The sequence below is a fragment of the Podarcis tiliguerta genome (assembly GCF_965153285.1).
Source record: "Podarcis tiliguerta genome assembly, chromosome: 2".
In the NCBI taxonomy this organism is placed as follows: Eukaryota; Metazoa; Chordata; class Lepidosauria; order Squamata; family Lacertidae; genus Podarcis; species Podarcis tiliguerta.
Window position 1 is genome coordinate 18,441,818 of NC_139535.1, and position 229,453 is coordinate 18,671,270.

Sequence of the window (229,453 nt, forward strand, 5' to 3'; positions counted from 1 at the left end):
GACAGTAGCTGTCCAAGATTGCAGACAGCAGCATCTCTCTCAGCCCTTCCTGGAGAGGCCTGGGATTGAACCTGCGACCTTCGGCATACAATTCAGATTGTCTGCCACTGAGCTACAGGACCTTCCCCACTATAGTGCATTAATGATGAATTTATTCTGCTTTGTGTTTACAGTCATACCTCTGGATGAATGTGCTTCAGGTTAAGCGCTTTGGGGTTGCTCTCCTTGGCAACCCGGAAGTAACGGGTTTTGCTGCTCGCGCATGCAGAGACACTCAAAATGACGTCATGCGCATGCGTGGAAGCGGCAAAACACGACACGCACAGACGCGCCGTCACGTCTTACGTTCCATTCAGGATGCGAACGGGGCTCTGGAACGGATCCTGTTCGCATCTCAAGGTACCACTGTACAGTGGTGCCCCGCAAGACGAATGCCTCGCAAGATGGAAAACCCGCTAGACGAAAGGGTTTTCCGTTTTGGAGGTGCTTCGCAGGACGAATTTCTCTATGGGCTTGCGATTTTTGTCTTGCGATTCCTGGGGTTTTTTTTTCCGCTCCCCACCCCCTTTTTCTAAGGCACTAAGCTGTTAATAGCCTTTTAGCAGCTAATCCGCTAATCCCTTAAGCCTTTAATAGCCGCTAATAGCGCTAATCCGCTAATGGGCTTGCTTCGCAAGACGAAAAAACCGCTAGACGAAGAGACTCACGGAACGGATTCTTTTCGTCTTGCGAGGCACCACTGTATTTACTTTATTTATTTTTACAGTTATACCACAGCTTTTCCTCCAAGGAGCTTGGGCTGGTGTACATAGCTCTCCACATTTTATCCTGTGAGGTAGGTCAGCGAGCATCAGGGCTAAGTGGGGATTTGAACCCTGCTCTCCCAGGTCTTAGATCAGCACTTTGACCACCCACACCGCGCTGGCTCTTGTTCTGCCATGGTTCCCCAATGCTACCATATTATTCCTGTATGAAAAATTGTATGAAAAATTGCAGGATTTCAACAGGATAAAGGTAAAGCACCCTGGATGGTTAAGTCCAGTCAAAGATGACTACAGTGGTACCTCGGGTTACAGACGCTTCAGGTTGCTCCGCCAACCCAGAAATAGTACCTCAGGTTAAAAACTTTACCTCAGGATGAGAACAGAAATTGTGCAGCGGCAGTGGGAGGCCCAATTAGCTAAAGTGGTACCTCAGGTTAAGAACAGTTTCAGGTTAAGAACGGGCCTCCAGAATGAATTAAGTTCTTAACCTGACGTACCAGTGTATGGGGTTGCGGCGCTCATCTTGCTTTCAGGCCGAGGGAGACAGCGTTTGTCCACAGACAGCTTTCTGGGTCATGTGGTCAGCATTGCTTCTGACGCAATGGGATGCCATGGCGGAAACCAGAGCGCACGGAAATGCCGTTTACCTTCCTGCTGGAGCGGTACCTATTTATCTACTCACACTGGCGTGCTTTCAAACTGCTAGGTTGGCAGGGGCTGGGACAGAGCAACGGGAGGTCACCCCATCGCAGGAATTCAAACTGCCGACCTTCTGATCGGCAAGCCCAAGAGGCTCAATTGTTTAGACCACAGCGCCACCCGTGTCCTGTTTCAGCAGGATATGCATTGGCTGGAAATGAAACAGCATGAGAGAGTGCCCCAGAACATTTGCAAGTGCCAATGGTGTTGAAATGATGATTGTGCATGACCACCCCAGTACTGTCGTGATGGATGCAGAATAAAATGGATGTCTGGAGGCGCCCACTGAGAATCAAATCCATGGATGAAGAACCCAAGGGGTGATCTTTTGAGGCAGTTGAGGAGCGGCTTTCTCACCGTTCTTCAGCTCTTGCTGAACTACAAGTCCCTAGCAGTGGTCATGCTTTGTGCCTTAGGCAGTCCCTTAGGGTGACAAAGGAGATGAAGGTTCCTGTACCTTTCACAGCTTTGTGAAAATGGGAATTTTGGAAGGTGCAGTTGGTGTGCCGGGGTGGTGGTAGGTGGGGGAGACAAAAGCACCAATCTGCACACACTCCTTCACCTGGGGAAGAAGAACTTGTGTCCCTCCATATTTTGTTGGACTGACTCCAACTCCTATCAGGTATAGCCAAGTTCAGGGATGCTGCAAGATGTAAGTGCAGAATTCCATCGCCCCTCCTCCGTTCTACACTATTAAAAAATGCAGGAGTGCAGTACTTCACTTGCCATGTCATTATTTCGCTAGATAGTGTGGAGCAGTATTTGCCAGCCAGGCACCCTCCCAACATTTTGGGCTACGAAACCCCACCTGCACTGGCTTTTGGGAATTGTAGTCCAACCTGGGGGCACCTGGTTGGCAAAGATCGGAGCAGAGGATCAAACAGGTTTCTCATGCACAGCACAAGGTGGCCAACGTGAAGGGGAGCTCTTCTTCAATGTTGAGGTTTCCGCCCCCCAGGTCCTCTTCTGAGTTTTTTTCCAGTCCTGGCAAGGGCAAAACAGATCCGGTTCTGTTGGCTGTGGGAGGTGTGGGCTGGTTAGGCAAGTCAGACTTGAACAGAGACCAGGCAAGTCTTCAGGAACCTCAGCCGTTTTGTGTTTTGCTGTTGGGGCAGATGTCGGGTGACACCCCTCCTTCTGAGAATGGGCAGGAGGCAATGAAGAGGTCTAGCTTCAGGGGACAGTCCAAGTGTTGTTGTTTTTTTTTTTTTTTGCAAGGGGGGGGGGGAGAGGATATTCTAGTAGCAAACCTGGGAACCTTTCAGCCTTTCAGCTTCAAAGTGTGTGTAGAAGTACAGTATATAAAATTTTGTAAATCAAACCTCCTTTGAGCTTCTATCCTTAAATAACGCGGGTGGCAGTTGTGCCCATAAAGAGAAAGAGAGAGAGATTATTTGTTTGTTTGTTTCTTTCCTATTCAATTTCCACCCCACCCTTCCTCTCAAAGAAGCCCAGGGAAACACATACGGTAACTAAGCAGCAAAACAATATAATTGGAACTACAGCACATTCATCCCTCAAAGGATTCTGGGTACTGTCGTCTCACAGAGTTATCATTCCCAACCATCCTTAACAACCTGCAGGGCCCAGAATTCTTTGAGGGAAAGAGCGTATTTTGGATGTGCTTTAAAGATACACCCAAAGTTCTGTTTCAGAGTAGACCATTAAAAAGACTAGACTAAGGTTACCAGATTTCCCCCCCAATGAATCCAGGGACACTTTTCAACTTCCTACTAAATAGATTGATTTTGTCAGGGGATTGATTTGTAAATCTGGAAACTGTCCCCAGGAAACCTTAGACTAGACCCAAGTTAATTAACTTCAACAGGTCTCCCCTGAGCATGACTAAAGTTAGAGGAAACCTACAATAAACAAAAGCATGTAAAATACTGAGAAAATGAGAACGTCTAAAAATGTGTGGAAACTGTCATTCACAGTTGGTAATGTCAAGGTTGCTGGGACCAGTATTTCACAGCCATTTGGTGCCTGGGTGAATAGGAATGTTTCAAAATCCCCCTGAAGGTTAATCCTGAGGGGAAAAGATGGACCTCAGCCCGGAGGGCATTCAAAAAATGAAGTGTCACCACTGAGAAGGCCCTGTCATGGATCAACACCAACTGAGGCCCATGTTTGCACTATACATTTAAGCACTATGACGCCACTGTCATGGCTTCTCCAATGAATCCTGGGAGCTGTGGTTTGTTAAGGGCGCTATTTCCCTCCCAGAGCTACAATTCCCAGAATCCCTCATGGAGAGGGAATGGTTTTTAACTACTCTGGGGACTGCATATTACTTGACTGATATATTAAGACTTTTCAGGCTTTGGTACTCTAGATCTAAGAACTTTGCCAGTGAATCTCATTTTTCAAACCATCTGAGGAAGAAGAGGACCCCTGGACCGCCGGTTGTAAACCACTGCTGTTCTCTTTGTGGGGTTTGTTCTACCCATCTGCTCTTTCCTCCGCGCACATCTTGCACCTCTGAAAATCAACATTTTTTTATTTTTTAAAAAATAATATTTATTGCCTTTTGTACAATTTAAACATTGCAAAACCAAAAAACAAAAACAGAAAAATAAAAACCAATACAATACAATAAAAAAAAAAAACTACATAACACTAAACACATTAAACTAAACACAACCAAACAAAGCAATTTAAAACACTCAAACAATTTCAATATCTTTCATTCACTTGTTTCACTGACCTCCTCACACCTCCCTTTTTGTATTCCACTTCTGTCAAATGTTTCAGCAATTCCTTTCCATCTTCCTCTGTTATCTGTCAAATAATTATCTTAACACATTCTAACCTTATTTTACTTTTAAAGTTCCATTAATCTATTTATACTTAAATCCTTATAACATTTCTACTAAAGCCATATAACTTCATTCCAACATTTTAACATTCATTAATTTTACAGTATTTCTGTAGATAAACTTTAAACTTTTTCCAGTCTTCTTCCACCGACTCCTCTCCCTGGTCTCTGAAAGTCAACATTTTGATATTTATGACCAGCTGTAATAATCTACAGTGGAGAAAAAGCATTAGGTGGCAGGGGACGGCTTATAAAATGATTTAGGGTGGGTTGGGGGCTCCATCCCATAGAATCCTTTGCACCCACTTTAATTTTTGGAAGAGTTCTTTCCTCACATAGTAATGCATGGCAAATGTGCTGCTGTCCACCTGCTGTAGGCCATGGATAAAAAGCTGACCAGTTTATAAGGCCAAAAGAGCCTCTGTCCTGCGAGAAGGACGGACTCTGCAGCTTGCAGTTGATGTCGCGGCTGGAAGGAGGCACTCTGGGAACCCTGAGGAAGGATTATGTGCCGGCAAATTCCTCCCCAAGCAGCCTGAAGGAGAGAATGTGGCGGCACCGGCTCGGCCACCCCTGCCTTGCCTCGCAGCAGGTGGAGCCCTGAGGTGGGGTGTGACCTGGGAATACATTCTCTCCAGGGGGCAGATTCCAGTGGCAGGGAGTGGCTGCGAGCAAGCGGGCGACTGGAGACACGAGAAGGTACCGTGAGACGGGCAGGAGCAAACCTGGCACTCAGCTAGCTGGAGACAGATCACTCTTAAAGGAAAACGTCTGCCGTTCGAGATCAGGTGAGGCTTTGCAAAGAACTGGCAGGGGTGGGCCAGGAAGCAACAGGGGCTGCAGACAGATGGGCAGAAGTTTGGGGTGGTGGTGGCAGAGATTGTGAAAGCGGGCAAGTCTTCCAAAATGGGGCCAGCTGAGAGCAGAAGGTGCTCAGTGCAGGAGCGAGAGAGAGGGAAGCCTTTTGATGTGGCTGGAAGCTGACCCACAGTATGCTGAAAACTATTCCTAGCGATGCACTCAGTGGATGCTGGATGCCTGCTTGTTTGTTTTGGGCAATGTATATATTGGCATGCGATTGTGATACCTTGGGTTTAAAACCGCCCCTCTGGGAAGGCGGTGGGCAACCATCCAGTGCTGAGAACCACCTCCTAAAAAAAGACAATGGATAGAGTACAAACTTGCTTCTAGTCCCCGTGGTTCCAGGAAAACCTATGAAGGCCATTTCTGCTAATGGCTTAATATTTAGAATGGAATTGGTAGACAAGGAATGGACGTATTGCATACATAGGGATTTCTAACGTCAGTCCATCCCATAACAAGGAAATCCCATGGTGGACATATGGGAGCTGTTTGTAGTTATCCAGCAGTGTGAGGGAAGTGCACTCTGCACATGCTCAGGGGCACTCTGTCACAGGTGTGTCTGACTTCACATATTCTGGGATTGCATAATCAATCTGGAAATTAGTTTTGTGGTCTGTGGGGGGTTCCAAGTCCAACAAAGCTCTGTATTTTGAGACCCCCCCCCCGCTTGGTCTCTGCTTCGAGGTCCTGTGATCCAGGGATGTGGCCCTCGTCGTGTTTTCAGGTGGTCCCTAGGACCACAATTGAGGGCGCTGAAAAGTCAGAGATTTCTTTGAAGAGGCTGTGCAAAAGAGAAAGAAAGAAAGAAAGAAAGAAAGAAAGAAAGAAAGAGCAAGCTAGCCTCTTCGGCAGCACCAAAAAAGAAAAGAAAAAAAGGCTAGCCTCTTCAGCAGCACAAACAGCAGCAGCCATGAAAACCTGAGAGCACTCCTGAGCTGTTTGCACAGTTCTCCTGTGTGTGTTTGTGAGCAGATAGCTTTGCTTGATCAGGGCTATAGAGAGGCCAGTAGTGGAAAATTAGGGAGCCTTTCTGGAAAGCAGGGGCCATGGGGTGGAATGGAGGAATGTAGTGGTACACAAAGAACAAGGCAAACAGAATAACTTATTGCCTCTGTTTATATGTACTGCCTTTGCTCTGCTTGCATCCCATATTCCACGTTTGAAGCCGCAGGTGAGCAATAATAGAGAAATACAGGACAATCTGTACGTGGGCCTATTACTCATTTCCCTGGCTAAAACACTGTCCCTCTGTTACCTTTAAAGGAAGTCTCTCTAGAATTAGTTTAGGATATCTTTAGGCGCCAGGCAAAAACATTCCTCTTCTCCCAGAACAATCTATGGCCTTTTAAACAGGATGGCGGTATTGTTTTTATTTGTTACTATGCTATGTGTTTTTGTGTTTTTATATTGTCAACCGTCCTGTGATCCTCGGATGAAGGGCGATATAGAAATTTAATAAATAATAAAAATAAAATCGCATGGGTGATTACACACCTGCACTAGAGTCCTCCAGGGCTGTGTATACATTTAAAACACATTCCTATTCCTCCCCTCACCCCATTAAAAAAAAAAATCGTCTGAAAAATCCAATTAAGAAAAATCCTGTGAAAAATTTCCGTTAAGAGTGCTGATAATTGGATGATTTTTGTTGTAACTTTGTATTACAGTGGTACCTCGGGTTAAGAACTTAATTCGTTCTGGAGGTCTGTTCTTAATCTGATACTGTTCTTAACCTGAGGTACTACTTTAGCTAATGGGGCCTCCTGCTGCCGCCGCGCCACCGCTGCGCAATTTCTGTTCTCATCCTGAAGCAAAGTTCTTAACCAGAGGTACTATTTCTGGCTTAGCAGAGTCCGTAACCTGAAGCATCTGTAATCTGAAGCGTCTGTAACCCGAGGTACCACTGTATTGCAATTCAAATATGAATCACCTTCTAAACCGCTGTCTCCGTGCGATTTACACGTGAGATCTACACAACCGTATCTGTGTGAATATTCTTTAAGGAGAGGGGTATGTGTGACTTAAAGTCTACGCAGGCCAGATTTCAGCATTCCTTCCAGAAGTGTCTCGGATATGGTTCGCCGAGTCCTGCGAGGAACGGTTGGAAGCGCTGCGTGAGTTTAGCCTGGATGGTCGCCTTCGAATACCTGAAGGGCTGTCATGCAGAAGATGTTTCTCCACAGGTCAGAACTAGAACAAATGGGAGGAAATGGCAAGGAAGGAGGTGTTGGCTGAATCTTCTCAACAGCCCAAGCTGTTTGACGGTGCAGCACACAGCTCTCCGGAGAAGGTTGGACCTTCCTTCCCTGCAATTATTTAGGAAGAGGCTGGGCAGCTGTCCCTAGCTGCATCTTGCAATGCAATCCTGTGTTAGGAACACAATGGCTCCTATGCTTGCCTTTTGAAGGATGCCCTGTTAGTTAGGATAGGTTGTGGGAGTTCCTCACTGTCTCCTCTGGTACAGGGATCTGAGGAGGCAGAGATTTGGTTTTTGTTGTTTTTTTGCAATATTCTTTATTGAGTTTGCTTATTAGTACAGTGGTACCTTGGGTTACATAAGCTTCAGGTTACATACGCTTCAGGTTACAGACTCCGCTAACCCAGAAATAGTACCTCGGGTTAAGAACTTTGCTTCAGGATGAGAACAGAAATCGTGTGGTGGCAGCAGCTGCAGGCCCCATTAGCTAAAGTGGTGCTTCAGGTTAAGAACAGTTTCAGGTTAAGAACGGACCTCCGGAACGAGTTAAGTACTTAACCCGAGGTACAGTTATTCATTTCATTCTTCAAAACATAAAAAATACATTAAAAACCCCCCAGAATAAAACAACATCTTTAACAGTGACTTCCCTCTACCACATTGCTGGTCCTGACTTCTTTTTTCTTTTTAACTGTGTCCATTTTCACCTTTCGATTCATTGAACTCACATGGCAAACATTATCTGTCTGTTAACTAGTTTGTGAAAATTACTCAAAGCGTATTAGAGGTTTTGTTTGGGAACAATGTTTTTCTAAGTATACTCTGTAACACTCCCATTCAGTTTTAAATTTTTGATTTGTTTGATTCATGATGGCCTCTGTCATCTTTGCTAGTTCTAACTATTCACATAATTTAATTTGCCATTCTTCCGTCATTGGAATTTTCTCTCCTTTCCAATTTTTTGGCAATCAACATTCATGCAGGAGGCAGCGATTTGTGTGCCATCCTGTGTTCACTGTAATCAGTGCTGTTTCCATTCCGCTGCAGTCTGGCTTCTGCTGAAATATACATTGATCGCAACTAATGTATTTCAATGGAAAGGAAAGGGCCAAAACAATACCGGGGACAACACAGTATTTATGTGTAACCTCCTGCGGACTAAAAAATCCCAACAATCGCAAATGCCACCCACATTCATTTTCAGTGTATCTGAAGAAGTGTACATGCACATACCAAGCTCATACCAAGAACAAACTTAGTTGGTCTCTAAGGTGCTACTGGACAATTTTTTAAATTTTTAAAATATATATTCATTTTTGTGGTTTCCGTTCCTGACCTTGGGCAAACAAACATGAGAATTGCGGCAATTTCCAAATCCCATTTCCGATGTCTTGAGCAGTGGTGGAGGAAGCTGCTTGGGTGCCTGGGGCGGTGTGCCCAGGGGCAGGGTGAGCCACACATAGGGGCTGGGCACACTGCACGGCCTCCAGAGTCTGTTTGCCTCCTCCCACTCAGCTGCCCTACAGCTGGTGGGGAGGCAGCGGGTGGACCATTTGGGCAAGCCAGAGCCTGTGTGCACCCGAGCCCCGCATCTCTCCTGGGGCAGGCCCCGCAGTGAGTGCCGCCCGGTATTTTGTCACCCTCCTCAGCGGTGACACCTAGGGTGGTCTGCACCCACTGTAGCCCCCTTCCTCTGCCCCTGAGTCTCAAGAAGAGAAATCTGGGAAGATGGTGCCCCTGGCCTCTAAGGCACATGCTAAAAGCCAGCTGCACCATTTGGCGGTCTGAGGCGGCTGCCTCAGGCAGCTGACTTTGGATGTCATAAAAAGGCAGAAAGCTGCTAGTCATTCAGTTTATTGCTGTACTTGTACTGCCAGGGAGGGGAGAGGTACTTCTGGGAATCTGCCTCTGGTGCCCCAGATCCCTTGACCTGCCTTGAATACTAGGCACTTTGTCTTGGGTCGGGGGTGTTATTTGTTCCTCTGCTGGCCCCCAAGGTTTCTTGGACTGGCCCTGACGAACGCAAGTGTACGGACATCAGCACTAAGACCTCATTGCAATACTCAGTCCCCTGTTTCAGTCTGGGTATTTCTAGTAATTGGCAGTTACAGTGTTTATTTATTTCGTGAAATTTATGTACAGTGGAACCTCGGGTTACATACACTTCAGGTTACATACGCTTCAGGTTACAGACTCCGCTAACCCAGAAATAGTACCTCGGGTCAAGAACTTTGCTTCAGGATGAGAACAGAAATTGCGCGGCAGCGACAGCGGCAGCGTGAGACCCCATTAGCTAAAGTGGCACCTCAGGTTAAGAACAGTTTCAGGTTAAGAACGGACCTCCGGAATGAATTAAGTATGTAACCAGAGGTACCGCTGTACTGCTTGAGTATAAACCTCAGAGTGGTTTACAAAAAAAAAAAAAGCAATAAAATTATCACTAAAAAATTTAAAACCAGAATCTAAAACATACGGAAAGTTACAAACCCGACAACAGAGCAGACTAAAACAAACTCATACGAACATTCTAAACATCTCGGTAGCCTTGTCTAAATAAGAATGTCTTCAGCAGGCACCCAAAAATGATAGAGGCTGGTAATATTGTAGTTGCTAATATTAGGAGTATTATGGGTTAAGATCCCTACCAATTACTGCAAGCCATTTACTGCAATATCTTTTTATCTGTATATTGCCTTTCATGCGCGATAACAAAGTGGTGTGCAGAAAGAAAAAATACAAGAGACCCACAAAATCCAGATCGAAACGACAGCCACCAGCTCGGGTGTGGGGAATCTTTTTCTGCCCAAGGGCCACCTTTCCTTTGAGGTGACACTCTGGGGTCCTCATGCTGGTGGTGGGTGGAGCTAGAGATAAAAGTGGGTGGAGTAACTCATGTCATTTTTACCTTTGTACAGTGTGTGTGTATAAGCTAGCTTACTCCAGCCTGGGGTGCTATGGGAGAGGTAGTACCTCTGGTGGGGGACACATTGTGCTCCTTCTGGGGTAGTTTGTTTACCTTTGGTCCCCACCCTGCACTCATCTCTCACCTGCGGCTCCTGGAAGCTGACAGTGGCCACACCCCAGGAAATGGCTTCGACTAGCTGGACAAACCAGGTGAGGGAAGCCAATGGGTCTCAAACCCTCAGTGAGTTAGGAATTTCCCTTGCATGATTGAACAGACGAGACCAACAGTGGGTCCAATGGTCAAGAAGGCAGTTTCTCCACATGCTGTAGAGGGACATGAGGGGCAGATGGGGCCTGCCAACCTGGGAAGGAAGCAATGGAAAACTCTGATGGAAACCTCCACTGCATTGAGGGCCATATTGGGGACAAGAAAAGGCTAAGGAGTAAACCCTACTACACAAATCTGGAGTTGAGGTCCCTAAGACGGTTGGATATGTCTTCTTCCAGCAACTCCTGCAACCCAGCTGGTGCCAAACACATAGCTCTGCTTTCTGTTGGACCACATCAATGAGGCTGAGAGGGGAGTCTTGTTGTATGGACAGTGGTTCTGCAGGAATAGTGCCTACTACAGAAAAGGCCATCCTTGCCACTAGAATAAGCCTCAGCAGGTTGAGGCACGACCAGGAGAGCGTCATCATCCTTTGAGGTTAGGGCAATTCTTTCTGGCTGTCAGTGGTTACTGGCGACAATTTTATTTTGTTTTATTGACAAAGCTGCTTGTGTGCCGCCATTCTGTTGGTGTTGCTTGGGAATTGGAAGAAACCGGAAAAGTTGGCGCCATCTTGAAATTAAAACCAGTGCAGGTTCGAAAGCTTCCATTGGGCATCTTGGTTCAAAAAAGATGGAGGATAACCTGCGCCTTGATCTTAGGAACCATCGTGCAGATTTGGGTTATGGTCTCTTAAAGGTAAAGGGACCCCTGACCATTAGGTCCAGTCGTGGCCGACTCTGGGGTTGCAGTGCTCGTCTCACTTTATTGGCCGAGGGAGCCGGTGTACACCTTCTGGGTCATGTGTCCAGCATGACTAAGCCGCTTCTGGCGAACCAGAGCAGTGCACGGAAACGCCGTTTACCTTCCCGCTGGAGTGGTACCTATTTATCTACTTGCACTTTGACGTGCTTTTGAACTGCTAGGTTGGCAGGAGCAGGGACCGAGCAACGGGAGCTCACCCCGTCGCGGGGATTCGAACAGCCGACCTTCTGATCGGCAAGTCCTAGGCTCTGTGGTTTAACCCACAGCGCCACCCGCGTCCCTCTTAAGAGGTGCCCAAATGCGTAGAAAAGGCAGAAACGACTTTTCAAAATTCTAGTAGAAGTGTGATTGTGGAGCAAGTGAATGAAACACACCATCGCTCTAGAAGAGAGTGCAGAAGAGGCAGGTTGTGCATGTGAAGGTGACTCCTTTTCATGAGTCTACCTGTTTGTTTTAAAAGCATCTTCATCCTGCTCTTCAGCCAAAGCAGGCTGCTCAAGCTGTTTGCAAGTAACAGAAACAAGGCAGTCCCTGCCCTGAGGCAGGCAATCTTAAAAACACAACACAAAAGGGGAAATTATTTCAAGGCGGGGAAAGAAGAACAGGTGGCTCGGCGTTTAGGTGCAGTAGCAGCCGATTGGGATGGAAAAATCTCAAGGAGAGGCGGACAGACGCTGCTGGTCTTTCAGCAGTGCCAAAGGAGAGGCCTGCCAATCCCTTTCTCACTCTCCTGAAGCCTGATGGACTGGAGTAGGTCTAGTTATTACACATACATCTGACCCTATTTTTAACCTGTGAAAAGCTGTCAAACATTAGCCTCAAAATCCACAAGTCATCATGGCACAGACTAAGGCCACCTTCACACCAAACATTTGAAAGCTATGATGCCACTTTAAACAGTCCAGATTTATGGGAGCTGTTAATTGTTAAGGGTGCTGAGTGTTGTTAGGAGACCCCCTCTATTCACCTCACAGAGCTACAATTCCTCGAGTGGTTTCAAAATCAATCTTCGCAGGGAATGCTGGGAAATCATAGCTCTGTCTGCTGGATGCGAAGGCTGCAAAAGTTGGCACAGGATTGGAGGGGGTTCCAAATTTTGGGGTTCGTAGTTAATTTTACTTCAGATATGGATTTCCCAGCAACCCTCAGCACCATGAACAAAGTACATATACAGAACATACACCCACGAACCTGAGAAGAGCTGGATCAGGCCAGTGGCCATCTAGACCTGCTTCGTGTTCTTACAATAGCCTACTAGATCCCCGTGGGTAATCCCCCGAGCAGGACCCGAGAGCAAGAGCTCTCTCTCCTCCTGCGATTTCCAGCAACTGAGATTCAGCAGCAATTCAGCCCCCAACCATGAAGGCAGAGGTCTAATAGCCATGAGGTCTAATAGCCATAGGGATGCGGGTGGCGCTGTGGGTTAAACCACAGAGCCTAGGACTTGCTGATCAGAAGGTCGGCTATTCGAATCCCCACGGTGAGGTGAGCTCCTGTTGCTCGGTCCCTGCTCCTGCCCACCTAGCAGTTCGAAAGCACATCAAAGTGCAAGTAGATAAATAGGTACCACTCCGGAGGGAAGGTAAATGGCGTTTCTGATTCACCAGAAGCGGCTTAGTTATGCTGGCCACATGATCTGGAAGCTGTACGTAAAGCGAGATGAGCGCCACAACCCCAGAGTCATCTGCGACTGGACCTAATGGTCAGGGGTCCCGTTACCTTTACCTAATAGCCATGGATAGACTTATTCTCCAGGAGATAAATACAATATTCACGTTATGCACTCTTTCCCCATCTGTATGGATTTTGGTACAAATTCTTTGGCTGGAAAACTCTATTGAAAAATTTGTTGTTAAAGAGTGTCATCTGTTGTTCTGGAAAGTCGAAATTTGATCAATTTGGCTTCAAAAACAAACCGACTTCCGCTGCCACCCCTGGTTGCCAGACTCAAATGAGATGAAGGCAGAAAGCGAGAGACATAATTTCAATAATTCTTTGTGTGCGGTTTAAGATCCTCGTGATGTGGAGCTTCCGGACCCCCAAGCAGAGGGCAGGGAGCGTATATGCATAAATTGGGGGGTGACATCATTTTAAAAAAGAGAAACCAGCAGCCCCTTCTGTGGTGCCTTTAACAGTAGCTTTCCATCGCTGCCTTGAGCAGGTGATAACGCTTATCTCCTTTCTGTGAAAAGCTTTACTTTCCTATCTGAGCAGAGCAGGGTCCTGTTAAACTAAGCCACAAAAGTTTTTCCCTCCTTCCTGCTCAAACTGGCAGCACTAGAGAGTTGCCAGAGGTTCATTTGTTCATGAGATTAATCCGGATTTTGAAAGGAAGAGTTCGTTACAGGAGAACAAAGATCTCGAAGGCAGAGTAGATGTTCTGTCTTTCAAAACACAAGAGCTCCTTAAGCTGATGGTAAGTCCTGAAATAGGATGGGGTGCACCTTTAACAGTGGGCCAAAACAGGGAATTTCCGCAGGGTGTCACTGATTGTGTAACCTGCAGCTGCTGGACTTCCCTTGTTGTACCTCAGTCTTAAAGTTGCCGCAAGGACACCTGTCCTCTTTCGCACCTGGCCTGCTACCCCAGCTGGGAAGAAGCAGTCAGGACTGAGTTCAGCATGCTGTCTTGAGATGAAATGTTTCCAGGAACTTCACAGGAAACGGAGAAGGGAATTTCTCAGGGTGGAGAGGGGGCGACGCTTTGCAGAAAGCAAAAAGCCTTTGCAGTCCTTGCTATTAGCATGTTTCTCAATCCCACAGGGCTCTGTGCCCCTTCCAAACCTGTGCGCGTGTACGTCTGTGGTAAAATGTTTAAGATCAAGCTTGCCAAACCAGTTCCTTTGTCCCAGGTAATGGCTTTGGCTGGGATCCCGCTTAGATTAACACACCTTCCCCCAACCCTGTGGAGGATGCTGCTGGCTTCCTAGAGAAAGCGGTGTTTGGCGGGTCCATTCTTGTGGAACATTTCTTCCAACAGAACAGGAACCTGTGGCTATCCCAACGTTTTGGACTACAACTCCCATCATCCCCAACCATTAGATGTGCTGGTAGGGGCTGATGGGGGCAGGAGTCCCACACCTGGAGGGCTGCAGGCTCCCTCCCCAGAGCTTTGCTGGAATGTGAGGAGAAACGTCTACAGTGGTACCTCGGGTTACAGACGCTTCAGGTTACAGACTCCGCTAACCCAGAAATAGTACCTTGGGTTAAGAACTTTACCTCAGGATGAGAACAGAAATCACGTGGCGGCAGCAAGAGGCCCAGTTAGCTAAAGTGATACCTCAGGTTAAGAACGGTTTCAGGTTAAGAATCGACCTCCAGAACGAATTAAGTTCTTAACCCGAGGTACCCCTGTACATCAGGGGTCAGCAAACTTTTTCAGCAGGGGGCCGGTCCACTGTCCCTCAGACCTTGTGGGGGGCCGGACTATATTTTGAAGGAAAAAAATAACGAATTCCTATGCCCCACAAATAACCCAGAGATGCATTTTAAATAAAAGGACACATTCTACTCATGTAAAAACACACTGATTCCCAGACCGTCCGCAGGCCGGATTTAGAAGGCGATTGAGTTGGATCCAACCCCCGGGCCTTAGTTTGTCTACCCACGATCTACATGGTTAATGACCCAAGTTGGGAAACGCTTAAGAAGCCTGCCTCAGATGAAGCGTAGTCTTTTGGGGTGGCAGTGCTAGGCCCTTCCTTTCTGGAAGCTGTTCTGTATTAAAATAATGAGCAGGATAATTCTGCCGTCCCTGCTAAGGATCAGAACAGCTTGAGAAGGCTATGGATTGGCGAACCAGAGAGGAATGGCAAACCAAGCTGACGGACGATGCCGAAATGGCAAAACTGACCGGAAAACTCAGAAACCAAGAGGGCAAAAAGTTTATAAAAGAATGGGGGGGGGGGAATTATAAGTTATTTAGGAGACCACTGTAGACAGATGGAAACATTGGCAGGATTTTGATTTCCCTTGTAGTCCAACAAATACCGTGGACAATATAGACTGATATAAAAGTTAAGAGTATGGAATAATATGCAGTTGTAAATGTTCAAAACAGGACCCCATGGGGGGTGGGTGGGGGGAAGTCGCGAGATTCAGAGAGGAATCTCTGAACATGGATTTATATTTGGATTTTTATAACCTTGTAGTTGTATAACCAAATAAAAATGATTTCAAAAAGAAAAAGAGAAGGCTGTGGTTTGGGATTGAGACGCCTTGTTTATGGGATGGGATGTGGGGGGTTCGTGGTAATGCCGGCGGTGAATGTTTAGAGTCAGTGAGATGCACTTTGATTATTATAGCAAAGAGGGCAGGCTATGGTAGCTGATCTACGCCAGGCTATGGTAGCTGATCTATGCCAGCATGCCAGCACCGTGGCCCCTGTGGAGTGGGATTGAGGAGGAACCAGCTGCTGCATCAATAGGAGTATAGCATCTAGATCAAGGGAAGTAATAGTGCCACTGTATTCTGCTCTGGTCAGACCTCACCTGGAGTACTGTGTCCAGTTCTGGGCACCGCAGTTCAAGAAGGACACTGACAAACTAGAACGTGTACAGAGGAGGGCAACCAAAATGGTCAAAGGCCTGGAAACGATGCCTTATGAGGAACGGCTAAGGGAGCTGGGCATGTTTAGCCTGGAGAAGAGGAGGTTAAGGGGGGATATGATAGCCATGTTCAAATATATAAAAGGATGTCACATAGAGGAGGGAGAAAGGTTATTTTCTGCTGCTCCAGAGAAGCGGACACAGAGCAATGGATCCAAACTACAAGAAAGAAGATTCCACCTAAACATTAGGAAGAACTTCCTGACAGTAAGAGCTGTTCGACAGTGGAATTTGCTGCCAAGGAGTGTGGTGGAGTCTCCTTCTTTGGAGGTCTTTAAGCAGAGGCTTGACAACCATATGTCAGGAGTGCTCTGATGGTGTTTCCTGCTTGGCAGGGGGTTGGACTCGATGGCCCTTGTGGTCTCTTCCAACTCTATGATTCTATGATTCTATGCTCTCAAAACTCTGCTCAGATAATATTTCTGCAAGTGACTGGATGTTTTTGAGGGACAGCAGAATCATAACCTTGCACTCGGATCCTGCTTGTGGGCTTCTCAAAGGTATCTGGTTGGTTGCTATGAGAAAACAGGAAGCTGGGCTAGACTTGCCACGGGCTTGATCCTGCAGGCTCTTCCTCTTCCTCCCTTTCATGTTCATCGTGACTTCTGAGCAGAACCCTGTGTGTTGACAGACGGTATGCAGGCAGGCTATCTTGGTTGTGCAAGTGGCAGGAGAAGATGAGAGCCACTTTTTGCACATTCAGTCACAGACTCTGCAAGTGTCCTGGGAAAAACAACAGGGCATCCCGTTTTGCCCTCCTGCAGGAGCAGAGCAGCCACTTTGGGCACCATGATCTTGCATGATTTTGTGCCAAGATCTCTCCCCCCCCCAAAGTGTTTTTTTTCAGGGCTGTAATCTTGTGGCGCTGTGGGTTAAACCACAGAGCCTAGGACTTGCTGATCAGAAGGTTGGCGGTTCGAATCCCTCCCATTGCTCGGTCCCTGTTCCTGCATCCCTAGCAGTTTGAAAGCACGTCAAAGTGCAAGCAGATAAATAGGTACCGCTCCGGCGGGAAGGTAAACGGCGTTTCCATGTGCTGCTCTTGTTTGCCAGAAGCAGCTTAGTCATGCTGGCCACATGACCCGGAAGCTGTATGCCGGCTCCCTCGGCCAATAAAGCGAGATGAGCGCCGCAACCCCAGAGTCAGCCACGACTGGACTTAATGGTCAAGGGTACCTTTACCTTAACCTTTAATCTTGTGCAGCACTTTAAAACTCATGTTTTGGGGCACTGTGCTCTCACTCCACAAAAAAGCATGTATTTTGGGCTCTGTGATCTTGCTCGGCCAGGAAGACACAAGTCCCGGTTTGGGGACTGAACATGTTGGAGGATATGCAGTCACACAATGTGTGGTGTCTGAACAGCAGCAATAAAAGCGCTCTTCGTACATTACACAGGAAGTTGCCTTATAGATGGTTAGGCCATTGGTCTCTCTATCCCAGTGCTTCCAACACCAGTGCTGGGGAATATCTGTCGCCCTCCAGATGTTTCTGCACTGCAACTCCCGGCCAGGGAGGATGGGAGTTGTAGTCTGACAAGCCACGGGTTCACCAACCCTGGTCTGGACTGGCTGGCTGGCTGAGACTCTGCTGGATTTCACACAGGGTTTTGTTTCTTGGCCCAACCTGGAGATGTCGTTGGGCATTGAACCTGGGGCCTTCTGCATGCAAAGCAGATGTTCTACCCCTGAGCTATGGCTGAATCGCCTCTGGGAAGGGGCATCACGGTTACCAAAGGGCTGCATGTCCAGCCCAGTTCTCAAGGTCACCTGCTTCCTTCCAGCTGTAGAGGCTCCTTGCACAATTAGAAGCCTGAACTTAGGGGGCTGAAAATTGTAGGGGGAGCCTGCATCAACTGAGAAGGTTCCTTGCTTCAGATATCATCCCTTAGCCCCTGAAGGCATGGTGCAACCTCGGGAGCTGGACTGAAACAGTATACAGTGTTGCTCCTCCGTACGAGTGGTGCATAAATAGGGCTGCAGTTTGGGGGTGGCACAAATCAGACTATTGTTCTTGTTATGTACTGAGTTGAAGAGGATCCAAAAGGCAGCAGTCTGATTGGTCCTAGAACAATAGGATTCAGAATGCAGCAGTCTGATTGGTCCTAGAACAATAGGATCCAGAATGCAGCAGTATGATTGGTCCGCAGGAGCCACCCAATCCAGCTCCAGGTGGAAGGGAATCCACAACCTGATTGGCCTACAGGAGAATCCCGGAATTAGCCAATCACGTGGGGCCCATTGTGAAAATAATGTATATAAGGCAGACATTCTGGGGGAACTTCCATTCCTCCTCACCACTATGAGCTGAATAAAGAGCATGAAATCCGCTCTCGACTCCATATATTTCAATTCTCAATTCCTGTGTTCCCCTTGGTTGAACTGGATAACCCTCAGGGTACCTTCCAGCTCCACAATTCTATGATTCTACTAACGCTGGCAAGCATAAAATATGTCAGACATGATTCCAGATTCAGGTAGGTAGCCGTGTTGGTCTGACGCAGTCGAAATAAATAAGGAAATTAAAAAATTGTCCTGTAGCACCTTACAGACCAACTTTATTCTGGGTATAAGCTTTCGTGTGCATGCAGCTTATACCCAGAACAAACTTAGTTGGTCTCTAAGGTGCTACAGGACAATTTTTTAATTTATTTCGAATATGTCAGACAGAATGTGTAAGAGAGACTAGGACCGTTTACATGCTCTTCTCTGCACCCACTGGGCTCCCACCACTGGTTTGGGAAGTGGTGCACCCATGAACATCAGACATTAGACCCATCTCTGTCCTGTCATTCTTTACAAAATGCTGTGCTTTGATGCACCCCCACAAACAACCCCAGCTTTAATCCCGACTGAGAACGAGAATTGCTTAGCTGCCTTTTGAGCCCTGTGCCGACTTTTAATGTGGTTTGCCTGGTTCCCCTCATCTGGATGCCCTTTCATGCTATCTCCAGATACAGTGAAACACCTCCCTTTTAATCCACATTGGGGAAGGTGGCTCCTGTACCAGTGTGGTTGTGCGGCCCCTTATCACCGGGGGGTAAATATTTGGCCTCTCTCTCTTTCTCTCCTTTCTAGAAATGTCAACACGGGCCCAACCCAAGTTTCTGGGGCGGCTGAGCCGAGATGCTACCTGCTGACACGGAACAGGAGGCCTCGGCCTCTGGGCGCAGCGTGGGGGCCAATGAGGCCATGGACCAGCCTGACGTCACCTTCCAGCCCGAGGCCTCGGCCCAGCAGCCAGCCTGCAAGGAGGAGGGGCCCAGTGCCGAGCCCAGCGCCCTCGACTGCGTTATCTGCTTCACCCCTTACGACCGGCTCTTCCGGCTGCCCAAGGAGCTGAGCTGCGGCCACATCTTCTGCCTTGAGTGCCTGGCGCGCATCAACGTCTCTTCTGAGGATGTCAACGCCCTCACCTGCCCCATCTGCCGGGCCCCTACGGCCTTCCCCTCCCGCAAGGGGTTGCCGGGCCTCCCCACCCGCAGCGACCTCCTGGAGCAACTCTCTTCCATGCCCGCCGTCCCCCCGGGCTCCGTGCGCTTTGACCGTCGCCGGGGGCTGCTCTACCTGCCGGGCAGGGGCCGAGGGGGCACCCCAGCCGGGCCCAAGCCCGGGACTTCCCTCAACACCGTCAGCCTGAGTGTCGACGTTGGCAGGCCTGCGCCGCCAGGAGCCAACCGCAACCTGGCCCTCTCAGGCTGGCCGTTCTACGTGGCCTTGGCGGTCGCCCTCCTGGTTACCATTGGCTTAATTACCTGTGGCATTTACATATTTTTGATGCCGTCCATGTACACTGTTTCCATGGGAGGCCCACATCACAGTAACCAGAGTCTTGGGCCAGGGTCAAACTGGACCTCCAGCCCAGCACCTGGTTCTGTACCCCAGGGCTAAAGAGGGGCGAAGGAGAAAGGCTCCCACTTGCCCTCTTCCTGTCTTCCAGTTGCCATTTGTAGCGGCTGCACCACTTGTAGCCTCCGATTGCACAGAGGCTGCTTGCCTCACTCAGAAGCAGGATACTGGGGAAATTGCCACGTGTCCAAGACTGGCTGAAGCTGTGGAGGCACTTGCACTTTACCAGCTGAATTGCTGCTTGAATGACCGGGAGAATTCCCACCGCAGCCATCTGGGGCCACGTTGCCTCAATATGGCGTAACATGCCTTAAATTACCGTCTATAATCTCGTCGCTGCACTCAGAAGCAGGGCAGTCCGGAGAGAACAAATCCACCTTCTCAATGCAAAATGAGTAAATGTGTGAATAGGACTATTGGGTTGGTCCAAGAAGGCGAGGGCAGAACCCCGAGGTGATAAGACTTTCTGGAGGAAGGGGAGAAGGGGTTGCCTTTTTGGAATGCTCTCCTGCATAAAAACATACCAACCTGCGTAGTAGGAAAATTAGTTCAGCAGCAGGTGGGTGAGGACAGAACCTTTCCCTTCTTGATGTGCTTGATTTCTAACTTGGGACAAAGGAAAGCAAATGAAGATGGGGACCATAGGGGCACAATCCACTCTACCATCTCTGTGTGTAGAGTTTGCAGCATAGGCTCTAGATCTTTGGTGGGGGCTGAGGGTGGGGAGGTTAACTTGGCCAGGGGGCCTCTCCCTGATCAGCCTCACCTCTCTGTTGCTACCCATTCACTCACCCTGTCCATCACGGCCCTGGAGGAGAGGGCAAGGGGATTGGAGGTGGCTACTTCTCCTTGGACCAGTCCCTGTTCACTTGCTGGGTGAGGGGGTCCCCAGGGCTTTGGGAGTCAGCAGTGGTGGGGTCCTAGCTAGGGAGTTGGGACCTCAGCAGATGCACAGCAATGCTGACTCCTTGTACCAGGGCAATGCGAGTACAGCTCCTAAGGGATGACCATTTCTCCAACTTAATTAACATGCTCAAGCATGAGGACTTGAGAGCCTAAGTGCGCATGCTTGCAACTTGACACCATGTTGGAGGAATGGACAGGGTCTCTTGACTCTCACATTTGCAACTGCTAGCAAGACAGCCAGCTTGCTTTCTGTGTCTTGAACAGCTGCATGGCCAGCAAAAATTCAAATTGCATAGCTGTGGCGATAGGTTGGTGGTAGTGGCTTCACCTGTTAAATTTCTACCTGCCACACAGCAATTAAAGGCACAGGAGCCCTGCGGGGGTGGGGGGCAGCCCAGCACAGGAGGAAGGATAATTTGGTTTGTATTTGGGATTTCTGTCTCCATCACAGAGTCGTCACAACTTGTTATTGGACTTAGAGGGCAAAATGATTACAGAAGAGACCAACTTGGCTCGTTTTGGTGCCTTTTTAAGATACAGAAATAATCTGATAAAGCACAGAAATGAACATGGTTGGCTGCCAGTTTCCTGCAGATCAGATTCCTGTCAATGTCACGCCAGTGGGGGTGCCACTTCAGAATTGGCAACCTGATTTCGCACCCACTCAAATTTAGTGCTCCAGCAAATTGTTTTCCATTTTATATTTCATGTCTTGCTTGTCTGCATTGGGCAGCTGGGCAAGAGCCAACATGACTTCCTCCCCTAAGTGATGCTGCTGGTCCAAAAACTCGGATATTCCTCGAAGACATAACCATATTTTTTTAAAAATGGAATCTACTACCAGCACAGGCCCACAGGTTTCTAAAGAACCCCTTGAGGATTTCTTCTGGATGGATGATATACCGTATTTTTCGCTCTATAAGACGCACCAGACCACAAGACGCACCTAGTTTTTGGAGGAGGAAAACAAGAAAAAAAATATTCTGAATCTCAGAAGCCAGAACAGCAAGAGGGATTGCTGCGCAGTGAAAGCAGCAATCCCTCTTGCTGTTCTGGCTTCTGGGATAGCTGCGCAGCCTGCATTCGCTCCATAAGACGCACACACATTTCCCCTTACTTTTTAGGAGGGAAAAAGTGAGTCTTATAGAGCAAAAAATACGATACTTATTTCTCTCTCTATGTGGCTTTCCATGAGCTGATCAAACTGACCTCCACTAACTAGAAACCTTGGGACAAAGGCTGGAAGCTTGATTATGGACACTTCCCATTGTTTCCCACGGGACTGATTGAAGGGACTCCCCAAATATTTGTCTCCCCTCCCTATTTGTCTCCCCCCCCCCAATAAAATTTGTTTTCCAGAACAGTATTCCGTTTTTTAAAAAAGTCCTGTGATTTCACAAATGGAATATAACACAGACCAAGGTAAACATGCAGAGATATATTGCATAGAGAAGAGGGCAGGACATGGGAAAATGTTAAGGCGTCTGGCATTCCTCTGCTGGAAAGGCCGCCACACATAACCAGGTATAAAATAGTGGCACATGGGCCAAAGCTAATTGCCTACCTCAGCTCCTAAAGCTCACACTGGGGCAACCTGTGTATGCAGGTACAAAACTACAGGTGTGTTACTACAGATTCTAACAACAAACTTTAGGGCGGGGGAAACCTCCTTTGTTATTGCTGCTCTTACGACAACTGGGAAACCCTTCCTGATCTACTGCAAATTTCTTCTCCGCCTGCTCTAGAGTTAGAGAAAGACTACTCTAGTGATAAGTTGGGTGGCCAGAGTCTTACGGGCTGAATGACAAACACAGACAGCTGTCTATGCAAAGTACAGAATATGTTAAAGGTAAAGGACCCCTGGACAGTTAAGTGCAATCAAAGGTGACTATGGGGTGCAGCGATCATCTTGCTTCAGGCCAAGGGAGCCAGAGTTTGTCCGCAGACAGCTTTCCGGGTCATGTGGCCAGCATCACTAAACCGCTTCTGGCACAAGAGAACACTGTGATGGAAACCAGAGTGCATGGAAACGCTGTTTACCTTCCCGTCACAGCGGTACCTAATTATCTACTCACACTGGTGTGCTTTCGAACTGCTAGGTTGGCAGAAGCTGGGACAGAGCAATGGGAGCTCGCCCTGTCGTGCAGATTCGAACCACCAACCTTCCGATCAGCAAGCCCAAGAGGCTCAGTGGTTTAGACCACATCCACACAATACAGTTAAAGCAGTTCCCAGGATTCTTTGGGGGAAGCCATGCCTGTTACAAGTGATATAAGAGTCACGGCTTTCCCCCAAGGAATCCTGGGACTTGTAGTTTGCTGAGCGAGCCGGCCACTTAGAGCCTTCCTTCACAGCTCCTCCACCCTCCCCTACAAGCATCTTCCATTCCTGCTGACTCACCCACCCCCCACCTGAGTTTTTCCATCAACCCGGCTACTGCAGGGCTTAAGTGACAAAGCATATATTGTGCATGGATCAGAAGCCTGTGTGTGCAGTTTCCGTTTAAGCTGAAGACAAGCACACCTTTTTCAGAGCCAATTTGGAAGCAGCCTTGCCGCCTTTGAATCCAAGCGCACCTTCCTTCTCCCGGAGCTGGGCTCTGAAAGAAAACGAGTTCTGCAAGTTTGCAGCAGCAGCAGCAACAGCCGGTTGTGGCTGGTGCAGATTGGCTGGCTCCTCCGATGTCACCGAGAAACCTCCTCCGCCCAGTCACCAGAGCAGCTTTGCGCTGTCCATTCAAGAAATTAAAGCACACTAATTTAGTGAATGGATACTTCATCTACCTCTTATGAGCGCCACCACCGCCACCCAAAGCTGGTGCAAGAAGAGAAAGATGGAGCGCAGGTTGGGGAAACTGTTTCATTCACAGATGACACGAGAGCCCAAATCTCATATTGTATTATTTTACTGAAGAACATCTGCACGCTGGATGGGGACACCTGGCAGGCACCTGGACTCCTCTTCTCTCCCCCGCCCCCCTTGGCAGCACCCACTGCTCCCACCCACATCTGTTGGGACAATAAAGTGCTCAAATTGGAAAAGTGTGGGGAGAAACAGGTGCTGACGCATGCATGCTTGCTTGCACACACACACATACACACAAGCTACTGGTCGAAAGGGAGCTGCGGACCCACATTTCCCTAATATTCACCAGCATCCTGCCCAGCTCTTACCCTCACTGTGGCTTCAGATCCTACATTCCTGGTGGGGTGAGAGATGAAGGCATTTGTGGCGAGTCTGGCAGAGAGTGTAATGCAGGCAGCAATCTCGTAGGCAGAGCTCAGAGTTGGCAAGCACACTGGAGGTGCCTCTGCCCACCCCATGCCCCGAAGAGCGACGCTTCCCTATGCACTTTGTTACAAGAGAACTGGCAAGGTGATTGTGTCTTCAGTGTCTGACAGCTGCCTCTGAAAAGGAAGCAACCTGGTTGGGTTTCAGCCTTCTTACACAGTCTCTGGATGTACCCCTGGGTGCCTGGATACAGTGGTGTAGCGTGGGTTGTCAGCACCCGGGGCAAGGCAAGTAATTTGCACCCCCTAACCCGTGGATTTGCGCCCCCTAACCCTAACCCCCAGATGTTGCACCCGGTGCGGCCGGCCCCCCCTGCACCCCCTACGCTACGCCACCTCTCCCTGTTTAAGAAGTGCATTCTGCAACTGAGAATGCGCAGGAATGCTGCAACTTCCACCGCCCTGCAAGCTAACTGCACTTGATCCCCACCTCCTTAACTTATGCCTTCAGTCTTAACATGCGCAGATGGGACTAGGTTGCAGTCGCGCACAATCCTGCGCTCATATACGCAAGCATCAAGGGAGGTCAAAATGAGGTTCGATGGCCTTGTGCAATGTGGCTTACACGCGCAACCACAGGAGGAATGAATATGTGTGTGTGTGTGTGTGTGTGTGTGTGTTTCTAGTTCCCAACACAAACAGCCACAATCAGAATGGGCAGGGGGCGTAGTTTGACCATTTCAATGCCAAACGACATACGAAACCAATCCATCGCAGTCTGACTGCCTGGAATTGTTCGGGGCTTGCACAGTACAAAAACGCTTTGGCCGAGCTGTGCAACAGGCTGGCTTGGCCCACAAGTAAATGGATTATCCCTTTTAATACTGTTCATACAGGCAGACTGTCTCAGAGCTACAGTGCCTACCTTTTCCAGACAACCAGAGGCGCCCGGAAGCGATATGCTTGTGGGAAGCAAGGAGGGAAAAGCTTCCACTGGTAACTGCAAGCACAACTGTCAGTTGCTATGCTGCAGTTGAAGTGTACTTCAATTGGGGCTTTTGTAGGCTGCAGCAGCCAAATAGCTGCATGGGAACAGACATTGCAGGATGCAATTGTTCAGAGTCTTGAGAGATTTACATACACACACACACACACACACACACACCCCAACCACAAAGACCCACAGAACCCTTATTTCTGCCTGATGCACACCGATCTTTCCAGAGAGGCACATTTGTCAAGTCACCAAGTGTGTATGTGCATTTGGGGAGGGGAGGGGCAAAACGGCGGTGTCCCCTGCAATCCGCTACTTCTAAAACAAGTCTCCATAGAGTTGGCACCTGGATTCCAGGTTCAAGGGGCACAGGCAGGTGGACGGACACAAAGGTATTTTACAAAAACCAGAGGTTATTATTTCTCTTCTTCCCTCCCCCCCCCTTAGAAAACGAACAAAAGAACTCTGAGCAAACCCCCCAGCCGGCTGTACAAGTCCCTACCCACTGGTTTCGTGAGCCTCTGCTCCGACCTGCCTTGGCTGCGCTGGCGCCACCCGCCCTCCTCCCCTTCTCCGTGTCGCTTGCCCAGGAAAAAATGTCACTTGTAGAGCAGGTGAACGCGGCTGCCATCGCAGTTGTTTCGCCCCAGCTTGTCAGCCTGCTCGGCCACCAGGCAGCGGACGAGAGGGAGGCTGGGCTGGTAGAGGTTCGGGGCGGTGGCTGCCGAGGCCGAAGCCGAGTTGTTGAAGTGGTTGTCGGCGGCACAGTTGGAGGAGCGCCGCCGGGACCGCAGCTGCTGCCGCTCTTTCAGCTGCTGCTGGAGCTCGGAGACCCGCTCTTCCTTCTGTTGGGTTAAAAAGAAAAAAAAGGTAAAGGACCTCTGGACAGTTAAGTCCAGTCAAAGGCGACTACAGTGGTAAAGGTAAAGGTAAAGGTACCCCTGCCCGTATGGGCCAGTCTTGACAGACTCTAGGGTTGTGCGCCCATCTCACTCAAAGAGGCCGGGGGCCAGCGCTGTCCGAAGACACTTCCGGGTCACGTGGCCAGCGTGACATCACTGTTCTGGTGAGCCAGAGCCACACACGGAAACGCCGTTTACCTTCCCGCTAGTAAGCGGTCCCTATTTATCTACTTGCACCCAGGGGTGCTTTCGAACTGCTAGGTTGGCAGGCGCTGGGACCGAACAGCGGGAGCGCACCCCGCCGCGGGGATTCGAACCGCCGACCTTTCAATCGGCAAGCCCTAGGCACTGAGGCTTTAACCCACAGCGCCACCCGCGTCCCGGCTACAGTGGTACCTCGGGTTAAGTACTTAATTCGTTCCGGAGGTCCGTACTTAACCTGAAACTGTTCTTAACCTGAAGCAACACTTTAGCTAATGGAGTCTCCTGCTGCTGCCGTGCTGCCGGAGCACAATTTCTGTTCTCATCCTGAAGCAAAGTTCTTAACCTGAAGCAATATTTCTGGGTTAGCGGAGTCTGTAACCTGAAGCGTATGTAACCCGAGGTACTACTGTATGGGGTTGCGGCACTCATCTTGCTTTCAGTCTGAGGGAGCCGGCGTTTGTCCACAGACAGCTTTCCGGGTCATGAGGCCAGCAGGACTAAACCGCTACTGGCGCAACGGAACACAGTGATGGAAACCAGAGCGCCTAGAAACGCCACTTACCTTACTGCCACAGCAGTACAGTGGTACCTTGGGTTATATACCCTTCAGGCTACATACGCTTCAGGTTACACACTCAACTAACGCAGAAATATTGCTTCAGGTTAAGAACTTCGCTACAGGATGAGAACAGAAATCGTGCTCCGGTGGCACGGCAGCAGCCGGAGGTCCCATTAGCTAAAGTGGTGCTTCAGGTTAAGAACAGTTTCAGGTTAAGAAAGGACCTCCGGAACGAATTAAGTACTTAACCTGAGGTACCACTGTACCTATTTATCTACTTACAGTAGTGTGCTTTCAAACTGCTAGGTTGGCAGGAGCTGGGGCAGAGCAATGGGAACTCACCCTGTTGCGGGGATTTGAACTTCTGACCTTCTGATCAGTAAGCCCAAGAGGCTCAGTGGTTTAGACCACAGCGCCACCCATGTCCCTTATTGTTTCTGGGGGGCAAGGAGGGGAAACAGGTGGCTGCAAGTGACTTAGAAGCATGAAAGAGCCGTATATCTCAATACCCCTAGGGCTGCCTCTCTTTCTCCAGGACTCCGCGTTCATAATCTGAGGCCGTTCTTTGTGTGCCTCCTCTGTGTGAGGTCCAGAGGGTGGCATGACAAGAACAGGGCCTTTTCCGTGGTGGCTCCCCCATTGTGGAATGCTCTCCCCAGGGAGGTCCGTCTGGCGCCTTCATTACATATCTTTAGGCACCAGGCGAAAATGCTCCTCTTCAACCAGGCCTGGGGCTGATTAATATTTTACAGCCTTTTAAATGTGTTTGTGGGGAGGGAGGGGGGCTGTTTTTTTTTTGTTTTAATAACAAAAACAACTGCCATCAGCCCCAGCCAGCAGGGGCAATAGTCAGGGATGATGGGAATTTTTTAAAAAACATTGTAGCATCCAGAGGGCTGCAGGTTGTCCACCCCTGAACGATTCCCCTTCGCAAACAGACCCAGGAAGTAATTAACAGCAGGCCTTAAGGTTGCCTGGCAACCAAATCAGGCCTCGTTCCCTTGACTAGCTGAGTCGTACCATATTTATTGGTACATTTGGTTTACTCAGATCGTACGCCAAGTACTTTGAACGCTTAAGGAAGAGTTATAGGAACAGTAAACATCGTAACACCGCCTTGTGTGCCCTGCGGGTGAGATCATGCCAAGTCATACTCAAGAATAGACCCACTGGTTATAACAGGTCTACTCTGAGTAGCTGTCATCACCCCTTATAGTACATTTGATGGCTTCATGGTGTGTGGCTTTATGTTTTATTGTATTTAATCTGATTTTAACTGTCGTTGTACTATATCCTGGGACTTTTCACGGCAGAGCGGGTTTATCAACAAAAGCCAAAGTAAAAAAATTCATTGGTTTGAGGTTTTCTTTCTGTTTTGTTTCAAAACATCTTCCCATCCCAACCCCCCATCTTATATGTGTATTTAGAAATGTAGGGGGAAATTGAAATGCTGTGTGCAATTCTGGCCCCCTCTCCTTAAAAAAAGAAACTGTGGAGCTGTAAAAGATTTCAAGTGCAACCAAGAGGGTGGAGCAACTGCCCTATGGGAAAATATTAAAACATTTCATAGAATCTTAAGAGTTAAAAGGGACCCCGAGAGTCTTCCTAGTCGAGGGGCCAGCAAACTTTTTCAGCCATAGGTCCCTCAGACCTTGTAGGGGGTCGGACTATATTTTGAAAATAAATCAATAAATGAATTCCTATGCCCCACAAATAACCCAGGCAAGCATTTTAAATAAAAGGACACATTCTACTCATGTAAAAACAGGCTGATTCCTGGACCATCCGTGGGCCAGATTTAGAAGGCGTTTGGGCCAGATCCGGCCCCCGGGCCTTAGTTTGCGTACTCATGTCCTAGTCCAACCCCTTGCAAAGCGGGAATCTCAGCCAAAGCTTCCATGGCAGATGGCCCTCCAAGCTCCGGTTAAAAACCTCCAGGGAAGGAGAGTCCACCACCTCGGAGACTGTTCCATTTTCAGCTTTTTAGCTTAGAGAAATGACGTGCAGCAGGTGACATGACCGAAAATTATACATGCCATGGAAAAAGTGGATTGGGAAAAGCTTTTCTCCCTCTCACATGGCGTTAGAACTTGAGGATATTCAACATAGCTGAACGTTGGAAGATTCCAGGCACATAAAATAAAGGGCTGGGACATGCAGCACACAGTTAAACTGTGGAACTCACTGCCACAAGAGGCAGTGACATCCGCTGACTTGGATAGCTTTAAAAGAGGATTGGGCAAATGCATGGGGGAGAGGATTACTGATGGCTACTAGCCATGATGCCTGTGTTCTACCTCCACTGTCAGAGCCACTTCTGAATATCAGTTGCTGGAAACCTGTTATGTACTGAGTTGAATAGGATCCAAAATGCAGCAGACTGATTGGTCCCAGAACAATAGGATTCAGAATGCAGCAGTCTGATTGGTCCTAGAACAATGCAGCAGTATGATTGGTCTGCAGGAGCCACCCAATCCAGCTCCAGATGGAAGTGAATCCACAACCTGATTGGCCTACAGGAGAATTCCGGAATTAGCCAATCACATGGGGCCCATTGTGTAAATAATGTATATAAAGCAGATACTTTGAGGGGACTTTCCTTCCTCCTCACCACTATGAGCTGAATAAAGAGCGTGAAATCCACTCTCGACTCCGAGTATATTTCAAAACCCCAGGAGGGGAGAGGGCTGTTGTGCCCAGATCCTGCTGACAGGCTGGCTGGCCACTGTGAGAACAGGATGGCCGGACTTGATGGGCGAGATCCAGCAGCGTTCTTCTTATGTTCCAGAAGAGACAAGCTACCAATGGCAGGAAGCACAGGGCAAGGGGGGGAGACTCACACCCAACTTCACCGGAACAAGTCACACCCTGCCTCACCTCTGCGATGATCTTCTCCAGTTCGCGGTTCTCCTTCTCCAGCATCCGCGATTTCTCCTCCTCGTTGTTGTTAGTGGACGAGCCCGTCTTCATGGTGTCCTGCTGCTCCGACTGCCACTCTCCCCGCGTGATGAGGCGCCGCATCTGAAAGAACAGGCCGCACACAAGCACATGGGGCTCAGCCGTACGACTGCACCTCAGCGTCAAGGGAGGAGGAGACTGAGCCTGGCAGCAAGAAGGGGGAACTCTGGTGCTGGGCCAAAAGTGCCAACCTCAGGTCTGAGAGCAGAGGACGAGATTGGAGAGATTCCTAAAAATGTGGGAGGGGGGCGCATGGGGGCCAAATGCTTCTCCGTTTGGGTCTTGGGACTCTCCCCAAGCCTCATCCCTCACTGGGTTGTTGTTGTTTTGGTTTTGTAAAACTCCCAAGCAACACTAGGCAAGTCTGCTATATACCGTATTTTTCGCTCTATAAGACACACCAGGCCACAAGACGCACCTAGTTTTTGGAGGAGGAAAACAAGAAAAAAATTATTCTGAATCTCAGTAGCCGGAACAGCAAGAGGGATCGCTGCGCAGTGAAAGCAGCAATCCCTCTTGCTGTTCTGGCTTCTGGGATAGCTGCGCAGCCTGCATTCGCTCCATAAGACGCACACACATTTCCCCTTATTTTTTAGGAGGGAAAAGTGAGTCTTATAGAGCAAAAAATGCGGTATTTTGGGAAATTGTTCCTTCGTCATCTCTTAAGATTTCGTAACCAAATGCTGCATGACGGAGTTCCTGAGATGAAGGGGCAGATTTTCCATCTACGCTTCGGCATCCTTTTGAATCAAGCCTTTCCTGCTCCTCTCCCTGCCTTGAGTGCTTTTGCCTGGCTGGACTATGCCCTGTGATAATGCCTCTGGCCTGCCTGGATGGAGAGATGTGTGTTGAGGAAACCCCTGGCTTTTGCGTGGCTGGAATGCAGCCCACTGTACAAAAAGGAAGCTTCACGCCAGTTTCTCCACCTGTTTGTTGCCACTGAACCTCACCCACCACGGCCACCCAGAAAGTTGCCCGTGAGAGAACGCAGCCAGCTATCCTGAGTAAGATGCCAGCATGGAAACTGGTTAAACTACTTCTGTTTCTGTGTCCCTGGATCTGTGGGAGGACTCGGTGAGATGCTAACAGGCATTAAGGTTGGGAATGGTGAAATTAAGGACTAAGGAAGTACAGGGAAATGTCAACAGCAAAATAGTCTGTTGCTGCTGCAAATCCCTTTATCTCCACCCAGTGTAACCAGCAGTGGCACCAGGGGGAAAAAACTGGGGTGAGGGACACAGAAAGGACGAAGCGTATTTCTAGGTGGGCAAGCTAAGTCTCTGGGGGGAAAAGTAACAGTATACACTGGACGCTCAGGTTGCGAATGTGATCTGTGCGGGAGGCACGTTCGCAACCCGCAGCATTCACAACCCGCAGTGTCGCGTCTGCGCATGCATGGGTTGCGACTCAGCTATTCTGCGCATGCGCAAAGCGCCCAAACCTGGAAGTAACCTGTTCCAGTACTTCCGGGTTCGGCGTGGCGCGCAACCCGAAGCGTCTGTAACCCGAGGTAAGACTGTAGAGGCAGCAACCATTAATAGGCCAACACATGGGTCCTTTTGGACTCCAAAGGAGGAAGAATGGGCCCCCCCATGCAAAATTGTCACTGCCTGTATGTTAGTGGGAGGGAGCTCCTTTTGGGGGAGCGCTTACCATCCCCCAATGTCATCCATGAGTATAACCACATCCTCATCTGTTTACTTGGAAGCAAATCACACTCATTTCAGTGGGGCTTACTAAGCAATAGACATGTGTAGGTTCGCAGACTTTATCTCAGCACGTTATCCGTGCTTTACGTCAGGGACTGTAAATTATGGGGACTAGAACCTTGGCTCCTTTTTGGGTAAGTGAAACCTGAGATTCTTGGGCACGCGCTAAGTTCTGCTGCATAGCACGCTAGGAGCCAGTTGCTACCAATGCGCAGCTCGATCCCGGCTTGGTTGTTACCTTGGGCACAAAGAGCACAACCAGGGTGATGTAAGAGGAGAAGACAATGGCGAGGGAGGCGAAAGCGAAGGCTGCATCCTGTTGACTGCTCAGGATCATGGTGACCGGGGCAGTGATGAGACACAGCACCTGCAGGAGGGAAGGATTAGAGACAGGGTCAGGGGGGCTGTGCAAGTCCGGAAAGCACACACTGCAGCCGTCATTAGAAACGAGGGCATGCAGGGATATTTTATTCTGTATCGCAAAATTGACATCTGTGCTTTATAGTCCAATCTTTTTCTTTTCATTTAATATTTATTAAGTTTTCATAATATAGTGTGGACAAAACAAAAAGAAACAAAGAAGGAAAAAAGGATACAATAAGAAAAAACAATAACATATAAAGAAACAATCACACAAAATAACAACATTTAAAAACAACTTCATCTTTCAAAACAAATCTTGCTTTTAGCTTGTTTCCTGGACTTCCCCACACCTCCCTCCTTTGTATTCCATTTCCATTGTTCGTTCAGCAAATCCTTTCCCTCATTTACTTTCGTCTCAATTTTTATCTTAATATTTTAGCTTTCCCTTTCCCTCTGTTGAACACATTTTTTCCATAAACTTCATAGCTTTGTTACTATAAGCCACTTAACTTTAATCCAGCATCATTCTAACATTCATTAATTTTACAATGTTTCTGTAAATAGTCTTTGAATTTCTTCCAATCTTCTTCCACCTGCTCTTCTCCCTGGTCTCGGATTCTGCCGGTCATTTCTGCTAGTTCCATATAGTCTATCACCTTCATCTGCCATTCTTCCACGGTGGGTAATTCTTGTGTCTTCCAATACTGCGCAATAAGTATTCTTGCTGCTGTTGTGGCGTACATAAAGAAATTTCTATCCTTTCCAATCTTGTCTGTTTAGCTCGGGGTGGATAATGGCACTGAATTCACACAATGTGACAACAAGACTGCACAAAGGCAGGTGGCTGGCACTGCGGCGCTTTACACTGAGACAGCAACTTGTCTGAGGCCACGTGGGGGTCATGGCTAGAGTGAGCCCAGATGTTCTAAGGGCCTGCCAGTCACAGAATCAACATCTTTCCCTGCAAAGTGGAGGCTGGGTCTGGGGAAACACAAAACTCATCTCTAATGCCCAAAGGAAAGACAGCTTGGCACCAGGGTACATAGGGATGCAGTATGCTGCCTTATACAGTGTCAGACCATTGGTCCATCAAGATCAGTCATAGCTACATCAGTGGTTTTCAAACATTCCCCCCTCTCATCCCACTTGGAAATTGCTGGGGGCCTTGGAAGATCACTTAATCATCTTGCTGCTTTCTTGTAACAACTCTAATGCGCTGTGCTGGATGCTGCTTGACTTTTCATTGTATTTTCGTTGCCCCTTTTATGTTTTATATAATCCACTTTGCTTCACTACAATCCGAATTCCACGGAAATCAAATTGTAACATGGCAAAATGCAATATATAAGAAATAGGAGGAGCGAAACAAATACACTTTAAAAATCATGGCAAACATTTAATGTGATACATATGCCAATGTATATCCCAAGCCGGAATTAAGATTGCCGGAAGAAATATCAACAACCTCAGATATGCTGATGACACAACCTTGATGGCAGAAAGTGAGGAGAAATTAAATAAACTTTTAATGAAGGTGATAGAGGAGAGCGCAAAATATGGTCTGAAGCTCAACATGAGGAACGGCTAAGGGAGCTGGGCATGTTTAGCCTGGAGAAGAGGAGGTTAAGGGGTGATATGATAGCCATGTTCAAATATATAAAAGGATGTCACATAGAGGAGGGAGAAAGGTTGTTTTCTGCTGCTCCAGAGAAGCGGACACGGAGCAATGGATCCAAACTACAAGAAAGAAGATTCCAGCTAAACATTAGGAAGAACTTCCTGACAGTAAGAGCTGTTCGACAGTGGAATTTGCTGCCAAGGAGTGTGGTGGAGTCTCCTTCTTTGGAGATCTTTAAGCAGAGGCTTGACAACCATATGTCAGGAGTGCTCTGATGGTGGTTCCTGCTTGGCAGGGGGTTGGACTCGATGACCCTTGTGGTCTCTTCCAACTCTATGATTCTATAAAAAAAAACTAAGATCATGACCACTGGTCCCATCACCTCCTGGCAAACAGAAGGCGAAGAAATGGGGGCAGTGAGAGATTTTACTTTCTTGAGCTCCATGATCACTGCAGATGGTGACAGCAGTCATGAAATTAAAAGATGCCTGCTTCTTGGGAGAAAAGCGATGACAAACCTAGATGGCATCTTAAAAAGCAGAGACATCACCTTGCCAACAAAGGTCCGTATAGTTAAAGCTATGGTTTTCCCAGTAGTGATGTATGGAAGTGAGAGCTGGACCATCAAGAAGGCTGATCGCCGAAGAATTGATGCTTTTGAATTATGGTGCTGGAGGAGACTCTTGAGAGTCCCATGGATTGCAAGAAGATCAAACCTATCCATTCTAAAGAAAATCAACCCAGAGTGCTCACTGGAAGGACAGATCCTGAAGCTGAGGCTCCAATACTTTGGCCACCTCATGAGAAAAGAAGACTCCCTGGAAAAGACCCTGATGCTGGCAAAGATGGAGGGCACAAGGAGAAGGGGACAACAGAGGACGAGATGGTTGGATGGTGTTCTCGAAACAACCAGCATGAGTTTGACCAAGCTGCGGGAGGCAGTGGAGGACAGGGGTGCCTGGAGTGATCTGGTCCATGGGGTCACGAAGAGTCGGGCACGACTAAACAACAACAACATATGCCAATGCCTGACTTGAACCACAAATCCAGACAAGCCACGTGGACCAGTTTAGGACCCCTGGTCTATAATGACTGATCACAGCTCTCCAGGGCAGACTGTAAACCAGGATGGCTCAAAATCAAGCATCCGCATCCAGGAACACACGGCAAAACTTTGCTCTTTCTCCCCAGAGGTTGTGGGGTCAGGAGGACTTGACTGACTTGACTCTCTCTCTTGACTGCAGTCCAGGTTTGATTTCCCTCTCTCAGAAAGCCCACTCAACAAGAGCATGAGATTTTCAAGCCAGCCCAGTGGTCTGGACATGTTAGAGACAAGCGACTCACAGCCACATTGTAGATCGCCATGCCCACAGCGCGGTGGTCGTTGATCTTCTCCGTGGAGACTCCCTTTGTCTCATAGGCAAGGAAGATGCCCAGAAGCAAAAGCAGCCCTTTGAAGCCATAGAAGATACCTGTAGACAGGGAGAGAGAAAAGAAGGGGTGAGCTGGGGCCCTCGGGGTGGTAATGGAGGAGAAGGTGAAGAGGGAAAAGGCCACTGCAGTGGGCAGTGGAGACTCTGCACACGGTTTATTGCTGACTGATAGTCATGCCCTTCATTTCTATGTGTTTCCATTACTTATACTCCACTTTTCCTCCAAGAAGCTGAAGGTGGTTTGTAGATGGTTCTGCTCCTCCTACGCTGATTATCCTCACAACGACTTTGTGAGGTGGGTCACCAGTGAGTTTCTCATATATATATATATATATATATATATATATATTATTGGAATTTTATTTACAACATAACATAACATAACCCCCCAATACACAATCCACCCTCATTAAACGTGAACATAACATACAGTGAGCATAACATACAACAAAACAAACAATGAAATAAAAGACTTCCTTTATCCTGTATCCTTATTTACTTCTTATAAACTGTTTCCTTTACGAATAATTATTACAATTTTTCTAATTATAACTTAAATATCCACAAAGTCTCCTGCAGACATTAATCGAAACAAGTCCAGGTACATATTCTAGGGCACTGTTTTGTGAAGTATTCTCTGCATTTCCCCCATGCTTTTTGAAACTCTTGTCTAGTGTGATCTCTAATCGCCTCTCTAGCCAGTTCAATATACTCTAGCAGCTGGTCACCCAGTGAGTTTCATGGCTGAGTGGGGATTTGAACCATGCAAGAGGAACGTCTGAGAGCACAAGCCGTGAAACAGGAATTGCGTTGCAGGAAACCAGGCTGGGAGAAAGAAGGAAGGATGGGTCGCAGTATGTGTGGGATGGTGAACTGAGTTGTTTTGGGTCCTCTCCAGACATCCTTTTTAATTGCGCATAATCTGTTCTTCTGGATCGTCTGTGTGTATCCTCAAAATAGACATGGTCCCTTTGCTGGAACAATAGGTTAGGAAATGGTTTTGTACGTGAAGCTTGGCCACAATCAGCTTCCTGTTTTCTGAAACCAGAAGTGCTGCTTTCTCCCTAGCATATATGGTGTTTAATAGCAAGCAGTTGTGTTCAAATCTGGTATTATAGCACCAATTCTGAAAGCCATGTTTTCAGAATGGAGGAATGGGTGGTCCATGGACATTAATATAACAAACTTTAAAAGAACCTTGTTCAAACTTACCACCAATTTGCCTAGTCTGGAGACAGTTCACTGATAGCTCAGTCGGTTGAGCATGAGACTCTTAATCTCAGGGTTGTGGGTTTGAGCCCTAAGTTGGGCAAAAGATTGCAGGGGGTTGGACTCGATGACCCTCGTGGTCCCTTCCAGATCTAGGATAATTATTTGGGTTCATGGTGCTGATGGGGTGGTTATACCCAATGTGCTTTTCAACACTCTGCCTGCCAAAGGTTTATGGGAAGTCATACTGCTTCATTTCCAACCAGTGCATGTCCTGCAGTTGGTGTGTCCCTTTTATGGTGCGCTGTAATGTTAAAGTGTCCTTCCAGATGGGAAGAATGCAGTAGCACTGTGGAAGCAGAAGAGATCCATTAAAGGTAAAGGGACCCCTGACCATTAGGTCCAGTCGTGGCCGACTCTGGGGTTGCAGCGCTCATCTTGCTTTATCGGCCGAGGGAGCTGGTGTACAGCTTCTGGGTCATGTGGCCAGCATGACTAAGCCGATTCTGGTGAACCAGAGCAATGCATGGAAACTCCGTTTACCTTCCCACCGGAGCAGTATCTATTTATCTACTTGCACTTTGACGTGCTTTCGAACTGCTAGGTTGGCCGGAGCAGGGACCGAGCAACAGGAGCTCACTCCGTCGTGGGGATTCGAACCGCCGACCTTCTGATTGGCAAGTCCTAGGCTCTGTGGTTTAACCCACAGCGCCACCTGCATCCCCAGAGATCCATTCTAATTTACTATTATTGCACCGATGACATGTTGAAGAAAACACACACACACACACACACATATCCCAGTCTGGCAGGGTCTCTAGCAGTCCTGGGATGGGGAGACAGGTATTCCAGAGGACAGGAAGGAGGGCCCAGGCATAGGGAAGAGGGGAGGGGCAGAAGCTGGACAAAACCAGCCCCCCAGCAGCATGGCTGAAGAGCCTCACCCAGCCAAGTGTTCATCCTCTCCGAACTGCAGTGCTCCAGCTTAGGGAGAATCAGCACGTCGATGTCACTCTTGGGCTCCTCTTTGGTGAATTCCTGCAGGGGACACAGGAAGGAAGGGTTTAATCACTGAGGAAGATGCGAAACACCTGTTAACAACGATGAGTCACAGTGCCAGCCATTTATTTAGTTGTTGCCTTGTGTGGGCCAAAGAGCGTGTGACGCCGGGCAGAGTCAGGCCTGCCCCAATCACATGCCCAGGAGCAGGCGGAGATGCGGTTCAAACTGGAGAACAGGGCATGTGGCAAATGTGTTTGAACTAGGCCCTCTTCATGCCTGCTGCCTGTCGCTGGGTTTATCTTTCAAACCACGGCCTGGGTTCCACCCTTCCATGTGCCTTTTCTGAGGCAGAAACTGTGGCAAGCTTTCAACACCTCTTAGAAGACCCATCTATTTAAGCGGACTTTCTCCGGCTTGTTAGATATATCCCAACGCTCTCTTTTATGACCTGTTGAAATTTGCCCAGATGTTTTACCGGCAGGTTCTCTGCTTTTATACGTTTGCTTACGGTGTTGTGTATACATCTTTCTTTTCTCTCTTAATGATCTCCGGCGGATCTACCATGTAACTAACAGAGCTTAAGGTTCAAGGCCCCTAATCCTGGAGGGAGCCCCCAGAAGTGACTTCAGCCCACATCGCTTTAAAAAAATTGTGTGTAGTAGACCCCGTTTGAGTTGCACGCTGTGGGTTAAACCACAGAGCCTAGGACTTGCCGATCAGAAGGTCGGCGGTTCGAATCCCCGCGACGGGGTGAGCTCCTGTTGCTCGGTCCCTGCTCCTGCCAACTTAGCAGTTCAAAAGCACGTCAAAGTGCAAGTAGATAAATAGGTAAATGGCGTTTCCGTGCGCTGCTCTGGTTCGCCAGAAGCGGCTTAGTCATGCTGGCCACATGACCCGGAAGCTGTACGCCGGCTCCCTCAGCCAATAAAGCAAGATGAGCGCTGCAACCCCAGAGTTGGTCACGACTGGACCTAATGGTCAGGGGTCCCTTTACCTTCCTTTTACCTATATTTCAACATCCCCAAAGCTTGAGACTCCGTAGCACAGATGTTGTAAAAGTTTTTGTAAACAACCCCACAGAAGAAGATAACAGTGGTTACCTAGACCTCGGTGGTGGTTTCAAAGGGCCCCCCATAACAGTTTGAGCTTCAAGGCCTCCAAAATGTAGGTCCGCCCCTAGATCTCATTGCGTTTTATGTTGAAAATCCCTTATGGATTTTGTATATTAAGCAGCAGGTAAATGGGGATGATGAATGAATGAAAAATTACTCTGCGATCAGACCATGTGGATAAATGTGGCACCGGGCTTGACTGCCATTCACTTGCACCCCTTTAGTACTGTAAACTGCAGACCCTGATTTACAAATGATGGGGGGCAGAGTGGCTGCTTAGAGTCTGCAGAAGAGCTGTTGCTCAAGGGTTGAGCACCTGCTTTGCATGCAGAAGGCCCCAGGATCAAACTCTGGCATCTTCAGGTACAATTGGGAATGTCCCCTGGCTGAAATCCAGCCCACCAGCAGTGGCTGATGCCCATTGGGCAGAAGGCAGGGAGGCCAACAGTAAGTGGCGCTAGAGCCAATGCTATGCCAAAGCCCAGTCCCTGACTGGATGCAAGACGGCAGGCTGGTGGGACCCGACTGAAAGTAGACTGAGGTTGAGGAGGGACAGGGGGCCAGTTGCCCCAAAGCACCAGCCTCTGCTGTAGCCATCTGAGCTAGACGGATTGTGATGGCCTGGAAATCGGATTCAGAGGCTGAACCTGAGGAATCCCAGCCTGCACAGGAGTCCCCGCCTCCAGGGCCGGCTGAGCCGGGGCTGGGGCTTGAACCTGAAGGGCCCTCACCTGTGCCGGATCCTCAGGAGCAGACACCAGCTGAATCCGCTCTGGCTCCAGAGGTGATTGAGGACCCATTGCCTGCAGGTGTGCCTCTCTCAGCCCTGTCAGGGGAAGGTGAGGTTGCCTCTGGGTCCAGTAACCCTCCAGCCTCTCCGGAGCTGCAGAGGCTCAGGGCAGAGTGGCGGAGGGAACTAAGTTCTATCAGGAGGAGTGCTCGCCTTAAGGCCAGGAGAGGCGGGTCACCTGTGGACTGGGGCCGCCCTGGGCCTCAGAGGAGATAAAGGCCAGCCAGCCCAGTCCCAGGTTGCGGGAGCAACATCATTGGTAACCTGTTCCTGCCGGCACCCTGACCTGCTCTCCTGCCAGAGTTCCTGACCATGCCCGACTCCTCGCTTTGGACCTCGCTTCGCCCCTGACGTACAGCCTCCATACCCTCAACCTAGAACCGGACTTAGACCATGCCGCACGGTAACCCCCCCTCCCAGGACCATCACACGGATCAACAGTCTGACTCACTCAAAGCCAGGTTCCTATCTCTTGCCTCTTGGTAGTTGCAACACAGGCGATATTATTAATGTTCAGGCATCTCTATCTGACTGAGAGCCACATGCCAACATGATGCAAGAGAGACTCATTGAACAAAAGAAACTCACCAGTAATTCATCACTTATCTGTCAAAGGGCAGAGGTTTGCAAACTTCCCGGTTCCACAAGGGTTGGAATGCAAAGAGGCTTTCCTTAAACACTTAGATGTCACATTCCAAGCCCCCACGGCTGCTTCCTCATCTTGGCCATTGGTTGCCCTCAAATCTCAACTTCTGAATCCTGTGGGCCTTGCTTGACTCACTGTCCTCAGCAGAGGGTTGATAGGCTGAGGAAAGTTGTGTAGCTGTTGCTTGAGGGTTTTAGGGGGCATGTCTTATAGAACAAATGAGAAGAACAGCCGTGGAGCCCCCCCCCCCCACCTCAGGAAGGGCTATGGCTCAATGGCAGAGCACCAACTTCTTATGAAGAAGGTTCCCAGGTTCTCCAGATTCTCTAAGCTGGGACGCCCTGCAGAACTGCTGCCTGTCTATGTAGATAATGCTGGGGTAGGTGGAGTAATGGCGAGTCAGCTCATTGATCCATCTAGTTCAATGCTGTCTGCACAGACTGGCAGTAGCCCTCCAGGATTTCAGACATTCCCAGTCCAACAACTATCTAGGAGGCTGAGAAACGTTGTGTAGCTGTTGCTTGAGTTTGAGGAGGAGATGACGGGTCATCTAGCAGCAGACACACAATTATATCCAGCTCCAGGGGACCACAATTCAAGCTGGGCATGGACAACCTTTGGCATCTCAGGTGCCAAAGAACTGAGCAAAGTTAGGTGTGCCTTCAGAATTTGCGTGAAGATGTACAGTGAAGAAACACTAGTGAATGGCATGGCTTAGGGGCTGCCATAGGGAATGTCCTCTCCTGGGCGGTGCAGCTGTAGAGAGGGCTTCTTTTGCTGGTCTTACCACAGATACCTGTAAGCACATATCTTTATACGTGAAAACACAAAACCCTGTAAAACTTCTAACCCTTCTGGAATCAGGAAGTTCGCAAGCCTCGGCCTTTGACAGATTAATTATTGGTGACTTTCTTTTGTTCCAAGTTGTCCCTCTTGCATCACGTTGGCCATAACCGTGGCTAATAACTGCTTGTAACACTTGGTCAGATAGAGATGCCTGAACTTTAATAGCACTGTCAGTGTTGCAACTACCAGGCGGTGGAAGATGGGAACCTGCCTTATAGTGAATCAAACCATTGGTCCATCTAGCTCTCGACTGGGCGGGCTGCAGTGCAGGCTGGTCCACGAAGGGAAATGGCACACTGTCCCATCAACCTTCGTCTGCTCTCAACTGGACCCACCAGCCTGCTGTCTCACTACCAGTGAGGGTGGGCTCTGCCCCTCGGCTCTGGCGCCACCTACTGTCAGTCTCCCTGCCTTCTGCCCTATCAGTCCAAAAGGGCAACAGACACCGCCGGTGGCTGGAAGTGACTCTCCTGGATTTCAAACAGGGGACACCCTCAACCCTATCTGGAGATACCGGGGATTGAACCTGGGACCTTCTGCATGCAAAGCAGATGCTCTACCTGCTGAGCCGTGGCTCTTCCCCAGATCTGTGATTGGACCACCTGACTCCCTCACCCCTAACTGGGTGGGATGCTTCTGCAATGGTTGTGGAGAATGGACCATTCTGTTGTGCTGCTCCCCTGAGCTAAATCATCTTGTAAAACAGTTGTTAGGCCCACAATTTTTTTTTGGGGGGGGGGGTATTATATCTGCCCTTTCTCCACTGCTGCTCCAAAAACTGCTTCCGGGGGTGGGGGGCATTTTAGACTGGGGAAATACCCCTTCTCCCAGCATTGGTGCTCCGATTGCAATTGCAGTGTGCCTCCCCAGCTGTATTAAAATGTGTATTGGGGACCATAGGGAGAACATATCATTGACCTCCTGCGTCCATTTCAGTTCTAAGATGCCAGCCTGGGTTCTGATAAATTTGATATACAGTCGTACCTCGGAAGTCGAACGTCTTGTGAGCCGAACTTCTTGGCTCCTGAACGCCGCAAACCCGGAAGTGAGTGTTCCTGTTTGTGAATGTTCTTTGGAACCCGAATTTCCGACACAGCTTCCGATTGGCTGCAGGAGCTTCCTGCAGCCAATTGGAAGCCACGCCTTGGTTTTGGAAGTCGAACGGACTTCCGGAACGGATTCTGTTCAGCTTCCGAGGTACGACTGTAATAAATTTGTATATCCTGCATCTGTAGATCTCAGCGCGGTTCACAATGTAAAATACAATACAAAAACACAAATATAAGGACGGTCCCCTAACTGTCACCTTGCAGGATAAGGTAAGGCTGGAAGAGGTTCCCCTTTAAGGCTTTCAGAAGGTATTAACCGACTGAAAGTATCCCAGGTTTGCAGAATGTCTGCCTATAAAGAAAGGCGGTGATGGCAGGTGGAGGACCCAAGAGTCACTTTAATAATAATAATAATAATAATAATAATAATAATAATAATAATAATAATTTATTATTTGTAGCCCACCCATCTGGCTGGGTTTCCCCAGCCACTCTAGGCGTCTTCCACAAAGACCAAAAATACACTAATATGTCATACATTAAAAACTTCCCTGAACTTTAACCGATTCTAGAATTTTCACACGCCCGGGAGTTCCACATGGGAATTCCCCAGGAAGGTTGTCCCATGTCAGGAACCAATGGTTACAATAATATCCGTGTGCAGCAAGCGGGGCGTGTTTGTGTGCCAGTGACAAAGTGCGCAGAACATGAAGCAACAGCTGTAAATTCTTAAAAAGCAGATTGAACTGATCCTTCGACAAACATCTTAAAACTGCTGTCCGCTGGTGACGTCTTGCCACGAACCCCACGTGTGTCAGAGAGGAGGGAGGGAGAGAGGAAGAAGCAGACAGACAGATGAGAGACGGGCAAAAGGGGAGTCAGGATCATTAGGGTGGGAAGGAGCCAGGAAATTTTGGTGAGATTGGCAAGCTGTGGGAGAACAATGAGTAGAGTTAGGATCAGGTAGTGGAGGGGAGGGGGGGGGGAACAAGAGGCAAAATGGGAGGTGGAGGAAGATTCTTCCATGGTCTGCAGCTCGGGATAAGTGTTCGTGTAGATGCTTATTAGTGAAAACCATCACTACAGCCCTTCCTGCAAGGTCACACAGTCCACGGAACAATTTGCCTACTGTGAGTGTAGCATTGCCCTCTTCCACTGCAAAAACAGACAAACCTGTCAGCTCTGTTTTAATAAACAATGCTCTGTCCTCAAAAGGGAGTCAAGCGTAGCTGAAAACCTTGCCGCCTGCATTGGACATCCTGTTCCATAACTCTGAAATATATGTAGGCAAGCTGCAGTTGCTCAGGGGTGGGCATAAAGGCACTCTGTATACACTCAGTGGTACTGTGGTACCTCGGGTTAAGAACTTAATTTGTTCTGGAGGTCCGTTCTTAACCTGAAACTGTTCTTAACCTGAGGTACCACATTAGCTAATGGGGCCTCCTGCTGCCGCCACGCCACCGGTTTCAGGCCTAGAGGGAGGCCTTTCTCATTGCCTAATAATAATAATAATAATAATAATAATAATAATAATATATTATTTATACCCCGCCCATCTGGCTGGGTTTCCCTAGCCACTCTGGGCAGCTTCCAACTGAATATTTAAAACAATACAGCGTCAGACATTAAAAACTTCCCTAAACAGGCCTGACTTCAGTTGTCTTTTAAAAGTAAAATGCAGTGGTACCTCGGGTTAAGTACTTAATTCGTTCTGGAGGTCCGTTCTTAGCCTGAAACTGTTCTTAACTGAGGTACCACTTTAGCTAATGGGGCCTCCCGCTGCTGCCGTGCGATTTCTGTTCTCATCCTGAAGCAAAGTTGTTAACCCGAGGTACTATTTCTGGGTTAGCGGAGTCTGTAACCTGAAGCGTCTGTAACCCGAGGTACCACTGTATTCCTCTTCGTTTTTTCAGTCCACAGGATCCTGCTCCCTATGCTATTTAACACATACATTCAGCTGCTGGGAGTGGTCATCTGGGACTTTGGGCTGACGTGTCATCAGTACGCTGGTGCTACCCAGCTCCATTTGTCCATAGCATCTGAATCGGGAGGAGTCCTGGACCAGTGCCAACACTTGGTGGTGATCTGGATGAAACTGAATCTGAGTCCTAGAAAGAAGGAGGTGCCGTGGGGGGTGACTCCTGAGACGAACTCATTGGTCAACTGGCTGCTATGGGCGGGGTCTCTCTGTCCCTGAAGGAGCAGCTTCATAGAGGTGGTCCTGGATCCATCTGCGGAATCACTGATAGAGGCCCAGGCGACCTCGGTGGCTGCCTTTGGCCTGTTTCAGCTGGTAAGACAACCACAGCCATTTCTGGAACAGGGCAGCCAGACCCCTATCATCCATGCTAATCCCCGGGCTGGATGACTGCAATGTGAGGCTGTCCTTGAGGCTGACCTGGAAGCTGCACCGAGTGCAAAATGCGACGGCTCAACTTCTGACGGAATATCGCCCTCGTATTATGCAGCTGCTGAAAGAATTGCACTGGTTGCTGCCACTAAGAATCATATAATCATAGAGTTGGAAGAGACCACAAGGGCCGTTGAGTCCAACCCCCTGCCAAGCAGGAAACACCATCAGAGCACTCCTGACATATGGTTGTCAAGCCTCTGCTTAAAGACCTCCAAAGAAGGAGACTCCACCACACTCCTTGGCAGCAAATTCCACTTAGCAAGTGAAAACCTTGCAAGGCTCAAGGTGTTGGTGTCGGTCTACAAAGCCTTATGCAGTACAGCTTGGGACCAGGATACCGAAAAGACTGCCACACCCTCCTGATCACTGTGTTCTGCAGATGGGATTTTAAATGGGGAGGGGGTGGAAAGGATGGGGGAGGGCTGAGCAGCAGTAGCTCAACCCTTTGCACTGGGCCAGCTTTCCCAACCTGGCGCCCTCCAACTGTTGCTGGACTGCAACTCCCATGATCCCTGCCCGCTGCTCCCGCTGGGAGAGGCTGATTGATGCTGGAAGTCCAGCATCTGGGAAAGGCTCTTAGATGGCCAGGCTGCTCACCAGAACACAACAGTTTGAGCATATATCACCAATCCTGGCCCGGCTGCACTGGCTGCCAGTTGGTTTCCAGGCCCAGTTCAAAGTGCTGGTCTTGACCTGTAAAGCCTTACAGGACCTCAATACCTTAAGGACAGCCACTCCCCATACAAACCGACCCACACCCTGCACTTGTCATCTCAGGCCCTTCTCTATGTCCCCCTTCCCCAAGAGGTTTGGGGGGCGGCAACACAAGAACCGGCCTTTTCGGTGGTGGCTCCCCATCTGTGGAATGCTCTCCCCAGAGAGGCTTGCCTGGTGCTGTCATTACATACCTTTAGGCGCCAGGCGAAAACATTCCTCTTGGCCGTTAAATAATCTATGGCCTGTTAAAGCTGTGGGGTTGTTATGATTATTTTATTATTACACTGTCTGCTATTATGCCTTTTATGATGCTTTTATTATTGTGCGCCGTAAAATGAGTTCTTCATGTTGTACACTGCTCTGGAATCTTTTGATAAAACGGGGTATACAAATCAAATAAATAATAGTAATTAAGGCCTTGTACCGAAAACTGACTTCCTAGTTTGGTTCTGTCACCAATTAAGCACTGGGCATGGAGCACCTTGTGTATTTGTGGGTGTGACTTGTGTTCCATCGCCCTGCAAGCTATTTAAGCCTCCCAGCATGAGAGCCACACGCAAGGGCATTACCTCTGTGGTGCGTTTCAGTGGGTTGACAATTTGCCAGATGGCCAAGATGACGAAGTCAAGCCCGACAAGCAGCCCAACCGTGGCATAGAGCTTCCAGGGCTCCAGAGTCTGGAAGAGAAGAGGAAAGACAGAATGAGGGAACAAGAGGCCTGAGGGCACTTCCAGACGGTTGTCATTTGGGGGTGGGATTCAGTCCCATTGTGGCTGGCTTAGGTTGTGTAGTTATAGCTGCCTGGGAGGCCTTGTGCAGCAAACCCACTTTCCCAAAGGGTTGGGCAGGTTTTTTTTGTATATAATTTACATTTACTGTTTTACTATTCAAACATCCTTAAAATATCAAGGACTTCCCACCTTCTCTTTCCATGGTTCATTTTACATATCATAAATCCCTGTATATTTTACAAAAAACTAAACCATTCAGTATTCCATTATTACATCCATCAAAACTTATTTACACTGTTGAATTTATCTTAATGCCGCCAACGTTTTCAAGTGTACAGTTTCCCCCCATAGTATACTCAATAAACATTTTACAATCTTCTCTCATCGTATGTTCTTCTCGTTCTCTCTTTTTTTTTCCAATTTTTTTTTCCAATGCAAAATCATAACAAAAATTACAAACATTGAGTCCAAAAAAATACTATACAAACAAACAAAACGGAAAATACAAAAAAAAAAAAAAAAAACAGAAAAAAGGGGAACAAAACAGAACCAAACGAAAACGAAAAAGCACACATTTACAGGGGAAAAAAAAACATATCACTACGTACATTTACACATATTGACTTCCTTCCTTGGTTCTAAAACCTCAGTAAATTTACTCTTACTGTATTGTTGTGTCTGGTTAAATTACTTTCATCTTTATACTTTTTTTTATATATATACACTGTTCTTCTCGTTCTCTTATTCTATACGTTAAGCTGTGCATTTTTTGTCAATTTAAGTTGCCATTCAGCGTTGGGCGGGGGTTTTTTTGAGAAGGAAAGCAGTGGGGAAATCAGTGGGAAATGTGAGATAATGCTTGCTTTGACGCAATGCCATCTGCCCCCCCCTGCACACTGTGATAGGAATTTTATGGTCTTAGATATATGGTAATGTTCATAAGTGTACCAACCAAGCACATACATAGATCAGCACAGGAAGGACAACCTGGAACCATTTTGATTCCTAAACTGACCAAATGTTTTCTCTGCAAGGTCAAAGTGGGAAACGTCCCCATTGTCTCTTTCCTCACAAATCCTGTCTTTAGGACACATTTAAGATATGAATAGGGTGTGAGCCTGTGACCTGGCCCAGGAACTAAGTACTGTATTTATCACTACAAAAGAATGGTGGGCTCCCCAGGCAATCCAATCAAGTAACCTGCCAGACAGGAGAAAACAACAGGAGAAAACAACAACAGGAGAAAAACAAAATTCAAATTTCTGTTTTAGACCACCTTTTCTGTGATGTAGGTGTGATGTATCTGAGGGGTGGTCTTAGGTTACACCCCTTCTGTGATGTATGTATGATGTTTCTGGGGGTGGTTTTGATCTACAGGGTGGCAATTTCAAAAGTCTTTATAAGGCCTTGCACGCCATTTTTCTGGGTCCTCCTCCTCTCCTGCGGGTGAGGGGAGCACCCTGTTGCAACAGATCAATAAAGATCAAGCTTACTAGCTGCTTTGCTTCTCAATATTCTCTGGTTGGCCTCTGTTATTTTCTCCTACCAATAAGGAACCTATGTAAGGACTCTATATGGGCTCTTGGATACCCCATAAGGGGAAAGGGCAATTTTTGTTTATAACAACACAATTCGGAATGAACGCTCAGTCGACACCCAATGTCCCCTAATCTCCCAGCAAACGAATCAGGATGAGTGCTCAAAAGAAGGGGAGAGCCCTGAGTCAGCTGAAAGGGGTGTTCCAGAATAGGCAAAAAAACATTCACAGAGGTCAAGCAGAAAGGCTCCCCTCTATGGCACACCTGAGATTCGCTATATTGTATGAACCGCTCCACCCAAAAGCCTTTAACCTAGAGACACGCCTGCCAGATATGAAGTAGGCAACTATAATCTGCATTAGCAATTCTGAGACCAAAACAAGGGAGCGGTGGTGTTGATTTCAGATAAGTTTCTTCTGAAATGGGTGGCTTCGGTCTTGCGATCACCCCCAAAGCCCCCACCCGTAAAATGCTGGGAACTATAGTTTGCCTCTCACAGAGCTGCCAGGGTCCCCAACAGCCTTAACAAACAACAGTTTCCAGGATTCTTGGCGGAAGCTGTGCAATTTACAGGTATGGTGCATGCATAGTTTTCGCCCGATGCTCCCAAGGTACCGTATTTTTCACTCTATAAGACGCACCAGACCACAAGACGCACCTAGTTTTTGGAGGAGGAAAACAAGAGAAAAAATATTCTGAATCTCAGAAGCTGTGCAATGAAAGCAGCAATCCCTCTTGCTGTTCTGGGTTCTGGGATAGCTGCGCAGCCTGCATTCGCTCCATAAGACGCACACACATTTCCCCTTACCTTTTAGGAGGGAAAAAGTGAGTCTTATAGAGCAAAAATTACGGTATCTTCGCACACCATCTAGCCAGTCACAACTGTTTCATAAATAATGGCGTTTCAGCACCAAACGGCTGAGCTCTCTCCCTACAGTGTTACCTGCAACTGAAAACCTCAAAGTGTCTTGCGGCCAGCAAATCTTATTACAGCAGAAACATCCACAGACTAGAGCCCACTTCATCATCATCAATTAAATTTATATACCACCCTTTATCCAGAGATCTCAGGGTGGTTCACAAGATAAAAATGCAGGATAAAAGCACAAAATGGAAAGTAAAAACAAAAACACCCCCCCAGCCATCCATAGAAGCTCACGCCACAAACAAATTGTGAACCTTTCACGTGCGTAAAAAAACAGACTATTTGTATCGCTTCTTGGCCTTTTGACTAAGATTAAGTGTGAAAAAAGACTATTTGCTGGGTTTTGCCATAGCGCAGACTTAACATGGCTACACCTCTGAAAGCTAGAAGGGGGAACCTGAGTTGGACTCCAACTCCCATCAGCCCTCAGCCGGCATGGCCCAAGGGTCATGGATGATGGGAGTTGTAGTCCAGCCACGCTTGAAGGGCCACACAGGCTGCCTCATCCTTGCTAGGCAGTTCGTCTCTGGCGGCATGTTAAAGCAGGTCAAAGCGCCTCACCTTCCGCCGTTCTTTCTTCTCTTCTTTCTTGGTGAAAACCGTGTGCACCCACCAGATCTTGGTGAACATGCTGCCGTAGCCCAGGCTGAAGCCCAAGCCCAGGAGCCAAAGACGAGCCTGTGGATCGGAGAGCCCAAAACAGCAACAGAAGAGCATGGTTAAGAGCACTGCCACATTTGGCCCAACATACCCAAGAACTGCCAGACATTCCCACAAAGCTGCAGCACAAACTAGACATTATGGAGGGAACCTGGATGGAAAAGCCATGTGGTTGCCAGTCTAGAGTGGAGATGGGCGCACAACCCTAGAGTCTGTCAAGACTGGCCCGTACGGGCAGGGGTACCTTTACCTTTACCTTATTGTCTCTGTATCGCGGGTGGCACTGTGGGTTAAACCACAGAGCCTAGGACTTGCCGATCAGAAGGTTGGCGGTTCGAATCCCTGCGATGGGGTGAGCTCCCGTTGCTTGGTCCCTGCTCCTGCTAACCTAGCAGTTTGAAAGCACATCAAAGTGCAAGTAGATAAATAGGGACCGCTCTGGCGGGAAGGTAAACGGCGTTTCCATGCGCTGCTCTGGTTCGCCAGAAGCGGCTTAGTCATGCTGGCCACATGACCCGGAAGCTGTACGCTGGCTCCCTCGGCCAATAAAGTGAGATGAGCACCGCAACCCCAGAGTCGGTCATGACTGGACCTAATGGTCAGGGGTCCCTTTACCTTTATACTACATTTTAAAGTAGTATCCCTACTACTGCGGGGATTTGAACTGCAACCTTCTGATTGGCAAGCCCTAGGCTCTGTGGTTTAGACCACAGTGTCAAACACTGACAACTGGGAAATACTGGCCTACGAGCGCTCCAGTTGGAGAACAGCCTTTACCGAAGGTGTCATGGGCTTTGAAGACACTCAAACTCAGGACGAAAGGGAGAAACGTGCTAAGAGGAAGGCACACTTGGCAAACCCTCACCGTGATCAACTCCCGCCCGGAAACCTAGGTCCCCACTGTGGAAGGATGTGTGGATCCAGAATTGGCCTCCACAGTCACTTATGGACTCATTGTTAAAACCATGCCTATGGAAGACAATCTTACTCGACTACAAGTGATCGCCAGAGAAGAAGACTTCCAACTCTATGATTCTAGGAAAGTAGAGGTAGAACATAGCCATTGTGGCTAGTAGCCAGTGATTGCTTTGTCCTCCATGAATCTGTCTAATCTTTCAAAGCCATCCAAGTTGGAGGCCATCGCTTACAATTCTCTAATGGAAGCGTCAAGACTGCCACCTACTTTTCCCCATTGGTAAAATACAGCAGGATGTACCAACTTTACTTAAGCTTCAATGGTCAATTAAGATTTTATATTGTCTGCTCTGCTAAATAATATTCCCATGCTGCTGACTGAATGGGTGTGGCAAAAGAAGAGAAAGAGAGCATCTTACAGCAGCCTTGCAATGTAGCTCTGACGCAGGCAGTGGCGTAGCGTGGGGGGTGCAGGGGGGGCCGGCCGCACCGGGCCCAACATCTGGGGGGGGGGGTGCACTCACAGCTCTCTGCCCCTACCTGGCTCACTCACTCTCTCTCACTGCAGTGCTGGCTGTGCGAATCCGATCCGAGGCGGCGACCACTGTGGAGGGGAGGGTGCCAGGCGTGCGGTGCGGTGCGGAGAGAGAGCGAGGGACTATCTGGGGGAGGGACAGTGCAGCGGGGGGGGGGGGCGCAAATTACTTGCCTTGCCCCGGGTGCTGACAACCCACGCTACGCCACTGGCGGCAGGGTTGAGGCTAGTTTGGTTTGCAACCCAAAATGGTCCTTGGAGCGGAAACCTTGCACTCCATCGAGTTGCATGCATATACCTCTAAACATGTTTTAAAATTAAAAAAGGAATCAATTTCCCCACAGATTCCTAGTTAGAAAGCGCATCAAACCCTCCACTGCCTGCTACCTTTTGCTCTCTTTTTTCGGTTTGGGAGGAGGCAGATTGGTGACTGAGTGTTGCTATGTCAAAACTTGGATTTCATCTATCAATTTCCATGGGGAGCTCTCGCTTCTATCCCAGGGGAAGATGGAAAAAGAAGAGAGCTACGGGTCTCAGAAACAGCCCTATGCATGATCTAACTGGGAGGTCTATGTCCAACAGACGATGCCCCAGACCTCTAGAGAGTCTATCATGTACCTGGCAAACGAAGGGGAAGAGGCCCTTGCTGATGTGGAGGCCATCCAGTCCAAGCGGGAAGACAGACGCTTGCGCCAGTGCGCAACCCACAGCTGTCATGTTGTTGAGGTACGGCTGTGAGTTCTGGATGTATCTGTGAATGAACGGAAGGTGTGAGAGATCTAAAGCGGGGGGGGGGGGTTTGCATCTGAAAGGATCTAAACCCGGCTGCCCTCTATGCCCACATTATGGAGTTGCAGTTACTTGTATATTTTGTGAGATGTATTGTATGATATATATACAGTGGTACCTCGGGTTACAGACACTTCAGGTTACAGACTCCGCTAACCCAGAAATAGTACCTCAGGTTAAGAACTTTGCCTCAGGATGAGAACAGAAATTGCGTGGCGGCAGCGGGAAGCCCCGTTAGCTAAAGTGGTACCTCAGGTTAAGAACAGTTTCAGGTTAAGAACGGACTTCCAGAACGAATTAAGTTCTTAAGCTGAGGTACCACTGTATATATATTATTTTGAAGTGTCTTATTTGTACATTGTATATTTTGAATGACATCATACCGATTATATATTTACTAACAGTTATTAGCCAGCGTGTTGTGCTTGCATTTTTGTAGATTGTCACATTTTGCAACACAGGGGTTTGTGTTTGTTCACATTATGGGGAGCAACAGATTAAAGGTACGTCGTCCCGGCTTTGCATCCTCAAGAGCCATGGTGGTGTCGGATAAATGGTGTCTAACACAGAGTCTTGCATAGGGGGATAAGGCAGATGCCAAGTCCTTTCGGAAAATGTATAGATCTGCATCCACACTGGGAACCTAGCCTCACATGTTATTAGCTCACTTTTTATAAGGCATCTGCATGACATCACAATCAAAATATACCATATTTTTCCCTCTACAGGATGCACCAGACCATAAGACGCACCTAGTTTTAGAGGGGGAGAACAAGAAAAAAAATTCTCTCCCTCTCTGCGCAGCGCCCCTTCAGCGAAGCAGCAGGAGAAACGGAGCCCCTTCCATTTCTCCTCCCGCTTCACTGAAGGGGCGCTGCGCAGAGAGGGAAAGCTGCTCAGCACCTCTCCAACGAAGCGAAGCCAGGTGTGCAAGAGGGATTGATGTGCACCGATCCCTCTCGCTCTCCAGGCTTCAGCGAAAGCAATGCGAAGCCTCCGAAGTGCAGCGGGAGCGCTCCTGCTGCGCTCCGGAGGCTTCTTGTTGCTTTCGCTGAAGCCATTGAGCCTGCATTCGCCCCATAAGACGCACACACATTTCCCCTTAATTTTTGGAGGGGGAAAAGTGTGTCTTATAGAGCGGAAAATACGGTACTCCTCCCATGTTTTCCCTTCTCAGCTTCTATTAAGGCTTCGCCCCATGCCCAGACTTTACAAAATCCAACTGAATGGAGCAGCTGCACAAGTTCTTCAAGTGCAGATGACACGCTGAGCTGCTATTCCATAGGTCTGCCAGCAGAAGAGAGGGTGACTAAGTAGGTTGAGGGTTACCCACCTGACGTGCCCGTTGTAGATGTTGAAGGCCAAGCAGATGATGGCCAACAGGATACCCACGCTGGAGAGCACTGAGACAGAAATGAAGAGCTTCTGGGAGAGGTACCGGAAAGTGATGATGACCTTTGTGTAGTCAGCCGGCGGGACACCGCCTGTAGGGTATGGGGGGGAAGAACAGAGAAACTCAGGCACCGGGGGCACCTCATAGTCCTTTCCACCATTAGCAACCAGGAAGACTATGTTCTTTTTTCCCCATAAATGGTTTTGCTTGCCCCTTTCTGTGACCCTGGAAGACAGAGGACAAGTTGGCACCAGCCAATCTGACAACAACAAGGCCGCTGTGTGCATGGATGTGGCTGTGTGGCAACTGCCCTGAATGGCTCAACAAGTGCATAGGCTGCCTCCTGACTCAACCCAGCTTCACGTATTTCCCAAGGTCAGAGCTGTCAACTTTTCCCTTTTCTTGCGAGGAATCCTATTCGGAATAAGGGAATTTCCCTTAAAAAAAGGGAAAAGTTGACAGCTATGCCCAAGGTGCTTTACAGAAGCTTGGTCTCAGCAGACACTGGGACTTGACATGTTTTAAAATATATCTATCTCTCTATGTCTCTATAAGGGACGCAGGTGGCGCTGTGGGTTAAACCACAGAGCCTAGGACTTGCCAATCAGAAGGTCAGCAGTTCGAATCCCCGCGACGGGGTGAGCTCCTATTGCTCGGTCCCTGCTCCTGCCAACCTAGCAGTTCGAAAGCACGTCAAAGTGCAAGTAGATAAATAAGGTGGGAAGGTAAACGCCGTTTCCTCTGCTCTGGTTCGCCAGAAGCGGCTTAGTCATGCTGGCCACATGACCCGGAAGCTGTACGCCGGCTCCCTCGGCCAGTAAAGCGAGATGAGCACCGCAATCCCAGTGTCGGTCACGACTGGACCTAATGGTCAGGGTTCCCTTTACCTTTACTTATGTCTCTATCTATCTATCTATCTATCTATCTATCTATCTATCATCTATCTCTATCTATCTATCTATCATCTATCTATCTATCTATCATCTATCTATCTATATCTATCTATCATCTATCTATCATCCATCTATCTATCATCTATCTATCTAATCTATCATCTATCTATCTATCTATCTATCTATCTATCATCTCTATCTATCATCTATCTATCTATCATCTCTGTGTGTATGAGTAGTAAGAGAACCATGTATGGCACCTTTAGCTACTAGGAGGAAAGATGGGATTTAAATGCAGTAAATAAATTACACACACACACACACACAGTCTAATTTTTCATTCGCTTTTGTGAATAGCCACACATATTTACAAATAAAATGCACCCAAGAAGTAAGGAAATTGAAAGTATTGTATGAACTGTTTTGTATGCATTATATCCCCTTCATGGATCACTGCCTTGTCGTGACGAAGGGGCTTGAATAGCTATGAGCTATGCCGTGCAGGGCCACCCAAGTCGGACAGGCCATAGCCGAGAGTTTAGACTACATGTGATCCACCTGGAGAAGGAACTGGCAATCCACGCCAGTATTCTGCCAAGAAAACTCCATGGACATAAAAAAAGGAGAAGCTTTGAGAAGAAAGCGAGAGTTTCCAAGGCATGCTCTGGTTCATGGGGTCACGGAGAATCGAACACGACTAAGACGACTAAACTAATGTTACCAGATGTCCCCGTTTCCTGGGGACAGTCCCTGGATTTACAAATCAGTCCCCTGACAAAATCCATCTATGTAGTAGGAAGTTGAAAAGTGTCCCCGGATTCACTGGAAAAAAATCTGGTAACCTTAGACTAAATAACAACAACATGCATTATATCACCACTTATTTTTATCTTGGGTCCTGTGAGAGTCACACAACTGGTTGCCATGCCTAAAAGGTCAGTCTCTTACCAATCCATTTTTCATTGTTGTACCAGGAGAGATTATCCTTGGTGCTGTCGTAATACCCGATCTTCTTATAGATGCCATCTGTTGGCAGAAGGAGGCATTACATACAGTAGGGAGGTGAAGCCTTGATGCTGGGTAGGAAAGTGGAACAAACCCCTAGCCGTGCAGGGGATGGGCCTGAGGCTCTCAACTTAAATTTCATGCGGATGCGGGGAGCATGGAAGGAACGGGGAGGGGGGAGAGAAAATGAGGGGGAAGCCTAAATGGATGAAAGGGGGGGGGGTGGAGTCCAGACCTTTGGCTGGGTGGAGAGAGAGATGTCAGAATGAGAGAAGGAGAAAGAAAGGGGTGTTAAAGAAGTTAACAAATAATAAGACAATGAATAATGGGAGGCTGGGATTGATCAGGAGCAGTACTGCACAGTGGCATCTGGGGTCTGCCCAAACTATCATGGGACACAGAGAACAGGAATCTCAGAAGAGAAACCAACACACCCAGCACAACGACAATGATCCTTGCTCACCCTGAAGCTGCTCGATGAGGGTCCAGGCCATCCGAGAGCCGCTGGCGTCAAAGACCACATGTCCCTGGGGGGGGAAAGGGAAAAGGAGTTGCATATTCAATAGTTGGGGCTGGTGAGCCCTTCATGTTCCCAATTCCTATAGTTATAATTTGTGCGTTGCCATCTGTTTTTATTCTGATCTTAATCTGATTTTAAGCTGTATTTTAATTGATTGTTTGATTTTATGTGTTGATTGTATTATATACTCTGCTGTTAGCTGCCCTGAGCCCGGTCCTGGCTGGGGAGGGTGGGATATAATAATAATAATAATAATAATAATAATAATAATAATAATAATAATAATTTTCAGTGCTTGTGCTTTTTCGGGGGAGGGGGTGCAGGGGTACGCATACCCCTAAACATTTTGTGAATCTTTGTACTTTTGCCCATTGACTGTACAGTGGAACCTCGGATTGCGAGCATGATCCATGTGGGAGGCATGTTCGCAACCCAGAGCGCTGCATCTGTGCATACGCAGGACGTTATTTTTGTGCTTCTGCGCATGCGCAAAGCGCCGAAACCCGGAAGTAACCTGTTCCGGTACTTCCGGGTTTCGGCGCATCTGTAACCTGAAAATGCGTAACCCGAAGCATCTGTAACCAGAGGTACCACTTTATTTATTTTCCCCGATTTGAACTATAAAATGGTGATTTTCTTGAGTCAAAACGAGAGTACCCCTAAACATTTTTTAAGGGAAAAAAGCACTGTGCATATTAATACAGGGTCTCCCAAGTTTCAGGGTGGCATACAAATACTGTACAGACAGACAGACAGATAGATATGTGGGCATTTCTAAATCCCAAACATCCACATTCTGCCCCGAGGAGATCAAGTCCAAGAGCCACGCACAGAGACTCCCTCAAAGGCTGAAGAGTTGAGGGCTCGGTAGATCTCATCTGTGATAGTCCTGTTGTTATAATTGAAATCTTCCAGCCGCAGGCCCTTCTTCACCAGCTCCGTGGAGGTCTTGTTGAGTGCTAGTGCCAGGGCCCAGATGGCATCATAGGCCAGCGGAGCCTCCTGGAAGCCTCCCGTCTCCTCTGGGGATTTTTTCACCCGCTTCGTCAGCTTCTCAATGAACTCCTGCGATGTCTGTAGGGGACAAAAGAAAGATTGAAAATGATCCCCAGACATGTAATTAAGGTTAAGGTTGGATGGATAATGTGTTCCCTCTGTACAGTGGTGCCTCGCAAGACGAAATTAATTCGTTCTGTGAGTTTTTTCGTTCTACGAGTTTTTTCGTCTTGCGAAACACCAATGTGTATTGACGGTTTCCCCTAGGAATGCATAGGCGGTTTTAAGAAAAAGGCGCAAGATGTTTTCGTCTTGCAAAGCAAGCCCATAGGGAAATCCGTCTTGCGAAGCAACTCAGAAAACGAAAAACTCTTTCGTCTTGCAAGTTTTTCGTCTTCCGAGGCATTCGTCTTGCGAGGTACCACTGTATCACGATTTGATTTTGCAAGGGGATTGAGCCTTAAAGTTGCAGCAAAGTCTTGTTTTTTCCAGGCACCCCAGTCCTTCCACCCCATGTTGACTCTATAATGGCATTTTAATGTTTTAATGTTGTATTTTAATCTGGTTTTTAAGTTGTATTTCAATCCATTTGTTTTTATATCAATTGTTAGCCGCCCTGAGCCTGGTCTAGGCTGGGGAGGGAGGGCTATAAATAATAATAATAATAATAATAATAATAATAATAATAATAATAATATGTAATTTAATCCTACCTAGTAAAAAAGAAAAAAAACAATGGCTTCTCAAAGATCTGGTGTAAAATTCTTAAGACTGAATAAAGTTTTAAAACTACTAACTGTCACATGAATCAACTTTAATATACAGAAATCCATTAAGATGAAATCTTGCTTAAAAAATCTGGGAGGGGGGAAGCGGGTTTTTAAATTTTGGTTTTTGTCTATTTGGAATATTACAAAAGTTTCTCATTCCCTTTGACAGTGTATATTGCTTTCACTATTGTCCATAACCTGCAGCTTGAGCAAATGCCTGGTTTCTGTTTTTTTTAATCACCTCTCAGCTTGAACCAGACCTCTCCAGACTTTTGCCTTGGAGCTAGCTCTCAACAACAAGAGTTAGGCTTGGGACATTTGACAACATTTGTTCCTTAGGACCCTCGTATCTACGGGACCGACTCTCCTGGTATGCCCTGCTGAGGACCTTAAGGTCCATGAATAACCATAGTTTAGAGGTCCCGGGCCCTAAGGAAGTCAGACTATCCTTCACCAGGGCCAGGGCCTTTTCAGTGATGGCTCCGACCTGGTGGAATGCTCTGTCCCATGAGACCAGGGCCTTGCAGGATTTAACCCCCTTCCGTCAGGCCTGTAAGACAGAGCTATTCCGCCTGGCCTTTAATTTGAATTCAGCCTGATCTTTTATTTCCCTTCTCTTCCCTCCCCCTCCCCTTTTATGAAGATTACCCGCTCTGAGACCCCACAGCTAATTCTCCCCTGGCCTCCTTGCTGGCCCAAGTAGGACCAATTCAGCCAGCTAGCCCTGGGAATTATCTAATTGATTTTTGAATTTTATTGTTATTCATGTTTTTATACCGTATTTTATACTGCTTTTATAATTAAGTGTTTTAAAGTGTTTTGATTTTGTTGTTAGCCGCCCTGAGCCCGGTTTTTGAACCAGGAAGGGCGGGGTATAAATAAAAAAATATATTCCTTTGCAGGCAACAAATCAGAGCCCGCCTCTATGGCGAGGGTTTCCAAACATCGGAGTGTGATTTCCAGGCAAGCTTAAAAACCCCAACATTTGACTTTTAAAAAGGTAAAGCGACCCCTGACCATTACGTCCAGTCGTGACCGACTCTGGGGTTGCGGCGTTCATCTCGCTTTATTGGCCGAGGGAGCCGGCGTACAGCTTCCGGGTCATGTGGCCAGCATGACTAAGCCGCTTCTGGCAAACCAGAGCAGCGCATGGAAACGCCGTTTACCTTCCTGCTGGAGTGGTACCTATTTATCTACTTGCACTTTGACATGCTTTCAAACTGCTAGGTTGACAGGAGCAGGGACTGAGCAACGGGAGCTCACCCTGTTGCGGGGATTCGAACCGCCGACCTTCTGATCGGCAAGTCCTAGGCTCTGTGGTTTAACCCACAGCGCCACCCGCACCTCCCTATCCCCCCATGCCCTCTGAGACGCTCCCTCACCATATTGGAGATGCTGCGTGTGTTCTCTGGGTTCAACATGACGATCTCGGTGGTGATGTGGCCCTCCACGGCCTCCCTCATCTCCTCTTCCGTGCAGTTAATATTCGCATCCTTGATGCGGAACCAGTTGTCGGCATACCAGCCAATCAGGAACCAGACGTACTTCTTTCCAAACAAGCGTTCCTTGTAGACCTGTCCCCAGTGCCGCAAGAGAGGAGAAATGAAGGTTTGCCAATAAGTAGAGTGGTCCAGTCAGGGCCATGCCATGGCTTGCATTTCATCTCAAGCCTCCTAGTGTAGGGCCGTAGCAAACCCCCCCAAATGCCTTTCTTAAAAAGGAGAGGTCCGTCAGGAGAACAAGGCTGGCATTGATGGAACAGGCTCAAATGTTTATTATTCAAGGTTGTAAAGAGATAAGCAAACTCAGGAACGCACATGGCCGTGGTGTAGTGAGGCCATGGCAGGAAGGAGGGGGCCAAGACCTTACATGGTAATAGGAACTTACTATAACTTTCGATTTCCCAGAAATCAGGTGGTTTACAATAAATCAGGTGGTATTGTATTCTGCAAATGTATAAAAAGCTGGCTCGCTTAGAATTCAGGGCCAGACTCCGAACATGAGCTGGTCTGTGCCTTTGTGTCCAAGCAATTGCTACACAAAATAAAAAAAACATTTTTTCCTGCTGTCGTTTGACTCTTGCAGCGTCCTTGATGCTCCTAGTAACAGATAGGGACCTACCTAGATAGGTAGGTCCTTCACCTTCACTACCACACATTCTAGGAGGAAGGGCTGTAAGTCAGTAGGTAAAGCTCTGCTTTGCCTGCCGAGAGTCGCAAGTTCAATCCCCAACATCTCTAGTTAAAGTTGGGAATGAAGGAAGCTCCTTCGTTGTAGCCTCTTGTATTCCCAGAGAGGAACCTCCGCCCTGGGCACCCACCTCACAGAAGACCTTCCGCGCCTCCGTCTCATAAAAGAGTCCAACGATGATACGGGCATCTTGGCGCTGTAAGGGGAAAAGTAGGGTCAGGTGGCTGGAGGGCGTTTCCACAGAGTCAAGCATGATCAGTTACCGTATTTTTTGCTCTATAAGACTCACTTTTCCCCTCCTAAAAAGTAAGGGGAAATGTGTGTGCGTCTTATGGAGCGAATGCAGGCTGCGCAGCTATCCCAGAAGCCAGAACAGCAAGAGGGACCGCTGCTTTCACTGCGCAGCGATCCCTCTTGCTGTTCTGGCTTCTGAGATTCAGAATATTTTTTTCTTGTTTTCCTCCTCCAAAAACTAGGTGCGTCTTGTGGTCTGGTGCGTCTTATAGAGCGAAAAATACGGTACTTATCACAGATTGATTGGTTATATTTCTATGCCTCTTTTCGTTCAGACGAATCCCAAAGCGGCTTACAAGCAACAGATGACAATAACAGAGCAGAATGTCCCAAATACAGCACAAATCATATAGAAGAACTAACAAATCGTCAGCAAAACGACCGCAAATGATCAAGGAAACAGTTACCGCCTATGAAACAGAACTACTAAAAATAAGGTAAGCAATTGCAACAAAAAACGCATCACAGGATTCACAAAGTGCTACAGCATTCATAATCTATAAAACAACTGTATTAACAACATTCCCAAAACAGCAACCAAAAATAAACGGAGCATTGCTTAATTCACGAACACATTCTCCTCACTCCCATAACCCAAACTTTCATGTATCTTTTAATGAATTGAACATATGAACACGGAGTTTGCTTCACACACACACACACCTGGACCAAAGGCCCATCTTGTCCAGCATCCCGGACCCTCCAAGTGTCCCTATTTTCCAGGGAAAGTCCTGGATTTACAGAAGCCATCCCTGATTAGATTTCTGATTTGATCCCGGAATGTCCCCCTTTTCCTTAGGAAGTCGCTATTTTCATCAGAGAAATGTTGGAGGGTGTGGAGTCATGTGAACCCCCTTCCCAAGCCAAGGAGGTAAGTAACTTTACAACCTTTAGAAGATATTTGAAGGTAGCCCTGTATAAGGTAAAGGTACCCCTGCCCGTACGGGCCAGTCTTGACAGACTCTGGGGTTGTGCGCCCATCTCACTTAAGAGGCCGGGGGCCAGCGCTGTCCGGAGACACTTCCGTGTCACGTGGCCAGCGTGACAAAGCCGCATCTGGCGAGCCAGAGCAGCACACAGAACACCGTTTACCTTCCTGCCAGTAAGCGGTCCCTATTTATTTACTTGCACTTTGACGTGCTTTCGAACTGCTAGGTTGGCAGGCGCTGGGACCGAACAGCGGGAGCGCACCCCGCCGCGGGGATCCGAACCGCCAACCTTTCGATCGGCAAGCCCTAGGCGCTGAGGCTTTTACCCACAGCGCCACCCACGTCCCGTAGCCCTGTATAGGGACGTTTTAAAATGTTTAACGTTTTATTATGTTTTTATATATGTTGGAAGCCGCCGAGAGTGGCTGGGGCAACCCAGTCAGATGGGTGGGGTATAATAATAATAATAATAATAATAATAATAATAATAATGACATCCCAATTTTCATCGGAGAAATGTTGGAGGGTATGGCAGCCTGTTCTCTCAGTGGCCAAACAGATGCCTCTGAGAATCCCCCAAGCAAGATCGGAGCTCTCCCTGCTTATAGTTCCCTAGCTTAGCGTTATGCTTCCAACAAGCAGAGGCATAGGAAGGTCAGGTGGTACCCAGTGTGGAAACATTTTTGTCACCCCCCCCCCACCCCACATGGACGTTTCTTATTGCCTGCAAAAATGGTTTTACGTTATTTCATATTTTCTTACAAAGGAAACAACAACAACAACAACAACATTTTTAATTTATATCCTGCCCTCCCCAGCCAAAGTCGGGCTCAGGGCGGCTAACATCAGATACATAACATTGGTATAAAATCAAGCAATAATTAAATTACCTCCTAAAAACATGTCAAAATCAAATTAAAGTCCAATTAGACGGCTTTCCGCAGGGTTAGGATTGGGAACAGTAAGTGCTCCACTGAATTGAAATTTCAGCCTTCACGACATAGTTTACATGAGTAAACAGCTATTTTTGTGGAGGAGGGTCAAGATATTAACTGATATGCACGAAAGTTCATATAGAGCTATATAATACCTAGTGTAGTGAGATAAGATCTTTGGAGCAGACATTTTCAAAAAAAAAAAAAAAGTTTTTGATGAGCCACCCTAAAAAAGGTAAAGGTAAAGGGACCCCTGACCATTAGGTCCAGTCGTGGCTGACTCTGGGGTTGCGGCGCTCATCTCGCTTTATTGGTCGAGGGAGCCGGTGTACAGCTTCCGGGTCATGTGGCCAGCATGACGAAGCCGCTTCTGGTGAACCAGAGCAGCACACGGAAACGCCGTTTACCTTCCCACCGGAGCGGTACCTATTTATCTACTTGCATTTTGACGTGCTTTTGAACTGCTAGGCTGGCAGGAGATGGGACCGAGCAACGGGAGCTCACCCCATTGCGGGGATTCGAACCATCAACCTTCTGATCAGCCAGCCCTAGGCTCAGTAGTGCCACCCGTGTCCCATTATGAAGCACCCTAGTAGGGCAGTAATTGTTACTTGATAATTTGTCACCCCCATGATGGCACCTGGGGCGGCCCCTCTGCCCCCACTTCCTACTCCCCTGCCAACAAGCTGCCTCTCTGAAGCAGAGGATGAAAGTGATGGTTGTTCTCCCTTGTTTGTCCCAGCAGACAACCACTGCTCAGTGGTACGCTACTATCTCTTGTTATGGGAGTGCTATTTATGAGCAATCTGAGTTAGTCTGATTCTTTCCCAAAAAAACAACAACCCCCAAAACCATCAAAGCTACTGGCGTCACCATCTAATTGCGGTCCTGAATTCCTGCGCTGATTGTACATTGTGCAGAGGAGAGCTTTCTTTTGTGCGCCCTGAACTCACTGCTGCACATCACGCTGGCGCACGGGGCGGCTGGCCCAATCTAGCTGCGAATTCTGCATATTTGAAGGAGACAAGGCATTTGATGAGAGAGACGCGCTGCCTCTTGCTTGGGGTTCCTGCCTCTTGCTCCTGCAGCGCGAGCGCCAATGAATCCGAAATGCAGTTTTCATTAATGTTTAATAGACCTTTCCCGAGCAGCCTGGTGATCTGAAGTCACGATGCAAAACACCCTGTTTCTGGGGTGAGGGGAAAAGGGGCCACATTGCCTATAAGCCACCCTGGCCCCATAGGGTCCCAACCAGCAGAGGGAGCCGTCTTTGGGGTAGGCAGGAGATAAATTTTGCACCAATCAAACAGCCCTCCCTCCAAGATATACCGTATTTTTCGCTTTATAAGATGCACCAGACCATAGGATGCACCTAGTTTTTGGAGGAGGAAAACAAGAAAAAAAATATTCTGAATCCCAGAAGCCAGAACAGCAAGGCTTCTGGGATAGCCTCTTGCTGTTCTGGCTTCTGGGATAGCCGCACAGCCTGCATTCGCTCCATAAGAAGCACACACATTTCCCCTTACTTTATAGGAGGGGGAAAGTGCGTCTTATAGAGAGAAAAATACGGTGTGTGTATATATATACAGTGGTGCCTCGCAAGACGAAAAGAATCCATTCCGGGAGTCTTTTCGTCTTGTGGTTTTTTCGTCTTGCGAAGCAAGCCCATTGACGTAGTAGCGCTATTAGCGCTATTGGCTAAAAAAGGGCTAAAAACGGCTTTTTTGGGGGGGGGGATTAGCGGTTTTGCTGCTAAAATGCTTTTAGCAGCTTAGCGATTCAGAATAAGGGGTTTTGGAGCAAAAAAAAAAAATCGATTTTTTTCGTCATTTTTCGTCTTGCGAAGCAAGCCCATAGGGAAATTCGTCTTGCGAAGCGCCTCTGCAGACGGAAAACCCTTTCGTCTTGCGGGTTTTCCGTCTTGCGAGGCATTCGTCTTGCGGGGCACCACTGTATATATATATATATAGAGAGAGAGAGAGAGAGAGAGAGAGAGAGTGCTCTTGTTTTCTTCTGCAATGATAAATGCAGCCACTCGCTGACATGAAAAGGGAGCAAGGCAGCTATATTCCGATTGCTGCTGCTGGATGCTTCTTGCAAGCGTTGACTGCCTGTTCTTTTTTTAAAAAGAGAAAACCCAACCCAACAGGGGAGGCGAAGTGCTGCGGCAGTATCTGGCTCATTCATTCTGGTGGCATGAGTTCTCCCCTGAGCAGAAGCTGTCAGGAGGATTGGGGGTGGCGCTGTCTGTCCATCTGTCGGCTCAGGGGATGGCAGCTGCCGCCAGAACGAGAAAGGCACTGAATTTCAGGGGTGGCTTCTTTCTTCCTCACCCTGCCTTCTCCCCCCCACCGGCCTCCACCAGCACGTGTGTGCGCCAGAAGCACCTACCAATCGTGCTTGGCTTGGAGCATGAGGCGACAGTGTAAGCCCATCTCATAGATTACATAGATTACACTTTTTGATATACACTCTGCCTTTCCACAAAGGAAACCGAGTTCAGAGGTGCTTAGGGTGCAGAAAGTGGACGGGAGGTTTTTCCCCCTCTGTTAAAAATTTGAAGGAAGAAGAGAAGAAAGAGTTGGAGCAAAGTATGGAGAAAGAAGTCCATAAAAAGGTTAAATATTTAGGGATATGCTTAGCATCAAGAAATATAAATATCTGCAAAGACAATTATGAAAAAGTGTGGCTCGAGGTAAAAAGGAATCTAGAAATATGGAGCAGAATGAATCTCTCCCTGTTGGGAAAAATAGCAGCAGTAAAAATGAATGTTTTGCCAAAAATGCTATTTCTTTTCCAGTCAGTCCCAGTAATGGTGAAAGACGATTGCCTCAAAAAACGGCAGAAGGAAATTTCCAAGTTTATCTGGGGGTGCAAAAGGCCAAAGGCCCCTCTATGGAATCTACAGCAGGTAGGGATAGCCACCTACTATTTGGAAGACAAACAGACAGACAGACACCTAGACAGACGACCTTGTGGAAGATAAGGCTATCGCAAGGAAGCAGAGTGGCTGTTAAACTCCTGTCCTACTTGCCTGACAAAGTGCAGGGTAAACAATATCTACAAAATTTAATCCAAAAGCGTTCCAATTACAAGAGCAGCCATGCATTTCAAAGGCAACATCCATGTTTTAATAATATATTGGTAACTGCTAGTTAAAAGCTTTCACTAACTCGCATATACGGTCGAATCTTGGTTTTCGAACAGCATAGTCCACAAACCACTTGGAACTCGAATGCCGCAAACCTGGAAGCAGGTGTTCTAGTTTGCGAACTTTGCCTCAGAAGCCGAACGTCCGGTGTGGCTTCCGCAGCTTCCAATTGGCTGCAGGACGCTCCTGCAGCCAATCGGAAGCCATGCCTTGGTTTCCGAACGTGTCGGAAGTCAAACGGACTTGCGGAACACATTCTGTTTGAAAACCAAGGCACGACTGTACTAATAAAGGAAGCATTTAGTTTATTAATAGTCATCCCTGATCCAGGCTCGTTGGAATCTCTACGTTCTTATAATTAGAAAACTGCCACTCAGATAATGTTAACGAACGTATCTAAGAAATGTTGCATGATTTAACTCCTAGTTCCTTTATCTCTCCCCCTTTGTTTCCTTTTCTTCTCTTTCCTCTGTTATTAGATTGCAAATGTATAAGTGTTGCACATTGTTAAATTGTTATAAACTGAATATGTATATATGTGTGTGTGTGTGTGTGTGCACACATACACACACCAAAAATTTCTGCATAGGTTTTCAAAATCTAAGGATTGCATCCAACTAAGTTTTATTCAGGATAGACCCACTGAAATGCATGGACCTAAGTTAGTCCTATCTATTAATTTCAAAGCATCTGATCTGAATGGGACTAAGATTGGATGCAACCCTAAGTGTTAAAAAGCATCATTGGTAGTTGGCCAAGTAATGGGGGTTGGGACGAGGAAGCAAGAAAGTTTTGACACCCTTCCTTCCACCCAGATCGCCTCCCCCACATACACACACACTCTGTCACTTGGAGTAATATAACACACTGCCCCCCCCCCCCCAGCAAGGGCATTCTCAAAATTTCAGTCAATTAACCCTCCATTCCCATCACTTGGGAAGACAGGCGAGCTAATCCCAGTGTACTGGAAGAAGCAAAGATCACCAGTGTCAAAGCAATGATTCTTCAACATCAGCTTTGTTGGACTGGTCATGTTGTGTAGAGATGCCTGATTATCTTCTTCCAAAGCAACTATTCTATTCTGAACTTAACAACGGAAAGCGTAATGCTGGTGGTCAACAAAAGAGGTTTAAAGACTGTCTCAAGGCAAATCTAAAGAAATGCAGTATAAACACCAAAAACTGGGAAACACTTGCCTGCGAGCACTCCAATCGGAGAACAGCTTTTACCAAACTCAGGACGCAAGGGATAAACGTGCTTAGAGGAAGGCACGCTTGGCAAATCCACACCGTGATCAACTCCTGCCCAGAAACCAATGTCCCCACTGTGGAAGGACGTGTGGATCCAGAATTTGCCTCCACAATCACTTATGGACTCGTTGTTAAAACCGTGTTTATGGAAGACAATCTTACTCGGTTACGAGTGATTGCCAGAGAAGAAGAAGAAGGATCACCCTGCGGATATATGTCAAACGATTAACAAGTGGGTCCCCAAACGCATGTTTGCGTTAAAGGTGGGCCCTGGGTCTGAAAAGGTTGACAATGCCTGCTCTAGCGGTTAGCCGAGGCCAAAGGGATGTGGCTCGTGGTTATGAACCCTCCTTGCGGCTGCCACCCAGAGCACACTTACTCGGGAGAAAGCCCCACTGAAGACACTGGAGCTTATCTTCCAGCAAACACGTCTAGGATTCTGCTGTCCGTTTGCGATATGTACAGTGGGACGAAACTTTTCACAGCTCCGCACGAGCCCGTCCCTGCCCCACAACAGCCTGAAGCTGTCCCAGGCAGCAAAAAGCACAGATCTGGCACGTACAAAAAGCAGAGATTCAAAGCAATCCAAATACAGTGGTACCTCGGGTTACATACGCTTCAGGTTACATACGCTTCAGGTTACTTACTCCGCTAGCCCAGAAATATTACCTCGGGTTAAGAACTTTGCTTCAGGATGAGAACAGAAATCGTGCTCCGGTGGCGCAGCGGCAGCAGTAGGCCCCATTAGCTAAAGTGGTGCTTCAGGTTAAGAACAGCTTCAGGTTAAGTACAGACCGCTGGAACGAATTAAGTACTTAACCCGAGGTACCACTGTATCCCACCCACCCTTGTTGAAGGGGGTTTGGATGAAGCAAAGCTGAGTCCCTCTGCCCTCCCAGCCAGGATCACCTTCAGATTCTTGACGGGCACAGCAGGGTCAGAGAAGAAGCTCTGGCGGAAAGTGATCTCGATCCCGGCTTCTTTGACTCGCTCTTCCAGGTCATCCAAGGTCTATGGGAATGAAGAAGGAGGCACAGAGATAAGGAAGGAATAGGTGATGTTGGAGTGGAACAATGGGTCAGTGTAAAGGTAATGCTAAAATAGGGGGTGCAATGGTGGTTTAGGATAAGGGTTTTAAAAATCAGCAGTGCACGTTCCCTGTGCTTCTACAACCTCACTGGTAAAGTACCTTTTGTAAAGGTAAAGGGACCCCTGACCATTAGGTCCAGTCGTGACCGACTCTGGGGTTGCGGCGCTCATCTCGCTTTATTGGCCGAGGGAGCCGGCGTACAGCTTCCGGGTCATGAGGCCAGCATGACTAAGCCGCTTCTGGCGAACCAGAGCAGTGCACGGAAACGCTGTTTACCTTCCCGCCGGAGGGGTACCTATTTATCTACTTGCACTTTGACGTGCTCTCAAACTGCTAGGTTGACAGGAGCTGGGACCAAACAACGGGAGCTCACCCCGTCGCAGGGATTCGAACCGCCGACCTTCTGATCGGCAAGTCCTAGGCTCTGTGGTTTAACCCACAGCGCCACCTTTTGTATCCAACAGCAAATGCAGCTTCCTGAGAATCTCTGTTTCTATTTTATTCAAAAAAAATTCTAGCCCCTGTGGCTGTAGGGCAATACCTGAAAAATATTCAGAAACCTTTTGTTGTTGTTGTTGAAGGAGAGGGGACAGCTTCACTGGACAGGATTTCCCCATAACTCCTTGCCTCTTGCCATGGCAATCAAAACCAATTTTGCGCAAAACATAGGTGACAGCTAATTTGGCTCCTCTTAAGAGCCAAATTACGCATTACGTTAAATGTGCTTAAAAAACAACAAGGATGATGATGGTGATAAAGAAGAGGCAATGTAAGGGCCCCACCCCACCCCCAAACCAGACAGGAACTGCAGCATAGAAGTTACCAAAAAGATATCCTTTCCTTCTTGCACTGGTTTAATGAGAATCGCCCCCAAGCTATTAGCTCTCCACTGGGCTATTTGCTTGCTGTGAGTAATAGCCTGTTTGCAAGTAAAGGCCTAGGCAGGGAACAGGCAGGACAGGAAAGCTAATTGACAAGAGATGGGGAGGAGGAGGATAACAAGGAGTTTGCTGGCGATCCTTTATCAGCGAAAGACAGGCAGGAGTCTCTGGAGGAAAAGTTCTGAGTGTGAGGAGAAGTGTTTACTGTCTCAACCTCAACCCCTTTTCCAGTGCCGGATTTACGTATAAGCTAAACAAGCTGTAGCTTAGTGCCCAACTCTCTTGGGGGCCCACAACAAATTTAAAGGGGGAAAAAACACCTGGATGTACATTTCCAAAATTTAAGATAAAAAACAAATTACATAAAACCTACATAAAGCAACAGTGTTTTGTGTTGTGTAGGCTCCTATGGTGTAATGGGCCTCACCTGCTCCCTAAAATATCGCTGGTTTGCTCATTTCTATACATAGGGATGCGGGTGGCGCTGTGGGTTAAACCACAGAGCCTAGGACTTGCCGATCAGAAGGTTGGCGGTTCGAATCCCCGCAATGGGGTGAGCTCCCGTTTTTCGGTCCCAGCTCCTGCCAACCTAGCAGTTTGAAAGCAAGTCAAAGTGCAAGTAGATAAATAGGTACCGCTCCAGTGGGAAGGTAAACGGCGTTTCCATGCGCTGCTCTGGTTTGCCAGAAGTGGCTTAGTCATGCTGGCCAAATGACCTGGAAACTGTATGCCGGCTCCCTCGGCCAGTAAAGCGAGATGAGCGCTGCAACCCCAGAGCCGGTCACGACTGGACCCAATGGTCAGGGGTCCCTTTACCTTTATACTTAGGGTGCCTACATTCTGCATGGACTGGTTGCAAGGCAACATGTGCAAATGGCTTTAGAGACCTATTAGGTCCATAAATTACCATATAGCATATATTCAGCACAAGAAACAGTGACAATTTGTGGAAAAAGGATAGCTGGACATATAAAGTAGCTTAGGGCCTCATCAAACCTAAATCCAGCCCTGCCCTTTCCTCACACTTAGCCATAATCTATTCACTTATTTATTTTTATCTAACACGGGGTTGGGATGTTCCTGGACTCCCATCTCCCATCCATCCCAGCTAATAGGCAGGGACTGGTTCAGTCCAGAAGCTTCTGGAAGGCCACCGCTTCCCAAGTGACACAAACTTAAACACACCTAACGCCATTAGCATAAAGTCTACAGAAAGTTCACTGCCTAGGAAAATCCACTGGATAAAGGGTGGTGCAGGGTAGCGCTCTGGGTTAAACCACAGCGCCTAGGGCTTGCCGATCAGAAGGTCGGCGGTTCAAATCCCCGTGACGGGGTGAGCTCCCGTTGTTCAGTCCCTGCTCCTGCCCACCTTGCAGTTCGAAAGCACGTCAAAGTGCAAGTAGATAAATAGGTACCGCTCTGGCAGGAAGGTAAACGGCGTTTCCGTGCGCTGCTCTGGTTCGCTAGAAGCAGCTTAGTCATGCTGGCCACATGACCCGGAAGCTGTACACCGGCTCCCTCGGTCTATAGAGCGAGATGAGCGCCGCAACCCCAGAGTCGGCCATGACTGGACCTAATGGTCAGGGGTCCCTTGACCTTTACCTTTAGCATACCTCAGTAGCAGAGCTTCTGCCTTGCATGCAGAAGGTCCCAGGTTTGGTTCCTGGTATTGCCAGTTAGGGCTGCAGCCCAGAAGATCTGCTGCTGTCAATCAGCGTGGTCAATACTGAGCCAGATGGCCCAATAGTCTGACTCAGTAAAAGGCAGCTTGCTATACAGGTGTTGAACGTAAGGAGCGTGTCCTCTCTCTCCAAGATAAAAAAAAACAGTTCGTTTAAGCACGATTTCGAAAATGCATGACTAATGTAACATGGAAGTTTGGCGCCTAACGGTACAGGAATCTGTGCTGCATTGTGAGCCTGGTGTAAATAATAATAATAATAATAATAATAATAATAATAATAATAATACGCCCCCCAAGATTCTGTAAGAAGCATGAGATGGTTTCTGTGACCAGTCACGCACTGGGCCTATCAGTACAACTATGGTCAGACAAATTTTCTAATTGGCTCTTTTTAAGGACTGAGATTAGACAAAGGGTTTTCTTCAGCCGCAGGAGAATTGCCCGGCCTTGTGGGAGCTTGTGGAAATGTACCACAATGAGGCACGGAGGGCTGCAGCCCATTTGCTTATCGCGGTCCACACAAAAATAGCTTCATTAGCTTAACATTTGCATTAATGTGATGGACATGTCGGAGCGCAGCTGGTAGAAATGTTCTACTTCTTTTGTCGGTGCGATTTCCTTCTCTGAAACTGGAAGTGGTAATTCTTCTTAGGACATCTTGGAGAGGGAACAGCACTCAGCAGAGATCTTAGATGACATTTATTAAGATTCAGTAGGAAAAAGGGACCGAGAGATATGCTTCATGCCAGAGAGAGCAGTCTAGAGGCAGACTAACAACATCCCTGCCTCCTCCTGTTTTCATTTTATCCATGCCTCTCCTATCTCATTCTTTTCTTCTCCTCTCTCTCTCAGCTGCCTAACCTCAGACTGCAAGCTCCTTGCAGCAGAGACCTCTCTCCTTGCTGCTTATATTACCCAGCACATTAACAGCCTGCATAATATTGATAGGTAAAGGTAAAGGGACCCCTGGCCATTAGGTCCAGTCGTGGCCAACTCTGGGGTTGAGGCACTCATCTCGCTTTATTGGCTGAGGGAGCCAATGTTTGCCCGCAGACAGTTTTTCCGGGTCATGTGGCCAGCATGACTAATCCGCTTCTGGCGAACCAGAGCAGTGCACGGAAACACCGTTTACCTTCCCACAGAAGCTCACCCCGTCGTGGGGATTTGAACCGCCGACCTTCTGATCGGCAAATCCTAGGCTCTGTGGTTTAACCCAGAGTGCCACCCGCGTCCCATTAACAGCCTGCATAATATTGATACAATTGTACTAATCAAGCACAAGCTGATGTGTTTGACATTTTAGATCGTTTTTACTGTAATACTGTGGTTTTAGTTTGTCTACTTTCTTCTGATTCTTTTTTACTAAGATGAAAGCGAGGTTTAGAAGCATTAAAGTAAAAGAAACAAATAAGGACTTAAAGATAGCTTGGGTCCTCATAAGGACTAGAAACTTATTTTGAAAGAAAGCTGAAAGTTTCAAGGTTCTAATATTACGGTATAGTGCATGGATTTGTGTGTGTTCAGGATAAAGCAATGATTATGTTACAGCTGAAGGAAACATCACACACAGATGAGGATTTTTAAGAAAAAAGGCCTTGAAGGGGTTTTTGTGCTATGAGACAAACAAACTCTGATAGCCTGCTGAAGTTTGGGAATTCACAAGATCAGTTCCGGTAGATAAACGACTCCTTAAAACAGCCTTTCCCAACTTGGTTCCCTCCAGATATTTTGGACCACAATATCCATCAGCCCCAGTTTGGTGTAACAACCAGGAGAATAGCTGCTGGCACTAGAGAATAGATTGGCTCTGACACAGTATCAAGAAGATTATTGTGTTCCACAAAATATAGCCCATTTGTTTGGTGCCACAGAACTTAATGGGAACCCTTGAAAAGCAACTCTGTTCTTGGCTGTTGCCAGAATCAAGCAAATACTGGGGACTGGTTTGTTGCTGTTGTTTAAATAAATGCAAATTACAAGGACAACCTCATGACTTGCACCTGGCACCAGGGGACTCATTGGGGATGTCCCAGAGGGTCCAAGCCCTGGGACTTGTATGGTGGTTCTCCTGCCCCCTTCCATCCCCTTTCTGTAATGGGAAAACACATTTCTTTAAACCTTGCATGTAGGGCGTTAAGGTGACATTCACACCATACAGTATATTGAAAGCACTCTTATACCACTTCCACAGTCATGGCTCCCACTCCCCACCAAAAATCTGGGAATTGTAGTTTGTTAAGAGTGCTGGGAACTGTAGCTCTGGGAGGGGTCTCCTGGCAAACTCTCAGCGCCATTAACAAATTAAGAGATCCCCCGGGGGAAGTATTGTGCAAACAGCGACATGGCTGGGACCTTCTTACTTTCCTAGAAGTTTGTGCAAATCTTGTTCAAATCCGTGGTAAAATGTAAAAAAGGTAAAAGACCCCTGGATCGTTAAGTCCAGTCAAAGGTGCTCATCTCGCTTCAGGCCGAGGGAGCCGGTGTTTGTCCTCAGACAGCTTTCCGGGTCATGTGGCCAGCAGGACTAAACTGCTTCTGGTATAACGGGACACCGTGACGGAAACCAGAGTGCATGGAAATGCCATTTACCTTCCCGCCGCAGTGATACCTATTTATCTGCTTGCCCTGGTGTGCTTTTGAACTGCTATGTTGGCAGGAGCTTGGACAGAGCAACGGGAGCTCACCCCATCATGGGGATTCGAACCGCTGACCTTCTGATCAGCAAGCCCAAGAGGCTCAGTGGTTTAGACCACAGCGCCACCCGTTCCCCTATCAAATCTGTGGTCCTTTTAAGTGCTTAAGCAGCACCGCTGTCTGGTTTTTTTTTGGGGGGGTAGGGTTGGGCAATGCTGCAGGATGTCCCAGGATGCCCGAAAGGTGTGTCAGGTGGGGGATTTCTGCTCAGGGCTGGGGTCTCTCCATACCGAGGTGAACACCTCTGTGGTCTGCTGTATGGTGGCGATCTTGGTCCAGCTCCACTTCTTGAAGAGCTGCACTCGGGTGGGGTTGTGCAGAGTGGCTGACGGGTGCGTGCGGAAGAAGGTAGGGAAGCGCTGGCGGTTGGAGAGGGCTGGAGAGCTGGAGCCGTAGGACAGCTGCAAGGAAAGGAGGAAGAGACGGGAAACAGGGCTTTAAAAGGCTGAGACCGCCAACACTGGCCTCATTCAGTCTATGGGTTCAAAGTTCCCCACCCATCGTTAACTCTGGCACAGAGACACCACCCAACCCTTCAAATCATAGAACCACAAAGGGATCGCGAGGGTCATCTAGTCCAACCCACTGCAATGCAGGAATCTTTCGCCCAACGTGAGACTCGAACCCATGGCCCTGAGATTAAGAGTCCCATGTTCTATTGATGGAACTATCCCTCAGGGCCTTGCTCTCAAACCTGCTTTCTAGAGGTGCTGGCGTTGGATGCCAGATGCTTCCAGGAGGCCTGTTTATTGAGGATTCTTCCTCGTTTGTTTGCAGGGGGATTAGATCAGGAACGGATAAAGCGTTTGGCAGCCCAAGGGCCGCATTGTCTTCCGAGGGCCAATGGTGGGTAGCACCACACCTGCTATTTAATGTGCATTCATTTTGATTTGTTTTGTGGGGTGTTAGAGGACATTGTGTCAAAGCAAGCGCCGCCTCTCACATTTCCAACATGTTTTCTTGCCACTTTCCTTACTGCAAACAGTCCGGTTGTGTTTTCTTTGTTGTGCAAGACCTTCTAAACAGCTATAATGGTTTAACCCCAATCAGCTGGTGGGTGACTGAATCCCACCTAAAAAGTGTGACTGTCTGGAAGCACCCACTGTGGGGCTCCCACCCCCGCAGAGAGGTTTCACCTGGAAACCTTATCTCCCAATCCTAGGCGTGGGCTGTGCTAGCTTAGTGTCTACAGAAGTGCACTCTGCACACGCTCAGAGGCACTCTCGCCACAGCTTCCAGTTCTGAGAACAGGTTGCTGAGCTGAACCCTACTTCGTGGGCATCACACACGCACCACACACACAAACGGATACACAAAGTGCAAGGTATGCTCACCACAATGAGGTTCCACATGCGTGCTGCTTCGGCCACCAGGGTGGAGACGCTGCTGCAGCCTGGCATGAGGATGATCTTGATGGGGTCATTGTAGAGGAGCTCGTAGAGGAATTTGGTGGCCACGCCTGGTTCGCACTGCACGGAGCGGGGCGGACAGAGAACAAATCCCGTCACAAAGGGTGGCAAGGTATATCCCTAACCTGCACGCAAACACTCCCGACACACTCGGGGGAACAAATCCAGGAGACAGCTGGGAGGAAAGGCTAAAATCACATACTAGGCATTGCACACGACGCGGACGCAGGACGTGGCTCCTATCCAAAAGAGCTGCCGTCGACTTAGCAGGCACGGAAGGTCAGTGCTTGAGAAGGCAGCGGTGGAGACAGGATGGGAAAGGGTCAGGTGGCCGTGAAAATTTGGGCAAGGCGATGTGCCATGGGATGAAAGAAGCCTTGCTAGCAAAATGGATCTGCAGGATGGAGAAGGGAGCTTGACGAACAGAGAGGCGAAAGGCCCTGGGGGTATGGGGACTGTGGCTCAGTGATAACTAGAACATGATGCTGTGCATGTAAAAAGTTCAACCCCCAGCACAGTGCATTGCTGACTGAGACAGACTAATAGTTCCCTGTGTTCCTGGGGGTGCAACGCTAACCTGCACACTCAACTGTGTTTCCTCGGTTTCACTCCTATGGCTGGTGAGAGGGAGAGTTGCAGATGAGCTTCCCCCTCTCAAATGCCTTCTTTTCCTATCCCCACGCTATGAAAACAAGCGTAAACATCTGGAGAGGCCTCAAGTGCTCAGGGCTTAAGGAACAAGGCGAAGAGCGGTGGACCAGAGTGCTTGGTTTGATGCAGCAACCGGGAAGCTATTTTCCTTTAAACAGGCCATCTACACATCTGCCCTGAGCAGTAAGGAATACGTGAGGGCGGGGGCAGAATCGTCCCTCTGTTTGCAAAAAAACGTAAGACGACAAAGCCATACCCTGTGCAGGTTTGTCAACAGCTGCTGAGATTTTGATGGATGGGTTTCCTCTTCCCTTAGGTCTTGCATGGGGCTGGTTTGCCCACCTTTCTGTTGCCATCGTGCAAAAGGAAAGGTGGGGCAGGAAACGCAGGCCAAGTTGTTGCATAACAAGAGATGGCTTTTTCTTGCCAAAGGGCCCATCTCCTCCTGCACTGGTCCTGCTTTTAATGGCCAGTGGGAGGGCTGCCCCTGCACCCTCTTCTTCCACCAGCACAGCATAATGGGAGACCATCCTCCCCTGCCAATTGGGATTGGAGATAGCCTATCCCTGACCATGGAGGCTCCATTCTTCGGCATCACAAGCACGGCACAGAACAACGTGGCCTGCCGGCGTTCTGAGCAGCAGCTTGGGGAGGCTGGTTCCCAAATATAGCTGCCAATTTACCCTCCGCTTCCGAAGGACTTAAAGAGGCAACGAACGCCTTTTTCCCTTTCTGCGCAGCGAAGATCTTCCCACACACCCCACCTGACCTCCGCCCTGCTGCGTGGCGCTTTCTCTCTTTCTCTCTCTTTCTCTCTTTGGGCAAATATACTAGGCATCCCACCCTCTACTTCTCCCCCCACTCCAAGAACCGCCAGGGCTGCCCATCCTGCTCCTGGCTGTGCGCCTCCACCGCAAGGGGATGATGAATTATTCAGGGCATAGCCGCCCGGGAAAGAGGATCAGTTTCCATGGCAACCCCATCGCAGGCGCTGCCACGGCAACCTGTCAGCGCCAGGGAGCGGGGCTTCAATTGGGAGGGAACAAAGGGAGGAACGCGGGGCGCAGGGCGGGTGGGGGACCAGGAAGCACCCAGGGTAGCCAAAGAGAGAGAATAGAGAAGAATCGGCATAGCAAAGGCAGCTTTTTTCGGGGTGGGGGGTGGGTGAGGATTGATGCATATGTGTGGGAGGAGGGACAGACGAGACCACGGAGATTGACGGAGGGGCGGATGGATGAGTGGCTGTGAATTCGGGGATCGGGCACGGAACAGAGCAGCGCTCCTGGAAACGATGGCTGGGGACAAGGAGACGGGCAGGACAGACGGAGAGGCGACAGACTCGGTTTTGTGGGTGGACAGAGAGATGGGGGCGCTTAGGGTGAGGTGCACAGCGCTGGATGTGGAAGGAACACGCCACTTCTGGCAAGAAGCGTGGGCAGAGCCAGACAGAGAGTGGGAGGGCACGTGTGTTCGTGGAAGGCGGAGTGGCCACGGAATAGGCACTGGAAGCCGATTCGGCTTTCCGTAGTCTGCCCGTTGCTTGCACCTGCAAGTGAAGGGGAAGAGCGGCTGTTGCGTTTCAGGGACTCCCCACAGGAATTTAATTTCATTTATTAAATTTGTATGCCACCCATCCTCCACTGATCTCGGGGGCCTTTTGCAGCAGAATAACACACAGCCCATAATAGAAAAAAGGAAAAAACTGTGACAGCAGGATGCCGGGCTCCATCGGTCTGTGGTCCAATTCATTCCCAAAGGTCTCTTCCTACGTAGAAAACATGAGCTGCAAACTCAAGTCTGCTGCAAAGGGCCTTTTTGGAAAAGATGCAAACACACACAGAGAGGTCTGTTTTTACCCATGACCACGCTCAGGGCAATGCAAGCAATCTACAGGCACCTGCCACTCAGAAAGCCAAAGGTTCGTATACTCCAGCAGATGCCATCTCCCAGTTTGGGGAGATGAGGAAATGTGGCCTGGTTTTATTGCAACCTGGGAAACAGAGAAATACGATTCAATGGCCTTTCCAGTACTACCAGCGAAAGCCAAAGAGCTTGGCAACAGCAACAACAGCATGGCTTCCTCCCAGGCCCTGCTTGGCTGTGATGAAACCCTAGAAGGCTGAAGCCGTACAGCGAGAGCTCCTCTCTCCCCTTGTGTTGCCAGTTGGGTTCCTCTTCTTGTTCTTGACCTCTGGCACATTTCGATGCTCAGAGAAAACTGGCGACGAGAACAGAAGAAGGGCCTGCTGGATCAAGTCAATAGCCTATCTAGGTCATCAAATCAGATGCGTGTGGTAAATCTGCACGCAGGACCCAAACAAAAGAATCCTTTTCCCTCCTGAGGTTTGCAGCAACTGGTGTTTAGAAGCAGGGCTACCCCTGGACTATATTAGCAGAGGGAGGTGTCCTGCTGCTATCCCGAAAGTCATAGAATGTAGAAGACAGAAGTGTGAAGAGCTGGGTGGGTGTTTAGGAGCATGGGTGAACTGCTAACAGGTACGAATGCACGTAATGGAAACCAGACAGGATTGGCACCTGGAGAATGGCACAAGGTACCTTAAAGAGGGAACACCAGCCCCGTTGAGAAAGGGGCCGTAGCTCAGCAGGAGAGCATTTTGCTCTGCAAGCAGGAGGTCGCAGGTTCAATCCCTGGCGCCTCCAGGTAAGACTACAAACGGCTCCCTGTCTGAGACCCTGAGGAGCGGCTGCCAGTCAGTGTTTTTGTCCCCTGGTGGAAACTCTGGAGACCCCCTGAGAGCCAGCATAGATGGTACCGAGCTCGGCAAGACAAATGGTCTGACTCAGAACGAGGACGCTTCCGATGTTCCTGTAAACACACGGCAGGCACAAACGCACAACAGGCAGAGTGAATGAGTACACAGAGGCATGAATGCGCAGGGAAAGAAAACAAAAAACAAGAACGGGAGAGAAAGAGAGAGCACGTGGCAAAATCTGGCTGTACAAACCACCATGCTGTTTGCCTGTGGAATCAAATTGGACAGAGCCTTTGGTAGCCGTTCCATTGCATCCGTACCTAAATGGCTAAGTTCCACTTGCGCAGGACACCGACTTAGAACAGCGTATATGCAAATACACAGTAAAGCTGTTAGAGAGTGAGAGGGCAGAATGCCTGAGAAGGCTGAGCATTTCTCGAGGCCCAGATCTGCCTGCAACTGTACTGGCAGCTCAGGGGGAGACCCTGGGACAGGTTCCCAGTTCAGGCAAGACCTGGGCCAAGTTGGAAGTCCTGCCTTGGACAGTTTGCCTCTTGAGGATGCTGCAGTGCCTTCTAGATTTGCACACCCCTCTTAATTCTGTCTCATACTGCCTGTGACACACACACATCCTGGAGCGGGGAAATTCATTTATGACTTTGGCTCGAAAGGTACCTCTAGGAAAGAAAGAACTGACAGGGTTAAAAAAATGCTGGGATTCTTCCACCACCCTCCACCTTCTGCCGCCATAACTCCTTGCTGAATTCTCGTCAATGTCTAACCTTGGATCCCCAGATTGCTACCATTCCCAACACTGGGTAAATTGGCTGGGGATATAGCTGGACTGCAACGCCCATTATGCCCAGCCCACTTAGCCAAGGGTAGGAATGATGGGAGTTATAGTCCCAGTGGCGTAGCGTGGGGGGTGCAGGGGGGGCTGGCCGCACCGGGCACAACATTTGGGGGTTAGGGTTAGGGGGCGCAAATCCATGGGTTAGGGGGCGCGAATTACTTGCCTTGCCCCGGGTGCTGACAACCCACGCTACGCCACTGTATAGTCCAGCAATGTATGGAGACCCAAGGTTAAAGATGAGTGCTCTTAATGGAGGTCATCAATCCCAGAAACAAGCTTTAATCAAGCTCACGGCTCTAGGAAGAGGCAGCGGAGAGCCAAGTGCAGGTGAGCTTCACCTAGGCTGTGGCTCAGTGGAAGAGCTTCTGCTTGACAGGCAGGAGGTTGCAGGTGGTCCCACCCCTGCCATTACAAGGTGAGGCTGGGAACGTCCCCTGCCTGAAACCCTGGAGAGATGCTGCCAGACAGTGCAGACAGCACTGAGTCAGAGGAACCAAGAGTCTGACTCTGAATAAGGCAGCTCCTGGTGCTCCCTCTCAAGTGGACCACTTGCCCTCCTGCAATCTCTACCCCAGGAAACTGATCCACACTGGCACTGGCGACCACCTTGGTGCCACATCATCTCCCACCCCTAGGACCTCTCGTTTGGATCCCAATCCAAGGGATAGTCTTCCCCTTAGAGACCACCAAAGTAGTCATCACCCACAGTCTGGTCCATATTGCCAGAGGGAACACCAACACACAGAGAGGATTCCTTCTGTAGCCCTGGCACACAGGACTCCATTGACACCATCAGATCTAATGCTGCTCTTCCGAGTCACACTTCCCATAGCCACAAACAGTAGCACCATCCCTGCATGCCGATCCTTCCATTCCCTTGACGGAAGCGAGGTCCTGCATCTCCCCAGCTCCCCCCACCTTGCAAGGAAAAAAGCATGGGGCGGGGGGAGCACATCTCCCTATGCCTCCTTCTGTCCACACCATCAGTGGGTCACCTGGTAAGGCTCAACGCGAATCTTCCTCTCGTGCAACCTGCCTTGCATCTACGTCCCTGGAAGCCCCCCCCCCCCACTTCCCACCAGCTCCACTCCCCCAAGACTCTTCTCCCACTGCATGCACTGCTGAGACAGCTTCTTCCCTTTGCAGACTTCTTGCCTCCCTTTTCACCTTGACTGCTGCTGCCATGTTGGGCCAATCACCCCACTTTGCAACCCTGGCTTGCATCTCTCCCAAAGCCCTGATATATCTCTGTGGCACGTCCCTCACTCCCAACACCCCCTTTCCGCTTGGAGCCCACCAAGCCTTCCCATGCCCAGTTTCCCCCCAGCCCTCTCTGCCTTCCTCTCTTGGCAGCTGATGGGACCGCAAGGTTCTCTGTCCAAAGGAGTGCTCTGGCCCCACATGAAAGGTGAGCGGGCAGAAGGGACCATCCGCGGCACTGCCCCGTTCAAGCTTGCATCCCTCCGGCCTTGGCCAGCTCCCTCGCCCCTCACCTCCCAGCTCTCATGGGGTACTGACTGGCTGTCTTGATACCTTCCCACACATCTGCTTCCTACTTTCAAGGTCTTTGGCTCCTTCTCCCAGGGGCATTCTAGTGGGAAGGCTGGACAGCCCTTGGACAGCGCAGCCTGGGCTCTCCATGCCCCTGTAGAATCTGCGAGGCAGTGGGTGGAAGGATGCAGAGCAGCCCCGGCACCTCAGTTACTCCTGTGAGTCCATCCACCCAGGGCTCACTTCGCTGCACTTGCACCAGGAGGTGCACCACCAACCCCTGCCGATGCCCCCCATCCTGCCCGTCCAGTGTGATGGGATGTCGCCGTCCCCCCGTCCCTCTATGCCAGCCTCCAGAGCCGCTCATCCCCGCAGCGATGCCCACGTGTCGCCCCTGAACGGGCCGGGGGCGCTTGGGAGGGTGGGGTAAGGCTGGGACGGGTCGCAACGTCGTCTCACCTCGCTGTCGCGGTGGTCGAGGCGCAGCTCGTAGTCGGGCAGGATGTCCCTACGGCTGTTGACGTCGTCGAGGGCCATCTGGGCCGAGGGCAGGCAGGCTTGGCCCCCGGGCCACCCGCCGGTCATGGGGAAGAGCGCGCCGATGTGCAGCCTCTTCTTGCCTGCGCCCAGCGGGGGAGAGAGCAAGAGCCAGCCCGTGAGCACCAGCAAGGCCGCCTGGGCACCCCCGGCGGGGCGCGGGCCGGGCCAGGCCATGGTGTGCGGCCGGCCGGAGGTCAGGGGCGGCGGCGGCGCTGGCGGCGAGGGCGCGCGGCGGCGGCGCTGGCTGCACTGTGCGGCGGCGGCGAGGGCGCCAGAGCCGGCTCCTCCATGGCGCTGCCCGGCGTCGGTGCTGCAGTGAGCGAGCGGGCGAGCGAGCCAGCCGAGGGGGGAGGGGAGGAGGAGGGAGGAGGAGGAGGAGGAGGGAGAGCGGGGAGGGGAGGGGGAGGAGGAGGAGGAGGAGGAGGGAGAGAGGGAGGGGGCTGATGTCAGCGCGGAGCCGGCGTTAGTCCGGGGCTGGGGAAGGGGGTTGCAAGGGGAGCCCACCGCGGCACCACGTCCCGGCGCAAAGGGGTGGGGATGGGGACCAGGGCAGGCGAGGCGAGGGAGGTAGAGGCCGAGGAGGCGGTGGAGGAAGGAGAGGGGGAGGGGGGCCACAGGAGGAGGTGTGGGGAAAGATGGGGGTGACGGAGAAGAGAGAGGGGTGGAGGACGGGGGATATGGAAACAACTTGGGATGATGGAGAGAAACAGGAAAGGAAGGACGGGGCGCTGGTGGAGAGCAGCGAAAGTGGCAGGGTGATGGAGCGATGGGGAAGTCAGGTGAAGGAAGCGGGGAGCACAGGTGTGCGTGTCTGGCTGCGGGGAAGAGATGGAGGAGCAGAAGACATCCACGGATGGGTGGAGGAAGAGGGCTGGGTGGCTAGAGGCGCTCAGGGGTGGAGAACTTGAAAGGTATAGATTGGGAAGGGAGGAAGGATCAGAATAGAAATCAAAGAGGGGTGGATGGGAATGAGGGGCAAAGAGTTGGGGTGAGGAGGAGGGGGAAATGGCCTGTAGTGATGGAGCAAGAGCACGTGGTGGAGGAGCGCTAGGAGATTGTGGGGGAAGTGAGAATAGGATGGAGAGAAAGGGAAGGAGGCAGGGGGAACCGGCTGGTAAGAAAAGATGCTTGGATGGAGACTCGGAGTGAAGAGGCAACGGAGGCCCAAGGGATGAAAAGTCAGGGGAAGATGGAGAGAAAGAGGCAGGTGGAGAAAAACAGAAGTGGATGGATGATCAGAGAGAGGGCGGGCATACTAAAAAGAGGAAGACTAGAAGGACCTCAGGCTGGCTCCAGGTCTTGCTGGGGTCCAGCTCCCATGAACATTGACCATGCTGGGTGGAGCTGATGGGAGTTGGAAACCGACAACCTCTGGAGAGCCACAGGTGTCCCACATCCCTGTGTTGAGGGGATGGAGAAGAGTCTGGTGTAAAGAGCCAGTGAGGAGAAGGTGCATTGAGGTTTGTGGAAGGAGGTGGCACAGGCCTAAAGTATGGAGGCGAAAGAGATGAGAGAGGGAGAGAAGGGAGACTGAGATGGATTGAAGGGCTGGAAAAGCAGCTGGTGGCGAAGCCGGGCAGAAAGGGAGCAGACGAGACCGGGAAAGATGGAGCTGGGGTTGAGAGCTGGGCTGCTGCAGGGAGGGAGGGAGAAGGGAAACTGACAGGGATGCAGAGATTCAGAGATAGGAAACACAGCGATGGGGTCAAGGATGAAGGAGGGTTGATGAAGAAGCTGGTGAAAGGTGCCTCCAGACTCTCCCTGCTTTTCTGGAAGGAGTTCGCTCACATCCCATAACTTTAGGTTTGCGCTATCAACGTGGATGGAAGGGCTCTGTGGCCCTAACAAGTCCACTTTTTTAAAAAAAGAATTGGGAGGTTTTTTGTAGTTTGGAAAAGTGATGGGGAAATTCACTGAAAAGTGTGGGGTGAGGAAATGTCAAACAAGAAGACACAGAAATTAAATGGACGCAAGCAAATCAGGAGAAACGCTTAATGTCGTATAACTGCCCCACAAACTAATGCCCAGTGAAGCCTGGATGTAAGGCATTTCCGGACGGACAGGCTGTTGGGCATTGTTTGCAAGGAGATTAGATGACACACTGGCTATTTAATGAGCGTTCACTCTGATTTGTTTGTCCGGAGGCTGGACGACGACATTGCATCCAAGCCAATGTCACTCCACTTGCCTTATCACAAGAGTCCGATCTTCTCGGGAATCAGGGTTTAATTTCAATTACCTATTTTTGCACAAGAGCTCCCGTAGTTGTGCAACCTGAACGTGCTGATATGCGACTGGATCCCACCCCAAAACAAGCGAGAGCCTGGAAGTGCCCGTAATCTAACCTCTGCGTAAACTGGGCGCAAGCAAATGAGGACAAATGCTGAATAAACGGATCGCCTGGAGGCAAAGCAGAGAGAGCAGGGAAGAGAGGAGACGAGATGGGAGAAGCTTTGTGGAGGAGATGTACAGAGATGGGGGGGGGCAGGGGAGGAGGAAGAGGAGAAAAGGCAGATGGGATCGATCAAAACAGTTGATACCGAGGGAGAAGCAGAGGCGCAGTCTGAGAGGTGCGGAGAGCACTGACACAAGGAACAGCTGAATGAAGGACAGGGGTTCACAGTCATCGGGGCAGGGTGTGGGGAGCAAAGGGACCCCAGCCCCACATGCAGACGGAGCTCCATCTAAGGGGTGCATCATGCTTCTCAACTTCCAGCTGACCAGAAGAAACTCTTTCTATATATTAGTTCAGCAACAGATAAAGTGGGGGGGGGGGGACGACCTGATGTGAAAACAAGCTAAAAGCAGTTGCTTTGAACTGCATCAGATCTGTTCCCTTTCCTGCTGTGTGTGGGGCGGGCGGGGGGGGGGGGGGAGAGAACAGCTTTCTGGTTTAGAACAGAGACACTGGGGGGTCAGGATTCCTAGATTCGCTGGAAGGGGAGCCCAGATGATACAACGATGGTGGTACGTGTGTGTGTGTGTTTGGTGGTACTGGTGGAGGGGGGGGGGCGCACTGTGAAGTCCTCGGCTCTTTTCCCAGCTTTGGGGAACGGGGAGGAGGTGGTGTATGTCACCAGCTCCCCTCCCTGCTGGCTGCTGACATTTTCCTGGCACGGAGACATGCGGAGGTGGCTGGGAAAGGAACGGAAGCAAAGAAAGGAATAAAAGAGCTTCCCTGCAGATCAAATGTACTTTCACCAGCCGCTCGCTGGGGTTCACCCCTGGCGGGGAAACGGAGTCTCTGGGAGAGGAAAGGGCACGCACAGAAGAAAACAGGGAGTGGGAAGGGAGGGGAAGTGGAAGCAGAACTGAGCAATTCTTGGTTCTCCAAATCTCCCTGCTCTCACCCATCAGGGTCTAGGGATAACCAACGTGGCGCCCGCCAGGTGTTGCTGAACTACAACTCCCATCAGAGGCAGCATAGCCAACGGTCAGGAATGAAGGGAACTGTAGTCCACTAATCACCAGAGGGCACTTCATTGGCTACGCCTGTCCTAAGCTAGCCTTCCCTCCTCACCCTTCCCTGGCTGTTTTAGACTACAACTCCCATAAGCCCCGGCCATTGGAAACTGCATTTCAAAACATCTGGAGGTAGCCAGGTTGGTGCAGGCTGCCCTGAACCCTACTAATCTTTCATGGAAACTAGGGGTTTGGGGTGTCCTCCCAGAGTTAGGAATAGGATATCTTCCCAGAGGGACAAGGGGCCTTGCTTTTTCCACATGCGCCCAGAAAAACATAATGGACTGACTCTTAACATAGCTGGAGGGAGACATACAGGGGACTCCCATATTTATTTTGGGGCCTAGAAGAAAGTTTTAAGTGCCATCTCCAAAATAAAGGTAAAAGCAAAGGTACCCCTGACCGTTAGGTCCAGTCGCGGACGACTCTGGATTTGAGCGCTCATCTCGCTTTATTGGCCAAGGGAGCCGGTGTACAGCTTCAGGATCATGTGGCCAGCATGGCTAAGCTGCTTCTGGCAAACCACAGCAGTGCATGGAAACACTATTTACCTTCCCGCCGGGGTGGTACCTATTTATCTACTTGCACTTTGACATGCTTTCGAACTGCTAGGTGGGCAGGAGCTGGGACCGAGCAACAGGAGCTCACCCCGTAGCGGGGATTCAAACTGCGACCTTCTGATGGGCAAGCCCTAGGTTCTGTGGTTTAGACCACAGTGCCACCCGCGTCCAAAATACTTAACTTTTAAAGCACATCTATGGGCCCAAAGCTATGGTCTGCCATCACCACCTCTGGGGAAAAAAAATAGAGCCTCTCAAAAGCCTAACAAGTAGGTCACTTGGCAGGTCGTTTGCCCCTCTAAAGACCTGTGCAGTCACTGAGATCTTCAGCTGCTGGGTCAGATGGCACGACTGGGATGCAGCCTAACATAAGGTAAGTTACATCAGCACTATTGCCACCAGATGAATATATGGTAAAGAAAATATGAAGTGGGTACCCAAACACATCTTTGTGCCAGAGGTGGGTCATAGATCTCAAGAAGCTGAGGACTACTGACTTAGATCATCTAGGGAACTTTTATTCATGGGACCCCACCCGACAGAATATGAGACCGGTGACTCCAAATGGGCCTTTTCCAGCATAGCTCCTGCATCATGGAATGCCCTGTCCCTCTGCCATATGTGAAATAGCATTGATCCAGTGGCTTCTGATGTCTTGTGAAGACATTTTCTTCATTTGCCTAGAATTTCCCTGACCCACAAGAATCTCTTGTTTCCGAATTCCTGCTTTAACCTGCCCCTGGTTTTTATCTGTTTTCAAACCGACGGTTTACTGCTTTTAGTATGCTGTTTTACTGTTTTACAGTTATTTTTGTACACCACTTAGGGATTTATTTATTTATTTTAGATATATAAAATATCATGCAGCTTAGGAATGCTTTTAAATACAATACAAAGAATTTTTAAAGTGATGTAAAACAGCATAGTGCTTACTCATCCCTGGCAGAGGATGACGAATTTTTAGAGAGAGGCAGTCACATGGGCCTGTGGTGGTCTTTAAAACCCCAAAGGACGGATGCCAAAAGAGAGGCAAACAGCCCATGAAAAACAAGGTGGTTACCTCATTGCTTGGTATTCAGTAATCTGATGTCATTACCTAAATGGATGGACACATTCTGGCTGGGAAGGAAGAGGTCATTTTGCTGCTTTTTGGCCTAGGCAAGCCACACACTCGATAGCCGTGTGGGAAGGGGGACAAGAAGACACCTAGAATCATCCCCTACCCATGCCCTTCTTGTAGCTCCTTGAGAAGTCCCATCTCACAAAAAGAGGGACAGTACTGCAGATAAGAGAAGCTGATAAGAGAAGCTACCTGGAGGTGTTTGTTTGAACACATTAGCTGTTGATGGGGAGCCCAACCACTAGGGAAGCTGGCTCCTGAAGGATAAGGCTGTGAAACCAGAGCACGTTTGATGTGAAAATGCCGTTTCCAAAAACAGCCTTCCCATAGCATGTGTATATATATATATATATATAAATCTGCGCTCCAGCTGGAACGTATACAGTTTCATGCATTAATAACCTCAAGGCTCAGTTATTGCAAAGCTTGGGCCTGGTCTGGAGGCTGCCACTTGTGCGCCAGTCCAGATGGTGGCTAGACTGCTGGTGGGGGCAGACTATCCCTGGCACATTTCTCCAGGGCTTGAAGGCTTGCACCGGCTACCTGTATGCTGTCAGGCCACCTCCCTTGAGCTTCATGGTTGAGTTGGCTTTCAAACCTACGTCTCTGTAGCCCAGAACCCATCTCTGATATACGGCGGAAATGATCAGAATGGTGTGCACCCTAAGGGCCAAGGCTGAGAACTTTAAAATATGGGTATTGGTCCTAATCTTTGTAGAGAAGGGAATATTACCTACTGCAGGCAGGGGAAGAGATGCACCTCAGCTGGTAGATCACCTGCTTTGAGGGCTTATTTAACCCCTGGCATTCTTGGGTTTGTGGGATGTGAAACACAAGAGCAGTCAAGTACAACGTTCCTAGAGTGAACATGTTTACACATGGGGAGGAATGTTTGTCCAGCCAGCAGGTAAACTTCCTGTTTCCTTCTAGACTGGGACAGACTTCCTCTGCATGTTACTAGAGGTGGGCGTGACCTCACCTGTGCAGGTAATGACGAGAGCACAGGGCAGGGAAGCCATCTCTCTCTTTTTGACTACATGCATCGAAGAAGCAACATCTGCTTAGCCAAAGATGCTCTCTTGGTTTCCAGCCAAGAGAGGACAAAGGGACTGTTTCCTTATGGGATAGTTTCTAGGTGTATGTTACTTTTCTAAGCTATGTCTGCCTTCTGGGATCCGATTGTGAACAGAATGTGAGTAAACTCTTTTTATACTTTTATAGAAGACTGTGTCGTGTCTTATCTTTTATGAGGAAGAAGGGGTAAATACCAGAACAGTTATTATAGAGGCTTTAGCGAGCCTGAGCAAACACATCCGCTGTAAGTTTAAAATGGGGAATGTTACTCTGCTATATTGTGAACTTGTTTACACAAGTTGGAAAGGCTGTAATCAAATAATATATCCTCTCCTGCATCCCTGAACATTCCCACAGGGTTGGTAAGACTTCTGCAGGAAACCCTGGAAAGTCATGGGTGAGCTAGATGGAGCAATGGTCAGATTCAATATCAGACAGCTTCCAGTGATCTTCCAGTGCCTGCATGCTCTTTTTTAGTCAACACAGTGCATCAGAGCTTCTAGGGCAGCGGTTCTCAAACTGTGGGTCCCCAGATGTTGTTGGACTACAACTCCCATCATCCCTGAGCTCTGGCCTTGCTAGCAAGGGGTGATGGGAGTTGTAGTTCAACAACATCACAGTTCAAGAAGGACACTGACAAACTGGAACGTGTCCAGAGGAGGGCAACCAAAATGGTCAAAGGCCTGGAAACGATGCCTTATGAGGAACGGCTAAGGGAGCTGGGCATGTTTAGCATGGAGAAGAGGAGGTTAAGGGGTGATATGATAGCCATGTTCAAATATATAAAAGGATGTCACATAGAGGAGGGAGAAAGGTTGTTTTCTGTTGCTCCAGACAAGCGGACACAGAGCAATGGATCCAAACTCCAAGAAAGAAGATTCCACCTAAACATTAGGAAGACCTTCCTGACAGAAAGAGCTGTTCGACAGTGGAATTTGCTGCCAAGGAGTGTGGTGGAGTCTCCTTCTTTGGAGGTCTTTAAGCAGAGGCTTGACAACCATATGTCAGGAGTGCTCTGATGGTATTTCCTGCTTGGCAGGGGGTTGGACTCGATGGCCCTTGTGGTCTCTTCCAACTCTATGATTCTATGAACATCTGTGGACCCACAGGTTGAGAAAGGTTGTTCTAGGGGGAAAGACAGGCTCAAGCCTCCCCACCCCCTGATCTTTTCCCTTCTTAGAAAACTTTCTCTTTTGTACACATTCCTGCTCAGGTGTCCATATCTGGCACCACGAGGCTGATGGCAGTGTGCATCTTAAGAGACATTTCCCACAACATTCCATATGGATCCTCAGAGCTAGAAGGGTCACAAACGCAGAAACCCACATGCCACAAAAATGGTATTGTGAAGATGTGCTGAACTTGTGTATCTAGCAGCAGGTTATCTGCTTTTGTTGTGCTTGTTCAGAACACACACAAGCCTTGCAAATCAGTACGATGAAGCCTAGTTTTGATCTCATGGACAACACCCCAAAGACCTCAGGTTCAAAGATCTCATGGACAACACCCCAAAAACAGGCACTAGTAGCCTGTCTGAACGGCAGGAAGCAGCAGGGTTGGAGGGGAGCAGGTAAAGAATTGCCCCGACTCAAAGAAACTTGACTTGTAAATCTAACACGGACTCCGATGGCAGTGTTGGCTAGTGCCCATTGGGACTGGTAGGGCAGAAGGCAGGGAACCAGCCAGTAGGTGGCGCTAGAGCCAATGCAAGGTGGAGCTGACTCATTCTCCTCCTTCCTGTTGATTTCTAAGGAGGAGGAAGCTGACAGGCAGTGCTGTCATTCCCTGGAACAGAATAATAGAATCACAGAGTTGGAAGGGACCCTCAGGGTCCTCTTGTCCACCCCTTGCAATGCTGTGGGAAGTTAGAAGGCAGGCAGGTCAGGCTGGCCAAGGCCAGATTGAAGCTATTAGGGCAGAGCCCCATATCCCTACTGGATCAGCCTCCACTGTTTGAGGGATAAGTTAAGGATTAAGAACATATAGAATCATAGAGTTGGAAGGGACCCCCCCCACCAAGGATCATCTAGTCCAACCCCCTGCAATGCAGGAATACAGTGGTACCTCAGGTTAAGAACTTAATTCGTTCTGGAGGTCTGTTCTTAACCTGAAACTGTTCTTAACCTGAAGCACCACTTTAGCTAATGGGGCCTCCCACTGTCGCCATGCTGCCAGAGCACAATTTCTGTTCTCATCCTGAAGCAAAGTTCTTAACCTGAAGCACTATTTCTGGGTTAGCGGAGTCGGTAACCTGAAGCGTATGTAACCTGAAGTGTCTGTAACCCGAGGTACCACTGTACACAGTTGGCTCACGGCCTTGACGTTATCAGCACCATGCTCTAACCAACTGAGCTAGCCATATAACCTAAACAGAGACTCCTGGATGAAGCCAATGGGCCACAAAGTCCAGCACCCTGTTCTCCCAATGGCCATCCAGATGCCTGGGGGAAACCCACAAGAGCACACTCCCTTGTCCTGCCATTTCCAGCCACTGGTTCACTGACCTGAGGTGATTCATTGCCCTTAGGGCCAGTGGCCACTCCTGCGTGTGGATGTCAGGTATAAAACCCTTGTGAAGGTGCTGCCAAATGGTGATCAATCAGGAACAGCCGCAGCTCAGTGAAACAGGAAAAGCTTTGCATGCAAAAGGTCTCAAGTTCAGGTACTTGAAAGATCAAGTACATTTCCGAGCACAATTCAAAGTGTTGGCGCTGACCTTTAAAGCCCTAAACGGCCTTGGTCCTGTATACCCAAAGGAGCGTCTTCACCCCCATTGTTCTGCCCGGACACTGAGGTCCAGCTCCGAGGGCCTTTTGGCGGTTCCCTCACTGCGAGAAGCCAAGTTACAGGGAACCAGGCAGAGGGCCTTCACGGTAGTGGCTCCCGCCCTGTGGAACGCCCTCCCAGCAGATGTCAAGGCAATAAACAACTACAGTGGTACCTCAGGTTACATACGCTTCAGGTTACAGACTCTGCTAACCCAGAAATAGTGCTTCAGGATAAGAACTTTGCTTCAGGATGAGAACAGAAATCGTGCTCCGGTGACGCGGCAGCAGCAGGAGGCCCCATTAGCTAAAGTGGTGCTTCAGGTTAAGAACAGTTTCAGGTTAAGAACGGACTTCCGGAACGAATTAAGTACTTAACCCCAGTTACCACTGTATTTTACTTTTAAAAGACAACTGAAGGCGGCCCTGTTTAGGGAAGTTTTTAATGTCTGACGCTGTATTGTTTTAAATATTCAGTTGGAAGCTGCCCAGAGTGGCTAGGGAAATCCAGCCAGATGGGTGGGGGGTATAAATAATAAATTATTATTATTATTATTATTATTATTATTATTATTATTATTATTAGGCAATGAGAAAGGCCTCCCTCTAGGCCTTCTTGCAAACCTACAAAGTGCAAGTAGATAAATAGGTACCGTTCCGGAGGGAAGGCCTGAGACCCTTGAACGCTGCTGCCTCTCAGGATACACAACCAGCAGGCAGCGGCTTCCTTTGGCTTCTGGAGCCCACCTGGGTGAAGATTCCCAGCGAGAAGCTATAGAGCAACCCTGGTGTCTTCCATACCAGTTCCTGGCGACTGTGGGGTGGGGTTGGGGGTTGCACGTGAACAATGTGTGTCAAGAGACTCGAAACCGGAGAGCTTCTGACGGGTGAGAGGAGAAAAGGAGCCAATCTGACTTTTGACAGCATAAAGAATGACCCAAAGGGAAAGAACAGAGGAAGTGGCATCGTGACAAGAAGGCTCAGGCTTGACGGAGAGACGAAGTGTGCATGCAGATGGGCCCCGATGGAGACAGTCTGGCCACATCAGCAGTGGCGGCTGCTCTGTTAAGCACCACCAATCATCAAGGATTCTGGGCAGGTGCGCCCCACATTGGGGGGGGGGGAGAGAAACGGACTCTTGCCCTTGAAAGCAACAGTTGAGATGCATCAGTGATTCATGGGGAACACTGAATGCTGGCCGGTACAAGAACTGGGGTGGGTAGAGGGAGAGAAAGGTTTTTTACCCTTTAGGCTATTTTCAGCTGGAGTCACGGCCTGAAACTGATTCTGCAGCCAACCCCCCGAAATGCCCTTAAAACCAGGGGAGACAGAACGTTATGGAAAGGTTCAAAGCACAAGTTGAAAGAGAGAAGCTGGTGCTTTCGGATGCATGGATGAGAGATAGTTTTAAAGCGGAACGGTTAAGATGTTGGCTTGAGAAAAGGGAGTAAAAGGTAAAGGGACCCCTGACCATTAGGTCCAGTCGTGACCGACTCTGGGGTTGCGGCGCTCATCTCGCTTTATTGACCGAGGGAGCCGGCGTACAGCTTCTGGGTCACGTGGCCAGCATGACTAAGCTGCTTCTGGCGAACCAGAGCAGCGCACGGAAACGCCGTTTACCTTCCTGCCGCAGTGGTACCTATTTATCTACTTGCACTTTGATGCAGGAGCAGGGACTGAGCAACGGGAGCTCACCATGTCACAGGGATTCGAACCGCCGACCTCCTGATCAGCAAGTCCTAGGCTCTGTGGTTTAACCCACAGCGCCACCCGCGTCCCGAGAAAAGGGAGAGCCGGGTTCAAATTGATGCTCAGTCATGGACTTCACGGGATGACCTTGGGCCAGGCACTCTCGATCAGGCGAGCCTACCTCGCAGAGCTGTTGTGAAGATAAAGTGGCCTGATCCTGAACTCCTTGGGGAGGAAGGGTGGGGTCTACACTTAGGTAAAATGAGTGCCATGTTTTCTAACCCATAAGCCATCCTGTATCCTAGATTTCATTATTATTTTATTAGTTTTTGTGTGTTAGCCACCCTTCACTATAGGGTTCCCAGGGTGGGTTACAACAACGAAATATACAATTTTTAAAAGAAAGTAAAACTATTTTGATTATAAAACCAGTAAAACTGTTCCAAATGGAACCGAACAGTATAAATTCAGCCAAGGACAGACCCCACAAAACAAAGTAACTTCACTATCACAGGTCAGGGTAAAGATGCCTATGAATTGACCAAGGTCAATCAGCCGAGAAGGAAAGGCACTCTTTGTGTGCTCAGAGCTTAACGTCCACAATTTTTCATGTTCCATGTCACATCTGTACTATTCATCTTCTCACAGAACTACAATTCCCAGAGTTGTTTAATAAACCAGCCTCTCATCCCTGCGGAGCTCTGTGAGAAGAAGAAGAAGAGTTTGGATTTGATATCCTGCTTTATCACTACCCGAAGGAGTCTCCAAGTGGCTAACATTCTCCTTTCTCTTCCTCCCCCACAACAAACACTCTGTGAGGTGAGTGGGGCTGAGAGACTTCAGAGAAGTGTGACTGGCCCAAGGTCACCCAGCAGCTGCATGTGGAGGAGCGGAGACGTGAACCCGGTTCCCCAGATTACGAGACAACCGCTCTTAACCACTACACCACACTGGCTCCCTGTGAGGGGAACAGGGGGTCTCCTAACAACTCTCAGCACCCTTAACAAACTACAGTTCCCAGAATTCTTTGGGGAGAAGCCATGACTGTTAAAGTGCAGGTGCGCGCACCAAAACCCTCTCTTCTTTGTAGCTAGTTATGGTGAAAGAAACGGCATCTGCCACTGCAATCTTATGTAGAGCCTTCCCTTTGGGGTGGTAGCTTTCATTTATTAAATTGCAAAGGCTTGTTTCTGCCCTCAAGGAGTAAAGTGGGGAGAGTTCCCTGAAATGTATCATTTCAGGCTGTGTGTGATATATCAGTATATTTGAATACTGCCTCTTCCCCTTTTTTTCTCTCTCTCACACATCTCAACCTCCCTGCATGTGAAAATCTAGCCTATCAGGAGGAAGGTTTCCACCGAGCCTTCTCCTTGATCTACAGTATTTCTATATACAGTGGTACCTCGGGTTAAGTACTTAATTCATTCCGGAGGTCCGTACTTAACCTGAAACTGTTCTTAACCTGAAGCACCACTTTAGCTAATGGGGCCTCCTGCTGCCGCCGTGCCGCCGGAGCACGATTTCTGTTCTCATCCTGAAGCAAACTTCTTAACCTGAAGCACTATTTCTGGGTTAGCGGAGTCTGTAACCTGAAGCGTATGTAACCTGAAGCGTATGTAACCCGAGGTACCACTGTACAAGGAATGCTTCGCCCTGCCGACATGGAGGAGCATTGAAAATGCACCCCCTCCGCTCGCAGCCTTTAATGGAATCGCCCACAAAGAGCTTTTAACACTTACCATTTTACTGGTAAGAGAAAGTATTTAAGCAGATTGATTTGGATGTGGTGGGTTCATTTTTAAAGGCAGATGAATCAGTCGTCTACAAATCCTCCCATTGGGCCTCCTTTCCTCTGCGAACTTTGACCGCAGCAACAGCACTTGTGGCCAGCCTGGTGTAGAGACATGTAGCTCTCTAGTATTTGTTGGACTTCAATTCCCACCAGCCTCAGCAAGCATAGCCAGTGGTCAGGAATGATGGGAGCTGTAGTCTAGCAACATCTGGCGAGTCCCTTTTCTGCCCTAGCCAAAGGGACACAAGACTGAGCCGGCGTTTGAACTCCCATCTTCTCCCTAAAGCAACCGCTTGCCTATTCCTTCTCCTTGCTTGTTATCTCTGCCACGTTATCAACCCTCTACTTTAGCTTGGTCCAAGAAGAGCTTTGAGCTGTGTGTTATTCCAGCAAGGGGATGTAGGTCAGCCTGGGATTAGGGAGGGATGTGGAATCTGTATGTAGTCCCTCGTGATGCTAAGGCACCTTCCTTTCTCCAGACGTCTACTCAAATGTAAGGTCTGCTGAGTTCAGTGGGACCTACTGCCAGGCAGGCGTGTGTACAAGTTTGCAGCCTGAGTCTCACTACTGGGTTCAGGATCCCATTGGGGCAGGGAGGGGCGTCAAAGCTCTGTCTACTATCAAGTCCTTTAGGGTCAGCTGGAGTTGGTTGCAAGAAGCAAAGGCAGCCGTTTGTCACAAGGAAAACCACACAAGCCAAGGCCAAGGATTCGGCAAAGCGGAAGGGTGAAGGCGAGACATCTTTGCAGATGTGGGAGAGCAAGGGGGAAGGGCAGTCAGAACACAACTCACCTGCTCCAGGTGTGTAAACAGGAGGGCGCCACACTGTGGAAGGGAGCAAGGTAGAAAAAGCCATCAGAACCAAAAGAGAGGTCTGTCCCCAATATTAGGCAAACTGAGGCAACTGCCTCAGGCAATGGGCGTGGCAAATTTTCACCCCAGGGGCCTCCATGAGCTTTTTTGCCGGCCAGCCCACACACCCAGTTCCTGTGGGGACATGCAGAGCATCTATCCCACCCCATGTTTCCCTTTGAGGAAGAGGTCCTTTGTCAGAGCAAGGCATTCTGGGTAAGTTGGCCTGAGAGAGTGTCTCAACCACCACTGGTGGTTTTTTCACAGCAGGTAAGGTTTTTTTTTAAATAGAAATTTTAATTAAGTTTGTAAGGACAGATTAAATGATGCAGAATTGAGGGAACTCTTATCATCCTGTCAGCACAATTAAAAATACCTAGGATCATAAACCTTAATTGATTTAATTGGTATATAAATCTACTTTAATGGATCACTCAGGCATGTCCCAGCTGCAATCCCAAAGTGCGAACTTCTATTATTAAGGCTGAGGATGAAGTTCCTGCTTATTTTTGGAAGCTGTTTTGGTTCTGGTATGTTAAGGACAACCTTCTTCCATATGGTCCTCCCCCCCCCCCCACGCTCTGTTCAACATGAGGCCTTGCTCCAAGTACCACTTCATATGAAACGCAGCCAGCAGCCACCAGGAGCAGGGCCTTTTTGGTATCAGCCCCACTCCATAGATGTCATGACCCCAGACCCTAGGCCCTTGCAGTGTGCTGCAGAATACTCAAGACCATGAGATTTAGGCTGCTTCCTCAGTGGGGGAGAACCATCAGTACAATTTCCAGGAGCCTCCTGGCCAGATAACATAGCATCACCACCGCCCTCAGAGTCCACAGCTGTCTCTCCCGATCCCCAACTCTGCAGAAGTCAAGGACTGAAAAGTCAGACGAAGGCCAGTATAAGGCGACTTCCTCTGTGGACAGTGTACTATGTGTTCAGTTGGTTTTAGCTCCCAGCTTGGTACATAAGAGCTCCAGTGACGCTTGGAGCTGTCCTTGGTCCTGATTTTCTCTGCTTTCTGTCTAAGAGAGTTTCTGACCAGACTTGGCCTGCCTTGATCCAGCCTGTTTGGGGGTGACTTGGTTTTGCCGACCTAGACTGGACTTTACCTGCTTGATCTGGCCTTGCCTGTCATGGCTTAAGTTCACTGGGTACAACCCACTTGCCCTGTGAGGTTCAAGAGCCTATGGGACTGGATAATGGGATGTGTACTCAAAAGAAAAAATTATCAGGGTCCGACACTTCGTCCTTTTTAGAGTCTGCCCAAGACATGGCTGTTCCAGAAGGCCTGTAATTGATTGCTCTCTTTACTTTGTTATTTTTGAGATGTTTACCACCATTACTAATGTTTTACTTGATGACATTTGATGTCATCAAATTTCATATTGCCTCTTTTAAACTAACTGCACGACGGGCTCTTATGCAAGCCTCTGTGAATTCCACTTTGTGCGAAGGGCAAGATATAAGGAAGCTCATAATAAGGGATCTCGGCAAAAGCCCTATTATGCCAACCAATATGCCTCTGCCAGGACAGAGATGCCAAGAGAATGGCTATAAGGGGCCAAAGTGGTGAGCCCTTCTTCATTCTTTGTCTGGCTCTTCCCCTTTGTCCTTACCTCCTTGGGTGACCCTGATGGGAGTATGAGACTGTGAACTCTGTACCCCAGGAATGGGGAGACTGCCACCCTCCAGGTGATGGGAGTCCAACAATTCTTGGGTGCTCACAAGTTTCCCATCCCTGCTGTACACTTTCTGTTAGGATATTTTCGTTCCACCTTAAAAGGGAGCAGGCTGTGTGAGTCACAAAGTCTGCGCATTTCCTGTTTTCACAGGATGTTTATGTTGTGTCTTTGCTTTCGTTTCTCTCTCTCTCTCTCTCTCTCTGCCGGAGACACTGAAGCAGGCAGTCATGTTTTTCTTTGTTCTGACCAACGCTGAATAAACTTGTAAATAATGCTCTCCTGACTGCATCTTTCGCTGTGCATTATCTGCTGATAGAGCGTGCACGGCTCTGGAATGTGGCAAGCTATTTCTGGAGCTCGTGTCGCTAATTGCTGATACTGCGTGTCTACGGGAGATCGATGGACGTCCGGAGACGACGTGGAGTCATGATGGACTTTGTCTCCCTGGCAGTATCCCAACACCTTCAGCCTCTGTCAGTGGTGCAAATTTACACCGGCCATCTATTGTGTGGCCACCAGTTTGCTGGCACAATCCAGGGGACTAGAGGCTTTCCTGAACCCCACCCCCAGCTCTTTCCATCCCAAAGCCTTTCTCACAACCCCATTCTTGCAACTCATCTCCTATATATTTTGGAAAGTTGCTTGCTTGTTTGGCATGCATTGGCACATTTCTTAAGACACCATAACCAAATATCCCATGATGATTCCTGAGATCCAGAAGCAGGTTCTTGTCTATGTTTAGATACAATTGGTCACTCTTTTTAATCAAGATGGCAGCCTGACCCTATCAGACCTGCACTGGTTTTAATCACCAGTATAAAAGCTGCACTGATTTTTAGTTTTCTTGAAATTCCCAAGCAAGTGCCTTATATTCCAGAGTGGGGCCCCCCCCAATAAAAATACCTGTTCATTCCTTACTCTCTCAGCAGAGAAGAGGAACAAGAGCCAGAGTGCATCATGTACCAAAAAAGTATCAAATATAACTGTTGTTGTGTTAATTCTAAGCCCATTATAACTATATATTTTAAAAATTCCTGGAAACTTCTGCTAGAGTCACAGATCCACACACTTTTTTCCTGAGTGAGAACTCTCTGCTCCAAATATAGTTACAGGTGTCCACAGGGGGTGCTGGTCGTGAAAGTAAAGTGCCGTATTTTTCGCTCTATAAGACGCACCAGACCACAAGACGCACCTAGTTTTTGGAGGAGGAAAACAAGAAAAAAAATATTCTGAATCTCAGAAGCCAGAACAGCAAGAGGGATTGCTGCGCAGTGAAAGCAGCAATCCCTCTTGCTGTTGTGGCTTCTGGGATAGCTGCGCAGCCTGCATTCGCTCCATAAAACGCACCCACATTTCCCCTTACTTTTTAGGAGGGAAAAAGTGAGTCTTATAGAGCAAAAAATACGGTAAAATACTGAAAGGGGAGCAGCAGGCCAGCTTCTCACTGAAAAAGATGGAATAATAGGACCTGTGCCTTTTTCGTTGCACATTTCAGGTTCCACAAATGAGAATCTAGGGGTTATGGTTCAATTATTGGGGGGGGGGGTGCAATTGTCGTTGTCGTCCCCCAACCCAGGACATCTATCCATTTGCCCTGATCCAACCACTCCACCCGCTGCCCTGCTTTGTGACTTACATTCGCAGACAGGCTTGGAGGAACTCCAGCGGCCCACCTTGGTGCAGTTGCTACGTGGGCTGCCCACCAGGTGGAAGCCAGGATTGCAGCGATACTCCACCCAGGTGCCCTCCACAGGCACCCGCTCAATCGCCCGGACATGCACTTGCCCGTTCTCCAGGCTCAGATGCATCTTGGGACAGGTGCGCACTGCAGGGGGAAAGAAAGAAGCAGTCATTTGAGAAGCACGGCCCGATGACTAGAGTATGTAGCTTGGCTTGGTAGCATAAGTATACCTGAAGGGGTGTCTCCACCCTCATCGTTCAACCCAGACACTGAGGTCCAGCGCCGAGGACCTTCTGGTGGTTCCCTCACTGCAGGAAGCCAAGTTACAGGGAACCAGGAAGAGGGCCTTCTCAGTAGTGGTGCCTGCCCTGTGGAACGCCCTCCCATCAGATGTCAATTAAATAAACAACTATCTGACTTTTAGAAGACATCTGAAGGCAGCCCTGTTTAGGGAAGTTTTTAATGACTGATGTTTTAATGTATTTTTAATCTTTTGTTGGAAGCTACCCAGAGTGGCTGGGGAAACCCAGCCAGATGGGTGGGGTATAAATAAATTATTATTATTATTATTATTATTATTATTATTATTATTATTATTATTATTCACTTAGAGCTATTTACACTTGGACATCACGTGATCCCGTTGAATCAAGGAGAGCTCCCCAGCCGCACACCTGTGCTTTCAGGATGCCAGGTATAGGAGTTCCCATCTCCCTTCTGGTGGCTCACCAATAAGAATTAACGAGCATTTGGTAGATTTAGGGTCTTTTTATTACAACATTCTGTTACCAGCACAGACAGGCAACTCTCTGCAAATACATTAGTTGCCTCCTCTGACTCCTCCTTGCGATTTCTGCAGCAAGAAGCGCGCCAAACGGAAGTTCCTCCCCCCGTGTTTCCTTTGCTGTCTGACACTCTCGGACCTCTGAGTTTGGGGGGAGGGAGGGGATTCCCTCCTACTCTTGACCGATATATTGCCCAGTTGCCCCCTCCCTTCTGGTTGCTTAGCTACTATCTCAAAGCTGGGCAGCTCCTCTCTCAACTGTGCAGCTTGTGTGTCTGCCTATCTCCCTGCTATTCCACCTGGCCTTTAATTTGAATTCAGCCTCATCTTTTATTTCCCTTCTCTTCCCTCCCCTTTTATGAAGATCACCCGCTCTGAGACCCCACAGCTAATTCTCCCCTGGTCTCCTCGCTGGCCCAAGTAGGACCAATTCAGCCAGCTAGCCCTGGGGATTATCTAATGCATATTTCCCCTAAATTGATTTCTGAATTTTGAATTTTATTGTTATTCATGTTTTCATACTGTATTTTACGCTGATTTTACAATTAAGTGTTTTAAAGTTGTTGTTGGCCGCCCTGAGCCCAGTTTCTGAACTGGGAAGGGCGGGGTATAAATAAATAAATAAATAAATAAATAAATAAATAAAGGGGGTGGGCGAATATTTCCTTTCCTCTTCTGTTAGGATCTGACCTTCCTGCGATTGCATTTCCCAATCTTCCAATTCAGACCAGCCCCTGGCACAGGAGGGGTGTCATCCCATCCAAAGCAGGTAAAACCCCAGCCTCAAGAGCTACCAGACCACTTGCCAAGATTCAGATTCAGCTTAACTGACCCTCATCCAACTCATTGCTAAGTCTGGACAGTGGTTCAGCCCCTCTCCGCAGCCTGGCCTGGCTCTGGGGGCAAGGAGAAAGACATGCATGGCAATAACTGTTATGCACTGAAGTTCTCACCCTGGGCCAGCAGGGGGATACTGTAGATAGTTATGCAAATAAGGGATCGAAAGTGACGTTCAGTGATTGGATAGTTTTAGAAAATTGTTACAGTTACGTTGTACTGGAGCTCTATATAAGCAGGCTGGCTGAGCCCTTCAGTTCAGTTCTGTTCTGGCCTCTGAATAAACAGGAGCTGTTTGAAGAATCGCTGTGTCATCTGATATGTTCACCCACAACTTAACAATAACAACTCTTCCCCCTCTGCCACATGGGACTCACAGCAGCGGCTCTCGACATCGCTGTCCGTCCAGGTGCCGTTGGACAGGCACTTCCGCACTTTGGGCCCCACGATCTCGCGCTCGGGCCGGCACACGTATTCGATCTCATAGTCAAAGGGCAGGAAGCGGGCACTCTGGACCTGTTCGCGAGTCAAGCCTCGGTAGCGGATGCCGCCATCCCAAGGAGGGAAGATGAGTTTGCAGCCTGGGAGGGGAGAGGGAGAAGAAGAGGTGGTGGGAAGGGGGGAAGGCAAGGTAGAGGAGGGGAAAAAGAAGAAGGAAACAATTCAATTTTATTTTATTTAAAGCAGTGATCAGCACTGGTTTATAAGCAGCCTGCACCATGAGAATCTGTGTGCTGTACTGCTTAGGATCTTGGATGCCTGAGTTCAAATCTCGATTCAGCCACAATGCTTTTCGGGTGACCTGGAGCCTATCATTTTTTGACCCTACATAACTCCATTCTTATCCATTCTGAAGGAAATCAGCCCTGAGTGCTCACTGGAAGGACAGATCCTGAAGCGGAGGCTCCAGTACTGTGGCCACCTCATGAGAAGAGAAGACTCCCTGGAAAAGACCCTGATGTCGGGAAAGATGGAGGGCACAAGGAGAAGGGGACGACAGAGGACAAGATGGTTGGACAGTGTTCTCGAAGCTACAAACATGAGTTTGACCAAACTGCGGGAGGCAGTGGAAGACAGGAGTGCCTGGCGTGCTCTGGTCCATGGGGTCACGAAGAGTCGGACACGACTAAACAACAACAACAACAAACTCCACAAGGCTGTTGTGAGAATAGAAAGCACATGATTTCATTCATATATGCCACCTTATGGAATCTTACGGAATGAAAATAATAACTTCCTTCTTTGGAGATTTTAAAGCAGAGGTTGGATGGCCATTTGTCATAGATGCTTTAGCTGAGATTCCTGCATTGCAGGGGGTTGCAGGACTAGACAGCGGTTCTCAACCTGCGGGTCCCCAGATGTTGTTGGACTACAACTCCCATCATCCCTGAGCTCTGGCCTTGCTAGCCTAGGGGTGATGGGAGTTGTAGTTCAACAACATCTGGGGACCCACAGGTTGAGAAAGGCTGGGCTAGGATGACCCTTGGGGTCCCTTCCAACTCTAGAATTCTATGATTCTATAACACAATTTTAAAAATGGGTCCCCCTCTAAATCTGTCCTGGGAGGTCCCCCAAGCCCTCCAGAGCAGATCTATGGATGCCACAGGCCACATGCGAAAGGAGGAGAGATTCGGGGAGTCCAGCTACCCAAGCGGAAGTTGTTCCACTGCGTGTTTGCTGAGCTGAACGCTGCCCAGCATGCTAGAAATAAAAGAAGCATTTAAAATACAATTAAAAAGTACACCGCATCTAGCACAGCACATTGCAACTGCTACAACAAGCAGAAACATCATGAAGTGGTCATCCAAGACCCTAAGCAATTTTCAGGCGGCCCGTTGGAATAAACGTTTGGGAGCCAATTCAGGCACGCTACAAAAATCTTTACACAGCGAAGGAAATCTTTGGCGAAGGAATTCTGCCACATGCGATGTGAGTTATTTTACATAGATACCCTCTAAAGCAGGGGTCAGCAAACTTTTTCAGCAGGGGGCCGGTCCACTGTCCCTCAGGCCTTGTGGGAGGCCAGACTATATTTTGAAAAAATAATAATGAATGAATTCCTATGCCTCACGAATAACCCAGAGATGCATTTTAGATAAAAGAAGAAGAAGAAGAAGAGTTTGGATTTGATATCCCGCCTTTCACTCCCCTTCAGGAGTCTCAAAGCGGCTAACATTCTCCTTTCCCTTCCTCCCCCACAACAAACACTCTGTGAGGTGAGTGGGGCTGAGAGACTTCAGAGAAGTGTGACTGGCCCAAGGTCACCCAGCAGCTGCATGTGGAGGAGTGGAGACACGAACCCGGTTTCCCAGATTACAAGACTACCGCTCTTAACCACTACACCACACTGGCTCTCAAAAGCACACATTATGCTCATGTAAAAACACACTGATTCCTGAACCGTCTGCGGGCCAGATTTAGAAGGCGATTGGGCCAGATCCGGGCCCCGGGCCTTAGTTTGCCTCTCCATGCTCTAAAGGTTACCAAACTGCATCAGCACAGAGGGAATACAGAGAGCCATTTCCCAAGTTGATAACTACTCCTCAGTGAGCAGGCAGCCACCTGGGGTGCTGATCAGCCATACTGCCTGCCCACCTGGAGAGGGTTTTTATCGCACTTCCGCAACCAATTAAGGAATCCAGGGAAGAAGAGGAGCCGGTACAGCTCTCCTCAGCTCAGCGCTTGGGCGGATGCTCCAGGCAGATGGTGGCTCCCCGTATGGATTGATGCCCACAAGTTGCTACTTCGTAAATGGCCATCTGCATACGCCCCTAAATATAACAAATTATTCTATATGCTCCAGGCAGAAGAAGGGAGAGGCAGTGCATTAGCACTGTATATCTAGGGAAAGGGAGAAAGCGGGTGGGTCACAAGACCAGAGGAGGATGGAATATTCAGACCAGGGAGACCTGGATTCAAATCACCTACTTAGGGATGTCCCAACCTGGCTCACACTAGAGGAATGTTTGAAAGAGCTGGGTATGTTTAGCTTGGACGAGAGATTAAGGGGAGGCACTTTACAATGAAAGCGACATTATGGGACTTTGAACAGTTTGTAAAAGCTGCTGAGAGTTGTTAGGAGACCCTCGCAGAGCCACAGTTCTCAGAGAAGTTTAACGGTCAGTCCTACTTCCCAGGGAATCTGGGAATTGTAGCTCTTTGACGGGAATTGGGAAGGGACAACTCTCAGCACCCTTAACAAACTGCAGCTCCCAGGAGGCTGTGGGGAAAGCCATGACTGTTCAATTAGCAGCGGGTGGCGCTGTGGTCCGAACCACAGAGTCTAGGGCTTGCTGATCAGAAGGTTGGCGGTTCAAATCCCCGTGACGGGGTGAGCTCCCGTTGCTCCTGCCAACCTAGCAGTTTGAAAGCACGTCAAAGTGCAAGTAGATAAATAGGTACCACTCTGGCAGGAAGGTAAACGGTGTTTCCATGTGCTGCTCTTGACGAGGGCCTGCTCGTCGTCCGCAATAAATCAGTCTCACACCAAGATAGATTGAAGGAATCTCACAGCCTCAGGAGCTGTTGCCCACATTTATTTTGTACAGTACAAGCATACAACATTGTATCAGCCGGCAGACAAAGACAGTACCATACCTGGGCATCATGCCACCCTCAGGCTATGCTACGTGGACCAATCATTGAAATAGCATGAGCTGTTCACGCGCTGTTCATGCTCCAAGCAACGCTTCTTGCTTGACCCTGTAATAAACTTTCGCCCATGCCCTTATGCACAAGCAACCATTTCCCTACATGCTCTGGTTTCACCAGATTAGCGGCTTAGTCATGCTGGCCTCATGACCCGGAAGCTGTACGCCGGCTCCCTCAGCCAATAAAGTGAGACGAGTGCCGCAACCCCAGAGTCGTCTGCGACTGGACCTAACGATCAGGGGTCCCTTTACCTTTACCTTACCTTCAAATATCTGAAGGGCTGTCATTACAGAAGAAGATGGAGCAGAGCTGTTCTCTGTTGCCCCAGAGGGCAGGACTAGAAACTAAATTGCATTTCAACTGAATGCCAAGAGAAACTTCCCAACGTGGGCATAGCCGGGGGGGGGCAGGGAGGGGCAGCTGTCCCACCACCAATAAAAATCAATAAATATATATAGCAAACTGAGGTTCTGCCCACTCCCCCAAACAAAAGGCCACCCCCCTAATAAAAATCCTGGCTACGCCCATGGTAGGGCTTGTTTGACCATGGGACAAGCTGCCTTGGGAGGAAGTGGGCCCTGGAATTTGCTGCCAAGGAGTGTGGTGGAGTCTCCTTCTTTGGAGGTCTTGAAGCAGAGGCTTGACAACCATATGTCAGGAGTGCTCTGATGGTGTTTCCTGCTTGGCAGGGGGTTGGACTCGATGGCCCTTGTGGTCTCTTCCAACTCTATGATTCTCCTTTGCGGCAGGTATTTCAGCAGAAGGACAGTGGCCACCCCTTCCGTGTGCTGTAATTGCATCATCTGGCAACGCTGATCTTGCGTCGAGTGAGGGGGTCAGGCTGGATGACCTCCATGGTCCCCCCTCGGCTCTCTCAGTCTGTAACCTGGGTGACCTCGATGGCACAATTGCCCTTCCTTAGCAACAAGCAGCCATTTGCCTGCTCACACACCGCGGGTAACTAAATCAAGGCTCCCTGCAAGACCGTAGCCCCTACTCAAAGCGAGTGACCTCATCTGACAGTGAGTAATTCTGATGCAAAGAGGCAGCGCGATTACCTGCCCATAAAGGAAATTGCCTGTTCGTTTCTTTGCATTAGTCACCACTCTTGGCCTTACCTCTTCCAAGTTGAGGCACCCACTCAGAAGAGAGAGCTGTTTCCATCTCAGCTGGCCATTAGGAAAACGCGTAACGAAAGAACAGGTATGTGGTTTTTCTTATTTCCTCCTCCCTCCCAATTCGATTTTCCTCTGATGTCGTGCCTTTGTAGATTGCAAGCGTGGTGGGCAGGAACTGCGTTGTGTTTATTGACTTGTAAGCCACCCCAGGAACCTCTTTTTAGGCTCCAAAATAAGCAACTCTTGGGAACCTTTTTTAAAAAAGAAAAATCGAAGAACGGGATAAAAAAAAATCTTTACACAATGTAAGAGGATACCTGCTGGGTCAGAACAGAAAGTTACCTTAGCAGCATAGCATCTTGTTTCCAACAGAGACCAGTAGATGCTTCTGGGCCTCTCTGGCTCCCCAGCAAATTGGCAGTCAATGAGCATTGACTATGTCTGAACATGGAAGTTCTGCATTCTATGGTGCCTCGTGAAGAAAAACTAGGGTTGCTCTTCCTTTAGGTTAAAAGCAACCCTTTTTTCAAAAGAAGGAGGAAACGGTGCCTCCGATGTTGATTCAGGAATAAGAAGTGTGCTCTGGCTTTCCTTAAACCGCACGCGGTTGATGTGAGAATAAAAGGGGAGAATTTGACATGGTTTGCTTTGAGTTCCTGCCCAGTGCTTGTCCGGAAGGGTTTGAAGATGCATAACTCTGCAAGAAAGAGAAAGAGGCCACAGGCTGACATGGAACTGCGGGGGTGGAGAGGGAGGGAAGAGCAGGCATCCAGGAAGGCTCATCATGAAAGGCTTTGTATTTTATTTTTTAAAATGGTATTGTTATCAGATAGGAATAAAACGGAGCTGTAATTAATCACCAGACACAAAGGTGAGGCTCTTAATTTAATAAAGCTAATTTAAGGTTCTGCCGAATGACCCCTTTATTCAGCATTCATCCTGATCTGCATATTGGGCATTTACTGAGCATCTCTTCTGATTAGTTTACAGGGTGTTTACATGCCATGTAATCATAGAATGTAGATATATAAATGCAACGTAATTAGAAATATTATATTCGAAATTTAGATAAATTTATATATAGCAAAATGGGACGCGGGTGGTGCTGTGGGTTAAACCACAAAGCCTAGGACTTGCCGATCAGAAGGTCGGCAGTTCGAATCCCCGCAACGGGGTGAGCTCCCGTTGCTCAGTACATGCTCCTGCTAACCTAGCAGTTCGAAAGCACGTCAAAGTGCAAGTAGATAAATAGGTACCACTCCGGCAGGAAGGTAAACGGTGTTTCCGTGTGCTGCTCTGGTTCACCAGAAGCAGCTTAGTCATGCTGGCCACATGACCCGGAAGCTGTACGCCAGCTCCCTCGGCCAATAAAGCGAGATGGGCGCCGCAACCTCAGAGTCGTCTGCGACTGGACCTAACGGTCAGGGGTCCCTTTACATTTACCTTATATATAGCAAAGGGAAGTCTATAGCAATTAGGTATATTTTAATCTAGTCAACTATGTGATAGGCTCATGTTACAGAACAAATGTGGATTTTGAATTTGATGTTTGTAATTCTTTTTCAGTTTTGGAATAAAGTTTAAAAATAAGAATAAAATCATAGAATTGTAGAGTTGGAAGGGGCCCCAAGGATCATCTAGTCCAACCCCCTGCAATGCAGGAATATGCAGCTGCCCCACACAGGGATCGAACCTGCAACCTCGGCGTTACCAGCACCATGCTCTAACCAACCGTCAATAGTCCGTTCACCCTACATTTCTCACTTCATTTCCCCATCACTTTCCAAACCACATAATATCTGGTCCCTTGCCCCCAATATTTAATTGTTTTCACATATTCATACAAGAAGCAACAACCAGTATTCAAGAACCCCACCCCCACAGACGCACCAAATTGTGTGTGTGTGTTTTAAAGTGGATTTATTATGCTAGGCAGGCAGATCACTTGAATCTGCTTTGATTATGCAAACCTAAAGTTCCGAGAGCTGCTAAAATCCTGCCCGGAAAATATAATCTGTCTGCAGATACCCTTATTAAGATAGTGAGGCGATAAATTAAAATAGAAGAAGCCGATCTAGGGAGATGGCTTCCGATGGATTTTAGGCTGATATGGCTGGTGAATCATCCAGCTAGGAGTGGGGACCCCCTGGAGATACCTGCTCTCATGATGTCTTCAAAAAATGGCGTGTGAATACAAATTCCTCTTTAAGCCTTCTCATTGGGAAGAACTGGCCATTTCTTCTCCCTTGGCAGGAGCCAATCACATGTATAAGAAAGGCTAATTATAACCCCCCTCCTAGGTAGGTTCTGGTTAGGAAGAAATGAGAACATAGAATGGAATTGTAGATCTGCAGAGCTGGAAGGGACATAGCTCAGCTGGTTAGAGCACCGTGGTGACAATGCCAAGCATGCAGGTTCGATCCCTGTATGGGAGAGGTGCATATTGCTGCATTGCAAGGGGTTGGAGTAGATGATCCTCAGGATCCCTTCCATGGTACTTTAAGGGAGGCTGTTTCTTTAAGATTCTGGAGGAGGCCCTGGGCCTATTTTCTTATGCCAATGGGACTGTGTTACTGGACAAGGTGTAGTAACTCAAGTCCCAGATACCTAAAAGCAGCTTCTGTTGAGCTTATCTATATCTACTTGAGGGAGAGAATGGGAGTTGTTTTCTGCAAATGGCTGAAGCACGGTCGCTGAGGTCTTGGCAGGCAGGTTGACAATGGCTCAGCAGCAATCCCTGTGCCCAGTTCTGGGCACCACAGTCTAAGGAGGACCTTGACAAGCTGGAATGTGTGCAGCGGAGGGCGACCAAGATGATCAAGGCTCTGGAAAGCAAGCCTTATGAGGAACGGTTGAGGGAGCTGAGTATGTTTGCCTTGGAGAAGACTGAGAGGTGATATTATGGCCATCTTCAAATAGCTGAAGGGCTGTCAAATGGACGGTGGAGCAAGCTTGTTTTTGGCAGCTCCGGTGGGGTAGGACCATAGCTGTCAACGTTTCCCTTTTTTAAAGGGAAATTCCCTTATTCCGAATAGGATTCCTCGCAAGAAAAGGGGAAAGTTGACAGCTATGTGTAGGACCCAATCCAATGGATTCAAGTTATAGGAAGGATATTCTGACTGAATATTAGGAAGGACTTTTTGACAGCAAGCGTCATTCTGACAGTGGAACAGACTCCCTTGGAAGGTAGAATCATAGAATCATAGAGTTGGAATAGACCACAAGGGCCATCGAGTCCAACCCCCTGCCAAGCAGGAACCACCATCAGAGCACTCCTGACATATGGTTGTCAAGCCTCTGCTTAGAGACCTCCAAAGAAGGACACTCCACCACACTCCTTGGCAGCAAATTCCACTGTCAAACAGCTCTTACTGTCAGGAAGTTCTTCCTAATGTTTAGGTGGAATCTTCTCTCTTGTAGTTTGGATCCATTGCTCCGTGTCCGCTTCTCTGGAGCAGCAGAAAACAACCTTTCTCCCTCCTCTATATGACATCCTTTTATATATTTGAACATGGCTATCATATGGTGATGGACTCTCCTTCCTTGGAGGTTTTTAAACAGAGGCTGGATGGCTATCTGCCAGGGTTTCTTTGGTTTTGATTCCTGCCTTCCAGGGGGTTGGAATAGATTACCCTTGGGGGTCCATACAACTCAACAATGCTGTGATTCTATGTGGAATGATTGGAACGATGCAAGTTAATGAACAGAGTGGGGCAAAAAATGGTCCAGGTATTCAGCATGACAGAATGCGTGAACCGCGGAGAGATGATGTGTCGGTTCGTGCGAGCATGAATCTCCTGATTCTTGTTCTTTGGGTTTGCCTGCACCAAGCTTACAGGGAGCTTGGTTTATACCGAGTCTTTATTCGGCATTTATTCCGATTTGTTTATAGGGCGCTTAAGCGACAATAAGCGTACGTCCTGATTTGCTTGCGGGGTGTTTAAACCGTCTTTCCGTTAATCATTCATTCATCCCACGCTTTTTAATGCACTTCCCCTGTCACTGCCCAAACCACAAAGAGTCTGTCGCAGCTTTAAAAAGAAGAAGGGAGAAAGGAGTGGATTTGTTGCTCTGGGGCAACAGAGCCCTCGAATCCACTTCAAATGCGCAAACCGGCGAGCGCACGCTCATATCCCTTCTGCAGAAAACGGTGACAGTCTAGAGGCGTCCCGTGTCATCCCCTTTCACTTGACAGATTGCATTTCTATGCAGCGTTCCATTCAACGAATCCCAAAGCGGCTTACAAACAAGCAGCAACAACAACAGCAACATGACAGAACATCATTCTACTGGCACAACTTATATAATTGTAATATACCGCTCCACCTCAAAGCCAAGGGAAAATACCAACACAAAAGCCTTTGACCGGCCTAATGCCACTATGGCTTATATATATATATTATTTAAGAAAAACAGGAAGCAGGCCTTTCTTGGAAGGTTGCTAAGGAAAGATGCGCCACCGGTTTGGTTTTGTGCCTTGGCTGAGCCAAGCCAAAAGGGAAGAAACAGGTGTGCTCAGTGCAGGAGAAAACCTGAGCTGCGCATGCAAATCGAGCAATTACTGTACCATGTAGTTGAGAAAAACACCCATTGGGGGAACTGACTTTCTTCCACATTATGGGAAGGATAAGGAATGATTGGGGGGAAACAATGAGTTCCTGATTACCATCAATACCTCACAGGGAGATTTATTCCTATGCTCACAATGTAGCTGCATTTATGTATGGATTTCTTTCTTCATCAAGAGGCTGCCAACTTTTCAACTGGCCCTGATAGCTGTGCCTCTAACAGCAGCATCATTTTAAGAGACGAAGATGTTGCTCTTCCGTACCTGTGAGTTTGTCCCGGAAGGCAAAGGGACTGGCTGGCTGGCTGCAGCTAGTGGTGATGGTGTTCCTGAGATACCACTTCAGGTTTCAGCTCTTGCTCCAAGTAGGAACTGTGCTCTGTCGGACTTTAAAGGTAAAGGAACCCCTGACCATTAGGTCCAGTCGTGGCCAACTCTGGGGTTGCGGCGCTCATCTCGCTTTACTGGCCGAGGGAGCCGGCGTACAGCTTCCGGGTCATGTGGCCAGCATGACTAAGCCGCTTCTGGCAAACCAGAGCAGCGCACGGAAACGCTGTTTACCTTCCCGCCGGAGTGGTACCTATTTATCTACTTGCACTTTGACGTGCTTTCGAACTGCTAGGTTGGCAGGAGCAGGGACTGAGCAACGGGAGCTCACCCCGCTGCGGGGATTCGAACCGCCGACCTTCTGATCGGCAAGTCCTAGGCTCTGTGGTTTAACCCACAGCGCTACCTGCATCCCTTGTTGGACCTTAGAAAGGGGTATAAAATGGTCATGAGGAGCAATGGGAATAGGGCTCTCCCAAGGCCATTCAAACGAAACAGGAGGAAAAAGCAGGTGCCAACAAGGGTGACTGGGTCAGCTGGAAGGAACACAATTCCCAGAGTTCCCTGGGAGGAGGGATTGACTGTTGCAGCACTCTGAGAACTATAGCTCTGCGGGGGAACAGGGGTCTCTTACCAACTCTCAGCACCCTTAACAAACTTCAGTTCCCAGGATCCGTACCACTTTAAACAGCCAGGTCTGTTTAAAGGGGTATGATGCTGCCTTGAAAATATAGTGCCAATGGGGAATCTCTCTAGATCAGGGACTGGCAACCTAAGGCCCATGGGCTCCCGAACTGAGCCGCCCAGTCAGCGAATCCCCTCGCGCTGCGCTAAACTGGCGCAGCGTGGTGACTTGCTTCCACGGCACCGGAAACAGTGTCTGTGCATGTGCAGATGCCGGAAATTGCATCTGTGCCGATGCCGGAAATCGCACCTTCGCAGACACAGATGCCGGAAATCGCGTGTGTCTGCACAATCCAGCCCATGGAGGGATCTCTGCTGAAGTGAACCGGCCCAGGCGAGATAAACCTTGCTGACCCCTGCTTGGATCTGCCAGGATCTGTAGGCAACTGCCCTGTGGTGTGAGCAACTTTAACAGCAGGTAGCAAATTCCCAGTGAAGCATTTTTGAGCCCAGGAATGACTCTGCCCTATAAATCCCCAAAATTTTCAGACCCAGGGCCTAGCAGTTTTCAGGCAGTATATAAAGAATATTTGTTATTGTTATTAGGCAGCATTCAGATTAGCAGGCCTATTAAAAGGAATGGACAAGGGGTCTAGATTCAGCTGTTTTCTCAGAGTAATCTATTATTGTCCTTATCCTGCCTTTCTTCTAAGAATGTGTCCAATCCGCTTTTAAAGGCTTCCAAGGTGGTAGCCACCATTGGTTCCTGTGGCAGTGAGTTCCATAGTTTAACGATGTGCCGCGTAAACTTTTCTTTTTTAACTGAGCAGCTTTGGTCCTATTGGAAGCCCTGGAGTTGGCGTAACCTAGAAATTTAGCAGAGTAAAATACACCGTCTCCCAAAGTTGCAACATTAGGAACTTAAGAACTGCTGCGCTGGATCAGATGACAGGCCCATCTAGTCTTAGCACTTAGTAACCAGCAGTGGGCAGCCAAAAGCCCCTGGGAAGTTCAAAAATAGGGTATGATGGAGATGGCTGTCCCCTGCTGTTTGTCCCCAGCATCTGATAATTATGTTAGCCCGTAATGAAGGCAAACCTCTCAGCGGTCTCCTCAACAAAGAAAATTGCCGTGTAATTAACAGGCATTCAAGTGGGTTTCCTTTCCAGACAAAGAAGCAGCAAACCACCAACCACATTTTCGTATTCATTAAAGGCATTTATCCCCACATACCGAAAAGGGGGGGGGGGAGAGAGGAGGGAATGCAAAAAAGGAAGCACAGATTTCGGCTATTGTTGCTTGCTCCATTGAGTTCTGAAAAGCTTTTGACTCCATCTGGCCTCCTGAACCAAACCTTAAATTGCTACCATGTGGAGTCTGAGGCGAACATATGACCTTATCAAATCCAATCTCTCAGTATGATTAAAGAACAAACAAACTGGTGCTTTGGATTGAGGGAGAAGAATAAATCAGGGGTGTAACGCCAGCTTAGTCCCAGCTCCGCTTTCAACCTGCGTATCAACAAACCACAATCTCCACCCCCCTCCTTTCTTCGGCTCATCTTTAATAGAAAAATAAAGGAACCATATGGACTGAACTGGATGATCAGCATCCAGCCAGTTCTGGGCACTTGCAAGCTGCGCTGATCACCTTAAGAAAGCAGCAGATGAAGAGAGAGGCTGATTTGACGTAGCAGGGGATGGACCTGCTCGCAGGAGCAGATTGCTGCAAATGTGTTACTCTGCTGCAGAGAGAGCTCCATTGGGTGGTCTTTTCCCCCTGGGCCAGGTTCAAGGTAAGGTAAAGGGACCCCTGACCATTAGGTCCAGTCGTGACCGACTCTGGGGTTGCAGCACTCATCTCGCTTTATTGGCCGAGGGAGCCGGCATACAGCTTCCAGGTCACGTGGCCAGCATGACTAACCCGCTTCTGGCGAACCAGAGCAGTGCACGGAAATGCCATTTACCTTCCCGCCGGAGTGGTACCTATTTATCTACTTGCACTTTGATGTGCTTCTGAACTGCTAGGTTGGCAGGAGCAGGGACTGAGCAACGGGAGCTCACCCCGTCGCGGGGATTCGAACCGCCGACCTTCTGATGGGCAAGACCTAGGCTCTGTGGTTTAACCGACAATAATGCGCAGAGCGCTAAACAACTTGGGCTCACCGTACCTTGAGAACCACCTGATCCCTTGTGCTCCATTCTCCATCCCTGAGATCCACTGAGGGGACACTTCTGGTGGTTCCCCACACCCCTGAGACGCAAGACAACAGCCTTTGGGGCAGCAGGCCCTGCATTCCCTTCAACATTCATCAGATGGAAATAGGGACATTTCTCACGCCGCCGCCACCACCCCAACTGACCCTCCTTGACTCCACCATGTTTTGTTTCCTCGCCTCACAGAGCATTTCCTATGAGAAGAAGGGCAACTGTGACCACCACTTCACCAACGGGACACAGCACACAACCCCTCCACTGTCCTGAGAAAACCGTAGAAATCCTGATTTGATTTTATTCTTTGGTAGATTTACAAAAAGGGAGACACACACTAATAAATGAATTTTAGGAAGGGGCAAAGTGGTTTTTTAAAACCAAGACTCCTTGGCCTTTGTCCTATATACCTGAAGGAACGTCTCCACCCCCATCGTTCAGCCCGGACACTGAGATCCAGTGCCGAGGGCCTTCTGGCAGTTCCCTCACTGCGAGAAGTGAGGTTACAGGGAACCAGGCAGAGGGCCTTCTTGGTAGTGGCACCTGCCCTGTGGAATGCCCTCTCTTCAGATGTGAATGTAATAAGCAGCTACCTTATCTTTAAAAGACATCTGAAGGCAGCCCTGTTCAGGGAATTTTTAATATTTAATGCTGTATTGTTTTTAACATTTGATTGGGAGCCACCCAGAGTGGCTGGGGAAACTCAGCCAGATGGGCGGGGTATAAATAACAAATTATTATTATTATTATTATTATTATTATTATTATTATTATTATTAGAGTTTGGATTTGATATCCCGCCTTTCACTCCCTTTAAGGAGTCTCAAAGCGGCTAACATTCTCCTTTCCCTTCCTCCCCCACAACAAACACTCTGTGAGGTGAGTGGGGCTGAGAGACTTCAGGGAACTGTGACTGGCCTAAGGTCACCCAGCAGCTGCATGTGGAGGAGCGGAGACACGAACCCGGTTCCCCAGATTACAAGACTACCGCTCTCAACCACTACACCACACTGGCTCTCCATTATTATTGCACTCCCCCCTGCTCCTTATTATTATTATTGCACTCCCCCCTGCTCCTCCTTTCTTCCTGCCCAGGGCAGCCGTGTCCTCTGCCTGCACCTCAGAGCCAGTTCATCACATGGGGCAGGGCCTTAATAGTAGTGACCTCTCCTCCTCGCCCATTCTCCAGCAGCCACTACAGGCTGCCCAAGAGAGGAGGCTGGCAGTGGTGGCCATGGAGAGGCAATGGGTTGTCTCCTTGCAACTGCTGCCTTGGACGAGTGGTGGCTCCTGCTCTTCCTTGAGCTCAGCAGCGGCAGCATTGCTAGGGGCAAGAGGGACATTCCAAGATCAGATCAAAAACCGGGATGGCTTTCATAGTTCTGGGACTGTCCCCGGAAAATTGGGACTCCCTGCCAGCAGAGATTTGGCAGGAACGGTCCCTCCGTCCTTCCTGACGTCTTTTTTATTTTAATATATCTTTATTAATTTAAAATAAATACATTTATGGAAAAACAGACATACATCCAAGTAAACAAACATACAATCAATCAATCAAACAAATAACAGAAATATCAAACAAACCACCACACTATAAGATACAAGAAGAGTAATATAATTATCATCATATATACTCCTGATACTGAACACAATTATAAAACTTATAGAGAAGAAATTTAAAACTGACTTCCAATTAATCTCACTGTACTTTATCTATCCATTACTTTATACCGCACGGTTCCATATTTCTTATATAATTTCCCTATGAACTTATAGTTATACAATACAGGGATCAGTCTAATTGTGCCAAGATGTTTCCTTTTATTCCATAGTTTTCTAAATATTCTTTAAAGATTCCCCAATCCTTCCTGACGTCTTTTGAAAGCTATATTGTTTAGACAGGGCTTTGCAATACTGATCTTCTCTTTTTAAAAACTGTCAGAAAGCTCTTCCTCATGTTTAGTCGGAATCTCCTTCCTTGTAACTTGAATCCATTGGTTCGAGTCCCACCCTGTTGTCTGGGCAGCCCAGGACCTCCATCCCCACTCCCCAGGCTTGTGTCCAAGGCAGGTCACTTCCGTGCTGCTCATGAAGCCATTTGACTTCACCCCTGGAAGAACACTCCATTGTCTCTTGAGACAGACAGATGCCAAATATTGCAACAAAGAAACTGGACTTGGACCAGCGATGGCCCTTTAAACCAAGGACAGGCTTCTCTAAATTAGGACACATAGCCATAGGGACGTAAGAGGGGCATGCTGGATCAGGCCAGTGGCCATCTAGTCTAGGATCCTAGAATCATAGAGTTGGAAGAGACCACAAGGGCCATCGAGTCCAACCCCCTGCCAAGCAGGAAACACCACCAGAGCACTCCTGACATATGGTTGTCAAGCCTCTGCTTAAAGACCTCCAAAGAAGGAGACTCCACCACACTCCTTGGCAGCAAATTCCACTGTCGAACAGCTCTTACTGTCAGGAAGTTCTTCCTAATGTTTAGGTGGAATCTTCTTTCTTGTAGTTTCTTGTAGTTTGGATCCATCGCTCCGTGTCCGCTTCTCTGGAGCAGCAGAAAACAACCTTTCTCCCTCCTCTATATGACATCCTTTTATATATTTGAACATGGCTATCATATCACCCCTTAACCTCCTCTTCTCCAGGCTAAACATGCCCAGCTCCCTTAGCCGTTCCTCAGAAGACATCATTTCCAGGCCTTTGACCATTTCTCGCATCCTGTTCTTGCAGTGACTCATGGGAAGCCTGCAAGCAGAACCTGAGCACATTCCCAGTCACGGGCATTCAGAGGCATAAATTGCCGCATGTAGTGGAGGCCATGCCACTCGGATAACATTATGTTGTCCAGGCAACATACAGCCATTAGTTTTCAAAGAGAATTTAAAGCATGGTACAACAACACCGCAAGAAAATTCAATATAGAAATCCCACATCAACCTAGGGAGATAGGCAGCAACGACCATAATCCAAGAGCCTCATCGATTGAACGTGCTGAACAACTTCATTAAGGGTGTTTTTTTTAAAACCTCAAGAAACTTCTGTTAAGACCGAGGGCGCTAATATTCAACCCAGTCTTTCCACGGTGCTAAAATTATCTTCAAAAGGTGTTCTTAAAATGTCAGAAGGCATTAAAAAGCTCGGGAGAACAAGGACGTATTTGCCTTGCGTTGATAACAACGTCGGTGCCAGGCTCTAGGGAAACTGTTCCACAAATGGGGCAGGTAGCACTGCTATAAAGTCCCCCTTCATCATAGCCACCGTCTGCGCTTCAGACTGAGGGAGCACCTGGGGAAAGGTCTCTGTGGATTTTAGGACAGGGGTGTGGCCATGGCTCAGTGGTGCAGCAACACCAGATTCAATCTCCAGCATCCCCTGGGAGGGACTCCCTGCCTGAATCCCCGCAGAGCTCCTGCCAGTCAGTGCAAGCAATTCTGAGCTAAAGTAGATGGACCAGTGGTCTGACTCATCAGCAGAAAGCAGCATCCTAGGTTCCTATGGGAGCAGGCAGTTCTATGCGAAGTAGGGCTGTTGTCAGGAGCTGAAGTCAGGGAGTGGTCAGCAATGAAACAATACAATAAATCACCCCAAGTCAGGAAAGTGAGCTCTTTATTCAAATAAACGGAACAGCTCAGTCCTAGCGGTCTCAGCCACCCTTCCCAGTAGGTCTTGCCCCAATGAGGCACCTGCGCTCTCTAAGACTCCACCCCTAGTTCCTTTCCCAGCAGCCGAAGACTCCTTCGCTTGGTCTCTCTTTGCTCCACCCTCTTCATTTCTCTGTGTGTTCTGGGAGACCAGGGGAGAACGGAGCTGGTCACAGCAGGCGGGGGAGACTCCCTAGATTCTTCAGCAGCCTCTTGACATGTGCTGGTCCTGGGGGCTAACCGAGAGGTGAGGTCTGAGTCCAGTCCGAGGTCGATGGTGCAAAATGAAGGCAGTCCATAGAAGTCGAAGCTGGGTGCAGGGCAGGGCGTCAGGTGAGGTCAGGAGCTCCGGCAGGGAAGCAGGTAAGGGGCCAGGCTGGAACTGACAACCAATGATGTTGCTCCTGCAACTTGGGACTGGGGCTGGCTTTTATCTTCCCCGAGGCATAGGGAGGCCCCGATCCTCAGGTGACTCGCCTCTCCTGGCCTGGAGGTGAGCACTCCTCCTGCGGGAACTTAGTTCGCCTCTCTGCCCTGAGCCTCTGCAGCTCAGGAGTGGCTGGAGGGTTACCGGACCCAGAGGCAACCTCAGCTTCCTCTGACGGGGCTGAGGGTGGAGCACCTGCAGGCAATGGGTCCCCCATCCCCTCAGGAGCCAGAGCAGACTCAGCTGGTGCCTGCACCTGAGGATCCAGCGCAGGTGAGGACCCTTCAGGCTCAGGCCCCAGCCCCGGCTCAGCTGGTTCTGGAGGCGGGGACTCCTGTGCAGGCTGGGATTCCTCAGGTTCAGCATCCGAATCCGATTCCCAGGCCATCACATGACCCTTCTCCTCTCCAGCCTCTGCTTCTGCCTCTGCTTCTGGACTGCTCTCTGCCCCAGCTTCTTCCTGCTCACTAAACCCTATTGCCCCTTCAGCTTCCGACGCCTCCTCCTCCTATTCTGCTCCCTCTTTACCCTCTGGCCACCCATCGTAGTCCCACCACCAGTCCCCTGGCTCTGAGCCTTCTCCCCCCAGGGGTTTCCCAGCTTGTACCTCCCACCACCTTTTTTCTGCATCCAGCCAGCCCATGACAGCGGTGCAGGCCCACCCCCAATCTAATTCAGAGCCTTACTCAGCACTTTGGAGCAGCCGCAAACCAAATCTAGAGCCTTGCACAATCTTTTAACTGGGGCTCAAAAACCTAACGAAATATACATTTGGGAGGGAAGAGGAGACACACGCAGGCAGCCTGCATGCTGCTGCTCCTCTCTGCTGGGCCGCCTCCCCTCCTTTGACAGCTCCGGATCACTCCTCAATCAACTCTGGCCAAATCTTGGGCTGCAGACAAATCCTGGGTCAACCTCAGCTGGCCCGATTCAGCTCAGGATCTGGCATTCAGCTGGAATAGGTGCACAGCCCTAATACAGTGGTACCTCAGGTTACAGATGCTTCAGGTTACAGACTCTGCCAACCCAGAAATAGTGTTTCAGGTTAAGAACATTGCTTCAGGATAAGAACAGAAATCGGGCTCTGGTGGTGCGGCGGCAGCAGGAGGCCCCATTAGCTAAAGTGGTACCTCAGGTTAAGAACAGTTTCAGGTTAAGAACGAACCTCCGGAACGAATTAAGTACTTAACCCGAGGTACCACTGCATGTACGTTTCTGCTGCCTCTACTTCAATTGTACAAAACAAATGAAATACCGTGAAAATCCCTGAAACGAGAATTAATTGGCTAGAAATATTATCTTATGGAAATAAACTAAATAATAAAAAAATCAAAAAGCTTAAGGAAAAAATTAGAAAAACCTAAGATAGAACAAAGCCTTAATGGGATGCTGGCTACAAACCTCGTTTCACTGAACTATTCAGTTTCCTCAGAAGGAAATAGAAAAATCATAAACTTTAAATGACCACAATTAAAAAAAAAAGGGTAGAACTCCCCAAAATTCTGAAGTATTCTAATCCTAGCTCAACCTAGGTAAAGCATAGTGCAGTAATAAAGGATTGAGGACTCAAAAGTACAGTTTCTAATACTGAATTTACAAAAAAGGGTTTGAAAACCTAAATGGCAAGTTTTAAACAAAGCCCAACTTGAAGAAAACAAAGCACAGTAATAAAGGGTTGAGGACTCAGCTGTGAAAATTCTAGGGCTGCTTTTACAAAAAGGTTTAAAAACCTAAATGGCACAAATTCAAAGAAAGGAATACAAGATAAGCTGTTCCAGATTTTCAACCAACTCAAGAACAGGGCTGAGAAGCTCCCATGGTCTGGATGTTAAAGGTAAAGGTAAAGGGACCCCTGACTCTGGGGTTGCGGCGCTCATCTCGCTTTATTGGCCGAGGGAGCCGGCGTACAGCTTCCGGGTCATGTGGCCAGCATGACTAAGCCGCTTCTGGCGAAGCAGAACAATGCACGGAAACGCCGTTTACCTTCCCGCCAGAGTGGTATCTATTTATCTACTTGCACTTTGACGCGCTTTCAAACTGCTAGGTGGGCAGGAGCAGGGACCAAGCAACGGGAGCTCACCCTGTCGCGGGGATTCGAACCGCCGACCTTCTGATTGGCAAGTCCTAGGCTCAGTAGTTTAACCCACAGCGCCACCCACGTCCCTTGGTCTGGATGTTACTGCTGATGTTAAAGATGTTAAAGGGATTTTCACGGTATTTCATTTGTTTTGTGCAATTTCTCAGTTCCCCGACTGTCTTTCTTCTATTGGCCTTTACTTCAATGCCTGCCCTTCTCCTGCTTTCTTAAGGTTCTTAGACATGGCTCCCCTTTGAAGGCAAAATTTTGCCAGCCCTTACTCTGCTGCGATTCCCATAAGGCTGCCAGCTCTTGTGCAGGCTCCTGTAGCGATTCCTTTGATCCGCAGCAGTTTACGTTTTAACTCTGATAAAAGCACAAGAGCAGGCCGGACCATTCGTTTCTTTAATTCTAGCCATCTGCTGATTCTACAGCAACCTGACGGTCAGGAATCCAACAGGTGACCTGACATGGGAACAGCTTCACCTGTTGAATTTCCGCTATCTGCACGAGCGCTGAAACATCACAGGAGCTCTGCCAGATAACGAAGCGGAGAGGTAATCGCCTCCCTTTGCTATAAGCTCTTCCTGCCTTTGCCTCTGAAAAAGGCCAGCGTTTCAGATAGAGTTCTGGCCCTTATATGGGTCAGCTCAGCGATCAGTATTCTAAATAGGCCTCCGACTGGGATTTGAGGAGAGAGCGAGAGAGCGGCCACTGAATTCTAAGTTGCAGGGAAAATGAAAAGAGCCAGGGCTGGGCTGCACCCTCACATTTCAAAGCTCTTCCGATGACACGTCCAAAGGCAGGGGTCTCCAGGGAAGCAGAGTCCTTGCATTTGCTCCTGCTTAAAGTCAAGGATGCTGATTTTCATTTGTAATACCAGTGACATACCTGTCATTCAGAAGGACAGGCATACCAACCATGGACCCCTTTTTGCTGGGGGCTCTTTCCAGGAGAACCACAAGCCTGCCTTTCCCACCCGCCTTGAAATCAAGGGCAAGGAACCATAGGAGCTGAGGGGTCTTCGTCCCCTATTGCAGCTATTGTTCTACCAACTTTTCTGTATGCTTGTGAAACATGGATCACTTATAAATGGCATCTCCAACTCCTTGAAATGTTCCATCAACGGTGTCTCCTAAATTTTTTACACATTTCCTGGGAAGACAGGAAAACTAATGCCAGTGTACTGGAATAAGCAAAGATCACCACTGTCGAAGCAGTGATTCTTCAGCCTCAACTTTGTTGGACTGGTCATGTCGTTCGGATGCCTGATTATCGTCTTCCAAACCAACTACAGTGGTACCTCGGGTGAAGAACTTAATTCGTTCCGAAGATCGGTTCTTAACCTGAAACTGTTCTTAACCTGAAGCACCACTTTAGCTAATGGGGCCTCCTGCTGCTGCCACACCACCGCCGCACAATTTCTGTTCTCATTCTGAGGTAAAGTTCTTAACCCGAGGTACTATTTCTGGGTTAGCAGAGTCTGTAACCTGAAGCGTCTGTAACCCGAGGTACCACTGTACTCTATTCTCAACTCACTTATGGACTCACTGTTAAGACCCTGCTCATGAAAGACAATCTTACAAGTGATCGGAGAAGAAGAAGACTGCAAAACTGTATACAAAACTAGTTGGATACTCCTTAGCTTCCTTTCCCTGCAAAACTCTACCCCCCCCCCTTGCCCCATACAACCATTTCTAGGTCCCTTAAGTTCCTTCTCAACCATCAAACAGAATTCCATGTCCACTGAGCATGCTCAGTCCTCATTAGCCTGTTTTGGACGGTTTCCCTGTCCTTCTATTCAGCTCTTTTTTCTGTTTGTGTGTACACAGACAGACAGAAGTGTACCCATCCCCAGCTGCATCACAGTGTTTCATATCTCCGTTAATGTCTATGGGCAGCTCTCTTGCTCTGTCCCTCAGGATGTTTACAAAAGAGCTGCTCAGCAGGAGCAGGAAATGACCTATCCAAAAACGGTAATGAGACGACCCTTTCTAACCTTTCTATATCTGCATTTCTCTGTCTGCAGTGTTGCAGGAAGTCTTATTCCCCCACCTCCACACCGTCCAGTTGCCAGGTTTATTTCCTCTCAGTCTTTCAATATTCCACAGCACCAAGTTATTATGGGCCTGCGTTTTCGGAGGGAGCTCCCCCGCTTTAGGTTTTCTTGCTAAACCTTTTAAAAATATGGCCATGTACCTCGGGGTCACCCCAAGTCAGCTCCTGCCATTCTTTTGTTTGTGGGTGGTGCGGCTTTGCTTGCAAATTCATAGGCATCTGGAAGAACTGAATTGGTATTAGACTCTGGAGACTGACTATTTTGCTGCGTCAATGCGCCCTAAGCTGAAAGCACGTGGCTTCCTCCAGAGAGTCCTGGGAGCTATAGTTTGTTAAGGGTGTTGGGAACTGTAGCTTTCTGAGTGGTAGACAATGGTTCCTAGGACAGTCATGTGCTTTAAACGCAGCCTGACTGTTCAGACAGAGTGCATGTCCATGCCATTGTAGCAGGAAACCCCCCCATCATTCAGTTTGTACAAACTTCACACACACTCACACACTACATACACTACACTTCTGTTATAAATTCATAGAAAATCAACCATACATTGGATTTGCACTGTTCCACTTTTATTTTACTCCATGAAGGAAAGACTACAAAATGGGGAAGGTTTGATACAGGGCACCATAATCCCTTCACCATACCAGCACATCCACAGGAGCCCTGCCCAGTTGCTATGCCAACCCTGATGATCCCAGACAGAAGACAATCAAGATAACAAAGAACTTGCTTATGGGAGTGGATTCAGCATAGACTGGAACAAAGGACAATGATCAGATCTTCCCTCAGGGGGCAGGAAACTGCGACTACCTTTTGTCTTCAGAAAATGACTCATGGGGAGGGGTAGAAGGGAACCAGCCAGGTGACAGGACACTCAGGTTACCACCACAACTCCTCCCTCAACCCCTCCTTTCTGTAATGTATGCATGATGTTTCTGGGGGTGGGCTTGACCTAGAGGATGGGAATTTCAAAAGTTTTTATAAGGTCTTGCACACCATTTTCTGTGTCTTTCCTCTCTCCTGCAAGTGAGGGGAGCACCCTGTTGCAACAGTTCAATAAAGGCCAAGCCTACAGGCTGCTGATTTGCTCCAATTTACTCTGGTTGGTGTCTTTACTTTTTGTCCAAGGGAGCCCTCGGATTTTTCCGGTAACACATAGCAATATGTGGATTTGCACCAACCTGTTCCTCCATTAATCATTGGAGGAGCGTTATGAGTTACCCCCGATGTTACAAAGGCCAGACCGGCCTTAGCCAGAAGGCAGGCATTTAGCATTGCCAGGTCCATGCTGTGGAACAGTCTTCCGGCGGGGATTTGGCAGGCTTTTTCTTCGGACGTCTCTTGAAATCTATTATTATTATTATTATTATTAATATTACAGTCATACCTCGGGATAAATACGCTTCAGGTTGAGCACTTTCGGGTTGCGCTCTGCGGCGACCCGGAAGTAACGGAGCGCGTTACTTCTGGGTTTTGCCGCTCGCGCATGTGCAGACGGTCAAAATGACATTGCGCGCATGCGCGGAAGCGGCAAAACGCGACCCGCGCACACGCGCTGTCTTGTCTTACGTTCTGTCCAGGATGCGAACGGGGCTCTGGAACGGATCCAGTTTGCATCCCGAGGTACCACTGTATTATTATTATTATTATTATTATTATTATTATTATTATGCCAGCAGACCTATGCAGCTGTTTAAAATGCCCCATTGAGCAGCGAGCCATTTTCATGATTGCTTTGTATTGCTTTTACATATTTTTATGCTGTCATAAGCCACCCTGATGTTTTGAGAGGGGACGGTGTATAAACACTTTTGTAAATGAAAATAAATAAATAGAAACATATGTAGGAATTCTCCCCATCACAGCTGTGTCCGGGACCTTTCACCTTCAAATGTGGGATTTCCCCCTCCTCTCACAATGTCACACACACACACACACACACACACCCTGTATACGTAAAAACAAAGGACCTACCCACAGTGGTGCTGACACAACCCCCCCCCAACACTATGCAACAGAAGGAAAGAAGAACAACACCTTGTGAAAAAGACTCCATCAACTGAAAGTGGAGATGACAAATACTTCCCCCTGTTTATTTGTTTTGTAGCACAAGAAAATCTTAAATAGAAAGCGACACTTGGATGGCGGAAGACATCATGCTCTGGTGCGGACAAACCCACAGCCCCAATGATATTGCTATAGAAGTAGGGAGGGACCCCCCCAAAACCCTAGAAATTAATAAATGCTAGGATTTGGGGTACTTTGTGATGTGAAGGGAGAATATAAGCTGCAAGGGGATTCCTGGGCTGCCTTACACAAACCAGTCTGGCAGGCTGAGGGAAGGGTAGAGCTGTTAATATTACCATATAGTGCCAGCCACGGTTTGCAACAACTCAGTGTCCCAGGTGTGACCAGAGGCTGGAGATTTGGAAGGTTGCCAGGGTAACTGCTCTGGGGGAGAGGCTTCTGGGAAGAAGAAAGGGGCGTTCTTTCTTGGCGAGGTGGAAGGAAGGACTGCCTGCAATGCTCTGGACCATGCTGTACGTTCTGGACCCCCTCCAAGCAGACCAAGGGTGTAAATACCGTATTTTTCGCTCTATAAGATGCACCAGACCATAAGACACACCTAGTTTTTGGAGGAGGAAAACAAGAAAAAAAATATTCTGAATCTCAGAAGCCAGAACAGCAAGAGGGGTCGCTGCGCAGTGAAAGCAGCAATCCCTCTTGCTGTTCTGGCTTCTGGGATAGCTACGCAGCCTGCATTCACTCCATAAGATGCACACACATTTCCCCTTACTTTTTAGGAGGGAAAAAGTGAGTCTTATAGAGTAAAAAATACGGTAGGTGAACAAACCCTAGTTCTTAAAGCATGACAGTCTCTGCCGTGTCTTCTGTTCTCAAAAGGGACACAGACCCAGAGATTCCATGTGCTCTCGCCAGGGCTTGGCAGAAAGAAGGACAGGCGCTGGGCATTTGTAACAATATTCTAAGCATTTTAAGTGTTCCTGTTTAATTAAAGTATGGTTTGCCAAGCTGTGACTTCATGCGCCTCAGACATTTGGGGGGAGGGGGGAACATCCATCGATTACCAGTGCTAAAAATAAACTCCAATCTGATGAATTTCCCCAACTCTGAAATAACAGACTTTTAAGATATAGAAATTCATATGCAGATATGTGATCAGGACTCGTTCCCCCATCCGAAAAAGCTTACCGTATTTTTCGCTCTATAAGACGTACCAGGCCACAAGACGCACCTAGTTTTTGGAGGAGGGAAACAAGAAAAAAAAAATTCTGAATCTCAGAAGCCAGAACAGCAAGAGGGATCGCTGCGCAGTGAAAGCAGCAATCCCTCTTGCTGTTCTGGCTTCTGGGAGAGCTGCACAGCCTGCATTCACTCCATAAGACGCACACACATTTCCCCTTACTTTTTAGGAGGGAAAAAGTGAGTCTTATAGAGCAAAAAATACGGTAATTTAAGGCTGTGTATACAGCATTCATTTACAGAATCTTGGGAACTGTAGTTTGTGACAGGAACTTGGAATGGTAGCTTTGGAAAAACTACAGTTCTTGGGATTCCTTGGGGGAAGCTTGTGCTACAAATGTACTGTATTTTTCTGTGTATAACACGCCCCCGTGTATAAGACGACCCCTATTTTGGGGGGATTCCAAATTGAGGAAATGGGGGGAGATTGTCCAGAGTTGTTAAGCTATTTTTTGGGGGACGACGACAATCACTCATCCGCCTGACTGCAGCTGCCCATCACTTGCATTGATGAAGCCACCAATCGTCTGCCCGCTCGCCACCAGCCGAAAACCGCCCGCCCAATTGCCGCAGCAGCCATTGCCAGCAGACCTTGCCACAGCCACCAATCACCCGCCCAAACGCCACTGACAATCTCCAGCTCGCGGCAGCCACCAATTGCCCGTCCCACCTTTGCACTATCTGTGTATAAGACGACCCCCAATTTTTAGCATTTGTTATAATAAAAAACCAATAATAATAATAATATTAAATTTTATTTATATCCCGCCCTCCCCAGCCGAAGCCGGGCTCAGGGCAACTAACAACACTAAAATAGTGCAACATTATAAAAACATTATAAAAATTAATTAAAATCAAAATTGATGGCAACCATAAGCTAAAGTTCTGTAAATATTGCCAAAGGAGGGAGTCAGGCTGCGCCCTGACCAAAGGCCTGGTGGAACAGCTCTGTCTTGCAGGCCCTGCGGAAAGATGTCAAGTCCTGCAGGGCCCTTGTCTCTTGTGACAGAGCGTCCCACCAGGTTGGAGCCGCAGCCGAAAAAGCCCTGGCTCTAGTTGAGGCCAGCCTAATCTCTCTGTGGCCTGGGACCTTCAAGATGTTTTTATTTGAAGACCGTAAGTTCCTCTGTGGGGCATACCAGGAGAGGCGGTCCTGTAGGTCCCTTGTCTTATACACGGAAAAATACAGTATGCATGCAAGCAGCAGGCAGCACCAGTTTGGCTGCAGGAGTTGCTAGAAGGAGGGATACAAGATACCATCCAACCACCTTTCGGACTCCACTCCAGATTTGTGTATGGTTCTCTACAGTCACAGCAGGCGCTGCAACCTTCCAACAGCTTAACCTCATCCCAAAAAGCGCCCTGCTCCATTATCTCCCAAGACAGATGGATGCCAGCAACATGCAGCAGTTACAGCTGGATATATGCTGGAATATCTAGCTAAAGTCAGCTTTTGGGGGTGGGGTGGGGAGTAGGGGTTCCACTCTATCTGAATGGGTGTTTCTCCAGTGTGGTGTAGTGGTTAGGAGCGGTAGTCTCGTAATCTGGGGAACCGGGTTCGCGTCTCCGCTCCTCCACATGCAGCTGCTGGGTGACCTTGGGCCAGTCACACTTCTCTGAAGTCCCTCAGCCCCACTCACCTCACAGAGTGTTTGTTGTGGGGGGAGGAAGATAAAGGAGAATGTTAGCCGCTTTGAAACTCCTTCGGGTAGTGATAAAGCGGGATATCAAATCCAAACTCTTCTTCTTCTTCCTTCCCCAAACAGTTTAATTTATGTTTACAATGGTACCTCAGGTTACAAACGCTTCAGGTTACAAACACTTCAGGTTACAAACTCTGCTAACGTGGAATCAGTACCTCAGGTTGAGAACTTTACCTCAGGTTGATAATGGAAATCGTGTACCGGTGGCGCGGCGGCAGCAGGAGGCCCCATTAGTGAAAGCGCGTCTCAGGTTAAGAACGGTTTTGGGTTAAGAATGGACCTCCGGAACGAATTAAGTTCGTAACCCGAGGTACCACTGTACTTGGTCATGCTTTCAGCTAAACAAGGGAGAGAAAGCAGAGGAACTTGAAAAGCCCCGGAAAAGGATTGCAACAGCAAAAAGATGCCAGAGCAGGTGAAAAACAGATCCCTATCTTTGGCAACCAGCTAAGCCAGGAAGGGGGGGGGGGAATTGGCACATCCTTAAATGTACACACAGCCAGTACTTTCCTGACTAGCTGATGGATGTGCTGTTGGAGACTTCCTCCGTCATAAAAGAGCCACTCGGCAGAGCCAACTTCCCAATAAAGAACATTTTAAAATAATTATTCAGCCACAAAATCCATACTGTTTTACTGTAAGGGCCACACTAGACAAGATGCTAAATGCATCACTAGAAAGCACACCATGTTTTTTAGAAAAACCAATAGCAGAGGGAAAGGTTAAAACGCCAGTGTCTACAGGAGGAGGTGAAAATCTCTCTCTCTCTCTCTCTTTCTCTCTCTCTCTCTCTCTCTCTCTCTCTCACACACACACACACCTTAAAAAAATGCCAGCCACAGCATGCTTTCTTATGAAACATTCAACATTCAACATTCAACAGCTTTGGGCAAAACTAAACAACTTTTGTGTCCAGATTTTCACTTTTTGAAATATGGCAACCCTAAATATTAAATAACTTTTGTCATGTTTGTAACCCCTTTTGAGTGTTTTATCCTTAGCTCTGTTTTCTCTATGGATATATATTTTTCTTGAGGAGAGCAGAACTGCCCCCCCTTGTGTCAGAAACTCCCATGTTTATTACAATTCTACCTTATCCTTCCCTAAAGATGCTCAGAGTAGTTACCACATTTTACTAGGTAAAGGTTAAGGACCCCTGGACAGTTAAGTCCAGTCAAAGGCAACTATGGGGTTGCGGCGCTCATCTCACTTTCAGGCCAAGGGAGCTGGCATTTGTCCACAGACAGCTGTCTGGGTCATGTAGCCAGGAGGCCTAAACCGCTTCCAGTGCAACAGGACACCATGACAGAAACCAGAGCGCACGGAAACACCGTTTACCTTCCCGCTGCAGTGGTACCTATTTATCTACCTGCACTGGTGTGCTTTCAAACTGCTCGGTTGGCAGTGGTGAGGTTCATGAGAGAGGGGTGGGTGGGATTTGAACCCAGGACTCTCCCTGGTCCTATAATGCACACCCATCATTCTTCTTGATACCGTCTCAGGAGTGGGTGGCAAGTAGAGTTGCCCTACGTCCTGAATTTCCAGGGCATAGTGAGTAATGTCCGGACGGAAATCGCTTAAATGTCTGTGAAAATCTGGAAGTATGGCAGCCCATGCTGGTAGTGTAGATTTTGGTGAATTCCATTAGAAATAGCTGAAACATTTATTTACAAAATCTCCACAACTTTGGCAAACAAGAAGAAGCAGCCCCTGCAGTAACAGCTGCAACGCTGGATGGATTTGCTTACAGCTCAGTCCTCATAAATATTCTTTTATGCTGGCTAAAAGAATGTTCCGCATCAGGTTTTTACCACAAACAAAGATCCCTCTTTCCATCATAAAAGCATCACATGCTGAAATGAGGAAACAGCACAAAAACTCCATCCAAAATATAATCAAGCAACAACTCCAGGCCAAATACGCCACAGCTCATGACAACTAACAGAGGCAACAAGTGGCGAGGGTGGCCCTGTGTCCTACTTTATGGATGGCAGTCCTCCATTTTACCTCAGGGGACTATCCTTTATTTACCGCAAATAGTTACCAAGCTGTTTCCTGTAGCCTGTTTCTGATTTCAGGTTGTGAACTGCCCTAAGGATCTACAGAAAAGGGTATACACATCAAATAAATAAAAGTAAAATAATACATAATAGTTAAAGCAACTGTAAAGCGGGGCAAAGGATGACTGTGACAACTACTGGCGTGACCGCCTGAAACCTTCATGAACATTCCAGCTTCTTCAGGGAACAAAGCAGTTAGGCAGTTTGCAACTCAGATTCTCTGAGGGAAGGGAGAGTTGTCGCTTTGGCTGGCGTTAAACCACACAGCTTTGGACAGGGGCAGACTAAGGACTAGAAAGAGGTCCCAGAAACGCAGGGAAACTGTGGGGCGGGGGATACAATGGATACACAGAGAGCAGACAATGGACTGAGAGGCAGGAATTTGAGGGAAGGAGGACTGGTGGGCACACACAACATGGTTAGGCAATTCTGGGGGACCAGAACAACAACAACAAACCTATGGTTACGTGAAACATACCCAGTTCATTCTCTAGACAGTTCATTCATAAGGTCCATACGTGTATAAGTGTCTATTCAACCTGTCTGTTCATAGAGTCCAATAATCCACATGAAGGGTTGTTACAGTTCCACAGAACCCTTTCACAGACACTTATACATGTATGTACCTTCTGCATGAACTGACTAGAGAATGAACTGATCCACTGGGTGGCTTCGAGAACACTGTCCAACCATCTCGTCCTCTGTCATCCCCTTCTCCTTGTGCCCTCCATCTTTCCCACCATCAGGGTCTTTTCCAGGGAGTCTTCTCTTCTCATGAGGTGGCCAAAGTATCGGAGCCTCAGCTTCAGGATCTGTCCTTCCAGTGAGCACTCAGGGCTGATTTCCTTCAGAATGGATCGGTTTGATCTTCTTGCAGTCCATGGGACTCTCAAGAGTCTCCTCCAGCACCACAATTCAAAATGAATTACAATGAATAGTATACCTTATTTATTCAAAAGTATAGTCGGTTACATCTTGTGTGTTTATTGAGTTCTGGGGGTCCAGCATCTAAGCTGGGCCCTGCCACCTGCTACTGCCCCAACCATTCAGTTCAAATTTACAGAGGGGCAGTCACAGGCAGGCAGAAACCCACCATTTTGACATTCCCACAGTGCCTCAGAGCAATGCAACTCTGTGGGCATTGTGCGAATGTCAAAATAGCTGGCGCTCACATGAGCCCCTCTCAGAATGTGGTGATTTGCAACCTGGTGTGGTGGCGGCAGCGATAAATCTGCCGATTGAGGGAGTACTAGAAGTAAGGTGGGGCAGATCCACTTGTCCAGGGAGGTCCTCACACCAGGAGGAGTCCTTGGAGGAAAGGTTGGGTTGAAAACAAAGAAGGCTTGAGGAAAAGGTCAAAGCGGAGAGGGATCTGAGGTAAGTTCAGCACACGCGCTTGGGCCTAGCCGCTCGGTATCCTTCGGCTGCAGGCTTCTCGGCAATATTTTAACTGCTGAATAAATAATAAGAAACGCTAACAATGTCAAAGGCACAGGAACACAACGAGAAACGGTTGTTTGCGCAGACGTTTAATGTGTGATGCAAACTGGGAGAAGTGTCTGGGAAGAACCAGCCTTCAGCTGTTCATTCATATGCACCCCACAGGGAATTCAGCGAGCCAGAATTGCAGCTCCTTGAGCAGATGTGGGGAAGCCGGGAATGGGAACAGAGGTTCTTACCTTCGGAGGTGTTCAGGTGAAGCGCCCCGTCGCCAGGCAGCGGTGTCGTCAGCGCCAGCAAGCTCAGCACCAGGAGAAGCGGCATCTGAGGACAGGAAGAGAGGAATGTGACCTTAGGAACGGTACACATTTGCATATATTGACCAATTTTGCATGGCTTTATTCTCTGTCCGGTCACCAAAGAAGGCCCATACGTCACACAGTCGTACCTTGGTTATGGAATGCTTTGGTACTCAGGCATTTTGGCTCCCAGATGCCACAAATCTGGAAGTGAGTGTTCCAGTTTGTGAACATTTTTTGGAAGCTGGATGCAGGAAGCTCCTGCAGCCAATCGGAAGCCGTGCCTTGGTTTTCGAACTGTTCCGGGAATCGAACGGACTCCCGGAATGGATTAAGTTCGACAACCAAGGTACCACTGTATATATATATATTTCCTGTACTGCTCCAGTGCTGGACATGTGGCCACTCAGAGCAGGTATTCTGCTTCTAGGGGGCTTCTAGGTGCAATCCTGCCTCTCCCTCACACATTCACTGAATGTGGAAGGGCATTCATTGGAACATCCATGTGAAGTCAGAACATTCATCCGTCTAGCCGGGGTTGTCAGCTCTCCCCAGCAACATGGTGACCATGTTGACCGATGGCAGTGGGGACTGAGAATGGGGACATAACACAGATGTGCTCATCTATTTCCACAACCTTAAGGGGCAAGGCCATAGCTCAGCGGCAGAGCACCTGCTCTGCAGGCAGAAGATTGCCAGTTCAATTCCTGGTATTCCCAGGTAGGGCTGAGACAGACCCCTGTCTGAAACCCTGGAAAGGTAGTCAGTGTAGACAATATTGAGCCCAGATGGGCCAAAGATCTGGTTCAGTATATCGCAGCTTTCTATCCTATGCTCCTGTTTTCTAAGTGCAAATTCGCTGGAGGCCAAAGTGCTGTGCCCAATACCAAACTCTGCATTTGTACAGTGAGATTGTAGCATAACAAAATACAAGCGACCCTGTTTGTAATCTCAGCAATATCCCACATTTTCCAAGTTGCCATCTTCCTGAAAGCTCTGACCTTCTGGTAGCTGAACGCATGGCTCAACAGCATACTCCGTGCATATGATGTGTTTTCCTAACAATAAGCAGTAAGAAGGTAATCCTTTTCTTTTAATTTAAACTTTAAATACTATTTTCCATTTCCTTTCCTTTTAATTTCGCAACATCTTGATTCCATAGTGCACAACAACAGGAGAGATCTGATTAAATCCATCGATTTAACTCCCCTCCCCTTCTGCTCATATCATGATTTAATTTTGCCTTAAGGACATTGTCTTGTGCTTTATTTATCTGTTCCTTAATAACTAGGTTTTTTTTGAATAAATAAAAAAATAACCACTATCTGGCACACACAATCCTGACAGCTGTTATCATAAAAGAGGCCAGTTCTTTCCCTATAAGAACATAAGCACCATCTTAAGTGCATATTAATAAATCCAAGAATCTTTTCAATTTTCATTATTTATTTCCCAGCAGCGCTTCTTTGTTAGTCGACCATCTACATTATAAATGAAACAAATCTCCTTTGTGTGTGCTTCTGTACTTACAGCCCCTTGAAAATGTTGTTCCCACTTGCGATATTGCAATATGTATGGGGTACTGTACCATCTGGGCAACATTGTGAAGCGGTTCTCCCCCCCCCCCTTTATCCATATTCAGCGAAAAGCAGTGCCCAATTCCTCAAAAATATTACCACACATGCATAGGTAGCTTTCCAGATATGGCTGGTTTGCCAGCTACAGCTTGCTTTTGAACAGAGATTACGTGGTCGCTGTACTCCATGCTCTGGTAACTTCCAGACTGGGTTATTGCAATGCGCTCTATGTGGGGCTGCCCTTGAAGATGGCTCAGAAACTCCAATCGGCCCCAAATACAGCAGCTGGCTTGATGGCTGGGTTTCCATTTAGATTCCATATTACCCCGTTTTTAAAACAGCTGCACTGGTTGCAGGGGCACCAATTTTCAGTGAGGCGGCCAGCCCCCCTCAATATTCCACAGCATACAATGAGCCCTGGCAGGCTTTCCTGCAGCTACATTGGGCCCCTCTGGGCCTGCCTGTGGCTGCGACAGGCCTTGTGGAGCCTGTTGACATTTCCTTAAGGAACAGACTTGGGATTGTTACGTGTCACATGTCTCTTTACATTCCAGAACAGTATGCTGGGAACTTCCCTTGTGTGTATAGCTTTTGCTTTTAGCTGTTCTCTCATGCTTCTTTGTCCTGATTTATGATTAATAAATCTGTAGTTGTAGTATGCTTCCACAAGCCTCACACCTATTCTGTGCGCCCTGGCTCAGAAGCCCGGGTCGCTGATTTACGGAGCAGAGGTGTGTTAGGATATTTCCGTTCCACCTTAAAAGGGAGCAGGATGTTTGTGTCACAGCCTGCGTATTTCCTGTCTCACAGGATGTTTCTGTTGTGTCTTTGCTTTCGTTTCTCACTCACTGCCAGACATCTCTAGCAGACAGTCATGGTTTTTCTCTGTTCTGATCAACGCTGAATAAACCTCTAAATAATGCTCTCCTGGGTGCATCTTTTGCTGTGCATATCTGCTGATAGAGTGTGCAAGAGCTCTGGATCTTTGGCAAGCTATTTCTGGAGCTCCTGTCGCTAATTGCTGATACTGCGTGTCTATGGGAGGTCGATGGAAGTCCGGAGACGACGTGGAGTCAAGATGGACTATATCTCCCTGGCAGTATCCCAACAAGGTGATGGTCTTCGCAGCAGGACGGCTGGAAGGAATGACTTCCTCCCGCTGCATGACATCACATGCTCATGCCAGCCCCCCCCCCAAAGTTGGGCGGAAACCAGCACATGTGACTGCTTGCCAGTTCATCTCTGGGCCCACTTCAAGATGCTCACATTGACGTTTAAAGCCCTAAACAACTCAGTCCGCAAATACCTGAAAAAGCACCTCCTTCCCCACAGACCTCCTTGGATGCTAAAATGAGCCCTCTCGGTTGTTTCGCCACCCTCAGATGCACAGGTGACACAGGAGAGGGCATTCTCTGTGGCAGCAACTGAGTTGTGGAACTCTTTCCCCACATTTTGCCTCCATTAAACCGTTCCTGGGCAAATGCTGAAGAAAAACCTCTTTACCCTGACATTTGACACCAGAGAGATACCTTCTGAAGGCCCACCTTATTTCTGTGTTTTCAACATTGTGTTTTTATTGTTGTGACCCATCCTGGAATTAAAGATTAAGGAATCGGGCAGGTGATTAATGATGATGATGATGATGATGATAAATTGGGTGATGCAAGTTGAAAGCCTCCCCCACCCCACCCCAGGTCTCCAATTCCTGTCAGTTTTCTCCTCCAACTGCCTTCCCCCAGCCCTGCAACCCACACGAACCTAGAGGGTTGTCTGACTCTCAGAAGCAGCTTTGGGTAGTTGGAGGGTGGGAGGGGCTGCAATGGGAAGGAAAAGGAATTCTACTCCCATATCTGCACAGTCTGCACCACCTTTTCCACCTTTCGCCACTTGTTGACATGTGATTGTCCAAATCTGCATTCATACATGTAGGAAAAACGAATTCTTCTTTAACAAAGTGGAAAGGGAGACGGACTAAAAAAAGAATAGTCTTCAAACAAAGGAGTGCTTACTGCCAAGGCAGGGGAAGCTGTGGCCCTCCAGATGTTGGCGGACTACAACTCCCATCATTCTTGACCACTGACCATGCTGGCTGGGGCTGATGGGAGCTGGTAGTTCAACAGTATTTAGAGGACCACAGGTTCTGTAGAATCATATTATGGTAGAGTTGGAAGTAACCCTCAAGGGTCATGAAGTACAACCACCGGCAATGCAAGAATCTCAAATTCTTGCACACTCATTTTCCCTCTTAATTTTGTTGTATGTGAATGCCCTGTTATCCTCAAACAAGTCTTCTTTGTACCTTTAGATCACAAGAGGATGGGGGGGGCAGAATTCTGGCAAAAAAGCAGTGAGGAGGGTGCTTAGCCCTTTTTCCACAGGTGATTTTTAATTAATTAATTAATTAATAAATAATAATAATAATAATAATAATAATAATTTTTTATTTATATCCCGCCATCCCCAGCCAATGCAGGGCTCAGAGTGGCTAACAACAATAAAAGTAACACAGTTTACATAAAATCACAATCAGTTAATTGAAATGCATTCTAAAATCAATTCATTTTACACTTCCAACACGCATGACCTCCACACACACCCACACCCGCCACAACGCACTTGGCTTTCCAGATCTCCACACCCATGTCCTTCTGCGAAATGGTTACTTTCCCATCTCTTGTGTAGATGGTTCTGTAATAAGGTGACCAGCTGGCCACTTATGTGCTGCTGCCAAGGGAAAAAGAAAAAAGAAATGCGTGGCTAAAAATGAGAATACAGATTTGCCTGAAATTTGCATTTGTAGGTGCAAAGCTAAATAGGACTGCTACCTTTTAAGCTGGAAGGTAACACATCTGCCACAATAGTGGGGGAAGACGGCGAGCAGGTGGCCTGTGTGCCTGGTTTGCCCACTGCCTGGGCTCTCACCGTTGATTGGCAACCTCAGGACCCCTCCTGCTCTCCCTTCTTCAGATTACAGTGGTACCTCGGGTTACAGATGCTTCAGGTTACAGACTCCGCTAACCCAGAAATATTACCTCGGGTTAAGCACTTTGCTTCAGGATGAGAACAGAAATTGTGCTCCGGCGGCAGCAGGAGGCCCCATTAGCTAAAGTGGTGCTTCAGGTTAAGAACAGTTTCAGGTTAAGAGCAGAGCTCCGGAACGAATTAAGTTCTTAACCTGAGGTAAAGGTAAAGGGACCCCTGGCCATTAGGTCCAGTTGTGGCTGACTCTGGGGTTGCGGCGCTCATCTCGCTTTACTGGCCGAGGGAGCCGGCGTACAGCTTCCGGGTCATGTGGCCAGCATGACTAAGCCGCTTCTGGTGAACCAGAGCAGCGCACGGAAACGCCGTTTACCTTCCCGCCAGAGCGGTACCTTTTTATCTACTTGCACTTTGAGGTGCTTTCGAACTGCTAGGTTGGCAGGAGCAGGGACCGAGCTCACCCCGTTGAGAGGATTCGAACCGCTGACCTTCTGATCAGCAAGCCCTTGGCCAGGGGTCTGCAACCTTTAAGACAAAAAGAGCCACTTGGACCCGTTTCCGAAGGAAAAAAAAACTGGGAGCCGCAAAACCATTGTGACATTTGAAACAAATATATCTCCGGAGCCGCGATCTGACAGCGGGCGGGAAGGTGACGTCGGGATGGTGCGTGACTAATGCACGCACCGCCCCCATGCGACGTCACAGCCAGTACAGCGCCCACCACAGTAGGGAGTGTCGGGGTCCCCTCGCTAGTATCCGCCCCGGAGCCGCAGCAAAGGTGTAAAAGAGCCACATGCGGCTCCGGAGCCGCGGGTTGCAGACCCCTGCCCTAGGCTCTGTGGTTTAACCCACAGCGCCACCTGCGTCCCAGAGGTACCACTGTATAAAAAAACATAAGAACATAAAAAACTAAATCAGCCCACTGGCCCTTCTTGTCTGGCATCCTGTTCTCACAATGGCCTTGTGGGAAATCTGCCAACAAGGACCTGAGCGCAACAGCACTCTCTCTTCCAGCAAATAGAAGCACTATCAGCTCCAACTGCAGAGGTCTTTATCTTTATAAAGTGGACCGCTTTCCAGAAAAAGGGCTCCTTCAAAGAGAGGACCGCCCTCCGCTAAGTAGGACATGATGGTGCAGCCACTTTTCCAATGCAATCTGCTCTCTCTCATGTACACACACGTCGCTAATTCTGAGCCAAGGCTGCCGAGACACTTCTCCCAGCACAGACAGTGGCTATTTATATGATCATCTATTGACAGAGCACGGAGGGGAAAGTGAGGGGGAGAGGCGAGATGGGCCCCACACAATGAATGAGCTGGGAGGGACAAACTCTCCACGGCCACGAACAAGACCTCTGAATCCCCAATCACGTCATTGTTCCTAAAGACATTCTATTCCGTGAAACAATAAGAGAGATGAGAGGAGAAACAAGCGTGACGCAGACGCATCGCTTGTTATTGAGCACAGTCTGGAAATTAAAAGGCGAGGAGAGCACGTGGAATAGCAATGCGGAAGGAGAAAAGCGCGGCTGCCTCCTAGTGGACGTTCCTGTTAATAGTTGCTTTTTTAAAAAAATCCTTGCATCTGCTCCCCTCGTGTGGTCATTGGCTATCATTGCGAGTACACAGGATAGGTTTGATTTGAGGAAGTGATGCTTTTGTATTATGGTGCTGGAGGAGACTCTTGAGAGTCCCATGGACTGCAAGAAGATCAAACCTATCCATTCTGAAAGAAATCAGCCCTGAGTGCTCACTGGAAGGACAGATCGTGAAGCTGAGGCTCCAATACTTTGGCCACCTCATGAGAAGAGAAGACTCCCGGAGCAACTAACGCTTGTTGGTTTTCAAGAAGCTTTGTGAAAAAGATTGATAGAAATGTTGTTTAAAAGAAAGGTTAAGACTAAGAGAGATAAAGTGCAATATAAATGTAAGAAATGTGAGATGTAGTGAGATTATGGAGAATTGTCAGATAGGCTGATGGAAGTCCAAAAGATGCTTATGTTAAAACAAATGTTAAATTTGGATAAAATATTTGTTGGAAATTGAATAAAAATTATTTATAAAAAAAAAGAGAAGAGAAGACTCCCTGGAAAAGACCCTGATGTTGGGAAAGATGGAGGGCACAAGGAGAAGGGGACAACAGAGGACGAGATGGCTGGACAGTGTTCTCGAAGCTACCAGCATGAGTTTGACCAAACTGCGGGAGGCAGTGGAAGACAGGAGTGCCTGGCGTGCTCTGGTCCATGGGGTCACGAAGAGTCGGACACGACTAAAAGACTAAACAACAACAAAAACAAAAAACAAAAACCAGCGCCTGTTTTTTCAGCACTTTCGCTAGTTGCTGGCTTGTGCAACACAATATACAGAAGCTCGTCTCGTCTCAGAGATGCCTCCCTTCCCTTACTTAAGAGAGCAGTTCCTGCAATGCAGGGGGTTGGACTAGATGACCCTTGGGAGCCCATTTCAACTTTACAGTTCTATGATTCTTTGAAGGAAAACAAGACCTGGCCTGGTAAGTGCCAGTCGCCCCACCCCATATATCTGAAAACGAGGTCTGCGATCGCACCTCCTACCCATCAGGCTTGTGTAGTTTAGCAGGGGGGCAATATTATCACAATACCCATCATCTGATAGGCAGTGCATGCTTTCAGAAACTTATAGGAAGAACAAGGAAGAGGTTGTCAACCCAGCCTAACTCTACCTCTAGAATTGGTCCATGCCAGGGGGCAGATGGGAATGCAGATCTTATTGGCACACTCAAGAGAGAGAGAGCAGCACATGATTAAACCATGGAACTCACTCCCACTGGATGGCCACTGAAATATACTCTGTCGTGATTTCATGCTCTTTATTGCAGCTTGTAAAACAGTGACTGAATTGCCCCCCAAACCTCAGGCTTTTATATACATTATTTACACAATGAGTCCCGTCTGATTGGCTGATTCTGCTTCCCTCCTGAAGTCTGATTGGTCTTTTCCTGCAGTCCAATCAGTTGCTGCATTCTACAATCCTACCAGCCTAATAGGCTGATTAACTTCTTCCTGCAGCCTGATTGGTCTTCTCCTGCAAGCCAATCAGTTGTTGCATTCTAGCATCCTACTTGCCTATTGTTCTAGGATCCAAGGTTAGTATATAAAGGTAAAGGGACCCCTGACTATTAGGTCCAGTCGTGGCTGACTCTGGGGTTGCGGCGCTCATCTCGCTTTATTGGCCGAGGGAGCCGGTGTACAGTTTCCAGGTCATGTGGCCAGCAGGACTAAGCTGCTTCTGGCGAACCAGAGCAGCACACGGAAACGCCGTTCACCTTCCCACTGGAGCGGTACCTATTTATCTACTTGCATTTTGACGTGCTTTTGAACTGCTAGGCTGGCAAGAGCTGGGACAGAGCAAGGGGAGCTCATCCCATCGTGGGGATTCGAACCACTGACCTTCTGATCAGCAAGTCCTGGGCTCTGTGGTTTAACCCACAGTGCCACCCGCATCCCAGGTTAGTACATAACAGCCACCCATTTAAAAGAGGGTTGGACCAATTCATAAAGGACAGGCTCGTCAACGGCTACCAGCCTCGATGGCTATGTTCTGCCTCCACAATCAGAGACAGAAATGCTTCCCAATATCAGATGCCAGAAAGCGCAGGAGGGGATAGTGCGGCTCCTGGGTTCGAATCCTGAATGCTGGTAACCCACAGGTAAGCCACAGTGAGAGCAGGATGCTGGACTAGATGGGCCGCTGGCCTGATCCAGCAGGCTCCACTTTTGCTCTCACGAAAGTAAGACTGCATGAAAGGAGACCGTATTTGCACCCAGATCAGATGTGCAATTCTGAGCCACATTTGAATGTCCATTGACAGGTTGACAGTGTTGGGATACTGCCAGGGAGACAAAGTCCATCATGACTCCACGTCGTCTCCGGACGTCCATCGATCTCCTGTAGACACGCAGTATCAGCAATTTGCGACAGGAGCTCCAGAAATAGCTTGCCACATTCCAGAGCCGATGCACGCTCTATCAGCAGATAATGCACACAGCGAAAGATGCACCCAGGAGAGCATTATTTACAAGTTTATTTCTGCGTTGATCAGAACAAAGAAAAACATGACTGCCCAACAAATATTTAAGGATGAAGAAGGAAGAATTATTGCTGTACAGATCATTTGGCAAGGCGAAAAACTGCTAATAGTCGGGATCTATGCACCTAATGGAAATAAAGCTGATTTTTATAAAAAGCTGGAAGAAAAATTGTTTGAGTATATGGATCAAAAAATAATTATGATGGGAGATATGAACGGGGTAGTCTCAACAGAAATGGACAGGCTAAGAGATAAAGGGACGAAAGAAGGTAAATTACCTAAATCTTTTTTTGAAATGTCAAAAAACTGCAATTTGATTGATATTTGGAGGCTGAGACACCCACTTGAAAAACAATTCACGTTTTACTCAGAACCAAACCAGTCAATGTCCAGAATTGATCAAATTTGGATCTCCAATGATTTAACCCCAAGAATCATGCAAATTGAAATCCAGCCAAAAGTAATCTCAGATCACAACCCAATTGAATTGAAATTAAAAAGTTTTGAAGAAAGAACTTTTAGATGGAGAATGAACGACTACCTCTTAGATGATCAAAAAACTTTACAAGACGCGCAAAAGAAATTGACGGAGTATTTTGAAGATAACTGTAACAAAGGTACAAAGATGAGTATTGTATGGGACGCTAGCAAGGCGGTGATGAGAGGGTTCTTTATACAAAGGAACTCAATTAAAAGGAAGAATAGAGAAAAAGAAAAGAAGGAGATTTTAAAACAAATAATGGATAATGAGCAAAGACTAATCAAAAATCCAAACGATCCTAAAATCAAACAAAGTATTAAAGTGCTACAAACACAATTTGCTATGATAATAAATAAAGAGGTGGAGTGGAATATTAAAAAGCTAAGACAGAAAAATTTTGAATTTGCCAACAAATCCGGGAAATGGCTTGCTTGGCAAATTAAGAAGAGAAAAGAACTAAATACAATAAACAAAATTTCAATAGATGGAGAAGAGATAACCAATCCGAAAGGAATTAGAAAGGGATTTTCGGATTTCTACAAACAATTGTACAACAACAAGGATAAAAATAATTTGAGAAAAATAGAGAGATATTTAAAAGAAAAAGAGGTGCAGAAGATCCCGACAGAAAAGAAAGAAAAGCTGAACACCCCAATAGATAACGAGGAGATAATAGAGACTATAAAAGAGCTGAAAAAAGGGAAGGCCCCAGGACCAGATGGATTTACAGCAAGTTATTATAAAGAGTTAAGACAGACTTTGATGGCACCACTGAGGGAAGTAATGAATAATATTCTGAAAGAAAAGGAAATACCCGAGACATGGAAAGAAGCCTTCATAACCTTTATTCCAAAGCAAGATGCAGATCTAACACAAGTAAAGAACTACAGGCCAATCTCTTTGTTAAACACAGATTATAAAATCTTTACAGGAATACTAGCGAAAAGACTGAAAAAGGTTCTACAAGAAATTATCCATGATGACCAAGCGGGCTTCCTTCCAGGCAGACAGATGAGGGATAACGTCAGGAACATAGTTAATATTATAGAATACCTGACAGCCAGGAATGAGAAGCAGGCAATTCTGATGTTTGTAGACGCCGAAAAGGCTTTCGATAACATCTCATGGGACTTTATGTTAAAAAATTTAGAATACATGGAGGTGGGGGAGGACTTTTTCAATGGAATAAAGGCAATTTACACGGAACAAAGAGCAAAATTGATGGTGAATAGTGTAATTACGGAAGAGGTGGAAATATCGAAAGGTACCAGACAGGGATGTCCGCTCTCGCCTTTGCTGTTTATACTAGTTCTGGAGGTTCTACTAAATTCAATTAGGAAAAATGAAATGATAAAAGGGGTATCAGTGGGCCAAAATAAATATAAAGTCAAAGCCTTTGCTGACGATTTGGTGTTAATGATGGAAGACCCGATGGAGAGCGTAAAAGAAGTGTTAAAGGAGATTGATCAATTTGGTAAAGTAGCAGGGTTTATATTAAACAAGAAAAAAACTAAAATCATGGTAAAAAATATGGCTCAAACACTGATAGAAGATCTGCAACAACAAACGGGTATTGAAGTGGCGAAAAAAGTAAAATATTTGGGAATATGGATGACTCCAAAAAATATTGATTTGTTTCAGAATAATTATATACCTGTGTGGAACGGAATTAAGAAAGACCTAGAGGTGTGGGGAAGACTAAAACTATCCTTCTGGGGGAGAATTTCAATGATTAAGATGTGTGTACTCCCAAAAATGTTATTTTTATTTCAGATGATTCCAATACTTAAAGGCACGAGGATATTCAAAGAGTGGCAAAGAGGAATCTCAAGATATATCTGGCAGGGCAAAAAACCGAGAATCCAATATAAATTACTAACGGATGCAAGAGAAAGAGGAGGTTTTGCCCTGCCAGATCTGAAATTATACTATGAGGCCTCATGCCTTTGCTGGATAAAAGATTGGATAAAATTAAAGAACACAAAATTGCTAGACCTAGAGGGATTTGATAACAGATTTGGGTGGCACGCGTATCTATGGCGGGAGAAGAAAAAGGGCCACAAAACTTTTGGAGACCACATCTTTAGGAATCCATTAAAGGAAGTATGGGAGAGATATAAAAATTTATTGGAACCAAGGATCCCACACTGGTTGTCTCCACTAGAGGTTATGTGTGTTAAAAAAACCAATATGAGAGGTAACTGGATTACCTATGGAGACCTAGTGGTTAAGGATGGAGAAAAATGGAGATTGAAGCCATATGAACAAGTAAAAGAATATGTGTTTGATTGGTTTAATTATTATCAAATAAATGATATGTTTAAAAAAGATTTGAAAGAAAAGGGGTATATAGAGAAAGATTCAAGATTCCAAATGGAAATAGTAAACAACGACAGTAAAACAATTTCAAAAATGTACAAAATGCTATTGGAATGGTACACGATGGATGAGGAAGTTAAGTCGGTAATGATCCACTGGGCTAGGGACTTTGGGTACAATATATACCAGGAAGATTGGGCGAAAATATGGAATAACAACTTGAAGTTTACAGCATGCACCACACTAAAAGAAAACACGATGAAAATGGTATACAGATGGTATATCACACCAGTTAAATTAGCAAAGATGTTTAAAACTAATAACAAGTGCTGGAAATGTAAAGAGAAGGAGGGAACCTTTATTCATATGTGGTGGGAGTGTAAAAAAGTGAAAGGGTTCTGGGAGAGAGTATATAATGAATTAAAGAAGATGTTAAAATACAGTTTTGTAAAGAGACCAGAAACTTTCCTTTTAGGAATAATGAGGAATGAAATCAATAAAAAGGACTGTAAACTTTTCCAGTACGCGATAACAGCAGCGAGAGTATTGATGGCCCAGAGGTGGAAACAAGAAGAATTACCGACTTTGGAGGAGTGGAGGATGAAATTAACAGATTACGCAGAATTGGATAAATTAACTGGGAAAATTAGATACCAACGAGCCCATAAATTCATTGAGGACTGGAAAAAATTTTCAGAGTATTTGAAAGGCGTATGTGAGGAACAAACAACGCTAGTAGGTTTTAAAGAAGTTTTGTGAGTAAGATAAGGAATATTGCAAAAATGTAAACAAATTTGTTAAGATATTTATTTATGTATTTACTTGTTTACTTTAAAAGAAAAAGGAAAAAAAAGGAAAGGAAAAATGGTGATACGGAACTTGAGAAATGTGTAGAAAAATTTTTTTATTACGGATGATTGGCAGAGAAGTTGTGGGAAGTCCATATGAAAAAACTGTAAATATGTGAATGGGAAATTTGTACGACTATATATATTTACGTAAAATTTGAATAAAAATGAAATGGAAAAAAAAAAAGAAAAACATGACTGCCTGCTTCAGTGTTTCCGGCAGAGAGAGAGAGAGAAACGAAAGCAAAGACACAACAGAAACATCCTGTGAAAACAGGAAATACGTAGACTCTGTGCCTCACAAGGCCTGCTCCCTTTTAAGGTGGAACGGAAATATCCTAACAGACAGTTCATGGCTTGTGGCCCAGCAGGTGACCTGCATCATGCATGGAAATTTTAGCTGCATTCAAGAAGGAGCATCCTTTTATTTGGAGCAATGGCAATGGAACTTTGGATGGAACCACTCTTATCAATGGCTGTTTTGCTATGATGTAAAAATGGAACTTCCATGTTCGGAGGTACTATACCACTGACTACCAGTTGCTCAGGAAGAACAGTGGTAGAGGGCTGCAGCTTTGACCCCCAGCTTGGGGGATGTCAGGAGTTTATGCAGGAGCCAGGCCCTGTGACCAGTAGGGCTTTGCAGGACTGGGGCCTTCCTAAGTTTGTTCTGGAGAGGCAAGGCATGGCCACACAGGTGAGGCCTCTTGGTAACTCACTGCACCTGGTGGCAAGAGCCAGGAAGGGATATAAGGTCAGCATTTCCCTTCGGCTCTTTGCCACAGCAACACGTTTCCTGCTTTGCTGCGTTTGGCTTCTTGCTTCCTGATCCTCAGACCTTGACTTTGTGACTCCCTGCTTCCTGACCCTCGGACCCCTGGCTTCTGGACTCTCGTTCCTGCTCCCTTCCTGCCATCTTGCCCCCGGTCCCAACGACCTCAGCTGGGACTTCGATCGCCCGTAGACCGGACCGTGACAGGGGCTTCCTAGAGGCATCTGGTTGGCCATGGTGAGGAGCAGGACGTTTGACTTGTTAGAGTTGTTTGTGTGGCAGCACCTAGACTTTGGAACTCCCTGCCACTTGACACCAGGCAGGCGCCTTTGCTGTACTCTTTTATGCACCTGCCAAAAACATTTTTGTTTATAGGCAGGCCCTGTTTTCCGAATACAATTTCTGAGATGTTTCATCCTCTCTCTCTCTCTCTCTCTCACACACACACACACACACACACACACAGGAAAAAAGAAGGCAGCTTGGCAGAATTTTCTCTGAATATTCCTCTCGGGTTTTTGGTAGTGTTATGTATTGAAATTCTCACCCTAGCCACCAGGAGTATCGTGTACCGTGGTACCTCGGGTTACAGACGCTTCAGGTTACAGACGCTTCAGGTTACAGACTCCGCTAGCCCAGAAATAGTGCTTCAGGTTAAGAACTTTGCTTCAGGATGAGAACAGAAATCGTGCTCCGGCGGCGCGGCAGCAGCAGGAGGAGGCCCCATTAGCTAAAGTGGTGCTTCAGGTTAAGAACAGTTTCAGGTTAAGAACGGACCTCCGGAATGAATTAAGTACTTAACCCGAGGTACCACTGTATATAGTTTTCACTCAGGTCCCCGTCAGTTACTTTAGGAGGGAAACCCTGGGTGGTTGTTGTTACAATGTTGACAGCCGCCTGCCTATAAAAGCAGGCTGGCTGAGCTGTTTGCTGTTCAGTTCAGTTCCAGCTTACTATAAAGAACCACTCGGAGAAATCTCTGTGTCAACTGCTTTGTCAACCCACTACTTAATAGGCAGGTAGATGCCATTCCCCACTCTCCACGCCCTGAAACACTGCCAGGTCCAAGGTTTTGAGGAGGATGCCAAATGGTGCCCAGGCTGCCCACTCAGATACTGCTGCTGCTGCTGTCCCTTGCAGCTGCAGCAAAACCAAAACCAAACCATAAGCTTAAGGTGAGGGGGAAATAACCTGTGCTACTTCTGCTGCTTGTGGTGACCCCCACTGCCAACACAATATTGCCTAATTTCTATCCCTGCTCGGAAAATTCATTGATCAGCCACACTAGCTCAGTCGGTAGACCATGAGGACCTTAATTTCCGGTGGTGGGTTTGAGCCGCACGTTGGGGTTGGACTAGATGACCCTTGTGATCCCTTCCCACTCTCCAATTCTCTGATTCTATGAATCTATGATTCCCCCCAATCTCTCGGCTCACAAACAGGGCTAAGAATTTCAATGGGCTGTTCATGCACTCTTCTAAAATGTAAGCATATGAAATGTAAATCGCCCTGAGACCTGCGAACCGGTATATAAATTCAATTAACAACAACAATAATTCCCAAGGGTTATGGTCAGTTTGCTAACACATCCTGCCTGGGAATTCAGATTATGGACAGGGCATGTGGGTTTGTTTATTCATTTAGCAAGATTCAAATATAAGATATCTAAGGGCTTTCCCATTAAACAGTATAAAATATTCATTCAAACTAGCAATAAAAGCAGACTCTGAAAAACAAAAGTACAATAAAACCATGAAAATACAGATAAATCAACGGAGTTCGAAAACAAATGTGCATGATGAAATTACATAGTGAATGCATAATAAAAAGTAGAATACTACAGGCAGAAAATAATTTTCTGCCGTGTCACAGGAAAGAGGAGAGGCCCTGCAGCCCGGTTTCTCATCTATTACCACCTAGCAGACTGGAATAATGACACCTACGTCCCTCCAGGTGTTATTGGACTCCAACTCACATCAGCACCCGCCAGCATCCATCACAGGTCCAGGATGATGGAGCTATGTAGAGCTGCTCTAACTAACTGAGCTATACATCATTCCTGGAGAAAGAGCAGGAGCCATCACAGCCCTTTTCTCCATTGGGGGGAATCTGTGGCTCTCTGTGGTTGGGGAACTACAATTCCCATAAACTCTGATCCTTGGTTATGCTTGCTAGTGCTGATGGGAGTTAGAGTCCCACAACATTTGGCGAGCCAAAGGCTTCTGCCACCTGCCTTTCATCCAGAGTAATTTCTTCGACCTTTAACTTGTATGGTACAATAACAGCAGAGGGCAGCAAATGCACACATTCTCTCTCTGTGTGCTATACAGTGGTACCTCGGGTTAAGAACTTAATTCGTTCCGGAGGTCCGTTCTTAACCTGAAACTGTTCTTAACCTGAGGTACCACTTTAGCTAATGGGGCCTCCCGTTGTTGCTGCCGCCGCCGCGCGATTTCTGTTCTCATCCTGAAGCAAAGTTCTTAACCCGAGGTACTATTTCTGGGTTAGCAGAGTCTGAAACCTGAAGCGTCTGTAACCTGAAGCGTCTGTACCCTGATGTAACACTGTATCTGAAAGTCAGAAGCAGAGGCACACTGGCCCAAAATGAAGTGGTTTGACCAATCATCAACAAGCTTTTCTGAGTCTGGGGCCACCTTTGGAAACCTAAGAAACATCACATAATGACAATCCAATAGAAGAAAAACAGGTAAAACACCACACACACACACACACACTCCAAAACACAGACAAAACCAACAGCCCCCCCCCCCAAAACAGGAAGAACCCACCCCAAACTAACAATAAAAATTGTTAGGTAATACAAATCATGCCGCCAGAGCATGATTTCTCTTCTCATCCTGAAGCAAAGTTCTTAATCCGAGGTACTATTTCTGGGTTAGTGGAGTCTGTAACCTAAAGCGAGGATTTCTTTTTTTTTGAGCTGCTCTGGACTTTTTGGGGGGTGGGGGGTGGGAAGTGGAATGGAAACCCTTGAAATAAGAATAAAGAATAGAAATTTAATTATGTATTCTACTACAGCGGCAAGAATGCTACTCGCCCAAAAGTGGAAAGTAGCAGAAGTCCCAGTAAAAGGACAAATGGATACAATAACTTATGGAATATGCAGAAATGGTGAAACTTACCGGAAGAATAAGAAATCAAGATAACAAACCTTTTTTATAAAAGAATGGAAATGGTTTATTGAAAATTTACAGATAAATTGCAAACAGAAAAGAACAATGGCAGGATTATTACAATCAGCTGCAGTTTCATAAGAGTATATATTTAAAGTAGATGAATAAATGGGCAAATTAAACGAATTTGGATATGCAGAAGATATTTAAAAACAAATTTAAAGAACGGCAGAAAGAGGGGGATGGAAGTCAAGTTTTGAAATGTCAAAAGGATGGTAAAACTAATGACATGTATAAACCTGAAAAGTATAAATAAAAACCTAAAATAAAAATGAAAGAATAATAAAGGGAAACAAAAACCTGATGGAGGTGTAGCAACACTACGAGCAGTTACATCCATGCCCACGGGACCAAGGGCGTTGGTGTGGCTACAACACACAAATATGCATCCAAAATCCCTTGTGAATATTGGCTAAGAACATGAGAGTCAGGCTGGAAGCAGCCAATACTTTTTAATAATAATAATAATAATAATAATAATAATAATAATAATAATTTTTATTTATACCCCACCCTCCCCAGCCAAGGCCGGGCTCAGAGCGGCTTACAAGCAATAATAAAAACAAGATGAATGATTATAACTCAAAAACAAAAGTAAAATACAACATTAAAATAATGGAACATTAAAATATTAAAATGTAGCCTCATCGCAGGAGGAGAAGGAAAAGAAAAAAGAGAGGGAGGGAGGGAATCAAATTGGCTCCAAGCCAAAGGCCAGGCGGAACAACTCTGTCTTTCAGGCCCTGCGGAAAGAAATCAGATCCTGCAGGGCCCTGGTCTCATGAGGCAGAGCGTTCCACCAGGCCGGAGCCAGAGTTGAAAAGGCCCTGGCTCTGGTTGAAGCTAATCTAACTTCCTTAGGGCCCGGGACCACCAGGGTGTTGTTATTTATGGACCTTGAGGCTCTCCGTGGGGCATACCAGGAGAGGCGGTCCCGTAGGTACGAGGGTCCTAGGCCGTGAAGGGCTTTAAAGGTCAAAAGCAGCACCTTAAATCTGACCCTGTACTCCACCGGGAGCCAGTGCAGCTGGAAAAGCACTGGGTGAATATGCTCCCATGGCAGAGACCCCGTGAGGAGCCTCGCTGCAGCATTCTGTACCCGCTGGAGTTTCTGGGACAGCTTCAAGGGCAGCCCTGCGTAGAGCGAATTACAGTTGTCAAGCCTGGAGATGACCGTCGCATGGATCACTGTGGCCAGGTCGGGGTGGAGATGGTGTGAGAGAGCCATTTGGGTGTAAGAGGAGCCCTGGTGGATCAGTCCAAAGTCTTAACAAGTCCCAACATCCTGCTTCCCACAGTGGCCAGCCAGGGGCCTCTAGGAAGCCCGTGAGCTTGGCATGAAAGCAGTGGCTCTCTTGCATTGTGTCTTCCCAGCACTTGGCACTTGGCCATATACTGCCCCTAAACATGGAAGTTCCATTTTGCCACCATACCAATGAGCCATTGCCCTGAGTAGTACAAAAGCCCTCCCAAAGTTCCATTTTGGCCATTGGTCTAAACTTGGTTAAGATGCTCCTCCTTAAACCCAGCTGAGAAGATTTGCATGCACAGTGCAGACTTCTCTGCTGGACCACAAGTCGTCAATTGGGCGGGCATTCGAATGTGGGTCAGGGCTGCACATCTGACCCACATTATGCAAATATGAGAAGAAGAATCTGCTGTTGCTCCTCAGGAATGGGTGTTTGGTGGTACACTTACTCTAGGGTTGCCATATTTCAAAAAGTAAAAGAATCAGGACACCCGAAAAAGTTGTTGAGTTTTATTTTACAAAAACACATACACACAAAAAAACCACCTCACAATTTTTGGACTGACTTGCCTAAGATCCAGGACAAAGCACTTCTGGAAATTCCCCCTGGATGTCAATTCAGCCTTTGATATCCTGGTACTGTCCAGGAAAATCCAGACATATGGCAGCCCTAACTTCCTCTAAACATGGAAGATCAATTTTGCCGTCATAGCAAACTTATTTTGGCCTACTCTATGGCCCAGTGGGTACATGACCATCAGGCAAGGTGGGCTTTCATCCAGAGGAGCTGATGCCATAATTTATTTGTTAGTGTTTAAGGTGCCCCAAGACTCTCTGTTCTCTTTGCTATCAATCTCCTTTGTTTTTTAGTCATGTCCGACTCTTCGTGACCCCATTAAAAGACGCCTGCTTCTTTGGAGAAAAGCGATGACAAACCTAGACAGCATTTTAAAAAGCAGAGACATCACCTTGCCAACAAAGGTCCGTATAGTTAAAGCTATGGTTTTCCCAGTAGTGATGTATGGAAGTGAGAGCTGGACCATAAAGAAGGCTGATCGCCAAAGAATTGATGCATTTGAATTCTGGTGCTGGAGGAGACTCTTGAGAGTCCCATGGACTGCAAGAAGATCAAACCTCTCCATTCTGAAGGAAATCAGCCCCGAGTGCTCACTGGAAGGACAGATCCTGAAGCTGAGGCTCCAATACTTTGGCCACCTCACGAGAAGAGAAGACTCCCTGGAAAAGACCCTGATGTTGGTGAAGATGGAGGGCACAAAGAGAAGGGGATGACAGAGGACGAGATGGTTGGACAGTGTTCTCAAAGCTATGGCCCCGGCCCACTATGTCTGAAAGAGCATCTCCAGTCCCATTGTTCTGCCCGAATGCTGAGGTCCAGCGCTGAGGGCCTTCTGGCGGTTCCCTCACTGCGAGCAGCAAAGCTAAAGGAACCAGGCAGAGGGCCTTCTGGGTAGTGGCGCCTGCCCTGTGGAACACCCTCCCATCAGATGTCAAGGAGATAAACAACTACCTGACATTTAGAAAACATCTAGTTCAGGGTAGTTTTTAATGTGTGACATTTTAATATATTTTTAATCTTTGTTGGAAGCTGCCCAGAGTGGCTGGGGAAACCCAGCCAGATGGGCGGGGTACAAATAATAAATTATTATTATATTATTACTAACTTGAGTTTGACCAAACTGTGGGAGGCAGTGGAAGACAGGAGTGTCTCTTACCTCTCTGTGGAAACATGAAATGATGCAAAGGGTGTCATGATAGCAAGGGGAGGGTACTGCCAGAGTAGCGGCCAATCCACATACCAATAGGAGGGCACTCATAGCATCACGCTGTGGGCTTGAATCATCCATGTGTCCTTAAGCAAGAAGAAACACCCTCACAGCTGTGCATAATCCTCCTTATGCCGTCCTCGGAAACCTGCGCATGCATTTTGCCATCTAGCCACTAGAGTGCAGTAGCGTCAGTAGCATGGGCACAACTGCTACACAGCAGCCAGAAATAGATTTAAGGAGCAGGTTTATACTTGGATAAACTCTGATGCTTCACTCCTGCTTGTCACAGTAAACATGAAGAGTGTGAAGGGGAGATGCTACTCTGTCTGCCTCCTCCGGCTTTGGGGAATGAGCACTTGCATGTTTATCTTGAGTACCTGTAAGTATCAAGAGATCTGAAAGACCAGGCAACAATTCCTCCTATACAGTGGTACCTCGGGTTTCATACGCTTCAGGTTACATACGCTTCAGGTTACAGAGTCCGCTAACCCAGAAATAGACCTCGGGTTAAGAACTTTGCTTCAGGATGAGAACAGAAATCGTGTGGCAGCAACAGGAGGCCCCATTAGCTAAAGTGGTACCTCAGGTTAAGAACAGTTTCAGGTTAACAATGGACCTCCGGAACGAATTAAGTTCTTAACCCGAGGTACCACTGTATGTCCCTGGCAGCAGGATCACTACGCACGTGCGCACGCACACACACAGCAGCAGCAGCAGCAGGAGGAGTCATGGTTGCAAAGTTGCCACTTTTCCCACTTGCCCTGCTCCTGCGTCTTTAACCGCAGCCTGACCCAGAGACCTTAAACAGACTTAAAAGGTAAAGGTAAAGGACCCCTGACAGTTGAGTCCAGTCGTGAACGACTCTGCGGTTGTGGCGCTTTACTGGCCGAGAGAGCTGACGTTTGTCCGCAGACAGTTTTTCCGGGTCATGTGGCCAGCATGACTAAGCCGCTTCTGGCGAAACCAGAGCAGCGCACAGAAACACTGTTTACCTTTCCACCTATTTATCTACTTGCACTTTGATGTGCTTTCAAACTGCTAGGTTGGCAGGCGCTGGGACCGAGCAACGGGAGCTCACCCCGTCGCGGGGATTCAAACCGTCGACCTTCCGATCGGCAAGCCCTAGGCTCAGTGGTTTAGACCACAGCGCCACCCGCGTCCTTAAACAGACTTAAGATTTTTCAAAGGAGGGAGCAAAAGCAATTTGTTTCTTTGTGAAACTAATTCTTATGCATCAAGCTGCTGTTGATGGCATAGGAGCAGAGCTGTTGAAAAAGAAAGAAAAGATAGGTGGCAACCCCTGAGCACAGAGGTCAATTGCAAGGAAAGAACCTTGGAAGTCCATCTGACATGGATGCTTTCCTTGAGATTCCTGCATTGCAGGGGGTTGGACTAGATGACCCTTGGGGTTCCTTCCAATTCTATGATTCTATGAAAAAAAAATTTAAAAGAAAGTTCGTAGAAAGAAAGAACAACACACAATGGTTCGCAATAACTGTGCAGCCTGCGAACACGTAATACATTTTACTCATTGTATTTGTTTATTGCATTTATATCCCACCAAGAAGAACAAGGTGGCATACATGGTGTCCCCCCTCCTCAATTTATCCCCAACAACAACCCTGCAAGGTAGGTTAGGCTGAGAGGCAGTGACTAGCCAAAGGTTACCCAGTGAGCTTCATGGTCGAGTGGGGAATTTGAACCCTCGTCTCCCAGGTCCTAGTCCGGCTCTCTAACTAACCACTGCACCACCCTGACTCTATACATGAGACAAGTTACAAGGAACCAGGTAGAGGGCCTTCTCGGTAGTGGCACCCGCCCTGTGGAACGCCCTCCCACCAGATGTCAAAGAGAAAAACAACTACCAGACTTTTAGAAGACATCTGAAGGCAGCCCTGTTCAGGGAAGCTTTTAATGTTTAATAGGTATTTTAGTGTTTTGTTGGAAGGCGCCCAGAGTGGCTGGGGAAACCCATCCAGATGGGCGGGGTATATTATTATTATTATTATTATTATTATTATTATTATTATTATTAACAGCAGGACTCAATCAGATGTGGAGGAGGGGAAGAAAAGAAAAATTCCACAGAGCATCTGTCAGATCTGGTATAACGTTTCCGCAATGACAATTTCCGCCCTCCCTTCCCCACTGGTGGGCGGGGTTTGCCGCACCAAGTGGGGCTCATCTGGGTGGTGACTCCCACCTGTTTGGGCTGGCCTTTGACCCGCCCTCGGCCATGGAGGACAATGGAGGGCCAGCCGGGGGTGGGGCTAAGGCCAAAGAAAAGAGGCTGACCCCCTTGTCCAAGCCTCTTTTGGTTTTCTTCCTTCCAGGACAAATGAGCTGGTATGGGACAAGATGCCTCTATATTATTCCTAAAATAAGGAATAAATTGAAACCCGACCTTATCAAAGTGGTCTCCTTTAGAAGATCCGCTAATCACCTAGCAATGAGGAGCAATATCCGCCCTCCCTTCCCCACAGGTGGGCGGGGTTTGTGGCACCAAGCGAGGCTCACCTGGGCGGGTGCCACCCACCTGCCTGAGCTGGCCTTTGACCAGCCCCCGGCCAGGGAGGACAATGGACAGCCGGCCGGGGGTGGGCCTAAGGCCAAAGGAAAAGAGGCTGACTCCTGGGCTCAAGCCTCTTTTGCTGCTCTTCCTTCTGGGATCACCCACCCTCCCTCAATTAATATTTCTTGCCTTTTAATTTCAGCTTAGGTCAGTGATCTTCAATTTAACGATTTCTTCTTTACAGGCTAATATTTTGCGTTCCAGGTCAGCGGGCGCTGCCGCGGTCGTAAGATGGTTGCTGTATTCAGAACCGGGAAGGAATTTCCCCTGCATTGGCAGGTTTCGCCTTCCCCGTAGCAATTTCGTCACAACTTTGGTGGTTTTAGGCCTTGGCAAGGTAGCCTTTAGTCTAACATCAAGTCGGGGGGGTGCGTTCATGCTCCCTCCCCATGCGGCGGCGCTTGCAGGGCCCGTTAAAGGGCAAAAACCCGGGAGTCCCTGGCCATAGAGCGGCGGCACGTAGGTCAAACTCGCCGGGCGAGGTCAGTGTAAGGGCATGCTGTGTAAGTTTGCGCTTTGCAGTCCCCTCCCACTGGGTCTCAACTGCCTGCATATCCTCAGCCAGGCGGGCTGAGAGGGTTATCTGCCAAGGCCTGTGCCAAGTTTCCCACTTCTAAAATTCAATAAAGTTGTGGCCAATTTGAACCCATACTCTGGTCTCTTGTGTTATCATTTGGGAAAAGGGGTAGGCACCACAGACAGGGTTTAGCGCGTGTGCCCGCAAATCATTCTGCAAGAGGCAATATTCCCTGCTTTGGAAAACCAGGAATATTGGAACAGAGAAGCAAAGGACTTCCAGGGTCCCACCACCATCCTGGTTGCCACCAAAAGTGGAAAGGCCCATGTCTTTTGAGAGGCAGGTGGATTTGCATCAGATTGCAAGGGTAGCAACACTAAAGCCGGGTCTGGGAATCACCTTTGGCCAGTAATCTCAGATACTGTGGAGAAGACCTTGGTCCCAAAGGAACCCGTCACACTGCATTCCCATCAAATAGATGGTAGACAGATGGAGTGCCTCTAGTTGATTGCACGCGCGAGAGCTTGCTGTGTTTTAAAACGTTCTTATAGTAGGTTACTTTGGAGACGTGTCAAGAGAAGGTGACTCATGCCTCTCAAAACGACAAGCGCAAAATTATCCTGGAACGTCGTACTGCTTGAAAGGACCACGGCGGTCATCTACTCCAACCCAACCTGTTCGCTGCAGGAGGCAAGAGGCTGAACTCCTGACAGAGGACCATCTAGTTCCTCTGCTTGAATGTCTCCAGCGAAGGAGAGCCCACCGCCTCCCCAGCTAATCTGTTCCGCTGCCAAACAGCTTGTATCATTAGGAAGTTTAATGCTGAGCCAAAATCTGCGCACCCATTGGCTCCAGTCCTGCCCCCTCTTCTGCATGACACCCCTTAGCAGAAGAATAGCCCTGTTGGATCCTGTTTCCCTCCGGATGCCTTTGGAAAGCCACATGAAAGGAAGTGCTTCTTCATATAGCGCATTGTTAAACTGTGGAACTCACTGCCACAGGAGTCAGCCATGACCATCAACTGGGATGCCTTTAAAAGAGGGCCGGATGAATTAACAGAGGGCAAGGCTATCAATGGCTACTACTAGCTATGATGGCAAGACACAACTAGGCAGGATCCTTCCGAATACCAGTTGCTGGAAACTGCAGGAGGGGAGAGGGGTCTTGTGATGCTTATGAGCTTCCCACCAGCATCTATTTTGAGAACAGATGGGCACTGGGCCTAACCTAGCAGAGCTCTTCTTATGTTCTTATGAGTGTGTGCACAGACTTGGTTACCACTTTCCAGACCCCAGTGCCATCCTGGTCACTCACCTTTGGACACAGCCCAGAGTGTCAACCTCCATCTTAAAATATGGTGCCCAGAACCGGGTCCTGTACTCCAGTTGGGAATAAGACAGGAATATACAGCATGTGCTGCCCTGAGCTCATTGGTAGACAGATGGAGTGCAAATATGAGAAATGAAAGGCGGAAACTTTGATTGATTGTGTTTGTGGGCTCCCAGCTATGGAAGAGGCTGTAATCACACCCCGCTCCATCCTTTTCAAAGATCATGCATTTAATGGCTTTACCTGATGGCTGTTGTCTTTTAAAAGCCAGGAGCCACCTTTTAGAATACAGTAATCAGATTTTTTAGGTTGCCACCTTGTCAGACAGCATGTTAATTTCGTTTCACGCTTTGTCAATTTTACTCTCCCTTAGTAATTTCGCTTTAGCCATCTCTGTTGCTGACAACTTGACAGCACGGCTTCTATTTAAAGAAAGGTCACAAACATGACTAGGAAAAGTTATCCAGTGGGCCATTAACTTGGCGGGGGGGGGGCTGCTTGGGAGGGGGGGCTACAATGCCTTAAACACAAATACTTAAGAGGCTTTGAGCAATCAAATTGCCAGCGGAGTCATCCACATTTGCTGTGTGTGTGTGTGGACTTCAGAATCTTCACTGGCCTGTTCTCAGTCATTCTAACAAAAAAACAGGTCAGGCGAGCCTTTGTTATTCTCATATTGCAGATGGAAAAACAGAGGCTGAGAGAATAGCGGCTCACCCAAAGTCACCTGAATGAATTCACAACACTGATGAGATTTTGAAGCAGAGACTGCCTGCTTGGTAAATACTGGCTGATTTGCAAAATATGGTTAAAGGCAAAGGTAAAGCAATGACAAACCTAGACAGCATCTTAAAAAGCAGAGACATCACCTTGCCAACAAAGGTCTGTATAGTTAAAGCTATGGTTTTCCCGGTAGTGATGTACGGAAGTGAGAGCTGGACCATAAAGAAGGCTGATTGCTGAAGAATGGATGCTTTTGAATTATGGTGCTGGAGGAGACTCTTGAGAGTCCCATGGACTGCAAGAAGATCAAACGCATCCATTCTTAAGGAAATTAGCCCTGAGTGCTCACTGGAAGGACAGATCGTGAAGCTGAGGCTCCAATACTTTGGCTACCTCTTGAAAAGAGAAGACTCCCTGGAAAAGACCCTGATGTTGGTGAAGATGGAGGGCACAAGGAGAAGGGGACGACAGAGGATGAGATGGCTGGACAGTGTTCTCGAAGCTACCAGCATGAGTTTGACCAAACTGCGGGAGGCAGCGAAAGATAGGAGTGCCTGGTGTGCTCTGGTCCAGGGGGTCACGAAGAGTCGGACATGACTAAATGACTATACAACAACAAAAGGACACCTGGACGGTTAAGTCCAGTCAAAGGCGACTATGGGATATGGTGCTCTAGCAGTTTGAAAGCATACCAGTTGTGTGTGTTTTTTTGGGGGGGGGGGTGTTAATGCAGCTCACTGTTTTAAGCTGGTGCTTTTTAGAATGCAAAGTCAGCAGCCTACAAAACGGTCTCCATCATTTAACTTGGGGTTGCAGGGAAGGCTGCTGACTTTGATTGTGCATCTCCAAGGCTTGAAAAAAGGCCCAGAGCTCTCCCAGATGGTTCCAGGAGGATTCCTGCCGCAGTGCCAGCCTTTGGCTCTTGGCCAAGGGAGGCAGGAAAGGGGTTACCGTTGTTTGTGGGAACATTTCTGTGTGTCTGTCTTGGAAATGCCTCAGAACGTTTCAAACAATCTGGTGCCCCAAACCAGACAGAGATGAATCAATCATGGGAGACTGAGGGCAGTGGGGACTCACTATGCCATTGTATAAGATGCAGGGCCTTCATCCTTGATGCCCCCCACCAGGCTGTCTGAATTCCGCCCAAGTCTTGGGTAATGCTCCAGGGCAGGCCTCGCCAATGTGGTGTTCTCCCTGTTGCAGGAATTTATGTATAGGTTGGGGGGGTTGCCCCTCCAGCAGATACGCACATGCAGCCCACTACCAAAATCACTTTTGTGACTTTTGTGATTTGTCCTCACAAAACACTTCATCAGAGTTTCTTGATGATCTATTCAAAGGGCCTCTGCTGCACAATGCCAAATGATAAATGTATCTATGTATAGTTTGAAGCTCAACATCAAAAAAATGAAGATCATGGCCACTGGGCCCATCACCTCCTAGCAAATAAAAGGGGAGGAAATGGAGGCTGTGAGAGATTTGACTTTCTTGGGCTCCATGATCACTGCAGATGGTGGCAGCAGCCACGAAATTAAAAGACACCTGCTTCTTGGGAGAAAAGCGATGACAAACCTAGACAGCATCTTAAAAAGCAGAGACATCACCTTGCCAACAAAGGTCCGTATAGTTAAAGCTATGGTTTTCCAAGTAGTGATGTATGGAAGTGAGAGCTGATCGCCGAAGAATTGATGCTTTTGAATTATGGTGCTGGAGGAGACTCTTGAGAGTCCCATGGACTGCAAGAAGATCAAACCTATCCATTCTGAAGGAAATCAGCCATGAGTGCTCACTGGAAGGACAGATCGTGAAGCTGAGGCTCCAATACTTTGGCCACCTCATGAGAAGAGAAGACTCCCTGGAAAAGACCCTGATGCTGGGAAAGATGGAGGGCACAAGGAGAAGGGGATGACAGAGGACGAGATGGTTGGACAGTGTTCTCGAAGCTACCAGCATGAGTTTGACCATACTGCGGGAGGAAGTGGAAGACAGGAGTGCCTGGCATTCTCTGGTCCATGGGGTCACGAAGAGTCGGACACGACTAAATGACTAAACAACAACAACAATTGGCTCACAGGGAAAACTTCAGAAATTCATATAGACATGTGAGCTCAGCTACTCAGCAGCCCCTCTGCCTGAGTGATAATTCCTGGCATCCTGATACCTGAATGCCAGACCGGTAGCCATTCCAGAAATAACAAACCCAGATGAAGACAAAAGGGTGTGATTAACTTGGCTGGGAAACAGGGAAATGTAAATATCTCTTTTGTTACACTTGATGGAGGGCAAGGAGAACCATGGGGCAGGGTCCAGGATGCTCAGATAACTGCCACCAGACCTCCCCTTTCATGATGTAACCATGATGCATTAGTGATGTAGTTTGGAGAGGTGTAACATGGGGATTAGCAGCTAATAAAAGTTTGGGAGCTCTTTTGTTTGGGGTTTCCATCTTGCTTCGTCTTGCAGTGAGCTGGAGTCCTGTCGCGACAGTCTCAATAAAGACCAAGCCTACTAGTTGCTGTTTTGCTCCAATTTTCCTGGTTGGTGTCCTTGCTTTTTGTCCAAGGAAGCCCTCATATTTCTCCGTTAACATCCAGATTTGTTGGACTCCCATTTCCCTTCAGCCCTAGTCTGAGATTTTCAGAGAAAAATGTGGGTTTTTTGTCCATTTATCCCCCAAATCAGGTAAAATTGATGGGAGGAGTGCACTGATGTAATGTAGATTGCTGCCTTTGAAACCTCAGTGTTGGTTGCAAGAGCCTTGGCTTCCGTTATCTGAAATGAGCCCTCCCTAGTCATTGGTTCAGCTGCTGTGACGTAATGGAATGTTCAGGAACTGCTGTCCAATGAAAACAACAACCTGCCGTCCCCTAAGGCCTACAGCAGGGACCACACGAGGCTGTTTGCTGCCAGTGAGAAAAGATTTAGTGCAGAGCAGCATCTGCGACACAAGTGAATTATCGTCCAACTGGGCTGTGCATGAATGTTGTATATGTATGAGAGTGAACTGTGGCTGGCATATGAGAGCAATGCCTATATATTTATAAGAAGGAACTGAATGTGACTTGTGTGAATGTGTGTGGGATGTGTGAGGAAGCGAAGGGGGAGTGAGCAAAAGAGAAGATACTAAATGGATTGTCCAGCACGTCTTTCGAATTGCTGCAAAACTGCGGCTGAGTCTCTTATATCTTTGCTTCCACAAAGATGTGAGGCTCCTGAGTTCTGGGCTTCGCTATGGCTGCGTGTTGCCTCCCTGCGATTTGTAAAGTGAAATGTCAGGAACTTGTGTTTCCTTATCTTTCGGAGCCAGACCTTTGGCAAAAAAAGAAAAGGTGGGGAGAATAAAAGAGGGGAGATAACAAGGAAGCCTGGCTTCCGGAAGAATTCAGATCCTAATCGGGCCTTCTTAACTACTGGCACAGGGGAGCATTTCTTGAGGGGAATATGAATGGTGGGAGAGAAAAAATACCTTGGTGGCAGCCTGTAATCCAGCAGCAGGTGCGAAATTAAGCTTCTCTCAGACTCCCAAGACTTCAAGAGTGAAGGGGAATTTGAAAAAGGAAATGTCTCCTCCGCAGGTGTCTGGTCTGCATTGTATTGTTTTCCAGCCGATCTTGAGTTGCCGCTTTTTGCTTTTCATTATATATTTCGTTTCTAATGTAAATTGCCTTGAGTGTCAAGTAGAAGGCAATTCATAAAATAATAATAATAATAATAATAATAATAATAATAATAATATATGGGAATTAGCTCAATATGATGGAGGTAACATACTTGTGCATGGACAGTCATACCTCGGGTTGAAGTAGCTTCAAGTTAATTATTTTCAGGTTGTGCTCTGTGGTGACCTGGAAGTAACGGAGTGCATTACTTCCGGGTTTCGCCGCTCGCGCATGCGCAGACGCTCAAAATGACGTCACTCGCATGCGTGGAAGCGGCAAAACGCGGCCTGCGCACGCACAGACACGCAGTCGCATGTTACGTTTACTTCAGGATGCGAACAGGACTCCAGAACGGACCCCGTTCGTATCCAGAGGTACCACTATATAGGATTATTTTTGTTGTTGTTAGAGATGGACACTGTTTTTTGTGGAATGTATGAGATAAAGTAGTTTAAAGATTATTTCCTCTGCAAATAATAATTACTGTGTGTGCTCACTCTCATGCATACATAAGGAAGAGGGAAGTATTATATTTAGATTCCCAGGAAACCTAAGATGCACAGAAGCAAGTTTCTAGACCCTGTGGTTGTGGATTTGATTGAAAATGTCTGCAAAATGCCACATCTCTGCAATCTGGGTTCCAGAGACAGTCTTTAAATCACAAAATCAGGCAGTTTCTGGTGTTCCCCTCTATCACACAGAAAAAGTGCTGCTGTTTTTACCCCCCCCCCCCAACACACTTTTGAAACAGGCAAGAGAAAAGGTCATTAAAAGAGTTTCACTGGTATACCAGAGCAGGCCCCCTGAACAATTTGTGTCAGTCAGAAATGCCATTCCTTTCTATTCTTATGTAGAAAAAAGATAAAGTTTTAAAATAAAATGGTGAATTTGTAGTATCTCTTTCTTGTTAGATTAGGTCCAAAAACTTGCAGTAGAACTACAGGTGATTCTGGCAGATGTATTTGCTAATAATGCCTAATAGTAATACAGTGGTACCTCAGGTTAAGTACTTAATTCATTCCGGAGGTCCGTTCTTAACCTGAAACTGTTCTTAACCTGAGGATGAGAACAGAAATCGCACGGCAGCAGCACAGGAGCAGCAGGAGGCCCCATTAGCTAAAGTGGTACCTCAGGTTAAGAACAGTTTCAGGTTAAGAACGGACCTCCAGAACGAATTAAGTTATTAACCCAAGGTACCACTCTACTGTATAGAACACTGTAGAAGCTTCACAAATAATCACCAAAATTCAACGTTTTGACTGATTTCCTTGGCTCCAAGTGCTAATGACTCCTCTGGAAGGCTCCCCCTGCCTCCATAACACCTTAAACCTAAGGTCACATACCCCTTGCCCCTCCAATAAGGCGTCAACTTAGCCTCACAATAGGATGCAGGAGGCAATCAAGGGCAGCACATGCCTCAGACGGAAATCCATGGGATGGTGGATTGAATCCAGATATGTTCAAAGAAAGAGCGCAGGAAAGGCTTGCAACTAGGGGGATGTGTAAATACTTTTATTGTTCTTTGGGGAAGAGGGTAGTTAAAAGGTGTTGGGAACTGGGGTGATTGACAGGGGTGGGTGATGGGCTCATGTTTCTACATGCCAAAATGTTCCTACTTTGTGACATATTTGTGATGTATCGGATGATGCTGTTGAAAAATGTAGTATGGGTAATGGGGAGAGGTCTTGAAAGTTCATGCAACCCCACGCACAGGGTTCCTACTCTTTGTGTGTTTGCAGCAAATAAAGACCACTGTTTTGCTTCTATAACTTGGCTGGAGACGCCTTCTTTTGCTGACTGGTAAAGGTAAAGGTACCCCTGCCCGTACGGGCCAGTCTTGACAGACTCTAGGGTTGTGCGCCCATCTCACTCAAGAGGCCGGGGGCCAGCGCTGTCCGGAGACACTTCCGGGTCACGTGGCCAGCGTGACATCGCTGCTCTGGCGAGCCAGAGCCGCACACGGAAACGCCGTTTACCTTCCCGCTAGTAAGCGGTCCCTATTTATCTACTTGCACCCAGGGGTGCTTTTGAACTGCTAGGGACCGAACAGCGGGAGCTCACCCCGCCGCGGGGATTCGAACCGCCGACCTTTCGATCGGCAAGTCCTAGGCACTGAGGCTTTAACCCACAGCGCCAGACCCGTAAATCCCTGCACCCTAGGATTTTTTCCTTATCATCTGGAATACAATAAATCCACACAAATGTTTGCTTTGTGTATGAACCCTTCCTTCTACCTACCAGTTCTCCTTTACACCCCCCCACACACTTCACATTCGAGAACGGTGTTCTCGAGGCTACCAGCATGGGTTTGACCAAACCGCGGGAGGCAGTGGAGGACAGGGGTGCCTGGCGGGCTCTGGTCCATGGGGTCACAACAACAAATGCCCCTCCTCCCCCTCTCCTCCCAAAAACCCTGGGCTCATTTCCATACTCAAAGCCAGCTGGGGTCAAAATGGGTTACATTCCTAGGAGGGGTGGTTGAGAAAATTGGGGAAAATGTGGGGGGCGGGATCTAAGCACTCCCTCCTGCTGATAGTGCCTTTCAAATCCTGCTCCCCTCCCTGTGTTAGCATCAGGCAATGGTGTCCAAATCTTTTTCAAAGAGGGCCAGAAGTGAAGGGCCGTGAGGGCCAACTAAAGGGCCAACCAAAATTGTTGACCTTTAGGATTCAAGTTGTTGACCTTTTTTTTTTTAGGGTTGAAGTTGCTGAGGGGTTGAAGTTGTTGAGGGTTTTTTAGGATTTTACCCCAGGAAATAAACTGCCACAAGGGCTGGATTAAACTGAGCGGCGGGCCGGATTAGGCCCCTGAAACAGACTTTGGACATGCCTGGCAGGAGATAATCAATGTTGCCATCTCATGGGGGAATCATCCAAGAGTCATCCTGGTCTAAAGGCACCTTGCGGCATGCCTCTCCATCACCTGATGGCTTGCAGTGAGCTTTGGCACTGCCTCCTATCACCTCGAACCACAATGTTATCAATGAAGCTCATTCACACATTCAGCTGTGAGAGCCAAGGATTAATGATTGCTTGGCTCCTTTGAGCACTTTGTGGGGAGGGAAAGCCCCTTTAAACTCAAGGTGTGGAGGGAGGCTTGATTTTTAGCAGGGCAGCATTGCACATTATGAGAAATCAGGTGACGGGCCTGGCACCCCCTGTGCCATCTAGCCATGGTGGGCCAGATTCTTCATAGAATCATAGAGTTGGAAGAGACCACAAGGGCCATCGAGTCCAACGCCCTGCCAAGCAGGAAACACCATCAGAGCACTCCTGACATATGGTTGTCAAGCCTCTGCTTAAAGACCTCCAAAGAAGGAGACTCCACCACACTCCTTGGCAGCAAATTCCACTGTCGAACAGCTCTTACTGTCAGGAAGTTCTTCCTAATGTTTAGGTGGAATTTTCTTTCTTGTAGTTTGGATCCATTGCTCCGTGTCCGCTTCTCTGGAGCAGCAAAAAACAACCTTTCTCCCTCCTCTATGTGACATCCTTTTATATATTTGAACATGGCTATCATATCACCCCTTAACCTCCTCTTCTCCAGGCTAAACATGCCCAGCTCCCTTAGCCATTCCTCATAAGGCATCGTTTCCAGGCCTATCTCCACACACCCCACTGATTTACAAACTGATTTGTAAAAATGTTACATGGGGGGGGGGGAATACGAGAGAGAGACATTGCAAACACTTCTGTAAATCAAGAAAATCTTTAATAAATAATAAAAAAATAGAGAATAACCTTCCCATGCTCACGTTGACACATTAGCCATAGATTCCGCCTACCTTCCTCCTTGGGATCATATCTCCCCAGACTCGCTGGTGGGATGTTCCAGACCCAGGTCTTCGTGTGTTTCCTCTCCAGCCTTGATGGGATAAAGAGGGAAGGGGAGATTTGCTATTAATTCTAAGGTTAACCTCCTCCCCAGGTCACAAATTCTGGTCGGGGAAATATAAGAACAGTGCATTTTTGCAAGAGGGCAGAGTTCACTCATTCAGCTTCCACTTTTAAAGTGGGCAGGGATTGAGTATAAAGAATTCCGTATATATTCGTGCAGGTTTGAGAACCAGAACTGAGAATCTTCTCACCAAACACAGAGCTTCACTGACTTCAGTACCCACAGGTATGACTGACCTGTGGCTCTCCTAATTTTGTTGGACGCCAGCTCCCCATCAGCCCTAGAGCCAGTATGGCCAGCGGTCAAGGATGATGGGAGTTGTAGGCCACCCAATCGGCGGGTTCTCAAGCACAGGCAATGCCTCCTCTGCTTTACCAGGGAGAAGTTGGAGGGTACCTGCACACATGTGTGTCAAAATGCACATGCATGGCTACAAAATGTGCCTCTTGATCCTTTTCCGCCCATGCCCCAGAGCAGCTTCACTGAGTGGTTAAGGTTGCAGGATGTTGCGGCTTTCCTGTAATAAATGCTTGTTCTGCTTAATGGCTAGGACAATAAAACCGAGCCAAGACGAATTACAAGTGCTCCGGAACATCCATTGTGAGAATAAACATTCTCTGGAAGCGGCCATATATAACAACCCCCTAACACCCCCTCCTGCAGTTTCAGCTGCCAGACCAGGAGAGCCCATTGCAGACACAGTATTTCGGCTCTTGTGTAATGATCCTTGGTATGAGGAGAGGTGTTATAATGTCCCCGTTTGCTTCTGTGGAAATGGTGGCGCAGGGTACAAGGCTTCCAGTGGAAAAGCAGCAGCTCCTAGAAGGACCCTGATCTCAGCCCATGGACGCCTCTGACATGGAATAGAGGTTAGACCAGGGGTCACCAAAGTTTTCAGCAGGGGGCCAGTCCACTGTCCCTTAGACCTTGTGAGGGGCTGGACTATATTTTTTTTTGGGGGGGGGGGAATGAAAAAATTCCTATGCCCCACAAATAACCCAGAGATTCATTTTAAATAAAAGCACAGATTCCACTCAGGTAAAAACACGCTGATTCCCAGACCATCCGTGGGCTGGATTTAGAAGGCTATTGGGCCGGATCTGGCCCCCGAGCTTTAGTTTGCCTACCCATGGGTTAGAGTGTTGAACTAGGACCTGGGAGACCTGGGTCCTGTATACCTGAAGGAGCGTCTCCACCCCCATTGTTCAGCCCAGATACTGAGATCCAGCGCCGAGGGCCTTCTGGCGGTTCCCTCATTGTGAGAAGTGAGGTTACAGGTGAAGGGAACAAGTGTATGAGTGGAAAATTACTGAGGGGGAGGTTGTAGCCAGGGCAGCAGGGAGGGGGAGACAGACACATACAACAAGCAGACCATGCAAAAGGCGGGAAAATAGAGCCAATGAGAACGTGCCAAGCAGGCAGTAGTAGTGCCAAATAAGGGAAGGGGCAAAAAGGGTGGCCTGGATTGGTCAAGGGAAGGAGTGGGGTGGTGGGGTGATGTGAAGGGTATATAATATGTTTGATTGCTTTTGTGGGGTGCTGCCAGCCTTTGGAAGCAATTCCGCTGGTAGTCTCTGTACAGAGTTAAATAAATCCTTTCTCCGTGAACTGCACCCTGGTGTTCTTTGACTCTCCTATCTCACTCAACGTGGGGCCACGTGCGAAGGGACACGGGACCAAGTAAAAAGGCTTCATTTCAGTGGGGGCTCGTCCGGGATCCCGCGCTCCCCCACGGGGATCGAGGAGGGGACCAGGCGTGACCGCGGTGAGCAGCTCGGATTGGCGTCAAGGTTCCAGCGCGCACCCTGCCTGTTCGTAGGGGGAGCCAGCCACACCGCTCCTGAGTGGAGACACCCGGTCGCGGGAGAAAGGAGACGGCCGAAGGGACGTGGGTGACCTCTGGAAGTCAAGGTAAACTCCGGGAAGGGAGCTTAGGAATAGCGGGGCTTGATCCACCCCGGCTGGCCGTGACAATAAGGTGTCGCCAGCTAGGTAAGGAAGGAAAGGGAAAAGGGAACAGGGAGGAGGAGGTGTGTGTGTGTGTGTGTTGAGCGAAGATACTCCAGTGCGTGTAGATGAGTGAATGAGAGGTTGGGGCTCAGAGCCACTGGCCAAGCGACGTGTGGTCCTTGAGGTGCGGTTCCCGGCAGCGCGAGCTCGTCCGGGCCACTGACAGGACGTGGAGATTGGAGCGTGATTGATTACTGGATTAGGTGCGGAGTATCTTATACCATGGGGTCAGGCGATAGTAAATGCACCCCTTTGCAATGTTTTCTAAACAATTGGAAAGCCGCCACAAAGGATGATGATTGGGGATTTAAATTGAAGAAAGAAAGATTAAGAACTCTTTGCACGGTAGACTGGCCCGCCCAAGGGACTGGATGGCCTTTTGAAGGGACCTTTGATGAAAACCTAATAAACCCATTATGGCAGAACATTATTAAAGTACACCCTGACCAGGTGCCATATATTTCAACCTGGAAGACAAATGTAGATAAAAATCCCCCTTGGTTGAGGGCGTGCCGGACAATCCTACCCCAAGCAAAGTTGTGCAGTGTACAGCGTGAAGTCAGGAAACTCCCACCAGTGATCCCTGACCCCCCCGATGAAGAGGGAGGTGCGATTCGCCCGCCTCCACCATATGTGCCATCAATTGCACCCCCACCGGCACCGGCAGCTCCAGGGCCTAATCCGGAGAACACCGGTGCCCCGGGTCCCTCCCCCGAATTAGGAAAGCTTACCCCCGCCTCAAAGGACGATCCACAAGGAGCGGAGTTAGGAGAGGAGGAGGATGAGGAATTTCGAGAGAAACTAGGAGGCCTGACAGAGGTGTGGACAGAAAAACAAATGAAACGGGTGCAGAGTTACGTGGACCCTTACAAAACTGAAGTGGACGTTAGTCCCCATTTACTTTCCGCGGCTGGGTACCTCCCCCACCAATGGAGAAAGAGACAGGAGAAGTGGTTGAAGGCATGGGACAGGGCGGCACTGCATCGCGCCCAGGAAAGGGAAAAGGGGAGGCAAAATGTTCTAGCACCCCTCCGTAGGGTTTATGACCCGCCGGGACCGCCTGGCGTGGATGGGGTGCCAGCAGAACGCACCTACACCATGCAGCATGTGCCGTTTTCCAGTGCAGATGTGTGCAATTGGCGGAATCAGAACCCTGCCTTTGAAGAAGACCCTGCAAAGATAATTAGATTATTTGAGGGAATTTTTAAAACTTACAAGCCCACCTATGATGACATACAACTCCTGCTAGACTCCCTCCTAACCACAGAGGAAGTCAGGAAGGTACACACAGGGGCCAGAGATTATTTGAGATCCCAGAATAGGACAGATGCAGACATAGAGAATGAATACCCTAGGAGAACTCCCAATTGGGACTACAATGACCCTGGTGGAATAAATGCCCTGGAAACTTACCATAGAACAGTAATAGAGGGAATGAAGAGGGCAGCCAAGCGCCCTATTAATATGGCCAAAATTGCTGAAGTTGTGCAGGGCCCTGATGAGCCACCCGGTGTGTTTCTAGAACGGCTGAAAGAAGCATATAGGAAGTACACCCCAGTAAACCCAGATGATGAGGCTCAGGCGCAGCTTGTAAAGTCTGCCTTCGTGGCGCAAGCAACTGCCGATATTCGCCGAAAAATCCAAAAAACCGAGGGGTTCATGGGACACAGGCTAGAATGGATGTTGGATGTAGCTCAGACCACTTATAACCAGAGGGAGGAAGAAGCACAGAAGAAGAAGGAGAAATACCAGGCTAAAAAGCTTATGGCTCTGAGGGGCATTACCCCACAGGAAGCAGGCGCTGCCCGGGGAGGAAGGAGAGCTCGCCTGGGTCGTAATCAATGTGCTATATGCCGCCAGGAAGGCCATTGGAAAAGGGAGTGCCCACACGCCCAGAGAGAAAATCAGGGTGGGACGCCTGCGGGCACTGGAGGCCAGGCCCTGAACCCACGGTCACAGCCATGGGTTCCAAGGACCCAGGGGAGAGGAAGAGGACAGGGTCCTTCGTGGACCCCACCCCACCAACCTGGGGCCATGGCCCTGAGAGAAGGGGAAGATGCCTATTAGGATAGACCGGGCCCAGCTGATGTAGGTTCCCGTGAGCCCATGGTCAAAATTCAAACAGGGAACCAGCTCATACCTTTTATGGTCGATACCGGAGCCGCTTATTCGGTCATCCCCACCCCCGTGACCAAGCCTACCTCTGAATTTATCAACATTGTGGGAGCTACTGGAAAATCCCAGCAAGCACCCTTTCTGCGTCCAATCACCTGCAGATTGGGAGGCCAAGTAGTACAACACAACTTTCTATATGTACCAGAATGTCCCGTCCCTTTATTGGGAAGAGACTTGCTAACAAAGCTGCAAGCCCAAATTACTTTTAAGCCAACCGGGGAGGCCATAATGTCCACACTGCCCCCTGGGGAGTTAGTGATGGAAGCCCCATTGAAGGAATACTGGTGCCTCATGATGGTACAAGAAGAGGAGGGTCCTATTCCCGCCTGCATTCTAGAGCAAGTAAATCCAGCTGTATGGGCAGAAGGTAATCCTCCAGGGATGGCTAAGAATGTACCACCCTTGATTGTGAGGCCCAAGCCTTTTGCAAATCCCGTAGCAGTGCCCCAGTACCCTATCCCCCGCGCAGCTGCGGAAGGGGTATGGACCCACCTAAGCAGGCTCCTACAACACGGCATCCTGAGACCGTGCCAGTCTCAGTGGAACACCCCCTTGCTACCCATAAAGAAAGAGGGAGGGGGTTATCGCCCAGTACAGGATTTGCGGCTTGTAAATGAGGCCGTGGAGACGCTTCACCCAAATGTTCCTAATCCCTACACCCTGTTGAGCCTTATCCCACCAACAGCAAAATACTTTACTGTGCTGGACTTAAAGGATGCCTTTTTCTGCTGCCGGCTGGCTGAAGAGAGCCAACATTTATTTGCTTTTCAATGGACTGATCCCTGGACAGGGACTAAACTCCAATATACCTGGACACGCCTCCCACAGGGTTTTAAGAATTCACCTACCCTGTTTGGGGTGGCTTTGGCATCAGATTTGGCCAGCTTCCCCACTTCCCCCAATAGGGTTTTGTTGCAGTATGTAGATGACCTTTTGTTGGCTTGTACAGGTGAAGGCACCTGTCTAAAGGCAACCCAAGATTTGCTGAATCATCTGGCAGGGGCAGGTTACCGGGTATCCAAGGCCAAGGCACAAATTTGCAAAAGGACAGTCAAATACCTTGGCTTCAATATTTCCCACCAACAGCGGACCTTACGAGATGAACGAAAGCAGGCCATTGTTCAGATCCCTGAACCCCAAAACCGCAGGGAACTGCGAGGGTTCCTTGGGTCAGCCGGATTCTGCAGAATCTGGATACCGAACTACAGCACCATTGCCCGGCCCCTTCATGAATCTACCCGGGGAACGGAAAAGGACCCTTTTGTATGGGGCCCGGAGCAGCAGCAGGCTTTCTGGCAACTTAAGGAGGCCTTGCTACAAGCACCAGCGCTGGGAATACCAAACCCAGAGAAACCATTCACCCTCTATGTGGATGAGGAGCATGGAACAGCGAAAGGTGTCCTCTGCCAAAAGTTGGGAAGTTGGCAACAACCTATAGCCTATTTGTCTGAGAGGCTAACCCCCACCGAACAAGGCCTGCCTCCCTGCATGCGAGCAGTGGTAGCAGTGGCCACTTTACTGGCAAAGGCTGACAAATTCACCTTCGGACAGGACACCATGTGCATCACCCCACACGCAGTGCCGGCCCTGCTGGACATGAAGGGAACATATTTTTTATCCCAGGCAAAGATGATGAAGTGCCAGACACTGTTGATGCACCCCCGCCTAAAGTTTCAGGTTACAGATGCCCTCAACCCAGCCACCCTGTTACCAGCCACACAGGGTGCTACCCCAGCTCATGATTGTATGCAGGTAATGGATGAAGTATATTCTAGCAGACCAGACCTCAAGGATGAGGCAAACCCCAAGTGGCCGTCCTGGTTTGTGGATGGAAGTAGCTTCATAGAGGAGGGGCAGCGGAAGGCAGGGTATGCAGTTGTGGCGCTTGAAGAAGACGTTATTGAGGCCCAGCCACTTTCGCCAGGAACTTCAGCTCAATTGGCAGAAATCATCGCCCTAACCCGTGCCCTACAGTTGGCCCAGGGAAAAGACATTAATATCTACACGGATTCCAAATATGCTTTCCTCACTCTGCATGCCCATGGAGCTCTCTGGAAGGAGCGAGGACTGCTTACCTCTAAAGGCAGCAACGTGGCTCACCCCCAGGCTTTGATGGACCTTTTGGATGCAGTGTGGATGCCCAGACAAGTAGCAGTCATACACTGCTATGGACACCGCGTGGGGCCCAGTGAAGAGGCCCGTGGAAATAGGCTGGCTGACAAAGTCGCTAAAGAAGTAGCACGGCAGCCATTTCCAGTGGCTCTCGTCGCCTCCCTGGTACCTGAACCAGCTTTGGACCCATCCTTGCAGCCACAATATACACCCCAGGAAATAGCAACGGCAGAGGCCCAGAAGTTAGATACCTCTAGGGAAGGGTGGTACGTTACCCCAGATGGCCGAATATGGATACCTGAGTCCTTGTCCCGGCAAGTTGTCCAACGTTACCATGAATCCTCACACATAGGACCGGACGCCATGACCAAACAGTTGGAGAGATGTTTTTACCTTACTAACCTTCACCAGATAGCCGCTCAGGTCTCCAGAAGGTGTGTTCTCTGCCAAAGGAACAACCCGAGGACTGGACGTTTGCCCCCTCCTGGGGTTCAGCGCAGCGGTACAGCACCCATGGAGGACCTTGTCGTGGACTTTACTGAATTGCCCAGATGTGGATTGTACCAATACCTTCTAGTGGCTGTATGCACCTACACCAATTGGGTCGAGGCTTGGCCAACAAAAACCGAGCGAGCATCTGAAGTTGTGAGGTGTTTGTTGCGGGAGATCATTCCCCGCTATGGCTTGCCCCGATCCATTGGGTCAGATAATGGCCCTGCCTTTGTACATAAAGTGCTGCAGGAATTGACTAAAGCCCTACAAATAAAGTGGAACCTGCACACTGCCTACCGACCCCAGAGTTCAGGGAAGGTAGAGCGCATGAATAGGACCCTGAAAAACCAATTGGCAAAATTGACCCAGGAGACAGGGTCAAATTGGGTCTCTATGTTACCACTAGCCCTCCTGCGTGTGCGCAGCCTCCCTTCTAAGCGAACCCATCTCTCCCCATTCGAAGTGATGTTTGGAAGGCCAGTGCCCTTTGTGCGCATGACATCCCCCACTCCCCTTCATGATATGCAAATAGATCAGTATGTTCAGTCACTCTCTCGAGTTCTCTCCTCTCTCAACAGGTGGACCCAGGCTCGCACTCCCTGTGTCTTAGTCGAGCCCCTGCACCACTTTGAACCTGGTGACGAAGTGTGGGTGAAAGACTGGTCTCAGACTCCACTACAGCCTTGCTGGAAGGGGCCCTACACCGTGCTGCTCTCGACGCCCACTGCTGTGAAAGTTGCAGGCATCACCCCTTGGGTCCACCATACTCGTGTAAAAGAAGTCATCGCTGACTGGACTGTGATTCCTGATTCCCAAAACCCTCTCCGGCTGACCTTTACCAAACTCCCGGCAGACGACCGCCCTGCTGGTGTCACTCCAGGGGCTGACACCTCTACGCACGGCTGAAGAGGCCATCAGGACCAAGAGGTGGATGGGAGGGACGCCCGCTGGCAGCGTCTCCAACGTTCCAGTCGTACAGATTTGATCCTATCCGGGCTCCTGTGAGTGTTGTGTGGGTGGATGGTGTGCCAGTAAGAGTTCTTATCTCAGTTACTCCAAACTATACATTCGTGCCACAATCTCTGGCAGTCCTCACCACCCCATTGTTTAGGAAAACCCAAGAAAACAGGGCAACTGAATCCTACCCCCTACCAGTACCACCTAGGCTACCATGGTTTGGATTAGTCAGCAGTGGTGGTTGGGATGCCTGGGCGGTTCATTGATAACCTTGGGGCTGATCTTGATCTGCCTGTGGAAGCGATCCATGTTTTGTGGACAATCTCCCATAGTATTGACCCTTGTGGCTATTTTCATAGGGTTTGCTGCCTGCGGCCAGCAGATCGCCACCCAGCCTCCGCCCACCACCTTGACGGACCAAATGCATGTTTGGGGAGCTCACAACTCTTATAACCATTGGATGCAGTTGGCCGAAATGATGGCCAAGACTGCTAATAAAACTAACTGTTCTGTTTGCACCCTTGGCCCCGTGGATGCAACTGGAGGTATGCCACTGCTACCCCTCCCTTTCAACCGGTCTCTTATTCACAGCCTTTCTAAATCATCTGATCCCCAACTTTGGCCCGGGTGGAACCATCCTCCCACCCTACGGGTCCACATGGTTAAGGGCCATATCTGTCTGTACCAGGGAGAACATAAGGGTAAGACCAAGTCCACCCCTGTTGGTACCTCCCTTTGCACTTGTTCTTGTGACTTTGATAATGTTACCTCTGTTGGCGGTAGGGTTACTTACCTCGGGTGTAACGGTTCCTGCCAGGATCTTCACCGCCTACAGAACCGAGTTCTTTTCAATCATACCGCTAGGCGTCTCACTAACGCCAAGGGTGGTATACATTGGGTCTGTGGACCCACGGCTTACCGCCTTCTCCCCGATTATTGGTATGGTACCTGTTTTCCCGCCTTTCTTTTGCCCCCCATGTGGATACCCTCCACTCAGCCACAGCGCCACCGCCGGAGTGTAGACATCTTTGGGGTAGCAGGGGGAAGCACCCAAAAGTGGGGAGAGAACGAATGGCCCCCTGAGCGGATAATAGCCCATTATGACCCCGCCTCATGGAACCCTGATGAGTTGGTAGCTGGCGCCAGAGGACCCATTTATAACCTGAACCGCATCATCCGCCTCCAAGCAGTGGTTGAACTAGTGGCTAATGCCACGGCTACTGCCCTCCGCTTGGTCGCCACCCAATTAACCGAGACCCGCACTGCTGTCCTTCAGCTGCGCCTAGGGCTGGATTATATTTTAGCCAAACAAGGTGGCTTCTGTGCAGCTCTCAACCTAACTGGTGGGGCCTGCTGTTTTAACATCTCAGATCATGGCGAGGCCATTCGAGACCTGGCTGCAAGTATAGAAAAGGTGGCACACGTCCCTGTTCAAACTTGGGAGGGCTGGGACATGTCCTGGTTGGACAAGTTCCTACCGAATGGATGGTTTCGGGGATTCTTTGCCATGTTGATGGGGCCCCTGCTAATTCTACTTCTCCTCTGCCTTTGCATCCCTTGCTTGGTGCAGTGCTTACAAAACATGATGCACCGGATGGTCTCGCGCATGATGGGACCACGTGTGATTGCCTTTATGAAGGAATACCATCCAGTCCCTGCAGACGAGCCTATCGGCTGTCTCGAAGAAGAGGAGGGAATGAAGGGAACAAGTGTATGAGTGGAAAATTACTGAGGGGGAGGTTGTAGCCAGGGCAGCAGGGAGGGGGAGACAGACACATACAACAAGCAGACCATGCAAAAGGCGGGAAAATAGAGCCAATGAGAACGTGCCAAGCAGGCAGTAGTAGTGCCAAATAAGGGAAGGGGCAAAAAGGGTGGCCTGGATTGGTCAAGGGAAGGAGTGGGGTGGTGGGGTGATGTGAAGGGTATATAATATGTTTGATTGCTTTTGTGGGGTGCTGCCAGCCTTTGGAAGCAATTCCGCTGGTAGTCTCTGTACAGAGTTAAATAAATCCTTTCTCCGTGAACTGCACCCTGGTGTTCTTTGACTCTCCTATCTCACTCAACGTGGGGCCACGTGCGAAGGGACACGGGACCAAGTAAAAAGGCTTCACAGGGAACCAGACAGAGGGCCTTCTCGGTGGTGGCGCCCACCCTGTGGAACACCCTTCCTTCAGACGTGAAGGAAATAAGACATCTGAAAGCAGCCCTGTTTAGGGAAGTTTTTAATATTTAATGCTGTACTGTTTTTAACATTTGATTGGGAGCCGCCCAGAGTGGCTGGGGAAACTCAGCCCTCTGTCTGGTTCCCTGTAACCTTACTTCTCGCAATGAGGGAACCGCCAGAAGGCCCTCAGTGCTGGATCTCAGTGTCCGCGCTGAACAATGGGGGTGGAGACGCTCCTTCAGGTATACAGGACCGAGGCCGTTTAGGGCTTTAAAGGTCAGCACCAACACTTTGAATTGTGCTCGGAAACGTACTGGGAGCCAATGCAGATCTCTCAGAACCGGTGTTATGTGGTCCCGGCGGCCACTCCCAGTCACCAGTCTAGCTGCCGCATTCTGGATTAATTGCAGTTTCCGAGGCACCTTCAAAGGTAGCCCCACGTAGAGCGCGTTGCAGTAGTCCAAGCGGGAGATAACTAGAGCATGCACCATTAATCGGATTACATTTCCTTTCAGGAACCTCAGGGGCAGCCCAAGCGGAAGCCATTATCTGTGTGGAGGCCCTCACCAAAAAGGGAAGCTTGTAGGAAGCGGGCGGATGGAAGGGTTTTGCTTTTCGGAGAGCTCAGTCATGAGGAAGCAACTGGCCCTCTCCCCGAAGACTGGAAAAGGGCGAGTGCGGAGTCTGCATCTTTGCACGCAGATACACACACAGGAAGGCGGCAAACCTGGGAAATTACAGCTCTCTTAGCTCAACTTCTGCACCTTGGTGTACATTAGCGGAAATGAAAACACAATTAAGGGGCAATCCACATCCAATTGGAGTCAATAGCAGAGCCCCCATTGATTTTGACGGAGCCGGGCTGCAGCCTTAATGTATCAGCACTCAGAGAAAATGGAGAGATTACGAGCCAGCCAGCATGGCTTTATTAAGCACAAATCATTCATGCCAGAAACCCTACTTTCCTTCTTAAAGCTGGTTTCAAAAGACAAAGGGAACGCAGCTGGACTCTTCACTTAGACCCACGAGGGCATCCTGAAAAGAAAGGTGGAGCGACATGGGAAAGGGCCGTGGCTCAGAGGCAGAGAACCTCCTTTTGCAGGCAGGAGGGCCAAAGTCAAATCCTTGGCATCTTCAGGAAAGAATCCTGCAGATGCTCCAAGGGTTCCTAACTTCCAGGGACAGTCCCGGATTTACAGAAGCCATACCAGTTTCTGATTCGATCCTGGATTTCCCGATTTTCCTATGACGTCCCTATATTCATTGGAGAAAGGTTGGAGGGTATGGTAAAGGTAAAGGGACCCCTGACCGTTAAGTCCAGTCATGGACAACTCTGGAGTTGCTGCGTTCATCTCGCTTTATTGGCCGAGGGAGCCGGTGTACACCTTCCGGGTCATGTGGCCAGCATGACTAAGCCGCTTCTGGCGAACCAGAGCAGCGCACGGAAACGCCGTTTACCTTCCCGCTGGAGTGGTACCTATTTATCTACTTGCACTTGGACGTGCTTTTGAACTGCTAGGTTGGCAGGAGCAGGGACCAATCAACGGGAGCACACCCCGTCGCGGGGATTCGAACCGCCGACCTTCTGATCGGCAAGCCCTAGGCTCTGTGGTTTAACCCACAGCGCCACCCGCGTCCTTTCAAAGGGAAGCCTGTTACATAGATTACCTAAATTAAAATATATGTAATTGCTCTAGGCTTCCCTTTGCTGTATGTAAATACAATACAATTAACAAATTATATTATAAATGATATTATAGGTTCCCATACACTCCCCTTTACCCATGTGTGATCTCAATATTTTACTTCTTCCATCTTGTTGTATTCTTATAATTTAATAATTATTCAATTGATTCTATTGTTATTTTCTTGCTTACCCCTGCACGTTTTACACATTCTCTATTAAGATTTCAATTCTGGAACCATATTTTTTCATGTATTCTTTCACTCCATCCCACTCTCTAATTATTCTCTGATTTGACTGGCTAGTAATTGCCATCAATTTTGCCGTTTCTACAAATTCGCAGAGTTTGTTTTGCCATTCTAATAGTGATGGGATTTTCTCCCCCTTCCGGTTTTTTGCAATCAATATTCTGGCAATATTTCCCACTTTTCCTTAGGACGTCCCTAAATTCATTAGAGAAAGGTTGGAGGCTATGGAAGGTGTGCAACCCCCAAGCTAAGGAGATGAGTAACCATGCGACCTTTAGAAGACATCTGAAGGCTGCCCTATACTTTTTTTATGTTAAATGATTTATTATGTTTTTATAAGTGTTGGAGGGTGGCGCTGTGGGTTAAACCACAGAGCCTAGGACTTGCCAATCAGAAGGTCGGCGGTTCGAATCCCCGCCACGGGGTGAGCTCCCGTTGTTCGGTCCCAGCTCCTGCCCACCTAGCAGTTCGAAAGCACGTCAAAGTGCAAGTAGATAAATGGGTACCGCTCTGGCGGGAAGGTAAACGGCGTTTCCGTGCGCTGCTCTGGTTCACCAGAAGCGGCTTAGTCATGCTGGCCACATGAACCAGAAGCTGCCTGTGGACAATGCTGGCTCCCTCGGCCAGTAAAGCGAGATGAGCGCCGCAGCCCTAGAGTTGGCCACGACTGGACCTAACGATCAGGGGTCCCTTTACCTTTACCTATAAGTGTTGGAAGCCACCCAAAATGACTGTGGCAACCCAGTCAGATGGGTGGGTTGTTATTGCTGTTGTTGAATAGGACATCCCTATTTTCATCGTAGAAATGTTGGAGGGTATGATCCTGCCTAAAACCCCAGAGAGAAACTGCGGGTCAGTGAAGACAATACTGAGCTAGATGGATTTGTTATAAGGGGATAAGTCAACTACCTAGGTTCCTGTGGACTCAACAACAATGCAGTGGTGGCTATGAAACCGTCTCTGTCTGGGAAACGGGCACACTCACTCACTCGCTCACTCAAAGTAGCCAATCGATTTAACTTAAATGAGCGTGCTGTTCTGCAGGGAGAAAGGCTGGTCCCAGGGCTGCTTAGAATCACCAGGAACGACTTGATTGATTGACACAGCGCACGTATCAAAGCCTTTAAGGAGCGCAGTTGCACCACAGACTGCAATGAAGCTGAAAGTTGGAAGATTCGGGACAGGTTAAAAAAGAGAGAAAGGGCTTCTTCATGCAGTGCGTGTTAAACTATGGAACTCACCCCCACAAGAGGCACAGGGACGGCCACCAACTTAGATGGTTTTAAAAGAGGACAAAACCGCAAGAGAAAAGAGTCTCCTTGCAGGTTGCCCACAGCCATCAACTTTAGAACAGGACGCGGGACTAGATGGGCCTGATCCAGCACCTATCAGGTGGGTGCCATTGCCAGTCTAAGAGAACAATGGAGGCGTTCATGTTGAGTTCCAGACTCCAGCGCCTCTTTTTTATGGAAAAATAGCATTGGGAAGGACTGTAAACATTTTAGAGAACAGACTAAAGGAAAACCTGAGATGATTTCAGTCAACTGGTGATGTGGGTAGTGAACAGCAAAAGGGAAATGTAAAAAAGATTCGTATTAATAGCAGCCCTTCTTTGAAAGATTTAAGATTTCCTGTTGTTTAAGAGACACAAAGTTCCCAGAAGAAGAAGGGGGGTGGGGAGGAATTAAGACGCTTAGGCACTTACATTAGTTTTACAGTTCTGTGTACTTTGTTGCGCATGCATTATTGACTAAAATCATACGCTAATAAGACTGATGAGGCCTTATTGATTGATAAAGTGCACCACTTATGGCATTAAGCAAATCCCATAATACTAATCCAGAAGTCAATTAGCGCATAGAGAGTCTATAGGCAGGGACGCCGAAATGCTATTATGATGTTTGGAAGCTAGGATCTTGGGGGCATAACCCATAATAATGGGATCATAGGACTAAAGGAGTCTAGACATCCCCGTGCTAAAGGGGGCCTGGTAAGTGGTCTGGATCCCACTTGGAACAGTCATAGCCTCCCCAAAAGAATTATGGGAGCCAGGGGTGCCAACTTGAATAATTTTATAGGGGGGGGGGCACAAAGGGACCTCTGCCCCCAGGAGTTGGCTCCTATGATGGGAGCTGCAGTTTCTTGAGAGTGCTGAGGGTTCAGAGGAGGCCGCTATTTCCCCTCATAAACACAGGGCCCCCATTTCAGAGCTGTTCTTCATAGAGAACTCTGGGAATTGAATCTCTGTGAAGGGAATATATTTGTCTCCTCACAACTCTCGTCACCCATAGCAAACTAAAGTTCTCAGGATTCTTTAAAGGGAAGCTGCGGCCATTTTAAAGTGGCACAACAGTGTACAGTGGTACCTTGGGTTACATACGCTTCAGGTTACATACGCTTCAGGTTACAGATTCCGCTAACCCAGAAATAGTACCTCAGGTTAAGAAATTTGCTTCAGGATGAGAACAGAAATTGTGCTCCAGCAGCGTGGCGGCAGCAGGAGGCCCCATTAGCTAAAGTGGTGCTTCAGGTTAAGAACAGTTTCAGGTTAAGTATGGACCTCCGGAACGAATTACGCATTTAACCTGAGGTACCACTGTACAATCGTACCTTGGAAGTCAAATGGAATCCGTTCCGGAAGTCCGTTTGACTTCCGAAACTTTCGAAAACCAAAGCGCGGCTTCTGATTGGCTGCAGGAAGCTCCTGCAGCCAATCGGAAGCTGTAGAATCCCCGTTGGACATTCGGCTGCCAAAAATAGTTCGCAAACCAGAACAGTCACTTCCGGGTCTGTGATGTTCGGAAGCCAAAATGTTCGGGCACTAAGTTGTTCAAATTCCAAGGTACGTCTGTATTAACCATACAGTGCGAACCCCACTCCCTCTCACACACAAACAAAACGCCCTGCATTTAATTGAATGCAACTAACCACGCTCTGGGCTCTCCAACCTCTCGCACCGCCAGCAAAAAGAAAGAAACAGATAAATAAAGAACCTGTCCTTGCAAGGCTGAAAACAAAAACTATGCACATACACTAAGCAAAAGAATGAAAAATCACTACCCTCCTTCTTCGGTGTCTCACACCAAATTTAACTGACCTGTAATATTAATTTATTATTTATACCCCGCCCATCTGGCTGAGTTTCCCCAGCCTCTCTGGGCAGCTCCCAATCGAGTGTTAAAAACAATACAGCATTAAATATTAAAAACTTCCCTAAACAGGGCTGTCTTCAGATGTCTTTAAAAATAAGATAGCTGCTTATTTCCTTGACATCTGATGGGAGGGCGTTCCACAGGGCGAGCGCCACTACCGAGAAGGCCCTCTGCCTGGTTCCCTGTAACCTCGCTTCTCGCAACTGCCAGAAGGCCCTCAGCGCTGAACCTCAGTGTCTGGGCTGAATGATGGGGGTGAAGACGCTCCTTCAGGTATACTGGGCCGAGGCCGTTTAGGGCTTTAAAGGTCAGCACCAACACTTTGAATTGTGCTCGGAAACGTACTGGGAGCCAATGCAGATCTCTCAGGACTGGTGTTATGTGTAGAAAGGACTATGAATTTAAACAGAAAATCCTTTAATAAAAACATTTATCTATCTATCTATGCATCTATCTATCTATCTATAGCTGTATGGTGCAAATGTGGCCATAACGTTGGAGCACAAGTGGAGTACCAGATCTGTACCTGGTTGAAGACCACAAGGAGCCGTCTATAAATTGCCCCAAGAACTCTGAAGAGAGAGCTGGCTATGAGAATATTTTATTTTATTTCAACATTTATTGACCACCCATTAACTGCGTTCTCAGAGGCCATTCAATAAAACAAAACAAAAAGAACCAGTGAAATATGCAACGATAAAAAAAAGTTAGAACAATAAGGCCAACACAAGTATCCTTTAAAAAAAAACCCAAAATCCAATGCAATCAGCAAGAAAATAATAATAATTCTAAAAGAGCATTTAAAACCTAGCAAAAAAGGACTAAGATGCACTATAGCATGATTCAGGAACCTACAGCGTCTGGGCTAGGTGCGGCCCTTGAAGACTCCCCATCTGGCCCCCAGTGCCTCCCGTCCCTGGTCCCTCCTGCTACTGCTGCTTGGCTTCTGTTATCAGTGAAGAGAGGAGGGGAAGCAGCACATTGCAGAAGCTGGTGTCCTATCCAGATTGGGACACTGGCGAGGGTGGTAGAGGAATCATAGAATCATAGAATCATAGAGTTGGAAGAGACCACAAGGGCCATCGAGTCCAACCCCCTGCCAAGCAGGAAACACCATCAGAGCACTCCTGACATATGGTTGTCAAGCCTCTGCTTAAAGACCTCCAAAGAAGGAGACTCCACCACACTCCTTGGCAGCAAATTCCACTGTCGAACAGCTCTTACTGTCAGGAAGTTCTTCCTAATGTTTAGGTGGAATCTTCTTTCTTGTAGTTTGGATCCATTGCTCCGTGTCCGCTTCTCTGGAGCAGCAGAAAACAACCTTTCTCCCTCCTCCATGTGACATCCCTTCATATATTTGAACATGTCTATCATATCACCCCTTCACCTCCTCTTCTCCAGGCTAAACATGCCCAGCTCCCTTAGCCGTTCCTCATAAGGCATCGTTTCCAGGCCTTTGACCAGTTTGGTTGCCCTCCTCTGGACACGTTCCAGTTTGTCAGTGTCCTTCTTGACACGTTTCCCGGAGATTGGATAAAGTAAAGGGACCCCTGTCCATTAGGTCCTTTCGTGACCAACTCTGGGGTTGCGGCACTCATCTGGCTTTATTGGCCGAGGGAGCCGGCGTACAGCTTCCAGGTCATGTGGCCAGCATGACTAAGCTGCTTCTGGCGAACCAGAGCAGTGCACGAAAACGTTTACCTTCCCTCCGGAGCAGTACCTATTTATCTACTTGCACTTCGATTGGCAAGTCCTAGGCTCCGTGGTTTAACCCACAGCACCACCCGTGTCCACTTTGTGTCAAATCAGGGGGGCCCAGGTCAGCAATCTGCTTTGCCCAAAATAGAAATGGATCTTTCTTTCTTTCTTTCTTTCTTTCTTTCTTTCTTTCTTTCTTTCTTTGTAATGGATATAGCTTGGTTTTCTCTCCCCCGTACCAATGTATTTGTAACCTGCTCCATTGAATATATTCAAACCCAGAGCAGGGAACAATAAAATAAAATAGGGTTACCAGACATCCCCGGATTTGCAAATCTGTCCCCGGGAAACGTGGCAGTGGCAGCCTCAGCAGCCTGGAGCCAGCCTGGTAACACAGTTCAGGAGCTGTTTGCTGCCATGGCGCCCGCCATTTTTCCTCGCCAGAAGTCCCCATATGATGTGTTGCGCACAAGACACATCATATGGGGACTTCTGGGAGGCAAACTGGTGGGCGCCACGGCAGTGAGCAGCAAACCGCTCCTGAAGCCAGCTAGAGCCAACTGCGCAGCCAGGCTGGCTCCGGGCTGCTGACTGCCGCTGCTGAAGGGGAACGTCCGGCGGTACAGATCTCCTGCCCCCTTTGTTTTGACTGATTGGGGGAGGCTTGGGAGTTGCGGGCGGGCGGCCATTGCCTAGTTTTTAAAAAACTCTTCACATTTATGTTTCACAGGGTGTGAAAGAAGAAGAAGAAGAAGAGTTTGGATTTGATATCCCGCTTTATCACTACCCAAAGGAGTCTCAAAGCGGCTAACATTCTCCTTTCCCTTCCTCCCCCACAACAAACACTCTGTGAGGTGAGTGGGGCTGACAGACTTCAAAGAAGTGTGACTAGCCCAAGGTCACCCAGCAGCTGCATGTGGAGGAGCGGAGACGCGAACCTGGTTCACCAGATTACAAGTCTACCGCTCTTAACCACTACACCACACTGGCTCTTTGCACCTTTATACAATATGCATGTGTGCTTGGGCCCAGGGTCTTTTGCCTCACCATCCCCACTACTGACTCCCTGTTGCTACTCAGCTTAAAAAAAAGTATCCCTGGATTCATTGAAAAAAATCTGGTAACCATAAAATAAAGTATTAATAGAAATATGAGCATTCAGGATAGTAATAAGAAAGCACTTCTTCACAAAGCATATGGCTAAACTATGGGACTCACTCTCACAGAAAGCAGTTTGGATTTGGATTTGGATTTGGATTTGATATCCCGCTTTATCACTACCCGAAGGAGTCTCCAAGCGGCTAACATTCTCCTTTCCCTTCCTCCCCCACAACAAACACTCTGTGAGGTGAGTGGGGCTGAGAGACTTCAGAGAAGTGTGACTGGCCCAAGGTCACCCAGCAGCTGCAAGTGGAGGAGCGGGGAAGCGAACCTGGTTCACCAGATTACGAGTCTACCGCTCTTAACCACTACACCACACTGGCTCCCAGTGACGGCTACCAACTTGGATGGCTTCCCCCCCCCCTTTTTAAATAACTTTTTATTGGGTCAAGGATCCTAAGAACAATAAATAATACAAATACATAGACCAGGTTTTCTCATGTAATTTGTATAACACCAAAATATCATTAAAATTTTGCAGTAGTATATGCGGCATATGGTTTGTTATTATTGGTCAATGTGCAACTTCTTGGCTTGTGAATTGGTTTAAATAAAAACAGAAACAAAGGGGAAATGGAATAGAGCAGAGTGAACAGATCCCATTTGATATTGCAGAGCCAAACTCCTAATTGAGAGTCCTTGTGGTTGTGCTTAGGTGAAGCATGACTAATAGCCATTTTTCCTCTTATGTTACCATTGGAACAATATAAAGTGTTGGTATATTGATGGACGTGGGAGGGGAGTTCAAAGTGAAGATAATAAAATTACATGTTTAAATTTAAATTTAGATCAACCAGATTGAGCCAAGTCCTGATGGGTGAGATTGTTTATTTTCTGGAATACTGGCATATGTTATGAAATTAAACCACACCGGGCTAAGGCCATCTTTCTTAATCTGTCCACATGTCAACTGTAGTTTATTTGTTAATTTGGGCTGTTTCCCAAACCGGTCTGTACAGTGTCTTGCATCTCATCACTTGTAATAAATGGCTTCTTAATTCTTCATTATATATACAGTGGTACCTCTGGTTGTGAACGGGATCCGTTCCGTTCGCAACATGAAAAGAGCACAACCCGCAGTGGCGCGGCGGCGCATGCGCAGGTTGCAATTCACTGCTTCTGCACATGCATGTGACGTTGTTTCGTGCTTCTGCACATGTGTGAGCGGCGAAACCCGGAAGTAACCCTTTCCGGTACTTCCGGGTCACTGTGGGACGTAACCTGAAAGAACGTAACATGAAGCAAATGTAACATGAGGTATGACTGTATCCAGATTGTTGTTTTGGAATAAAGCTAATTTTGGTTCAACTTCTAATTGTTGTTGTTGTGGGGTTTTTTTTGCTAGTTTCTTGGAATATCAAATTCCAGAAAGGCTGGATTACTGTACATTCCCACCACATATGGAGATACATACCTGGTGGGGGCAAGGCAGCCCCTCCAACAAAGGGGTTGAGAGACAAAGGCAGAAAGCCCAACCAGCAGCCAAGCGAAGCCTCAAGCGGTGGTTCCCACAGTGCAGCAACCCGGCAAAGGGGATGCAGCAAGGAAAACCACTGTCACCTCTCCGCTGGGAAGCGCTGAGCAAAGGCGAGTCCCCAGGCAACATGGCCGACTTGATCAGAACCAGGCATGCAAGCTCCACCCCCCAGTCATTCTTAGACTCCTTATTGGGTGAGCAACGCAGCCAAACAACACAATTGGAGCCTCCCTCCTCCCTGGCCGGCAGGGAGGGAGGGAGGGAGAGGAGCTGCTTCCTTTGAAACCTGGGAAGTTTAAGGGACATCGTCAGTAAGGGACAGCAGCTGGACACGGCACTGGGATAAGGGAGTTTCCCGCCAAATAAGGGACAGTTGACAGCTATGGGTTAGGGATGCCTCTACCTCCTTCCATTGTGAGGAGCTCCAGGAGCTTGGTGGCTGACGGTTGGTGGGGGAACAGAAAACCAGAAGGAAGGATGGACTTTTAAAAGGGTAAAAGAGTATTGGGAAATGATTCACAATGAATTGAAAAAAAATGTTTAAAAGTCATTTCCCAAAAAACCCAGAGTCCTTTCTGTTGGGGATAATTCAGACTGAAATTCCCAGGTGTCAAAAAAGGTTATTTATGTATGCAACAACTGCAGCACATGTTTCATTAGCCCCAAAGTGGAAAACGAGTGAGGTCCCAACCAGAGAAGAATGGCAACTTAAGTTGACAGAATATGTGCAACTTTGCAGCACATAGACACATAGAATAAGAGAGCAAGAAGAACATACATTTAGAGAAGATTGGAAAACATTTATTGAACATATGGGAAATAATTGTGTGCAGCTGAAAACGCTGGCAGCATTAAGATAAATCCAACTGTGTAAACAAGTTTTGATGGATGCAATAATGGAATACTGAATGGGATCGTTTTTGTAAAATATGCAGGGATTTATGATATGTAAAGTGAACCATGGAAAGAGAAGGAGGGAAGTCACTGATCTCTTAAGATGAGAAATGAGTATTTTAAATGGTAAGACAGAAAACTTAATAAAAATGATATACCGAGAAAACTAGGAGGAACGGAACGGAGAACCACTAGAACTTGTGGACATCCAATGTTTGAGGACCCAGGACAGATAAAAGAAAGCATTGAATAGTTAAACTATGGAACTCACTTCAGCAGGAGGCAATGGCGGCCACCAAATTTAAAAGGCAGCTTTAAAAGAGAACTGGAGAAATTCATAGAATCATAGAATCATAGAGTTGGAAGAGACCACAAGGGCCATCGAGTCCAACCCCCTGCCAAGCAGGAAACACCATCAGAGCACTCCTGACATATGGTTGTCAAGCCTCTGCTTAAAGACCTCCAAAGAAGGAGACTCCACCACACTCCTTGGCAGCAAATTCCACTGTCGAACAGCTCTTACTGTCAGGAAGTTCTTCCTAATGTTTAGGTGGAATCTTCTTTCTTGTGGTTTGGATCCATTGCTCCGTGTCCGCTTCTCTGGAGCAGCAGAAAACAACCTTTCTCCCTCCTCTATGTGACATCCTTTTATATATTTGAACATGGCTATCATATCACCCCTTAACCTCCTCTTCTCCAGGCTAAACATGCCCAGCTCCCTTAGCCGTTCCTCATAAGGCATCGTTTCCAGGCCTTTGACCATTTTGGTTGCCCTCCTCTCATTCCAGTTTGTCAGTGTCCTTCTTGAACTGTTCCTGGCGGTAAAAGCTATCAGCAGCTACGAGCCATGACAGCTGTGCTCAAACTCCACAAGCAGAGGAGGCAATGCTCCTGAATGCCACTTGCTGGAACCGCAGGAGGGGAGAGGGCTCTTGAACTCAGTCGTCCTCGCTGGTTTTCCACAGGCATCTAGGGAACAGGATGCTGCACAAGCTGGGTCATTGGCCTGATCCGGAAGGCTCTTTTTATGTTCTTGCACTCTTTAAACCAAGGGTCAGCAAACTTTTTCAGCAGGGGGCTGGTCCACTGTCCCTCAGACCTTGTGGGGGGCTGGACTATATTTTTTTTGGGATGGGAATAAACAAATTCCTATGGCCCACAAATAACCCAGAGATGCATTTTCAATAAAAGGACACATTCTACTCATGTAAAAACACACTGATTCCCGGACCATCTGCGGGCTGGATTGAGAAGGTGATTGGGCTGGATCCAGCCCTCAGGCCTTAGTTTGCCTACCCATGCTAGGAAGAAGAAGAAGAAGAAGAAGAAGAAGAAGAAGAAGAAGAAGAAGAAGAAGAGGAGGAGGAGGAGTAGTAGTAGTTTGGATTTGATATCCTGCTTTATCACTATCCTAAGGAGTCTCAAAGCAGCTAACATTCTCCTTTCCCTTCCTCCCCCACAACAAACACTCTGTGAGATGAGTGGGGCTGAGAGACTCTGTGAGGTGAGTGGGGCTGAGGTCACCCAGCAGCTGCATGTGGAGGAGCGGAGACGCAAACCCGATTCACCAGATTACGAGTCTACCGCTCTTAACCATTACACCACACTGGCACACTGAATGAAACGTGCTGACTTCAGCAGTACAGTGGTACCTCGGGTTACAGACGCTTCAGGTTACAGACTCCGCTAACCCAGAAATATTACCTCGGGTTAAGAACTTTGCTTCAGGATGAGAACAGAAATTGCACGGCGGTGGCACGGCAGCAGCGGGAGGCCCCATTAGCTAAAGTTGTACCTCAGGTTAAGAACAGTTTCAGGTTAAGAATGGATCTCCAGAATGAATTAAGTTCTTAACCCGAGGTACCACTGTATAGCATTCGGTGTTTTCGTATCCAGGACCTACTAAACATGCATTTAGGAACCTATTTTTAATTCCGTTATACCATATGTTATAAATGCTGCCACCGCGTGACCCAGCTTACATCAGGCCACAACCTAGTAGTGGATCCTGACCCGCCAGCTGAAAACCAGCCGAGCCAGCAGACATATTCTCAAGATCATGAATTCTCCCATAATATGCACGTGCCATCTTTTAGCTAAACTGGGTTAATGAGGGTTAAAGGCTGGATTACCCTCGCATGCTTCCAATGCACATTTATGGGATGGCGTTGGGTTTTTAAAAATTCTATTATAATCCTCTCTTTAATGTTTTATCTGAAATTAATTAACCTTGGGCACTTTCATAATCATTATGGTGGATTAGAACGATCCCTCTGCCCTTTAGATGCTCTTTGGAAGAAAAGCAAAACCCACCTTTTTGTCACTCTTTAACATGGGAGGAGTTAAAATGCAGCAAGCCTTTTGGGGTGCAAAGCAGGAGAGCAAGAGTCCTTTTGCAGACCCCAGATGGAGAGGATGTGGAAGAAGAGAAGAAGAAGAGTTTGGATTTGATATCCCGCTTTATCTCTACCCGAAGGAGTCTCAAAGCGGCTACCATTCTCCTTTCCCTTCCTCCCCCACAACAAACACTCTGTGAGGTGAGTGGGGCTGAGAGACTTCACAGAAGTGTGACTAGCCCAAGGTCACCCAGCAGCTGCATGTGGAGGAGCAGGGAATCGAACCTGGTTCACCAGATTACAAGACTACCGCTCTTAACCACTACGCCACACTGGCTCTCAAGGCCGGACAGTGGCATTTTGCCCATGTCCTTTAGAGATGTGGATGGAAATGTACAAGCAGGCTTCTGGCTGGCCAGAGCAATAGATCTGTTGACCTGGTGGAAGAATGGGGAGATTGTACCCTGCAGAATATCAAAATCCAGTGATGTGGAAAGAGACATTTTCTCCAACTGCCCTGCCATACATGAAGCGGCAACTGTTAGTGGCTTCAGGTGTCCTACAATGATGTTTTGCTCAGGCTTCCTTTGACCCGTAAGATCAGACCCTGCGGTATGTGTCTGAAAACCCTAATGCCTGTTTTGTATGCTTTCATACTGCTGTTTTATTGGTTTTAGGCTGTGTTTTTAAAATGACTTTTTAAAAATATGTAAAAAAAAATATTGTACCCACTGAGAGGCTTTCAAAATATTAAGCACTTTATAAACGCTTTAAGTTAATTAATTATGTAAGGAAATAATCCCGTGTCAAGCAATGGAGACAAAGGCCCTGTTGTCACAAATTGCTGAGCTGTGTCTGGAGGAGTCTATACACGGCTGCAGACCGTAGCTGAATTTCCCCTGCGTTCATGGATTTTAGAATCACAAACAGTAAAACACCAGCAAGGCAGCAACACCCATAACTAACAACAACCCATTCCATGCAGTATCATTAAAACGTATAAAATAATTCAGCGGCAGATCGATTAACAGCGGCAGAAAATGCTTATCAAAGAAGGGCCTTTTTTGGAACAAATAGGCCATCAGGGACCTTTTGAAGGCTTGCAGTGCTGAAGCAGACATGTAAATGATTGTGCTGTAAGTTTCTTACAGGTGAGAAAGAGTGCTGCGGCTTTTAACAGCTTTGTTTATGCATGTATATAAGCAGAGTATAAGGTGAAACAAAGAAACAGAACATACTCCAGAAAACAATTTGCATAGTCTATCCCAGACACACCCCAAATTTCAGCGAATCAACTTTTGTTGTTGTTTAGTCATTTAGTCGTGTCCGCTTATTCGTGACCAGAGCACGCCAGGCACTCCTGTCTTCCACTGCCTCCCGCAGTTTGGTCATACTCATGCTGGTAGCTTCGAGAACACTGTCCAACCATCTCGTCCTCTGTCGCCCCCTTCTCCTTGTGCCCTCCACCTTTCTCAACACCAGGGTCTTTTCCAGGGAGTCTTCTCATGAGATGGCCAAAGTATTGAAGCCTCAGCTTCACGATCTGTCCTTCCAGTGAGCACTCAGGGCTGATTTCCTTCAGAATGGAGAGGTTTGATCTTCTTGCAGTCCATGGGACTCTCAAGAGTCTCCTCCAACACCAGAATTCAAAAGCATCAATTCTTCTGCCATCAGCCTTCTTTATGGTCCAGCTCTCACTTCCATACATCACTACTGGGAAAACCATAGCTTTAACTATACGGACCTTTGTTGGCAAGGTGACATCGCTGCTTTTTAAGATGCTTTCTAGGTTTGTCATTGCTTTTCTCCCAAGAAGCAGGCGTCTTTTAATTTCGTGACTGCTGTCACCATCTGCAGTGATCTAGAAACACTCTTTACCTACCTACCTACCTACCTACCTACCTACCTACCATCTGTTTGTCTCTCTGTCCATCCATCCATCTCTGCCTCTCTTTGAGACTCCTGGGGGCGCCAGAGTGGCACTTTCCCGTTTTGGCTCAGTCAGCAAAACAGGACACACCACCCCAGCTCCTGTGGATGAAATATTAGCCAATCATCCTGGATGATTACCGTATTGGCCTGAATATAAGCCTCACTTTCCTCCCCAAATTCCAACCATGAAAAGTGTGGCTTAGATTTGCAACCTTGCAGCCAGGAGTGTGGGGCAAACAGCGCCAGGAGTGCGTCAAAGCAGTGTGCACCCTGTGTGTAGTCCGTCCTCTCTCCTAAGGCCAGGAAGGGAGAGAGCGAGGAAGGGGAAAGTCTGCCAGCAATGCAGCATGGCTCCCCCTGCCCCCAATATTCAGCCAGGAGCAGCGAGGAATGGAGCGGCTTATATTCAGGGTGTTTTCCCCCCTCCTTCCCCCTCAATTTTAAAGGTGCTGCTTATATTTGGGCCAATACGGTAACCACAAAGATGCCTAACCAAAGAATGGTGCACAGCAGAAGGCACAGGGCAAAAGAACATGCTACAATAGGCTCAGAGTAGCACCATATACACATCTTCACTTCCTCTTCTTCCATAACATGGAGCACATCCCATGTTATAAGACCACTATGGGGTGTATTTCCCTATCCCTGGTCTCCATAGTGTGTGGGTGCGTGTAACAAAGACTTCCAAGTCCTGGTCTAACACTCTAACCCAGGGGCAGTGGCGTAGCGTGGGTTGTCAGCACCCGGGGCAAGGCAAGTCATTTGCACCCCCTAACCCGTGGATTTGCGCCCCCTAACCCTACCCCCAGATGTTGCGCCCGGTGCGGCCGGCCCCCCCCTGCACCCCCCACGCTACACCACTGCCCAGGGGTCAGCAACTATATTTTGAAGAAAAAAAAGAAGGAATTCCTATGCCCCACTAATAACCCAAAGATGCATTTTAAATAAAACTCATGTAAAACCACGCTGATTTCCGGACCGTCCTCGGGCCGGATTGAGAAGGAGATTGGGCCGCATCCGGCCCCGGGCCTTACTTTGCCTACCCCTGCTCTAACCACTGCAGCACACCAGTTCAGGAACTCTTGCTTAGAATCATAGACAAGGCAGCGCATCCTTTCTCTACTTGAGGCGAAAGGGGAAGTGCCACACGGCTTTGCCGCTCTGCCATGCCACCTCTGCCGCCACACGTCTCACCTCCGCTGTACTGCCCACCTCCACTGGCACCACTCCCATGCCACCTGCACCACCACCTCTGCTGCCAGCATTGGTGCCAATTTCTGGGGAGAGACGATGTTGCTTCTTCGCCAGGGATGGAGGTGGCAAGGTGGTTGGGGTTCTCATGGGGGGGGGGCAGCCCTGATCATAGAGCTGAAGGGTTGGATTGGAAGGGATTGTCTCTGCCTTTGTTCCGGTGCCTGCAAGCTGTGAGCTTCTCACTGACTCTAGGCCATGGGTAGGCAAACTAAGGCCCGGGGGCCGGATCCGGCCCAATTGCTTTCTCAATCTGGCCTGTGGACAGTCCAGGAATCAGTGTGTTTTTACATGAGTAGAATGTGCCCTTTTATTTAAAATGGATCTCTGGGTTATTTGTGGGGCATAGGAATTCATTCCCTCCCCCCCAAAAAATAGTCTGGCTCCCGACAAGGTCTGAGGGACAGTGGACCGGCCCCCTGCTGAAAAAGTTTGCTGACCCCTGCTCTAGGCCATGCCCATTGGCCCCATCCACAAAGCCGGCGTTTATTTACCTTTTTGTGAAATCCAAAACTGGGCATCTGCAGAACATTTACAGGTGCTGGAAACGCGGTTTGTTAAATGCATGTTGTCTGTGTCCTTTTGGATGCTCATTGTCTGAGATTCAGAACTATTGGAATATGGCTCTGGAGGTAATAATTACAGGCTGCAGGTTCAAGAAGGAGCCTGCTATTATATTGCTGCATCCTGGCCAGTTTCTCAGTCGGTGGGGATTTTCCAGGGACACAGCTCCACCTAGGTTAGTTGTCTTCACAGGCGGGGAGCACTGGAGCAGCAGGAACTTATTGCAATAACGCTTGCTTTATTTACAAAGACACAAGCAGAGCCGTGGGCAGAGGCAAACAAGCCACTCCAACAATGCCAAAGATCTCCCAGAGATTGGATTTGGGCAGACACGCCCCGATTCAGCTAACTCCAAGACAAGAAGCCTCCAGTCTCTCCCCCTGTCTCTGGTCAGAGTCACACCACACACTTAAAACACATCCAACACACATAAAAATCACTTGACTTCACTCCCCGAAAGAATTCCGAGAACGATGGTTTTCCCCTCACAGAGCTACAAATTCCCAGCACCTACAGTTCCCATGCCTGCCAACCTAGCAGTTCGAAAGCACCCCCGGGTGCAAGTAGATAAATAGGGACCGCTTACTATCGGGAAGGTAAACGGCGTTCCGTGTGCTGCGCTGGCTCGCCAGATGCAGCTTGTCACGCTGGCCACGTGACCCGGAAGTGTGTGCGGACAGCGCTGGCTCCCGGCCTCTTGAGTGAGATGAGCGCACAACCCTAGAGTCTGGCAAGACTGGCCCGTACGGGCAGGGGTACCTTTACCTTTAACTTTACAGTTCCCATGATTCTTTGGGGGAAAGCCACCTGCTTTAAATGTATGGCATGGATCTTCTTAGCTCAAAAATCGACCTCTCTCTCCAAACATGTGCCAAAGTTTTGCAATTGTTTTGCAGCGTTTTGCAGCAAAAACCCAGTGATTTGCAGCTCCCCACAAACCGAGTAATTGATACATCAAATATGGGAATTGTACTTAACATTAACCATGAACCCCAACATTTGGAACCCCCTCCAAAGCTGTTGTTTTGCAGCAAAAAAAACCCCTATGCTTTGCAGCATCCCGCAAACTGAGCAATTGCTCCTCAAATCTAGGGCCATAGCTATCACTCCAAAACCCAACGTTGTCCTATTCACTCCAAAACAGTGCTGATGTGTGGCAACAGTTTTGCAGCATTTTGCAGCATCCCTGCCCCCCCCCCACCTGCCCAATCTCCTCAGCTGGAGGAGAGTCACTTTCCTTTCAGCTCTCCTGAATATTTCAGAGTGCCTCCAGATTGTCAGTATTTTGCAGGGTGACTTTTTACTGCATACTTTAGGTTTGCACATTTGGATTAAAGTGGATTAAAGGGTTCTGCCACCACACAAACAAATCAGAAGGAATGCTGGAAGATGAAGACGAAGATGAAGACGAAGACGAAGAAGAAGAAGAAGACGTGCTCAAGAAAGACTTGGTATAATTTGACCTCCACATGAACTTTAGGAATCAGAATTGAATGCTCAGTTAATCATCATCATCAAACCTTTTATTGGCATCACATCCAAACATCCAAAACAAGCTCAGTTAATAGTAGGTGGTCTGGACTGGAGAATGCTATTGCAAAAACACAGAGAGATTTTCAGCAATCAAAAGATCATTTCCTAACCATTATCTCCCATTGATGAAGCATCAGTCCAGCTATCCTGGACTTATCTGTAGTACAAAGGACAGACTGGTCAGTAGCCTAAACAATGTTACTCAGATTGCTGGAAGTAGTATGCTAAAGAATTTGTGATGAATCTACCAAAAATAAAAAAGGATATGTTTTTGTTGATACTTACCAAAAGATATACAAAAGTTGATACCTAATACAAAGTACCATTTTATAATATCCTGGAATAAAAGAAATTCTTTAAAAATCTATTTTAAAAAGGAAGAAGAAGAAGAAGAAGAAGAAGAATTGAAAAATATTTGACAGAAAGCCAGTATTGTGCAGTTATTAGAGTGTTGGGCTCTGAGCTGGCAGTAAGGTAAAGGTAAAGGGACCCCTGACCATTAGGTCCAGTCGTGACCAACTCTGGGGTTGCACGCTCATCTCGCTTTATTGGCCGAGGGAGCCGGCATACAGCTTCCGGGTCATGTAGCCAGCATGACTAAGCCACTTCTGGCGAACCAGAGCAGCGCACGGAAATGCCGTTTACCTTCCCGCTGGAGCGGTACCTATTTATCTACTTGCACTTTGACGTGCTTTCGAACTGCTAGGTTGGCAGGAGCAGGGAACCGAGCAACGGGAGCTCACCCCGTCGCGGGGATTCGAACCACCGACCTTCTGATCGGCAAGTCCTAGGCTCTGTGGTTTAACCCACAGCGCCACCCACGTCCCTTCACTGAGCTGGCAGACCAGGGTTGAAATCCTTTGCTCTGTCCTGTGGCTTTCTGGGTGCCCTTGGGCCCAGTGACTGCCCCTTAGCCTAACCCACATCACAGGGTTGCTGTGAGCATTAAATGAGGAGGGGTAGGGAGAACAATTCACGCCATCTTGAGCTACTTGGAGAAGAAAAAACAGGATGCAAATGCAATAAATAACACCAATGGTACTCTTTTAATTTTTTTGTTAAGGCCCTACTGATTTGTGCCATTGCTGCAGGGGCGTCTTGATGCCTCGCAACCCCCCCCCCCGGCAGCTCTCTGCACCTGTGCTGCCCTCAGCACATCTTCATCTTCATGCCACAAAGCCTGCACAGCGACTCATAACTATGCAGCTTACGCCAGCATGGAGAATACTGGCCAAACACGGCACACTTGGCTGCCCAAGCAGAGGCAAGCACCCCTCTGGGGCTCTGGCCGGCTGCTTCCCTGAACATAAGTCTTTTAAAGCTTCCTCTGAGAATAGGAAGCCTTTGCGAAGCCGGGCCAGGCAGGTGGAGGCGGTGGAGGGGTGAGGAGGCCAGTGAGGAACTGCTATGCGCTGAATGGCAGCTCAGGGAGGAAGCAGGTCCGGGAAGTCTAACCACAACCCGCTGCACGGCGCGAAGCGGGAGAGCACTAAGTGGGAAGCCGTGTTCATTGCCGCAGGAGCGGCGTCCCCCCACGGAGGCTTCCCGGCAGCCAGACATCCCCTATTCATTATTCATACAATAGCAGGGGCAGGCGGGAGAGAGGCAGAGGGGTGGGCGACCAGCAGGCAGACAAAATAATCCCCGGGTTGCAGCCTCCTAATCGCGGGTTCCTGAAAGGCTAATCTGGAGCCGGAGAAACATACACAGTGTCAGAGAAATAAGCACACATTCACACACGAGGCGAAGGCAGAAGAGCAACCACTTGTGAGTCGAGGACCCACCACCCGCATAGGAGTATGCTAAGATGCATTTGTTGTTGTTGTTGTTTAGTCATTTAGTCGTGTCCGACTCTTCGTGACCCCATGGACCAGAGCACGCCAGGCACTCCTGTCTTCCACTGCCTCCCGCAGTTTGGTCAAACTCATGCTGGTAGCTTCGAGAACACTGTCCAATCATCTCGTCCTCTGTCGTCCCCTTCTCCTTGTGCCCTCCATCTTTCCCAACATCAGGGTCTTCTCCAGGGAGTCTTCTCTTCTCATGAGGTGGCCAAAGTATTGGAGCCTCAGCTTCAGGATCTGTCCTTCCAGTGAGCACTCAGGGCTGATTTCTTTCAGAATGGATAGGTTTGATCTTCTTGCAGTCCATGGGACTCTCAAGAGTCTCCTCCAGCACCAGAATTCAAAAGCATCAATTCTTCGGCGATCAGCCTTCTTGATGGTCCAGCTCTCACTTCCATACATCACTACTGGGAAAACCATAGCTTTAACTATACGGACGTTTGTTGGCAGGGTGATGACTCTGCTTTTTAAGATGCTGTCTAGGTTTGTCATTGCTTTTCTCCCAAGAAGCAGGCGTCTTTTAATCTCGTGACTGCTGAGAGCAAGTCCTGTTGAGCTTAGAGGCACTTACAGAGCCCTGTGGCATGTTGAGGACCAACGAATGTATTTATCATAGCACAAACTTGTGTGGTGCTATTAAGGTGCTACAGAACTCTCCATTGTTTTTTCCCCTGCAAAAGTCTTACGCAGCTACACATCTGGAAATAGTAACTTCTGGGCAGATGGGCATAGGACTGCGCTGCAAATTCCACCTCATAAAAGGAAGTTCGTATATGTTACAATAACAAACAAATATTCGGCTTTCAGATAAAATAGCATGCAGCCATTGTAATGAATATGCAGATTATGAACCAAAGAATGAACCGGATTCTGAATGCTCATACAATGGAGGTAGAATATCTCTCTCAGTCTAGGCACACACGCACAATCTAGGAAATACCTTTTTTTGTTTTTTTGTCTCACTTCATAAAATCTGCATTCTTTGAAGCTGCTAATTATACATAAAGAGGACCATTTTTCGCTCTGTTTCAAGCAGAACTAGGTCTAGTAGCACTTGTCTCTTGCTGTGTGGCACTGACTGAAGGGGAATTCATTAAAAACAATTTGTATTTATAGCAACAACCGAAAAAACACAGATCTGCTTGAACACCATGTGGCCATTTGAGAGGGAGGAGGAATTGGGGGGGGGGGAAGAGACTACAATTTTACAACATTCCCATACCATATGATTTAAAGAGGTATTCATTTGAGAGCCACACAAGAAGAAGAAGAGTTTGGATTTGATATCCCGCCTTTCACTCCCCTTCAGGAGTCTCAAAGCGGCTAACATTCTCCTTTCCCTTCCTCCCCCACAACAAACACTCTGGGAGGTGAGTGGGGCTGAGAGACTTCAAAGAAGTGTGACTAGCCCAAGGTCACCCAGCAGCTGCATGTAGAGGAGCGGAGACGCGAACCCGGTTCACCAGATTACAAGACTACCGCTCTTAACCACTACACCACACTGGCTCCCGCCAATTAGCCTCCACTCATTTTGAGTGTCATTGTCTCAAAGGGATGCAACACTCTCTCAACAAAATCAGTTGTGCAGCCTGATCCTATGAGCATCAATGGCTGCTGGCCAGAATAGCTCTGTTCTTCTGAGAATCACAGGTGCGCAGAGTGCTGCTGTGCTCAGCTCCTGCTTGCAGGCTTCCCACAGGCATCTGGGTGGCCATTGTGAGAACAGGATGCCATTGGCCTAATCCAGCAGTGCTCTTCTTATATCTTTCTGTTTAATAATAATAATAATAATAATAATAATAATAATAATAATAATTTTATTTATACCCCGCCCTTCCCGGTTCAAAAACCGGGCTCAGGGTGGCTAACAACAAATTTAGAACACTTTAAAACACTTAATTATAAAAGCAGAATAAAATAGGTATAAAAACACAAATAACAATAAAATTCAAAAATCAATTAGATAATCGCCAGGGCTAGCTGGCTGAATTGGTCCTACTTGGGCCAGCGAGGAGGCCAGGGGAGAATTAGCTGTGGGGTCTCAGAGTGGGTGATCTTCATAAAAAGGGGAGGGGAAGAGAAGGGAAATAAAAGATCAGGCTGAATTCACATTAAAGGCCGGGTGGAATAGCTCTGTCTTACAGGCTCGACGGAATGAGGTTAAATCCTGAAGGGCCCTGGTCTCATGGGACAGAGCATTCCACCAGGTCGGAGCCATCACTGAAAAGGCCCTGGCCCTGGTGGAGGATAATCTGACTTCCTTAGGGCCCGGGACCTCTAAACTATGATTATTCATGGACCTTAAGGTCCTCTGCGGGGCATACCAGGAGAGGCTGTCCAGTAGATACGAGGGCCCTAAGCCACGAAGGGCTTTAAAGGTCAAGACCAGCACCTTGAACCTGACCCTGTACTCCACCGTGAGCCAGTGCAACTGGTAAAGCACTGGGTGAACATGCTCCCATGGCAGAGACCCTGTGAGGAGCCTCGCTGCAGCATTCTGCACCCGCTGGAGTTTAGACTCCAGTGGGACTAATTCCAAAACAACGGTTGTGCTCAGCTTTGCAATCCTGTGCAGAATTACTTTGCAGAAAGCCTCTTGAAAAGAATGGGACTTATTTCTGAGGAAAACTACCACCACCTGTGTAGGAGCTTGCCAGCCTTCTCACCAACCATGCCGGCTGTGGGACTGATGGGGGAAATAGTCTGAGACGTCTGGAGGGCAACCGGTTGAGGAGTGCCACACTGTGCTGTAGATCTAACGGCTCTCCAAAGCTTCCCTGCACCCCAGATTCATCTGTGTTGTATCTCTTTCCCAGGTCCCTTTCAACACACCTGGAGACAGTTCTAAGGAATGTACCCGCGCTTTGCATGTTATTCTATATTATTGCAGGCTTTCTGTGACATCCCCGGCGCCCAAAGGCATTTCAGATTGCACAAGGCACTGTCTGCAAACATTAGTCAGTGCATTCTGCAATTACATGTGCAGCCATTGATGGCTTGACTCAGGCGGATGAGTCCGAGCCAATTGTGAATAGAGCGCGGGAAGATCTTCCTCATTCAAGACCTCCTTCGGATAATGTAATGCCTTGCGCTCTTCCCCCACAAACAAGTTGTTCTCAGTATATGGTGTTGGGTTACCCAATGCCATCCCTGCCTGCCGGTCATTAGGGCTAGGCGAGGGGGAGGAATTCTGGCCCGACACCCCCCTGCAGCTGCCTGCTGCAATATTCTAGCAAACTTGCTGCAGGTGATGTCTTTGAGCATGAGCTGTGTGGCTCAGTGGTAATTAGGGATGGATGGATCTACCAATTTCGCTGTCTCTCCTCTTCTCGTTCTTCCAGTCTTAAACTCTGCCCTCTACATTTCTGCAGCATTTTGCGATTTGTTCACTTTTTGACCTTCAAGAAGGACACTGACAAACTGGAACGTGTCCAGAGGAGGGCAACCAAAATGGTCAAAGGCCTGGAAACGATGCCTTATGAGGAACGGCTAAGGGAGCTGGGCATGTTTAGCCTGGAGAAGAGGAGGTTAAGGGGTGATATGATAGCCATGTTCAAATATATAAAAGGATGTCACATAGAGGAGGGAGAAAGGTTGTTTTCTGCTGCTCCAGAGAAGCGGACACGGAGCAATGGATCCAAACTACAAGAAAGAAGATTCCACCTAAACATTAGGAAGAACTTCCTGACAGTAAGAGCTGTTCGACAGTGGCATTTGCTGCCAAGGAGTGTGGTGGAGTCTCCTTCTTTGGAGGTCTTTAAGCAGAGGCTTGACAACCATATGTCAGGAGTGCTCTGGTGGTGTTTCCTGCTTGGCAGGGGGTTGGACTCGATGGCCCTTGTGGTCTCTTCCAACTCTATGATTCTATGATCCTCATGAAAATCCATCAGTACATTACTCCTAACACCTGCGGTGAAATTTTTCGTAGGGGAACAGTTAGGGCAGGGGTCGGCCCATGAACTACCCCTGAACTGAGCCATCCGCTCAGCGAGTCCCTGCATGCGGCACTAAACCAGTGTGGGACAGGGACTCACTTCCACGGTGCTGGAAATCGTGTCTGCGCAGACACAGACGCCGGAAATCACGCATGGAGGGATCTCCACTGGAATGAACTGGCCCAGGCAAGGTAAACTTTGCTGACCCCTGAGTTAGGATCAGAGGCACCAGCTTGCAAGGGGAGATTGTGGGTGGGGGGACATTGCACACGTGAGGTCACGACGTCCTGACTTCGCATGCATGAGCAGCGTGCCTCCCTCCCTAAGCTGGGCAGAAGCTTCCTGGGCTTTGGGAAGGAGGTGCCAGGGGAAAATTTAGGGCAGGGGTGGCCAACTCCCAAGAGACTACGATCTATTCACAGAGTTAAAAACTGACAGTGATCTACCCCCTTTTTGGTCAAAGTTGTTGGGCTTTTTTTAGAGAGGAGGAGGAAAGGAAAACCCGCTTTTTAAAAGGGAGGCAAAGTTGTTGAGCTTCTTCGGGGGGGGGGGGGGACCAGTGATCTACTAGTGATCTACCACAGACGTCCAGTGATCACGATCTACCTGTTGGACGTGCCTGATTTAGGGGACTAGCTATGTGAATGACTGGCTGCATTATTTTCAAATTAATGAGATGTTTAGAAAAGATTTAAATCAGAGGGGGTTTGCTGACAAAGAATCAACATTTCAGACAGAAATATTGAATAATGATTATAAGAATCTAGCAAAAATGTATAAGATATTACTGGAATGGTGTACGAAGGATGAGGAGGTAAAATCAGTTATGATCGACTGGGCCAAAGATACAGGGCATAATATTCAAATGGAGGATTGGGAAAGACTTTGGAAAGATGGTTTAAGATTCACTGCATGCACAGTTATAAAAGAAAATGTTATGAAAATGATGTACCGATGGTATGTAACACCTGTGAAGTTAGCAAAAATGTATAAGATAAGTAACAAATGTTGGAAATGTAAAAAAAAGAAGGTACCTTTTTTCATATGTGGTGGGAATGTAAGAAGGTAAAATGCTTTTGGGAAATGATTTATAATGAATTGAAGAAAATGTTGAAATATACATTTGTTAAAAAACCAGAAGCATTTTTACTAGGCATTACAGGTAATGAGATAAATAAGAAAGAAAAGAAGTTATTTTTATATGCAGTGACAGCAGCAAGAATATTGATGGCCCAGAAATGGAAACAGGAGGAATTACCTACGATAGAAGAATGGAGAATTATGATGGATTATGCAGAACTGGACAGAATGACAGGAAGGATCCGGAATCAACGAGATCAAAGATTTACAGAAGATTGGGAAATGTTTATCCAATATATGCAAAAACTGAGTGATAATAAAATTACGTTTGTAAGCTTTAAGGAAGCTCTGTGAGGGGAACAGGTTAAAAGGGTAGAAATGTGTAAAAAGTAACAATAGGAAGGAACGGCAGACAAATTGAGGGAAGTCAAAAAAGAGAAGTATGATGTAATTAAGATGTATGGAATGTATAAATTTGTTTTTGTATTTGAAAACTAATAAAAATATAATATATATATATATAAAAAAGATTTAGGGGACTAGCCTGGTCCCCCATGTCCACCGACGACACGCCACTGCTTCCAATATTTAATTTCTTTTCTTGATTAATGTATATAGTGTCCTTCTTGAAAGTAGCTCAAGACAGTGTACCTGGGTGGGTACTTTGCTCTCACAACCCTGTGAAGTAGGTTGTGCTGAGAGCTTGCAAGTCAACTAATCATCTTTGAGGCCAAATGGGAATCTGAATACGGTTCTCCTATATCCACTACCTCAGGTATCTTCAGCCTTTTCAGGCTGAGGATCCACTTTCAACCCAAGCATGCATTTGGGGACCCGTGTCTTAATCTTTTACTGTTTATCTACATGGTGGAAGTGCTCCGGTGCAACAACCCACCTTGGATCAGGTCATGACCCACTCCTGGGTCCCAATCCAGCAGTTGGAGACCAGTGCACTGCACCACATTAGTGCTCTCCATTGAAGTTCATCTGAAAGTGCCACCCCAGTAAGATTTCCTCCAGCTTGGAGGAAATCTCTTGGCACTCATGCAAGACTCGTTCTGTTTCCCTTGCTACTGGTAAGCGAGATGACCAGTGGTGTGTTCTCGCATATCAAAAATAAATGACACTCTGCTTAAGACATTCTTACCTGACAATTACCGAGACGGAGCAGATGATATTGCTTTGTCTCCTTGTGATTCTGGAGAGATTTAACCTGTGTCGCTAATTTAAGCTGTGTCGCTAATTTTCTAATTCCTGTTGGAACTCATAAAGTTCCAACTCATAAATAGTGCCACTGTATTTTGCTCTGGTCAGACCTCACCTGGAGTACTGTGTCCAGTTCTGGGCACCACAGTTCAAGAAGGACACTGAGAAACTGGAACGTGTCCAGAGAAGGGCAACCAAAATCGTCAAAGGCCTGGAAACGATGCCTTATGAGGAACGGCTAAGGGAGCTGGGCATGTTTAGCCTGGAGAAGAGGAGGTTAAGGGGTGATATGATAGCCATGTTCAAATATATAAAAGGATGTCACATACAGGAGGGAGAAAGGTTGTTTTCTGCTGCTCCAGAGAAGCGGACACGGAGCAATGGATCCAAACTACAAGAAAGAAGATTCCACCTGAACATTAGGAAGAACTTCCTGACAGTAAGAGCTGTTCGACAGTGGAATTTGCTGCCAAGGAGTGTGGTGGAGTCTCCTTCTTTGGAGGTCTTTAAGCAGAGGCTTGAGAACCATATGTCAGGAGTGCTCTGATGGTGTTTCCTGCTTGGCAGGGGGTTGGACTCCATGGCCCTTGTGGTCTCTTCCAACTCTATGATTCTAGGATTCTAAGTGTTGCAAGCCGCCCTGAGCACAGTTTCTACAGCGAAAGGGAGGAGGGATATAAATCCTCGGTTCAGGAAATGAATAACGAGAGGCAGACACTCCTTCTCATTGAAGCTAGCAGGGATTCCTTTCTGAACACAAAACACATGTACACACACAAAGCTGCTCAGTATGGATTGTCACCATTGATCCACCTAGTCCAGTCCTGTCTTTGCTGTGACAGACAGCTCTCAAGGCTTGCAGGGCAGAGGGTGGTCTTTTAAAGCCGTGCTGCCTGAGAATGTGGATATGTGTGTGTGTTTATGAAGCTGGATATTCCAAGGATTGGTCCTGGGGAAAACCGAAAAGTGAAGTAAAAAAAGAATGGGAGTGCCTAAATGAATACCTCAAAAGTCAAGTTTCGAGGGCAGAAATATGGCTGAGTCTGGAATAACCTTGTGAAGTGAAAGGATATGAAAGAAGGTTTTATATCTGGATGCTAGGATAGAGATGATAAGGAAAACAGGAAGACACAATGAGAGATAAAGGAGGTGTTGTGGGATTGGTGGAAGTCAATGTTTGTTTTTATTTTTAGTGTTTATAATATTAACTTGTAAGATACGGATTTGTTTTTTTGTTTTCATAGAATCATAGAGTTGGAAGAGACCACAAGGGCCATCGAGTCCAACCCCTGCCAAACAGGAAACACCATCAGAGCACTCCTGACATATGGTTGTCAAGCCTCTGCTTAAAGACCTCCAAAGAAGGAGACTCCACCACACTCCTTGGCAGCAAATTCCACTGTCGAACAGCTCTTACTGTCAGGAAGTTCTTCCTAATGTTTAGGTGGAATCTTCTTTCTTCTAGTTTGGATCCATTGCTCCGTGTCCGCTTCTCTGGAGCAGCAGAAAACAACCTTTCTCCCTCCTCTATGTGACATCCTTTTATATATTTGAACATGGCTAAGCCAAAACCTTTATTGCATTAGCAAACTGCCATAGCAAAATAAGACAATACAAAAAAGAAAAAAGACAAACTAGAGACAAGCAACCCAGCAAAGTTCAGGTGTTTTGGCTGGCGTAGTGACATTTAAGTTACCCGAAGACAATAATGCAAAGATATAATAGCCAGCGCCCAAAAACTAGTATGCGGGTATATATAAAGCACAAAATGGCCCCGGAACAGACTCAGCATATTGAGTTAAAAGTAATAAAAAGATTAAAACAGGTCCAGGTCTAGGGCACGCTACCCTGTCAGAGTAGCCCTGAGTTTCAGTGCCTGCACTATGAATATTGCCACCCCACGTGAGATTTGGGGATTTGCGTCCACAAGAAGCGATTTCAAACAGTCTTCCTTAGATGTAATGGTGGACGGGATCAAAAGGAGGAGCTTAGATCTTATTGGCTCATAAATAGGGCAGTAGAAAAAGAAATGTATGAAGTCCTCTACTTCATTCATTGTGCATGGACATAGACGCTGGGTAATAGGGGTCTTAGAATAAATCCCCTGCAGGAAGGCCGTGGGTATAGAATGGAAGCGGGCCATAGTAAACGCTCTTCTCAAGTTGGGCTCCGTCAGGTCTATCAAGTAGTTGGCAAGTGATCTTACCACTTTCACTTTAGGGAGCCACATGGAGAGGCGAGCTGAGGTGGACTGTGCCCGGTCCATGGCCTCGTCTCTTGTAAGAATCCAGGCCCGGATTTTATGTTTGTCCCAAGAGGACAGCGAGTCAAGATTTGGGAGAGAGTAGCGTGCAGTAATAGTCACCATGGCCTTGGACCATTTATTGCTTTGAGAACACGTTAAAAAGGCTTGCCTGGCTAGTAGGGGACCTGGGGCATTGATTAATTTACAATAAAAGCTAATAATTCTAATGTGGGCTCTCGCAACAATGGAGGGGAGGCCCAGTTCTGTTCTTAACTGTGCTGCAACCGAGCCCTTGGGGAGACCCAGTATCTTCCGTGCAAAAGAGTTTTGTAGAATCTCCAGCCGTTGTAGTGTTTTTAAATTCCACCCCCAGATTTCAACCCCATACAATAACATCGGGAGGACTTTGCTGATAAATGCTTTTCTGATTGGTGGAACCAGCTGGCCGCCTTTTGCATAGTAGAATTTCTCCAAGGCTTTGATGGTTCTGCGGGCAGCCAGGATGGTTGTATTTAGGTGAGCTGACCAGCTAAGCCCATGCTGAAAAATGATACCCAAATACTTGAATGCTGAACAATGTTCAATAGAATGGCCCTCAAAATTCCAGAGTGACTTCCGAGTTTTCATGCCAAAAGTAAGAATTTTGGTTTTGGCGAAATTAATTTTAAGGGAGTTGGTATCACAATATGTCATGAGCCCTCTGAGCATGTTGTTTAAGCCCAGCTTGGTTAATGACAGTATCACCATGTCGTCCGCATAGAGTAATATGGGGATCTTGAGCTGTTGTAAGGAGGGGGCAGATTGATTTAGGGCCTTCGTAGTTGTGACGATGTCATTGATATAGAAATTGAATAGAAAAGGGGCCAAGAGGCAGCCCTGTTTGACCCCTTTATTCAGAGGGAAAGAATCAGAAAGAGCTCCCAGAGGGCCGAATTTTACTCTGGCCGATATGTCATTATGAATTTCCATAAGAAGGAGGAGGAGTCTCTTATCTATGCTGGTGTGACTAAGCTTCTGCCATAGCCTATCTCTGGGAATGGAGTCAAAGGCGGAGGTCAGGTCCACAAAAGCCGCGTGTAGTTTGCAGTTGAACCTGTTTAGGTATTTATCAATCAGGGTAAGTAGAACAAGACATTGGCCAGATGTGCTGTGACCTTTGCGGAAGCCAGCCTGTTCCGGATGGAATAGCTTTGTTTCTTCTGCCCACTCAATTAATTTCTCTAGCAAGAATCTAGAGTAAACCTTGTATGATATGTCCAACAGGCTGATAGGTCGGTAGTTGCGCGGATCTTGTGGGTCCCCCTTTTTATGTATTGGGATAACTATGCTCTGTTTCCAGTTAGGTGGAATCTTAAGAGTAGCATTAATGGTGGTAAAGAGAGATGCTAAGATAGGGGCCCACCACGACTGGTTCGATAAGAATACCTCAGGTGGTATCATATCCTCCCCCGGGGATTTATCCCCTGATAGCATGCTAATTAGTTGAGTACATCTCTCTGGGGAGACTGGCTCCCAGGTGGGCAAGGCAGATGCTGGAAGGGTGGTGACTACATTTACGTCAGAATCTGAGGTGGAATACAGCTGAGCAAAGTGAGAGTGCCAGCTGGCTGCTGTGATGTTATTAACAATGAATGAGGGGGGTCTTAGACCTGCATTAATTAAATTCCAAAATTTCTTGTCGTCACGGGTTTTAATGGCCACTGACAGAGCCGACCAGCGTTCTTTCGCAAAGAGCAATTTCTTATGTTGGAGCAGCTTCTTATAGTATGAACGAAATTGGGCTAACTCCCTGATTTTGCTCTGAGTGCTGTCTGCTTTCATGTCTGACTGGAGAAATCTAAGCCTACTTCTGCACTGTTTGCATTCTTGGTCGAACCAGGTTTGATTCTTCCAGGATAGAATCGCACGGGAAGGTTTCGTAAGCGAAGGGAGCAAGTAGACTAGAATTTGCTGGAAAATTGAGAAATGATTCACATTCGTTGTTAACAGCTGAGCTTTCAGGGCTAGGATCTCAGGGGAATTTAGGAGGACTTTTATGTCTTGCTCCAGGTAGATGTCCCACTTCTTGCGTCCGGGGGCCAGGGTCGATGAATCCTGGGGGTGTGGTGAGCTGGGAGGCCCCAGCTGTGTGTGGTGAAAGGAGATGGCAATTGGAAGGTGGTCACTTTCGGTTCTGTTGAACACATTGAAACAGTATGCCTCATCATTAAATGCTGAGGAGGACCAGATGTAATCTATAACACTTGCCCCTCTAGATCCTAGAAAAGTATAGTATCCCCCGGACCAGTCTTTGGGTGTGCCGTGCAAGCTGTGCAGCCCGCAGTTTATAGTGAACTCCAGCAGTATGATGCCAGCCCTATTAATGGTCTTGTCCTGTGAATTCCACGTAGGAAACCACTCCTCTTCTATGAATAATTGCGACTTATCGGTGAATAAGCTTATATCTGCTCCGATTCTGGCATTGAAGTCCCCCATTATAAGGATCTCTGACTTTGGAAATTCAGCCCCAGATTTATCTAGAATAAATCTTAAATCCTCCCAAAGCTGATTTGAGTGAGAGGAGGAGTAGGTAGATGGATTGTACAAGTTTACACATATGAATTCCCCAAGCGAGCTGTTAGTGATGTGCAAAGTTTGAATGTAATTACTCTCTAACCAAAAGATAGGAGAGATATTAAGCTGAAGCTCCTGCGAAACAAATGTTGCCAGGCCTCCACTAGGGCGCCCATACAAGTGTGTTTTGGTCGCAGGAATCACAAAGGCGTCATAGCCCGGTAGGGATGGGGGGGGTGAAGATTCTAAGCACCAGGTCTCTTGTATACCCATAATCTGGAATTTCGCTAAAAACTCTTTCATATCCCCGTCATCCTGTTTGGACGTCCATCCTGCCACATTCCAGGATAGCACATTAAAGCAATTTGAGGAGGGACTATGTGCTAGTCAATTGCTCTGGTTGCTGGTGGGAAGGACATTGCCAGGGGTCTGAGACAGCTCCAGGCGAGGTACTACCGAAGGTATCGAAGGGGTGGTGAGTTGATTGATGTGACCAGCAGGGTCTTCAGTAAAACCTAAGTTGTCTCTTTGCACAGTGGGTTCCTTAACGTTTATATATTGGCTTGAAAAGGTTGCGGATAAATGAGGTTCTACCAAAAGAGGTTGACTGGCAAAGGACGAGGATATAGAGTCATTTGACTGGACCGCACTGAATGAAGACTCCAGGTCAGGCATAGAAGAATAGGACATTGACAGATTACCAGGATGAGGTGTGTTTGGCGCGTTACTCTTTAAGGCGGAGGACGAGGTAGTTGATTGCAGATCTATTAGTAGAGGTGAAGGGGGTCTGCGTTGCGACGGTGTATGAGGAGCATCCGCCAGGCAAACTGCCAAATCATCCGTTATTGGAGTCCCAGTATTTGGCAGGGGTTTCTGGGGTGTTAGCCCCTTCATAACTGGTTTCCTTTGATTTAATAGGTTGCTATGTCCAGGATTTGAGGAGATTTTCTCTTGAAGTACATGTGTAAGATGCTGCTTGAGTGTATCAAGCCTGTTTATAACTTCCTGCTGTTCTACTAATGGCAACTCGCCATAGGATGAAATAAGGTCCCTCTCCTCTGAGATATCCAGATGGCTGGGCCCGCTTTGGTCATGCTTCTTTGTTGCTGGAGTAGATAAACCAGGAAGCTTGGGCTGAGAGGGAGGGTGAGGTTCCCGGGTGGACAACTTGAGTTTCAAGACTGAGTCGCGCCTGTCTGGCGGGCAGCTACCTTTTTGTACGGTGCTGCGGAAGAGAGGTTTAATCCTGGTGTCATTAAAGACTCTTGTTGGGAAGATGCCCCAGGTGGCCAGAAACGCTTTACGCCTAACCAGTATGGAGGGAATTTTTGGAGACTGGAAGGAGAGCAATACTTTTTGGAGCCGATGGTGGTAGTTTAAAAGTTTCACTGTACTGAGGTCTATTAGCGGAGGCCAAATCTGAAGGAGTTGCCTCAGATGATCTTTGACATCTCTCGAATTATTCCACCTTGGGGACCTGGGGTCCCTACTGTGTATAGTTAGACATATTTTGTTTGGTTGTAAAATCAGAGATTGAGAGTCCAATTGAGTTTTTAGGAGGTGACCACCAGTACCACTTTCATGTCTAATAAGGGAGGTATACCTCTGTCCCTTTAAATCCCTCGGAGGCAGAGTGTGGTTGAGCTGGAGCTCTAGCAAATGGGCCTCAAGCTTTTGGTGGAGATTATCCACCTGCATGGAGATCCCATTTATGCTCTTAAAGATGCAGCGCAGGGTCCTGGTTATTAATTGGAAATGATCGAGTCCCATGCCAACGCCGAGGGCCAACTCGGGCTCCCCCTTCGAGGTGGCTCTCACCTCTTTGTCATTATCGTTGGCATTATTCGTTGTCTTCGAGTTCACCCCCTCCACTTCTATATCGGCTGCGAGGTCAATTAAAGGATTAAAACGATTGTGAGTTTCAACCATGTAGCTAACTTCCTCATTATTTCTATTACAGTTAAGAAAAAAAGTATCAATCTTGGACTGTTTGGGCCTCGGGGGAGGCATTGCCTCATCCAGGTCCCTTGGCCGCTTGCCATGGCCCATAGTGGAGATTAGAAGCAATATCCCCAATAATTGGAAGTATCCTAATACACCTTAGAGAGTATTGTAGGAAGCAGGGGAGTGGAGAGCGTAGAAGAAAGAAAAGTAAAGTTCGTTGCTTACTTACAATTCTCAGTCATTTCGGTTCAATGTCTTAAAGGTCAGACTTAGCAAGAGTTATTTTTGTGAGTATGCTTCTCTCCATTTTACCTCTTAAATTTCCTTGGCAGCAAATTCCACTGTCGAACAGCTCTTACTGTCAGGAAGTTCTTCCTAATGTTTAGGTGGAATCTTCTTTCTTCTAGTTTGGATCCATTGCTCCGTGTCCGCTTCTCTGGAGCAGCAGAAAACAACCTTTCTCCCTCCTCTATGTGACATCCTTTTATATATTTGAACATGGCTATCATATCACCCCTTAACCTCCTCTTCTCCAGGCTAAACATGCCCAGCTCCCTTAGCCGTTCCTCATAAGGCATCGTTTCCAGGCCTTTTTGTTGTTGTTGTTTTGTTGTTTTGTTTTGTTGTTGTTGCTTTTTTAGTTTTCTAATGTTGATTTTTGTGTGTTGTGTATTGTTATTTTTTGATATATTTCGTGTTGTTGTTGTGTGGAAAATACCAATAAAATTTATTATATATATATAAAAAAGGGAACTTCAAAATATGAGGCATATGAGACAGAAAGGTCTGTTACTGTAAATGTTAAATATGATATATTTCCGTATTATATCTACTTTATTTCTTAGGTGGCGGACACCACATACATGTAAAGCACGGGACTTCCTCAAAAGAATCCTGGGAACTGTAGTTTGCTGGGAATCATAGCTCTGGAAGGGATAAACTACAATTCCCATGATTCCTTGAGGGGAAGCAATGTGCTTTAAATGTATGGTGCGTATGAAGCCAACGCTGCCCAGTCACAGAAGGGGTGTATGCGCACCCTAGGTGAGAGACAAGGGTGGCTTGATTTTTCTGTTTCTGTGCCACAAGACTAGCCGGCATATCAAACATGCACCCAATGTAATTGATGGGCATTTTGTGCTTTTGTTATTTTACATTGTTTTGATTGGTTGTATTTAGCAGACTTCCACTGAATATTTCTTATCTGCTTGTTGATTGTAAGCGAACTCCTAAGTGGTTTATAAACAACAACAACAACATTATTAAATCGGCAAAAAGGACATTAAAAACAGGTATTTTTAAAAATTCAAAATATAATTAAATTTAACCAATTAAGCTGGAAACTGATTAAAATGCATGCCAATTTCTTTTTTCTTCTTCGTTTTCTTAGCAAACAATAAAACATATATTGGTCTTAACACTAAAGACCCAGCCTCCCGTCTATTCCATATTTCAATTTCATATTACTTATTGCCAACACACACTTTTATCATAATTAAACTTATTCTTAATATATCTAATTTCATGCCAATCTCTGCCTGTCTGGGTAAGCTTGCCTGAACAAAAATGTTTTTAGCGGGCACCGAAACGAGTACAGTGAAGGTTATAGACGATATAGATATGTACGCAGAAAGATAGATGTGGCGATATATATATAAATACGTACACAGGCACACAAAAAGCAGCAGGACACAGCAAAATGCCCTGCAAAGAACTATTTGGGTCAGCTGACAGTCATGGAATTGTGAATTGGCAAAGGTCACTGCTGCCTCCCAGGAGGGAAGAAGAAGAGTTTGGATTTGATATCCCGCCTTTCACTCCCTTTAAGGAGTCTCAAAGCGGCTCACATTCTCCTTTCCCTTCCTCCCCCACAACAAACACTCTGTGAGGTGAGTGGGGCTGAGAGACTTCGGAGAAGTGTGACTGGCCCAAGGTCACCCAGCAGCTGCCTGTGGAGGAGCGGAGACGCGAACCCGGTTCCCCAAATTACGTGACTACCGCTCTTAACCACTACACCACACTGACTGAGGGGAGGAGTGAGGCAGCCTGGTGCAAACATGCCGGTTGAGGCTGTTGGGGCATTTGCGCCGTGCCAGCCTCCTTCCCTTGCAAGTGACAGCCACCAACCTGCCAGGAATAGTGCCACTGCCCCACCTCGCAAGCTGCTTCTGGGCCGGGGAGACCTGGCTTCCCAGCCCTGATCAGCCCTGAAGTTCAACAGATGACTTTGAGCTCTTCACCCTCTGAGCCTAGCCTGCTCAGAAAAAGAGGGAACATTTTATCACATGTGGTGGGAATGTAAAAAGGTGAAATGCTTCTGGGAGATGATATATAATGAGTTGAAAAAAATGTTGAAATATACATTTATAAAGAAACCAGAAGCATTTTTACTGGGTATGGTTGGAAGTGATATAAATAGAAAAGAATGTAAGCTCTTTTTATATGCAATAACAGCAGCAAGAACGTTATTGGCCCAAAAATGGAAGCAAGAAGAATTACCGACGATTGAAGAATAGAGGATGAAGTTAATGGACTATGCAGAATTAGATAAACTAACAAGAAGAATTCGAAACAAGCGGGACCAGAAATTCACGGAAGACTGGAGTAAATTTACGGATTATTTGAAAAGTATTTGTGAAGATCAGATGACTTTTGTAGGTTTGCAAGATGTTCTGTGAGGAGTATTATTGGAAGTATTGCAAAAATAGATAAGGGGAAGGATAATTTGTTAAGAGATTTAAAGGCAATATAAAGTTAAGAAATGTATAAGAAGTGGACAAAATGGTGGATTACCAGAGGTGCTGATGGAAGTCTAAAAAGATTGTGTAAGTGATAAGTTTTGTGGTACATTTTATAATTTATATGTTAAAATCAATAAAAATTACTATAAAAAAGAGCCTAGCCTGCTCAACAAAGGATGGTGCCCCACGCCAGAGCTGTCCTTCAACTCACCCCAAGCTCACTGCCCTGTCAAATACCACTCTGGCAGGCGGGCGATGCCCTTTGCTCCTGCTGTGAAAAGCAGTTCTGGGGTTCCACAACAGCACTGGCAGAAAACCACACCATTGCATTCTGGGATAGCTCATCCAGGTCTGGCGCCATCGCCTGATTTTGACGCCCAACGGGAGCACAGCATGGCTTTAAAGCCAAGATGCAGAAACCAGTGGGACCCTCTAGATCAGCCTTTCTCAGCCTGTGGTTCCCCAGATGTTGTTGGACTACAACTCCCATCACCCCTAGCTAGCAAGGCCAGAGCTCAGGGATGATGGGAGTTGTAGTCCAGCAACATCTGGGGACCCACAGGTAGAGAACTGCTGCTCTAGATGTTGGTGGGCCACAGTTCCCATCCTCCTCCTCGGCTATTGACTATGTTGGTTGGCCAAGGGCCTTTGAAGGACTCACCTGCCTTAAAAGAAACCCTGTTTCCCATGCTAGGAAACACGACGCTACACGTTTTCTGGGTTCTTTTTTCTTTTCTTTTGACTGAAGGAGCAAAGCGGCGTTCATCCTCTTATTATTCTCCTCACAGCTTCGTTGGGTGTGCGAAAGCGTTACTGGAGCAAGTTTAAAAAGGTAGCCGAATGATCTGACCCCCGTGAAGCTGCCTTTGAGTGAGTCAGGCCACTGATTCATGGAGCTGAGTGCGTCTCCTCTCAGCTGCAGCAAACGGTTCCCCAAGGTCTCAGGCAGTTACGAAAGAGGGAGAGGAAAATCCGACCATCCACCTTCCCCACTATTTTATCGTTTCCCATCGTATCACGCCCTCCTCCACCCCCAGCCATATTTTATTGTCGAAACCAAAAAGCTCCAGACATTTGCAGGGAAGAGTCTGTAGCCCCTGGGTCATTTTGATCATGTCATTCTGCATCTTTTCCAGCTCTGTATATGTTAACATTGTAATCTGTCCTGGGATCTTAGCCTGAAGGGCAGGTAAACAACAACAACAACAACAAATCATTTTATTTTATTTTATTGAGATAGGGGTGACCAGAATGGTACAGACCTTTCCAAATGCAAACCCATAATGGATTTATGTAAAACGCGCCGCAATATGGGTAGCTGCCTTCACAGTTATAGGTAAAGGTAAAGGCACCCTTGACCATTAGGTCCAGTCGTGGCTGACTCTGGGGTTGCGGTGCTCATCTCGCTTTATTGGCCGAGGGACCCAGCGTACAGCTTCCGGGTCATGTGGCCGGCATGACTAAGCCGCTTCTGGCGAACCAGAGCAGCGCACGGAAACGCCGTTTACCTTCCCGCCGGAACGGTACCTATTTATCTACTTGCACTTTGACATGCTTTCGAACTGATAGGTTGGCAGGAGCTGGGACCAAACAATGGGAGCTCACCCCGTTGCGGGGATTCGAACTGCTGACCTTCTGATCAGCAAGTCCTAGGCTCTGTGGTTTAACCCACAGCGCCACCCACGTCCCTTGCCTTCACAGTTATAGTATCGTAGAATTGTAGAGTTGGAAGGATCCAAATGGGTCAACGAGTCCAGGAATATTTTGCCCAACATGGCGCTTGAATTTACAACACTGAGATTAAGAGTCTCAACTGAGCTATCCCAGATTCTTTCCTAAGCATGGAATTTGCCTTGTTCATGTTTACTGAGGGTCATGGTCAGTCACTGCCAAGTCTCTCTCTCTCTCTCTCTCTCTCTCTCTCTCTCTCTCTCACACACACACACACACAGAGAGAGATTTGCCTCAATATGACTAGCTTTACACTTACTTGCACTGATTTTTACTCAACATTTTGTTGCCTCTAGAACCTTCCTGCTGCTGTGATTGTATTCATTTTACTGCCGCTGTCAATTTTATGGCCTTGTTTTATTGTGGTTCGTGGGCGGATGCTTGTTCTAAATTACTTTCCAAGTCACTTTTGGCTCCCGAATGACAAACAACAACAGGGTAACAAATAACAAGCATACACAAATGGAGGGCCTGGCTCTTGTCCTATGACCATTGAGTTCACTCATGAGCATTTGGGGGAGGGACCTCATCACAAGCAATTGTGAGGGAAACCAAGGTGCCTCTTGTCTCCTTGATCACTGCTGCCTACATCCATACTGACATTTGCAGCAAATGCTAAAAGGTTGGTGAGGCTGGCCTTCCTTTTCCAAAAGCCATGCTGATCCTTCATCAGCGAGGCTTGTTTATCTATAATTCTAGCTTACCCAGGGAAAGGCATTAAGTTGACAGGCTTGTAATTTTCTAGCTTTGCCCTTGCTATGCTGTTAAAAATTGATGTTATGTAGGCTACCTTCCAATTGTCTGTTAAGGAGGCTGATTACAGCGGCACGTTGCAGGCTGTTATTGGGAGATCAATAATTTCACGTTTTAGCTCCTACAGAACTCCGGAGTGCTCTTCACTGCACACACACACACACACACACACACACCCCTACAACTATATTATCAAGGCTATGTTAAAAATTGTCAGGGTGGACTTCGTGCTGAACCCTATTCCAAGGCCCTCTATGCCTCTGACAGATAAACAATTCATCACGTATGCAGCCTTGCTCCATTTTCCTTCTCTCCTGTCTTCCTTTATGTCTGAAATCTTCTGCAACACCAACCGGACGACTGTTCAGAACGATATTCAGAACTCTCCTGCAACCTGAAATGTAGCCGCTTGTTTCCCTTTCTTTGCGGCAAGGAAGCAACTTCTATGGTACGACCTGCCACACACATGAAATAAGCCCCAGCAAGGGGCAGGGTGGCCAACTGCTCTTTAACATCCGGCAAACTCCTGCTGCGGTGATTATTACAGCAAGGGCTGCGGTGTGGCGACAAAGATCAGCAGAACAAAAGGAAAACGACACAGAACAAAATACAAAGGGTCAGAAAGGTTTAGGCTGGAAATGTCTTCATCAGGAACAGAAAAGGTATCTGACTCACTGCCAAGGGAGGAGAGTGCCAGGCAAGAACCAAGGGTCACTGCTGGTGGGCACCTACCCGGGCCAACACTCCAGAAGGCACCTGGCCTGGCTGTTCCTCCTTGCTGGTGTTACTACCTGTCCCACTGTCCTCCAAATTTTGTGGTGGAGGAGCTCAGGGCCCGGGGTCACATGCAGCCCTCAGTGGTAGATCTTAGGAGAGCCAGTGTGGTGTAGTGGTTAAGAGCAGTAGACTCGTAATCTGGTGAACTGGGTTCGCGTCTCCGCTCCTCCACATGCAGCTGCTGGGTGACCTTGGGCCAGTCACACTTCTTTGAAGTCTCTCAGCCTCACTCACCTCACAGAGTGTTTGTTGTGGGGGAGGAAGGGAAAGGAGAATGTTAGCCGCTTTGAGACTCCTTCGGGTGGTGATAAAGCGGGATATCAAATCCAAACTCTTCTTCTTCTTAGGCTCTCAAATTTCAGCAGTGCCCTACGCAACGCTGAAATTTGGAGCTCCGTTCCACAGCACGGTGCCTGGCTCAACCGCACTGGTCACACTACCCTAAAACTGCCTCTGTGGCCCTCCAGACCTCTCTTTCTGGCCCTTGACATCTTCACAGGCCATCCCCTCTCCCTCGGCCACACCACTCACTAGCCTTGCCTCGCACCTTGAGCATTTTTGCCTGGCTGGGGCACGAACTCGAAGTCTGGTAGTGCCTCTTGCTTGTTTGAAGGACAGAAAGGGATGGTAGAAACTTGTCCAGTGCACAAAGGTCAAATGTGCAGCCATTGCTCCGCCCACTTTGGCCCCGCCCACCACTGGCATATGGCCCCTGTGAAGCTTGTGTGGGAGGGAGTGTGGCCCCTGGGCTGAGAAAGGTTCCTATCCCTGGTTTATGCAACTGGTAAAAGGAAATGTGCCCACTCAGGTGTGGTGTGGGGGTACTGAGAGCAGCCAGAGAAGAGGCAGCAGAACAGAGGCAACCCTATTTCCAGCCTGTTTTAGGTAGATGGGAATGTGGGCTGTAGCTCAGTGGTTGAGCACATGCTTTGATCCCGGGTTCAACCCTTAGCAGTTCTAGGTAAGGCTGGGGAAACTTATCTTGTCAGAAACCCTTGAAAGCCACTGCCAATCGGTGTCAACAATAGTTAGATGGACCAATAGTCTGAAATTGTTGTAAAGCCTACACTCAGCTGTTGATTTTCTTCTAACCATGGTTCCCTGTGCCTGCTTTTATAAAGCAGTCTCCCATGTCCTTACACACAGCTGTTGGTTTTCTTCTAACCATGGTTCCCTGTGTCTGCTTTTATAAAGCGATCTCCCATGTCCCTACACACAGCTGTTGGTTTTCTTCTAACCATGGTTCCCTGTGTCTGCTTTTATAAAGCAGTCTCCCATGTCCCTACACAAAGGTGTTGATTTCCTTCTAACCATGGTTCCCTGTGCCTGCTTTTATAAAGCAATCCCTCAAGTCTCTACAAACAGTTGTTGGTTTTCTTCTAACCATGGTTCCTGTGTCTGCTTTTAGGAGGCAATGGAAGATGACCTGGTCAATCCTTTTCTTAATGCCGGTGTTTTGTGAGATACGCACAAACTCACACACACAGCAAGGGCTTTCACACAACTGCCTGAGAATCTCCACATGTTGACTTGTGAAACAGATTTTTGGAACTGGGCAAAAAGATACATAAGGCAGTCTTCCCCTTCAGAAGTAGAAATTCCAGGCTGGAACACGGCTCCAGCCCAAAACAGTCTATGCAGCAACATAAAACTTTAGAATCGAAATGTTGTCATGACTTATTTGCACAAATCTAAGCATTGCTATTATTGCGAGGTAACAATATTCACTTGTTGCGCCTAAATGGAATCAATAAAAAGTCAAATGATATAAAGGGAGGGAAAACTAAATATGTTTTGACAGTCTAGCTGTAGCTTTAAAATCCAGTAAAGCACATTTCCATTCTTCATATTTTTCCTTGCAAGGCCAATATTTCTCCAGTGTAATTTACTCAAACTTCACCTCTGCCATGAATTCACTGTATTATCTTATGACGACCAGCATCCCTCAGCTTCCGCCCAAACACCACCAAATATATTTCAGTGATAGTACTGGCCTACCTTACAAGTTTGTTGTAATAAATACTGAAATAATGTAAGTGAAGCATATTCTGCATACAGACCACACAGTTGTAGCACATGGCTTCCTCCAAAGACTTCTAGGAACTGTAGCTTATTAAGGGTGCTGGGAATTATAGCTCCCTGAGGGGTAAACTAAAGTTCTCAGAATTCTTGGGAGGGGAAGAATGTGCTTCAGATGTATGGTGTCTATGCAGCATACGTTTCACTTACATTATTTCGCTACTCATTACAACAAACCTGTAAGGTAGGGCCAGTTTTAAAACTCAAAAATGCTATAAGGTGATAACAACAACAATGGTATTATATAATATTATAATTGTCTAACAACAACAACAAGAAGAAAGCAACTTTGTGCCACACATTTCAATTACAGAGCTGCGTTCAAAAGAGTACATTATATTGGGATCAAACTATGATATTGTCCATGACTACCAGTGTGAGTTCTAGACATGGAGGTGCCTGAATTCATATATCTTTTATGGGCTGGAACTGGAATAGTACAGAACAAGAGGAGAGGAGAGGAAAGCTGTGGAACATAGGGAGAAACCACAGAAGCTGAGGAAGAGGAGGACACATCCTCCCAAAAAAATATTGTCACGTGTCTGTGTGTGGCATGTGGGATATAATAATGGGGTTATAAAATTCTGCCCTGTGAGGAGAAAGCAGGCGAAAGAGAACCTTTTTTCTTCCGCCTTCTTATCGTTAGAACTGGCAGTCAATTCAGGACAGACCAAAAAAAAAAAACAAACCAACATTTATCCACACAACACAAAATGAACTGATGGAACTCACTGCCACAAGATGTGACTATGGCGTCTGGGCTCAAATTCCTCTGAAAGGGAGAACTGGGCAGTATGTCTCTGGATTCCAGATAGCCGGAGCAACCTCAGGGGAGGACTGTGGCTCACACCGTAAACCATGGGTAGGCAACCTAAGGCCCGGGGGCCAGATCCGGCCCAATCACCTTCTCAATCCGGCCCACGGACGGTCTGGGAATCAGCGTGTTTTTACATGAGTAGAATGTGTCCTTTTATTTAAAATGCATCTCTGGGTTATTTGTGGGGCATAGGAATTCATTATTTTTCCAAAATATAGTCCGGCCCCCCATAAGATCTGAGGGACAGTGTACCGGCCCCCTGCTGAAAAAGTTTGCTGACCTTGCGGCGTAAACCCATGGGAACATTTGCCTGACAGGAAGTCACTGAGTGGATGGGATCTTCTTCCATTGTTGGGCCTGAGGTAGGCCTGACTGAGATTAGAGAGTGGTTTACATGTTGGAATTGTCAGAGTTGGGGGGAACTGCTATGTATGTATTGGTGTGTTTGTGTGTGTGTGTGCGTGTGTGTGTGCACGCACGCAGGATGCACAAAGCTGTCAGAGGGGCCTTCTCCCCCACAGGTGCTCTGTCTCCTGACCCCAGCGGGGTAATTAACCCAGGCATTAATAAAAGCTGACAACAACCGCTAAGCCGGTTGCCTAGCTACGCACTCTGCCACAGGGCCTGGGCACACACACAGGCCTCACAACAGGCTCCTCCCAGCTGCACCTCTCCTGCTTCCCTTCCGGCACCTTCTTGGGTCCCGCAGCACTCCACGCGCAGGGCAACGCTTGGCGAAGGCACCGCAGCTCCTAAAGCCAGGGCGCGAAACGCCACCAAAGGTTTCAGCCAGACGCTGCTGGAAGGAAGCTCTCGCAGCAAATCTCCAGCTGCCCAGTTTCCCTTTGGGCACTGCTGGAAGGAAGCTCAGAGCGGTGCCCCAGCCCTCCTCCTCCTCCTCCTCCCCCTTCTCCACAGCGCCATCCTGGCCACTGACAGTTCCTTACCCTTGAAGCCCCAAGAGACAGAAGTGATCAGGGCTGAGCCCTGGGAAACATCCGCTCCCGGAATCTATTTAGAGACCGGAGGAATCAGCACTTTGCCAGGAAACAAATAAATGCAATCAAAGAGCTTCTCCGTTACTTCTGCCACCTTGGTTAGTTCAGCCATTAATATTAATCAGGCTGCTGTCCCACTTTTCTGCGTGCAAAGTGCTTTACAGTCCTCGACGCATTTATCATCGTAAGAGCCGTCCTGGGAGGCAGGCAGGGATGGCAACGTTTTGCATTTAACCTAGCACTTCAAATCTTGATGGTTTTTTAAAAATAATTTTTATTCATGTATTTTGCACGCGTTCTAACCCAAAATAGTCCATGCCACCACAACATAGACTTAGAATCAAGATATTGTCCCTACTTATACACACAAAGCTAACAGCAATAAGTTACTAGGTAACACCTGGCCTGCATGCTATGCTTATGATTAATTGCATTTTACATTGCGAAGCTTTTTTTCCTTGTTTTACCTTTGAAGGTGATAATAAAATTACTAACTTAAATTACTAACTAATATGGGACAGGGGGAGAGATCCACCTCATCAAATGATTTTTTTGAGGTTGCTTACTAATAAAAATAGCAGCAATGATGTTGTCTTGGCTAGCTTTCCAAGAACTATACATGGTGGGCAAACGTGATTAGTATTATCCCCATATTACAGACTCGGGGATTTAAGACTGAAATACCAGTTTAGCGAGCTCACGGCTGAGGTGACCTTTGAGCGAGGGGTTTCCTGGCTCAAGTCTCATACGCTTTACCACTTTTCAGATTAAACCTCAACACAGTGGGGGAAACTAGTGAGTCATACCTGCATAGCCAAACATCCCAAAGGAAATATGCATTTTGAAGGCAACCATGCTAGTCTGGTTACAAGCAAAGGCAAGGAAGGGTTTTTTGGCACCTTTAAAAAAAACCTAGTTGTTGCGGCACGCACGTCCGTGCGTGAGAGTTCACCTCTTCAAATGCCTGGAGTGCTATCCTCAAACGATAGACGCACACAAATAAATCCACAGATACATTCCACACTGATAATACGCGTCGTGTACCTAGCAAAGTGGATTCTAGTCCATGAAAGTTTATGCCGTCCAAAATCTGCGCAACAAAACTCCACTGAATTTAATCTCCGTTCAGTGTACCTGGTCTGAGGCTATCGGTCGGTACCCACCTATCCCAGGTTAGCATTGACCCCTCGTTCCCCATCCACAGTCTCCATTGTGCTTGCAACCTGCCCTGAAGTGTGGGCCATTTGTCTTCATGTGACACTTCGATGTGGGATGCAGCCACCCCTGAGTGAATGCTTGCTCAGCTCTGCTGAGCAGCCTCTAGTCAGTGCCCAGAAGCATGCTTGCAGCTGCCTGGAGGGCTAAGATGTACGATAGCCACGGTTTCCTAAACACAGGCAGGATCAAGGGGGGAACTCTTGGCCACAGTGGCTCAAGGGAGGAGTGTGTGCGTGCGAATGCGGACGTGCAGTTTTGAAGGGGTGTGTGGGGAAGCTCTTAGCACAAGGAAGAACGTGGTTGTGGGAAGAAGACGCACAGGAGTCAAGGGTGAGATGAAGACCATCTGGTCCAACTCCTGCCCTAAGATATCAGGGGTGGCCTTCAAGATGCCGTAGGACTCCAACTCCCTACAGCCCCAGTCAACATGGCCAATGGTCAGGGATGATGGGAATCCAAATAACATCGGGACGGCCACAGGTTAGCAACCTCTGCTGACCCCCTTGCAGACATAAACTCCCTCTTTTTCCAGATTTGATGGCTGTGCTGCAAGGCAAAGGGCCCTAGTGGCAGAATTGTCTACTCTACCCTCAGGGAATCATAGAACTGTAAAGTTAGAAGGGACCCCAAGGGTCATCTAGTCCAACCCCCCTGCAACGCAGCGATTTCAGCTAAAGCATCCATGGCAGATGGCCATCAAGCCTGTCATAGAGTCGGAAGGGGCTGCGAGGGTCATCTAGTCCAACCCCCTGCAATGATGCGATGAATAATGGCAGGAGCAGAGAGAGCCAGTGCGGTGTAATGGTTAGAGCGTCAGAACTAGGACCTGGGTTCAAATCCCCACTCAGCCATGCACAGAACTCCCCGAGTGACCTTGGGCCAGTCACAGTCCTCCACCCAACCTACCTCACAGGGTTGTTGTGAGGGGGGAAATGGGGGAGGGAGGAGCAAACCACCACATACGCCAACCTCGAGCTCCTTGGAGGAATGGCGGGATACGGATGCAATAAATAAAGAGCTGATAGTAAAATACCGCTGCAACAAATTGCTCAAGCCAAGGGCTTTTTTGAAAAAAGAAGAAGAAAATATTTCTCTGGGTTCATAGGGAGCAATAACTCATTTGGCCATCACACCGTGTGGGTGGCAAGCACCCTCCAAGTACACAGGGAGGGAGGGAGGGAGAAGGTGAGGCGTGTCCAGACAGGAATGTAGGGTAGAGCAGGATTGTAAGTGGTGGAGGGAGCAGAGGAGCGCATCAGAACCAACTAGGCCTTAATGTCACCCCATTGGTGCCCTCCCTAGAGATTCAGGCCTCCTCCTTACCCCTCTGCACTCCCCCTCCCCCTCTGCTCCGCAAATGCCAAGTGAAACAGGACTAGTGAGAGCCCCTGATTAAGCTGTCTCCCTGGCCTAGCTCTGGGGACAGGCGTAAATCAAGCAGGCTGGCACCAGGCATAAATCCAAGCCTTGCTACAAAGCACCCGCTCTGTAAATCGCTGCCCTGCCCACAGGGGATGGCCCTGGCGCTTGGCCACCTGGGCAGCAACGCCGCCTGGTGTCCTGAGCTTCCCAGAAGACCAGAAATTCACCCCCCCTCCATCAAGAAACACACACACACACATAAACAGACTTGCCCTCCCCTCCTGCTCTCTCCCTCTGCCCCCTGCCTAGAGTCCATTGCCCAGCCTTCTCCATCAATTAACCCAGGGCAACCTGTTCCCGATTGCCACAGCGCTGAGTGCCAGTAGAGGAAGGTGTTTGAGGGGGGGACAATAGGCAAGAATCGGGGAAGAGCTTTTGCCTCCATAACCACCACCACCACCAGTACTACTAACGCCACCCCCGGCTCTCTCCCCCCCCCCCCCCCCCGCACGGTAGGCCAAAAAGCAACTGAATCCTTACCTGGGGCGCTGTCCGCGGTAGCCGATTTTCCAGGCGAGGGCGAAGGAGGCGCCCGAAGAGGCGGCTCTCTGGTAGAGAGGTGGGCAGAGTCCCCTTGGTGATGGAGAGCGAGCGATCCGAGGAGAAGCCAGATCCCAGTCAGCGAGGGGTTCCCAGCGGCGGCTGAGCCATCCCAGAGGCTGAGAGAGCCGGCGGCAGCGGCGGCGGCGGAGAGACCGACGCACGGGCGGGCGGATGCGGGAGGTTGTGGAGAGAGAGAGGGACAGCCCTCTTGGTGATGGAGAGATCCCAGCTGGAAGAGGAAGCAACCTCGCCTGGCAGCGCGGGCGTGTTGGTGATCTGGTGCGGGGGGGGTGAGTAGGCAGGACGGCGGTCTTGGTAGATCCCAGCGCTGGATCCTAACAGATCCAAGACATGAGGAGGAAAGGCTGGGAGAGGTGTTGGTGGCGGTAGTAGTGGCGGTAGTGGCTGGGATCTCCCCGAGCAGCAGCTGGGGACCCGGAGCAGCGACCGCGCAAAGCCGAGAGCGGGAGGGGGAGGGTGCCCGGTGCCGGGAAAGGAAAGGAATGGGAGGGGAGGGGAGGGGCCGCTCTGTCCGTCTCAGCCCGCCTCCCCCGCCCGCTTGGGCGGCTGTCGCTGCTTTCTCCGGAGGAGGATGGATAAAAGGATGATGATGATGGAGGCGGGGAGGGGCCTGTGAGAGAGGGAGAGAGAATGAGAAAATGTGTGTGTGTGTGTGTGTGTTTGCGCGCCCGCCTGTATCCCTAAATCAATGGGCAAAGGAAGGAGGGTCTTTCTTTCTCGGGGGTGAAGTGGAGGGGGCGGGGGAGGTCTGTCCGGGCAGGACTTTGGGGCAGATGCCCAGGACCCCGCGCAGAGGAGGCTCCCCCACCCACCCCAAAAATGCACGCGTGGGACTGCCTTACCCACATTTGGGGGAAAGCGAAGTAGCGCACGGCTACAGAGGGGGTGGTCCCGATCAAGTGCGGAGTCAACATCTCTCTCACACGCGCGACACCCCTTAGTTCCACAGCCTCGAATTGCACCCGTGGACACGGCCCACGGGTGGCCAGGGAAGTGTCAAAGCGGCGGCGGCGGCGGCAGCAGCAAAGCGCGCAGCCTGCAGGAGGCGGGAGCTGTCCAGGGTGCTGAACTGCCGAAGGGCGGCCCGGGCGTGCGAGGGAGGGAGAGGTGGGAAGCGCGAAGAGTTGTGGCGGCGTGAAAGGCGACCGAAGAAGCGCCTCCCCGCGATACCAGGGGTCGTGTGAGCGCTTTCACGCGGGAGACAAAGCGTGGATCTGGCGTGGAGACTCGAGTTATCTCCCAGGGGCGAGTTCAAGGAAGACACGTTTCCCATGTTGTGAGACTGCGCGCAGGAAGGCAAATGTAAACAGAAAGGAGTCTTTGTGGGAAGGGTGGTACGTTCACACACACACACAATGTGACGCTGAGAACACCTTGGAAACTGGAACTCGAGTCTGGACACTTGTGAATGCGGATTATGGGGGACACCAGTAAGTGTAAGAGAGTTCCTGCTTTAAAATGGAGCGCTCGTTCTATTTAGTGTAGGCTTTACTGCCAAATGACAGAACAGCGGAGAGTTTGCGAGAGCTCTTCTTTCAGCACCGCTTCTGCAGAAGTTATTTGCGCTTTTTCTGAAATGGTGCCCACTTTGGGGGGATCCTGCACTAGTCACTTCCTCCAACCTTTCTTTCTCTCGGGTTAATAATTTTTATTTTTATTTTGAATGGGGCTGTGCTGCTTCCAGATGGTTGGTGTGGTATGTGTGTTTTAAATCTCTGGGGATGATGGCTTTTTCTTTATTCCAGCAAACTCTGTATACTGCTTAATCACAGCCGCCTCTCAGCAGAGCACAGGAGAATGTGTTTTAAAAAATCAACTAAAAATTAAATTAAATTATAAAATTATAAAATCAGAATTCAATTAAAAAGCCTGCCGGAATTTTAAAAACAAAGTGTTTGGCAAGTGCTAGAAATTCAATAGGGAGAAGACATTTCTGACATCAGCTGGAGCAAATAAAATTGGATCTGAGCCATGCATCTGAGCTGTGGGGGGCCACTAACACTGACTCCCCCAAAGTGATTGAGCATGGATAGAAGGGATCAGGCGGTCCCTGAGGTATTCTGGACATTATTATTATTATTATTTATTAAATTTTTATATCACCTTTTGTTCTAATATCACAACATAAAAATACAAAACAGAGTACATCATCATCATCATACCAATAACTCCCCTCCCATAAACACATTTAAAAGGCTATAGAATGTTTAATTAGCCAAAGGCCTGGTTAAAGAGAAATGTTTTCCCCTCACATCTCAAGATATGGAATGAAGGTACCAGGCGAACCACCCTGGGGAGAGCATTCCACAAACAGGGAGCCACCACAGAAAAGGCTTGTTCTTGTATTGCCACCACCTGGACCACTCATGGAGGAGGTCCTCAGATGATGCTTGCAGGGTCCAGGTTGGTTCATATGGAAAGAGGCGGTCCTTGAGGTATTGCAGTCCTGAGCTGTTTAAGGCTTTATAGGTCCAAACCAGCACTTTGAATTGGGCCTGGAAACTAACAGGCAGCCAGTGCAGTCGAGCCAGGATCAGTGCAATCTTCCCAAACCATCTTGCCCCAGTGAGCAACCTGGCTACCGAATTCTGCACCGGCTGAATTTTCCAAACCGTCTTCAGAGGCAGCCCCACAGATAACATGTTGCGGTACTCTAACCTTTGAAGTTAGAAACTTGAACCTGGCGCAGTAGCATAGGAGTAGTCAGTGCAAGCTTTTGAGCACTGAAGTTATGAGAAAGCAGTAGTCTGTCCCCATCAACAGTCGAGCCACAGAATATTGCACCAGTTGGAGCTTCTGCACCAGGGACAAGGGGAACTGAGGCATCCTGTTACCTGTGCATCCAGTTTATCCCTGTCCAAGAACAGCCACAGCTAGCATACCAAGCCATAGCTTGTAAAAGACAAAGATACATCCTCAAACTCTGATGATTTTACGCTGTTTTGGATTGCCACATTCAATGGAGTCTAGTGTTATTTTGTCCTCATGTCCTAGTACAGTGGTACCTCAGGTTAAGAACTTAATTCGTTCTGAAGGTCCGTTCTTAACCTGAAACTGTTCTTAACCTGAGGTACCACTTTAGCTAATAGGGCCTCCCGCTGCTGCCACACCACCGCTGCACGATTTCTGTTCTCATCCTGAAGCAAAGTTCTTAACCCGAGGTACTATTTCAGAGTTAGCCGGGTCCGTAACCTGAAGCGTCTGTAGCCCGAGGTACCACGGTATGACTAAAAGAGGTGCTATGCAATGGATTTTTAAAAATGCACCACTACTGATGTACCTCTGCTCAAAATTGTGGGTGTAAATGGATGCCTGGGCCAAGGTGTGTGTGTGTGTGTGTGTGTTCAGGCAGACTTTGTGTGATGGTATGTGGAGGTGTTGCGATGCGAACACCTCCATGTTTGTGACTGGATGTGTGCCAGCACCAATTTCATTTTATCTATTTCTCTCTCTCTCTCTCTCTCTCTCTCTCACACACACACACACACACACACACACAGACAAAGAGTTACCACCCTTCAGAACAGTGTGTGCTTATGGAATTAAAAGTGCAGGTCCACAAAGAAAATTGAATAGATGCAGATTTTCACAGCCAAAGAGCAACAGCCACCATCTACCTGAATCTAACGGTGATGTATCTGCCTGTGGAAGTGTGTGCGCCAGTTATTCGCGGCTGTGCATGCCCTTCCATGCTCGTGCCTTGGAGGGATGTCTCAGAGAATGCGCAGCGTCGCCTTATTCTGTCAACATAGGTCTGGGGTGTTGGTGTCTCAAGGCTGTGCGACAGTGCGACTCCACACCTGCCTGTTGTGGAAGCTGCTGGCATTGTTTTTTGCCGAGTTGTGAGCTCCGGTTCTGCACATGTTTGTGACATGCGAGTAAAGCTACCTGCTATTTGTGTGAGGTTCCCTTAGCCTGTGCGCAACTCGCTGGCAATTTCTCCTCTGTGTGCCATTTGTTGTTGTTGTTGTTTAGTCGTGTCTGACTCTTTGTGACCCCATGGACCAGAGCACGCCAGGCACTCCTGTCTTCCACGGCCTCCCTCAGCTTGGTCAAACTCATGCTGGTAGCTTCAAGAACACTGTCCAACCATCTTGTCCTCTGTCGTCCCCTTCTCCTTGTGCCCTCCATCTTTCCCAACATCAGGGTCTTTTCCAGGGAGTATTCCTGTCTCATGAGGTGGCCAAAGTATTGGAGCCTCAGCTTCACAATCTGTCTTTCCAGTGAGCACTCAGGGCTGATTTCTTTCAGAATGGATCGATTTGATCTTCTTGCAGTCCATGGGACTCTCAAGAGTCTCTTCCAGCACCAGAATTCAAAAGCATCAATTCTTTGACAATCAGCCTTCTTTATGGTCCAGCCCTCACTTCCATACATCACTCCTGGGAAAACCATAGTTTTACTATACGGACCTTTGTTGGCAAGGTGATGTCTCTGCTTTTTAAGATGCTGTCTAGGTTTGCCATCGCCTTTCTCCCAAGGAGCAGGCGTCTTTTAATTTCATGACTGCTGTCACCATCTGCAGTGATCATGGAGCCCAAGAAAGTAAAATCTCTCCCTGCCTCCATTTCTTCCCCTTCTATTTGCCAGGAGGTATTTCAAGTGCAGGCAGATTGACCAAAATCGGAGTGCTGGGAAACTGTATGCAACAAACACACACGTAGATATACCGGTAAATAATAATCCCCGCCCCCCCACATCCCTTCCTTCTCCCACTTTGCCTTTCCCAAGGATGCCCTGGCAGAACCTCCGTGACGCAACCTATAAGCTTTGGGGGCTGCTAGTATGCTCTCCTTCCTTACTTCCCACAACAGCGCAAAGAGTGCCACAACCCCATTCATCTTTCCCATCTGCCTGTCCTTCCTCTGGGATTCCCCTCCCTCCACCCTCAAAGGATTAGGCAGATTATGGGATTATCTGCTCTTGGCAGCCCTGGGCACTGCAGAACAGAGACCCAATAGGACTCATTAGCCACCCCTCTGCCCCAATTTGCAAGAGGCCCGGAAGGATGACGCCACATCTCAAAAGAAGGCCTTGAGAACCTCAGGCCGAATGTGGCCCTCAGGCCTTTGCCTGGCCCTCGGAAGCCTCCCCAGGGCCACACCCCTCGCTGGCTCTTCTTCACACAAGGAGGACTTTCCCTGGTTGGAATGTGTCCTTGAAACCTGCTAGTGCCTCTTGCCTTATCTAGAAGAGGGAAGAGTGTCAAAATTAGCCTGCCTTATAAAGGCAACGTTTATTGCTCCGCCCAAATTGCCTCTGACCCCGCCCACACCTGTCATGTGACCCGCAGAAGGTTGCTTAAATTCTAGAAGCGAATGTTGCCCTTGGGCTGAATAAAGGTTCCCCACTGAGCGGCTGCTGTTAGTTTGCACTTCAGTTTTAAAATCACCAGGTGACCTGGGGCCAGTCACCAATTCTCAGCCTAAAGGTTGCAATCCTAAATATTACAAGAGCACTGTTCTTGGGGCCTCAGGATCTGTACTGGACTACAACTCCCATCATTCCTAAGCATGGGTTAAGATGGGTGGGAATGATGGGAGCCAGAGTCTAACAGTGTCCAGGGAACCAAGGTTCAAGAGCACTGTATGCGCTGTTGGACTCTCTTTATATACATAAAAAAGTAAGCATTCATATGATTGTGGATGCAGGCGACTGACCCATGAACCAGGAAGCTCAAATTGCATCTTTACTGTATAAACTGAGCCTGCTTATTGGAGAGCAAGCGCCGTTGAACATAGTGGGACGGGCTTTTTCTGAGTAAACATATGTCTTATAGTGCCATGAGGCTAATAATAATAATAATAAATTTTGTTTATACCCCGCCCTCCCCAGCCAAGACCGGGCTCAGGGCGGCTAACACCAGATATAAAAACAATTGATTGAAATGCAACTTAAAAAACAAGATTAAAATACAACATTAAAACATTAAAATGCAGCCTCATTTTAGTGGAAACTCAAATCAAAAACTTTGGGGGGGGGGGTGTGAAAACGTCAAGTCTTCACCAAGGCTAACTATCCAGACTGGTCCTACGTGGGTCAGAAAAAAGCCAGGGAAGTCCCCAAATAGGAGTTCCATCACAGAAGGAGAAAGGAAAAAAAAGAAAGAGGGGGAGGGAATCAAGTTGATTCCAAGCCAGAGGCCAGGCGGAACAACTCTGTCTTACAGGCCCTGCGGAAAGAAATCAGATCCTGCAGGGCCCTGGTCTCATGAGGCAGAGCGTTCCACCAGGCCGGAGCCAGTACACATTCCCTCAACCTCAGCTCCTGATCTGCAGCTTGGAGGGAGGGGAGCTGACCTTCCTTGAAGGATGAAAGGGTTAAAGCAAGATAATGGGTGTGAAGTGCTTTGAACACTTTGATAACACTATATTATATATTTATTTAGTGCATGGATTTGCCCCCCCCCCCTTTTCCTCTATGGAGCTCCAAGTGGTGAACATGATTCTCCTCCGCCTCCTGTTTCATCCTCACAACAACCCTGTGAGGCAGGTTAGGCTGAGAGACAATGACTGGCCCAAAGTACTGAGTTGAATAGGACCCAAAATGCAGCAGTCTGATTGGTCCTAGAACAATAGGATCCAGAATGCAGCAGTCTGATTGGTCCACAGGAGCCACCCAATCCAGCTCCAAGTGGAAGTGTATCCGCAACCTGATTGGCCTGCAGGAGAATCCCGGAATTAGCCAATCACGTGGGGCCCATTGTGTAAATAATGTATATAAGGCAGACATTCTGGGGGAACTTCCATTCCTCCTCACCACTATGAGCTGAATAAAGAGCATGAAATCCACTCTCGACTTCGTGTATATTTCACCCAGCTTCATGGTTGAGTGGGGATTCCAACCCAGCCCTCTCCTGTCACAGCTAGGAGCTCTAACCACTACACCCACTGGCTTTGTGCAAGAGTAACAGCAGCCCCCGAGGCATGGGGGGGAGCACCATTTGGAGTGGTTGCAGGATCTGCCCTCTACCCCAGGCGACCCCTGTGTCTGCTGCAGGAAGCAGATTTTGCTGTCGCTGCAAGCGGGTCTCCGATTTCAGTGCAGCGGCAGAAATTCACGAGAGTGGCCAAGATCTGTCGCCTCTTGGATCTAGGGACTTTGAGGGGAGCAAAGGTTTGCTGTTGCAGCCGCTCCCTTCTAGGTCCCCCATCTCCAGCGAGAAAGGTCAAAAGAGCAACGCCCGTTCGTTCATCTCCAGAGCTGCCCCGGAGGTTGCAGGAGGCTTTGGGCAAGGCAGGGTTAAGGAGCCAGCCTCCCGCTCCCCGCTGAGCCCTGATTCAGCATCTAGAGCTCCTGGAGTGCTTTGATCAACAAACAGCCAGTGCTTCTGATCCCACACAGCAGGCAGGGACAAGGAAGCAGATGGAGGGACGCAGATGCGCAGCCCTTGGAACCGGCTGAGGCACAGGCCCTGCTGGCATCCGCTACTGCACAACCTCCCCCTGGCATCCTGGCCTTTGCCCTACGAGAGCTACGGGGCTTCGTCCAAGCCTGCGTTCTGCCCCGAACATGGCACACTCTGAAAGTTCCAGCCCAACAACCAGGAACCTCACCGAAACCTGAAATGTAAAAAAGCCATGCTGGCTAGGAAACAGCATCTCATCCAAGGGTGAGGGAGTTTTTTTTACTCGAGGGCCACTTTCCTGTCTTGACAACCTTCCGAGGGCCACATGCCAGGGGTGGGAGGCTGGGACCCACCCTGGTTCAGTAAGTGCCACACTTTTTAACAACAGTGAAAAAGAGGTGCCAGTACTGCGTGCCCTTGAGTGGGTGGGATGTGGGTGGTGCTGTGGTCAAAACCACTGAGCCTCTTGGGCTTGCTGATCAGAGGGTCGGCGGTTCAAATTCCCGCGACGGGGTGAGCTCCCATTGCTCTGTCCCAGCTCCTGCAAACCTAGCAGTTCAAAAGCATGCCAGTGCAAGTAGATAAATAGGTCCAGCGGGAAGGTAAACGGCATTTCTATGAGCTCTGGTTTCCGTCACTGTGTCCCGTTGTGCCAGAAGCGGTTTAGTCATGCAGGCCACATGACCTGGAAAGCTGTCTGTGGACAAACGCCGGCTCCCTCGGCCTAAAGTGAGACGAGCACCGCACCCCATAGTCAAGTCTGACTGGACTTAACTGTCCAGGGGTCCTTTACCTACCCTTGAAAGAAAACACTACACCCACCCACAGGCTGGGACTCTCAATGGTGCCCCTCTGGAGGCGTCACCCAGGGCAAAAAACCTGGCTAGCCACATCCACCCTCCATAATAATAATAATAATAATATTAAATTTTTATTTATACCCCACCCTTCCTGGTTTAGATAACCAGGCTCAGGGCGGCTACCAACAAATTTAAAACACTTAATTGATGCAACATAAAACAGCATAAAATACAGTATAAAACGTGAATAACAATAACTTCAGAATTCAACAATCAATTTAGGGGGGAAATCCCTCCAATAAACATTAGATGATCACCAGGGCTAGCGGGCTAAATTAGTCCTATTTGGGCCAGCGAGGAGACCAGGGGAGAATTAGCTGTGGGATCCCAGAGCGGGTAATCTTCATAAAAAGGCTCTGCTATGAGAAACGGGATGCTGGAGAAAACAGGCTTCTGGCCTGATCCAGCACCGCTCTTTTCTGTTCTCGTTAGGACTCCACACAGGTGGCTGACTAGATGCTCACAAGCTGAACCTGAGTACAACAGGGCCATAGCACAGTGCTAGTGCAGCTGCCGATGGTCTTGGTTCAAACCCCTGTGGCTTCTCCAGTTAGCACTGGGAGAGACCACCTTTGTGTTAGACTTCCAATCTACTCAATTGCAATTTCTTTCCACTTCTATTACTTTCTTTCACACACCTTTAACCTAATTTCATGCTTCTTTTTCTATTACACATTATTATCCATCTTATTTAGTATTCCAGTATTTAAAACTGAACTTGTTTATTCTAATAGGAGTTCTGATTTTTCAATATGGTTTTGCAAGTATCTTTTAAACACCTTCCAGTCCCTTTCTATCTTCTCTTTTGAGATCCTTCCAATTTCTCCCATTGTTTTGGATATATTGTAGTACTCCAATAATTTGGCAAGCCACTCTATTTTTGTCGGTATAATACCACTTTTCCAATTTTTCGCAATCAATAGCCTTGCGGCTACTGTTGCATATAAATATAATGTCTTGTCTTCTTCCTTTAGACTTCCTGGTACTATTTCCAATAGAAAACCTTCAGGTGTTTTCCTAAATGAATATCTGAACATTTTTTTCATTTCGTTATATATTGTTTCCCAAAATTGTTTGAATGTTTAAACAATTCCACCATATATGTATCATAGTACCTTTTCCAGTGTTGCATCGCCAGCAGACATCACTACAATCTTTATTCATTTTTGCTATTCTTTCAGGTGTTAAATACCATCTATGTTTTATTTTGAGGTAATTTTCTTTCAATATATAACACATAGTGAATTTCATATCTTCTTTCCACAATTTCCCCCATTGTTCAAGCAGTACGTTTCCGAGCACAATTCAAAGTGTTGGTGCTGACCTTTAAAGCCCTAAACGGTCTTGGTCCAATATACCTGAAGGAGCGTCTCCACCCCCATCGTTATGCCCGGACGCTGAGGTCCAGCGCCGAGGGCCTTCTGGCGGTTCCCTCATTGCAAGAAGCAAAGCTACAGGGAACCAGGCAGAGGGCCTTCTCGGTAGTGGCGCCTGCCCTGTGGAACGCCCTCCCAGCAGATGTCAAAGCGATAAACAACTACCTGACATTCAGAAGACATCTGAAGGCAGCCCTGTTCAGGGAAGTTTTTAACACGTGATATTTTACTGTATTTTTGGTTTCTATGGAAGCTGCCCAGAGTGGCTGGGGATATAAATAATAAATTATCATTATTATTATTATTATTATTATTATTATTATTATTATAACATTTCCCCCAATATCTTGCGCCCATTTAATCATGGATGCTTTAACCAATTCATCCTTTGTTTCCCACTCTAAGATCAGACTGGGGTGAGGGGTGGTGGATGGAGATGGGGAAAGGAATTATCTGTGGGATTGAGAGTAGGTATGTTTGAACATTTTTAAGGATTGTATGAAATGTATGTTTGTATATTCACAATATGTGTGTATTAATGCTGAATTGTTTTAACAATAAAAACTTTTCAAAAAAAAAGGGGGGGAGCACTGGGAGAGACCACTACCTGAAACCCCAGAGCGTTGCTTACCGTCAGTGTAGACAATACTGATCTAGATGGACCAAGGGCCTCAGTCTCAGGCTGCCTCCTGCATTCCTATGTAACAGGCGCTTGCCGATTCCCCTGTTGCTAATCCTTTAATGATGATTTTATCTCGCTCCTGGTTTTATTGTATTTGCAGTTGTTTTATTGGACTCTAATTGTTTTACTGCAGAGCTGCTTTGGGGTTTTCAGGGCTGAAAAGAAGCAGCATATAAATGCCTTCATAAATTTTAGAAACAAACAAAATTTCTCAGCTTCGCAGCCTGATAACCTGGTACATATAGTCGGGTGTAAATGCCACTAATTTACACGAATGGGTTTTTCTTCTTTGTAGAAGCCACCTGATTCTCTGAAGCAATTTCCCTTGCGGTCAAGGGGGTTTAATTCCAGGCAGCATTCCGAGGCAGCTCAGAGTCCGCCCCATTGCAAAAAGTAAGACTTTAGTCCTGAGTAAAAGGTAAAGGGACCCCTGACCTTTAGGTCCTGTCGTGGCCGACTCTGGGGTTGCGGCGCTCATCTCGCTTTATTGGCCGAGGGAGCCGGCGTACAGCTTCCGGGTCATGTGACCAGCATGACTAAGCCGCTTCTGGCAAACCAGAGCAGCGCACGGAAACACCGTTTACCTTCCCACCGGAGCGGTACCTATTTATCTACTTGCACTTTGACGTGCTTTCGAACTGCTAGGTTGGCAGGAGCAGGGACCAAACAACGGGAGCTCACCCCGTCGCAGGGATTCGAACAGCCGACCTTCTGATCAGCAAGGCAAAATAAATAGCAAAAATAAAAGTGCCGGACTTAATCTGTTCCAGAAGTCCATTTGACTTCCAAAATGTTTGAAAACCAAGGCACAGCTTCTGATTGGTGCAGGCAGCCCAGAAACAATAGCTGAGAGCCAGATCGGACGTTCGGCTTCCACTTACTTCCTTCCGGGTTTTCGGAGTTTGAGAACCAAAGCATTTGAGAACCAAGGTGTTTGAGAACCAAGGTACCACTGTACAGTGACATCAACAGGCAGGGAGTTCCCAAGTGTAGGTTCAGCCACACTGACAGATGGACTTCTTGCAAGCGCAGAGCAGTGCTGCAGTGCCAGTGCCGCAGATTGAAGCGGGCAGGGCGACCTCACAGCTAAACTACTCCCAAGTTGTTAAGGGTTTTAAATACTGATAGTAACACCTTGAGCTTGGCTCCATAGCAAATCAGCAACCAATGCAGATCTCTGAGCGCAGGTGCTGTATGCTGACAGAGTCTCAGTTCTGTCAGCAATAACCTTCCACGCAGGGCTGTGATAGGAACAATATTATAACACAGGTTGCATGTTGAAAAATGAGATGTAAAATTATGAAGAAAGGGCCTTTTCCCAGTCTCACCTTGTTGGCAGATTCTCTGCATTCTGCTATTTCTACATAAGAATATAATCTATTTTCCTGCAGAGGAGAGCAGGTTTTTTGCCCGGTGCACTGAAGAACTCATTATTTTCTTCCAGCTGAAATGTTTGGTGACATTCCATTGTAGGTGTGCATGCATATATATATATATATATATATATATACACACACACACACACACACACACACACATATATATATATATATATATATATATATACACACAGTGATACCTCGGGTTAAGAACCTAATTCGTTCTGGAGGTCCGTTCTTAACCTGAAACTGTTCTTAACCTGAGGTACCACTTTAGCTAATGGGGCCTCCCGCTGCCCCTGGAGCACAATTTCTGTTCTCATGCTGAAGCAAAGTTCTTAACCCGAGGTAATATTTCTGGGTTAGCGGAGTCTGTAACCTGAAGCGTATGTAACCTGAAGCATATGTAACCCAAGGTACCACTGTGTGTGTGTGTATCAATTTAAACAGATTTCCAATGCAAACAAAATAATTTCCAGGTACTGTAAAATATTTTGATTTCCTGGGGAGGAGGGGGTGAGGGGGGGGGAAGACACGTCAGCTCTTTTCTTCTGGCTTGTTTCATTTGTTTGTTCCACTAGGTCACCTCAGATCTGAAATAAGAAAACAATAAGCCTGACAACGTTCAGACCTGCATGATGAGATGCTAAAGCAGACCAGCAAAACCTGGTGCAAATTAAATTCAGAACAAGGTAATCAAAATGGTTATCGATGCTAAAGAGTGTTCTGCAAATCCAATCTCTGTTTCGCCACAGGAGGAATAAATCAAATAACCACCCGGAGGAGGCAGATCTATTGCAAAGGAAGTTCGAAGGAATGTCGCTGGAGTAAGAAGCAGATGTGACACCGTCCCACACGAGGTGCAGACACCCTACCCGGTTCGCGGTCTCTCAGCCTTAGCCCTCCATCCGTTTGAGGGTAATCGTTTGGGAACTAACACACAGAGGCTTTCTGAGGACTAATGTATGAAAAGTCAAATTTCCCTAAAGAGTAGCTGCGTGTTAGGATGGAATTGTAGTTCAGCGAACGGAGTGCAGGCTCTGCACGCAAACCATTCCCAGGGGGGCAGGGGGTGAACTTACAGTCTGTCACTGTTTTCGGGTGGGGTTTGATCACATATTAGCAAATTCAGGTTGGGCAATTGAAGGCCCCATCTGCATTGTGCATTTAAAGCATTATCATGCCACTTTAAACAATCATGGCTCCAGTGCCAGATTTACGTATAAGCTGGGGCCCCCAAAAAAAAATTAAGGGGGGAAAAACACCTGGATGTACATTTCCAAAATATAAGATAAAAAACAAATAAAATAAAACCTACATACAGCAACAGTGTTTTGTGTTGTGTAGGCTCCTATTTGTTATGTGCAAATGGCTTTAGATACCTATTAAGTCCATAAATCACCCTATAGCATATATTCAACACAAAAAAACAGCGACAATTTGTTGTTGACAAAGGACAGCTGGACATATAAAGGGCCCCATTACCTTCAGTAGCTTAGGGCCTCAGTGGATTTGTAACTGGCTGGCTGACCGAACCCAAAGGGTGCCTCTTCATCCTGGAGAAGAGTGACTAGTGGGGTGCCACAGGGTTCTGTCTTGGGCCCAGTCTTATTCAACATCTTTATCAACGACTTGGATAATGGACTCAAGGGCATCCTGATCAAATTTGCAGATGACACCAAACTGGGAGGGGTGGCTAACACCCCAGAGGACAGGATTACACTTCAAAACGACCTTGACAGATTAGAAAACTGGCCCAAAACAAACAAGATGAACTTTAACAGGGAGAAATGTAAAGTATTGCACTTGGGCAAAAAAAATGAGAGGCACAAATACAAGATGGGTGACACCTGGCTTGAGAGCAGTACATGTGAAAAGGATCTAGGAGTCTTGGTTGACCACAAACTTGACATGAGCCAACTGTGTGACGCGGCAGCTAAAAAAGCCAATGCAATTCTGGGCTGCATCAATAGGAGTATAGCATCTAGATCAAGGGAAGTAATAGTGCCACTGTATTCTGCTCTGGTCAGACCTTACCTGGAGTACTGTGTCCAGTTCTGGGCACCACAATTCAAGAAGGACACTGACAAACTGGAACGTGTCCAGAGGAGGGCAACCAAAATGGTCAAAGGCCTGGAAACGATGCCTTATGAGGAACGGCTAAGGGAGCTGGGCATGTTTAGCCTGGAGAAGAGGAGGTTAAGGGGTGATATGATAGCCATGTTCAAATATATAAAAGGATGTCATATAGAGGAGGGAGAAAGGTTGTTTTCTGCTGCTCCAGAGAAGCGGACACGGAGCAATGGATCCAAACTACAAGAAAGAAGATTCCACCTAAACATTAGGAGAACTTCCTGACAATAAGAGCTGTTCGACAGTGGAATTTGCTGCCAAGGAGTGTGGTGGAGTCTCCTTCTTTGGAGGTCTTTAAGCAGAGGCTTGACAACCATATGTCAGGAGTGCTCTGATGGTGTTTCCTGCTTGGCAGGGGGTTGGACTCGATGGCCCTTGTGGTCTCTTCCAACTCTATGATTCTATGATTCCATGAAAACTAAATCGGGCCCTACATAGCTCCCTTCCCACCAAAGAATCCTGGGAATTGTGGTTTGTTATGGGCACCGAGAGTGGTTAGGGGTACCCTATTCCCCTCATAGAGCTAGAATACCCATAGTTCCCTGGGAGGAGAGATGGACTGTTAAACCACTCTAGGAATTATACACATGCTCTATCCTCCATCCCAGCAAGCAAGTGAGGCATTATCAAAGTACAAGGACATTGCATATTAAACAGTGCAAAAATGTTACTGGAATACATGTGAATTTCTACGATCGTGCCAGAAGCCCAGCAGTACAGAGACCAGAATACCTTGCAGACTCCCTTCCCCAGACCAGACCAACCCACTCAGGAAAATCTTGCAAGCAGCTCCTGCTAGCCTTTCCAGGATGAGCGATTTGTCACGTGATAACAAAGTGGAAGAGGGCCTTCTTAAGGTTTTATGTGTGGTGCAGTGCAGGGACAAGGTTAGAGTGTTGGGCAAGGACCCAGGAGACCAGGGTTCAAACCCCCACTCAGCCGTGAAGCCCACTGAGGCTGCATCTATACAGCTATTTAAAAAGGCTCTGAAAAGGCTCTGGGGGAAAATGTAAAGCTCACAATAGAAAATTTCCTAAGTTCTGATTTCCGCTCTACAGCGCCATCTGGTGTTACACAGTGTTATAACACATTTATAATGTTTATTTTTTTCTAATGCAGCTGATTCCAGGTTGAGCTTGGACCACACTGTGTCAGTCTTTCTTCAATATCCCTGCACCAAGCCCTTTTTTGGGCCTGCGGTTCAGAACACCCCTCAGTTCATGTTTTCTCTCCCCCTCCCCCCAAAACATTTTTACAATCTTTTGAAAGAGATGTGATGCAAACTTTGTGTGTGTTGATATACCGATATGCAGAGAATATATATTGGTATACAAAGGTGGCTAAGTCACTGTACTACT

General features: G+C 47.9%; 2 protein-coding genes and 1 long non-coding RNA gene across 7 annotated transcripts; 1 reads left to right on the forward strand and 2 right to left on the reverse strand.

The window, feature by feature from the left end:
- The first annotated feature begins 4,907 nt into the window (after positions 1-4,907).
- On the forward strand, positions 4,908-21,544 carry RNF225 (ring finger protein 225). Of its 5 annotated transcripts, none has more exons than XM_083426671.1 (2): positions 4,908-5,069; positions 18,962-21,544. In XM_083426671.1, exon 2 carries the CDS (start codon positions 19,010-19,012, stop codon positions 19,772-19,774), a length of 765 nt encoding a protein of 254 aa, XP_083282797.1. In that variant the 5' UTR covers positions 4,908-5,069; positions 18,962-19,009; the 3' UTR covers positions 19,775-21,544. The 5 variants fall into 5 exon arrangements, with proteins under 5 accessions (XP_083282797.1, XP_083282801.1, XP_083282798.1 ...); XM_083426675.1 differs by lacking the exon at positions 4,908-5,069 and adding an exon at positions 7,282-7,435; XM_083426672.1 differs by lacking the exon at positions 4,908-5,069 and adding an exon at positions 10,311-10,456.
- Positions 21,545-24,535: 2,991 nt separating this feature from the next.
- On the reverse strand, positions 24,536-214,752 carry GABBR1 (gamma-aminobutyric acid type B receptor subunit 1). The gene is made up of 24 exons (XM_083424773.1): positions 214,234-214,752; positions 158,458-158,537; positions 126,539-126,623; positions 97,497-97,700; positions 95,454-95,642; positions 92,073-92,105; positions 78,738-78,898; positions 72,495-72,629; positions 71,391-71,561; positions 65,721-65,822; positions 58,383-58,448; positions 57,445-57,636; positions 55,128-55,370; positions 54,240-54,303; positions 53,720-53,797; positions 51,819-51,969; positions 50,315-50,447; positions 48,148-48,264; positions 44,962-45,069; positions 36,762-36,855; positions 34,520-34,647; positions 31,433-31,561; positions 29,405-29,548; positions 24,536-25,707 (listed from the first exon to the last, which is right to left on the reverse strand). The coding sequence occupies exons 2-24, from the start codon at positions 158,473-158,475 to the stop codon at positions 25,462-25,464; spliced, it is 2,991 nt and encodes a 996-aa protein (XP_083280899.1). The 5' UTR covers positions 158,476-158,537; positions 214,234-214,752; the 3' UTR covers positions 24,536-25,461.
- LOC310671116 lies at positions 45,855-47,568 on the reverse strand. The gene is made up of 3 exons (XR_014507799.1): positions 47,527-47,568; positions 46,753-47,287; positions 45,855-46,019 (listed from the first exon to the last, which is right to left on the reverse strand). It is a non-coding gene; the product is annotated as an uncharacterized lncRNA (long non-coding RNA).
- Positions 214,753-229,453: the final 14,701 nt, after the last annotated feature.

Bases quoted from the DNA above. Each gene is read 5' to 3' on its own strand.
- RNF225 (XM_083426671.1), top strand. From the start codon at position 19,010: ATGCTACCTGCTGACACGGAACAGGAGGCCTCGGCCTCTGGGCGCAGC.
- GABBR1 (XM_083424773.1), bottom strand. The intron at 92,106-95,453 runs GTAAGTCACAAA...TCCCTTCCACAG, and splicing joins CTCCAAGCCTGTCTGCGAAT to TGTGGCGCCCTCCTGTTTAC. The intron at 57,637-58,382 runs GTGGGTGCCCAG...CACTGGGGACAG, and splicing joins CGCGGAAGGTCTTCTGTGAG to GTCTACAAGGAACGCTTGTT.